Source organism: Cnephaeus nilssonii (assembly GCF_951640355.1).
Source record: "Cnephaeus nilssonii genome assembly, chromosome: 14".
In the NCBI taxonomy this organism is placed as follows: domain Eukaryota; kingdom Metazoa; phylum Chordata; class Mammalia; order Chiroptera; family Vespertilionidae; genus Cnephaeus; species Cnephaeus nilssonii.
Window position 1 is genome coordinate 6,739,889 of NC_137085.1, and position 288,358 is coordinate 7,028,246.

Genomic DNA, 288,358 nt, shown 5'->3' on the forward strand with positions numbered 1-288,358 from the left:
TTGCACACCCCCACCTGGGGATGTGCCCGCAACCAAGGTACATGCCCTTGACCGGAATCGAACCTGGGACCCTTCAGTCCGCAGGCCGACGCTCTATCCACTGAGCCAAACCGGTCAGGGCATTCTCTGGGGATTCTTGATGGCACTCACAGAGGCAACTCGTGGGGCAGGGGGACGAGAGATTGCGGCCAGGGGCCTGGTCCTGTCACAGCACCCAGTGCACAGTGCATGGTGGTGACTCTCAGGATTCCTCCCTCAAGGCCTCAAGCCCTTGTCATATCCCCCCACCCCCCGTCCATGATCAGAGGCCCTGCAGGAGGGACTGATTGTGGGGCGACTGGAAGGTGACATCCCGAGGGGACTCTGCCAAGGGAACGCTGTTTCCAAGGTGTTGGGCTGCAGGAACAATTTAGAAAATCTGTTTCCAGTCATTTCCTTGAGCAGCTCATTACTTTTAAATAAAAGAACATTAGAAAGCACACAGACTCAAGCCTGTTAGACACTAAATGCTCTCCGCCCGTAGGAAGCGCCCATCGGGGAGGAGGGCAGGCGTTGTGGGAGTCTTAGGGCCCTGAGCTCTGGGTTCTAGGTTGTGCGTGGGAACCCGAAACAGTCTAGGTCTGCTTGACAGGGCCGGGGTGTCCAAGGGGAAGGGGGGCGTGTGGGGGAGACACTGGGAATGGGAGATGATTCCAAATGCTCCCTGAACATGTGAGCAAGCACCCTAGCTTTTTCCTAAAGAGAAGATCCCCCCACATGTTTTTGACCCATTTGAGTACGTAAACTAAAGATGACGAAACTGTCAAATGCCCACTTAAAATATTAAGCTTATGATTTGGTCATTACCTGCAAAATGGCAATCATCACTTGATTATAATTTTGGATATTTATAACGGTAACCTGAAAAATGGGTGGAAAAGAGATAATAGATACACATATTGATTTTTCTTGCAGTTTCTGAGGCAGTGTTATTTCCAGCTCGTCACTTGCATTTCTTCCTTTTTAATTGTGATAGAATAACATCACATAAAATTGACCATCTCAACCATTTCGAGTGTACGATTCAGTGGCATTGGGCACATTCCCATTGTTGTGCAGCCATCACCACCGTCCATCTCCAGAACTCTTTCCATCGTGCAAACCTGAAACTCTGTCTCCATTCACAATAACTCCCATTCCCTCGTCCCCCTGGCCCGGGGAGCCATCGTTCTACTTTCTCTCTCCACGAATTTGGCTGCTCTGGGGACCTCAGATAGGTTGGAAACATGCATATTTGTCCATTTGTGACTAGCTTATTTCACTTAACGCAACGCCCTCAAGATTCATCTGTGTTACAGCATGTATCAGAAATTTCATTCCTAAGATTGAGTAATATTCCATTGAATGTGTACTAGTATATCAAGTTGCTTCCACGCCTTGGCTTTTGTGAATAATGCTGCTATGAACATGCTTATACAAATATCAGATTTCTGCCTTCGAATCTTTTGGGTATATATTCAGACCTGGAATTGCTGGATCGTATGGTAATTCTATTTTAATTTTTTGAAGAAGCGCCATAGTGGCCATACCATTTTACATTCCCACCAACAGTGCACAAGGGTCCCAATTTCTCTACTTCCTCTATTTTTTGTTCTGTTAGTAACATCCAGATGGGTGTGAGGTAGTAATTCATCGTGGTTTTGATTTGAGTTTCCTTAATGAATAGTGATGGCGAGCATCTTTTCACATGGCCTTTGGTCATCTGTATGTCTTCACACACACACACACACACACACACACACACACACACACACACACACATATTTGGTAGTTGAGTTGTAGCTCGTTATATATTCTGGGCATCAACCCCTTACCAGATACACGGTTTGCGAATATTTCCTCCCTTACGGTGGGCTGCCTTTTCATCCTGAGGGTTGTGACCTGCGATGCACAGAAGGTTTTGCTTTAGAAGTCCAGTTCCTCTCTTTGTGCTGTGGTTGCCTGTGCTTCACCTGCGTTTTTGAATCTGTGTCCTTTGTCATGACTAAGCCACTTTTCAAGATGGCCAGTCTCGTTTTCCAGAGCACCTATCTCCACTTCCCTCTAAGAGGTTTGACACAGGGTCGTGTGTGTGTGTGTGGGGGGGGGGGGGGGAGGAGGGCGGGGGGAGTGCTGTCATTACCCCATGCCACACACCCCTACTCGCCGAACATTACACCACGAGGTTACACTTGCTCTTGTATAAACCCATAACCCACACACCTGCTCTACAACGCCTACTGTAAAGTCCTATTTGCAGCAACATGCAAGCCCTGCTGTGCGAGGCCACACTCCCAGGAGAAATCCTAAAACGACCCAAGATGACTTTATCTCTTTTAGCCCATTTGTCAGTCAGGTTGCTGGGATCAAGATTTAAAATGAGCACCAAGTGAGGTCATTTCTCACTGATGTGTCTTCCCCAAACGCCATTCTGCTGGTCAAAATGAAATACTTAGGAAGTGGCCCATAACACAGCATGCTCTGCCAAGAGGCAAACTGCAAGGAACCAGTTTTCTGGGGAAAGCCCTGCTTTACATTCTGGCTATGTAATCCTATATAATAAAAGCCTAATATGCAAATTGTCCATTTGACTGGGAGTTCGACCAGGGGGCGGAGCCGGCCGGCCAACTGTGGAAGGGAGGCCCCAGCCAGCAGCCGCTCGGGACCCTACCCGTGCACGAATTTCATGCACTGGGCCTCTAGTAATTAATAACAATCATAGCAGCAGAAATAACCGCTGTTATTGGGTACCACTGGCACTAGCTCAGCGCTTCACACCATCTCGCGCTGAGTCCACACCACAGCTGTATGGGCCACTCATGTTCCCCTTCTCCAGAGGAGGAAACTGAGGCTCAGGCAGGTGAAGGCATGTGCTTTGAGAGCTGGGATGCGAACTTTTGCCCTTCAGAGCTCAGGCTCTTACTCGCTACATGATTCTGCTTTTATCCACCTGGTTTGTGCCGGGCTGGACATGCCCCGAGAGGAATCCACCTGGGGGTGGGAGGGATGGGTAGGTTTAGAAAGCTCCTACCTCCCTCTGAGCAGTGGCTGTTGTTCCTCTTAGTTATGCACTCATTGGTTGATTCTTGTATGTGCCCTGACTGGGGATTGAACCCACAACCTTGGTGTTTCAGGACAATGCTCTATCCAACTGAGCTGCCCGGCCAGGGCCATACATGTCTCTTAAATCTTTTAAATTCTATACTCCCCTTCCCACCCCCTCCCCCTCTCCCCCTCCTCTGCTCCCATCTCCCTGTCTCTCTCTCTCTCTCACCCTCCCTCCCCACCTCTCCATCCTTGCCATTTGTTGAAGGAATCTGGTTGCTGGTCCTGTAGAGTTTCCCCTAGTCTGGGTTGTGCTGCTTGTACTCCTGTGAGGTCCTTTAACATGGTCCTCTGTATTCTGTGTAATCAGATCTAAAGGCTTGATCGGATTCAGGTTGCACTCTGCGCTCATTTTTTCTATAAACCTAAACCTGCTCAAAGAAGAAAGTATATTACTTTATTAAAAACACATCATGAGTTCATATGGGCACTTCTCGTCTAAATTCCGGATCACAGCCTCATCCACCGGGCCCCTGTGGACTCTATCTCCCGAGCTGTGTCCTTTTCCCCAGTTCCCAGGGAAGAGGAAGATGTCCTCCTTTTCCAAGTCCCACTTCCACGTGGCATTCCCAGGTGAGAGTCCCCACACCACCGGCGTGATTATTGCTTTTGTTCTCTTGCCGTTTATTTCTGCTTTGCCTGAAGGGAGCATCTTGCTGGGCCAGACAGTCACTTGGAGTGACTCCTCTCCCTGTGGTCACCACCACTTGCCCTAAGTTAGCTTGGTGCTGGCTTTGCTCATTTGACGTTTGGCATTGCTCTCTGAAACAGTTAGCATTGTTCTAGGATCACGTGAAGCATTGGCCTGGTTCCCACGTCGGGTCTACTTCTGTCTCTGCCCCTCTGTCCTGCTCCCTTCTTCTCCCTTTAGGTGACTTTTGCTGCTTCCACATTTTGGTTTGTCTTTTCATTTTAAAATTTAAGCCCGGCTGGCATTACTCAGTGGTTGAGGGTCCACCTGTCAGCCAGGAGGTTGCAGTTCCATTCCTGGTCAAGGCATATGCCCGGGTTGCGGGCTCGAATGATTCTCTTTCATCACTGATGTTTCTCTCCCACTCCCTTCCTCTCTGAAATAAAAAATATATTTAAAAAATTTTTAATGCCTCCTCTTTTCCTAGATAAGTGGGAATGTACTCTACACACTCTTGTCCAACATTTAAACCCAGTTTATTCCTAGTCAAGCTACAGTTGACCCAAGTTGAGATTCATTATTTCTATTCTTTGTTGAGGGTCTAGTACTATTCCACGCATTGTGTAAAAGACTTTCTCAAACAACCCCACGCGGTGGGTATTTCCCCCCATTTTGCAGACGTGGAAACTGGAAGTCAGGAGCTGGATCTGGACTCAGGCCTCCTGATGTCACTCATTTGTAAGTATTTCCGGAGCACCTGTTTCCGGCCCCATCGCAGGGACGGGGAAGCAGGGATGAAGCAGACACGGCCCCACAGGGCTCACATCGAGGGGGTCGTTCCTGTCTGAGCAGAGGAGTATGGTCCACCCGCTGCAGAGGGAGCCCCTCACGGGTCCGCACCAGGTCCCCTCTGAGCAAGAGCCCCGCCCCGCACAGACCAGCAGGTGTGTGTTGAATGAATGAATAAACAAATGAAGAAAGAAGGTTAAGAGAAAAACAAAGCTTGAGGTTGTTAATGGAAGTCTTATGTCTTTTATACTTGGAAACCTTTGTAAAAATGCATTAACTTTTCAATTACGGATAGAATATACTTTATTATAGAAAATTTGGAAAGTATAGAAAAGAACAAATGAGAAAAATAATCCAAAATACTAGCCCCCAGAATTAACCTTTTGTTTATTCCTTTGGGTTTTTTTTAATGTATGGACATATATATTTTTAAGAAACAACATTTGAATCATGTCATATATATATATACATATATATATACATATATATATACATATATAGTTTGCATTAAAAATCACTAACAATGTGTCATGAATATTCTTCTTACTGAATATTCTTTAAACCTGTGTCTACTTAGAGGCTGGATTTATTTTCACCAGTGATGACATCCATATAAAATAAGTATAACCTCAAGAGTAAGATGGAAATTGCAACAGGAAGAATATTGAGCAGGTTTCTAGGCTGTGCCGCAGCCCTGATTGCACAATCTGTCCCCAGCAAACGCCCCGGGCAATGCCCGGGGGATGTAGCCAGCAGCATCAGCTTCCCCGGCCTCCTTGAGTACTCAGTTACAGGATTAGCACCTTCGCCTTCTACAGTTCTGATCCCTGTAGGTACCACTGCAACCCTCTCTCGGCTGCAGAGGAATTGTGACACAGGCATCGGAGGGTGTGACGAAGGGCTGCCTCTGGAGTCAGACTCAGCCCACGCCGTTCTCCACCTGAGACGGCTGTGTGACCTTGGCAAGGAGCGTCACCTCTCTGGGCTTCGGTTTCCTCACCGGTAACACAGGGCAGCACCTGTCCCCTCCTCCGTAAGCGGCCATGAGGAATCAGTCGCACAATACCTGGCACACGCTAAGCCGCCAATAAATATCAGATGTTGTTATTGTAACCTGTGTGTTTGGAGTGTCTTCTTTTTCTGAGCTGGCTGCTCTCGGCAACTTGTGTTGATGGAAAGATACCAAACAACGGGATGGCCACCCTCTTGGAAGGAAGCATTGGGCACAAGTGTCTCGGGTGTGCCCTGACCCCACCTGCATCTTAGGCAGCCAGGCACCCCAAACCCACTGACGGGAGCGTATGATCTTGTTTCTAAATTAATCATAATACTATCTAGGTACTCACAGAAGGCAAAATTGTCTGGTAAATAAGCTTATGGTCTTCGGAGTTAGAAGATGGGGGTTCAAGTCTCCAACCCCTTACTTATTCCCTGTGTGACTTGGAACAAACTACTTTCCATCGCTGAGCTCCTGCTTCTTCAGTGAACTGGAGGTCACTGTGGTGGCCGCCTCGTTTGTTCCCTCCCACCCAGCATCCATTACCCGGCTTTTGCTTCTGCTTCTCCCAGTCTGAGCTGTGATTTCACTCCTTGGCTCCATGACTGTGGCATGTGACCTGGACAGCAGAGACTGATTCACGGGTAGTCACGTGACCCAAGGTGTCCAATGGAGTGTCTTTTAAGGTTTTGCTAGGACCACTTCTTTCCCATAGCCGTGCAGTCCTGAGGGTATGACGGGGCCCGGCCACAAAGCCATCTTGCTCCCAAATGGGATTGGTTGTCTGAGAATGGGCGTCATCCGAAACCCCTTGTGGGGGACAACTTTTGAGCCCCATGCATGAAGCCAATCATGATTTTCCACTGACAGGAGCTAATTAATCCTCTCTCTTGGCTTAAGCCAGCTGGAGTTGGATAGTCTGTCACTTTCAATGGAAAAACTCCTGCCCGAGTCTTTAGTCAATAGTACCTGTCTCCCAGAGTCCTTATATGGTTTAGATAAGGAAACGTATAGAAAGCTCTCAACACATTGCTTGGCACAAAGTAAGTGCTAATACATTGTTTGTATTGTTGTTGTTATCATTTTAACTGTAGAAAAGCAAGAAAATGTAGATAAAACAAAAAGAAAATCAGGGGGAAGAGCACACATTATTCCCAACTTCACCTCTGAGGGGTAATCAGGCCAATATTTTGAGCTGTTTTTCCTCCCAGACATTTTCCTATATATACAGGGCATCCCAAAAAATGTATACACACTTTCAATAATTATTAATTCTAACGAGTTCATTCTGAAAAAAACAAACACAAAACATCAGTTGAGTTATCAGCTGTTTAGTGTGTTTACATTTTTGGGGGAACGCTCTCTATCTATATATATAAAAGGCTAATATGCTAAGTGTGACGCGCACTGGCCATTTACAGAGAAACAGCACCACGGATCTGGCACCCACAAAGCAACACTCGGCTTCCCCCAAGTGGGACACAGGCCCTGCCACCATGCCAGAGCAACAGCCCAACAAATCGCAGCCAACATTGCCAAGACCCCATGGCACAAAATGCCCCCCCCCCCAGCCCAGTCCAGCCCAGCCTGGAAACGGTGGCTGTGGGCACCGGGTAATGGTGTTATGTAGCAACGCCCAGCTTCCTCTCTCTAGCGACTAGCCTCCTTGGAGTTTCTTCAGCCCAGGAACACAACTTGCTTTATAGCCAGGTGCAAACATTTCACATTTTAACCAAATGTCTGTGAAGCATTGTCCCGTGCCTCATCTCATTTAATCCTTACAGAAGTCCTGAAGTAGGTAGACAGGAGACTCAATGGAATCCTATTTTCTTTTCATTAGCCGGAAAACGGAGATTTAGAAAGTTTAGAAACTTGACCCAACTGAAAAGAAGTAAGAAATGGTGGAACTTGAAAATGACTTCAGGTTTTCTCACTGTGCAGAATATAGTCAAACACTGCTGCAGTTAAATATTTTACCCTTTGTCCTCCCTGTGTGATCTACAATAATAATCTGCTTTGTGTTGATATTTACTGCTGTGTTGCTGACAATTCCCTGAAAGAGAAGTTGGGGTGTTTCACTGGGCTGGAAAAGTTTAGCTAAATCAGAAAGCAGGTCTAATTAAGCAAGTATATCAATATATATAAAGCTCTCGCTGGCACCAATCGCACACATGTGCTTCCATCAGTCACTGTCGATCGTGAATTTGGTTGACACTTCTATTATAGAGAAAGGGCAAATAGCGATATTAAAATATTTTTTCTAATTAATTTCCTTTCAATGTGCATGAATCTATGCACTGGGCCTCTAGGGTATTTATAAAAACCCAAATGAGATTATTCTCTAACTAGAGGTCCAGTGCACGAATTCATGCACCAGTGGGGTCCCTCGGCCTGGCCTGCGGGATTGGGCCGAAACCGGCTCTCTGACATCCCCCAAGGGGTCCCAGATTGTGAGAGGGCACAGGCCAGGCTGAGGGACCCCACCGGTGCATGATCGGGGCCGGGATGCTGGAGGTTGGCCAGCCGGGGAGGATTCCAGGGAGTGTCTGGCCTGGCTCGCTCAGTCCCAATTGGCTAGACCCCAGCAGCAAGCTAACCTACTGGTCAGAGCATCTGCCCCGTGGTGGTCAGTGCATGTCATAGCGACTGGCCGACCGGTTTACTGTCTGCCCTCTGGTGGTCAGCGCACATCATAGCGAGCGGTTGAGCAGCCTTAGCATATCATTAGCATATTATGCTTTGATTGGTTGAACAGACAACTGGATGACTGGACACTTAGCATATTAGGCTTTTATAATATAGGATACTGCATCATACCTGCTTCCCTCAGAAATCAAACACACTGTAAAGATATATCTGCACAGCATAGCCATTCATAGTGGCTGCATAGCACTCCATGCTTTTCTTGGATATGCAGGTTCTCTCCAAGTTATTCCGTATAAATGATGTGATGTTCTCTATTATCTATCAATCAATTGACCTGTGCATTTGTGCATTTCATACTTTTCTAATGATCAGTTTTGAAGACTAGAATTGCAGAATCAAAGAGTTTTACAGATTTTAAAAAAACCTACATTGTAATTTTCTTGGAAATGTTTAACTTTTGAGTAAAATACATGTCTTCATCCCTTTAGGCTGCTCTAACAGAACGAACACCAGAAACTGAGTGGCTTTTAAACAACCGAAACTTATCGCTTCCAGTTCTGGAGGCTGAAAGTCCAAGGTCAGGGTGCCTGAAGTTTCGGTGTCAGTGTCCGGCGAGGACTCACTTCCTTGTTCACAGACAGCCCCTTCTCACTGTGTTTCACAGCTCTTTGATGAGGGGCACTAATCCTATTCATGAGGGCTCCACCCTCATGACCTCATCACCTGCCAAGGGCCCCACCTCCTAACATGATCACATTGGGGATTGGGCTTCAATATATACATTTTGGGGAGACACTTAGCAACACATTATTAAATATTTAAATGTCTTGCTCAGCCGGTGTGGCTCAGTGGTTGAGCATTGACCTAAGAACCAGGAGGTCACGGTTCGATTCCCATCCAGGGTGCATGGCTGGGTTGTGGGCTTGATCCCCAGTGTGGGGCGTGCAGGAGGCAGCGGATCCATGATTCTCTCTCATCATTAATGTTCCTATCTCTCTCTCCCTCTCCCTTCCTCTCTGAAATCAATAAAAATACATTAAAAAATATTTAAATATCTTTCCCAGACAACAAAAAGCCCAGTTTGGCGGCTCCACGTTTTGCTGTGCGTCAGACACTTTTACAGCTCAGATGTCGTGAATTCTCATGATCCCCCAAAGGGAAGGGACCGTGATCACCATCACTCTGACGTCATCAGCCTACCACCACAGTCAGTAAGGCATTTTATATCAAATTTAAAAAGGAACACACCTATTACATGTATGCATTTACACAAAAACACACACTTTCTGTGGATAAAGAGATTTTCAAAGTTGGACAGACCCTTCACATGTCACATTGGACCACCCCCTCTGTAAGTGGGGTGAGTGGGTCTCTCTAAGCTGCTCTCGCTGGCTCTGAGCACCAGCCTCTTTGCTGCGGAGACCGAGCGCCTCGCAGAGCCCCACTCTTCTGGGTGTTTCAGGGAGCCCCGGCCCGAAGCGGGGTGTAACGAGCACCTCCAGGTACATCCTGGTGGTCACTGTATTTTGAAAGGAAGAAGGAAGTTGCATTTGTATTCAGATGACACGATTATGTGGAAAACCCAATAAAATCTACAGAAAACCTGCTCAAAGGAATAAGTGAGTTTAATAAAATTGCAAGGTACAAGATCAAAATCCAAAACCCAACTGTATTTCTGTGTACCAGCAATGAGCAATGATAAACTGCGTCTCTCTAAGCTGCGCTACTGAGATGTAATCCACGTAAATCCCGGGGGTCCCTGGACACTGCACTGCGGACAAAGTTCACCACCAAGGCCACTGCCACGCAGAGCCGGCCCTCCCCGTGCACTTCCTGCGCTTTGATGACCTTGGAGGGGAAGGTGAGGTCACTCCTTCGGCTTCTGCTGGGGGAGGGGCCCCACCGCAGAGCTGCTTGGGCCCATGAAGAGCTGGAGCTGCATGAAGTGGGGCTTCCTGCCACAAAGCCCCTCTGCCCCCCCCAGGGAGCAATCCCGTTGTCAGGAGAGCCGTGTCCACACCGGTGTGGAGGCTGCCACGCGGCCGCCCAGCGCAGCCACAGCCAGTCCTCTGCGGATTCTGGCTCTTCTCTCTCAGAGGCTACTGCCCCTCCCGGAAACCCTGCTCCCGCCGCCCCAGCTCGCCGGCCCCCCCAGGCTGCCGCATGTCTGAACCCGCTGGGGGTGCCTCGCACACCTGCCCCAGGACTCTGCCCGTCCTCAGAGGGTGCACATAGCTGCTGAGCAGAAGCTTGTTGCTGAACTTGGATGTGGCTGCCCTTGGCCCAGCTGAACGGTCCATTCTGTGACTCCGATGCAGAGACAGAGGTTCAAAGGGGACTTTCCCTGCCCAGTGGCAAGGCATGATGGACCCGAATGTCTGACACAGGTTCTGTGCTGGTTCTGCCGTGTCCTCAAGGCCCATTTCCCAGCAGCTCCCGAAACGCGCAATCTGAGAGGCTCCGAGCAGGGAGGCGGGTGGTGGCAGGGGTGTGAGTGAGTGAACGCACGGTGCTCGCTGCAGGGATACCCGGTGGCGTCCCCGCTCTGTGTCCCTGGAACCTAGTCCTATCACACTGCGTCCCGGGCCACCTCTTCCCTCCCCGGCGTAACTGCAACCCAAGCTTCCTGCCCCCGGGGCACCCGGTTTGGAGGCCCCTCACCTGCCTTGGCCTGGGGGAGGAGGGGTGTTGGGATGGGGCTGGGCTGGAGGGAGGCTGGGTTTGACAGGCAGCTGAGCTCACCGGGCTGCAGGCCTGGCCCTCTCCCCGCCTCCCACCCCAGCTGGCTCCAGAAGGGAAGCGGGGGGCGGGGGGGGGGGGAGTCGGGGGGGGGGCAACTTCACAGGGAAACTTTTGTTCTTGCCCAGAACAGACACAGGCTGGGGACCTAGCTTCCCCTTGGCTGCCACGGAGACTGGGGCCACTTGAGTTCATGTTTATTTTCACAGCGTGGATTCCATGGAGATCATCATCCCTGACAGGGACGCCCTGGGAAGAGGGCTTGGCCTCCTCGGGGCACCTACTATGTGCTGGGCCTGAGATAGGCGGGAGCCAATGAAATCCAGGGATTAGACGTGGACCTGCACTGGACTGAGGAGGAGGCAGTCAAGGTTCAGAGAGGGGAAGCTACTGGCCCAAGGTCACACAGCATGTGAGTGGAGAGCGGGAAGGGAAGGCCACCTGCTCCCCGGGGCTCCTTCTACTTTGTGCCTGAGTCCCGGTCCGAGGAACTGGGTCTCCCTGGGTCTCACGGAGGAAGGTGTTGCCCAGGGCTCCCCACGAGCCAGGGTCCCCGGAGCAGGATGGATAAGAGTGTGGGTGTCTTTTCCAAGGGGCTCTAAGTCAAGGCCTTGGCCAAGCGGCGTAACTCCCTGAGCCTCACTCTCCTCCTCTGTGTAATGGGGCTGATAACAGTGTCTGTCTCACCGGGGCGCTGTCAGATGGCTGAGGCGGGAGAACTCAGGACTAGCCATTGCTCATATGGTTATTATTGCCGAGGCCCAGAGGGTGTGAGGAGGGCTGAGCGTGTCTGGAACCCGCTGCTGGTCTTCCCTGAGGAACACACTGGAGATTTCACAAGGAATCACCCTGCACACCCCCCCCCCCCCAATTCCTCCTCGGCTGGCCCCTCCCTCTGCTGTATCCTCCTCAGGGGCCACCAGACCACCCGCCCCCCTGCCAGCCCCCACCCAGCATTCCCCCAAATCCACCCCGACGGTATTTATTTATTTTTCTGTATTTACTTTCCCCACCAGTTTATTTCATTTCTGAAATACACCGCGGAGCCCCAAGCAGACCCCGCTCCCCAGGCCAGCCAGCAAGACGGGCATCCGACGCGGGAGGACCCGAGGAAACCGCCGAATCAAAACCAAACATGGAACCAATCAAGTCTTTAACCTGACACTGCAAACTTCCCACAGACTTCAGAGACATACCTCGAGAAGTGCACGACCTTTTCGTTCCTCCCCAAGGCGACCTCCTCCTCCGGCGGGGTCTTTCTACAATGCAGATTTGACCTTGTCACTTCCCGCCTTCAAAACCCTCCGATCGCTCCTCATTATTTATTATTCTTATTCGCTAACATTTATCCAGGTCCTCGGCTGCCGGGCCCCGCGCTGGATGCCTTGCGTGCACTTGGTTCCCGGGGGGCAGGTCTCAGGGATGAGGGCGCCGCGACGTGGGGGACGGCAGGGTCACGCAGCTGGGGATGGCGGGGCTGGGCTGCAAGGCCCGGTCAGCCTGACTCCGAGCCCGTGCCTCGCCACCTGGGCCGCACGCTGGGGTCCTCAGCCTGCCCTTGAAGGGCCCAGGGCCTGGCGCTGACACCCCCACCCCTCCCCTCCTGCCACATTGCTCTCCCTGGCTTGACTCCCCCCTCCCCCCAACCCACCACCCTGTTTCCCCCCACCCCCGCCCCAGTCTCAGTGTCTCCGTGTCCTTCCCTGGACCCTCCTTGCCTCCAGCAACCCATCGGCTCCTGTGACTTGAACGGAATCGCCAGCAGCTTTTAAGTTTCCCGCTTCGAAATACAGACCTTCCCTTGACCTTGCGTCTCCCGCTAGGGACTATCTTCTCTCTCTCTTCCCACTTCCTGCCAAGCTTTTAGAAGACGGGGTGCGGCCCCTGTCCGTGCCCACCTCCTCAGCTCCTCCAGCCCTCAGCTCTTCGCACTCGCCCCCTGCTCCCCCAGCCCTGAAACGGCTCCCGGCGAGGCCACCCCGGCCCTTCACGTGGTCTGGTCCCTTGTCAGGTTTTGGGCCGTCTGGCATCCTGAACGTTTCTTATCTCTGCTTCCCCGCCTCCGGCTGCTCCTCCGGCTGCTGCTTGGAATCCCACACTCGGCTCCACATCCTAAGTGTTGGTGTTCCAACCCAGGCCCACGCCCACCTCCCGGGGCCTCAGCCGCCACGACCAGAGGGTGATAAGCAAGCCTGCACCCACCTCCGCCTTGTCCCCGGACCCACACCGCCCACTGCCTCTGGGTGTCTTCCCTGGGCCACCTCAGGCCCCAGGACCGCCTCATCCAGGAGGCCCCGGCCCAGGCTGCCAGGTCACGGGCGCACCAGGCTCAGCCCTACAGGTGTGACGTCGGAGCAGCCCGCAGGCTTCTCCCCTTCTCCCTCCTCCTGCTCCACGTCGGGCACCAAGCCCTCCGGTTCTGCCTCGTGCACAGGCTGGGTGCCCTCTCCCCTCGGCATCCCTCAGGCCACTGCCCTCCTCAGCTGCCGTAGTCTCAGCCTCCTCGCCGGTCTTCTTCCTGCGATACCACCGGCCTGGCCTGTCGCCTCCATGGCCCCGCGGCTCTCCGTGTAAGCCCACCTCCGTAAGACCTGTCCCCATGTGGCCCCTGCCAGCTCCCCCGTCCTACTTCCTCGTTGTGGGATCTTGGATCAGTTCATGAACCTCTCTGCAACCTCCCACACTCCACGGCAATGAACTAGGCGTCGATGGCCATCACTCAGGCGCCCTGCCTCCCTGCTTTTACAAGGGCGGGTCCTTCCTCTCCCTCCTCCAGGCAAACCGCTGCTCCTCTCCAAGTCTTCACTCAAATGTCACCCCCTTTCGAGTCCCCCGAAGACTCAGATGCCCCTTTTCCTAACCTCCTACTGGGCCTTATGCAGGCACCCAGGAGAGCAGCTACTCATTACATTAATAGTCTTGTTCCATCTGTTTCTCCCTACAGACCCCCCCCCCCCCCGCTTTGATTGGGACTTTCTTGAAGGTTGGACTTGAAGAGGATTTCGCTGGGCCTCTAGGGCTCAGCCCAGTGCCCGGCACAGAGAGGGGGCTCCACAAATATTTGTTGGGTTGTTTTCAATTCAGAAAAAAATCCCCAAAAACTGGACTGAAAGTTTGGAGGACCCCTGGAGCGGGGGGCTGGGAGAACCAATAGCCAGGGGCTGGTCAATGGAGGCTTCGAGCCAGAGCCAAACTTGGGAGTCTCCTGGGCAGCGCAAGCTAACATCTCCCAACACACACCTGGGTGCAGAGAGCCCCAGGGACTCTGGGGCCAGCTTCCTGGACGGGCCGGGGAGTCACCCTGGTCTGGGGCTTTGGGAGCCGGATGGGCCTGGTTTTAAAGCTTCCCTGCTGGGTGACCTGGCTGGGCCCCTAATAGTAGTTACTTAAAAATAATTTTTTAAAAAAATTGATTTCAGAGAAAAAAGGAGAGGAAGAGAGAGATAGAAACATCAATGATGACAGAACATCACTGATCGGCTGTCTCCTGCACGCCCCACTCTGGGATTGAGCCTGCAACCCAGGCCCGGGAATTGAACCGTGACCTCCTGGTTCATAGGTCGATGCTCAACCACTGAGCCACGCCGGCCGGGCAGTAGTTACTTTTACTTAATTAACATTTGTGCCAGGCACCGTGCTTGGTGCCCTCCCTGCATTATCCCATGCCATCCTCCTGATGTGCCAACGAGGAAACTCAGGCTCAGAGAGGTCAGGCTATCTGCCCAAGGTCACGGAGCCAGCGAGTGACATTGGGACTGGAAACCAGACCGAGCTCTTCGTGCCGGTCTGATCCGTGTGTCCTCCCCAGGCCAGGCGGCCCAGACGGCTCCTGGCCCCGGAGAGGCCCTGTCTCCCTCCCAGCTCCCGCCTGGCAGCCTGCCCCGCCCCTCGCCCCTCGCCGCCCCTCTGCCCACCGCTAGATCTGTTTAAACTAGCCGAGCAGGGTGAGGTGGCGAGGCCGTGGAGAAGGTACGGAGATGTTTGTTTTCCTTGGGGGTTTATATCAACATTGGTCTTGACATTTCGCCTGTTATTATGTGTGGTTCTTTAGAGGGTGAAATAATATTTTCTTTTGCTTGAGAAAAGGACAAAGTTCAGACAGAGCTCTTGGCCCCAAATGGATTTTCCTCCTTCTCTGCTTTCCCTGGGCCACGGCTTCTCCGCGTTCCTCGGAGCCACCTGTGTGGCAGGCCGCCTCCCGGGCGGACCTGCGTGGCGCCCTGTCCGTGCCCCGGTGCCTCGGGTCTGCTCCGGCGTCGGTTCTGTCTGGTGGCCTGGGGTGCCGTCTGTGGTCACACCGGGCGTCCTCTCCGTGGCACACGCGCGTTAGAGGGTGTGGGCTCCGGGTCCTGTGGATGTGCTCACTGCTCGGGGCTCGGTGGCCACGCTGGACGCACCCTGGGTGTGCACACAGGTGGCGCCAAGGGGGCACGCCGCGCATGGAAGGTGAATCCAGAGGCTCTAGAGATCCCCCGTGACGTCACACACTGTGCCATCTAAATACACCTGGGCGCCTGCAGCCCTGCGCTCCCGACACGTCCTGGGAATTCGCGTTGTGAGCACCACGCTAGAGAGCAAGCGTGTGCAGGTCCTCCCGGGGTGCAGGTCCTCTCAGGGTGCAGGTCCTCCCGGGGTGCAGGTCCTCCTGGGGTGCAGGTCCTCTCGGGGTGCAGCGGCCTCTGTGCCCGGATCCATCCCCTCGTGTGTCTTAAGCCATCGCGACGAGGAGCACCGTGTGCCCACAGCCGTTGGATTAGGACCCACTCTAAGCCAGCGTGCCCTCATCGCAGCCGAACGTATCACCTCTGCAAAGACTGACTTTCAAATACAGTCACAGTCTGAGATTCTGCCTGGACGTGAATTCGGGGGACCCTGTTCCACCCAGCACAGCCCCCCTTCCTGAGAGCTCTTTGAGGAGAACTAATTTCAACGTTGCATATGTTATCTCCTCAGTCCTCCTCCACCCCAGAGAGGTGGGTGGGTGTCATCTTCCCCATTTTAGAGTCGAGGCAGCGGAGGCTCAGAGGGGAAGAGCAGGCGTGCGGGTGGGACGCGGAGTCGGCTGCTGCCCTCCAGGGACGATGTTCGCGCCATCCCGTAGGACGGGGGAGGTGTTAAGTGACACGTGTCACAGGACTGTCATGGGCAAGACGGGGACGGTGTTTGCCCATTGGCATCGGCCCCCGTGGGTCAGCCTTTGTCGCTGAGTTTCTCATTCCTGGTGGCCAGTGTGGAGGAGGATGGCGATGATCTGGGATCATATCTCCCCGAACGTTCGGGCTGCCGATGCCTGAGCTCCCAGCGGGTCTCCCCTGTGTGCCTCCCACGAGAAGCCCCAAGAGCCGGGCCACAGAGCGTGGCAGCCTGAGCGCGGCGCTGTTCCCCCCCCCCTCCCCGGTGTGGAGCTGTGGTGGCGTCTGACATGCTCAAGGGAGTCCAGAGCCGCCTCTCCGAGGTGACCTTGGGCTGGGTCCCGAGATGAGCAGGCACCGCCTGGTGCCCGGCCCTCTGGGCCCCCTTCGAGGGAACCTTCCAGAAGGAACACGGCCGTGGCTTCCATTGGTCTTGGCTTGGGGGAGACTTGGGCCACGCTGCGTAGCCGATTTCTGACCCCAGTTCGGTCCCTGAGCAGAGGCTCTCCTCTCGGCGATGCTGAGCCCGGGTTCCCGCTGGGAAGCAAAGGGGCTGGATTCAAACCCGGCCTGTCAGGCTCCGGTTCGGACAGTGCTCCCATTCGCCCTGATGCCCGAGGCGGCGACAGACCCCCCACGCTGGCCTGATGGGTCCCAGGACTCTGAGTCGCCTCCTCTGTCCCTCCTCACCTGCCCTGCTGGCTCCGCCCACCCGGCCCAGCCTCTGCGTCACCCCCATCACCCCTGCTCCTCTGGGTGATCCCTCCCAGCACCAGCGGCGCCAGGAGCTGCTCGCCCTGTGCCGTGCCCGGGGCCCAGTCTCTGCTGTGGGGCGCTGCCCATGCTGCCCGCACTCAGACGCCACTCTGTCCCCCACGGCACCGCCTGCTGCCCTAGGGCGTGAGGGTCCAGGTCCTTCCGCAGCCTCCCACCTCTATGAAGGGATTTCCTTCCGTCTTGCTCTCCGCCTCTCACCCCTCCATCCCATCCATCAGGAAGCCCGGCTCTCTTCCCAGTGCATCTCAACTCTGACCCGCCTCCCCTCCTCCCCCTCCCCCCTGCTCCGAGGCACCACGCCTTCTGCCTGAGCTCCCTGCACACACATTTGCCGCATGGTCCTCTTAAAGCCCCAGTTACCTCGTGTCCCACTTCTACTCACAACCCCAGCATCCCGGCTGACTCGGGGCCCCAGCATCCCCGCTGACTCGCCGCCCCAGCATCCCAGCTGACTCGGGGCACAGGCCGGCCCTCACGATGCTGCTGTCCTTTTCTGCTCCCGTCTGAGCCCGCCCTGCTCGGCCCTCCTTCCTCACACCCTGGCTCTCGCCCTCCGCAGGGCCTTTGCACGTGCTGTGCCTCTGCCTGGAACGCCCTTCCCCCAGCTGTGCACGTGGCCCCTCCTCACCCCCCTCAGGTTCTTGCTCAAATGTCACCTCCGCCGCACTTGCTCTTGGCCGTCCAGGCTGCAACCTCCCCGTGAGGCCCAGCCCACGCTCCTTCCTGCTCTCTCGTTGGAGCCCTCAGCACCAGCTCACCTAGCGAGTTGTTTGCTTACTATTTGCCCCGTGCCTGCCCCTGGCTCACCAGGACGGGAGTGCCTGAGCGCAGGGCCCGTGCTGTGCCGCTCACAGAGCCGCGCCTTCCGCTGCGGGGCTGCGGGCGGGGCGGGAAGGGCTCCCGGAGGCCCGCCTCCAGCGCGGGCACAGTTCTACCCGCTACACGGACGGAACTTGGGACCCAGGCCGAGCTCACTGGCCAGGATTTAGGACCGCACCTCCTCCATGCACTGGGCTCACTTGGGGCAGCATCGTCATGGTTACCCACAGCCAGAACGCCTGGACGGGGGCTCTCTTCAGCCGGGGCCCATTGGCCCAGCGGCTCTGCACTGGTCCATGCAAGTGGGCACCAGCGGTCAGGGGAGGCGGAGCTGTATTGGGACACCTGTCCTTGACCTCAGGCCACAGGCCAGGACCACCCCGGCTTCTGACACTGGCTGATGCCACTGGGCGCAGGGGCACCCCAGGCCTGACCTCTGGTTGGGGCCTTTGTTTCCATTCCTCCATGGAGAGGGCAGGGGTGGGGGGGGGGCATATGCCAACTCAGCGAGGGCCTACGGAGTGCTGTGCCCTCACTGGCTCCTGATGTCAGCCCATGGGATGCAGGCGGCACCGTGGACCCGTCGACCCTCGAGCGACCGAGAGCTGGACAACGTGCCCCACGGCTTGCCAGTGCGAGGGGGGCGGGGCGGGAGCCGGGCCGTGCCAGCGCCTGTGTGCAGAGGTGGGGCTGGCTACGGGCTGGTGTCCGCGGGTCAGGGGCCGCCGCAGCATCTGCACAGCCCCTGTCCCAGAGCCGCCCGCAGGCACCGAGGATGAGGGGTGACCAGGGGCGGGGGTGGAGCTAAGATCACCTCATCTGGAACCTTCCGGATGCTCCCGGGGCTCGATGTCGCATGGGCTCCTCCAGCCCTCCCATCCCCCTGCTTTCGGGTTCCATCTGCTGAAATGTGGGGGCTCCCAGGGCTGGGAAGGGCTTGGGCGTCCCCTTCCACTGCACAGGGACGCCGGCCGCTCTGAGCGTGAGCGCCCTCCCTGGGCGAGGGCAGGGCTGTGCGGGCGTGGCCAGGGTCGCAGGGACACAGAGGGTTAGAAGTGGGGATCAGAGAGCGGCTGGGACGCAGGGGCCAGGACTAGGCACCCCCCTGAACAGCAGGCATGGGTCCCAGCTAGACGGAGTCAGACACAGTGGACTGTGGCTGGGGACACAGGACCGGACTGGAGATGCAGGGGGACAGTCCTTGGGGACACAGCGGTGTGGACAGGGCTCTGAGGGGCCTGACCTAGAGCTGGCCCTGGCCCTCTGGCCCCCTCCCCTCCTCAGGTCTCTCAGCCCAGCCCGGCCCAGCCCAGCCCAGCCCAGCCCGGCCCAGCCCAGCCCAGCCCAGCCCGGCCCAGCCCAGCCCAGCCCAGCCCAGCCCACCCCTGCCCAGCCCAGCCCGGCCCAGCCCAGCCCGGCCCAGCCCAGCCCAGTCCGGCCCAGCCCAGCCCAGCCCAGCCCAGCCCAGCCCACCCCTGCCCAGCCCAGCCCGGCCCAGCCCAGCCCAGCCCAGCCCAGTCCGGCCCAGCCCAGCCCAGCCCAGCCCAGCCCACCCCTGCCCAGCCCAGCCCGGCCCAGCCCAGCCCGGCCCAGCCCAGCCCAGTCCGGCCCGGCCCAGCCCAGCCCGGCCCAGCCCAGCCCAGTCCAGCCCAGCCCAGTCCGGCCCGGCCCAGCCCAGCCCGGCCCAGCCCAGCCCAGCCCAGCCCAGCCCGGCCCAGCCCAGCCCGGCCCAGCCCAGCCCTGCCCAGCCCAGCCCTGTCCTCCTGGCCCAGGGCCAGGGCGGCCCTCCTGCGCCATAGCCACAGCCGCTGCCACCGTCTGACGCGCCTTTGAAATCTTATCTCTCATCTTGTTCTCCGTTTCCTCCCTGTCCAGGCCTCATCTGTCTCCTGCCTCCCACCCACCCCCCACCTGCTTCCCATCTGTATCCCCTCCTCCCCGCTCTCCCCGCCCGATGGCCGCTGCCTCCTCCCGTCCTGTCCTGTCCGGTCCTGTCAGCCTGGTCCAGCTCCAGCCCCCCTCTCCCCTTCATGGGGAGGTTTCAGAGCTGGGGGTTAGGACCCTGCCTCCTGCATGCCCGGGCCCCGGAGCCCAGAGCTCAGAGCTCAGACCCGGCAGCTCCTTCTTCCTTCCCCTAGAGATGCAGGCCACCGCCTCCTGGGCCCCTCAGGCATCTGGTCAACCCCTCGGGCCACCTGAGGGCCAGCGCCCAGGGCCCCTCCCCCGGGCAGCCTTCCTGACCCTCCCTTCTCTGAGCTTGCCCCGCCCAGCGTGCGTGGGCCTTGGCCTTTTCCTGGTCCCGTGGGTCACAGCTGCCGGGGGTTCTGCCTCCACGTCAGCCTGTGACCTCCTCAAGGGCAGGGATTCCACCCTGCATTCTTTACAGACGGGGAAACTGAGGCTGGGTGAGCAGGTACGCCATCTCCGGTTCTCCACACGTCTACCTCCGTCCCATCCTTCAGGACTCCACATCGGTGTCGCCCCCACCCCCACCCCCCAGTAGTAAGAGCTCTACTCCCTGCTCCCAGGGGTTGTGGGCACAGTAGCAACCACAGTAAGGACTAAATCATATATTTGAGGGTGACACTCACTGGATATCAATAATAACGGTTATCACTCACGTTTGTGGCCTCGGTCCCGGTCCCTCTCGAGCGCTTTACAAACTGCACCTCCGAGTCCTCGAACACGCCGAGGTGTGGACTCTCACTCCATCTTCCGGGTGAGCCGACCAAGAAGCAGAGGGCAGACACCGGTCCAGGCCGCTCCACAAGACGCAGGACTTAAGGATCCAACCGTGGCCTCTGGGGCTGTAGGATCTTGGTCTTCTGCAGTTCAGGTGCTTCCCACGGGGTGACCTAGAGCAAGTCCTGGCCCCTCTCAGCCTTAGCTTATCCATCTGTAAAATGGGGCAATAACAGGCCTTCCCTGCTGTGCTGCAGTGACAGTCCAGAGACTTCCAGAGGCTCACTCAGCGATCACGCACTAAACGGTGGCTGACCACAGAAGCTGGGGCTGGGGTTTGCTCTAGACCTGTCGACCCTGAGCCTGAGCCTGCTCACTCCACCCCGTGGCCCGACCTTCCTGGAGCGGACCTGGCCCCCTCCTGCACTGCCAAAGACGCTCACGTGTCTGAAACCACGTGCACGTCAGCACGGGTTCTGGGAGGCGAGGCCTACAGCTCCATGTGGAAGCAATCGGGCCTGAGTCTCTTGGGCCACGAGCCCATGTTGAACCTATTTGAGGCACTTGTGTCTTCACATTCAAAACCCAAACAAGGAAGGGAGGCTAACAGGGCATTTTGCTGTTCATCCGGGTTGTCCTTCTCTGAATTGTATCATTGGCTACCCCCCTAAGGGCTACCTGGCACGGGCCTGCCTGGGTGGGCAGTGAGCTCCTGGGCATGAACCTGCCACTTCCTGAACCTTCCATGGCTCCCACTGTCCCCAGGGACCAGCCAGGGGTCTTCGCCAGAGGACAGGTCTGGAGCCCGCAGGCCTGGGCCACCTCCTGGCTGTGGGGCCTGGGCAGGTGCACAACTACTCAGAGCCTGTTTCCTCCCCTGGAAAACGGAGGACACGTTCTCTACCTTACAGGTTTGCCCAGAACGGAGGAATTTACTGGGCTGTGGGGCTTGCAGTGCTAAAACCCGGAAGGTTCCAGGCAAACCAGGACCAGCTGGTCACCTAGAGGGTTATCGTGAGGCTGAAAAGAGAAAGGCGTGAAAAGGACTTAGCGTGGTGCTTGGCGAGGAGCAGGGATGGCTGGCCCCTGTGTGCACTGCTCTTCACAGTTTACACCATCCCTCCACTGCGATTTCACCACCTCCCAACGGTCCTGCTTAGTCCCCCTACTTTAAAGCTGGGAAACCGAGGCCAGAGAGAACAGACAGCATGTCTGGGGTCTGGCAGGGTGGACACGGGACTGACTTAGTGTGAGAGACTAAGGTCCATGGATCCAGGGACTGTGTCTGGAGGGTGGCGTGTCAGAGGAAGGTCGTGTTCAACAGTGCTTTCCCGCGGAGTGGAGCCGGAGCCCAGGTCTGCGGGCCCCGAGGGAAGCCCTCCCCTCTGGCCATCTCGCCTCAGGGAGGGTGGAGGCGAGCGGGCGTGGGAGGGAGCATGCAGGCTGTGAGTCTGCCTTCCTGCCGACAGGAGGCAGGCGCTGGTCCCCAACTCTCATTCATCCCAACCCCTCGGCTGCCTCTGTGCTGTGTGTCCTTCGGCAAGCCACGCTGTCTCCTGATGCTCAATTTCCTCGTCTGGAAAAGGGAGTAGTCACCTCCCTCGCAGGGTTCGTCTAAGAATTCAGTGAGGTAATTTCTAAAAGCGCTCAGCAGAGTTCCCGCTCTGCTCACCGTAGAGCAGGCGCTAGCTAGCAATAGAGCAATACAACCCACAGCACATTTTCCCCTCCAGGATCCCATTGGCTCCTCACAGCAGCGCTAATTGGAAGAGTGGCTGTGATTCTCCCCATTTTCCAGATGAGGACACTGAGGAGGACGGTGAGGAAGTTGCCCACAGCTCAACAGGAAGAGGGGCCGCAGCAGAGACCACCTGTCTCCCCGCCTGACAGCCTTTCAGCCTGTGGTCCCCCTGACCGCACCTCAGAACGGACTTTGTCCTCTGGCTCCACTGAGAGCCCACAGCCTCCATGCCTCACCCTCTGCGTTATTTTCTTTTTTTGTTGTACTTAGCACCAGTGGAAATCAAGTTATTGTTTTTCTTGTTTATTATCCATTTCTCCCTCGAGAATGTCAGTTCCAGGAGGGCAGGGACTTCGTCTTGATGTTCATTGCAAAGTCCCCAGTGCCTGCACAATGCAGGTCCCCTGTAAAGAGCCGTCCAACGATTCCATTATCTCCTAGTGCCTGCCTGGAAGAAGGAATGAAGCCTGGTGTCCAGCTGCATCAGCGGTGATGCAGTGCCCTATTGCAGCCAGAAGATGGCAGCAGAGAACAAGGTACCTGATGGGTGGAGCCCAGGTGAAGGCACAGGTTTGCCCCTAGAAGGGAGCTTCTGGCAGTGAGTGAGTGAGTGTGTGTGTGTGTGTGTGTGTGTGTGTGTGTGTGTGTGTGTGTGTCTTCTTCTACCTCTTCCCGCTAACCATTGTCCAGGCCTGAGATCCAACGGGACAGAAGGCAGCCTTTAACCAATAGTGCATAATAACAACGATCTCTGATTATAAAAGCAGTATGCGCCACTGAATTCTCACAACAGCCCTATTATTACCCTCATTCTCAGACAAGGAAATGGAGGCGCAATAGCATGCCCCCGCTCACGTCGCCACGACCCTCCAAGCTGCAGTTGTCTCTCAGCGGACTTGGAGGGCTCCCCCAGGAGGAGGTGAGCTCCCCGTCTCTGGAGGTATTTAAGCTGTGACAAATAATCGCCGGCCAGAGGGGGTGTGACGCACCGGATGCCCAAAGCCACCCCTAGGCAGGGCCCAGGCTCCATGAACCTGTAGGGCCCTCTGCTCAAAAATGAAGAATTTACAGACGGTGACAGCAGAGCATTAAGCCAAGCGCAGGACCCCTCTCCGTGCAAGGTGCTGCGGGACTGCACAGGCTGCAGGGCCAGGAAGCCGGCCCCGGGGGTCTGGGGAAGACGCGTGAGGGACAGGTTTCAGGAGCCCCCGGGGGGCCACCAGCCGGCTCTGCAGGCGTCCAGGGGAAAAGTCCCCCTCAGCACGTTTCTTCTCCTAAGACAGGACCTTGTGTTCCTGCACCTTTTATCTCCGTTTCTGGCAGTGATTTATCTCTCCGCGAATGGCTGGGGCGGCCTCCGAGGCACAAGTCCCGTTTGATGGTCCATGAATCTTTCTTTCCCTTCCGGATCCTCCGGCCACTCTCCACGCGGCCGGCGGACCCACCACTTCCTTTCTGCCAAGTGAGGATTAGGAAGCCATAAAACAAGGGACCCAAGCCCCTGGCCGGCAGAGCACACACATGGGCCTCAGATGCGCTGGCCAGCTGGCAGGAGATGGATGGGGGCTGCCGGGATCGCGCCCCAGAGGGGGACCCCTTACCTCGGGGGCCACCCTTTTAAGTCTTCCTGGCCCAGCTTTGGGCCAGAGCTGGTCAGGGCCATCCCCGGGGGAGGAGGGGGGCGGTGGAGGCGATCCTGGCTGAAGCCAGAGCTAGAGGTGGTCCTGGCGGGGCCGGGCCTCAGGGGGCCCAGGCTGAGCTGCGTGTGAGGACCCTGGTCCAGCCCAGGTGTGAAGGGCTGGGCACCCACTGTGTGCCTGGTTCTCACGTCTCGCAGGGCTGTTCCCACCTGAAGAGTGAAGAATCGGGGCTTCCGAGGTGTGCGCCCACTCGTGTTGAGATCACACAGCCAGGAGGGGACGGGGTTAGGATTTGAGCCCAGGGGAACAGGTAACGAAGCTCTGCCACGAAGAGAAATGGAAAACCATGATGTTTGACAAACATATTTTTAATTTCTTGAATATTATCTTTTCTTAAAAAAAAAAAATCAATTATCAGCCTGGCTGGTGTGGCACGGTGCTTGAGTATTGACCCAAGAACCAGGAGGTCACGGTTCAATTCTCTGTCAGGGAACATGTCCGGGTCATGGGCTCGATCCCCAATAGGGGGCATGCAAGAGGCAGCCGATCAATGATTCTCTGTCATCATTGATGTTTCTATCCCTCTCTCCCTCTCCCTTCCTCTCTGAAATCAATAAAAATACATTTAAAAAAACCAGTTATAAAGGCTGATGGGAAAGAAGTCCAAAGTGGTGTACAATAAGGTAACTAGGAAAACCATGCCTTCCCTGCCCCTCTCCTGTGTTCATCGTGCCTCCTGATTTCAGTTCTCTTCAGCACCTACTCGGCAGTGGAATTGCTGGATCCTATGGTGATTCCATTTTTAATTTCTGAGGAATTGCCATGCTGTTTTCCATAGTGGCCGGACCACCTTACATTCCTACCAACAGCGCACAGGGTCCCAGTTTCTCCACATCCTCACCAACACTTGTTCTCTGTTGTAGATGTTATTTTTATATGCCCAAAGCCACCCCAGCCCAGGTCACTGGCCCTGGAGGTGACTGAGGGTGCTGTGGCTTGGAGCCTCCAGAACAGCCCAGGTGGTGCCAGGCACGGGGCCTCCGGGACAGCCCAGGTGGTGCCAGGCCTGGGGCCTCTAGGACAGTCCAGGTGGTGCCAGGCCTGGGGCCTCCGGGACAGCCCAGGTTTTACCGGGCACGGGGCCTCCGGGACAGTCCAGGTGGTGCCAGGCACGGGGCCTCCGGGACAGCCCAGGTGGTGCCAGGCACGGGGCCTCCGGGACAGTCCAGGTGGTGCCAGGCGCGGGGCCTCCGGGACAGTCCAGGTGGTGCCAGGCACGGGGCCTCCGGGACAGCCCAGGTGGTGCCAGGCGCGGGGCCTCCGGGACAGTCCAGGTGGTGCCAGGCACGGGGCCTCCGGGACAGTCCAGGTGGTGCCAGGCGCGGGGCCTCCGGGACAGCCCAGGTGGTGCCAGGCGCGGGGCCTCCGGGACAGTCCAGGTGGTGCCAGGCACGGGGCCCCCGGGACAGCCCAGGTGGTGCCAGGCGCGGGGCCTCCGGGACAGTCCAGGTGGTGCCAGGCCTGCGGCCTCCGGGACAGCTCAGGTGGTGCCAGGCGCGGGGCAGCCCACAGATCAGGGCTCGACGCTTCTGCTCTGCTGACACCCAGCTCTCAAGTCCTCTCATGATCTGGCCTCAGTTTACCGCTGTGAAGTCACATGGCACCTGTCTCCCTTGAACCCCGTTCCCCGCCCCCTCCACTCCACTCCTCCCTCTTCCTGGAGCAGGCTAGCCCCTGCCCACCTCCACGCCCCGCACTTGGCCTCCCGGTCCACTCCCACCCGTGGGAGCCCATCCTGAATTCGCGTCCAGAGGTGCCCCCATAACAAGTGGGATCTAGAAACAGCCCACAGCTGCCCTGCACTCAGAGTCCCGGGGTCTCAGGACAGCTCCTCACCCGTCCAGGCCCCGAGCACCCCTCTCACTCCAACCCGGGGCAGCCACCTGCAGCCTGGCGCTGCTGCTGGCCCGTGTCCTTCCGCGACGCGAAGCTCAGCGGACGCTCTAGAGCCGTCCCCTCACCGATCCCCTGACTGAGGCCCAGGGAGGCTGGCACTGTCCTCGCGGCCCCCACAACCGCTGGCTCACATTCGTAAGCGAGAGCCAAGCACCCCGTTAGAAAGCTGCCAATCTTCCAGCAAGTGCATGGCGTGGGGTTCTGATCCGCACAGAACCTCCACCGGCTCAGGACCCTCATCTCGGGACGGGGGTGGGTCCTGGCTTGGTCCTGGCCTCCTCCCTGGCCCGTCCCCTTCTCCAGTGGCTCAGACCTGGCTCCTCAGCACAGAGAAGCTCGGGAAGGGCTGCTGGGAAGCGGCGAGCGGCCAGCGGCGAGCGGCGGTCGGTGGCGGTGCAGGTGGGACCTGGGGCTCCACTGTTCTGTCCACAGGTAACTTGGAACCAGGCCAATTGTCCCGTATTCTACGTCACTAAATTTAAAGGATTTCGTAGCAGGTTCCAAGGTGAGGCAGGGTCCGAGGAGAAGAGGCACGGGCGGGGGTGGGGGCGGGTGGGCCTCAGCCTGGGCTGTGCCATGCTGGGTGCTCTGTGGAGCGCCCCTCGGGCCCCTGCTGCGGGGTGACTGGAGGGTAGGACAGAGGGTGATCCACTGGCAGGGATCACTCCCCTTCCCAGGCAGGCGGACTAGCTTCCTGATGGCCGCCCTGGTGTGCAGAGGAGGAACCTGAAGCAGGGAAGGCATTGGCTGCCAGGTTCCTGGCCTGGTGATGAATCCAACTGGTGGAGGAGCCCCTGTGCCAAGCTCAGGCTTGCACGTCCACGTCAATCATTCATTCATTCATTCATTCATTCATCCCTTCGTTCCATCGCCACGCGTGCCTCGAGTCCCTGCTTTCTGCCGGGACTGGGTGCCAGGGGCTCGTGTGTAAATCAGGGGCGGGCAGGAGGGACACCTCGGCAGGGCTTGAAGGTGCAAGTCGGAATCCGAATGGGACGCTGGGCAAAGGGACCAGCCAGCAAAGGCTGCGAGATGGGAGGGGGGTGCCTGGCCTCACCACCCCCTCCCCTGGATGCAGGCTCAGAGCAGAGCGGAGACCTGCCCATTCCAGGAACGCTGACATGTGGGCACCCCAGCCTCAATGCGGGTACAGTGGGGGAGCGGCAAGAGACAGGTGAGAGCTGGGCAGCCGGACTGGGGGAGTGGGGGGAGTGCCAGGCGGGGGGCTCAGCCAGGAGCAGAGCAGCGCTGGTGGGGGGAGGGGGACCACAGAACGGGGGGGCTAGTTCTTCGAGGGGCGGTGGCAGCTGCCTCCCTGGCCACCAGCCCCCTCTGGCAGGGCGATGGGCAGGGCTGATAGCAGCGATGCTGGGCCAGCCGGGGGCCACAGTGTCCTCCCCCCAAAGTTCCTTATCGGCAGGATGCGCCGTTGCCAGGGAGCCGGCTTCAGGCCCTGCTCCCGCCGTTGCTGGGAGGATTATCAGAAAGATTGGAGTCTTTTTAATTAAATCCGAGCCGAATGCAATTCCTCGCCCGCCTGCGCGGAGAAGCCCATTCAGCATCCTGTCGATGTCTCGATAGCTTTGTCTCACAGGCCCTGCTATCAGGCCGTCTATCTGGTTGCAAGGCAGCCACCCTGCCCCCAGCCTGACAGCGGTGGGCACCTGGGGAGTAAACAGGTGGGGGGGGGGGGGCGGGCAGTTGCTGGGTGCAGGCCTGAGGCTCTCCAGGCAAACTCTGCCCAGAGCCAGGCCAGAAAACCAGCCTGGGACCCCTCCACTCGGCCTTAAACATCCTTCTCTCGGGCCATTTGAGCTTTCACTCGGGGCCAGCTATTGTGCCCGGCACGTGGGTTCCTCGGGCTGCCACCTTAAAAGGAAGGATAACCGTATCCTTCCCACTTTACAGATGGGAAAACCGAGCCCAGAGGAGGGAAGTCACGCCAGCTGGGAAGTGGCAGGGTCAGGATTCACGCCCGGATCCTCTGCCGGCAAAGACTCCACTCTGAACTGCTGCCTCTACGACCAAGTGCCCGGCCTCCCTCTCACCGAGCCTCCTGGGCTTCGTCCAGAAGCTCCCGGCACTAGTGGTCATGACCCTGACAGTATAACAGCCCGCCTTGTACAGGCGCTCGCTGAGTGCCCCGTCCTGGCCTCCTCCGGCCTCAGGAGGCAGCGTCAGCTTCTTCCCCTCTTCTCGGTGCAGAAACAGGATCCAGGAGGGGTGAGGCCCTTGCAGAGTCCGCCCCGTCCCTCTCCTTCACAGCCGGCACCCGTGGCCTCGCTCCTCCCCAGAGGAGGCAAGCGTGTGCCCTGCACAGCCTGGGAGGCAAGTCAGGGTCGGGGCTGGGGCTCCGAGGTGGTTCAGGCGACGGCCAGAGGATGAAATTAACTCGATAAATAACGTGGGCATGCAAGGGCGGGGGCGTTCTTTTTAGAAAACCCGGCAGCTCGGGGCACCCAGGCCTGTGCGCTGGCTTTTATAGAGCTAAGTTTTAATTGCAAGCCCCACACCCTGGCTGCAGCCGCCCAGGAGGAGGGCGTGCGTCCTTTTTAATTAAATCTGTCTGTTATCACAGCGTATTGTTATGAAGGGTGGCCCATTAGCTGCCGCTGGGAAACGGCCCGGGGCACCGGACACACGGGCTGCCAATCCCCAGGGGCCAGCGTCCCCGGCCCTCCCCTGTCCAGGCTGCAGCACCGGGAGACGCCGGACAGGCCCCTCACATGGAGCCCTACTACGCTCCAGGCAGGCACCTGCCGCCCAGGGCTCTTGCTGAGCATGGGAACCCCTCACGCCAGGACCTAGGGTCAGAGACACCTGGGGGGGGGGGGGGATCCTAGCTCAGCCACTTGTTTGCTGTGTGACCCCAGGAACAAACTTCACCTCTTGGTGATGTTGGGCAGCTCACATATGCCGGCCCATCCTGGTGGGTAAGCTGTGAGCGTTTTGTGCACAATCCTATTGACTTCACACAACACCACAAGAAGCAGGGACTGTTGTTATCCCCATTATACAGATAGGAAAACTGAGGCTCAGAAACTACTTCCTGCGGGACACGCAGGTTATATTAGGGCTGACCTAGGATTTGAATGGACCCCTGCCTCCGTCCCCCCACCTGGAAAATGAAGATAATGGTCCTCCATAGGGAATGGAGAGCCGCTGACTAGGACAGTGAAGAGCATGCGTGAGTCTCAATAAGGAACGGCTGCTTTCATTCGAACCTTGTGTGTTTAGTACAGGAGAGGCTGTTAGCATGATTTTCTAGGTGAGGACATTGAGGCTCTGTCCCCCGCTGCCCTGGACACACACTCCTGCAGCATCACCCCAGCAGCCTCCTCACCAGATTTCCAGCCCGGGTCTGCCTTTCCATCCTGCCTCCTCTAAGCACTCAGAGCAGTCGCTCGGTCTCTCATTAAAGTAACATATATTTGATGTTTACTTGATTTATAAAATAAAATGAGGATACACGTGTATAAAACAAAAGTATAAAAAGAAAATTGAAATCACCTGTAAGCCCATCTCTGTGGGTTCATTTTTCCTGCCATTTCCCCGCTCACTCACTCACTCACTCACTCACGCAGTATTGAGTGAGTCCTTCCTCGGTGCGGAGCCTCGTGCAAGGTGCTGGGGAAACAGTGGTGAACAAGACCCACCTGGCCCCGCCTGCAGGGAGCGCCACGTAACGGGAGGCGATGGCTGTGAACGAGGCCAGCACCTCTGTGGTACTGAACCTCGAGTGTAACATGTACAGCACCACCTATTTAAAGGATTATACACCATAACCAAGTGGGATTTATTCCTGGAATACAAGGGTAATTGAACATACGAACATTGATTGATGTAATGCACCGCATTAACAGAATAAAGGGTGGGGGGGAACCACAGGGTCATCTCAATTGATGCAGAAAAGCATCTGACAAATGTCAACACCCTTTCACGATTAAAAAACACTCAACAAACTAGCAATGGACGGTAACGGCTTCAACATAATGAAAAGCCCACAGCAAACGTCACACTCTGTCGTGGAAAAGGAGAGCAGGGAGAGGCCCGGAAGATTGCCTTGCCTCTTCTGTCCAACCCACGAGAATCAGTTACTGTTCTGAACACTAACAGTGAACAATCTAAAAAAGAAATCGAGGAAAATTCATTTACAATGGCATCAAAGAGAATAAAATACCTAGGAATTAATTAACCAAGGAGGGGGAAAACTTATAAAATAAAAAACTACAAAACATTTCCAAAAAGAAATTAAAGACAAATAAATGAGAAAACATCACACTTTCATGGATTGGAGGAATTGGTGTTTCTAACATGTCGATACTTCCCAAGACAATCTACATACTTCATGCAATCCCTATCAAAGTCTCAATGATTTTTTTTTTTTTTTGCAGAAATAAAAAGCATCTGAAAAGTCATATGGAATCTCAAGGGACACCAAGTAGCCAAAACAATAAGAACAAAGTTGGATTCACACTTCCTGAATTCAAAACTTACTACCAACTGACTATATTAATCAAAAGAATGTGGTGCAGGCATAAACATAGACATACAGACAAGTGGAATAGAACAGAGTGTGCGGGAATAAACTCTCACATGTATGATCACATGATTTCAACAAGATCGCCAAGACGAGTCATTGGAGAAGAGACGGTCTTTTCAACCAGTGACGCTGGGAAAACTGGATATCCACGTGCAAAAGAATGACGTTGGTCCCTTACCCAACACATTACACAAAAATTAATTCAAAATGGAGCCAGGCCCAAAATGTAGAGCCTAAAACGATAAAACTTTGAGAGGAAAACATAGGACAAGAGCTTCCCAACATTGGACTTGGCCGTGATTTCTTGGATATGACCTCAAAGACACAGGCAACACCACCAAAAGAGGCAAATCGGACTTCATCAACATGAAAAATGCTTGTGCATCAAGGGGCACCCTCAGGAGAGTAAAAAAAAGCAACCCACAGAATGGAAGGGAATATTTACAATCAAATATCGGATAAGGGATTAATATCCAAAATATTTAGAGAACTCCTAAAACTCAACAAACACATACAAACAACCCAATTCAACAATGGGCCAAAGACTTGCATTACAATTTCTCCAGAGAAGATATACAAATGGCCAATGAACACATGAAAAGATGCTCACCCTCGTTTATCATCAGAGAAATGCAAATCAAAACTACACTTCATACCATTTGTTTTTTTTATTTTTTTAAATATTTTTATTGATTTCAGAGAGGAAGGGAGAGGGAGAGATAGAAACATCACTGATGAGAGAGAACCATTGATCGGCTGCCTCCTGCATGCCCCCCCACTGGGAATTGAGCCCACAGCCCAGGCATGTGCCCTTGACCGGAATCGAACCCAGGACCTTTCAGTCCGCAGGCCGACGTTCTATCCACTGAGCCAAACCGGCTAGGGAACGCTTCACACCAGTGACCTGGGCTGGGGCTAAGAAAGGACATTTCCAATAAGCTTCCGGGCGAGTCTGATGCCGGTGTGGGATGGGAATCAGGACGGTGGGAGGGGTGTGGGGAAGGGGTCTTTAGCAGGTGCACCCTCGCAGACTCTCAGGGCGTCTGGGTTCTCCCGTCCAGACCCCAACCACTTGGCCCATCGACCAGCCCGCCAGTCACGCATTTTGCAGAGAAGCGATTGGCTTCTATTTCTTTTCATTGAAGAAGTTATGAAAGTAATACAATACCTATTAATTTAAAAATACTTTAGGGAAAAATGACAAATCAAATAAAATCAAAACCATTCATAATCCTATCACCTAGGGACTGGCACCTTTTCAGATAGTAACATATATCTTCCAGGAATATCTTGGAAGATGTATTTATCCAGCAAATGTTTATTAAGCCCAGCAGTGAGATGAAGCAATACCGATAAGCATGATGCAGACAACACACACACACACACACACACACACACTTCCTTTTTTAAAAGATGGTATCACGTTATTTGTGCTATTTAGTAACCTGATAACTTTGACAGCTTTTCCATGTGAAAATATACATGCACATATTTAGCATATCTTTCTCATTTCTTTAAATTAAAAAAAAAAACAAGATAAAAAATTTAAAAGTACAATTAGCTATACCCCCCCTCGTAGTTTTTTTGGGGGCATCTTTTCAGAATTTTTATGCATAGAGATGTAGGCATATTATTTCCCACAACCGCAAATACACTGTATCCTCTGCTTGACGTCTGCTTTTCTCACCGAACCACCGCCCCTGAGGCGTCCCATCCCGGCACACAGAGATCGCCCTCGCTCTTCCTCATGCTGCTTAGGATGGGTGTACAATTTATGTAGCCACTTCCCTAAACTTCAGCTTGTAACCGTTTTTTTCACAGGTGTGTAAACAGGGCCTCATTTGAATACTCTTGTGTATGGAACTTGTCTATTTCTACATGATTAAGTCCTAGAAGCAGACATACTGGGTCAAAGGTTATGTATCTATATACATAACATTCATTGGCTGCCTCCTGCATGCCCCTTCTGGGGGTCAAGCCCCCAACCCAGGCATGTGCCCTGATCAGGAATCAAGCCGGCAACCTTTCAGTGCACAGGATGCTGCCCAACCAACTGAGCCACACCGGCCAAGGTCCAGTCATGGGGTCCGTGAGGGGTTATATACACTGAGTGGCCAGATTATTATGATCACCTGACGGTTGTAGGCAAATTAGCTATAATTTCGCGCTGAAGTTGCTAGAGGGCCAGACCATTATAAACAGGGAAGCAGGTTGTTTACCAGGACAGCAGAAGTGATTTTTTCCTGAAGATATGGGTAAACAACGCGATTTAACAGCCTTTGAACGTGGGATGATTGTTGGCGCTCGGAGCCATGGAGTGAGTATCAGCAAAACAGCTGAATTCGTTAAATGTCCAAGAGCAGCTGTTGTTAAAGTGTTTAAAGACTGGACTGTCAGCCGAAAATCTGGGTCTGAACGTGCGAATTGTGGCCGTCAGCGACTAGTCAATATAAGGGCAGAACGGAGAGTGGCAAGACTGGTACAAGACAACAGAAGGGCAACAGTGCATCAAATTACTGCAGATCTTAATCAGAGATCCTCTCAAATGATCTCTGAACGCACAATAATCATCTGGCCACTCATATATTATATGTATACTAGAGGCCCAGTGCATGAAATTCGTGCACGGGGGGCAGGGGGGCATCCCTCAGCCCGGCCTGCACCCTCTCCAATCTGGGACCCCTTGAGGGATCGGGCCTAAACTGGCAGTCAGACATCCCTCTAGCAATCTGGGACTGCTGGCTCCTAACCGCTCACCTGCCTGCCTGCCTGATCACCCCTAACTGCTCTCCCCTGCCTACCTGATCGCCCCTAACTGCTTTCCCATGCCAGCCTGATTGCCCCTAACTGCCTCTGCCTCGGCCCCTGCTACCATGGCTTTGTCCAGAAGGACATCTGGTCTAATTAGCATATTACCCTTTTATTAATACACACACACACACACACACACACACACACACACACACTGAGTGGCCAGATTAATATGATCTCTGAATGCATAATAATCTGGCCACTCAGTGTATATTTTAAAGGCTGTTAATCATCACTGCCTCCAGGAGGCTGCCCCAATGGACTCTCCCACTGCAGTGCACGAGGCTGCCTCCATCCCTGCATCCTCTTCACTGGGTGTGATCTATCATTCTTTTGAATCTTGGCCAATCTGATAAGCAAACGTGCTGTCCTGATGCTGTATTAATTTGCCTTTTTTTTTTTTTTTTTTTTTTTTTTTAGTATTGGTAATTTTGGGTACCTTTTCTTATTCATATGGACCATTTTTATCCTTTTGAGGATTGCCTCATATTTTTAGATTTGTAAGAGATACTTGTATGAAATATACTCACTTCTGTCATATACCTAGAAGATATCGCCCCTCCCTCCAATTTAGAGTGTGTCTTTTATATTTTGGTCATTTGGAATATTTTGATACATCAAATATTTTATAATTTCACGTAGTTAAATATAGCAATTGAAATTTTCCGTGTGTTTGGAGTCACATTAGAAAGATCTTCCCCACACTCAAGATTATAAAAATATCAATATTTTCTCCTAATAATTAAAAAATAATTCCTTTCTAAAAAGTTAAATATTTAATCTATCTGGAGTTTGTTTTCACATACTAGTAAAGCAGGAATCTAACTTTATTTTATTCTCAGTGGTTCCCCTAATATCTCCACATTATTTATTAAAATTCCATTATTTCCTTATTGATTTGAATTCTATCTTTTGCTGCACTTAATTCTCCGTGGATCTCTCTCACTGACATGCTTGTCTCTCCCTCTGCCAGGATCTCCCTGATTTAATTACTATAGTTTTACAATATGTTTTGTTATCTTATAAGCAAATCCTTCTCATTAATCTTTCTTTTCAAAAATTTCATGGTAATTCTAAAATGTTTGTATTTCCAGATGAACTTCAGAATTATTTAGTTAAAAATAAAAGTTCACTGATTTTTTTTAATGATACTTGTTTAAATTTGTAGATTACTTGGGTAAAGATAGGCATCTTTAGCCCGGCCAGCCTGGCTCAGTGGTTGAGCATCGACCTATGAACCAAGAGGTCACGGTTCGATTCCTGGTCAGGGCACATGCCCAGGGTGCGGGCTCGATCCCCAGTGTGGGCGTGCAGGAGGCAGCTGATCAATGATTCTCTCTCATCATTGATGTTTCTATCTCTCCCTCTCTGAAATCAATAAAAGTATATTTTTAAAAAAGGCATATTTAGAAAAGATTTTTACAGTAGTCCATCTTCCCATCCAGTAAAACGCCTTATCTCCCCAGTTATTTAAAAGTTCTTTGTATTCCTCAATCAAGTTTTTTGGTTTTAGAGATTCCACACATTTCTGGTTCTGTTTCCTTTTAGGCATTTGGTACTTCTTTTTTTTTTTTACAGCTTTTATAAATGGAATTTCTTTTTCCATTAGATTTTCTAACACTTGCTGTTGAAATGTAGACGTTATTTCTTCCTACTTATCTAACCACTAGGCGTTTAGCAAACTCTCGTTTTAGCTCCAATAATTTTTTACTTGCTTGTGTTGCATTTTATAGGCAAACAGTGTCTTCATTTGAAAATGCCGAGGATTTCTCAGTATTGATACTTCCCCTGCAGCTCAGGGTTTGTCAGGATTCTTTGGGGCAGGTGGGTTGTGGTCTGTGAGTCAGGAGCAACCTGCAATCCCGGGAGTGGCCACGAGGAGAAGGGTGTGTGGACGGGTGCCCGTGTCATGAACAGCAGGAGGAGGACTCCGGAGCCAGCACAGCCAGCAGGGCCAGGAATGCGCGGCACCCTAGCCACCGTCACAGGTCTCCTGTCCGACCCGGGCTTCCTGTCCGACCCGGGCTTCCTGTCCGACCCAGGCTGGTCCATGTCTCTTGCTGGTGTTTTGCTCTCTCTTTTCTTTTGCTTTTGCATTTCTGTGAGAGTTCATTTGAGCCAAACTGACCACATATGTTGGGGAATAAGATCTCAAATGCTCCGGAGAATAAGAGTTTGCAGCTGGGTGTTTCACGCTAAGTACAAAGCCTGCATACTATTTAAATCAAGAATGGGCCTTGAACGTCAAGGCCTCGGTAAGTAGCGTTTCTCCATGTTGGCCATGCATCCTTGGGCCTGCACTCCTGGGGTAGATGTTCTACTAGATGCGCCCTGGTGGTGCTGGCCTTCCTATTTCCCCGTCAATATTTCAGGGGAGATTGGTCTAGAGGGGCGCAGGGTGCCGTCATTACTGGGTTATACGGCATTAGATTTGTACTAGCTCCACAGAACTCTCAGTGAAACTTTCCGGGTTTTTTTTTCTTCTAATTGCCAGCAAAACTTCCCATCTTTTCTTATTCTCTGGAGGTGGGAATGATCTCTTCTCTGTGAGCGCTCATAAAACCATCTGGGCCTGATGCCATTTTAGGGTCATCTTTTTAGAACTGTAATTTCACGGCCTCATGCTTTCTACAGCTGTGCCTGGATCGCGGATAAGGTGCAAACCCTCTGACGTTCAGGGTACAGGGTGATTTAACTGCCTCAGCTCTCACCACTGCTTCCTCGCTTATCCTCTGGCTCCGTGGTCGGCAAACTGCGGCTCTCGAGCCACATGCGGCTCTTTGGCCCCTTGAGTGTGGCTCTTCCACAAAATACCACAGCCTGGGCGAGTCTATTTTGAAGAAGTGGCGTTAGAAGAAGTTTAAGTTTAAAAAATTTGGCTCTCAAAAGAAATTTCAATCGTTGTACTGTTGATATTTGGCTCTGTTGACTAATGAGTTTGCCGACCACTGCTCTGGCTCACGTAACTTCTGGAACTTCCCCAGACCCTCGGCTGGGAGATCCAGGTTTGTTTCGCTCCGTGTGGAGTCTGGCACCCTGTAGAGCTTCCCTTTCACAGGTATTCTCTGAATTCTTGTGGAACGGCATTCCCTGTGTTAATATTGCTGTATCTTAGATGATGTGTTATAGAATTGTACACCTGAAACCTATGTAATTTTATTAACCAAAGTCACCCCAATCCATTCAATAAAAATGAAAAACAATAAAAAAATTAAAAACACGAATAAAGGAGACAACAGGGATGCACTCACGCACCGAGGAGAAACCCTGTGAGCCCATAGCGAGAAGGTGGCCATCCGCAAGCCAAGGAGAGAGGCCTCAGACAAAACCAAACCTGCCAACATTTTGACCTTGGACTTCTACCCTCCAGAAATGTTTTAGTTCATGTCAACACGTGTTCCCTGAGCATCTCCTTGGTGTGTGGCCACGTGGGGGCCCTGGGGAGGAAGAACCCCCGCCCCTGTGCTCGAGTTTCTGTTTGGCTCTTGGGGAAGCAGGTGAGTAGAAGGACCCTCTGAGCAGTGAGGTAATGGCAGGGAGGGGATATGGATGGGCATGGTGGGAGCACCGGGAAGGCCAGCTGACTCCACCCAGAGAGGGCAACCAGAGGGCTTCCTGGAGGAGGGCCTGGACTTAGAGATGCCCAGCAGCACACCGCCAAACGGGTCCCCTCCCACCACACAGCTACCGTAGACGCAGACGACCTCAAGGCATTAGTGACAGTAAATGATGTAAACTCATAGGAGCTGATGAGTTTGGAGTATTTATTTCCTTTAAGTATAATGTCACTTATTTAATGATAAGTTTATGTAACTTAATTTTAAACAATGGCTGTTTTAACAGCCAGCTCACAAAATTAATTCCTGAAAGTTTAATAGGCAGCTCTTGTGAGCCGAGCCGGTCGAAACCAAGTTGAGCCTACACGGCTACCCTCCCCTGAAGAAGGCACTGTCCTCAGGGAGGGGGAGGGAGGTCACCCAGCTGCTGAGTGGGAGAGCTGGGTAGGCTGGAACGAGTAACTACCTTGTCTTTGAGCCTCAGTTTCCTCATCTGTAAAATGGGGACAATAAAGCATGTCCTGGGGTGCTGTGGAGATTCAATGAGCTAATGCCTGTGACGCACCTGGCATGGGTAAATGCTTGATACGTGGGAACCACTAGTGTGTTGTGGCTATTTTAATAATAATATTGAACATGGATCCTGTCTTCAAGGTATGCCTGGCCTAGTGGATGGAAGGGGCCAATGATAAGACATATACACATGCATAGGATTCCAATCCAGGCAGGAGGGGAAGGCTTCCTGGAGGCGGCGCCCTTTGAACTGGGTCTGGCAGGGGGAGCAGGGGGTCTCTCGAGGGTTCGGGTGAGACATTCCTGGCTGATGGTGCCCAACAAGCAGAGGAGGGACCCAGGATGCATGAAGATGAGAGATGAGGCTGGAGGCAACAAGACCAAGTCTGAACCTCCCTCCGGGGACATGGGGAGCCACAGCGGGCGGCTCAGCAGGGCCTGGTGGCGTCAGATTGGAATCTTGGAACATCAGTGGGACTGCAGTGGGGAGGAGGGCCAGGAGGGGGCAGGATGGAGGCGCGATTGGCCACCGGGATAAGGGGTGATGGCAGTCCACCCATCGGGGCTCCTTACTAGTGCCTGGGTGGGGCCGGGGTGTCCAAAGAACCGGCTCCCTTGACCTCTCCTCTCTTACAGCCACTGGGGTCGGGGAGAACAGCAGGGCCCCCTCCCCACACTGCCATTGTCCCCAGCCCTGCCCAGGCCCAGCTCCAGCTCCAGCAGCTAATCCTGGTGACACCGGGTCCGAGGCCGGGGAGGGGCAGCTGGGCAGCTGGCCTCAATTAGCTGGGGAGCCGGGTCTGGACAGTGTCATTAGGAGAAAACCAGAGCCCGGCCATAAACTCTAATGAATGCATTAATGGAAGGCTTGTGCGCCTCAAAGGGGGAAAAAAAGCGGGTCTAAATAAAGTTATTAACACAGCCCACCTGTGTTCGGCTCTCGGCCTATATTGTTCAAATAGCCCATTAACTCCTGAAGCATCCAGTCTTGAAAGTGAGCCCTGCCTCTCTGAAGCAGACGTTTAACTGCGTTCATATAATTCAATTAGATTCCACAGTCGTGGTCCAAAGGCATTCTCCGGGCTTTCATCTCGGTAATGGCCTGCAGGCCGGAGTGGGGAGCAGGGGGTTAAAAAGAGGGGCTTGGAACCTGCCTTTTGGCCCGACTCACCCCATCACCTGGAGGGGCCTGCACATGAGTGTCCGGGGGGCAGAGTGAATGAATGCATCAGGCGCCCAGGCGCTCACTGGTCTCCCAGGCCTAGGATTCGAACCCAGACCCTGCGGGTGTGTTCTCTGTCCAGCATCCAGGCCCCTGCCACCCTCCCCGCCCCCCATTCTGCTCTGTCCCCCTTGTCTCAGGGTCCAGCCGTTCAAGGACCCCCGACTCCACTCAGCCAACCCTATTAATAAAGAGTTAAGAAAATTCATTAGGAAGTGGGCCTTTTATAGATTCCGTGAGAGCCTTCTTCCTACTTCTGTCACCGCAAAAGGATAAAAACCCTTTTATCACTCTACAACCTGTTAATGGTCTGCCCCGGGAACACTTGGTCTGTAATAAACATCTTCACAAAATGTGCACCCCCAGGGAGGGCCCGTTAATTTCCTCAAGGCCTCACACATGTAACGGGCTTTATTGCCTGCAGGTGCTTCATGATATTGCGTGGGCTTCTAATAAACGTCCAGTAAACCGCAGGTAGCGCCTCGGAGAGGGATGGGCCCGTGCACCTGTCCACACACACGCTCCGCACGCCGCACCTCCGCCCGCCGCACCTCCGCCTTCCTGGCCCGGCCCTGGCGCGGTCGGCTCCGGAGACCAGCCTGCCCCTCGGGACGGGACGCCCGCAGGTAAGTGCTCACGGCTCTCGGCCCCACGCGACCCCCTTAGCGAGGGCGGGCGAGCCAGGAACCTCGCGCCCTGGGACCCGCACACCTTGGCGGGAACGGCAAAAGCACACAGAGGCAGGCGGGCGCCTTGTCGGCTTCGCGGCGTGGTGTCCTTTCCTTGTTCGCGGTGGGGGAGTCCCCCCCCCACCCCCCATGAGGATCTGCTGCGGAAATGTGATTAGCGACAAATTTGACTTCCCATTTTCTTAATAACGGAGATGGAGGGCAAAGAGAGCGTGCCTCTCTTAAGGGCGATGCGTGGGAAATGTGTTTTGCATATCTGCAGGGCAATTTTCGGGACGTTAAAAATAATTGCTAGAAAAATACGTTGGCGCTCCGTCACCAGGAAAGAGATTACTTAAGGAGCCGTTTCCATCAGCGTTCCGCAGAGTAATTAGAAGTTTGCATTTAATAAATATCGCTCGAGTCTCCGGGATGCTTTCCAAGTTGTGGAAATTAATGGTGAGGCCGTGTGCTGGGCGTCTGTGTGCGGAGACGATGACATGTGGCAGGGGGAGCTGGGGGGCCACCAATGGCTCTTTGGAGGAGCGGGCCCCGGCTGCTGGGGGGCAGGGTCCCAGGGGAGGGAGGCGGCGACCTCACCTGGCTCTGCAGCCCCCCCAGGACCAGGGCCGCTAAGAACCACAGGTCGGGGTGGGGTGCGTGTCTCCTAAACCAAACACGGCCTGCTGCTCTGGACCCTCCTGGTGGCGGTCTCTGAGGGACCCGACCCACGGTCCGTGCGGGGCTGGAGGTGCCTGTGAGGGACCTGACCCACGGTCCGTGCGGGGCTGGAGGTGCCTGTGAGGGACCTGACCCACGGTCCGTGCGGGGCTGGAGGTGCCTGTGAGGTGGCTTTCGTTCAGATCTGGAAGTGCTGAGCACTGGAGTTCAGCTGCCCTGGCCTGGCCAGCTCGGGGCCCTGGCCGGCTTGGGGGCACGCACACTCCGCCCCGGGGAGGCCGCTCACGCGAGGGAGAGGGCCCCCGTCCTCAGCCCTGCATGGGGCCACAGAGCCTTCTGGAAAGGGGAGATTCCCCAAATCCTTCTGGAAGCACCGAGGAGGAAAAATGGAGCTCAGCTGCGTTCGCAGGCCCCTTCCTTCCCAGCCAGCGGGCTGCGCAGAACCCAGTGGTGGGCCCAGATCCGGCCGTGGTGGGGGGAGCGGGCCTGGGCAGCTGAGCCTTTGGGGCGCATGCACTCCTCGTCTGGGGTGAGAAATCATAATGAGACCGTCGTTGGGTACAGCACCTCTGGTAATACCGTCCTCGCTCTCCCGGTGGGTCAGGGCCTGGCACCGTAGGGCCTATCTCGGGGGTCTCCCAACTGCCCCTTTATGGGGAAGAAGCTCGGTTCAGGGGATGAGGGCACAGGCTCTGTCACCCCGCGGAGGAAGGGGAGTTGGGGATGGCCTGGGCCAGAGGCAGGGGGCTCTACCCCACGCCTCCGGGCAAACCTTCCCGGGAGGGCACAGGCGCCCGGTCCCAGACGACAAGACGAGGCTCGCCTGGCAGTGGGGGCCGGCGTGGGCCTGACATCCGCCTCCTCTCCGAGTCACGGCGGCCCCCACCCCCGCTTCTCCGGCTGGGAGGAGAGAGGGGTCAGGCACCCCCTGCCTCCACCCTGCTGCTCAGCCGGGCCTGGCCCGGCAGAAGCCATGGGAGGGCCAGGGAGCCTGGAGCGGCCTCCGAGGCCGGGGGACCTGATGAAAGCCCGGAGCCCGGGACCCAGCGAAAGGTTAGAGGAAGCGGGATTATTCCGCCCGGGGAAGCGGAAGGCCCAGGGGGCAGGGGCCCTGGCTAATGGCGAGCGCCAGATGCTGACCAGCTGTTCCCTGTCTCCCTGGAGGCCCAGCAGGCCCGGGAGGACTTCTACAGCAGCAGGGCGTTAGGGGGGATAGGAGAAAGAACTGGCTGAGGGAGTGGCTGGGGTGGGAGGAGTGGGGGCGCCGGCCTCTGAGGAGCTGTGAGAAGCAGGGCCCGCCGTGCGAGGTCTCAAGCTCGGTCAGGAGCCTCTGAGGCCTGCTCCCCAAGCTCGCCGAGCACCGGGGGCTGGACCCAGGCAGGAGGGCGACAGCCAGGCCAGAAGTCAGCGGGCAAAGCCTCTAGGCTGTCCTGGTGCCCACTGCTCACCAAAATAAATGGCACTGAGCTGTAAACGGGTGTGAGGAAGGCGGGCAGGGTCGCCGTGCTCCCCACGATGAAGACTTTGGGGCTTCCACCCAACCCAGCCAGCATTCCCAGGCGACCCCCCACGTCCAGCCCTCGGTGCCCTCAGCCAGGCTCTGGCTGCTCGCGGGTGCCTCGGCCCGGCGCTCCCTGCCTCAGGTTGGGGCCCCTGACCCCGGGAGCCGTGAGGGCGGGGAGGGTGAGAGGCTGAGAGCCGCCCAGGCTGGCACAGAGCCGGCCGCGTCCTGCCTTCTGGAGCGCCGTTTGCTCGATGGACTCGATTCTGCTTCTGGGACTAGGGAGGGGGTCCCGGCTCGGTGTTCCCCTCCCCGTCAGAACCCCGGCGAGGGCTGTTGGAGGAAATATAGGACGCTCCAGTCAATGGCTATTTGAGGTCACCAGGAATAAACTTTTAGTATAAATATGTCCACCGTAATATTTAGGGCATAATTCTACTAAAAAATGAAATTATTCCTTGTTTCCCTGAAATTCCCGTTGAAGGGTGCAGCCCGTGTATTTATTTGTTAAGTCTGGGCTCCTGTCCCGGTTGGGGGTGCCTGCTCCCTGCCCGGGGGAGCCGTCCAGGCTTTCTCTGGCAGGAGGGCCCCGGGTGGGAGGCATTGCCCTCAGCGTCTAGAGGTTCTGTGGTCACCCCTGACAGAGAGTCAGAAAATGCAGTTTTTGGTGACATCGTTCTCTCGGGGGATGTTTTTGGAGGGGCCTCGGCGTTCCCTCACAGCGGGGACTTTTTATCGGGGCAGTGCGGCGTTTTTGAGCCCGTTGTTTGTAGACAACACGGCGGCCGGCGGGCTGCCTCTGACCTCTGGTTTCTCTGGGAGAATTTCTAACACAGCCGGCGTGTAAGGGGAACTTTCCCCCTCTCCGCAGTGTAAAACTTGTCAGGACACAGGTGGGTTTTAAGGGGTGAAGACAAAGTTACAAGCAAAAGTCCTTGGGGCAACTCCTGGAGTAGGATTCCTTAAATCGGTGCTATTTCATTATTCCGGTGCCGGTGGGCTTGCCCCGAAAATTATTTCCCAAAGGGCCATTGCATTTTGCATAGGAAGAGACTAAGAACGGTTTTTCTTTAAGTTTCTTTCTCCCTCTCTTTTTGCTTCAGGTAAGACAGAGGTGTTACACATCGTTTGAGCTAATCGGTCAGGAAAAAAAGATGGACAGAACAGGAGAAAAGGAAACAGAGCAAAAGTAAATAAAACACACACTAGACAAAGTCTTTACGTCAGAAATAAAGTTTTAACACTTGACTTTATACCTCGGCATGCTGTCCTAATCACATTGTTTCACAATGTCATAATTAAAACTTCACATCTTGATGGCTTTTTTTTTTTTCACTTCTTCCAAATATTTAAAATTTTTTCTTTTTTTTTTTTTAACATCTTGTGGACCAGGAGAAATATTCCAACGTGGGAAAATCATGTATTCCGTGTATTTCCTTTCTGGAATGATATTCCAAGGCGGTGGGGCTCTGATCTTAGGACGGCAACACTTTGCAAAGGCAAAACCCTAGCCCCAAGTCACACCAGAATGAGAGGGCGGAGTTTACCCAGGTTCAGGCAAGCCGGAGCGATGGAGCGAGTCCCGTGTCACCGGGCGGAGAGCCTGGCTGAAGCCGGAGGGCCCCAGACCGCGGCCGGACTCTCTGCCTCTCTCCCGCCCGACCTCTCCCCTCTCGGAGCACAGACCCCAGATGGGAAGCTTGGCCTCGAGCCGGGAGCGGGGAGGTGCCGCTTGATGTCAATTACGGCCCAATTCCAGAGGTGCCATCAAAGAGTTAACTAGGATGTCCCAGTGCGCAAATGTGGGATAATTGGGAAACAAATTCTACAAACATCTTGAAAGGGACAAAAGACCTTTGATCTTTCTCTAGAAAGGCAGACATTACAGACGTTACTGCCTTTTGGGGTCTGCACACATCTCGGACCAGGTTAGAGGATGCCCTCTCTCCCAGAAATCAGCCGACACCTAATTCCATCGAACCTTAATTATCCTAACTGGTTTCGTATGTCCCAAGGCATTTTCCCCGAAGATTAGAGGAGAAAGAGGGACTGACAAAATAATTAAATATGCAATTTGCCAAGCGTGGGCAATATGGCTTTGAAATCACCTTTTCAGGAAGTTTTACCGCTTGTTCATGGACATGTATATTGCAGGCTGCAGGCTTTTATTTAAGCTCTTTTGATTGCCTTAATGGATTAATACCCGAGTGCCATCAGCCAAGGCCTGAGACCCAGGCTGTTTCTAATTTTGCAAATATTGGTCCTGCTTCCTCTGGTGTGAGGACAAAAAGAAGCATCTAGAATATGCCTTCTCACTTAAAGCAACACGCGGGTCCCCTCAAATAGCTGCCTGATGTCGGAATCTGTGTCTCACCAGGGGCGGTGTCGGTTCCAGGAAACGTCCCCGGGGCCAGGGGCTGGGCGGCGGGCGGCATTGGCAGGCCTGGGCAGGCCCGTGCTGCTCAGGGGGCCTGGGTCTGTTTTGGGTGCCACTCCCGAAATGAGTCCGTGCCCCCGGAGTGCAGGACGCCTCCCAAAGGAAGGCCCCAGCAGCATACAAGGGTGCGAGGGGTGTTCCTGCCCCTGCTTAGGACTCCGGACTCCGGGGTGAGAGACATTCCATGGGGAGGGGTGGGGCGGTGCTCGCCGGGATGCGGGGAGGAATCTGGGCTGAGACGGCGGCCGCATCCAAGGGCGGCATCCGGAAACCAGAGCCGGCGCCTGCTCTGGGGGAATAGTTCGCATTCTGTACTCGTGATGGCAGAACTGGAGTTCGAAGGACTTGGCCGAGGGATTGCACCCGTCCCATCTTTTGGCCAAGCTGAGTGTCAGGGGGGTGGGGGATTGGGGGGGGGGGGCAATGTCTTAGAACATGCTCCAAGGACATGAAGGCTGGGTTTGCAGGGGCGGTGTTTGTCTGGTCTGGGACGTCTGTGGGTACCCGACAGGCAGAAGGGGGATCATCAGAGACACACTGAGAGGGTGAAAGAATAGATGGAAAGGAGAGAGAGAGAACACAGCAGCAAAGAGCCAAAAAGACAGAGAAAGAAGAGATGCACACAGAGGCTTTCCCGTGTACACACACACACACACACACTCACACGCACACACGCACGCACACGCATGCACATAAACACACACGCGCACACGCACACATGCGCACACGCACGCACAGGGAGGCTGCCTTTGAAGGCAGAGGGACAAGGCCTAATTGTCCGGGGATGTGCGTGGCGGCCGGCTTTTTCATCGTTCCCAAGCTCCCTAATGAGGCTGTGGCCCCTCCTGGTGGGAACGTGCTCCCCGGGATCAGCTTTGATAAAGCGGACGGACCGTCTGGGACGAGTTACCAGGTTTTCCTCTTGTTCCTTTTGAACCCTGCGGTGGCTTTGCCCTTTCATGGCAAACAGAGCAGGGCCAAGGTCTCTGGCCTCTGTCCTTGGGGGACACGGGCCATCTCGCCCCCAGCGGGATGGGGAGTTGGGGATGCGGGCCCTGGCTGCGGGCGGTGGGTGAGGAGGGGGCTTTGCAGGGTTCCACATTCAGACCTGCTTGCCAGTCGCCCGGGCTCACAGCCCCCAGTGTCCCTATTGGCCGAAACGCCCGTGGGCACACGCAGGCCTCTCGCGGCCGTGAGGGTGACGATGCCCAGGCTCCGAGGGCGCCCCCTGGGCCGGGCCCCGAGCCCCGTGTCTGACAAGGACGGTAGTGCAGCAGACAAGCGAGCCCCTTGTACAGGAGGGAGGCGCAGGCTGAGAGTTAGGTGGCCGGCGGGTCAGAGACAGGATGGGACCGGCTCTGTCATCCACGGCCCAGCTCCCACCCGCTGGCCTTCCCGAGGGCCGCCCTCCGCTGGCCCTCAGGCCCTGGGCACACGCGTCTTTCCGCCGCACGTCCCTCCCTCATTTCCGCATATACCTGAGCCCGGGCCTTCTGTGAGGCCACAGCCACCGAGCCAGCCAGACTCCAGGGCTGAGGTCCCCGAGCCCTGGCTGCCCTGGGTAGCCGTCTGGGAGGGAGGGGCACGGAGCCCTGCCCGTGGGGCAGGGGGAGAGGGGAGGGCCTTCTCGGCTTCCCGCTGGCTCCCGGGACCCCGAGGATTCCCAGCCCGGCGGGACTTGTCTTTGATCTCCGATGAGTAAAACAAAACACCCTCTCAGGTGCTCCTCCTCGTCAGAGAGAGGCCCCTTTCTGGCCAGCAGACACTGAGCACCCGTGCCCGGCCCTCCCACGGGAGAGGCTTCCGTTCAAAGGCCACGGCGGAGAGGCTCCCTGGATCCCTGGCTCTGACCAGGGCAGCCTTGTCCCTGACCTAGTGGCCTGCCCGCCCCCCTGCTCCCCCCCCCCCACCTCCTGGCCCCAGCTGCCTCCTTCTGCCCTCGTCCCCATGGGCTCCTCAGGCTGCTCACCCCCCGCGGCTGCCGCCCAGAAAGGCAGGGAGCAGGTGTGCCCAGTCACCCACCACCAGCCACTCAGCCCCGGGCCCTGTGGTCCGCCGGGCCGGAGGCAGGACCGGTACTTTACTCTCACCTGGGAAACGAGACTGCATTGCAAGCTCTAAGTCACTCCGTCAGGTGCCCGCTCTGGGCCAGGCCCTGGGGTGGCGCCTGGGAGACAGAAGCAGGCGAGACGGATGTGGTTCCTGGGCTCGTGGAGGGGTTTCTGATTCTGATTGGCAATGGATTCTGTGCCACCTGCTTCGCCGCTGATGGGGGCATCCCAGTGTGGCCCTGCTCTGAGGAGGGAGGTCGGGGACAGATCCCTCACTTGGTGTCTGGTGACAGCCCTGCCTGTGGTCCTAATGGGTCCCTGGGGATGGGGTGCCCCTGGGGATGGGGTGTCCCTGGGGGTGGGGTATTGGAACACCTTCATGCTCCCCTCTGAACGTGGCTCCCCTCAGAGCCACGTAGCGTCCTGCTCGTGTCCCTGGCAGAATGTCCTTTCCACGTCTCCTCGTTGACCCGGCCCCTTGGGCCTCCGGGCCACCGCCCCGCAGAGGAGATAGCAACAAAGGGGGGGCGAGCTGAGAGCAAAGGTCCCCCCAGCCGCTCACTATGAAAACATTCACGGTCCCAGCAGAGCTGAGAGCAGAGGACACGATGCCGCGTGCCCAGCCCGAGGGCCACGCAGGGACCCGTCTCGCCCCTCTGCTTGCGTGGGCCTCACTCCTCCTGAGTGCCTTTTGCTGTGAGTTTGGAAGGATGTTTCCGGTGCCATCCCACAACATCTCGGGGCGCGTTCCCTACGAATAAGGCTGTTCTCCTCCACGGCCGGGCCACCACTACCCTGTGATCCGAGAGGCAGGGGTTTTGATAATTGGTTAAGACAGAAGCACCAGCACCTCCGCTCGAAAACAGACAGAGGGACGGAACCCTGAGCCAGGCTGCCTTCCGTTACCGTCCACATTCGGGACAGCTGGAGGCGGCGGAGGGGCGCTCGGTCACAAATCCGTGGGTTCCGCGGCGGCAGAGCGCCTGCGCACAGTAGGTGCTCGGGAGGTGTCTGTTGACTGAATGCATCTAAGGTCAGAGCCTGCCCCTGGGTCCTCATTCATGCTCCTGTTCTTCCGCTCTGCCCCTGCCCAGGGGAGAGGGGCAGGTGGGGAGAGTCAGGGACACCCCAATCTCCAGCTCCCCTCGGGACCATCCACGCTCGGCTGGGATGCAGGTGAGAGGCGGAGGGGAGGTACTTTGATGTGTATTTGAGTATGTGATCGTGTACCTGGTAGAAGCAGCGTCTGGGCCAGAGAAATCGTATTCAGCCTTCCAAAGGAAGGACCTCCTGACACAGGCCGCTGCGTGGAGGGACCAGGAGGACGTCAGCGAAGCGAAATACGCCGGATGCAAACACAACGACTGCACGCTGTCGCTTATGGGAGGTGCCCGGAGGGTCAGGTTCATGGGACAGAAAGTAGGAAGGTGGTGGCCAAGGCTGGGGGAGGGCCCACGGGCAGTCAGTATTGAGTGGAGACGAAATTTCTGCAAGATGAAAAGAGTCCTGTGGGCGGATGGTGGGGATGGCTGCACAGCCGTGTAAATGTACTCAATGCCACCGGATCCTGCACTGAAAACAGTGATGAGGGCCAGTTTCACATGATGGGTGTTTTACCGGGTCTTGGTGCCGGCGACCGGTCGCCGTGGGAGGCCCCGTTTCAGAGGGATGGTGCCCCCTCGTCGGGTGAAGGGGGCTGCCTGGCGGCTCGCTGGGGAAGCCGGCATCCTGTCAGTCACAGAGAGTGACCGCCGGAGCCCGGGACACTCGGGGACGTCGGCCCCAGACCCGGTGCTGGCCAGGCTGCGGCCCGGGACGAAGCGGAGGCATTTCGTCCAAGGAAAGGACTTGACGAAAATGTGTTTCATGAGACCCGCGTTTTGGCCTATTTTCACATTTTGGTTTGTCAGAAGGTGGAGTACTAAATGCCCAACATGGTGTTTATCAGGACGCATGGGTGACTTCTTTATGATGACGATTTTATGTTAAAGTCCGTCACGGCGTCACTGCGGAAAGGGGTGGGGCACCCAGAAGAGAAGGGGGAGAGAGTCTATGGTTTCTCCCGGCAGAACTATTGGGAGAGCAATTTTTATTAAAACAACCAAACAGAAGGGGAAGCCCAGGCCCAAAGCTCCTGCCCGAGGCACCTTGGGGAGGGTTAGCGTGGGGTGCGGGCCGTCCTGCCCACCCCCTCACACCCCACGCCGCCCCTGGTGGCTGCCTGCTGTGGGTGTCACTGGCCGCACGGGCCCCAGCTTGCTGAGCCCTCGGCGGGGTGGCGGCTCCACAGTCTTTGTTCCCGGCTGACAGCCACATCCCTGGTTTGTGGTTGTACAAGGAGGGAGACCCAGGGACCAGGAGTCCCTGTGCCAGGCCCCCCTTCCTGCAGAAACACCCGCCACAAAAGCGACCGTCGGCCGAGAGGGACCAATGGCGTGACCATCCGTGGGGGATGGAGAAAAGGGGCCAGGTGCCAGCCCCTTAGGCGCTGAGGGGGGTGGGACCCGGGAGGACACTGGGAGCTGCCCCTCAGCTAGCCCTGCTGTGTCCAGGCTGGGCCGGGCGTCTTCCCTCCCAAAGCCTCAGTTTCCTCAACTTAAAATGAGGTGTCCACACCCTCTCTCGGGGCTGCTGTGAGCTCCCGTGTCCTGGGTGCTCACCCCGGCTGGAGGCAATGGAACCCCAGGAGGGGCCTGTGTGGAGCCTTGTCTGAGGTGAGGAACCGGGGGTCAGAGAGCAGCAGGGCGGGCGGCTCTGGGCTCGGGTCCTGGGTCTGTCTGCTCGGAACCTGTGCAGGAGAGAGGGTGCTGCAAGCTCAGGATGGGCCCTCGGCACCCACCAGGCGCTCTGACGCCGGCTCTCGGGACTGAAGAGGAAACGCAGGCCTCCGCGGAGCAGGGAGCCCAGCTCGGGGCCCAGCCGGAGGTCCTGGCCAGACAGGGATTTCCAGCTGGTTCGAGAGGAGAACAGAGACGTGGCCTGGCCTGGGGTCACACAGTGGCTGGCCGAGGCCACCTGCCCATCCCACCCGAGGCCATTGTGGGGGCCCCGGGGGTCCCTGTGGCCGGGTTGGGTGGGATCAGAAGAAGGGTCTCCCCACCCCTGACTGCTCCCCCCTCAGGCTCCACCTCCTGGGCCTCCTTTGGCATGGAGGGGAGGAGGGGGGTGGGAGGAAATGTCCCCCACCCCGGGGGGCCTGCTTGAGTGCCCAGGCCTGGGCCAGTGGGTTTGAACACAGATATTGGCCCAGGCAAGCTGACGGGGGCTGGTCAGGGGCTGGTGTGAGGTCTTTTTCTTAGATTTGGCTCAGAAACACATCCAGCCACCCGCCCAGGGCCTGCGGTCACCACCCCTGGCGTAGGAAATGCTTTTCAGTAAGTCGAGGTGGCCAGATCTGAGAGCACAGGGTGGGGGCGTGGAGCGTCCCTGTCCCCCCTCCGCACCGCCGGGCAGGGGGGCGCGCAGCCCCTGCCCCTTCTGACCCGAGGCCCCTCCAGCCGGCAGCCCGGTCCTCCAGAAGGGATAAGGATCGCATTCTTCACTTTTTAAGTCGCACAGAAGCTGTATGCATAATTAATGTGCAATAAACGTGAGCGGCTGGAAATTAACTAAATGAAAAAAAAAAAGAAAAGAAGGAATATACTTAATTGTAAAAATTTAATTTTGTTTTCATTCTTTTTCTTCCTCTCCCTCGGCGCCCCCGCCCTGGCCGAGGCGTGATGGTCCCGGAGCCTTCAGATCTCGCCGGGGACGGTGTTTGAAGGGCTCTCGGCCTGACCTCTTGCCGGGGAGCCAAGGACAAGATTAGTTTTAAGCTGCAGCCCAGGCAGAGGGTGGGAGAGCGTCCACGCGGGGCGGCCGCCGCACAAAGGAATGCTGTCATCGTCCCTCGCCACCCGGCGCGGGGGGCTTCAGGGCCTGACTTTAAGGGCTTTGGGGCATGCAATTTTAAGCGCCGCCTTTTGAGAGAACCCATCCTGGTGTTTAAAATTCCTAGCCATGAACCCGGTAGTTAAAAAGCCAGAGGAATAAAGATACTTCCCGACGTTCAAACACAGGACGTTAAGCCATCGCCTCGAAGCCCCCTTTCTCCCCCTGCTAACGCCGGGAAGGACCGGCGCTTCTCGATGAGAAGATCGGGCGCAGAGATTTCCCAGCGGAGAGACGTAGTGACATGCTCTTATTTATTGTCCCGTCTCTTAATAAAACCCGAGGGTTCGGCTTCGAGAAACAACCCATCCACTTGAAAGAGAGAAGGAAAAAAAGAGTTATTATTTTTTAAGAATAAAACACTCTATTAACAGATACTTTAAACAATGATTTATTGCCCACACATAACAACAACAATAACTTAAAATATCAAATCCCTGGAAATAAATCACCGCGATCCTATCTGCTCCCACGCCAGCTGTTTCTCTGTTTCGGCCGTCCTTCTCAGCCCTGCTCTGCATCAGCAGATCATTTAAGAAAAAAAAAAAAAAAAAAAGGCAGAAGATTCAAGAGACAGAACCCAGAGGCATCGAAGCTGTTTGGGCAAGCATCGTGGTTCCAGAACCTCCCAGTCTGTCCCGGGCAGTTCGTAGCTGGCCCTTCTCTGAGTCTTCTCAAACAGGAACCAGCACCGGGTGTTTTCTGTGAGCCGCTCTGATCAGATTAATTTGCAGCGAGGAAAGAGGCCGTCTGTATGGCCACTCACCCTGGCTGCCCCCTCTGCCCAGGTACCTGGTCCTGTTTAAGGCGAATGGCTGTCATCCCGAGATGCCTGCTCGCCCGGGACCCCGGGCAAGCCGTAAATAACCAGGTCTGTGCGGCAGATCCCGCGGGCTCCCGCAGGCCAGCTGGCGAGGTGGCCGCCGTGGGGAACAGGTGGCCCGCAGGGGCCGCGGCCGATGGGCGGCGGGCCGGGGCCGCGGGCTGGTTTCTGCAGCCACCAGCCTGGCTGCAGCCGGAGCCCCCCACCCAGCGGCCGGCAGACCTTGACAGGAAACAGGTTCTGACACTGAAACTCGAGGCCTGTGGGCCGTTGTCATAGGAATGCAATATCCTCTGAGATCCCCTTATTAAAAAGCCGAGCTCGCCGCTGCCGCCCAGGATGGAGCTCTGTTCCGTGTGTATTGATCATGGGGGCGGGGGAGGGGGTGGCGGTGGTGGTGGCTCATTCTCTGGCCGACAGACCCCGCGGCAGGGAGGGAGTCTGTGTTGGGTGGAGACATTTGTATTTGTTTCCACAGTGATTTGGGGGACCCTGAGCCGGAGCTGAGGTTATGTTCACGAGGTGGTGGTGGGTGATCTCTGGCTCGGAGCCGGAATTACGCACGGGGGAATGACGGTGTGCAGAACAATAGGGCCTGAGGGGCTTCAGAGACGAGGCAACGTGCCCGCTTCGTTCCCAGGACTTGGGGCCCAGGGAAGGGACTCCACTCACCCGTGTCGCAGGTCGGGGCCCTTTTAGGAATCTCTCCTTGCTGTCCGGGTGAGAAAGGACACACAGCACAGCACTATTGTGGGTGCGAAAGGGGGGCAACCACCGACATGTCCGACAAGGAGATCAGGTAAACGGCATGAAGTTGGTGTTCTTATTGGTAAAAAATGGTTGGATATTGACAGTCTCACATGGTTCAGCTCCATGGATGGAATGGAATGGCATGCAGTCTTTAAAGGAATGAGATGGAGAACGCGCCAGGATCCACGATGAAGAGAGCAAGCTGCAGAACGGCGTACCTGGTACGCTCCATGTGTGCGCTTAGCAAAGGCAATAGGCACGGATTTGCTGGTAGAAGCCTGACTCTGGAGGGAGAGACGCCAGAAATCGTCCCAAGTGGCCGCCTTGGGGAGGGGAACAGGGGCCCAGGAGGGGTGCGAACCCCCTCCCCTGACAGCCTCTGTACCTCCCGAATTGTATACTCTGTGTGTAGGGCTGATATAAAATAAGTTGATTAAAATGTCAACCGTCCGCGAAGCGCTCACCGAGAGAGGTGAAGAGCTCAGACTCTGGCCTTGAGAATTCTGGGCTTCCGCTCATTTCACCTCACCGAGCCTCAGTTTTCTCATCTGTCAAGTGGGGTTGTAAGGGCGTGGACTTCATAGGGTGGAAGTGACTATTTCCTGGAGACAGGACTGGGAAAGGCTCAGTGCGGAGTCGCAGAGGACTCGGCCAATATTATTTTATGATAAATGATGCGTACGTCATAACACAGGGAAATCCTGATAATGACTCGCTGGGCGTTTTCGCTTTCTCGGGCGGCCGGTTAAAAATAGCTGTGTGTGTTGAGGGTCGGGAGCTGCGATGCTGAGTGTCACGCGGGACTCCATCTGCGGACCGTGCGCCCACGCAGGGGCGGCCGCGCTGGGTTTACGGGGTGGGTCGGGTGATGCGTTCCGGGGCCGCATCCCTGGGCACAGGGGCAGGTGAACTAATAGAATTAAGCTTATTGGTCTGGTTCCTCTGGAGCCCCTTGGCGAGGGGAGAGCAGCTGGATGGATATTTTAATTAAGCTCTGACACCCAGAAGTCAAAGTCCCCGCGTGGTCCCAGGGGCCAAGGCCGTGAGTTTGGGGTTTAATCAAGTTGGGTCTCCGAGTTCACATTTCTTCCCGGATGGAAATAGGTCATTAGGCATCCCAGATTTCCACTGGAAAAAGAAACGCACGTTGACTGTATTTTCCCCAGAGAGTGACACCATGATTCGATTAGCCCCCTTCCCTTGACATTTTGCCCACTTTATTAACTTCTGCTTTGCTTTTGAGCAGGCAACTACTGTTTTACTTCCCTGAAGAAGCTCATAATATTATAATTCAAGTGTCAGGACAGATTAGGTTAAACGAACTGTGTAATTCCCGAAGGAAAACAAACTTCAAAACGGACGTGGCCGCCTTGTAACATGTCATGGATCGCATTAGCGGTGAATGGGCGAGTCTATCACCTAACGTGCTAAAGTTGGCTCAAATGTTCCCCACTCCGAAGGTGAGAAATTACTTAGCTAACAAAACATCTCGTTTCCCTCCCTTTGCATTCTTCCCTTATGAGATCCTGAATGTGACATTTTCGCCAAAAAATCTCTTGCGCTTATTTGTGAAAAATGTATATTAAAACCAAAGCCCATCAAATGGAAAGAAATCACAGATGGTTTTATTCACAAGCAGTAGAATTAATGGCCTCTCTTCTCTTTATAAATATTAGAAGCAGATGAGTTCATTACGATTTCACCCTAATAAAGAAAACCTGCCTGATTTTGACAAGACATCGACTTATCTAATACATCTCCTAAATAACAAAGCTACTTCCCGCCCGTAAAACACGGCTCGAAAACACCGGCTTTACCTGGACCGCTTCGAAATTAATGAAAAACACTCGAGTCCGAGGAGAGCAAAAGATGGGGGGGGGGGGGGGGCGGGGAGGACGCGGGTGGGAATGGAGAGATGGAATTCAAGGGATTTTTGAAAATGTGATGGATTCTGAAAAGAGGGAGCTTTGAAATGTTTACTTTGCGGTGGTTGGAAATTTTTACATCTTTCAACAAAGCGGGCGGAGAAGTGAAACCATCTGAGAGGGCTTTTGAAAGAAGCGGATCAGCACAGGCGGGGTGAAGCTGCGGTTCTTTATCGGGGCGACCAGTGCCCAGCGAGCGGGGAGGGGGGGCCCCCCCGGCCCTCGCCCCCTCCGCTCCTCTGGCTCCAGCTCCACGCTCCCGGCTCTGCGGCGGCCTCGCCCGGCTTCAAAGCGCTGCTGCTGCTGAGGTCCCGGAGGGAACTGGACCCCGCGCTCCCCAGTGGGGAGCCTGATGTGGTCCTCTCGTTAGCCACGGAAAGCCGGGGCCTTGCTGTTTGGGCCGCTTTCAGCACTTATTAAGCAAGAAGTGGGAGGCTTGACGCAAAACGGCAAAAGATGTTTCTGCTCCCCAGGGCCCGGCCGTGGGGCCCACGGCTTATCCATCACCGCGGAGAACTCTCCGAGACACGGAGGGAGGCAGCCCGCCCAGAGGAAGGGAGACATGAGCGCCCACGGGGCCTCCGTCCCGGGGCCTTCCTGGCTCAGCTCCGTGGGAGGCCGTGGGCTCCTGCGTCGGAGAGCTGCCCCGGGAACGCCGCTGGGGAGGCGAGCCGCGTGGCCGAAGGGAAACGGCGTACATGGCCCAGCTCCGCGGCTCCAGTGTCCCCTTCTGCCATCAGGGCCACGACGCGGACCCCCACGCGTTCCCAGCCCCCGGACCCACAGGGGCTTACGCCACGGCGATCCAGACACCTGCACAGACGTGGCCTGGCGCGGGGAGGCGGTGGTGAAGGTGGGAAAACGGTTTCTAAGCAGCTTCTTGAAAGCGGACGCTCCGGTGCCTCCGCCTTGTCTCAGGAGCCCGCATCTTTCCTGCCGTCCGGTCCCTTCCCCCGGGTCGGGCCGTGAACTCCCCCCAGGCCCAGGTACAATTCTGAGTCCGGAGATCCTCTGAGACCCTCCCCCAAGCCCCAGTTCCTCGAGGATCAGACTTCTGGGGAGATCTTGGGGGGGAGCAGCAAGTTTGAGCCGGGAGCCGTGATTGCAATTCTGCACTAAATCCTCCCAGCTGAGCCCGAAGGGTCTGCAGTTGGTTCAGCAAGCAGGGGCGGCGGGAAAGGGGGGTTTGCAAACTTCAAACAGGACCTGGGGGTGGGAGGACGATTGTGCTGGGGGAGAGGCCACCGACAGAGGGCTCCGAGTTAATTAAAGAAACTGCGTTGTAGGCCTATAAACTCAGTTCAGCCCTCTCCATATTAAAGCGCCAGCAACTCAGGTTCTGGGCAGGGGCAGCCTCTCCCCGAGGGGTGACCTGGGAGGGGGGGACGGGGCCACGGTCAGGATGGACGTTGGCAGCTGTCTGGAGGGCCCCAGCCGGGGGTAAACTGTGCCCTTCGACCAGGAGTTCCAGGGGGCCGAGACCGTGTTTAAAAGCCTCCTTCAGCAGACATTCAGGGTCCACTGTCTCCCAGGCACTGGGCTGGCACATCACCGGGCACAGGGCCAGCATCGCGCCCATTTCACAGATGAGGGGAGGGAGGCTCAGAGAGGCAAAGTCGGCGGTCCCAGGGTGCACGGCGGGCGTGGGGGGAGTCAGGATCCTCCCGCTTATGGACTGGCTGGAGCTGAGGGCCCAGCAGAGACCAGGAAGAGACAGGTTATCGCTGCCGACATCCTGCTCTCGCCTCGGCCCTGGCCCCTCGCACTGTCCTTGACATTCAATCAGGTGCCGGTGATGTCTGCCCCGCCGTGGGGCCAGGCCTCCCTGGCTTCTCTGCGACAAATGGTTCTCATTTGAGAGGGAGGTTATAAAAACATGTGCCCAAGGACACGTCAGGAGGAGGATTAATCTCACTCCAGTCAAAGACCATTTCAGATATTTCTCTTTTTAATGGGGGTGGGGTGGGGGGTAGGGGTGGGGGGAGATGAGGGGAGGCAGCGGCCCTGGTTAGGAATAAAGTCAGGGTTCGCGGGGTGCCCCTCAGGCTGGCTGGTTTGGAGGCACATTGTGAGGGGGGCTGTGGGGGCCGGGGTCACCCATCCCTGCTGAGTCTGAGTCTGACTCCGGGCCTGGCTTTGCTTCCCGGGTCCGAGGCGGGCTTTTCTGGAGGCGCCACCCCCGCGTGGAGGCTCACACTGTGCTCGCTCGCTCGCAGCCTTGGTTATGTTTCAGGGCGGCTTAAGTTGCCAGAAGGAAGGGAAGGATTAGCCGCCTGGGACATTTTCATTTTCTGGACGGTGTCAAACGCTGAGTGCTTTTGCCAGGTGACTCAACCAGCGCGGGCCCTGAAGGCTAGCGGGGGGGGGGGGTGTGTGATGGGGGTGATGGGGGCACTGTCTCCCCTCTCACTCCCCCCCAGCTGCTGTGGGCTACACACGGAGCCCCATTCCAGTCAGGAACCCGGGGGCGCACCAGCTGTGCTCCCAGCCAGCAGCTGCCACATTGGGTGGCCTGGATCCCCAAGGGCCGTGGGGGGGTTCTGGGCCACAGGCTGTGGCTGCAGCTCGGGGGCCTCGGCTGGGCTTCCCTCGCCCCAGTAGCTGCTTGCTGACAGCACAGGGGGAGCGGGCGGCGGCTGCACTCTCATGGGTGTGCTGACCCTGGTGACCCCGGAGGTAAGGACTTTGTCATCGCATTCCAGGGTTGGGGAAATGAGGCTCAGGGAGGTCACTTGCAACAGGCCCGGACGCTGGACAACAGTGCTATGTCTCCTTTAACCTCGGCGACTTTTCAAAGCAGGGACTGTGGATGTCCCCATTGTATGGATGTGGAAGTTGAGGCTCAGAGCGGAGGCTCCCTGCTGTGACTTGTCCAAGCCGAGCGCAGGGGCGGGCACAGCCAGAGCTGTCCGTCCCCAGGCTCAGGCTCTTCCTGCGGATCCGGGTTCCGGATCACCGCGAGGCTGGGCCGGCCTGTCCTCCATCGGGACTCCATCGTCCCCTCGCGCCTCTGCCCGCTAGCCTTGGGGTGCAGCCGGGGTGGAACCACGAGGGTCCTGGAGGGCCCTGGGTGCAGGCTGGACGCCATCCAAACCAACGTCCGCAGCGTGGAGCCGGGATTTATTTTCTGGCCGACAGCGGAGCTGGCTGAGCTCCGCTTGCTTTTTGCAAGAACCGCCAGGATGCGGTGGGGTCCCCGCAGAGCCAGGGCCCGGCCTGGTGCAGAAGAGCACCCCCCTCCCCGCCCCCGCGCGGTGGCCCGGGGCGCGGGCAGAGTGGGGCCTCGGGCCTGATCCGCCGTAGGACGCCCCCATTTCGGAGGAGAAAACAGACAAGAGAAAAGTGCCCGAGACCTCCGTTTCCCCGGCTGGGACTCAAAGGGCGTCTGCTCCCTGCAGAGTCCCTCCTCTCTGGGGACTGCAAGAGGGCCACCCTAGGGAGCCCCGCCGGTCAGTGCGGTGGGTGCTAGAGGCCCAACCCGGCAGCTCTGCAGCCCAGGCGGCCCTCCTCCCCAGCAGGAGGCAGTGGTGGGTGCAGAGGGGTTGGTACTAGCCCGGAGCACTTGGATTTTCTGGCAAATTCCTGCCAAGGCACGTGGATGAAACACCAGCATGCACTAGGCCCATGGTCGGCAAACTGCAGCTCGGATGCGGCTCTTTGGCCCCTAGAGTGTGGCTCTTCCACAACATACCACGGCCTGGGCGAGTCTATTTTGAAGAAGTGGCATTAGAAGAAGTTTAAGTTTAAAAAATTTGGCTCTCAAAAGAAATTTCAATCGTTGTACTGTTGATATTTGGCTCTGCTGACGAATGAGTTTGCCGACCACTACACTAGGCCAAGGGCTCCCATATGGGGTGGATAGGGCACCTTGCACCCTGACTCCCTTCCTGCCCACATCGAAGGGGCCTTTGGGGGCCTCCCCAAGGCCAAATGCCCTTTGCTGGGTGTCCCCCGACACTGAGCTACACCCTGAGCCCAGTGTATGGTGGGTCTGAGCACAATTTCTTCCCTGGTGGCTGGCTGCTGTGAACCCGGAGCCTCAGGTTCGCACAGCGGGGAGGTGGCCGAGCTGGGCCGCTCTGACCCCAGGAGGCACCACTGCAGACAGGACACCTCCTCTGGGGGCACGTAACTCAGGTGCCTTCGGGCCCGGCACGGAAGCTGCGCATACTTGGCCGTGAGCTTCTGAGCTCTCGGAGTCTGTTTCCATGCCTGCTAAGTGGGGGGCGGGACCCCTCAGTGCAGGGCTGGTGGTAATGCGTAAAGCGTGCTGCCGCTGTCCTCCGTGATGTTTGTCGGGGGCCTATGGAATGTGCAGTGCTCCCCTCCATGGACTTACCCGCCACGCGGAGCATCGCTCACCCCAACCCAATACCCCCCCCCACCCGGGCTCAGCAGGCATTGTCTCCTCCACGAACCCCTCCACCCCCATCTTCCGGGACTCCTCTCCAACCGAAGGTACTGCGGGATAGAAGAGCCATTTCTAAAGGGAAAGATTAATAATTGGACTCTGTTTATTAGTGACTTTTTAAACTTAAAAATTATTTTTTATTGAAGTATAATTGACACGCAACATTAGTTTCAGGCGTACAACGATGATTCAATATTTGCAAATATGGTGCGATGATCACCGTAAGGCTAGTTAACATCTGTCACCATACTTAGCCACTCTCAGATATGCACTATCGGATCCATTATTAATCATGGCACCTTGTGGTGTATTACAGCCCAACGACTTACTTACTGTGTAACTAGAAGTTTGTGCCGTTTGATCTCCTAAACCCATTTTGCCCCCCTTCCACCTGCTGGCTCCAGCAGCCACCACTCTGCTTTCTGTATCTCCGAGCTTGGTTTTTTATTGTTGTTCTTTAAAAATTCCACATACCAGTGAGATCACACAGTATTTATCTTTCTGTCTGACTTCTTTCACTTAGCAGAGTGCCCTCGAGATTCCTCCATGCTGCTGCAAATGGCAAGAGCTCATTCTTTTTTATGGCTGAATACTATTCTATTGTGTGTATACCACATCTTCTTCATCCATCTAAGGTTGTTTCTATACCTTGGCAATTGAAAACAATGCTTCAGTGAACAAAGGGGTGCATATATCTTTTTGAATTCGTGTTTTTGTTTTCGTTGGATAAATACCCAAAAGTGGAATTGCTGGATCCCATGGTAGTTCTATGCCTAATTTTCTGAGGAACCTCCATACTGTTTTCCATAGTGGCTGCGCCAATTTACATTCTCACCAGCAGGGGGCAGGGGTTCCCTTTTTCCACCTCCTCGCCAACACTTGTTATTTCTTGTCTTTTTGATAACAGCCATTCTGACAGGTGTGAGGTGACAGCTCATTGTGGTTTTGATTAGCATTTCTCTGATGATTAGTGATGGTGAGCGTGTTTTCACGTACCTGTTGGCCATCTGAATGTCTTCTTTGGAAAAGTGTCTACCCAGATCATCTGCCAATTTTTTAATCGGCTGTTTGTTTGTTTTGTGATTGAGTTGTATGAGTTCTTTATACATTTGGATATTAATGCCTTATCAGATATATGATGTGCAAACATTTTCTTCATTCCATAGGTTGCTTTTTCATTCTATTGATTTCCTTTGCTGTGTAGAAGCCTTTTCTTTTGATGTAGCCCCACTTGTTTATTTTTGCTTTGGGAGTCAGATCCAAAAACTCATTGCTAAGGCCAATGTCAAGGAGTTTACTGCCTATGTTTTTTTCTAGGAGTTTTATGGCTTCAGGTCTTACATTTAAGCCTTCAATGCATTTTGGGTTCAGTTTAGTACATGGTATAACATAGTGGTTCAGTTTCATTCTTTTGCATGTGGCTGTCTAGTTTCCACAACATCATTTATGGAAAAGACTGTCTTTACCCCATTGTATAATCTTGGCTCCTTTGTCTTAAATTAATTGTGCCATTGATCTATGTGTCTGTATGCTAATACCGTACTGTCATATATTTTTGACTAGAGGCTCGGTGCATGAAATTCATGCACGAGGGTGTGGGGAAGGTGTCCCTCAGCCCAGCCTGCACCCTCTCCAATCTGGGACCCCTCAGGGGATGTCCAGGACTGCTGGCTCCCAACCGCTTGCCTGCCTGCCTGATTGCCCCTAACTGTTTCTGCCTGCCAGCCTGATCACCCCCTAACCACTCCCCTGCCAGCCTGATTGACGCCTAACTGCTCCCTTGCCGGCCCAATTGCCCCCAACTGCCCTCCCCTGCTGGTCCAGTCACCCCCAACTGCCCTCCCCTGCTGACCTGATTGCCCACAACTGCCCTTCTCTGCCGGCCATCTTGTGGCAGCCATCTTGTGACCACATGGGGGCGGTCATCTTGTGTGAGGGCATGACAGTCAATTTGCATATTACCTCTTTATTATATAGGATTATTGTAGCTTTGTAATACAGTTTGAAACCAGGGAGCATGATGCCTCCAGCTTTCTTCTTTTTTCACCCCTCAAGATTGCTTTGGCTATTTGGGGTCTTTTGTGGTTCCATACAAATTTAGGATTGTTTTGTTCTATTTCTGTGAAAAATGCCATTGGAATTTTGATAGGGATTGCATTGAATCTGTAGATTGCTTTGGGTAGTATGGACTTTTTAACAACATTAATTCTTCCAGTTATTTATTTTAACCACCTATGAACATTAAAAAAACCTTTCCATTTGTGTCATTTTCAATTTCTTTCATCAATGCCTTATAGTTTTCAGTGTACAGGTTTTTCATTTTCATCTCCTTGGTTAAATTTATTCCTAGGTATTTTATTCTTTTTGATGCAATTGTAAATGGAATTGTTTTCTTAATTTATCTTTCCGAGAGTTCATTATTATTGTACAGGAAAGTAACATTTTTGTATATTGATTTTGTATCCTGCAAATTTATGAATTCATTTATTCACAGGTGTTTTTTTTTTTTGTGTGTGGAGTCTTTGGGGTTTTCAATATACGTATAATATCATGTCATCTGCAAATAGTGACAGTTTTACTTTTTCCTTCCCAATTTGGGTGACTTTTCTTTCTTTCTTTTTAATTTTTATTATTATTATTATTTTTTTTGCCCAATTGCTCTGGCTAGGGCTTCCAACACTAGGTTAAATAAAAGTAGTGAGAATGGGTATCCTTATCTTTTTCCTGATCTTGGAGAAAACGTTTTTAGCTTTTTACCATCACATGAGATGTTAGCTGTCATATATTGCCGTTATTATGTTGAGGTATGTTTCTTCTATACCTACTTTTTTGAGCGTTTTTATCATAAATGGATGTTGGAGTTTGTCAAATACTTTTTCTGCAATTGAGATGATCTTATGATTTTTATCCCTCATTTGTTAATGTGGTGTATAACATTGATTGATTTGCAGATGTTGAACCATCTTGCATCCTTGCAATAAATTCCACTTGATCATGGAATATAATCCTTTTTAACACATTGTTGAATTTAGTTTGCTACTATTTTGTGGGGGATTTTTGCATCTGTGTTCATCAGGGATATTTGGCCTATAATTTTCTTTTCATGTTGTATCCTTGTGTGGTTTTGGTATCAGGATAATGCTGGCTTTGTCTATTTGCTCATATTTTATCAACTGGGCTATAGTTACTGGGAGAAATGTAGTAAAATCTTCAAGTGCAATTGCTGGTTTATCTGTTTCTTTTCGTCTTTCGTCTCAGTATTTCAAAACCAATAGACTCTTATTCAAAGCAACTTGCTTCTGCCTAATGTTTCCAGTGTCCTCCTGTACCTCTTGGGAGCTGTTTTTAAATTTATGTTAAGCTCATGTTCTGTCTGGTCTCTCCATTTTTCTGGTGTCCACTTCTTGTTTAGCTCTTCTGGCATGTTCTTTCCTGTGACCTCACTGTTCCAGGGGTTCGTAACTCTGGCTGCACATTGACATCACCTGGGGAGCTTGACAAATGACTGCTTCCTGGGTCCATCGTCTAACGGTTCTGATTTCAGTGGTCCAGGTGTGGTCTGGCACAGGAAGTTCTAATGTGCAGTCAAGGTTGCAAACCCTGTGCCCCCTCCGGAGAAGGTGGGGGGTGAATGTACCTCAGATGTTCCAACCTGTGCCAACCTTGTCCTCCCACCTCAGGAGATCCAGACCCCCAAGAAGACACCCACGATCCCTGCCTTTCCCAAGACCTGTGTCTCTGGTTGCCCTTACCTGGACCAAGGTATGGTGAGAGGGGAAGAGGGAGCCCAGCTGCTGTTTTGGTGGTGAAAGGATGAACGTGGGGGTCACGGGGGGGGGGGAAATGATGAGTATAGATGGAAAACTGTGCCTCCCACGCCATCTCTCACCTGTGTCCGTGGCCACCGTTCCCTCTGGCCTGCTGCTGTTCCTCACTCCGAGCCCCAGCCCCTGCTAGCTTTAGTGTTGGGTCCTGTGGAACATCCATCTTCTCTCTTTCTCTGGCATCCCCGAGTTGGGGGTGAGGGAGAGAACCAGTACTCTGTGGCAGTTCCTCTTCCTGCCCCCACCCCACCATCATGGGACATGTTGGGCGCCGTGGCTTCAGAGACAAGCTGGGTGAGGGCCCAGGGCTCACTCTCATCTCTGGCGTCCAGGGAGGCTGGCCATTGGTCACCACGGTCCCTGGAGTGGCCACAAGCCTCACAGCAAGTGCCTCTGGAGTCCGTTCTTCTTGAGCTTCTCAGCAGTTGAGTCCGGTCTCCCCACCAGCTTCAGGACATTTACTCAGAGTATTTGCTTGCACCAGCTGCTGTTCTAGGCCTGTGCTGGTGCTCAGGTTGAGTGCCTCTGTGGGCGGGGAGGGCAGTATAATAAGCGAGACATATACCCCTTCCTCCAGGAGCAAATACTCTAATGAGAGGATCAAATGTGTGATGTATGGCGCGGCTTTGGGTGGGGTGTCCGTTACTTCCAAGGGGTCAAGAAGGACATCACGGAGGACGTGTATGAGCAGGGTTTTGAAGGACAAATAGGAGTCTACCAGGCAGAAAAATCAGGAAAATGCATTCTAGGCAGAGGGAATAGCATATGCAAAGGCAAAGAAGCACAGAGTTTAGGGAACCAGGAATAGAGCAGGGAGATTACTGGGAGCTGAGGCTGGCATGGGAGGTGGAGGTCAGACGCAGGATGGTGGTGTGCAGAAACCGGAGGGACTTGGACTTCATCCTGAGGGCGAGGGGCAAAGCATGGTACGTCTTGTTAGATGGATCTTGGCGGGGTGGGAAATGGCCAACAGGGGAAGGCCCGGGAGGCGGAGGAATGGCTGTAACCCAGGTGAGGAGAGCGGAGGGCCAGAACTGAAAAAGGAGCAGCGAGAAGAGAAAATAGTGGACGAGTTTGGAAACCAATTTAGATGGGCTGGCGATGGGGGTGACCCCAGATGGCTCCCGGGGTGGCGTGGGTGACTCTGGGGGAGGTGGTGGCGCTGTTCCAGAGGTGGAGATGTCGGAAGGGGAGCCACTTGGGGTTAGGAGGAAGATGGGACATTCAGCTCGGGATACGCTGAGGTCAGGGTGGGACATCCAGGCGGCTGCTGGAACTGTGTGACTGGAGCTCAGGGAGATGGGCCATGACGGAGCTAAGCATAAAGACACGGCTGCTCCCGGCTGCTGGGAGGAGGCAGCAGGGGGAGAGAAAGGCAAGGGTGGGGCTCAGGGATGCCCCCAAGTTTTAGGGATGAGCCAGTTTGTCTGGAAAAAATAGGCAGAGCAGGGGGAGAAGTAGGAGAGAGATGGCTGGGGTGTGTACACACTGCGTGGAGTGAGATGGTCTAGCCCAGAGGTTCTCAACCTTTCTAACGCCACGACCCTTTAATACAGTTCCTCATGTTGTGGTGACCCCCAACCATAAAATTATTTTCGTTGCTACTTCATAACTGTAATTTTGCTACTGTTAATGAATCGTAATGTAAATACCTGTGTTTTCTGATTACAGTTATGAAATAGCAACGAAAATAATTTTATGGTTGGGGGTCACCACAACATGAGGAACTGTATTAAAGGGTCGCGGCATTAGGAAGGTTGAGAACCACGGGGCTAGACCATCAGCTTTGTGAAGACAGGGAGGCCACTGCTGAATCCCCAGTGCCCGGCTCAGGGCCTGCATACGGAAGGTGCTCACACGTAACTTGGATGGCTAGACGGATGGATGAAAGGACGAATGATGCGTCACCCACCTCACAGTTCCCAGCAGCCACCTGGATGTCCTGGTGGGGTGCTTTTCCGTCTTCCTGGGAAGGTCTCCCACCCCTCTGCCCACAGTCCTGCCTTCCTCTGTAGCAGATGCCTCTATGGGACCCAAACCTGAACTGGCTCCAGGTACTCTGTGATCACATATTCCCGCTCCCACCTGGGCCAGAGCTACCAGGAATAGAAGGGGTCACCTGACCCAGGCCGGCCAATCGGAGTCTGACCTGGGACTCTTGCCTCTGGATCTTCTGAATGAGCCTGTGTAGACTTGGGTGACTGTATGTACACCCACGTGTGTGTGTGCCAGGAATGCTGGTGTGCAGAGCACATGAGAGGGAGAGCCAGAGGGCGAGGGAATGAGAGGGCGAGGCAGACGAGGTGGCGTGGGCAAGACAGGAGACAGGTGTTCCCTGGCTCTGGCCTCTGAGGCTTGGCCAGGTCCTGCTTTGGGCTCGAGTGTCCTCTGGGTCTGGCGACTACCCCTGCCGTGGCCTTGGCTGCTGTGGGTGGATTTGTTTTTTGCTGCCCCCAGCCCAGTGTGTGAAGCGCCTCTCCGGGGCTCTGAGCGCCCTTTCATCTGCCTCCCCCGAGGCCTCTTGCAGACAGACTGGGTCCTGGGTGCCCAAGGCCACCACTTGCACTTGCTGGTGACGGCCCTGGGCGGGACTCAGCACACGCTATGGACGGCACCAGAACCCAGGCCCCAGAGGAGGGGTTTTCCTCTCCTCCTGCTGTGGGAAGAGACCCGAGGGATGCCAAAGGCGGGGCCTGGGCTGGAGGCGCTGACACTTGTGGGGACCCTCGGGTCGCCTGGTCTCCCGGGAACCCAGCAGGAACAGGGCTGGAGGCAGGGCAGGCCCAGACCGTGCTGTCGAGCCCAAACATGCCAAGGTCGCCGGTAAAGGCAGGCGCTTTGATGGTGAAACCTGACCTGACGCTCCTCACAGGGAGCCGTGTCCCGGGCCCTGCGGCCCCTCCTGGCGCGGGGAGCGGCGGCGTCCTACACGCAGGTGAGCAGCGGGGCCGGGGCCGAAACCGCGCAGCTGCGTGTCCCCCGCCGGGCCAGGCCCTCCGCACACAGACAGGGCTCCAGGGCAGGCGCCGATGAAAGGGCTGCATTCCTCACCGTGACCCGTTGAAGCGCACACGCTTCACGTGCTTTTATGGCAACGGGACTTCCTGCTCAGGGAGCATTCCTGAGGCCGGTGCAGAGCGTGGGCCCTTCTCGGGCCTCCGATGCTCTGGCGTGGGACCAGCCCATCTAAGCGAAACCGGCCCAGCAGCCCGCCAGCTCTTTCTAGAAGGCGGGCAGGCCAGGGGTGGCGTGGGCTCTTTGTGTCTGGGACCAGCTGGAGGCCTGGGGTGCTCTATCAGGTGGCTTCAGAGACAGCAGCGAGCCGGGAAAAGGTTAAAACGAACATTTATTTAACAAATTACATTAAGGAGACAGACGATCACACAGTGAAACTTCCCTTTGTCAACCGGAGTCACCTCGAATAAATATGCGCGGCGAGGACGCGTTCCTACGGCGAGCGCACTGGCCCCGGCCCACGCGGCAGCCCGTGCCTTCGCTGGGAGAGCAGGCCCCCGGCTCAGGGCGGTGACAGCCGAGCATCAGGCGGAGAAAGCGGGCAGGCGCCAGGGGCGTGGGGCCGCCTCCTCCAGGCCGCAGGGCAAGCAGACAGGGAGCCAGTCACACTGCTCAGCGTGGCGCTTTGTCAGGCCCTCTGCCCTCGCCCTCGGGGTCCCTGGCTCTCCGCGGAACTGTGGGCTTCCCCACAAATGGCAAATGATGGGTCGCCAGCTGGCGCCCTCGCTCGGGGCCCGCCGAGGCGGCGTCCACCGCTGGCCCTGTTCCCGAGGCGTGTGCTTATGGTGGGAGGGCTGGCACCGTGGCTCCGGGGCCGAACGACACTCGGCTCCAAACCCTGTCTCTGCCACTTACCAGCTTGTGCCCTGGGACAGTCCCGCTTCTCCATCCAACTCCTGGTGTGTTCGCTCTCCGAGGGGAGTGACGGGGGAATGTGCTTAAGGTGCCGGCCTGATGCCTGGCGAGGGGTAAGGGCTTGGTGAGCGTCCGTTCCCGTGTGGCCCCTGCGCCCGCCCTCCCCGAAGGACAGGCCAGTCCCCCACCCCACCCGCGGGGGGCAGACGCAGACGGAGCCTGGGGCCCCTGCTCTTCCTTCTGCGGCGGGTTCTTCCCTCGCCAAGTGGAGGAGGGTTGTGCCAAGATTAGTTCTTGGACTTGGGTGGGGAGGAGCCTTCTGTAAATTCACAGGACAACCTGCAGCAGGTACTTACTCCTCGTCACGTGCCACTTCCAAGGCCGCGGAGAGAGGTCGGATGTCAGAGGGAAGAGAAGGGAGGGGGCGTGTGCTCCGCTCAGTCTTCTCAGAGGGGGGGGGGGGGGGGCGGGCAGGAGGCTGGGGCCAAGGGAGGGCTGCTGCCTTCACCTTTCCGAGAGGACCTCCCCCTCCCTCTCCCTCTCCCCCCTCCCCCCCGGGCAGCGGGTTTGAAAGAAGAGTGCCCTCCAGGAAGCAGGCCATCCCACTCAGGTGTGAGCCAGACCCTGTGCAGAACTCAGGGCCCTGTCACCCCCACACCTGCTCACCCTCACCCCCTCTCACAAGGCAAAGCACAGGGCTAGGAGCAGCTGGAAGCCACCACAGCCTACCGTTTATCGTGATGTTCAGTCAAGGCCACTCCCTAGACTAGGTCTGCGATGCGGGGAGGGCTCTCGGCTCGCCTCTGCCAGGTGGCCCCCCCCAGGGGCATGTCGGGGAGCTGTGGACACCCCCCCTTTCACTGCTGGCCGCCCTCACCCAGGTCCCATTAGAGCTGCTGAGCTGTCCGTCACGGGGGAGGGGCTGCCGGGTGCTCCTGGTGGAGGTCATCTCACAACCAGGCCGTGAAAAAGGTCAGAGTGCACGGACCACGTGAGTCGACAGGAGGAATCGGGGCTCTGCCCCCCGCCCCCCGCCTGCTGGACGCCACCGTCTGTCGGCCTTCAAGTTATACAGGTCACCTGGTCTGAACAGCCACCCATCCACAAAGCAGCAGTAGACACGTTTTCTGGGCCACGGGTTCCCCTAACTCCCCAGAAACTCAATAGCTTATGCCCGTGGGCACACCTGAGCCCTGTCAGCTCTCTCCGGCCCGGGGCAAGCACCGATCCAAAGCCCCGGGGCCTGCGGCTCCCGCACTGCGTCTCCTCCACTGGCCGCAAGGGAGGCCCGGGAAGGCCCGTCTCACCAGGGGTGTCCTCAGGTTTGGGGGTGGCGAGGCGACCACACCCCAGTGCCCAGAAAGCAGGAGGTATTACAGTGAAGACCGAGGGGGTGGCGGGGACAGGTGCGTGAGGTATTTTTCGCCCTGCCCTGCTTCCTAACGGGCTGGTTCCTGTTGCACCCGGCCACCCTGTGCCCGCCCGGGCCCGCAGGGAGGGGTCTGTCCCTGGTGTGGCTCCCCCGTGCTGCCTTCCTGGTGGGGGCACCTCACTGCTCTCCATGGCCCAGACACACCCCCAACCTCTGTCCAAAGTTCCAACCATCTGGTGACCCCCCAAGATGGGAGACACAACAGCCAGCCAGGCAGGCCCTTGGGGTGAGGCGCAGAAGCGCCCGTTCTCACGGCGGATGTGCGTCGCGGTGAACTCGGCAGCGGCGCTGTGACTGGCCATTGTGGCAGAAAGGTCAGGGCCGGCCCCGCTGGACGACCGGGGTCGGACGGACTGTTCACAGCTGGTCCTGTGAGCGGAGGCCGGCAGGAGCGGCGGGCCGAGGGGCCCGCTCAGAGCCTCTCTCCTCGACGACCTGGGGGGCCAGCGGCTGTGAGGGGGTCAGGCACCGGGCAGAGGCAGTTGGCACTGCTGATGGCACGTGGGCCCTGCAGAGACGAGCCCTTGGGGGGACGTGGGTGTGGGGTGAGCACAGCGTCCTGGGCAGGGAGCGCCGGGCACGCGGCCCCGACCGCAGGGCGTCCCGTGTGTGGATCCAGTGCCGAGTCCCAGCTCGATGTCACAGGGGCGGGGAGCCAGCGCGGTCACCGGGCCCCCGGCTCTTCCTCCTCGGGGTCGTGAGACGCTGGGGCACCTGATGCGGGGGCCGAGGGCCCGGTTCCACGCGGGGCGGGCGGGCGGCGCCGTGGAGCCTGTGCAAAGCCGCCCCGGGCCTCCCAGGAGGGGCCGTGGCTGGTGGCCGCGACGGGAGGGAAGGGAGTCACTGGTGGCCCCGGTGAGGGCTTTAAGGACGACTGCTCCTCACACGGACACGCCAGGAGCCGTCACTACGGCACACACAGGTTAGTCGAGGTTATGAATGTCCCCAGGGCGGGGGGTGTCATGTCAGGCAGGCTGATGACCGGATGGAGCGCTCAGCTGCCCGCGTCGCCCCGCCGAGCCGGTGGGGCAGTGAGGGGGCAGGGGGGCGGGCGAGGCGGGCACTCGGGCGTCTTCTCCCGCAGGAGGCAGGCGGCGGCCGGGCCTCAGGACTGGGGGATCTGCTGGCAGCGCGTGGGGCTGGGCGGGAGCCTGGCGGCGGCGCTCTGCTCCGTGCGGAAGCTGTACTCGTACTGCGGAGGGACGGACAGACAGCAGTCAGTGTGCGGGCCGCTGAGCCCTGTGCGTGCACACGGGCTGTGGGTGCGAGCCTGTGCCCGCAGACACCCTGTGGGCTGGTCCCTCTCAGTCCCCGCCCCACGCCGCAAGGTGGGACCTCAGCACCGGCAGTGCCTCCGCCACCACGCCGGCGGCAAACACGCCAGCTGACCGCGTGCCAGGCTGCACGCCGGGCGCCCTCCTGCCCCCCCACCGACGGTCCTCGCCACACTCCTGGAGGGAGCCCCACTGGCAAGGGCAGACCTGGGTCTCTGCCCAAACCTGACCAAGGGCAGCGCAGACACCAGGCCCGGGGACTCCACTGGCCGCTCCGCTCACGTGCCCCTCGAGCACTGCTGGTGACACACTCCGTGAAGCGGGACACGCCCTGCCCACGCCTCCTCCCTGAGGGTGTGCGAGCGGCCTCATGGACTGCCGAGGACCCTCTAGGGCTGCCCCCCTCTGCCCCCCGAGTTCACCCAGCAGATCCTGGGCCGAGGGCAGCGGGAGGAGGGGCAGAGCCTTTACTGTGGGCCAGGGGACCTGAGGTTCACCCCGAAGGCCAGGTGGGATCGCATCATCTGTGTCGGGCAGGGCATGCGGGCAGAAGAGGGGTGCAGGTGCGGGGTGCCTGCCGGGCGGAGCTGGGCCGCAGGCTGGTGCTGGGCGTGGGGAGCAGCCTGAACGAGGCCACGCGGCCACGTGCTCCTGCAGGTGTGGGAGGAGGAGCTTTCACTGGCCGGTGGTCGGTAAGCGTTTAAGATGATCAGAAACCTTTCAGCAGCTGGAATCATCATACAAAGGGCCTGAGGCCACCTCGCGGGGACGCTGGGCGGCTGGTAGGAAGATGGGGTGGAGCCATGGCGGCAGGGGGGCATCCCCTGGCACCCCCACAGGGAGGGCTCCGGACGCCCTGCTCCCGCCAGGCACCTGGCAGAGCCTGCCCGGCACCCCTCCCAGGAGGCACTTCCGGGGCCAGGCCGAGCGGGCGAGAGCAGCTAGAAGTTGGGGGGTTTCAGGTTTAATAGTGTCCTCAACCCCCCTGCCCGACAGTCCCACAGCTCTGACCCAGGACAGACAGACAGACACAGATCTGCGCTGGGGCGGGGGAGGCCCGGCTGACCGTCCTGTCCCCGAGGGCGGAGGGGGCAGAGGGGCTCAGGTTGCGGGGCGGCCTCGGGCAGGTCTCAGCTCCGCTCTGAGCCTCAGTACACTCCCCTCTGCAGTGAGGTCACCAGGAAATGACAAGCGTTGGTGAGGAGGGAGAAAGGGGACCGCGTGCATTGTGGGAATGTGAGCTGGAGGACAGCAGTACGGAGACCCTTTGACAAGCTGCCGGTCTCCATCCCCAGGAAGTGAAAGACGAACGTGCGGAGCTGTCTGCGCCCGCGCTCACGGCAGCGTGCGCTCAGGAGCCGAGCAGAGAGCACCCCACGCGCCCGCAGCGGCTGCTGGATAGAGAGCGTGGCGCGGGGTGGGCAGAAGACGACGGACGGCTGCTCGTGTGGAAAAGACAGGCGGTGACGGCCATTACACCAGCTTTAGTAACTCAGCAGAATGTCACAATGCGACTGTAACCCACTTTGGCCCAGCCCTGTGTATACCCAGTGGAATACTATTCAGCCTAAAAAGAATGGAGTCTTGCTGTCTGTGACGCATTATGCTAAGTGAAATAAGTCAGACGGAGGAAATACCACATGATCTCACTTACGTGTGGAATCTAAAAAACAAGACACAAAACCCCCAACCAAGTCAGCAGATTGGTGATCTGGGGGGGGGGGGGGGGAGGAGGGGGGAGGGCCTAAAGGTACAAACTTATAAAAAGTCTCGGGGATGGAGGACAGCGTGGTGAGATGGCTAATACTGTTTTGCATATTTGAAAGGTGCTAAGAGTAAATCGATAAGTTCTCATCATAAGAAAAAGATTCTGTAACTATGGTGACGGACTGACCATTCTGAGACCCAAACAAACAGCAAAGCGTTATGTTGTACCTCTGAAATGAATACCATGTTTATGTCAATTACACCTCAGTAAAAAGGGTGGAGTCACAATCTGCGCCCCCAGGGCTGCTGTGAGGGTGGGATGAGGTTTGTACCTTGGACCCTCGCCTGGCCTCCAGGTACGTCTGTTGGTTACCAGCCGGTCACTCTTCTGCTCTCTAGGGACCAGGGCACAGGCCAGGACCTTCCGTTCAGCTCCCAGGCGGCTGGCAGACCTGTGCAGCTGGAGGCAGTGGCCTCCAGGCGAAGTCTGGGACAATACCGCCACTTGGTGGCTGCTCAGGTGCATCACAGCAGCAAGTGTTCCCTCCTGGACTGCCTTAGCTAATCCACGGGGCGCTGGGGCCAGCAGAGAGCCCCAGGAGCAGGGGGAAGGTAGGCACGCCGGGGCCACTGACCCAAATGAGTGCACAGGAGAGAAGGCCGGGGGAGAGAACATGAGAGCTTTGCTCCAGTGGCCAAGGAGCACTCTGGGAGACGTGGAACTGGGGATGAAGGGGTGGAAAGTGGAAGCACTGGGGTCAGGGCAGCTGGAGTGACAGGTGTGAAGATGTTTCAAGAAAAGCACACAAGGCGGGGCGAGAAGAGGCCGGGCCTAGCCCTTGGGACGAGGACCCAGAGCCTGGGGGGTGCAGGAGGCTGGGGGCTTCACTTCGGCGGCTCCGAGACCCGCTGGGAGACGCTGCCTGGGGCGGCAGCAGGGCCGAGGCACTCTCAAATGGGGAGCAGTGCCAGTCGCCAGGCCCTCGGACGTCACACCTCCTTTGGGGGGCTTTGCGGGGGCCTGCTGGGCAGGCTCTGGGCTGGCTCCGGGGCGGTGGGGACACAGGCGGCCAGGCCTGATCTGTGGGGGCTGGTCAGCACAGAGAGCCGTGAAGGGAGATGGAGGGGAGGCAGTAGGTCCCGACGTCCACAGCCAGAGGCCTGAGCCCTCTGCTGCCTGGGTGGCACAGGGGTGGCCGCAGAGAAGGTGGGGCCGGAGCGGGATCAGGACACTTCCCGGCCGGGGCTCAGGGAGTCCTGAGCCAGTCTTTGTGGCCAGGCGTCGGGGCAGGGTCCCTAGGAAGGAGGCACAGATGGGCCTTCAAGGATGAACTGCTAAATCCCCCCTCCTCTCGTGTCTGGGGCGGGGGAGGGGAGGGCGGAGAAGAGCACACAGCACAGCCCACCCCCCCTCTCCCCCCGGGGCCGGATCCGGGCGCAGCACAGATCGGTGTCCCCCCACCTCTGCCCTTGGGATTTCCCCTTTAGGTTCTATTGGCTGGAGAAAAGGGAGACCCCCCTCTTGTTTTCTCTAACTCCCCAAATCAAAGTTCAACATATGTCCCCTGACATAATCCCCCTTAGGCTGCGGATAACCCTTCCCACAGACGCTGTCCTTGGCGGGACTGCGGCCCCGAAGTGTTTGCCCAAGAGACTAGGAAGCCCTTTCTCTCCCCTGGGCAAACAGCGAGTCCCTTTGAAGGTGGATTTGGGCCCAGATCTGTTTACTCGGGACATTAGTCTCCCGCATAAGGAAAACCTGCACTCGCCTACAAACAGCAAATCCTTTTTGAATTAAAAAATTTTTCAATTAAAAAGAATTTGGGTTTGCAGAGCCAGCTCAGCGGAGCGGCGCCAGGCCTTGGCGCCCTCTGGTGGGCACCGGCCGCCATCGCAGCAGCATCATCATCAGCAGCAGCAGCAGCCGGCCTGGGCGGCCTCTCCAGGAAAGAGACATCACTGTCAGGGCCCCGCCTGGGGCCTCCCAGGGGCCTGGGGACCCTGCAACGGAGCCTCAGACCTCTGAGCCACAGCGCACAGCTCCCACCTCCCCAACGGCTGTGGTCGCGCCAGGCGGCTTCCCGGCAGTGGGAGACGCAGGCCACGGCTTCCAGTGCACCTGGAGCCCGGCATGTCCCTGCCCGCCTCACTGGCCAAACGTGGTGACCATCCCACCCCCACGGGTCCGCTCAAAGGTGCGGCGATCTCGCCTAAGACAATTCATGTGAAGGCGCGCCCTCCTGCGCCTCAGAACCAAAGGCTCAGCCAGCCCAGGGCGGGGCCTGGCCGGGTGGGGCCGGCATCAGCATTTGCCTGGAAACATTTCCCAGCTGTCCCAGAAAAAGGCACATCCCTCCCCTTCACTCCCTGGTCCAGCGGCCAGTCAGCCAGAGAGCTCCCTTCCGGGAAGGGGGCGCTTCGGGGTGTCCCCAGCCCGAGTTTTCAGACGTGGAGGCTGCGGGGAAGCGCGACTGCACAGGGTCACAGCCCGGCGGGGGCAGGGGGACAGGCCGGCAGCAGGCCTCGGGCAAGTGTCTCATCCTCTTCCTCAGGGGATGCAATTCGGAGGTGGGGGTGGAACAGATGGGCGCCAGCACGGAGGGCGCTTCGGTGAGTGAGAGGGGCCGGGAAGGCCCGGGAGCACAGGTGGAGGGGAGGTAAGGGGCCAGACTCCGGCCACACCACGGAGAGGAGCCTGGCTCAGGGTGGGCCCAGGGAAGGGTGGGCTCCTGGAGGCACGGAGGGTCCCTGCACGGTCAGAGGGAGGGGGCGGGGCTCTGAGCAGCGGCCCCGCCTCTCCCAAGCCTGCCCTGCCTGGCACCAGCCTTGGCCGCACAGCCCAGGCCCTGACCTGCTGTGCTCACCACCCAGGGCTCAGCCCCTCTGGGCGACGGGCAGCGTCCTCCGCACTCCTCTTCAGAAGCCTGGCTGCGGGGACTCGGCCCCGGGGCAGGTGGACTTGGGGAGCCGGCTCGGCAGGCCCCGGCCTTGGTGCAGCCTCCTCCCGTCTGTCCTGCCGGCTGTTTCCTGCGGGAGGCCTGTTCGCACCTGGACTGTGGCACCACAGGGCACCTCAAAGCCTGGGGAAGGGGACGCCTCGGGCTGGACACGTGCAGAGGCCCGGGCTGCGGGGGAGCCAGGCCTGCCCTCCCCTCCCCTCCCTGGGGGAGGTTCCAGAATTCCCCAGAGCAGGGAGCACGCCTGGCTACCGCCCTCGTTTGCTGAGGATGGGCCTGCCGCTCGGGGCTCCTGGATTATGGCTCCACAGGTGACAGGGCGGCAGGAGCTGCCGGGTCCAGGGTGAGTGTTGGGACCAAATCCTCACGCCCCTCGAAGCTGGTACTGTTATTCCCACCACAGTGAGCAACCCGGGGCTCAGGGAGCCGAGCCACCTGACCCAGGCCACCAGGGCTGGGGACACGGCCGGAGGGGAGGGCCTGTGACCACCACGGTCGGGGAGGTGCTGGCTCTCCCAGCTGGCTTCCTGAGCAGCCCCGGCATCGGGAGCCCCGAGCTCCACCCCGTCCCACCGCTGGGGCGCCCTAGGTGAGGGGTTGGACAAGGCCCCCCAAGGCCCACCTGCTCCGGGAGCAGGAACCATGTCTGTGGGGCACAGAGCTGCCCAAGAAGGGCTCGGTGAGCAGCTGGGGCTCCATGCCCTGCCATGCGCTGGTTCAGCTGGGCCGCCGCCTGCTCTGAGGCCTCCGGTCACTTCATCCCTCCTCATCAGTCACCCCGTCCTGCTCCAAACCTGGGACGCGCAGGGGGCGGTGACTCCTACGTCCCCACCCCGGGGCAGAGCCCCGCGCCCTCCTCACCCCTGCTAAATAAACACCACTCTGTGTCCACTAACAGCCAGGCTCACCTGTCACGGCGCCAGCATTTCAGAGTTTCCCTGTGTATCGCCTAAAACAGTGGTCGGCAAACTGCAGCTCTGTTGACTAATGAGTTTGCCGACCACTGGCCTAAAACACAGATGTCTGTACTTCTCCTCTCCGAGGTTGTCTGCAGAAGAATGTGAACGATCCTGCTTTCTGGCCCTGGTTTGGGTGGAGAAGGAGAAGCTGTGGTCACGCTGGGACGGGGCCTCCCCACCCCTCAGCTCATCTTCGTGCTCACTTTTACCCACACGCAGGTAATCTTCTACAAGTTCAATTTGGGGGGCTATCACTTTAAAAGTTGGGCGATGAACGATCCCCAAACATAATGGAAAAACCCTTCTCTGAAGGACTCGCGCAGACCAGGTATTCATCTTGACTCCAGTTTCGCACGAGCAGCGATACCACCCAGGACGGTGTCCAAGCGGGCAATGCCGTCCGCCCGGCGTCATCGCTGCCGCAGCGCTTCCCACGGCCCGGCCTGGCTCCCATGTTTGTGTGAATGCCGGGGCCACTGGGAGCAACCTGGGGGGCTGCCGCGGCGACCACAGAGGGGGGCGGAGGGAGCCTGAGACTCGGAATTGGGAGCTCTATTAATATAACCCACCATATTAACATGCTGGTGGAGAAAAAAATGAGCATCTCAAGAGATGATTAAAAGGCATTTATCAAAAGCCACCATCCATTTCTAATAAAAACATTTAGGAAAATAAAAATAGATGGCTAATTCTTTAACACGAGAAAAAAAGGGACACGTCCGTACACATGACAAACCAAACTGTAACCCTCTGGATCAATATTGAAATTAGAAGCCGGCATTGAGAACATGACGACAAGGAGGCCCAGTGACCGGACCGTGCCGGCCAGGCGCAGGCACCAGGCGAGGGACAGACACTGGGAGGAGGGGCCGGGACCGGGGTTTGTCCGCCTGCGAAAGGCAACCGAGGAACCGTCAGGAATAGCGAGCGGCGAGAGAGCCAACTCCAGGCACGCAATGCGAAGCCAACAGCTTCTGATGTGCAAGTAACAGAACAGCTAACGGAGCGAAGATCCCTTTGACAAGAGCCACAAACACACAACACCCCCAGGAAGGACCCGGGAGGAACGCGCAGGAGCTCTGCACAGAACCCCGTTCTACTCCCTGAGTGACGGAGCACAGGCCCGCGGACACGCTTCCCCTGAATGGCGGCCCCCCATCCTGCCCTCACCGTCACAACGAGCCGAAATGGGGCTTTGGGAACCCCCGGCCCCCAACACGATTCTGAAGTTCAGCTGGAAGAACAGTCATGTGAATATCATTAGGAAAATTTGGGGGTGGGGGGGAAGAGCCCTATCATGTATTAAGGCTTATCTCAAAGCTGTAAGACCGAAAACAGTGTGGTAATAGATGAAAAGAAGAGTGAAGGAGAATGTCCATTAATTAACTCACACGTGGAACTAGACAGTCACGTTCCACTTGACGAAGGGATACGCCCTGAGAAATGCGTCGTTAGTATTTGGGGGCATGCGTGGGGGGGGGGGGGTTTGGGATGGGAATGGGGGGATGAGGACAAATATGTGATACCTTAATCAATAAAGAAATTTAAAAAAAAGAGAGAAATGCGTCGTTAGGTGACTTTGTTGTGCGAACAGCATGGTGCACTTAGACAAACCTGGAAGGTGCAGCCCGCAGACCCCGAGGCCGCATGTACAGCCCACCGCCCCTGCGCTGCCGCCTGTGCAAACAGGAACTGAGTCAAGCAGGAGAGAAAACGCACAATCAAGCGGTGCGGGAAGCACGAGACGTATGCGGCCTCTGCCCCAGAGCACGGTCTGTTCTTCAGCAAACACTGTATACGTAGAAAGAGTGCACTCTAAAATAACGATAAAAAGTAGAGTATGCAAACACATAAACCAGTAACACAGTCAATTATCATCATCAAGGCTTACGTACTCTGCATATTGTACCTGCCACACTTGTGTACGACTGGCGAGCAGGTGGTACCAACCACAGACAGGTGGGTAACGTGTTGTGCTCTGACGTTAGGATGGCTATGATGTCATTACGCGACAGGAATTTCCCAGCTCCGTTACGATCTATGGGACCACTGTCGTATACGCGGTGCATGGCTGTATATGATGGAGGTAGTATTTAAAATTTACTGAAGAAAATAATCAATGCTACGAAAACTGGCTAACACTGTAAGATAAAGTAAATATGGTTCTAGTCCTCATCTTCTAATAAATTTCAGATGGATTAAGGAGTTGAGAAGCATTTAATATATTAAAGTACAAAAGGGTAGGAGAAAATAGGAGTGAATATTTTTATAATCATCTAATATGATCTGAAGCCAAAAATTAATCTGCCCATGAAAAAATTTAGAACATATTATTAACAAGGTGAAAAGCCGCTGGTTAAAGTGGTGTGTGTGTGTGTGTACACAGAACAGGGAGAAGGTTGTTATAAAGAGCAGAAAGAACTCTTTAAAAATGAATGAGAAAAGCTAAAGAAGGCAATAGAGGAAATTAGGCAAAGGGTCCAAACAGAAGACATTCATAAAAGAAATACAAATGAGCAATAAACATGACAAGATGTTCACTTTTAAACGCCAGGGGAGTGTGGCCAGAGGACGTGGGAAGCAGGCACCCTCACATGCTGAAGGCACACTCCTTTCTCTGGGAAGGAAAACGGTAATGTATGTCCTAAAGAAGGCCCAGCGAAGCAAGGACACGTGTACGAGGAAATATACCGCAGCAGCGTGAGAGCAAGTAATTGGGACAGCTCAAAAGTCAGTCAGTGGTGGATTGCGTAAATTATCATAAAGGAAACATGCAGTCACAGGAAGGAGGGAGCAGATCTGTGTGCACTGACGTGGCAGGATGTGCCAGGTACACGGTAAGTGTGCAACAAGGGACAGAATACTGTGTGTACTGTGAGCCCGTGTAATGTTTGCGTGTGTGTGTGTGTGTGTGTGTGTGTGTGTATCCCAGGAGTGGAGTGTGGGGAAAGTTTATGTGTCTGAATGTTTGCATTTTTATAAACATGTAAAGCCTTTGAACTCAGGGGGAAAACACTAAATGTTAAAAGTTGATTTTGATTGGCAGGGAGCTGCTCAGGATGGTAAACTGCCCAGGAGACCTGCCAGGATTTATGGGGAGAGAACTAGGCGTGTCTTTGGCCTAAAATGGTCCCTAAACGGTGGTCAGACTCCTGAGGTGGTCCCCAAGCTGCTTCCCAGATTTCAAAGTAAGGATAACGCTTCTTTTGTGCCTTCAGAAGGGCCATCCATTAAACGACATTAGGTCTCTTTGTTTTGGGCTGGGATTATCTCCACTCTGCCATAGCCTGCAGAATCTGGTGGCAGCTCTGTCTTTGAGCAATGTAAAGAAAAGGGGGGCGGGGGACAGGTTAACTCCTATTTACTTAACTAACTTTTATTTAATAAAGTAGGCACATTCTGTCCCTCCTCCCCCCCCCCCCGCCCCCCCATATATCAGCTTCCGTACTGAAATATAAAGAAAGAAAAAGGAGTCTGGATGGTGAAAAGGTTAAATCTCACAGGTGGAGAGAAGGCAGCTTATTTCCTGTTGCAGTTTAAGACCTGACCACTAGATGGTGCACAGGGACCACACATTTTGCGACCTCCCCCTGTACAGAATTCTTTAACGTTAACGAGCACAATGAAAGCTTTCCAGAGTCGAGAGAATGAACAATTGTGCTGGGATATGAACATTCTGCTTTTATAAAATTGGGACTCTGCCATTTCATTACTGATACAAAAATCTCCTGTTTCCCTTCCTGCCCGCACGTGCAGGTTCCGAAGCCACACGGAATCTCAGCTATGTGAAGGGGCCTGCAGAAGCCCATGGAAACGGCATGTCCAAAAGTTGAATTCAAACATCCTTTTCCCCTCGAGCTGCCACATGCATCCCATTAACTTCCCCCCGATGTCGTGACGTAGATGCTTGTGGAGCGGGCCCCAAGCTAAATAAGCAATAAGCCCCATTTTTCAACACACAAACATAAAGATGTCAACTCAGACTGTTTACTAATTAACGCTTAAAAAGACACAAATTAGATATGCGTGGCTAAGAGCAATTATAATCAAGACGAATTTCTCTAGTCATTTGGGAACTGGAAAAAAAATGCCTAATTGCTGGAACCAATGTTTTAAAAACTGAAATCATGCCAGTTAGCAAATATGTTCATTTAAAGAACATTCCACGTGACTACACTCTTGAGGATTGACTACAAACATGAGAACAAGGAAAATATTTAGGTATAAAATTAAAATTTTAAGCTCCCTCAGATTTGTAACTTCTTCATTAAATACGCCTGCAAACGGCAGCCCATAAAAACCTGTAGCAATTAAGTGGTTAAATGGACTGCCTCCCTTGTCACTTTTAAGGGAGTGATTAATATTAGATCGTCCCCTCACTAATTAGACTCTCCCTTGTCTTCGGCTTTAGAGCCGTGAAAATGGAGGCTGTTGGCTCCACCAGGAAGCTGGTGGGCGACCAGCACTTCCCTTGCTGGGTCTGAGTGCGGCACCCCTGAAGGGAGGGGAGCGCCGTGGCTTCCGTGGGAGGCGGGCCGCAGGCGGGGAGACGGCTGTGCGTGGGGCTGGCCGGCGCTCCGGATGCCCGTCCATCACAGGAATCGCCGGCTAATCTACCCCCATCAAGGCCCCTCTCCTGGCCGTCAGGCCCCGAGACCAGGACAGACTGGCCTGTGGGAGGCAGGTGGGGCCGGGGGCGGAGGGCACACAGGCTCCGCACAGGTAACCGACGCGGGAATTCTTGCAGAAGCTGCTGCCTGGACGGGAATCCAGCGGATGGAGCAACGGCGACTGCTTACCGGGAAGTAAAGCGCGGCGGAGACGAGCGCGTTTACATGCCCAGCTCACGGGAGGGAAGATGCTTCATCACACGGCTCGGCTGCAAAACTACCCCCTCCGGCCTCCCGAGGAGAGAGAGCGCCTTTTGTCTGGCCGCGGAGCACAGTGAGGCCTGCGGGGGACACGGCCCCTGGTCCCCGGCCCCGGCTGCTGCCCAGCCCCCGGGGAGGGGCCCGCGGGGGCAGAAGGCCTCAGGTTCTGCCACTGGTCAGCCCCCGGCCGCCTCCGGGGCGAGGGGAGAGGAACAAAACCTCCCTCTCTCCAGCCCGGGACCCATTTACTTGGCCAAGCCCCTGCTCTGCGCCTGGACGGATGCGGGCAGCAGGGCCGTGGCCGCAGGAAGAGGGGCCGAGGGCCAGGAGCGATCAGATTTTAACGTTTTTATTAACCGCGGCCTCGTTCATTTCCAACAACCCACCCGCATGGCCTGAGCGTGTTTCTGGGTTGAGACGTTTTGCCTTTCCAGTGATTTTTTTCTTTGAAATCTGCTCGATAGCGTGTACACTGATTTTAATCGTGACCTGAGAACAGACCTCCCTGGGGCGTCTTTCATAAGGACACGTCGTCAGGTCCTGCCTTGGCCATACCCTGGGGCGGTCCTGACCGCTGACCAGGGCTCGGACCCGCGGGCGGGGTCATCAGGAGACTTGCCCCAGGTCAAACCTGGGGGCAGATCTGGCATGCACCCCAGGCATGGCACTCGGACACTGTCCTCTCCCTGCACCCGCTGCCTCCGCTGCCTCCACAGCCCACACACGTCCTGCAGACACCCAGGTGCCCACGGGCGGAGCCTCGTCCTCGCTCACACGGCCCCTTGAGCTCACTGGGGTTCTGTGGGGCCCACCCACGACCGGGGTGACCTCGTCTCTTTCCACCTGTTCCTCAGTGGCAGGCTGGGGCTCCCTGCTGTGGTGGGCAGCTCTCTGGGCACTGCTGGAGTGCTCCCTTGGGCCCCTGACCCCCAGGCTCGAGGCTGACAGGTTAATGGGGTTCAGGCATGGAGTGGCCTGTCCTAGAGCCAAATGGCAGTGACAGGCGCAGGCTTACGTTCAGAAACATTCCAGGCAGCGCACGTCAGGAGAGCGCACCTCCGGGTCTGGATGCTTCACGCGGCCCCAGGGGCGGCTCTCTATTCCCTCACCCCAGGGAGCAGGGAGCAGGGACCCAGGGGGACCAACAGGCATGAAGCCCAGGGGGGTCTCCCACCTTCGGGGGCAGGAGGCCTGGCTTAAGGGATGAAACAGCTTACGGGGAGCAGGGAGCTGCCAGCAGCCCTCCCCCTGGGCCCACCCGTTCCCACCAAGAGCAGCCAGACCTGCTGGGAATAAAAAGGAGCAAAACCATCCGATGGAGGAGACAGCAGCCGCCCAGGGCCGGCCCCGGGGCCCAGAGCCTCCCCCAGGCCCTCAGCTCCCCCTGCAAGGCTGGGTTCAGGGGCCAGAAGGAGCCCGTTCAGGTTTATTTATGGAGAAAATCCTCGAATATGGTTGCAGAAGATGGAGCCGTTCACCAAAGTGTATGGACATCAACATACTAATCACCATTAAGTGCACGCGGCTGGCTGGTGTCCCGTGTGAATCCTCAGATGCAGAACTCCACAGCTTCCTGACGGCGGGCGTTTGCGACGGCGTCACCCCCTACTGAACGTGTCTAGCCTCTCCCCATTCCCCCCATTTTCAACGCCACTTCAACTTCCTTCAGCAGAGAACACAGATGTGTGTTTTTAACCCATCGCTAAAAACAAGACACAGCTCGGCTCGGGCACCCGATGTCCCCGCTCAGCGCGTGCGGAGGGGCGGGACTCGCACTGTCGCCCCGGCCCGTGGACCAGGAGCGCGGCGCCGTGCTCCGCCCGTTCTGACGCCCAGTCAAACCCCGGATGCTGCAGGGTAAGCATCTTCGTTCCTGCCCAGTTTTTCACGGAGGAAACAGGCTCAGAAAGGAAATGGCAGGCTCACACTCAGGCCCAGGGCGCGGACTGCAGGGCCCGCCTGCCCACCGGCTCCGCTCAGAGCCTCTGACCTCAAGATCAGACAGCCCGCTGGACACATCTGGGCCAGACTTCAGTCCTGAGAGCGGGAAGAGAGAGAGAGCCACCACATGCGCGCTCTGCACCGGGCCTCTCCTACATCCCCCATCGCGTGCCTCCAAGGCACCGCCCGTGACTCGAAGGCCCGGGTCAGGACCCAGGTCCACCGGCCCCCTTCCTCACTCCTCACCAGCCCCTCGCGGTCCGCGGAGCCACAGACTTCGAGTCATGAGGGAGAGGGTTTGGAGTGTGACACACTAGGCCTCAATCTTTCCCCACCCTCCGAGCCTCCATTTCTGCCCACGACACGGGAGGAATGGCACCCACCGGGTCCGTGTGGGTGAGGGCCAGGGAGGAATGGCACCCACCGGGTCAGCCAGGAGGGTGAGGGCCAGGGAGGAATGGCACCCACCGGGTCCGTGTGGGTGAGGGCCAGGGAGGAATGACACCCACCGCGTCAGCCAGGAGGGTGAGGGCCAGGGAGGGTGAGGGCCAGGGAGGAATGGCACCCACCGCGTCAGCCAGGAGGGTGAGGGCCAGGGAGGGTGAGGGCCAGGGAGGAATGGCACCCACCGCGTCAGCCAGGAGGGTGAGGGCCAGGGAGGGTGAGGGCCAGGGAGGGTGAGGGCCAGGGAGGCTGCAGGTGAAGCCGAGCCTGCGCTGAGCACACAGCAGGTGCTTGAACACACGGGGACCCAGGGGGGCGAAGGCCACATTGGGGGCTGCCCCATCGCCAGCACGTGCCACCTCACAACACCCGGCCACGGCGAGGGCACCTGTATTCATGAAAAGCCCTGGAGGCCGGTTCTGCGGAGACCCCTGCTTTCAACGGAGGGGTGTGACCCGCCCGTCCGTGGGGCTGGGCTGGACCCGCCTGTGTGAACCCGACCACCCTGGACGGTCCCGGCTGTGCCCTGGTCACCACCTGCAGCCAGAGCGGGCCACCTCGCGGCCTCCCCTCCCCACACCGAGCGCCACCGACGAGGCCCCCACGCCCAGGCAGGGCTGAGCCGGCGCCGGGACCGGCCGGCTCTTCGACTTGGAGAGGGGCTGACGGGGATCCTGTGTGCAGCTCCCGCGTGGCAGCCAGCCATCCTTTCCCCCAAGTTCACCGCCCCGCCCCCCCCCCCCCCCCCCCCCCCCCCCGGTCTATAGATGACACTCAGGCTGTGTTTATGGTTTACTGAAAGCCAAAGACGAAGGGGGCTCCGCTGTCTGGTGTTTGCTGGGACAGGGTTAGGAATTTGTTGTACTACATTGACTCAATTCTCCTTGATTTCAGCCATCTTTCAACAATGCAACCCGCTTCTGCTCGCTGGCACACCGGAGAAAACCCAGGAGCCGGGATATGGAGATGGTTCTACCGTTTCCATCTTGGAGACAAATGCTCCTCTCGGCGGAGCTGGCTGCAGCACGTGACGGCTCCGCGACCCGCTCCCCACAGAGACGCCGCGCCGCGCCGCGCTGTCCTCGGGACGGGACGCACGCCTGACCCCCAGCCCGACTCCACGACCTCTCCGCTCTTTCGTCAGAGCTGGCACAGGTGCCCCCAGCGTGGAGTTCTCCCTTTTTATTAGAAAAACATCCCAAGTACCTTGAACCAGGCTGCCCAATGGGCTCTGGCTGACCACGCACAGCGGCGTGCGCCGGGCCTCTAAATTAGAGGCTGCGACCCGTCTCCTCGCCCCTCCTGGTGGCTCGGCACAGCACAGCCCCTCCCCAAGCCCCCACCTTCTTTAAGCTGAGACACTGAGCAAAAAATAAAGCACAACTGATGGTCCCCTCCGCCTCTTCCACCCTTCTGGCCGAGGGGGACGAGGAGAGGCTGGGCATACTTGACGAAGTAATAAACACATTAAAAGGGGGTTGCTTTTTCCAAGCGATAAACGTGAGTGACGTGGAAGTGGTTTTCTGCAAAGGGCACCCCACACCCCGGTCCTTCCTGATCTGGAGCAGATCCCTAACCAAGGAGAGACCCAGGGGTGCGCGAGCCGGCCCAGCCCCTCCCCGCCCTGTCTTACCTCTTTCTCAATCTCCGCCAGAGACTTGATGGTGATTCCCAGCAGGTCAAAGGGCTGCATCTGAAAGCACAGACCACGTCGCCCTTTTAGGACTGGAACGGCTCCTTCGGGCTGGCTGTCGGGCACAGCGCGTGCCCTCACGCCCCCGTGTGATCCAGGGTTCCCTCCACCCTCTCCGCGGACCCGGTACCCGTCAGGGTGGCACTGTAGGGATCAGTGAGGGCACTTCCAGAAAGCCTGGCTGGCAGGGGGGTGGGTGCCCTGTGGAGGGAGGGCTGCTTAGTCATCTGCCTTCAGCACCCAGGAGGGTCACGCCGTCCGAAAGACAGGGACTGTCCCCAGTAACGCCCCTCCCGTCCCCTTCCACGTGGGAAGCCGTTTGCTTTCCTTCCACGCGGTGGGGCTGGAGCTGCCCACGCCTCCCCGGAGGCCGCCAGGAGGCAGGCAGTGACTCTCCTCCAGGACTCAGGGTCCAGGGAAGGAGCTGGGGGAGTTCCAGGTCTTGAAAATGCAAGGTGAATGCAATCACTGCCTATCAATGATCGTCTGCGAAATGAAAGGTGGTGAAAAATAATACCGCATTGTGATGGGTGTTTCTATAACTTCATGAATATGGGGGACCTTTTAATAAAAGATGCTGGCTTTTCAACAGACGGCATGGAAAATCCAACACACGTGGCCCCGAGAGTCAGCGGGAGGCCCAGAGACCGGGGGCTGAGCCCGTCCGGCCCCCTCTGGGCACATGGGCCTTCTCCTTCCCCCCGCGGCCCCGGCCCAGCCTCCTGAGCCCAGGGCCTTTCTGGTTCTGAACTGCAGCCCGAGGGGGCAGAGCCTGAGCCAGGCCGGGGGTCTCCTGTGAGACGAGGGAGGAAGAGGCCGCTTCTGAGCCCAAGGCCCGGGATTCAAAACCGGCCTCAGGTTCCCTCGCTCCATCATCGCCCCTCCTGCCGGAGCAGCTGGGAGGATTCAGTGAGGGAAGCACGGGGAAGCTGCTGGCACCGGGCTCGGCCTGATCCACGCGCCTTGGGCACTTGCTGAGTCGGCAGCGCCCGGGTAGCAGCCCATTAGTGAGGGCGATCTTGGGGCAGGGCCACCAAATTAGGCACCGGGCTCCGGGCTGCGCTGCCCGTAGCCAGAGAGCAGTTTGGCTCTCGCCTGCTGCCGGGCCGCCTGCCCGGGCTGCCGGGATCCAGCTGAGGTCCAGCTGTTGTATCATTAGGCCTAACTGCCCCACTAAACTTCCCGACCGGAGCCGCTGCGCAGGACAGAGCCGCCTCTCCCCGGAGCCGGCGGGAGAGGCGCCAGCGTCGCCATGGCAACGCGGCCGAGTGGAGTCGGCTGAAGTTACTCATGCTCCGCGTGTCACGTCAGGAGCATTTTTCAAGATTAAGCTGCTTACCAGAAGGGCTCAGAGGAGGCCTATTATGTTTCATGGAAATGGAAACTACGAGCCGGTCACATGGCACGCCGGGTGGCTTTAAGTCGGACCCAAGAAAAACACTGCCGGGTTCTTCAGCTGGTGCCCCACCAGGCCTTCACGTTTATTAGCTGCTTAGAGCCAACTTCTCCGGAAAGGACAAAAATCCAGGAACCAGGCTATGGAGCCAGCGAGGGCCAGGCCTGCACAGCGGAGGGAGGGCCACGGCCGGCCTGGGGGGCGGGCAGCAGGAGGGGGGCCCGGTGCCAGGCAGGCCCGGTGGTGGGCGCCTGCCTCTCAGGTCTGAGCGCTGCCTTCAGGCCCAGGCAGCCCACTCAGCGCCCCGTCCTACAGGCCGCAGGGCGGGCGCGGGCCTCGGTTGGCTCCCGGGCAGGGGTGTCATGCTGGCCGGTGGCGAGGCCGGCAGTAAACGGAAAGCCACCGCTGCCCGGCACTGCGAGCTGGACCAGCTCAGCCCACGGGGCCTCCCTCCCGGAGAGAGCAGAGAACACGGGGTCAGAGTAGCAATTAAAATGGGAAAACGAGGCAGCCTCCCTTTTCGGTAGGACATCATCATCGTTAATAAAACCCCAAATTAAGCTGAACTGGGACACCAAGCGAAGTTCAGTCCAATTAACCGTCACATTTGAAGCAACAAGGCTTGGCTGCATCTGAGTTTGCGAGTCCCTCTGGCCCTGCCTTTCACTCGTTCTCAAAGACCTGCACGGGGCAGCCCGGGCCGCCAGGCTCAGAGGGGCCTGACCCTCCCCCCCCTCAGGCAGCCTGTCGCTGGCTGCAGGGCTGAGCTTCGGACCAGCGGTGGGGGGAGGGGGGCCGCGGGAGGGTAGATACGCCAGCAGAAATGACCCTAATAGGCGGGGGTGTGAGGGCCACCAGGAGAGCCCTGCATGCCACCGTGCCATGGGGCAGAGGGAGCCAGACTGGGGGTGGAGGAAGGGAAGGGAAGTCATGCATGACACTTACACTTTCTGGAACACAAGAAAACTTCTCTGAAATCATAAAAGGCACACCATCCATTGCTGCAAAAGAAGAGAGAGGAAAGGGCATTGTAGATAGCACCATGTTAAATAATTGAGACGTCGGCATAGACAGCACAAGCCAGTCTGTGGCTGGAGCCAGCCAACCTGCACGCAGGGGCGTGAGGCCCAGGGGCCGTGCACACAGGCACCACCCCTGCTCCTGGGACTCAGCTGGTGCGGGAGGCAGACGCCCCGTGTCCCCTGAAGAGCAGGCAGCTGTGTGGACCAGAGCGGTGAGAGCAGAGGGCCTGGCGCCCGCCCCGGAGCCTGGCCTCCGGCCTGTGAGGGGCAGGAGCCGGGGAGGGGCTGCCAGCAGGACGGGGCGCCCGAGGCTGAGGGCGGAGCTGAGCTTGGAGGGGCCGCAGCAGGCGCGTTAGACTTGCTCTCAGCTGAGGTCACATCCAGGCGTGGGGCCCTCAGGCCCCTGGATCGGGTTTTTATCCCTCCCTCCAACTGACAGTCACGTGTTTCAGAAGAAAGATCTAGAAACATGACTGCATTCTGGGCCGTGGTGGCCCCTGGACTGTTGGTCAGCTCCTGCCGCGCCAGCTGTGACGGGCTGAGAAGGGCCCTGCCCAGGTCGGCTGATTGGACTCGGAAGGATGTAATAAAAACTGAGGAGAAAAAGACCCAGAAAAAAGTAACTTGCAAGACTTGGATGTTAGCAGTAGGAGCATTTTCATGTACATCTATGTATAGTTGCATTGTGGCCTTTTTTTGAGTTAATAAAGCTGCAGCAATAATCATAACCTGCATGTCTGTTTCCATATAATCAGATGTAAACCTACTTCTGCCACCCCTGTATAATATCCACTTTTACAGAGATAAACGTATAATGTGTCATGTCTATCTTACAGCATATTCAGGTAATAGGCAACATACGTTTTACATTATACACCTATATACACACGTATACATACATGTGCCCACATATGTAGCATTTTCCAAGGCCTGCTCTTAGCTCCTGAGAGACTGGAGGGAGGGGGGAGACAGTGCGCACCCCCCCAGCAGGCCTTCCCCGCCTGCCGTCCAGGGAGAGGTCCCGCTCCACCCCGGGAGAGCCCGGAGCACGGTGGGGGTTGCTGGGACTGAGCGAGGGCTAACCCAAGTGGGCGATCGAGGTGTGGGGTGGAGGCTCAAGGGAAATTCTTCACAGAAGCACTGAGGAGGCTGAAGACAGAGGCCAGAGCGATGCCATGTGGACACCCAGGGGCAGCCGTGCGGAGAGAAGGGAGGACATTTGGGACGAAGGGCCACTCTATCTTAGAGTTCAGGATAGAAGGACAGGCTCTGTCAGATGCTCTTCACAGTCTTCTGGAAAACGGAAGAACACACACTCAGCGGAAGGAAAGCGAGCGGCCAGGATGCTGTGGCTGGGATCGGAACGAGCTCGCTCCAGCCACTTCCACCCACGGGCGGAGCTCCTCACTCGGGGGCAGAGTCCCCAGGCGCCAGCAAAAGTTTGCCAAACCGACCATCTGCCTGCCAAACTGCATTTATTTAAAAAATCTAAAGATTATGGTAGGAGGAAGGAATGTGGATTTTGCGAAGCATGTGACAAAACGTCTCATGTTACCCATGTGGATAAGATGGATAAATACGGCTGACAATGTGAAGGGGGGAATCCCTAACTGGCTGGACTAGATGCCCAAGCAGCTGATTAACAGATTGATGTTGACCTTGAGCAATCTCTCTGGTTGCCCAGGCGTTATCAATGACTTCAATGAAGACGTGCATAGTCTGCTTGTGTAATATTAGAGGCCGGGTGCACGACATTCGTGCACTTGGGGCAGGGGGAGGGGTATCCCTCAGCCCGGCCTGCACCCTTTAGCAGTCTGGGAGCCCTCGGGGGATGTCCAATTGACAGCTTAGGCCCCCTCCGAGCAGGCCTAAGCCGCAGTCGGACACCCTCAGCGCTGCTGAGGAGGCAGAAGAGGCTCCCCAGCCATGAGCCCGGCTTGTGGCTGAGCGGCGCTCCCCCTGTGGGAGCACACTGACCACCGGGGGCAGCTCCAGCATTGAGTGTCTGCCCCCTGGTGGTCAGTGCGACCGGTAGTTCCATTATTCGGTCGACTTGCTTATTACCCTTCTATTATACAGGATGTGGCTGACGGGGAGTCAGGGAGGGCAGTTTATAAACTGGTAACAGAGAGAAATTCAAGAAAGATCTCAGAAAGTCGGGATCCTGGGCTAAACTTAACGGATGGGTGGGCGTCACGCACGGTCATTAAGTCCAGTCGGTACTTTAGACCCCAAACCAGTCGTATCAGGTGGAATGGAAGGGTGTGGGGTCACAGCAGAAGATATGGACACTCATGTGACTTCACCACGGGAAAGGGGCAGGGATGCCATGGTGAGGTACAGGCTGAGTCCTGGCACCAGAGCCAGGCGGTCGCCGTCTCGGCCGGAGCTCAGTGCGGGACCCACAGCCTCCAAGGAGGCCCAGGGCGGTGGGAACCGAAGCCAGACCAGGGAGGGGGGAGAGGACGCCGTCAGGCTGACGCTCCACGGGGCCCGATCCTGTCCACTCTTGTTCACTGTGGCCCCACTGGGTCCCAGCGCTGGGCCAGCACACGGAAGGTCAGCGGACGGGGGCCCTGGCCCAGGAGGAGGAGGCTGGAAGGTGATCACACGTACTCCCAGCACTGTCACAGGGGGAGCGGCAGAGGTGGGGTGAGGTGCAGGGGGGAGCTGCCCTCCTCTGGGGGGACCCGAGGAAGGGCCAGCAGAGCTGGGTGGGGAGCGCCAGGCAGGCGGCCATGTGTCGGGGAGCTGGGGGGGGGGGGTAGGTGTTGTGTGTTGGGTACAAAGCTGATCTGTGGGACCGCTAAATCCCCTTCTAATTCTATAACATTCATTTAGACTCTCCTTATCTGGGCAGCCTTTTCATGTTTTAAAATATCTAGAGGTTTGCCAAACATAATTCTTAAAATCAACGGCACAAGTTTTTCACGTGCTCCAAACGCATGTTCATAAATCTCCCTCCCTCCCTCCCTCCCTCCCAGCTGAAGCCAGTATTTTGTCTTCATTGCTCTGTGCACAGAGGCTGATGTGCGTTCTAGATGGTCTACCGCCGAGTCCTCTCAGGATGACACAGGGGAGGGGAAGGGGAGACAGCCGAGCGAGGTCTCTGCCCTCAGGGAGCCACTGCCCAGGGCTCCATCTTCCTCTCCCACCTGCCCGGGGCTCCAGGAGGCTCTCACAGACAGGCCTGACTGACCTGTGGTCACGACCCAGAGGCAGGGCCAGACCCTGCCTTCCCTCATGGGCCAAAGCAGCTTTCCCGGGACGGGGCAGTCCCTCGACTCCCCGGTGACACAGCAAAGACCACCCCTCCCCACGCTCAGAGGTAACCCAACCTGTCCCCAGCCCCGTTCTACAGAGAAAGAAAAGGAAAGGAAACCCAACCCCCAGACTAGGTAACCCTCAACACGGTCACTTGCAGGTTGTTATTAGGGAAACTGAGGCTCAGAGCAATTATGGAGCTGGAGGGAGCCAGGATTCGAGCCCGAGGCCAGCTTTTGGGGGGGGGCATGCTGGGGAGGTGGCGGGGAGGATGGGCTGGGGGTCAACAGACCGGGGCCTTAACTCCAACTGAGCAGGTGGCAGGTGTGTGGCCAGCAGGCTGCCTCAACGCTCTGAGCCTGGGTGACCCTGTCTGTAAAATGGGGACAATACAGCACTCCCTCGGGGCTGCTGTGGGGGAGAAAGGAAACGTGACGGGCAGGCTGGTTTCCTTTGAGTACCAGCACAGTGTACTAATTTTGCTTTTTAAACCTGTTTTTGGTGGCAGTTTGAACAAAACGCTGATCTGCGCACCGAGCGAGCAACCTGCAGCAGATGAAAGCGAGGAAGTGCCGCGGGCTCGCAGCACAATTAGCATTCTCCTAAACAAACGCCATCGCCCGGCAGAGCTGTAATTAAGCAGGCCTGTAATTAAGAGTTTGCCCTTTATCACAACGATCATGCTTAAAGATGGCATGACGCATGGAACTCTGTTATTAATGCTGTAATCCCAAACTGAAGTGCGGCTACATAGGAATCAGCGTGTCAGGCCTGTCACCGGAGTGTTTGTAAAATACATTAAAGAAAAACACAGGAAACAATGAGCTCATTCAACTGTTCTCTTTACAGCCAGGCCCCGAGTCCAGAGGACGGGGCGTGCTCACGGAGCCTGCGAGGTTTAAACAAACAAAGCTCGAATCTGCTCCCGTGTTAATGCCACCCCCATGCCGAAGGAGGAGAAGGTGTGGGGGACGTTCCTCCCAACTGCCCCGAACGCCCGGGTGCTGTGCGTGGGGAAGTGGCCGATCTGCACGCCGTACCTGTTGGACAGGCACGTGGACTCCTGCTTGCACAGGCAGCTGTGCCATGAACCTGTGGGGACTTTGGCAACGGGATGGGGTTACAGCCCTGCGTCTTCCTTCCGATGAGAACTATAATTTTACTTGCCAAGGCAGTCCCTCAGAGCCACCCTGAATTTTCCCCTCCAAGCACACACCTGGGACGGCTGCAGGCGCAACCCAAGCCCCGCCCCGCCCCCGCCCCCCCTGACCAACTCCCCAGGGCTCCGGCCAGGGCAACCCCAACGCCTTGGGCACCCACGATCGCTCAGGGCCGCCAACCCCTTCCTCACTGATGTCTCCACAACAACAACAAAGGCTCCAATCAACACAAGCGTTCATTTCAACACGCCTGTTAGTCACAAAATCATGTGGTAGAAAATCTAAATTTTTTTTTTTAAAAAAAGACTCCATTGCCAGCACCTCGGTCGCTATCTGCTCCGCTGCCGAGCGGTGTTAAGTGAGCTCGAGTCACGGCACCTGCGAGGTGGCGGGGAGCACGTGCTTCCTGGCAGGCCGTCCTTCTCTGAGCAAAATCGAGCCGCTGGAGAGGTGCGGCCTGCAGTTCTGTGAGCTGCTGGGGCTCAATGATCAGCCACCGGCCCCTCCCCGCCTTGCCTGCCCCGGTTCAGTCCTTCACAATTCGTGTGGGAAATGCCAACGACTGAAGACCTCACGGCCATTTCCCAAAACTCCCTTGCAAACCAGAAGGCCAAGGAGCTCTGGGTTCTTGGTGACTTCGCGTTGGGGACACTCTCTGGGAGATGTTTGTAGCCGCCTCAGGGCTGTCTACTCGCTGACAACATTCCAATTGAGTCTACACAGGCCAGCAACTTCCTTCCAGGCCCCACGGCAATCTGTGTTGTCATGTCACTCATAAGCCCACGGAGTGATCTGTCAGCGCGTGGAGAGCCTCCAGAGTCCCACACGGGAGGCGGCCCCCGGGGAGGACGGAGCGGGCACGGGGTCAGACCGCGTGAGCTCGGCCACTCGTGGGGCGTCGGGTCCGTGCTTAGCCTCCGAGTGTCACACTGCCGTTCTGCGGGGGGAGCCGCCACCGAGGGGTCAGCGCAGCCCCTTCAGTGGTTGGCATTTCCCACACGAATTGGGAAGGACTGAACCGGGGCAGGCGAGGGGGGGAGGGGCGGGTGGCTGATCACTGACAGCCCGAGCCCCAGCAGCTCACAGAACTGCAGGCCGCACCTCTCCAGCGGCTTGATTTTGCTCTGAGGACGGCCTGCCAGGAAGCACGTGCAGGTGCCGTGACTGCACACGCGGCAGCTACAGCCGAGCCTCCGAGCTCACAGCCAGTGCTTCGCCCCGGGACTGAATTTGGACCAGGTCCTCCGCCCCCGCCCCTTTGACTTAGGGCAAATGTTTAATCTCTGAGCCCCTCTTTCCTCGACTGCAGAAGGAGGGATACCTGGGCTGCTGGGACATTTAGATGCGCTAACAACACAAGGCCCAGGCGTGAACGACGCTCAGAACTGCCATCGTCATCGTCGCCATGTCACGGCGCAGAGGACAGAGCAGGCCTTCTCTTCCTCCACCGTCTTCTACGTGGAACCCAAGAGCGGCCACATCACACTGGAGCCTATGGGCTGGGAGTCCCAACCGAGAGGCACCTGGAGGCACGGAAGCACGGCCTGCCCAGTGGGACCCGCTGGGGGCCCGGACCAGGCCCTCCCTGGCACCTGCCGCCCCGGTGGAGCAGGAGCAGCCCCAGGCGGGCCCAGGCTGCCGGACGGCCCTGGACAAGCGCCCGATGCCAAGCGGAGAAACCCCCGGGGTCGGGTAATTGGCCGGGTCCGTGGGAAGGGCCGTGCTCTTTAAGATTAAGGTGCCTGCACACCACAAACCAAGGTTCTCTGAGCTTCTAGCTGGCAGTTAGGGAGTTACCCCGCTCGCCCCCCCATTCCTCAGTCCCCATCTCTACACAAAATGCCTGCCAGTAACCCCCTCCCACAGTCCAGTGTCCTGAGGGGGGTCTGAGGGCCCTCAGAGCAGCCTGGGTGGGGGGAGGGGCTCTGTAGCAGAACCGCCTCCCAGAGGCTGGAGGCTCCCTGGTCTCTGAGCGGCAGGAGCGGGAGGCGGGAGTCCAGTGAGCAGGGCCGAGCAGTGGCCCACACTCAACGCCCAGGAGGAACTCCAAGTACACGAACAAGAACATTCTCACTCGGCCACAGAAAGCTTTTTAAAACTTCCTAAGTACTTACTGGCCTGGGGTGGAGACCACCTGCGTTTTGCTCCAAGTAAGGACAAAACCCCTGGCACGTCCACCGTACGAAGAACGTGGTAGGAACAGCTCCCTGCGGGACACGAAGACGGCGCCCGAAGGTGGGAGCGGGAAGGTGAACGGCAGCCTGTGGGCCTGGAGATGTTAAGGAGCGATCATGTGACCGGGGCGCAGGAGTCCCTACTCCGGACACACACGCAGGTCCAGTTCCAATCACCAGGATTTTCAAGAAACGCTTCCCTGTGGAAATGGCTTCTGCAGAGAGCACTGTGTCACCTCCCAAAACTCAGTCACGGACACCCTCTCTGGCCCATGGGGGCGGCTCGAGGCAGAACTGACGTCCAGCCAACACCCACCGCGATTTGGGAACACCGGGGCGTGTGCGTCTTCCTGCCTAGGTGCTGTGTCTGTGAAGTGCAGTGCCACGCATTACCCAGATTTCCGATTTAATATTAACCTTTAAAGGGCATGTCACGAAAACGCATTCTCCAAACACTGGTCATTAGCTCGCTGTGCAAGTCCGTGGTGGAGACGGGGTGAGCTGCCGCCCGTCTGCCTGCACCTGTCACGGCATCGCCCGCCACCTGACAGTAATTCCAACCGAGCCCAGCAGTCCCCCCGCCGAACAATCCAGCCATCCGCTCTAACCACACGAGCGCAACCTGAAGGTGTAATAATAGCGCCGGCTAATGCCGCCGCGTCTCCAGCGCTGATGAACTTTCAGGATTTGAAAGAAGGCGCTCGGAGATGACAGAGCTTTAGCCCGGGGCTCTCTGAACCATCCAGGATAATAAGCACTTGTTCCTCTCCACAATGGGCACAGAAAAAAGAAACCCAACTCGTAATTGCTGTAATTATCTTGGAAAACATGCCGAGATGAATGGTGATTATGAAAATCTGTGTCATTGTTCCGGGAGCATCACGGATCGAGGGGAACCTTTAGCATTGGACTCCGCGTGGGCGCGGGGACCTGACACTTGGGCTCTCTCCCCGCGCCACGTCGCCCCGTGTTTACGAAATTGTTTTCCATCCATCCCGGCGCCCTGGCCTGCGTTTTGACTCGGCGCACCGGTGCCCCGCCAGGTCCCGGAAGCCCCTAATGGGATGCGGGTGTCACTGAGGTTCAAAGCCCCAAGTTCAACTTGTTATTTATTCAAATAATTAATTACTCTTGTAGCCATCGAGCGGTTTGTCATGACACATTAATGACTTGATAGACTTCCATGAACTGGTGAACACAGAACAGCAGAGCGCTTTTATCGCCGTTTAATTTTAAAACGATCCTGTGTGAAATTATCTCGCCGTGAGTGATGGGAGCATAAAGAACAGACTCAGCAAAGCCCCTTTTGGATCATTGCTTTATTAATGGTAACGTCAGGGAGATGAAAAATGCTAACATTGTCATATTCCACTGCCGGGTGGAGATGAATGGCTGGGGGCGTGGGCGAGGCCCCGGGAGCCCGCCGCCAGGGGCTCAGGCCTTGCACACCCGCGGCTCCACAAAGCCACCTCCACCCGGCTCCCCTGCGTTGACGGCTCTCGACGTCTATTACTTTGTGCGTGTGGTCTTGCTTTTTTTTTTGTTTTTTTTTTACTTGAATTTTCCACTAGTGATATAAAGCACCTTCACGAAAACATTTCGCTTTATTGCTGTGAACGTTAAACGTTATTAATCCAATAGAAAAACGTTAAAGATATTGCTGTCACCTTTACATGTGAAATGATATTCGGTGCTAAAAAACGCTGGGTGAGGAGAAAAGATGTCCCCTTCATTTCTTTTAAGCCTTGAGATAACTGCTGGGTTGGTGACAAAATAATACCTCTACACGGCTCCCAGCACCACATCTGCTTCAAGAGACGTCCCGTTCAGCTATTCCTTTTTTTCATAGCGAAAATTGTTTCTCAATTGTTTTAATTACAAACTTGGGAACCTACGCACACTGCTCCCTGGCAGTGTCGTTCTAAGACAAAGACACGACCCCGAGGAGCTGAGTGCAGCTCTGCCTGCATGCAGGGCGGGGGCGGCGGGGAAGGCAGGGAGGCCTGGGCAGGGCGGGGGCGGCAGGGAAGGCAGGGAGGCCTGGGCAGGGCAGGGGCGGCAGGGAAGGCAGGGAGGCCTGGGCAGGGCGGGGGCGGCAGGGAAGGCAGGGAGGCCTGGGCAGGGCGGGGGCGGCAGGGAGGCCTGGGCAGGGCGGGGGCGGCAGGGAGGCCTGGGCAGGGCGGGGGCGGCAGGGAGGCCTGGGCAGGGCGGGGGCGGCAGGGAGGCCTGGGCAGGGCGGGGGCGGCAGGGAAGGCAGGGAGGCCTGGGCAGGGCGGGGGCGGCAGGGAGGCCTGGGCAGGGCGGGGGCGGCAGGGAGGCCTGGGCAGGGCGGGGGCGGCAGGGAAGGCAGGGAGGCCTGGGCAGGGCGGGGGCGGCAGGGAAGGCAGGGAGGCCTGGGCAGGCAGGGCGGGGGCGGCAGGGAGGCCTGGGCAGGGCGGGGGCGGCAGGGAAGGCAGGGAGGCCTGGGCAGGGCGGGGGCGGCAGGGAGGCCTGGGCAGGGCGGGGGCGGCAGGGAAGGCAGGGAGGCCTGGGCAGGGCAGGGGCGGCAGGGAAGGCAGGGAGGCCTTGCTCCGGAGCGCGGAGTGCGGAGGTGGGTTCCCCTTCCCTCACACGCTTCCTGCATCTGTTTTCCGACCACAGAACGTTGCTGTCAGCCACTCGGACGGTCAGGCAGGGACCTGCAGCAACAGGGACCTGTCCCCACACCTCGCTGGCCACCAGGCCCTTAAGCCCCAGAGGGTGGTGGTGGCAGCTCACACTATGTGAACCCTGGCCTGGGTGCTTCCTGTGTGTTGACATGATAATCCCATGGGGGAGGGGGAAATGTAGTATCATCATCATCATCATCATCATCATCATCATCCCTATTTTACAGGCGACACTTGCAAACAGCGGTCACGCGACCTGGCGGGGACACACAGCCACAGGGAGCAGAGGCAGATCAAACCCAGGGAGCCACTCCTTCCTGCGGCTGCGGTGCCTCTGACTCGGTCCAGAGATCGCCCGGAGCCTGTCCTCCTGCCACTGCCCTGGCCCGGCACCGGCTGCCGCTCCTGGGGCACACGCCTCCACTCGGCTCCTGCGGCCAGCCCCCTGGGAGGGGGACTGGGGGAGAAATGGGCGCCCGCAGCTGCTGCCACAGTAACGGGAGAACAGTGGACGCCTGGCCTACGCTGCACAGCTGAGGACCTGTGAGGGCGGTGGGGTGGGGGGGGGGTTAGAATTCTGAGGATAAAGAGATCAGAGGACAGGGCAGGTCTGGGGTGCCACGTCGTGCTTTCACTGTTGCCGGAGGCCGTGAGAACACACGGTGGCCTCCAGGTTCCCCCTTAAACCGGGTGCCGCTCCAGCCCCTCCTCCTGCTGAGGAGGCGGAGGGTCAGGTGGCCCAGGGGTGTCTGAGGAGGATGAGATGCAGAGCAGGCAGGAGTCGAGGGAGCCGTGTCCTTACGCCTAAAACAGGCTGTTCTTGGTACTGAGAATGTAACAACACACAGGGTGTCCAATTTTGGTGGAAATCCTGAAGGTCCTGACATGGCTTAATCTGTGAAACCGGGAAGCCGAGAGCGGGGTGTCTGGTCGGCCAGCAAGTCCAACAGACACAGCACCTGAAGATCAGCCCGAATGGGCTACGCCCCAACTTTCCTCCTACAAAAGCAGGAACTGTCTCAAAGTGATTGTTCTGTAAAAAAAAACTGACCCCCACCAAAGAGCCGCCCGCTGGTGCTGCGAGGGCCGGGGAGTCACAGAGGCCTGGGGGAGCGGAGGGGTGGCTGGGAGGGTGCGGAGGAGTCTGGGATCAGTGACAGGTGGCATGTGGCTGGAGCGGCTGGACGCCGCTCTGCGTGGGAGTGAGCCCCGGCCAGCGTGGCATCGCGCGTGGGGAGGCGCGGCGCGGAGCAGCCAGCTGGTCGGCTCGCGAGCAGCTCCTCTGGGAAGAGCGGGCTGAACTGGTGTGAGGACGGAGGCAGGAGGCGCGGGGCTCTCTCTGGTTCAGGAGAAGCAGCGAGCCTGGGCACCCCGGGAGGAGCGGTGGGTGGAGAGTTCTCAGGCCTCCCCCTATTTGTACAAGTGGGTGCTGAGGCGCGGCGAGCCCACGCGCTGCAGGTGGGCGGCACTGACAGCCCCAGGAGCCGGGAGGGACGGCGGCGGCGCAGGCGGGGGTTCAGTGCAGATGAAAGAGCTTCTGCCAGAGACGTGCCTCTGCAGACCGCATTTCCCCGAGGAAAGGGAGCCCCCGGATCGTGGTGGCCGAGGAGCCTGGGGCCCCTTTCCTCCCTGGCTCTCAGCCGCCCGTGCCAACGTGTGGAGCATCCCGAGGGGGACCGGGAGGGGCAAACCGGAGCCTGGGCCCGCGCACCCACAGCCTGCTGGGAGGAACCCTGGTCTCCGCCCAATTCTTTTTTACACGAACAGACTCACCGTTAAAATTACTAACAGCGATGTAATATGCGGAGGAATGTATTTTAGTGACAAAATTCATTTAAATAACTTATAAATGACGTCGATTTTTATTTATAGATCATTAGTTCTACAAGTTCATCAAAATGTTTCACTTTTATATTACCACATTTTTGTGGGAGAAATATGTGCTAAAGAGCCGTTTTAAAATTTGGGCCTTTGGGACTATTTTGGGGAATTATCCTACGAAAACATTTATGGCCCATGACCGGACTGGGAAGAGAATTTCAAGATGCTTATCAAAGCTTATTGTTCTGAAATCTCTCAGGACAGCAACGCCCCGTAACATGGAGCACCAGAGGCTCAGCGTGTCACCCCAATTACTCAGCCGGGTCTCTGTGGGGCTGAGGACACGTAGGGTGGAACTCAACCCCGCCTACATCCCCAGCCCCTGCGAACATCCTTACTCTGAGATCCCTTTGGCACACCTGAAACTAATATAAAAAAGTGTTGAATGCAAACTGTAACCGAAAAATTTAAAAAAATCCCTTTGGCTGTGACCAGTCCAGTGGCCAATCTCGGCCCCTGCGCTCCCGCCTTACAGAGACCGGGGCCAGGGGGCAGCTGTGGGTGGGGGAAGTGCCCAGCAGGGAAATTTCTTCCCGGTAGAACGTCTGCTGTGCCCACTGGGCTCCCCGGGGGGCGGGGTTAAGGAGGGGGGAGGGGGGAGGAGGGGGGGTAAGCAAGCTGGTATGATATTTAAGAGAACAAAGCGCAGGTGGCCATGGAACCTTTGTAGCTGAGGGACCGAGGGGCAGAGCAGACACGTTTTAACAGCCAAACCCCTCCTTTCACACATGTGTAAAGCCTTCGGAATTTCACTGGAAAAACATGATTTCGAAAGTAATCTTTGAAGTTTGGAAATTAAAGCAGGAAGGCTAATTCTCAGGAGAGAGAAGGTTTCAAACTGCTGAAGGGGCCCAAGGAAGGTGCTAATGGGCGCTCAGCGGCCCCCCTCGGAGGGTCGGGCTCCCATGTCCCCCTCCTTCTCTCTTAGGTTCTCCTGATGGTTCAGGAGATAATCCTTCTCTCCCGGGGCGCCCTCTGCCCTGTCAGAGCCCGATGGACCCTCACCCGGGCCTGGATGGAAACCAGGTTTGGCAATGACAATTCAGAGAGAAGGGGAGCCACGTGTGTGTCTGATGTGTGCATGTGTGTGCACGTGTGTAACGCATGCACATGTGTGATGTGTGTGATGCAGGCACGTGCGATGTGTGCACTTTGCTATGTGTGCACGTGTGTGATGTGTGCACGTGTGATGTGTGTGTGATGCAGGCATGTGTGATATGTGCACTTTGCCATGTGTGCATGTGTGTGATGTGTGCACACATGATGTGTGAATAGGTGGCACGGCAACAAGAAAGAAACCACATGAGCCTTGTAGGTGAGCAGGGGTCAAGCCTGTGTGACCCACCAGCTCCCCCACTGAACCCCGGGGCACGAGGGCCAGAGGGGAATGGGGTTCCTTCACAGTCCGAGCAGGCAGAGAGGCAACAGCCACCGAAACGTCCAACCTCAAGGCTGACGATAAAACCGAGGCCTGGGAATGCAGAGGCGCTCCTGCATGGGGTTGTGTGTACGACACCAGCACAGAGGAAAACAGATGCTCAACAAAACCGCGCCGAGCTGAGGAAATGGGACTGTCATCCTCATGCACCTCAGCTGACAAGGCACTTCAATGTCTTTTCCTTAAGGAGTCTTTCCCACAGCCCCGCCCGACAGAGACTAACCTGAGGCTCAAAGGAGGGGCGTGGCTTGTCTTAGGGGAGACCTGGGACCTGACTCCAGGGCATTTAGAAGGAAACCACATTGTCCTACAGCCACACCCCCATGTTAGCAGGTCACTGGTCACAGACAAAGAACTGTCCTGCAATTTGCAGAAATGGCTGGAAAAGAAAGGTCTGTGAACCTGCTGAGCACTTCACAGTTCTTTTATTTTTGGCATCAGTTAGCAATTACCTTTGAACTTCCCTTCTCCCTCCCCGCAAGGTATTCCAATTACTATTCCAATTATTTCAGCCAAGAAGCTCACCCAAACCCTATTCGCCCCCTATTCGACACGAGGGCCAGTGGGGAATGGGGTTCCTTCAAAGTCCGAGCAGGCAGAGAGGCAACAGCCACTGAAATGTCCAACCTCAAAATAAGCAAAACCAACCTCCCTCCGTGCACACGCAGGGAGCTGGAGAGGCGTGTGCTGTGCCCAGGCACACAGGCAGCGGGCGGTGCTCACGGGAGGAGCCACCACGGACGGGTCCCAGGGAGAGTGGGGCCGGGGTGCAGGCTGGAGGCTGGTGAGGATGTGGATGGGAACAGGAAGGCGCTCTGGGGTGGGAGAACCAAAGCAAAGGCTTAAAAAGGCCCCCCCCCCCCGCACCCCACCGCACACACACCCGGCAGAGCACAGGCAGGGACCGGCTCTGACACCCCTCCGTCCCGCTGGCTGGGTCACTCTCCACGCACTGACCCGCACAGGAGGCGGCCCCGCGAGGCCCGTCATTCCAGCAACATTCGGGACACAACCGTTTCCAGGACAGCCACCCGCCCGGAAGGCCCGGGAGGCCGGCTGCCCCAAACCACCAAACGGACTGTGGCCCAGGGCCGCGGCCACACGCACAGCAGAGCGCTGGCAGGAGATGCCAGAGGGAGGGCACTCCCACGGCCAAGGGCAGGGCCTGCCTTGCCTTTTATGGCCCAGAACCAAGCAGAGGACCAGCCAGGAGCAGGCTCAGGGTGAACAAACGCCTGGCTGAAAGGCCGTGTGGCTTCCACGTGTACAATGCTTGTTCTAGGTGGGGGCCCTGGTTGTGTGTCCATGTGTGAGCCTGCATGTGTGTGTGGCCACACGAGTGTACATGCATGTGTGTCGCACACCTGTGTGTGTGCACACAGGAAATGAAGATCCTCCGGGGCACTTGGTAACAACTACCAGCGAAAAAGCAGGAACCGCTGCCGGCCACGCCCCTGACGAGGCTCGAGGGGCTGACCCCTGCCTCCCCGTCGTGCAGGGCGCTGCTGGGAATGGGTTTTCCATACAAACCTCACAGGACAGTGGGAGGGCTGCGGAATGAAACTGTGACGTTCCTAACTGCCAGACCACGGCCTCCAGGTGTCCTCAATCAGCCACGCTGCGCGGAATTTACCCGGAGACTCGGCAAGCGGCGGCGGGACCCAGTGCGGACTCACCCCGTCTGCTTTATATGCCACCGGCTTTCCATCGCTGACCCCTGCCCACAGGCTGGTTCCTGCGCCTCTTTCAGCTCAGTCAGCCCAGGCCCTCCTGTGTCCTCTCTTCCTCCCATGGGAGGCGAGGGACGAGGCCTGACCCACCTCGGAGCTCCCCGGGCCCTTTGCTCCTTTCTCTGCCTCCTGCCCTCAGAGTGTCTGAACACCTGCTACCCACGCGGCTGGGGTACAGGCTTGATGGAACCCACTCTTCTCAGAGCCTTGCTCTGCCGGGGCTCCAGGCTCCTCCGGGGAGCACTAAGGGACCGAGGAGCAGCTGGCTCTCAGGAGCCCCCTCAGCAGGCTCATCGGAGGTGGCAGAGGGGGTGTCCCCCTGGCTGCTCCCAGCCCACACTGTGCAGTGGGGCACCTTCCACCGGCCTGGCCACTGCGCACCCACCCCCCACACCCTACCCCGATCCTTCGCTGTACCTTCCAGGCTTTCCCGCCTCCATTTATTTCCACAATCCAGGAAACCAGGACCCAGATGGTGAAGGGCCTGGCTCCTGATCAGGTTTGGGGTGAAAGGTAGAGGGAGGACACTCAGCTTCCGGTCCTCTTGTTCCTCTTCTACCCCCTGCCCTTCCAGAGACGCCAAGATGTCACCAGCGAGGAGCCAGGCTGCACCTGAGGGCAGACACAGGCCTTCCTGCCCGGCGGTGCCCACTGCCACCTGGGGCCGGGTCATCAGTGGGAGAAGGCCAGGTGTAGGGAGCGGTTGTAGGGTTAAGCCTCGGACTGACCTGCTGGCAAAGTCGCAAACAAGTCCCAGCTTGGAGGGCACAGCCCTCTAAGCATGATTAAGCTTGATCTTGTGACTGCTCCCTAGATCTTTCCTGGGTAGCTAGTGGGCTGTGGGAGGGGCAGCAAGTGCTGCCAAAACAAGTGAAACTTACAAGAACATTGTAGATTACCTTGTTTGCCCCTGACTATAAATAAAGCATCAGCTTTGCAGTCTGGATCTATTCTGTGGCCGCAGCCAGGCACAGAAGATCCACCTAGACCCAGCTTATTCTCTTTGTCTATCATTTCTCTGTCCTTCACTGGCCCTCCCTCAGGCTCGCCCAACCCTTGGCTGTGCTGGCGCGGCACAGCCAGAGAGTTGAGACCCGCCTGCCTTAGTGCTCCCCATTTCAGGCTGAGGGGCGCAGCTGATCTTCACCCACAAGGCCCACAGGACGCCCCGGGAACCCCTTAGCTGCCCTACCCTCCTTGATCCCAGGTGCCATTTCTCCTGCTCGGGTGCCAGCCCCAAGCAAGGGACAAGTGCCCTCAGCCTGGACCACATACTGGACCTCAGGGCGTGGAGGTCAAGGGCAGATGCTGGGCCAGCTGCCTGAGCTGTGTGACTCTGGGTAAATGAACGGAGCTCTCTGTGCTTTCATTCCGCACCTGCAAGCTGGGGTTGATGCTGCCTACACTCTTGGGGCTGTATGAGTAGAAGAGATGGTTTGCGTGAAGTGCTACAACAGGGGCTGAGACTATAAACGCTACGCGTTTGTTTTGTTATTAACATGATAGAAATGACCAATGTGTGTCTGGAAACCCCGTCTCTGCCCAGCCCGCGCCACCCCCAACCCTATACTCAGCAGTTTCCTGTACATAATCCTCCCCAGGGAGGGCGGGACCAGGAGGGAGGTGGCCCTGAATCAGGAGGCTGTGACATGACAAATAGGCTGCAGGCTGACGTGTGGCCGAGACATATTGGAGCTTACTCTGTCGCTGGGGCTGGCCATCTGCGCCGCTGCGCGGGGCTGGTTCCCAGGCTGCCGAGGGGCCAGGGCAGGTCCACCGGCCCCGGACAGACCTGCACGCTCAGCCGGCCATCAGTTAGGCTGCCTAACGAGAGGAAACGGGCTGCGTCCCCCACCTCCCTGGGAGCCAGGCCTTCCCTCCAGGGTGGCCGGGTCCTTGCTCTGCACAGTGTGGGAGCCAGCAGTGTGCATCGCCCAGCCGCGCGGTGGCCCCGCCGTCCCAGAGGAGGGATGGGGTGATGTGAACTTGACGGCAGAGCCCTCAGAGCCATCTCTGATAACAGCAGGATGCTGGGCACAGACGGAGGGGGCCAAGCCTTCCCTCGGGAGCGTACAGTCTCGGAAGGTGAAGGAACTTACAGTGGGGAGCAGACCGCGTGGACGGCGATGGTGGCATTCTGTGGAAGGCACAGTGGAGGCGCCCAGGGGACACTGCCATGACCTACTGTGTGACCTTGGGACACTCACTGAACCTCTCTGAACCTCTCAGTTATAACCCCACGTGCTTCCCTGGTGGTGATGGGGATTAAACAAGTTCCTGCATGAGAGTGATTTCGTTCAGTAAACAGGAGCTACTATTCCTACAACCGGACATTCACAGGTGTCAGCTGCTTCTTCAGGGCCAGCAGGTCAAGAGGACAAACGGGTAGCGGCACGACAATCACCCCAGCATCCTGCGGGGCTCAGGGCGCCTGGGCCCGGCCAGCCTTCCAGGTTCAGGACTGTCCCCAGGCCTCTGAGCAGGAAAGGTAGGAAGTGGCTAAATTTGCCCAAATGATAGGCTGTCCTTACTTTGAACCATGAAGAAGGAGGCCCTGCCTTCCTCTGGAAATGAGCCCTGGTGCGGAGGTGCTGTGGGCATATTCACTCTCCTCCGAGACCACGTTCACGACAGGGAACCGGGGGGCCGGGCCTGTCAGGCAGACAGACAGACAGCCTGAGAAGGAAGGGCTGCAGGGTCTCGGCCCCCGTGCCACGCTCGATCGCTGGGACGCCTGTGCTACGTGCCTGCCGCCTCGAGCCTTCTCTGTGACCATCTCGACAGACGGAAGGGCACGTCTGATTTCCAGTTTGGATTTGAATTTTTACGGTGGCGGGTCATGTCCAGCCCGTGTGGGGGGGACCCTCGCTCTCCAAGCACCCACCCGCCGCCCCAGCTCTCCAAGCACCCACCCGCTGCCCCAGCTCTCCAAGCACCCACCCGCTACCCCCAGCTCTCCAAGCACCCACCCGCCGCCCCCAGGCCTCTGCCCTGAGCAGTGCGTGTTACCAGCCAGACTCGTTCCCTGGGCGGGGCACACGCAGTCCCTCAGTAGCTGCTGAACAGGGAACGTCCTGCTGACTTCTCAGAGCCGGAGTGAGAGGAGCCGGCCCGGCACAGACAGGAGAGCAGCGAACAAGCGCACCTGCCGTTACGGGGTCTCGCCCTCCTCGCTCCTGGCCACGCTGCCCGGTAGTCACCGGGGAATGGGGGAAAGCTTCCGAATAGCACTTCCCATGTGAAAGTTTTGGAATAAGGCTCTTACAGTAATTTAAAAAAATGAATTAGTTTCATGATGAACTCTAAGGACAGAACAGTCCAGTACCAGCAACCAGTCCCTAAATAACAAGGTAACTGTGTGGGGCTGGGATGCGTCCCGTGTGCTGGGCCTGGACTACTCTGTCCTTAGAGTTCATCATGTGCACACGCAGGGAGCTGGAGAGGCGTGTGCTGTGCCCAGGCACACAGGCAGCGGGCGGTGCTCACGGGAGGAGCCACCACGGACGGGTCCCAGGGAGAGTGGGGCCGGGGTGCAGGCGGGAGGCTGGTGAGGATGTGGACGGGAACAGGAAGGCGCTCTGGGGTGGGAGAACCGAAGCAAAGGCCTGAAAAGGGCCCTAACGTGGCCAGGGCAGAGGGAGGAGCGGCAGAGCTCACAGCCGGGCCCGGCGGCCCTGCCATGTGCCTGAGAGCCAACGTGGGACCAGAACATTATAGAACTTAGGGCCCAAAACACAACCTGGACAAAAAGGGGGGATTTCACCTTGAGGAAGAGTAAAATACAGTCATATAACTTCATGGCCTGCCTAACATTACATTGAAACAAACAACACTGATGCTCAGGAATGATGATGACATAAGAAGAAATTTACAAACCAATTAAAGCTACCATTCTTTGGTCAAGTAGGACGAATGAATGCATATATGGATATGAACATAAGTATACTCATCAATCCCACTTGATCAAAGAATGGGAGAGAGAGAGAGAGAGAGAGAGAGAGAGAGAGTCAGTTGTGTGTGTGTGTGTGTGTGTGTGTGTGTGTGTGTGTATCTCAAACATTATACCTTCCAGAAAGAAGAAATATTTTCCGGTGTCAATGCAACATTGACAAAAACTGATCACATAAAATGAAAGTCTAAATACATTTTTAAAAAACAAAAAATTATACAGCTTACATTCTCTGACCACCAAGTAATAACATTAAAAATTAATAAGAAAAGGTTAAATAAAATCTATCTCAACCACTCAGAAAAAGTATTTTCTAACACTTGAGCCAGAGAGACAATGAACACTAAAATTACTACATGTTATAAATGTGAATCCTATATATAAGAATACCATAAAAATACACAAATATATATATATATATATATACACACACACACACACACATACACATATATATACATATATAGCTATATAGCTTTAAATACTTGTATTCAAAAGCAAAATAAACCTGAAAACAAATGAGGTGACCACTCAACCCAAGAAGATTTAAAAACAAAATAAGCAAAACCAAATTAGAAAAAAGGAACTAAAGATATAATTAAATAATGAAATACAGAACAAAATTCTAATGCCTTTATACATAAATAAAAAACTGGTCATTTGAAAAGATAAATTTAAAAAAATAAATCCTTAACAAGGATAACCAAGAAAAGGGAGAAAAAACAATAACATTAGGGATATATTTGACCACAGGTATATTAATTTTAAAATTAAAAACTCTTAGGCATAATTTATACCACTAAAGTTTAAAATTTAAATGAAAAGGCTGACTTTTCTTTCAAAAAATAAAAATGACAAAATTGACTCAAGAAAAGGCAGAAAGCTTGAAAGAAAAACCGGCCACTGGGAAAGGAATGGAAGTTCCCGTCCCACCCGGCGCGCCCAGCTCCACGCGCTTCCTTCCAGGTGCTGAGCGTTTACAGGGACGCTTTCTCATTCGTTCCCCTCCAAGGCACAGAAAGGACAAGACTTTAACAATGTCCTTACATGTGAAAGAAAAACCGCTGATTCTCAGATCACACAAAAGTACTATCTTGATAAGCATTAAGCCCAGTTTCACTTATATAAAACACCCAACTTTACAGCAGCTTAAAATCGAGGACTATACTAAAAGAATAATGTGCCACAGTAAAGTAGGATTTATTTCATAAGTATAACAATACATTTCTAAATGCTAAATTATCAAAATAAAATGCTTCGTATTAATCAGCTAAGTAAGAACGAATACAAGGTTCTGAAGTTATTTTTGTATGAAATTAGAAAAAAGAGAACTCCTGGTCACTGAGGGAGGGTGTGGAGGAGGCAGAGGGCATAGAGGGGATAAATGGTGATGGAAAAATAAAATAAATATAAATAAAAATTAATTAATTAGTTAATTAATTAAAATAAGTGCCTGAGTTTAATTTTTAAAAGACTCCCAGGAAATAGGAGGAGGAGAATACTTTCTTTAGCATGACCAAACTCTCTATTCTAAATTACTAGCCTACCTCAGACTTGACTGCGGGACACTAGGAACATGCCCACTGAAGTCACGAACCAGATAAGAATGCAAGCTACGGCCACTACCGTTGGCTGCTTTGTCTATAAAGCAAGAAAAAGAAATGCGGTACACGGCTATCAAAGAGATAAAACGGTATTTGCAGATGACATTGTTGTGTACCGAGAAAACGCAAGTAAATCAATTGGAAGCTACTGGAAATAGCAAATACAGAGAGGCGGCCACTTACAAAGTGAATATTCAAAATCCAACTATATATATATATCTACAATTATATACGTACACATATATGTACACACATATATAATACAATTATACACACACAATTCCAAGTTTAAAAAAATGGGCAAAGAAAAAGGAAAAACATTTAAATCTAGGAATGAATAATATTTTACTGAATGATAAAGAGGGACATTTGAATAAATGGAGAGTCACGTTACATTTCTAGAAGGAAAGACCAAGTATTTTAAAGATGACCATTCTCCCCAAATTAAGTTATAACTTCAATGATTTCTCAATCAAAATCTTGAAAGAATTTTCCGTGAAACTTAGAGTGATTCTAAATATCAACTGGGTAAAAAATTGAACTAGAATTACCAGAAACATTTTGAAAACCAACTATAAAGAATAAGAGAGGATATCAAAATTAAAAGTAATCCTCCCACTAGAATATGCATTTAAGTCAAAGGAACAGGATACACACTACAAAATATATCATAGCAGATAATAGGCAGTTCCTAATACTGCTTTCAAAGGAAAGATTATTTAGTAAGTGGTGCTGGGACAATAAAAAATAATTTGGAAAAACAGATCCTTATGTCATACACCAAAACAAATTACAGATGAATTTTAGATTAAAATGTTAAAAACAGGAAAAATAAGATTCCAGAATATACCATGAGACAGAGGAGACCTTTCTAAAATGTGATGGCAAAGGCACAAAACATAAAGAAAAGCAAAATTAAAGGCCGAACTACACACTGGCAAAAAGCGGTAGTAACATGAGACCAAAGCAGGCCCGTTCCACAGGGAGCCGCCCCAGCGCCATAAAAAGCCAGACTCAACGAACACGCAGGGCGAGGGTGCGAGTGGCCAACCAGCAGGGAGGGGGCCCTCACTGGAGTCCACGCATGTAAACTAACAATATGATGCCATCTCATCTTTCCAATGGATACGGATCTTACAAAGTAATAGTAAGTTAGTAAGGAAAGATCAAGTATTTTAAAGGAGAAACCCCTTTTGTACATGTGGAAGTGTAAATGGATTCAACCGTTTTGGTGATCAATTTGTTATTATGTATCAAAATGCTTAAAAATTCACTTATCTTAAGGAACAAAGATTTATCTAAAGGCATGGTCAACAATGTATTACATTTAGAAGTGATGATAATGTAAGTATCCAGTCATAGGGGGCTGGATAGATAAAGTACATTGTATCCCTGAGGAAGATTATACAAACACTGAATAATTCCCTAACCCTCCCCCTGACCCCTGCCCCCCCCAAGACTTGAATGACAAGGAGAAAGCAGTGTGACCAGGTCTCAAAACAGAATGGACATTCTCAGGGACAAAAAGGAGCAAGTTCCCATACACGCAACACATGGACGAATCTCAAAGCCGCTGTGCTGAGGGACACACGGGCTGCACGCCAGGTGAGTCCGCTCACGAGACATGAAACCCAGCTGGCCGCCAGGGACCGGGGCGGGACTGGGAAGTGGCTGGACACAGAAACAAGAGAATGCTTGGGATGACGAGAAAACTCCGTATCTTGCTTCTGGTGGTGGATCCATGACATTTATCATGTAATTTGGCATTAACAAAATTCATTGAGCTACACACATTAAAAGGATGAATTTGACTATGTAAATGACACCTCAATAAATCTGACGGATGGATGATTAGGTAGAAATATACTTTTACATATAAATATATATGGTACAGAAAAAAGTTGAAAGGATTACCTTAAAATACTGTTTCTCTAGAGGTAATGGGATTGTGAATGATATTTATTTTCTTCTCTATACTTTGATGTATTTTCCAATTTTTCTACAATGAATATGTTTCCTTTCTAACTCAGAAAAGTTTGTGTCTGTTTTTGATAAAGAAAAATACATCAACGTATTGTTCTGTCTAGCAAACGTGTTTGAAAGGTTCTATAGGAACTGCGGAGTCCCAGCAGCCTGGGCAGAGCTCTCTGGAGCTCTGTTCCACCATCGGGTGCCCAGCGGGGTGCCCAGTGAGGTGCCAGCTCCCAGCAGGTGCTCAGAGGGCGGCAGCCAGCCCAACAGTTTCATTTTGCAGCCGAGAAAGCTGAGTTCCAGGGAAAGGCGGCGACTTGCTCAAGTTTGGAGGTGGTCAAATGAGCCTTAAGTCCCAGAGGGAGCACCGAGGTGACCCGTACTGTGCAGGGAAGTCCCGCTCCTGATAGCTCAGAGGTAAGCTACAGACACCCCAGGTCAATGCTTCCCATACTTTAGGACAGTGCCGCACCCCAGCTTCCCCTTCTTTTTTCCCAGTATAATTGTTGACTTTATACTTTTCTTTACAACTGAGACTCACTTTTTAAAACTCAAAATTACCTTCCCTGTGAGAGCCTGACATCATGCCCCGCCATGGGAAGGTCGGGCCCGCTGGGGAAGGTCGGGCCCGCTGGGGAAGGTCGGGCCCGCTGGGGAAGGTCGGGCCCGCTGGGGAAGGTCGGGCCCGCTGGGGAAGGTCGGGCCCGCTGGGGAAGGTGGCGCCCGCTGGGGAAGGTCGGGCCCGCTGGGGAAGGTCGGGCCCGCTGGGGAAGGTCGGGCCCGCTGGGGAAGGTCGGGCCCGCTGGGGAAGGTCGGGCCTGCTGGGGAAGGTGGCGCCCGCTGGGGAAGGTCGGGCCTGCTGGGGAAGGTCGGGCCCGCTGGGGAAGGTCGGGCCTTGCCGCATTGGACCCGAGGCTCCCGGGTCTGTGGGCTTCCCTCTGCCCTGAGAGCAGCACGTTGCAGGTAAGGGGCTGCTCCCTCAGCCTGCATCCCAGACCAGGAGCCAGGACCCCCCACTCTGCTGTCACTGACTTGGGACTTGAGTGGCATACAGACGGTGGTCTTGTCAGCCACCGCCATTGGGGAGACCATGTGTCACCGCAGCAGAACCCAGCCAAGACCCATGCACACGCCTACTTGACGCTCACTCGAACGAGGCTACCCCTGATAAGCTGCTGAGGGAAAGTGAAGCTAGTACACTGGCATCCACCTCTCCCCTCCCTCAGGGCACACGTGTTTTGGGAAACACGTGGAGCCTGGAGGGCGGGCAGGTGGCACCAGACAAGATGCAGAGAGAAGAGCAGCTCCGAAGGAAGGAGACTCTGGGGCCAGAGGGACAAAGTTCAGAAAGCTCTGGGTTCCCCCCAGGGGCTGTAAACTACACGGTCTACTTCGTAATTTGCTGTGCTCGTGTGTGTGTGTTTGTGTGTGTGTGTGTGTGTGTGTGTGTGTGTGTCTGCTTTAATAGTGCACGTCATTGTCAGACTGACCCCCATTCAGAGATGTCACAATGTGCAGGGGAAGGACCCTAAGACTCCAGGCTACTGGGAAGCAACGGGAAAGCAAAGTCAAGGAGGTGACTGCGTGGCCGCTGTTTCCCTAAGCAGTGGCTTCGTTCCTTAACCGACAGCTTTTCATTCTTCAAACAAACTCCACTCTGACCACCTAAACAGAAAAGATCCTACCTACTCTGCCGCTCAGTAACTAGGCGCCCCGTGTAAAGTGGGCGCCATGCAGCTATACAGAACTTTCTGTCAGCTCTATCGTGCTCCAGTCATTAATGGTCCACTTGTTTGGCTCAGGTAAATTACATTTGCATATGCAAATTATGCCTAAATACTCTGTGCTATTAATGTTATCACTAATTACATAATAATAGTTACCGGTTTCCACGCGGATCAAACTTACAGTTTTGTAGCTATTAGGGAAATTGTGCTTTGTAATTAAGATAATCCTCATTTCCAGATGCTAATTAACTATATAATAATTAGTCTCATTCACGAATCCAAATGAAGGATTTTCATCTTTATTGACAAAGGAGTTGCTTCTTATCAGTTAAGGGAAGATAGCCCCAGAAATCTTGCAGAGAAATACTTTCCCCCTCTAAAGGTTAGAAGGTAAATCCATTTTTATCAGTCTCATTTGAGAATGCAAATTAGGTCCGATGAACCAGGTCAAAGATAAATGTGCTGGTCTTGTTTCAGGACAGAACGTGTGGCTTAGTTCATCTTCCCCTATAAATACTCAGACACGGCACGCGGCAGCCGTCTCCCTAGCGCAGCCATGCGGCCCTGGCCTCCATGTGTCTCTATCCCAGGGCCTTTGTGTCCCTTTCAGACACCGCGGGCGCCTCCGGAAACAGCCGTGTCTCCCCGGCTCGGCCACAATGGGGATGCGCGAGCAGGGATTTTTGTGAGTAAATACAGAGGAAAAAGGGAAAGCCACATTCGCTCGGATTATTAAGTTTTCTGTGTTCCAAACAGAATACAAACTGGCACCTCCCACGGTGACTAATGAGGGCCGCCTCGGCGCGAACAGAAGGGCTGACAGCCAGCGAGGCCTGGTTGGCAGGCCCCAGCCGGCCAGCCGCATTCATCATCCGCTAAACCAATCCACAATCTGCACCTCCATTTGTCATTAATTATGCTAATCAGCACACCATTACTCTCTGATGACACGGTAGCTGTTATTAGCCAGTTACGGCTTTTCAAAAGCACGACTTATTGTGCATGCCCGGGCTGAGCCTGCATCAGCCCACGGGGAAGGATGTCCAATTACGGAAAGAAGAAATTTGCTATTATCTTTTTATAACAAACCAATTTAGTGATTAGAAAAGTCTTTGAACTCACAGGTTTCCCCCCCACCCCCCTTAAAATAACTGAAACAAAAAAACCTGTTTTTCAGTATTTCTCTGAAAGAGAAGGAAATACCAACACGGAGGTCTCTGGCCACGCGATTAAACGTGGGGCCTGGAGAGCCGGCCGGCGCGGGCACAGATCCTGCTGGGCTGGCTTTTCCTCGCCTCCTGCGGGTGAGCGGGGCCACTTCATCACGTGCCCTCAGCCACACGCTGCCTGCAAGGGGAAGCCGCCATGTGGCCTGCCACAGGTCACACGCACCTTCTGGGCAGATGCTCCCTCGAGATGCCCGGCAACAGCTTCTTTAACCCTCCGTGCCCCGGGGCCAAGAGCGTCAGCGCCGCTCAGATGACCTTGGAGATGTGCAGTGTGGCCACCTTAGCAATGTCCTGTGCAGGGCTTTGGGCAAGGAGGAGGACTGTGCTCCGTCTTACAGAAAAGCGGAATCCTCGGGGCAGCCGCCGGGCCGAGTCACAGGCGGCCCTTTGCCGAAAGTCGGGGCTCACCGGAGGGGCTGGCACTGACCCTGGGGGCCAGCGGACCGCACCTGCGGGCTCTCGTCCAAACCAGGCGCTGATCCCAAGTTGTTGTGTTCAGGCTGGAGTCTCTGCCACTAGTTTTAGAAGCTTCGTCTGTATTAAGAGCTCATTAATATCATCAGAGTAAATGGGCCTATTAAAACATCTTTAAGCAATATCTGAACATAAATCTCCCTAAACTATATTTAATGACTGTACTTAAGATACATTATATGCAAGTCCTAATGAGACATTAGATAGCATTTTGAAGATTAAAATGAGAGAATCCATATAAAGTCTGTCCACTTAATGTAGCCTTCAGCTATACTGATGAAAGCATTACTACCAAATTATTACTGCATTAGAACAAATATTTTTAATCATGTCTGATTTACGCATTCTCTTTTTCATAGAATTTCCATTTTCACAAAAAAGGGTGTGTGAAAGGATTCGGATGTCCGAGGTACACGGCGGCGAGCAGACACAGAATGTAGCGGGTGCTGCTCGTGGCAAGTGCTCCGGCCTCCGGTCACGCCGTTCGTTTGCTGGTTCCTCCGCCGCAGGCAGCCAAGCATGCCCCTCACCATCACATCACACCTCCTTCAGAACCGGGCCAGGCCCCAAACAGAACGCCACCCAAACACCCTGTTCACCAGCGTACGGCCCAACGGACACAGCACACTCTACATGACGCCGGCGGCCGTCACGCCTGGGCATCTCCCGTGCAAATTCCACAGCCCCAGAGCAACCTCCACCCTGACCCGGCGCCCCGCTCTCCCCAACCCCATGCCTTCCCCGACCTCCAGCAGACAGACAGACAGACAGACGTCCTCTTAGTTCCAGGTCTGCGGCCTGTTTGTCTGTTCCCCCACAGCCGGCCGCAGAGGCGCCCACGAAGCCCTGCTCCCGCCCAGAGACACTGTGAGAGCAATCAGTGCTGCTGGAGGAAGGATATTAAAAGAAAAAAAAAAAAAGTTTGGTTCCCCCAGGGCTACGGGGATGGAAGCCTTTGAACAGACCCAAACCTGGCTCCAGTCTGTTCAAACAAGGAAGGCCTTCGGGACGACAGGCTGCGGGGCAGGAGGAGCTACTGGGAGCAGGGCGTCCAGCCACAGGAAGAGGGAGTCTCTCCGCACACGGGGTCTCCTCCAATTAAAACAGAAATATATTCCCGGGCCTATGAAACCCCGATGAGACTTAATACACGGCGGTCTTTCTGGAAAACAGGTCAAACTTCAGATTATATTCACGAACATATTTTTCTTTATAGTTATTCGCGATATTTAAAATACTACATACCCTTGCCTGGCTGGTGTGGGTCAGTGGTTGAGCGTTGACCTATGACCCAGAAAATCAAGGACAGATGCACGGGTTGTGGGCTTGATCCCGAGTGTGGGGCATGCAGAAGACAGCCGATCAACGATTCTCTCTAATCACTGATGTTTCTCTCTCTCTCCCTTCCTCTCTGAAATCAATAAAAATATATAAAAACACACACACAAATCAAAAGCCCATGCATTTAAAATACTATACACCCAGCCAGGAGTTTCGATGCAACAACAGCAACAAAAACCACCCCTCCCCCTGGAAACTGCATCTCCCCTGCATCAAGGGAACAGCCCACAGTCCCATTCTGGGGTGAATCTGCCGAGTCCTCACATCCCACATGGGCGGAGCCACAGAGAATGTCACCTGAGAACCTGGACAGGAGGACGTGGGTCAGTGCCACGGGCAGCACCCCCAGCCCGGGCGTGGCCCTGCACCAGCACCACGCGGACCGTGTTAGAGGTGAATGGTCACGGAAGCCTTTTTTTTTTTTTTTTGATACTTTACACCAAAGTGTAACCACCTTTTATAAATGCTATTCAATTATGAAAGACTTCAGGGATTATGGAAATCAAGACGACTCAACCGGTGACGCCTCTCTTAATAGAATGAGATTAGCTAGCCTTTTTTTTCCCCTTCAAAGAAGAAGAAAGTAGCACAATTTCAACACTCTGGTCATTAAAAGAAGACCCCTCCTCTAGCGTGTAAAATCGGTAGCAACAAGCCAATTTCCATTTGCTTCTCCCAGATAGTCTCTCCCCAAAAGGAGCTACTTCATGGTACAATTTCGCATTTTTAACGGCATGAATTAGGCATTCTTCATAAATAACAGCCATGTTCTATACACAGGAGCTCCTTTTTATTAGGAACACAGTAATGAACAATGAGCAATGTGTTCTATTATTCTTTGTCAAATCACAAAATGCTACATTAGAATAACTGTGCTGGTCAATGTAATATAGTAGATTAAATTCAACTTCTGTGGAAAAACCACTGTAAAACAGCATGATAAGAAGGCTATAAAAAATTTAATTTTACTCCAAACTCCATCACAAAAAAAATGGTGTGAAAAGTAATTTTGCATAATCAGTACACGCCATCTGGAACAATTAACCGATTTCTATAGAACTATGAGGATCAGTCATATCTGCTTATTAAAGATCAGAAATTATACAAGTAATAAATCCTTGAAAAAACTAAGCGTACTCCCGCCTGTCAACGCTATTTTAACTTCAAATACTGAAGAACGCCTGATAAGGCTGAAAAGAAGAGATTAATATATGCAAATTACATCCAGCATTTAAAATCCCCACAACTGTCTCCGGTTTTCTGTCCCTTATTGCTGCCTTTATGTTTTATTCATACACCAACTCACCTGTCACTTCATAAGCTATAATATTATGGGGGTATTATTAAACAGCATAAAGCCGTGCTTTAATTGGAAAGCTTCATTGCATTTTCCAATTATTTGGAGTAAATTAAAAGCAGATGCACATAGTTTAATAAGGAGTCTAATATCAGTTCCGGGAAATCAAAATTCATTGTCATTACTATGCCGTGATAGTTTTGCAAACTGTACTCAATTTCAGAGGTTTTCAAAAGAAAATCTGTCTATGCAATCTGTTAATTGTCATTCGGTTAATAACTGTTTAAATATCCAAACTGCACAGCAGCTTCCTATTAAAAAAATTAAACCACGGGGTTTGTGCAAGCAAACAAAAACGGCGTGCCACTCCGGGCCGGCCGGGCCCAGCCGGGCTCCCCAGACTGGCCTGTTCACCTTAAGACAATGGAGGTGGAGAGACCGCCCCACGCGGCGGCTGCGCGCAGGGAGGACAAAGAACAGCAGTTCTCGACTTCCACGAGCACCAGAGGTTGCAGCTCGATCAGACCGCTCTCGGTGGAAAAGGGCAGAAGCCACGTTATAAATGGTGTTTTCAGAGGTCTGCACTGCTCAGCAAAAAATTAGCTTCTGAAGTTTTAATTGGTCCACCTAAAATAAATCCTTTTAATGAGCAAATGAACTGATTCAGGACGCAAACATGGAAAAATCGAAGGAGGCAAATCTCGTGAGCAATTTGTTTTTAAAAAAATTGACCCCTGAAGGGCCATTTCTTTGCTGGTTCATGACCCGGGAGTGGCCACAGAGCCTGCCAGTGGACTAAACTGCCAGACAAAGGGCTGCATTCTAGGCCTTTGTGGATTTAAAGAACGGAACCTTAACGGCGCCTCTTCAGAAGGGCCCTGCTCCCAGGTGGGGTGGGAGTGTGGCTCTGCAGCTACAAGTTGCACACATACAAACACATGTAGCCGAGGCATTTACAAATGGAGAGTCGTAGGTACACTCCAACTCGTGCACGTAACCTTTTCAGCTTTACACTAAGTGGCAGACTTTTGCAGATCCTGGGTGTGTAAATTATAATAGGACAAGCAGTAATTGACTTTTAAACTCCACCCACTGCGAGGGCTACAATTAATCTGTTTTTAGCATAAGAACTGCGGCTGTGAGGTTCATAACTTGTAGGCTCTGTCCCCAGTCCAATTAAACCGGAGTCCTTCTGAAAGGTAACAGCGCAGTTTACTTAGTCTCCCCTTTCAGAGGGCGTGGTGGCCAACACCCCAATCATCCCAGGGCAAGCTGCACTCTCCCCACACCCCCCCACACCCGGGACTAGAGAGGACACCAAATTCTGGAACACGAGAAAGCATCTGACAACCAGAAACTATGCTCAAAGATGAAGATAAAAACAATTCTGTGCAGTGATCTAAAAAACAGCATCTCTTTTTTTTTCAAAATTACCTGTTTTAATAAGTAGACACACTGTGCCAACTGAACCATTTAATTATCTGCAAAAATGATGAATCAAAACAATAGTTTGCAAAAATAAATGACTAACCTCCGATTAAAATGTCTGTCCTCATTACATCCAAATAAAAGGTACAATATCTTTTTAAAAACCTAGCCAAGAAAGGAGCAGCCCCTCAGCAGGGATAGATAGCCCAGCATCCCCCATAAGACGGGGACGTCGAAGGAAGTGTTTAGTTTACTCTCTTAAACCCCGAGAAAGGACGCCTTGAATGCATGGTGCGTCCTGCAGCTGCCGGGCCAGTCTTGGCGCAGGCCTTTGAGTCCAGGAGACCCCTGGAGCAGGGACTTCATGATGTGACTTTCATGTACCTTTAAGCAAGCCCCGGCTCACAGCTAGGTAAGGATTCTGAGACAAGGAAAGGGTTTTTGTTTTGTTTTGCTAAAGGGTCCTGCGATGGGAGGGACAAGGGGACAGGAAAAAGCCGAGAACCAAAAGGCAAAGGAGAAAGAAGTCAAACCACTCAGCTGGTTGAGCACAGATACCCCCGTTCTTCATCAGAGCTGATCCGACGAGAAGGGGAAATCGGGGCTGACTCACGTGCTGAGAAGTTCTCTTTCAAAGTGTGTTACCCAGCAGCACATTGAGATCTCAAGCAATCACTGATTTCTGAACTCATAAGGAAGGTTTACGTTACGTCACGCTACAGGGTCCCCTGAGCTGGGCGGGGCCCTCCAGGTGGGCTCCCTGCTGGCCCTGCCTTAGTGGACCAGCTAGCGGCCCCTCACCCGACTGCATCTTTAGATGAGGTGGGAGGGGTCAAGCTGCAGAGTGAGTAAGACCGAGCCTCCTGGACTAACAGGAAGCACTTCACTAGAATACCAGTATTCATGACGGTCATACCAGTGACCAGCTCTGGGGTGCCCCTCAGTCCTAGGTACTTCACGCCCATTATCTCTAACCCTCAAAATTAGGAAAGACAAAATGGACTGAAATGTTACGTAAACTATCCAAAGTCGTGCGGCAGGAAAAGGCAGATACAGAAGGCTGGATCTCAAAGATCAACGGAACCACCAACATCCCTGAGCCCCTGGGGGCCAGGCCCACACTGGTGAACGAGGCTCCACCGTCCCCCCCGCCCAGAAGGGACCCTGAACTCCAGCAGAGAACTGGGCACCGGACAGGATGTCATAACCAGAGACAAACCGACTTTCGTAGAATCGGAAAGCCCATCAGAGGGCCAGCGTTTCACACGACGCAGAAACAGCCAAGAGGCTCGTGGCCAGAGAGGCTGCCCATGTTGGGCCTAACAGGGTGCAGCCACCCTTGGCAGAAGGATGGTGACACCGTGTAACTCACGAGACAAAGGAGCCCCTGCAGGGGCAGCCTGGCGTTTCGTTGGCACGGGCGCGTTTAAGGAAAACACGCGGCAACGGGACACGCGGGTAAAGATGGGTGCGTTTACCGCCTCCAGGTGGCAAGCGATTAAGTGCTTCTCAGTGTGTCACCAGGAGCGATGCTGGGGCCCGCCAGGCAGGCTTTCCTCACTCGTTCAGAATTATGGATGTCGCCTTGCCAGGGGATCGCGAGATCACGGTGCCATAAAACAAGTCGGGCGTGAGGAACCGCTCTCACCACGGACCTCACCTGGGATGAGCGCTGCGCATCGCTCACTGTCGCAGAGACAGCCCAAGACAGAGCTGAGCACGAGGAGCCGCGCTCTCTGGGGCGGTGACAGACACATTCCGTCCAAACGCGAGGCTGGGGCACGGGAGATTTTTTTTAAAAAACATAAATGGAACACCTTCCTGTTTATGTTTTTAAAAAAACCTATCACTGGTCATTCATAAAAAGAGGGGGAAAGCACTGGGTATTCAGGACACAAACACACACGTGTGACAGGGATGGGTTCAGGCATGTTACCCGCAGGAAGGATGGCTTCGTTGTTCTAAAACAGATCAGAGCTTACTCTGTCCTGATATTGGCAGTGAAACCCATTCGTTCTGGCACAAAATGGGGCTGGAGCTGGTGGGACGCACAGGGCCTGACATGGCTCAGCAGCCCGGGCTTGGTTTCAGCCTGGCCTGGCATAGGAGGCCCGACCTAGAAAATGAAGCTTCACTTCACGGAAGGGGAGGCACTGAGGTGGCTGTCATTCAAACAAGAGCCTTGCCGTGGCCAGGGTCCAGGAGGGCCCGGGGGGGAGGGGGGACACACATGGAGTTCAGTCCTAATAAAGGAAAATGTGGGCATAGGACTAAGAGAAGGCCATGGCCGGGGACAGCCAGGTGCTAGAGCTCCCCAGACAAAGGTCCAACAGCAAGAACAGTGACAGCCCCACCTACTGAGGGGAGGAGGCTCCTGAGGGTCCGGGACGATTCCCTTTCGGGGTCGGGAGATCTGGGAAGGGGTGGGAGGGAGGCGCTGTGGGATAGGCACAGCCACAGTCCCCGTCTACAGCACTTGCTACGACCAGGCACAATCCTAACCCTCACCGTAAACCACTGTCACCCATTTCCTAGATAAGGAGACGAAGGCACAGAAAGGTTAAGCCCCTTGCCTAAGATCACTCAGCATTCAGTGCGGGGCTCTGGGCTCACCCTGTGTTCTGCCCAGCAACAGCTAGCGGGAGCCACAGCCGCTACTCAAGACGTCCTACAGACGAGGGATTGTCTTCAGTCAAGCATCAAGGGCCTCACTCTGATGAGGTCCCAGAGATGATGGGCCAGGAATCACTTGGGATTTAAATAACGCTGAGACCTCATACACCAACTTCATCCCCGCGTAATTCACTCCAGGTGCGTGTGCCGCTTCCAGCTTCAGTTTGACAGGCAGCGTCCTCAGCTCAGGGAGCCGGAGCTTAGGCTGGAGTCAGAGGCTGGGTTCGAATCTCAGCCCTCCCACTTACTAGCAGTGTAACTTTGGGCAAATCACAATCTCTCAAAACCTCCGTTTTTTTCCCACCTGTAAAATATGTATAACGATAAAATATATTTATTAGAGATGTTTATTTTACAAGGCTGGAGCACGGGAGTGCAGCAACACTGGCAGCTGCGCTGTGTCTATAAAACACAGACGATAAGAGCGATAGCACAAAGCCGTAAGGTTTTCTTGGTAAGGAGTTATTGGGATTAAATGGTAAAATGCATGGAAACTGCTTACTATCCAGTCTTTACATGGGAAGTGCTAAAGGAAGGTTAGGTATTATTAAAATAAATTAACACAATCCATTTTAATAAAGGCAAAAACAACTTCAGCTCCCTAAATGTATTTAAATTAAAGAAGTCGCCTTAATCATATCATTTTTCTTGAAGTTGATAGTCTATTATTTTGAGAGACAGAGAAAGAAAGAAAGGCTAATTTGATAGAAGCTGCCCAGGAGGAGAGTGTGGTAAACGAGACCTTATTCCGCCCAGAGCAAACCCCGGGAGAAGTGCTGAGAGCAGAGGAGCGCGGGGACGAAGCGTGCCCCTTTGTTTTCAGCGTTTCCGGGCGAGGCCCTCAGGAAGGATCCTGGACTGCCCACAGTCACACACAGCGCCTGCCAGGAGGGAATCAGGGTGGGGAAATGGGGCCATAGCTCTGGTTGTAAAACTAGACAAAGAAGATAAGCCCATGGGGAGAACGGTGTCCGGAAGTTGGGTTTTCTCAGGTGTCCGTGTTCTTTGCCATCAGGCAGTGTTTGGATGGAATGCCCGTGAGGTCTGGAGGCAACAACGCACTTTTGCTGGTAACAACTCAGAACCCAATCGGCAAACCACAGGGCGCCTTCCCACGTATCCTCGGCCCTGGAAGGTGGTGTCACCGCTGCTGCCTCAGATGCTAGCCAGTGCCTGATACAGAGGAGCTTCCCATAAATATTAGCTGAGCTGTGCTTAACCACTGACGCTGTTACTGCAGTTACTGATGTGAGCGGGCGGGCGTTTAGCGACAAGAGGGCTTGGTGCTGGGCCTGCCGAGAACCTGGCTTCTCCGGCTCCCGCCACGGTTCCACCCGACACCCCCGCCTCGCTCTCGGATTTAAGAGGGGGATGTGGCCCATTAAACCAATGTCGCCTACACTCTGACATGCTTAAACACCAGAGGGAGAAGGGAAGCACAGCGGGAGGGTGCCCACCCTCTTAAGAGCACTGAAGTGTCTGTCACCTAATAACGTTTTTATTTTTCATGATGACGAAACTGGAAAAAGGCTTAACTTTTCCTACCCACGCAGCACAGGAAGAGCAGACGTGCAGCCTGGAGCGGAAAGCAGCCCCCAAGCACTCTCCTCCAAAAAAGCAAAGAAAGATTTTATGGGCGCGGCGGCTCACTCTGCCAGGCACCCTCTCCTTCCAGCCCCCGAGCCATCGTCCTGCCCCTTCCTGAGAAAGGGCTCCTGGGCGCTTGCCACGGAAAACAGCCCACTCCTAAGGGACCCTGCGTGACGGAACGTCTCGGTTTCCACGGGGTGCCGAGCGGGGCCGTGCCAGAGAGCCTGCTGCGAGTTTCTCTGGTGGAAGAGAGAAATTTCCCCGAGCACCCAGCGCACTCTGCTTCCTGGATGGAATCGTACATATAAAGCCGCGTAAGGAGCCCAGTGCGAGGAAGAGGAAGGCCGGGCTGGGCATGAGCCGGTGGGTCCCGAGCGATGATTCTCAGCAAATCTTTGGGCTCCTGCTCTGATCGCAGCCCTGCAGGGGAGGCGGCGGGGGGGGGGGGGGGGGGGGGGGGGGACACGGGTGAGGGAAGCGACATTCCTGCACTGCTTCCCAGCTACAACGTGTTCCTACGTCTGGGATCCTCGCAGCTGCCCTGGGAGAGCGTGGGCGATACTGAACTCTTCTCCGGGCATGAAGGTGACATCACGCAGGGCCCTGTTCTCCGGGCATGAAGGTGACATCACGCAGGGCCCTGTTCTCCGGGCATGACGGTCACATCACGCAGGGCCCTGGCACAGTCCTACCAGTGCCGTTCGCCTGCGCTGTGCAGGGTGGCCGCTGCAGCAGCTCTGTGACGGCCTCATGTGCTTCGGACCCCTTATGCCCGTCAGTCACGTGCTGCGTCGTCGTCTTCCACAGGCGCCCTGCTGCCCTCAGGAGGGAACGCGGGCCTGGCCACACGGCGGCTCTGTCCGCTGACGACCAGAGGGGTCGACAGCCTTGGCCGTCGCCTTGCCTCTGTCTAACCACCCCCCTGGATTCTGAAGGATCGAAGGAGCCTCCAGGCTCTCTAGGCCAGCCTGGCCTCCTCCGGTGCTCACAGCTGACGTCTCCGCCACACAGAGCAGGCGGAGGCCAGCACCCGCAGCGGGAGGGGACGCAGAGGAGCTGTGGGCAGCGGCAGTGTGGGGACAGGCCTTCCGAGAGGGGTCAACAGAGAAGAGGCGGCGGGGCCGCCTGAGCCAGCGAGTGCAGGGCAAATGCACAGACACAAAGGTGAGACACGGACAGCCCGGCTGGTGGGCGCAGCGGAGGAGACGACAGGTGGAGACGGGCTGAGTGGACGCAGCAGGCCGTGGGCTGGGACAGGGCATGGAGGTCTGATCTGAGGAGCTTTGCTTTGGGAGATGAGTCTGCCACCTGGACTGAGGATAGAAAAGCCGGGCCTAGGAAGACAGCCAGGTGGGTGGCACCAATACCTGGTACCTGCAGGCCCGAGCCCAGCCAGCCCCGTGGGCCCAGCCCTGTACGTGGAACAGAACGCAGGAGGGCGAACAGAGGGTCCCCCAGGACAGCAGACGCGCTGGAGGACTTGGACGTGGCTGTAGACTCGTCCTTAGCAATGCCAACCAGAGCCCGGCGCAGGGTCCCGGGGTCTCTCTCCGTGAAATCCTAAGGAGGGACTCGCAGAGTGGACACCTCCCGGAGGCGAGCCCCCCAGCGCCCTGCGGGTGCCGCGCACGCTGTTCATTAGCGTCGGCGACACAGCCACGCGGCGGACATATGAAAGCACATCCAATTAGCCAGGCCTACGTGAATATTTGCACTCTTAAATCTTTTGCATTTCGAAAGGGTTAAAGCTTATTATTAGCATATAATTTACAGTCCTTTCTCCCAGGAAAGGAATAATGCACAGTAAATGCCACATTCATTTTAATAATACATGTTACAGTCTGTGCCCAACATCTGCACAAAGGTAAAGGAGACAGATTTTTTTGACATGTCCCACTCTGCCATCTAAACACAGGCTTTTTGTTTCTTAAGTGACGGAAGGTTTAATCAAGAAAGCAGGCAATTCATCAATCGAAACAAGGCAGCGTGCGTGCGCCTGACAGCACACACATGGCTGTGTACAGAGCGAACCTGGCCACCTGTCAGGCGCACCTTTTACATCAGGATGTACAAATACACCGTGCGATCAATTCCCCATTCGCTCCGATCCATTTCTTCTTTTTCTTATTATATTTTTCTTTGTGCTCGATTTTGTTGTCAGTCAGGGCAAGAATAGATGGATAGACAAGGGACGCAGTGGCTGCTAGAGGTGATGATAAAAATTTATACGCTTTTAAAATGACTTATTCCCTCCTTGACTTGAGCACCGTTATTATAAATATGTTTTGCACTTCATTCAGGAATTTTCCTCTTAGCCTATTATCTGTGGCTGCGTCAAACGGTGTCCCTCTCTTGGGTCCTTGCCATCCTCCCCCACACTCCCCGCCGCCTCCCCCACCAGCCTTGGGTGATTCCGAAAATCCTCAGCGAAGGATGCAGGGAAGAGGGGTCCGAGACACGAGGCCACGGGAGCCCCGGGGATGGGTCCTTTACAGACACGGCCGGCCGGAGGGAGACTGCGAACGCACAGGGTGCCGGATGGCTCGGGCTTCCACCCGAGGGCTCTCCCTCACGGGTGGCTGTCGACCTCACAGGCGCTCACCCCACGCACGAGCTGACCCCCGGTCCACGGGGAGGGGAGAGCCACAGGCACGCGCACACCGAGCACGGGCGCGAGCTCTGCAGCGTGACACGTGCACGTCACACACGGAGCGGGTGGGTGAGAACACCTTCCCCGGAAAGGAACAGCATTCCTCAGGCACTCGACTGCTTCCGTCTGCCGGCCTTCGCTTTCCACCCGGCAACGTTTTATGAACGTGAAACTCTTAAGCTTATTTTCGATTTTCCAGGTGAGATTTTTTCCCCTAATTAAAAGGTAGAAATAATGTAATCGCTACACGTGAAAGGAAAGATGCTTACAGCTGTCCGGCATGCTGCGGGTGCGTTTTTCAAGGATCATATCTTAAAATATACAGATTCTTCTCATAATAAAATGAAGAGCTGGTGGCAGAAATTTTATCCCATTGGACGAAATATATAAATCATGAATTTCATAATACTGATAATTAAATGTCCATCTTCCAATTTAAATGAGGACTAGATTAAAACTGCATGGAGAAGGCTGATACTCAGAAATCATTAATTATTTTTAATTGCTTTGCGCTTTCCTGGTCTGATGTCGGTTACATGGCTCATACACGGTTCTGTTTCAGATAAAATCCTCCTCCACTCTGCACGCGAGTCACGGGCCAAACGGATGGGCTGATGGACGCAGACTTGCCCGTGCTCGCACGCTTCCTGGCGTCAGCATCTTGAATGGGGACTGGTTTTTAAGAGGGAACAGCTGTAGAAGGCAATAAGCTGGCTTTTCCAGCAATCAAAAAGAAAACCGAAAAAAAAAAATGTACACACACACTCACACACACACACACACACACACACACTCACACACACACACACACTCACACACACACACACACACACACTCACACACACACACTCTCTCTCTCTCTCTCTCTCTCTCTCACACTCACACACACACACACACACACACACACACACACACACACTCACACACAAGAAAGCCCACCAGGTCGGTTCCAGGTTATGGCTGTTGTCTGGGGCCACTGTGCCCTCTCACTCTCCAACGTGACGACGTGGTTAATAAAGCATGTGGTCAGCATAACGCTGATGGGTAAGTGAACATGTCAGCATGGGATCTGCCCCCGGACTAAAAGGGAAGGACATGGAGACCCACAGCTCCCGCTGAGGCTATGAGGCCTCAGGGACTTTGCATGGTGGCTCCTCCTGAATCCGCGGGGTATGTGAGCTTTTCAGTGTGATTACCGGCCTGTCTTAATATGCATTTGCTTAATTTTACTATTTTAAGCTACCATGTCAATTTTTCAAAAGGGAGAAAAATAGGTTTTCTTTTGCAAAAATTCTTCACTTGGGAATAGAAATCAGTTTATAGCCACCACCCCCCAGTCACCGGCTCAGGAGGTGAAACCTGTCATAGATGGACAGACCGGCACAGGGGTGTCCCTCAGGCTGGACAGGAGCGCCTCCTCCCTGAGGGCCCCCGAGGTCTCGAGTCCCCAAGGTATGTGATGCTCAGCACAAGGAAACATCTTACTAAACTCTCAAACATTTCTGGGTTCACCTGAGCGGATCCCCCTACATGATCATTCAGGTGGATCATTTTTTAAAAATATTATATATTTTTATTGATTTCAGAGAGGAATGATGAAGGAGAGATAGAAACATCAATGATGAGAGAGGATCATTGATTGGCTGCCTCCTGCATGCCCCCCACTGGGGATCAAGCCAGAAACCTGGGCATGTGCCCTGACTGGGAACTGAACCACAACATTCTGGTTCATAGGTCAATGTTCAACCACTGAGCCACACCGGCCAGGCTCAGGTGGACCTTTTAAACTCACTGAAAAACAGTTGTTTTGCTATTCATTGCCCCTTAGGGGCCTCCTGAGGGGGAAGGGTTCAGTAAAAGGACAGCCAGCTTGTTTCTTGCTCTCCGTACGGAAGCTGCCCTGGCCCAGCACCGAATCCAGACTCCCCTTCACCCGCAGCTGCACCCTACGTTCCTGGCCCAGGTTTCGTTCACTCTTATTTTTTCACTCCCATTTTTATTTTGTTACATGTATTTGGAGCTACCTTAAATCTTTCTGGAACAAATGAAATAGATATGAATAAATGTTCAGACATCTAAGCATCTAAAAAAATTCCAAGAAAGAATAGGTAGAATGCTATCGTTTGGGACTAAAATAGAAGACGTTTCAGGAGAGATAAGATATTCTTAAAAAGAAAACTAACAGCCACGAAGAGTCCACCCCACACCCCTTTGGGGGCTTGATTTTCTAAAAGCAGCAGCGCCCATGGATGGATAACATTTCTGCACACTGACATTCCAGGAGAAGTTCCCAGAAGAGGCAGCGTGAGGACTGATGGCATCTTCACGCCATTCTGATCAGGGCACACGGTGGCCGAGCGGGGCCGAGCTTCTCAGGATTTCAGCAGGAGCCGAAGCTCCTCACCACCTCTGAGCGCGAGAGAAACCCTCCGGCTGGACCACGCAGAACAGCTGACACGTTTGGGCAGACAACGCACAGGACCCCAAAGGCTGACGGGTATGCACACAGAGCGGCAGAGCCCTGCCGAACACAGAGGACCTCGCAGACACGGAATAAGCTCACGGGAGGTGGTGGCCCGAGCCTGCAGGTGCTTGAGGGGCAATTCAGGATGATCATCTGCCCCAGAGGTCACAGAGGGCATTCCCGGGCAAGGTAGACACTGGCTAAGGCCTCCCCCCTTCCTCCCCCCCTCCCTCCTTCCCCTAAACATTTCAGGAGCACCTCTGGTGCTGGGACAGCGCTCCTCTGAGCAGCGTCTTCCTTTTGCAGGTGGCATGGATAGATGGCTTAGTGCGATTCAGGCATGCCCTTGGGAAAACATCTCAAAGTAAATATTACTTCAATAACCATACATACAAATTAGATGTGGGCTGCTTTTGCAAATTCTACTTACACTGTTTGGAAATGTACTTATCTTAGGAAGGACTGCAAACTAATCAAGCATTCTCAGGCACGAACCAGCCCACCAGGATTCTGCACCAAAGGCTCAGGCCCCGGAGCCGGCCGGGAGCATGTGCAGAGCTCCAGCTACCCTGGCATCAGGCAACGGGCAAGGGCTAAGGCCTAGGGCACGCTCTGCCTTGACTGTTTTCGGAATAAACCACTGAAACCTTAACTTCACGGTACCAAACTGAGACGTGCCACTCGGTGCCAAATCCTGCTCGTATGGGGGAGGGTGGTCTCTGCCCCTTCCAGCCAGAACGCCGCAGGCAGGCTGCCGGGGTCGGCGGGCAGGCTTCCCAGCTGCACCAGGGCTGCCCGGTGCTGAGCTTGCAGGCTTCTGGAGCCAGCGGGTCCTGCGGGGTATTTCTGGCAGCATCACAACAAAGCATTCCTGGACCCTGGCAGAGCGATTTGGTGCCTGCAGCCGCCGAGGCCCGAGCTGCCTGCTGCTCTGGGCTGCAGCCTCAACTACCTCTGCTTGGAAGATAAAACCCAACTGCCTGCCATTGACATAAATGTAACAGGAAGTTGCTGAATGGCTTCCCCTGTGTCTTGAGGCTGTTACCTCGGTGTTGCTAAGCCAACAGCTGAAATGAACCCAGACAACACCTCATCAAAGCCGCGGCGATGAAGCGGCGGTCCGAGGCACACAGGCGCTCCTGCCAGACCGGGGAGAATTCGCTCTGTGGGCCCTTTTCCGCAGGAACGCCAACAGCTGGGAAAGCCATCAGAGAACCCGGGCGAGGGGGGCAGCGGACACGCTGCTGGAAGATCTGCGGGCTGGAGGGAGCAGTCCTCGGCTCTGGCTGAGCCTCCGCATGTGCCTCCCGAGCGAGCTCCGCTGGATTCCAGAGCTGCTCTGCCACGAGGCCCCTGGGGACACGGTTCGCTCTTCTACAAAACAGGTCATCTTTCCACACTGGTTGTGCTCCTTGTCGACTCTGCGCAGCTCTCCCTGGAGATGCTGTTCTCAGACACGTCCCCCACCCTCTGGGCGCCTGGCTCCGGGCGTGCAGCCAGGCCGTGGGCTCGGGGACACCCCTGTCCTCGCCTCTCCCAGCAGGTGTGCCACCCAGAAATGGAACAACTGGCTTTTGCTTTTACTTCCAAACCTATTAGGGAGTGATCATAACAAGAAAAACGAATACTGACACGAATTACACCATTGTTCTATTGCGTCTATTTAGTAATCCAAGTTGAATTTTTAGAGAAAAGATTACCTTTTAAATAACCGATTCATTATGGTACATGAGTGAATGCCATGTTCCCGTGTTCAAAATGCCACTCACCATTAAGGGCGTGCGCTGGGAAGTGGCACTGATTTGCCACTTCCCCCTCAGACAGACACCCTGACGGGAGGCCCAGTATAATCGAGGGGAGCTGGTGGGTTTCCGAGGCTCTTAGCAAGTCACCCGCCCGCCAGGCACCTAATGAATCTCAATTCTGTAATAAGGCTGTGAGTTGCCCTCCCTGGTGAAGGGGAAAGGAAAGCCAGGACTGATGAAGTTCCTGCCAAGGTAACACTATCAATTTCAAGGCCGAGTTCAGAAATCACAGACTCATATGTGGGGGTGAGGGGGAGGCCGCCCGTATACCCTGTGGCCACAGACCTGGCTGTGAGAGATGAGAGGCGGACAGCGCTGGATGCGGGCGGGAGGGACCAGGCCCCAGCTCTGCGCGCCCCCCCTCCTCTCCGCGCCCCACCCCCCACCCCCCAGGGCCCCATGGGAAACCTGCCCTGGACCTGGCAGGTGAACAATGTGGTGACTATTCTCTGGAAACCTCCCTTCAAGCTTGTGAAACACACACATTGTTTTTCATCATTAGTTTCAAAACATGCTGCGTATCCGGCCCTCCTCTGAGTGCTGCGGTGACAGAAGGAAAGGGAGGCCTGGTCGCTGCTGGGAACAGGCCCCTTGCAGGGGAGAGGAGGCAAGACGGACGCCCCCAGGAGCCTGGAAACACGGAGGGAGGAGGCGCGGGACAGCCGGCAGCTGCCGTTAGCGGGGCCCCACGTACCTGAGATGGCGTACAGGTTGGAGTGCTGGTACTCATAGTCAGCCCGGGTGCTGTTCCTGCCCCGGAAGGTGGCAGGCAGCGTTAGGGAGATGTGCCTGGGAAGAGACAGAGAAACGGGAGGTTAAGGGTGCAGGAAGCGTTCCCGAGGCGCAGAACGCACCGTCGCCATCGGCAGCCCCCAGCAGCACGGCGCAGAGTAGGCGCTCCTGGCGAGCAGGCCTCCTCCACCAGCCCGAGTTCCCAAGGAATTCAGAAGTTTCCAGGCGTCAGCAGCCACCTTTCCAGCAGGAAGGGCATCCGAGAGAAAGAAAGGGTTTCCCAGCCACGGCACGCCCAGGGTGCTTCAAGGAGGTGGGCGGCTCAGTCCAGGTCTCTGCCCACCAGGTAAAATACACCCCCGGGCCCAGAACCCTCCGGCTTTGGACATGAGCCTCGGCTGTTCTGTGTCCTGGTCCCATGTTCCATCCCTCGGCTTCCACACCGGCCCTGCAGGGCAGCTAGGACAGCAGCTCAGGAAGCGCTCTGTGAATAAGGTGTTGGGCATGGTTACCAGGTGAATCCAGGAAGCTAAGGACCACGGAGGATGGGAATGGCCTGCTCCTCTGAATTGCTTGTCTGTGTGTCCCCTCCGGTGGGAGCACACAGTAGGTGCTCAGGAAAGCACCCTCGATTGAACAGCAAGTCTTTTGTGGCATAGGTGTTGGCCATTAAAGCTACGAGTATCCAAGGAAACTCATACAACTTAACAAAAGGAAGATCAACAACCCAATCAAAAAATGGGCAATGGACCTAAATAGATACTTTTTCAAAAGAAGACAGAAGGAAGGCCAAGAGGCATATGAAAACATGCTCCAAGTCACTAATCATCCAAGAGATGCAAATCAAAATGACAATGCAGTACCATCTCACACTGGTCAGAATGGCTATCATAAATCAACAAACGACAAGTGTTAGCGAGGATGCAGAGAAAAAGGAACCCTCGTGCACTGCTGGTGGGAATGCAGACTGGTGCAGCCTCTGTGGAGAACGGTATGGAGTTTCCCCAAAAAACTAAAAATGGAACTCCCATTTGACCCAGTGACCCCACTTCTAGGAATATATCCCAAGAAACTAGAAACACCAATCAGAAAGGATATATGCACCCCTATGTTCATAGCAGCACAATTCACCATAGCTAAGATTTGGAAACAGCCTAAGTGCCCATCAGCAGATGAGTGGATTAAAAAACTGTGGTACATCTACACAATGGAATACTACTCTACGGTAAAAAAGGAGTTCTTACCATTTGCAAGAGCATGGATGGAACTGGAGAGCATTATGCTAAGTGAAATAAGCCAGTCAGAGAAAGGTAAATATTACATGAATCGCACTCATTTATGGAATATAATGAACAACAGAAACTGATGAACAAAAACAGATCCAAAGACAGAGAAACATCGATCAGACCACCAAACCTTAGAGGGAAGGTAGGGGAGGGTGAGGTAAGGGGGAGAGATCAACCAAAGGACTTGTATGCATGCATATAAGCCTAACCAATGGACACAGACAACAAGGGGGGTGAGGGCATGAGTGGGGAGATGGGGGGTAATGGGGGAATAAGGACGCATATGTAACACCTTAATCAATAAAGAAATAAAAATCAAAAATTTTTTAAAAAGCTACGAGTATCCAATCAAAGCAAATAACCCATTTGGTGTGGTTGCCAGCTGCCCTTAGCAAATGCAGAAAAGCAGGAGGAAAATGACAGGAGAAACATTTAAAACCCCCTAGGTCTGAGGGGACAGCAAACTCCCTCTTCTTGGTATGACCCTCTTCTTGGTATGACCCTCTTCTTGGTATGACCCTCTTCTTGGTATGATGGAGGTTGGAGGGGGTTGGTTTGAAATAGCTCAGTACCCGAGCTTCGGCCACACTCAGTCCTTTCCAAAAGGCAGGAAGCATCTACTACGTAAGAAAGCTTTACGTTTCACACGCTGCCTTTTTCACATAACACGTGGGGGATGTCCTAGATCAGTGGTCGGCAAACTCATTAGTCAACAGAGCCAAATATCAACAGTACAACGATTGAAATTTCTTTTGAGAGCCAAATTTTTTAAACTTAAACTTCTTCTAAAGCCACTTCTTCAAAATAGACTCGCCCAGGCCGTGGTATTTTGTGGAAGAGCCACACTCAAGGGGCCAAAGAGCCGCATGTGGCTCGCGAGCCGCAGTTTGCCGACCACGGTCCTAGAACGACTGGTACACAAGGACTCCTGGGAGGTAGGGTTCTCTGGGGAGGCCTGTTCCCACGGACCAGGAGTGAGCAGGAGCCTCCCAGGAAGACCTGGGCGCCGAGGCTGTAAAGCTCGCATGTCAAACTCAAAGGCTAACACGGGCCAAATGAATGAGGCACACGGCCCGCGGGCCGTGAGTTTGACATGCTTGCTGTGTTTGCCGGTTGTGGAGTGAGCACTAAGGCAGTGCCGCCGACCAGCCCAGCTGACCCAACAGAGGGGCTTCCCTGAGCACCCAGGGTGCGCTCGGGGCTGCAGGGGGGGGGGGGCAGCAGCGTAACCACCGGACGTGTGGCCACGGGGCGCTCCGCGGTGGGTAGTGAACGTGCGTGATGCTACCTGAGGGTGCAGGTGGCCCTGAGGAGCCCTCAGGCCGCAGGGGACAGAGGTGCAGGAACAAACACCTTCAAATGACACGCTCGGAGGAGAACACCAACTGGGTGCTGAGTGAGCCCGAGAGGAAGGAACGACCCACTCGGATAAAGGGCCAGAGCTTCTTGTGACACCTTCTCAGGCCAGGGCCAGAGAGGAAAGAGGAGTGGGTTCTCTGCCCGAAGACGAAGGTTCCCAACTCTGTTCTGCCCATCACGGCACGGACAAGGCATTTGAGTCACCCGGGAACTTGCTAACGATACAGATTCACAGCCCAGACCCTGAGAGCCGGTTCAGGGGGCCTGGGGTGCAGGCCACAGGCATCTCTGCTTAACGAGCTCCGCAGTGACTAAGCCTGGCCGGGTTTGGGAAGCCGGAGGTGAGGAGCAGCTGCAGAGGGTTTAAGCAGTTGATCAATGCCTCTGACCACAGCACTTAGTCAATGGAGCTGAGCAAACACGAGGATGAATTATTGACTGCGGTTGTGGTTGAGCAGAGCTAAAATGATGACAGGTGACCCTGCAGAGAGGGCCCGCCACACGCCGGGCCCTGGGGTGTGCGGGTCTCCCAAGTTCTCTCAGGCTCCTCACACCGCCCTCCGAGGCAGACACGGGGCCAGCTCTGCGACGTGCGGGGCTCGGGGCAAGATGGAAATTGGGGCTCTGGTTCAAACATCATTAAGAATTTCAACATGGTGACAGCAGGGCATGAAGCAAGCGTGGGGCCCTTCTGAGCACGGGCGCCGTGGGACGGCCCCGGCTGCACACCGTGAGGCTGGCCGGGCGGGTGCCGTTGCTGCACCCACTGCACCAATGAGGGGAGTGCCAGGGAAGAGATGCGCTTCAGGGCTGCCACGCCCGGAGGTTTCTGAGCCTTGAAAGCCCCCAAAAGACACACCTGATCTAACTAAGGACAGAACGAACACCTGTGCAGAGCGGCAGCTACCGGGGCTGGGGGCTCTCAGGGCCCTGCTGGAGTTCTGATGGTATCCAGAAGGATTTTTAAGCAGAGATGTGACAAGATCCAATTTGCAATTTTAAAAGATTGCCTGCCTGTGGGAAAGTGAGGCAGAAACCTGCGATGCCCTGAGTGGTGGAAATGGAGCAGCAAATTACGATGGAGATTACCATGCAACTGCAAGCAATTATTCAGCACCTACAGTTTACAGACCCTCAACAGTTCCTGCCAAAATGGCCTGCTGCCATCCTCTGCGCAAAAAGTTTTGGGATCATTCTATGGCACAGGGGACTTGCTCCTTCGCTGCCCTGGACCCAACGTGGTCTGACCTTCACTGCCTCTCCCGGCCCCCACCCCCGGCCTGGTTCTCTTTCTTCCTTGCAGATGGTCCTTTCTGGCTCCTCCTCTGACCTTTCCAAGGCTGCTGTTTCCAAGGGCTCTGGTTTAGCTCCCTTCTCACTCCACACACCTGCCCTGGGCTACCAAACCCGCACCCACACCCGGTTTTAGCCGTTTTCACACACCTGCCCAGCTCGCCAGCCTGTGTCACCCTCTGACAGGAAGAAGGGAGGTCTTATGAATCTGTGACGATGCCATGTTTTTGTTTTTTTCATGCCTTAGCCTGATTCTTTATTCACGCTGATCCCTTTTCCTAGAATCTCCATTCCTTATGTACTCTCCAAACTCCTATTCATCCTTCAAGACCCCATCTAAGCACCCACTCTTTGGTAGGGCCGTCCCTGGGCTTATTCCAGGCTGGACTGGATGCCTGAATGACCTCTCTCACTCCAGATACCCCAATATACTTTAACCATTTGATATAAGCCTATCTCCCTAATATGACTGTGACCTCCTCAAGGGCAGGGCCAAATCTCATCACTTTTGTACCCCATTTTCTAGGGCAATTTCTGCCCTAGATTACTGAATATTTTTCAACCAAATCCAGTGTTGAACCTACTCCATGAAAATCCTTGGGCCCTTCTTGGACATGAAGTGCTATTAGCTCTATTATTTCATTTCTGCATGTGTGTGTTCCCTAGTTACTAGGAGATTCAAGGAATCTCTGGGAGATCCATTATAGCGTGCACCCCACTCCTCTTTGCTAGGGAGGAAAACAGGTATGATGTAACAAGAAGTCAGTGGTGGCAGCGGCCAGGAACTTACAGGGGGGGAAAGGTTTCTGATCTCATATAACAGACAATGGCTGGTGATGCGGTAAATGTAAAATTATAAGGTAATTCAAGCCCTGGCGGTGTGGGTACTAGTAAGTGGTTAGAGCATCAGCCCAATGCATGAAGGGTCATGGGTTCGATTTCCAGTCAAGGGCACATACCTGGGTTGCAGTTCGATCCCTGGCCCCAGTGGGGTGTGTGGGAGGCAATCAATCGATGTGCCTCTCTCACATCTCCCTCGCTCTCGCTCTCTCTATCTCTATCTTTTATAGAGTAATTGCTCAATAGGTAATGGCTGAATTGAAATCAAGCTGCCGGAAACTCCAGCTATGGCGGCTGATGCCGCAGTGTGGGGGTGGGCAGCTTTCAGAGAGCAGAGTGCTCAGGCCTCGGCCCGCAGCACTGGGGAGGAGAGTTCCTAGCTGCAACAGCTGCTTCTGCATGTCTGCTTCTGCTTTCCTGGACCCAGAAAGGAGGGGAGGTGGGGAAGAAGGCAAACCAAGGCCTCCTGCGAAGGAGGAGGAACAGATTGGGCCGAGGGACCGGTCACCTGCGGTTAAACTGAATGGAAGTCACCTGCGAAGGAGAAGTGGCCCGGGCTCTGCGAGTCAGATTAGCCTGACAGGGACAGGGACAGGGACAGGGACAGGGACAGGGACAGCTCTGCAGTCGGCTGAGTCTCAGCCAAATGACAGTCCCGTCCCTGTGTCTGGTGGGGAACCACCTGCCAGGCACGGGGCTAGGTTCCTTCACACATATCACCTTGCCTAATCCTCCCAGCAACCTCTTAAGGTGGGAATAATTCTATTTACTGAACAGACGGAAGAAGCTGTCAGGAAGCCGGCTCTACCTGGGGTGGCGCCCCGAGACGAAGACCTCTGGGCCTCCCCGCAGGTCTGGGGAGGCAGGGGCAGGCCATCAGAGGCCAACGATTTCTGCCACTTGACTCAAATGAGGAATTAATATTCTAAAATCCACTCGGTAACTGGAGACTTCTAACTAGAGCACCCCCAAATGCTCGGGCACTTTACTGAGCTTCCTTCTGTCCCCCACCCAGGGAGCTGCCCCTGCTGAGCTACCAGCTCTCTGCGGGAGGGACGGGCTGTCCCGTAACAAACAGGGCAGCATCCCACACGCTGCTGCCAGGGGCTCCGGCTGAGCAGATGCTGAGGGAAATTCATTCCCTGCCTCCCCCGTCAGGCACCTTATTCAATTAACGTGGCCACGAAGCTGCAGACAGCTCCATATGAAAGCCCTTCAGTTCCAGAATACATTTTATTATGTGACAATAGTTGCCAGCACGATTTATTTCCTTTGATGGGATTCTGCTTTTTCCTTGTTAATTTAAATCTGTATTTTCTAGTGCTGATTCCAGGTCTGTGTGAATTTTTAAAATGTGACCATTAATCTTCCGGACCCAGTGGCCACATATAAGGAAGACGGATCTGCCCGGGCACCGGCGACGCCTCTGTTCTCTCACTGTCAGAGGGCAGTGAGGAGGCCACTCACAGTTAGAGACAGATGTCACTGCTATCTCCCACTCCCTACGCACACGCGCGCGCGCACACACACACACACACACACACACACACACACACACAGGCAGCCAAAACAGACTCTGAGACGTGACATTACAGTTCCCGTTGTTTCGGGGGTTGACTGATGTATAAAGCTCCTCTGGGGCAGGAGCTTTCAGTGGGTGCCCCACCGACCCCTGAGGGCTCCCCAGACTCAGAGCCCAGAAGGCCACAGCTCTTTTCACGAGAATACTAAGACGTCACTTGCCTTTCACTCTCATCCTCTCACATCGGACAGAATGTTCCAGAAGCTACGTGACATGGTGGTGTCATTGTTCTGAAGTAAATTTCAGTTTTAACTTCTAATAAGGTAAATGTGGATAAACATAACCCCCACGAACACAAATTCCTTGGAATCCTCAATTTGAAAGACAATAAAATTCCTGCACCAAGAGTTTGAAAGCCACTGTTGACTGTTGTAGGACAATGTGTTGAATGTAACTCTGCCAAGGCCGGGTTGTGAAGCCCGAGACACGTGAGGGTTTTGCTTTGCCCGACTGTTCATTTGCCTGAACCTGTGCAAGGGCGAAAGGCAGAGCAGGAATAACAATGTAAACGGACCCGAGAGACTCCTGGCCTATTCTAGAGAAGAGGAGAGCTAAGGGGTGAAATCAATACGCCCAGAGCCCAGGGTTTGGTACTTCTGTTTAAACACAGTTTGACTGGAAAATCACAGCCAGTGAGGAGGAGTCGGATGTGGTGCTCACCCTGGATCCTGCTGTTCCTCGTACACAGTCACCTCCGAGTCCCCAAACAGCCAGGGGATCCCTTTTCTTAGTGGCAGTGATGGACCCATCAGAGAGCACAACTTGTGTTTATGAGACAAAATAAGCAAGACAAGACGTTTAAACAGCGTATCTCCCCAAGCAACGAAGAATTACATTTGTTTATTCACTTTCAATGGTATGAAGGATCAATAGTTGAAATGAAAGAAGTTCAAATTAGGAGGATAAAATGCTACATGCCCTAAAAAGAAACCAGGTCTCTGTGATTTGTAGGGCCAGCCTGTCACCCAGGTTCTACAAAAACTAATGAGAGCCCTGGCCAGTGTGCTCAATGGTTAGAGCATTGGCCCCAAGCACGGAAGGGTCATGGGTTCGATTCCCCAGCCAAGGACATGTACCTGGGTTGCAGGTTCAATCCCAGGCCCCATGGGAGGCAACTAATCTATGTGTCTCTCTCACATCGATGTGTGTGTCTCTCTCCCTCTCTCTCCCCCTTCCTCCCTTCCACTCTCTCTAAAATCAATGAAAAAAAAAAAATCCTCAGGTGAGGATTAACCAAAAACCAAAACAAAACAAAAACCAAGAACAACATTAATGAGAACAGAGAAAGATAACGAAGATTCAGAAGATCATCTACCAATAATGAGCCCCCAAGTGAGACGAGGGAGCAGAGGAAGAATTGCACAGCCCGCCTTTTGGCCAGAACCCAGTCTGGAAATACATCATCGTGAAGGCATCTAAGAAGTGTCACATGAGCCCTAGCCAGTTTGGCTCAGTGGATAGGGTGTCAGCCTGTGTACTGAAGGGTCCCAGGTTTGATTCCGGTAAAGGGCACATGCCTGGGTTGCGGGCTCGGTCCCCAGTTGGGGACATGCAGAAGACAGCCGGTCAATGATTCTCTCTCATCACTGATGTTTCTCTCTCTACCTCTCCATTCCTCTCTGAAAGCAATAAAAATATATTTTGTAAAAAGTGTCACATGACAAGATGAAAAGAACATTTCCTCTGGGAAAACAACTTACTGTTGTGTGTAGAAAAAATGATCTGCATTAGAAATAGTGCAGAAATAAAATTTCAAAAATTTGAATTAGTAACATAGTAGGATAAGCCCGCCACGATTTTTCAGAATGCAGAGAAAGAGCTGAGAAATGACAATGATAAGAAAACCATGATAGATATGGAGAAAAAAAACCCAACATAAATACTCTAGGTGTTAGAAAGAAATCAGAACAATTAAGAGAAGTAACAATTTAAAAAGTTTAAAGCTTGCTGAATTAAAAATAAAACAACTAAATATAGAACCTGATAGGCTTCCAACATTCCAAACAAAATCAGTGAAGTGACTCATGACTAAATCAATCCTGATTTCAAGACTTAGTGTAAAGTTACAGTAATCAAGACAGGGTGGCGTTGGCATAAAGATAGACACACAGATCAATGGAACAGAACGGAGCGTCCAAACAGAGCCACACATATGTGATCAATTGAATTTCAACAAAGGTGCCAAGACCACTCAATGGGGAAAGGGTAATCTTTTCAATAAATGATGCTGGAACAACTGGATAACCACGTTAAAAAAACAACAACAAAGAACCTTGATGTTTATCTCACACCATATACCCACACACATATAAAAAATGACCCAAGAGATTCATGGGGCTATTCTAGTATAGAGGAAAGGGAAGGAATAAATGATTACGTCCAGGAGGCCTAGGGCTTGATACTCTGTTTAAATGCATCTTGATTTAACAAGAATAGCATGAACTCTTCTAGAAGAAACACGAGAGATAACCCTTGTGACCTCAGGTTTGGCAAAGACTTCTTAAGTAGGACACAAAAAAGCACAAACTAGACAAGCTCATCAAGTTATACTTCTTTTTTCCCTTTCCTCCTCCAGCGTATCACTGGCCATGCAGTCTGGGCCCTTGACCTTTCCTCGATAGAGATAGCATCTAGGCCTCAGGTGTATTTCAGCTCCAGGCCCAGCAAACCCAGACAAGGCTGACCTCAGGACCAGCTGCATTGCATAATGACCCCCTGCCCTGGTGCTGACCAATCAATCAGTGGAGACCTAGACCCTGAAGCACACACCTGGGAAGTTGCTGAATATTCTATTAAGATCTTCCCTGGAACCTCCCCCAAATCTCCACCCTTAAAACCCTGAGGACTCAGAGTGCTCTGTGCCTTTCCCTCCTCCTCCCCTCCTCCCTGCCCCCCACCAGGTGCATCACCTGCCTCACTCCCAAGCCCCAAGGGCCCTTGCTTTGCCTCTAAGACGTGCTTCCTCAGCCCATTTCTTCTACGAATCGCCTCTGTGATTTTATAAACAAGTGTTCTCTGATCGTTTGAGTCTTGGTTCTGAATTCTTTCCTAGCCAGAACTCAAGTACCGAGGTTGCTGAACCCGGGTCTGGTCTGACCCCACTGGTCTAACATCTGGTGCTGTTCTCACCTCCCACACAAGACCAGTCCAGGTGATTTTTAGAGGACGTTCATTGAAGCTGGAGACAGTGAAACAAGAAAGGGCCTAGGATAGTAGAAGCAACAGGAGAGGAGCCAGGTGGGGAAATGAGCCTAGGCTGGGCTGCTTTGGCTAAGAAGTTGGAGAAAAGGGGGTCTTGGGGACAGGGTCAGGGGGTTAGCCCGGGACGAGCTGCTGCTGTCCACTGCTCGCTAGTTGCAAGAGCTTAGGAGATGCAGGCCTCTGGGGGAAGGAAAGGAGGGATGGAAAGCTGTGGTGTGGACATGCTCCCAGAAGGGAGAGAGCACCAAATTACACTTTAAGCACGTGCGGCTTGTCGTACATTGAGTATACTTTAGTAAATACTTTCCTGAGCTAAAGAAATGGAAAAACACACCCTAAGTAAAGAAGCCAATAGGGTCCAGTATTGCAGAATAGTATTGCAGAAAAGGGAGAGAAGAGAGAGCCACGGGGAGATGATCCCTCAAACTAGCTGAGGATGGTGGAGCCTCAGAATGTGGACGAGAAAGGAAGTCGAGAGTCAGGAAGCTTCTACTCCTCCAAGCTGTCCTTCACATGTGAAGTCAACACAGAAAGACCATTCACGGCCCTTTCTCTGACAGGAATACGTTTAACAGGCTCCGGGTGATTCAGAATTAAGACTTCAGAATGGGGAGGTGCCAGAAGCCAGTTCCAGCATGTCATAATTGCAAGATTTCATCGAAAGGTTGCTGGAACTTGGGGACTCAACAAGGGCTGAGTCACATATGTTATCGCCTGCTGGGAATGGCTGAAAGGCATTTCCCCAAACCTGAAAAGGATGATTGTTTGCTGCCAGACAGCTCAGGGCATCTTAACCTACATGTTATTGCCTCCTCCTGGCCAAATACCTGAATAGCCGGAGGTAATTCCCCAGTCTGACAATGGATTCTGTACCTAACCCTACCCTTTGATGTGTATATCTCCACCTCGCCTTAGGACAAATTCTGTTAATAAAAAGCAAGGGGTCCTGAGACAAGGAGAACTTGGTTTTCTTCAGCCAAGCTCCTCTCCCCGCCCCAAATGCCTTTCAAAATTATGTTTCGTCTCTGGACTCTTTATTAATTTACGCACAGTCCCTTCTCCAGGTTTCCTGAACCCTTCTAGATGCCAGATCAAGACCACCAGCATTAGGGAGGAGATGAGAGCGAAGGACGGGCATTGACTCTTTCCCGGTGGGAATCCAGCCTGAGGAAATAACGATAAAACAACCCGGCTGGCACTGTGGCAGGGGCACCCTCACCGCATGGGCAATCCCCACCCGGCTCCTCCCCCAAGGCACCGAGAAGTCCCTGACAGATGGTCTCAGAGAGGTTCAGCAGCCTGCCTGAGGTGCACAGCTGGATGTGAACCCTGATGGGGAAAGGAACAAGGTTCAGTTCTGAATTATGATGCTCTACTCAAATACCGGAAATAACATTATGTCTGACTCAGAATATTCGGCAGCCATAAAATGATGTTTACAGGTGTTCTGGGTGGGACTGACGCAGGGTGCTTATGCCATGGCTCTGAGAGAGGGATCGGGGCGCAGACCGTGTGGGGAGGGTGATCTGAGCAGAAGAGGCAGGAAGTGCATCCTGGGGCAGCCTTTATGAAGAGCATGAATTGGTGAAATTTCATGTAACACTAATCTAGGACAGAACAAGAAGAAAGAATGAGCCAGACGTTTTTATTTCAACATGGCCAAGTCCCAAAGAACAGCCGTTAGGTCAACAAAGGGGGAGAAACCCACCAAGTTGCAGAATGACATAGAGTATGTAAATACCACACACACAATGTTTTTCTGTGGTTACACATACATATATATGCCACGGCATAAAGGACGGGAAGGCTTTGCCACCTCGGCTGGGATGGCCCGTGCTGGAGGCAGGGCTGTGATCAGGAACGGTGCTCGCCGTGTGACCAGCAGAAGTCTCTGAGACGGGAGTGTGAATTCCACATTCTCTTATGTGCTCTTTTTAATTTTTTCCCAATGAGAACTTATTTTCTCTATTTATCGGGGAAAAAAGGAGATGGCAAAAGTAGGAGGAGAGTTCTTCTCAAAGTTGTTGGGAGCGTTAGGCGGGCTTGTACAGGACAGCACCCAGCTCTTGCTGCTAAAGCCACATCTTGTTTTCTAGCTACACGTCTGCTGGTGGGCGAGGACCAGCGGCAATGTGCAGAGGAAAGTCACAGAATGGGGTTGGGGGAGGAACATGCAAAAGCCACACTAATTGAGTTAAGGTGGTCAGGAGGAGAGAGAACAGAGCAAATGGCTAAATGAAATTCCACTTTATTCCTGCAAACACCGCTGGGAAGAAGTCATCTGTGACGCGCAGCTTCTGTGCCAGGTGTAAGGACGTGCTTAATGAATGCCATTTAATGAAGAAAAAGGCTCTTATAAAACACCTGGCACAGGCAGGGTGCGGGAGCGGCAGGAAGGGGCCTCGGCCACACCTGCTGGCATTTTAATAAGCACCTTTCCGGCAGCCGCTCTCCGAGGCTGGTCAGCGGTGTCAGCCCAGGTCCCTGCCCGCTGCCCACACTCGCTGACAGTTCAGGGAGCTTATTTCTTAAGGACCATATGCTCAGGTACCGGATCACCCTGGAAGGTAATTAAAACGAATCATTTTCCGCCAAAAGGGCCTGACCAGCACCCCCTCAAAGACCTCACAGCCAGGATCCCTGCTCCGGGTCCCCTGGCTTCCACACTGAGATTCCGAGTTAGCATTCAGGTCTCTGAAGACCCAGAGATGCGAGAAAATCTTGCAAATTTTTTCTTATAAGTTGGTTCCACTAAAACAGAAATGCTATGATTTTTTAAAATATATATTTTTTATTGATTTAAGAGAGGTAGGGAGAGGGAGAGAGAAACATCAATGATGAGAGAGAGTGACCAATAAAGTTCTCTGCCCAGACCTGAAACTTACTTCCAAATACACCCGTGAAACCATGCCCTTCCGGGGGAGAGCGGCCCCGGTGCCGACAGGCACGCAGGCGGCTCTCATTAGATGCCGTGCCCCTACTACACGCCCAGCACTGTGTTCGGCACTGAGATGTTTAAAAACCAAATGATAAGTGTGTATTACTGAGAGGGAGAAGCCAGCTGAAAAGGCTCCTCGCTGTATGATTCCAACTATATGACATTCTGGAAAAGGCAAAACAATGGAGACAGTGAAAAGATCAGTGGTTGCCAGGGGGGTTGAGGGCGATGATGAGCAGGCAGCACACAGAGGGTTTTTAGGGCCGTGAACATAGTCTGTATGATGCTGTAATGGTGGTCACATGTCGTTACACATTTGTCCAAACCCACAGACTGTGCAGCATCAAGACTGAGCCCTGAGGTAAACTATGGGCTTTGGGTGATTATGACATGTCAATGCAGGTTCATCCTTGAGTGAAAAAAAGTACCATCTGGTGAGTGATGTTGATAATGGGGTTGGAGGCATATGCAAAATCTCTGTACCTTCCTCTCAATTTTGATGTAAACCTAAAACTTCTCTAAAAGAATAAACATGAAAACAAAAATAAAAAAACAACAAAATTAAAAAAAAAGAAAACAAAAACAAAACACCAAATGAGACCCATAGCTTTCCCCCTTTAGGAAATTAAATGGAAACATATATAAACTGCTAAATTAAGAAGTGAAAAGCTCTAAATGTCAGAAGATACACAAATAAAGGACTGCAGGTTATATGCTTTAATTTAAAACAAAAGGAGACCACGCCTCTATGAGCACCGACCACACACACACGCACACACACACACACACACACACACATGCACACACACGGCACGAGGCCCTGTGAAGCGTCCAGGGACACGGTAGCCGGGCTCCCACCTGCCGGGAGGCGAGAACACAGGGTGGGAGAAACCCTGAGACAAACAGTAACGCCAGGGTCACGACAGACCCAAGCGACGCCACAAAGTAAGACGGCATGGAGGCTTCGGAGTGAGCAACTAGAGAGGACTTCTGACTCGGAAGGTCGGGAGTGGCTCTCTACAGGACCGGGAGGGTGGGTGGGGGGGGGGGAGGGTGAAGGCTCTGCCCCTGAAGCCACCTGGGACTACGACAGTGACCACTCACTGGGCACCTGCACTATTCCTCATGCTTCACACTCAACCTCAAATCTCCCAACCCAGCCAGGTAAGCTTTATCTGCAGACCGGGGGAAAGGAGGTTCAGAGAGGTTCAGAAACGTGCCCACGGTCACGCAGCTCAGGAGACAGGCCGCGCGGGACTTGGGCTCACGCGTGTCCCACTGTGCCATGCTCCTCTGCGAGGCGGCGCCAGCACGAAGGAAGTACAAACGCAGACTTGCTCACCTTCCATTTGAGCAGCCCGTTTGCCAGGGTCAATATAACTTCAAACTGCCAACCTGACTGTATAATGAGTTTTCCTCATGGGCAACAGACACACACGCACCCCAAACAAACCGCTCCGCACGGGCCAGGCAGGAAGGCTGCCCCTGGAAGACGGAGGAAATCACAGCTCCCAACTCCCCGAGTTCCTCCACGCAGAGCTTTAAAGTATGTGCAGCTCGACAGCATATGGCAAATCAATTACTAGTTTAAATCTTAAAACACAGACATGGCAAGTGTGGTGCAGAAATAATCAAGAGCACCGGTTCGGGTTAGATTACAGTGAGCCACTAGAGTTTTGAATACAATAAATCATCATTCCAGGCAATGGGAAGCCATATTGACACTTATTCCTAATTTGAATATTTAATTAGGGTGAAGTTCTTCATCAAATTATCACAGAACTGAGAGAAAGCCTGGAAGACTTACACAATTACTATCTTAACCCCTTACCAGCTGCTCACCGTGAGCACAGACCCTGTCCCCGCTCTGCAGGGGAGGCCTGCGCCCCCAGGCTGACCTGGGACACTCAGAGTGCTGGTGACGGACGGACGGACAGACGCTGCTGCGGGGCAGAGAGGAGCCAAAAGGTGGCACCAGCAGGGCCTGAGGGCGGGGCTGCTCCTGCCCAGACTCAGCTCCGGAAGGAACTCCGGGCAGAAAGCGTATGCGCGAGCGCCCACTGTGCGCCTGGCGTGGCACTTCCATATGTGCCCCCACTTAGTTCTCACAACAATCCTGCAAAGAAGGTGTTCTCACCCCCATTTTACAGAAGAGGAAACGGAGGCTCCGAGGAGTGGGAAACGCCCCAGGGAACAGTGACGGTGTGGTACAGGTGGCAGGTCACTCCTCACACGCACCCTTTGTGCTCACCAAAAATAACGACAGAGAGCACTAACGTCAGCGAAAACGTGCTCCACGCTGTGTTTTGGATATTCGCATTGCACAAATAAATTGGATGAGGGGCAACCAAAACCTCCTCCACCAGCACCCTAAAAGTTAACGCTTGGATTACAAGTGCACCCCTGAGCTCCCCATGCAGCGGAGTCACAGGATGCTGTGGGGTGAGGCGAGACAGCGGCGCCAGGTACAGCCGCCTTGGCACAGACGCCGTCCACACCCTCAGAGGCGGGCACCGTGGGAACACCTGGTGTCCACGGGGAGGGGAACGTTAGTAACAGGACACGAAAATGTGACTTTATTTTTCTTTTCTCCAAATGGTAACCGCTTGGCAATAGCATTTATCACTGCATATCAGTTTAGACAAGAGAACATTTCCTTAAAGTCCTCTTTTTCACTATATGGAAACTGTTATTGACACTGCATAGACACCGAGTGATTGTGCATGACCAGGAATAACACACTTCCCCTCGCAGCCTCCTCCAGGGCCCCAGGACAGGACCACGGCGGACTGCACGCTGCCCTTGGCAATGGTAGGTCTGAAGATCCCCAGCCCCACTGAGAAGCTAACAGTGAGGGTCGTCCCAATAGCTTCAGATCAGCAACTTTCTCTTACAAGCTCGCGATGGGTTCCATTACCCTCTTTTGGGAACTGCGGAGGCTCCATTTGCGATGCCACTTTCAGCAGGAAGCTGAGCGCGGGACAGAGGGAAGGGTGGCCCACGCGGCCCCGGGCTCGGCCCCCGCCACCCCGGCCAGGCTGGCAGGGGGCACCCCGCATCCGTCAGCCCCGCTCCTTGCGGGAGCAAATGGCGTCGGGAACTTTGAAACTTTCCTTTGTATGTTGCATTAATCCATAGAAGAAAATCTCTTTTAATGAGGAGTGATGTAGTTACAAACTCTCCAGAGCCATAATTAGAGCAAACTAATTGAAGTTGTGTTTTGACACACTTTCCAAATTCACGGGTGCCGGATGACATATTCACAACACTGCCGCGCACAACCATGGCGACGACAAAATCATTAGGCTAATAACACTTATTTGCATTCTTATCATGCCGGCAGCTCTCCCTTAAATACTGTTTCCACTATTGCTCCTTTGCCGTAAGTTTCCACGGAAAGATATTAACAGTAATTATTAGTGCTTTAGTGGAATTTTAATGTTAAAGAATAACAACGTGCATTACCATATACACTGGATGCCGATTCTTTTTCTTAGCCACCGTCGGACGGTTTGGGGGGTTCTCCCGCCCGCAGCCCCCCAGTCTGAGGGTGATGACAGGACACCGGCTTCATTTCGGACAACGGCTCAGAGCCCACGCCCGGTGGACACTGAAGTCAGGGTTTCTGAACAATTCTGTCTCAAATGTTTGACAAGAAAAATCTTTTCTTTCTTTAAGCACACTAAAATGAAACAGTTAAGGAGAAATTTTTTCCAAGCAGTTAAAAAAAATCAACAATTTACAGCACGGTCCTTGGTAATAACACTAATGAATTCCAGGAGGACGTGCTTTAGCCCCTCGGTCGCTGCCCCTCGGTGATTAAAGACAGACCTGGAGCAACGGGCACTCGAGAAAGGCCGGTGGGGGCGGGGCGGCCGGCTCTGTCCCCGTGGAGCCCCGTTTGCCACCAACAAGGCCCATTTTTTGGATGCTTAACTCAGACACTCACACACAGAGAGGAAGACTCGACAGTTCTAAATAATGGTTATTAATGACTCCCTCCTCTAAACTGACAAATTACATCTGAAATTTAGAATGGAAGAGGTATGAAGAGTGAACAGAACCTGACAGAACGCCAGCGGGCACAGAGTTCCGCTTCCTCCACGTGGGAGACAGTCAAGGCCAAGGGTGTGACCACAGCCACCCTCCCCAAGGTGCTGGCTCCAGCAGGTCGCGCATGCGGTGACCACGGGCAGTGACATCACTTCGGTCGCACCTCACGGTGGAGAGGGAAAGTGCCAGGTGCACAGTGACGGAGGCCGGGCCTGGCCCCGCTATGCCCGCTATGTGGGCATCAGGCCTCGGCCCAGGTTCCCCCCCCCCCCCCCCCCCCGGAGTCTCAGGGTTGAGCCAGACAGTCGCTCTCATCCTGGGCTTCTATAAGGATCTTGGGATCAAGAAAAACAACCATATCATTTCCCACTCATAATTCAGGAAAAAATGGGGGCAAACGATTGCCCTGTCTTAACTAAAAATGTTGAATTTGAACCATTCACATTTCAGAATGATGTCTAATCTCAACCCGGGAAATCTGACTGAGTGAAGAAAATGCTTCCTTAGAAAAATGCCAAGGACTGTACTCCTTTGAAGCTTGGAGTTTTCAGTTCCTTAAATTACCATCCTTGTACCAATCTGCTATTTTTCAAGTCACTGATTACTTAAAATAAAGGGGCGGGGGGGGGGGGCTGAGCTTCATAGCTGCAGCAGCTCCGAATCCTGGCATTTATGCGCTGCGTTTCAGTTTTATTACACCGAACCCTGCAATGCCCAGACACCTACCTCCCATATAAAAGAAACGCAGAAACAAGCCCCGTCTGGGGCCGCGGGCACCGCACGGCCATTCCAGATGATCGCGTCTAATCTTATAAACCGAAATATTTAAAGAGTCTCTAAACCTCACTGACCCTACTTTTAAAAACAAGGAACATATGGACACAGCTGGCTTTTCATCTTCTTCCAGCCTTCTAAAATATCCCCTTTCCAAACTCCAAGGGGAGCGAGGCTGCCAAACTCAGATTCATAAAAGGCCGCGAGCGTGAGAGCGCGGGGCAGCGGTGAACATCCAACAGAACACACCAGGCCAGTGGTCGGCAAACTCACTAGTCAACAGAGCCAAATAGCAACAGTACGACGATTGAAATTTCTTTTGAGAGCCAAATTTTTTAAACTTAAACTTCTTCTAACGCCACTTCTTCAAAATAGACTCGCCCAGGCCGTGGTATTTTGTGGAAGAGCCACACTCAAGGGGCCAATGAGCCGCATGTGGCTCGCGAGCCACAGTTTGCCGACCACGGCACCAGGCCATAACAAAGAACCTCCGGCAACGTTCTCCGCCTCCTTGCCCACTCCCCACATCGGGGAAGACAATTTGTTGAGCAAAGTGAAACAATGACGAATGGAGGGGAATGTTGGCCACGGTCTGGAACAGTCCATAGCCACGTTTGGTGCCTGGCGGTGCCCACGGGGTGCAGCGCACTCTGAGGCAGAGAGTCCCAAATCCAGGGAGCCTCGAGCCCCCTGGAAGGCGGGGAGGTGCAGTGGTGGGAGCTGGGTTCCGACCCTGCCTTCTCTAATCCTGACGCTCTGCCCTTGGTCAGTCAGTGACCGTCTCTGCAAGCGTCAGTCTCCTCGCTTGATAAGAGGAGGACCTAAGAGTCAGCTCACAGCCTGGAGATAAAGATTAACCAACACACACAAATGTTTCCATGATGCCTGACACAAGACGCTCAAAAAACTGTAGCTGAAATAATAATGATGATAACTGTGCTTATTCTCAAAATAATAATTAATATTATTATTCAACTGGAAATGAGACACCTGCTGCTCAAGTTCAATGCCACCCTCCCCTCCGGCGGAAGCCCAGCCCAAATCAATCTGAAGGGCCTTAGAAAAGTTACTGCAAGCAAAGGATTGCGTTAAATAGCCAAATTAATAACTGAAACCCTGTCTTGAAATAGAACGGTAAGGGGTGGGGGGAGTTAGTAAAGTCCCAGGAAATATTGCTTGTTTAACACCCATTTTTACTTTGTTTGGCAGCTAAATTCACACGGAGAGACCAGGTGAAATATTCCACAGACTAGCTACCTGCAAATAGACTGTCAGCCTCCACGCTGATAAAAGGCAAAATGTGCGCCTCTAAATGCCCTGGCTCACAAAACCGACCCTGAAGTGAACTGACAGATGTGTCCTGACACACGGAGAACTGTTTTCATAACCTGAGGCAGGCCTTTCTCCACCCCCAGCGCTCAGCCCCGCTGCACGGCGCTCCCGCGCACGGAGAAAACCATTCCACGTGTGCAGCCGTTCTCAGGACGAGAGGACACGTACCCACCAGATCCACCAAGGAAAATCCCTGGCAGAGTCACAGACATTACAGAGAACACTCGCAGGCAGCAAGTGCCTGGTCAGAACTGGAGGTGTGAGGGCCCGAGAAGGCCAGCGCCAGGGGGCGCTGCATGGACGAACAGTCCCTTCTTCATTAAACAGAAGCTCTGGCCTCCCAAGAAGCCACATTAAACATTGATATAAAAAGCGTATTGCTCAGCCTGAGCTCATCATTCCTGTCTAACAATACAAACTGCGTTCTGGTGAAATCACGCCTTCAACAGTCTGTGACACCACCACTAAGTCTGATCCTGCTATAGAGGCAGCCGCAGCTCTGTGAGAGAGTGTTTGAGACTCAGATAACCTTCCTCTGTGGGCCTCTTCACACCACTGTGCTGATCACCAAATAAATCCAATGCTGTAACCTCGCTTCATCAAGGACTTTGGAGCCATCCAAGGGCCCGAGGACCCAACGCGGGACCCTGTGCCTGTTTACCGTCTAAAACTCAAGGGGACTGGACCCCAGCCGGCGTTTGCTCATCTCCCTAAAGGTGGGAAGGCAGACAGCTTCGGTGCTTCTGACCAGAGGCCCAGGGAGCGGATGAGCTCCCCGCCCCCGCCGGGGAGTCCCATCTCCCAGTTGCTGGGCAGGAGCCTGGGGACGTGCAGTGGGGTGGCTGCACCAACCACAGCCCCTGATGAAGTGATTCACAACCAGGGACGACCCGGCGGCCGTAAGCATCAGGGCGCAGGGACGGTGTGTATCCAAAGGGAGCTCGTGGCCTGGCTTCAGGCCCACCTCTGACCTCAGCTGTGTGACCCGGGAAAGGCCTTTAACCTCCCTGATCTCAGTTTCCTCATCTTGAAACGGAGGTGATCACAGCACCCGGGCTACAAAGCTGTGTTAGGGTTAAACGCGTTATTGTTTACAAAGCACCGGGAACAGGGCCTGGCCCCTAAGAAGTGCAGTAAGCCTCTGCTTGTTGGACAGAAGAGCAAGTGAAAGGCGCGATGTATAAATACACGATGCCTCGTCTTACGTATCTAAGCCAGCGCACTGAATATGTTTAATAAGTATTTTTAGAACCAACCAACCCCATTTTGGGGCCACACATTCCTCACTGAGCACTTGCTGTGAGCAGCCAATGAGATGACAGCTGGAGAAAGTATTGCTGAGTGTGGAGGCGCAGGGATGCAGTTGCTGTTGTTTCCTGCGGCTTTAAAGGGAAGCGGGAGCATGAGAATGAACCCGTCATCACTAAGCCGCCCGTGTGGCCGAAGACCAAACAGGCACGCAGCGAGACAGGCCCGTGGAGGCCACGCTGTGCCCGGCGACGGCAGGAGAGGAAGGGGAAGCGAGAGAGCGCGGGCTTTCCAGACGAGGAGAGGGCACCCCAGGTGTGGAGCGGGCAGGCCAGGCCCGGCACGCTGGGTCCAGCCGGTCTCACAGGAGGGCAGGTGTGGCAGAGACGAGGCACAAGCACTGGCTGGAGCAGAGAGGCTTCCGGAATGAGGGCGCCGCGCTCAGGAGCCGAGAGGAGACTCCCGGTTAACGTGCGTCGATGTGGGAGACACATCAGACAACAGGAAGCCAGTGAAGGTTCCACACAGAAAGAGGACGGGTGCGTGTTTGAAAAGCCACCAGGATGGCAGGAGACCTGGGACTGTAAGGTTACGGGCAGAGTCCACGTGGGCCGATCAATGACACTGAGCCCCCGGAAGCCCCGCCCTCACGGGTCCTCCCTGAGACACCCCGGCTGTCGGTACTTGCGCCTGGAATCGTGGACGGTAGCACTTCGGAGAGAACAAGTCCATGCGCAATGCACAACGCCCGCCTGTGTCCCCTGTGCCAAAACAAAGGAAAGAAAAAACCTGCAGAGGTGTCAACGAGGAAGAATGTGAAAATGTGTCCTCTTTGGCTAAACAAAGCAATACACGTGTGTGTGGTTTCTCTGTGAAGGAAAAGGAGGGCTAATTATCCCCAGGGAAGCCGGACACGGCTCTGCCCGGACAAGCCCTGCAGGTGGTCAAGGCTCGCAGGCCGCCGTCGGGGGACGAGGCAAGAGTCCTTCCCCCGGCTCACGGCCCAAACCGTCTCTGGCTGCCATGAAAGTGCAGCAAAATCCAAGTCACGGTGTGTTTGCTGTGAGGAAAACAAAGCCCTGGAACCAGGCCTTGGCGCTGCCGCTAATCTACCCCGAGGCAGGACACACCACCCTCCTCATGCATGACGAACCTCATCTTAGAGCACAGCTTCAACTCTAACATGTCATCCCCTCCGGGCCTCTGGGCTGAGCCTCCTGCTAGGAAACCTACGGAGAGGAGACACCGCTGGGCCTTCTCAAAGGCAGACATGGCGATGCCTGGGCAAGCCCTGCAGATGGTCAAGGTTCGTCAAACCTCCTGCCACGCGGGTCGGGTGGCAAATACCTGGACAGAAAAGGAGAACATGGCCCCGATGAGCGCCCCTCGGGGCCTCTCGCTCAAGTCCTCTCGCTCAAGTCACCTGTGGTACAAAGACCCTCTCGTCACTGAACACTGACAGGCAGCCTGAGGATTTGGGGGTGTCAGCGTGGACAACAGGACGCCCGCCGTGAGCTGAGGCTCCGCCCGTCGCTGGCTTATTCGGCAGGCGGGCCAAGGGGCAGAGTCCACCCCCATCGTAGGAGGCGGGTCAGCGAGGCCGGACAGAGCACAGCAGCTCATGAGCTCCGACAACGGGCCGCGGGGACAGGCTGGGGCGCATGGCCTGAATTCAGATCACCGCGGCCTGGTCCTCTCTCCTCCGGGAGGAGCCATTAACCTTTCCGATGACAGCCCGGGGGTGGGGATGACGGAACGGTTTTTGAGGTCAGCAAGGATCTATGTTCTCAAAACCTGACATCGACAGGCAAAAGTTGTGACTGAACCCGGGTGTCCCTGAGAGAAGAGTAAGTGCATGTGACAGATCTTCTGCAATCAAAATGCCCCATTTCCCAGAGTACCTGTCACAGATTGATAACATCCACGCAAAAAGTTAAGTACAATTATGTCTGTCACTAGGAAACATACTCCGGAACCGGTGACTGACATCTCGCTGGGAGCTGACAAATCACCGAAGACTGTGAACGGCTCAGGGCGCCACGCACCCTCTGCAGGGAGCGCGCCGCCGGCCCTGGGAGAGCCCGGGCGCCGCGCAGGTACAGGCTGCTCTGCGGCTCTGGCGGGAGGGTGACAGGCCCTGCCCACGGCCTGCGGTCTGTGTGGAGCAGGATGGACGAGCCTCGGCGCCCAGGCCGGCGGGAAGGGCGGAGTGGAGCTGCTGGAACCACGTTCTCCACATTTTCCAGGACCCCCTGAACCCCACAACCACGTGAACACGAGGTGCCCTGAGAATCCCGGCCCTCGAGTCCAGACTGCATATTCCAGACGGACTCGGAAAGGGACGGGCTCACGCGTGCCACGGCTGGGGGGGCCGTGGGGAGGGTCCAGGCAGTCACTCTGCCGTCATCCAGCCTCCTCTGACACAGGCACTGGGACCTCAGAAGGTGACGGCTCCAAGTCGGGTGGCAGACCTCGGGGACAGACACCCACTGCTCGGCACCCTCCCCGCCCACTGGAGCTCCCGGGCCCCGCGGCAAGGTGCCTGCGCCCTAACATGGTCTCCTGAGCCTGAACTTCGGGGCGTGGGGGCAGGGACTGACACTGTGTGACGTCGGAGGAACCCAGAGGCTGTCTGACTGATGCCAGCAGCTGGAACTCACGACCCTGAAGTCGGCCTCTCTGAGGCCCAGCAGTTTTCACGTGGGAAGTTCATTTGCTCATTTTTTAAAATGTGAAACCCGGGTCTACCGCCTTCTAACTTCAGTCCAACTGTTCTAATCTGCCTCTGGGGCTTTCAGGGACCCATCCCCACCTGGAAACACCACTGACATCTCCTCCGTATGTAAACCTCCTCCGTATGTAAACCTCCCACGTGACGACCATGCACACCGCTGCAGCCGCGGCCGGGTCTCTCCCAGGTCTGACCAGCGATTCCTCACGCAGGCGGTGCGGGGCGGTGCGTGGCAGGTGACGCGCCTCCCAGTACAGCCAGAGGGTGGGACACTGCCTCACGGACGCGCCCGCTGCGCACGCCAGGCTGCATGCCACACGCCCAGGCGCATGCCGGTCGTTCACACCACTGCTGAGCCCCGGCTCCTCAGAGGCCCGTCCTCCCCGCCTGTCACCCCTCATCTCCGGGCCGCGGGGCTCCAGCTGAGGAGGAGCGCGTGGTGGAGGGTCGGCTCTGTCACTCAGAACTGCAGCTCCCTAACTGCTGTGTCGTCTGCAAATGATACACAGGCTCCTAAGGTCTGATCACGCCACTGCTCTGCAGCTGAGCAGCCGGGGGTGCAGCGCACCAGGGCCCTGCTGGGAGGACACAGACCATCCCCGCACCCACACCCCGGCTCCGGGTACCCCATCACTGAACGCACCGCCTCCCAGAACTTCTCCACACCCTGGTATCGGGAGGAACCTTCTCTCCCCAGCAGGATCACGGGGGAGACCCCGTGTGAGAGAGGAGTGGAGGGCTGACCTGGCTGAAGCTGGAAGGTGTTCCCCCTCTGCACCGGCCCCCAGGCAGCGGCACAAAAGAGAATCGGAAAAGCCTCGCTGGCGGACTTGCAGCGCTCAGACCTGCCCAGGAGAGAAGGGGAGGTGTCTGGGCCTCGGCCCACAGCCAGCGCCACGCTGCAGCCAACCTGCGTGATGGGCTGATGCCCGGAGAGCAAACAGAGGCTCCGAGCTCCTGGGCGAGGCAGCATCACCCCCTTCACCTGGAAGCTCAGAAACGTGTGCAGAGCTGTATGAGAGAGATTCGCTGAATGAGGAGCAGCAGCTCTGCCGAGACACCGAATCCCGCCTTTTGCCACAAACGTCACCAAAACTGCATCCAACTCAGTGGATACAGCCGGGGGGCAGCCCCCGTGTCCGGCCTCCGGCAGGCCCACCATGAAAGGACGGCGCAGCCTCTGGCCCAGGACGGGCACTGTCCGCAGCCACAGGAAGGACACGGCAGAAAGCACCCGTCCTGGGCAGCCCTGCCTCCGGATGGAGAAGGCAGCTGTGCTGGGACCACGAGGCCCTCAGGGGATGACCCACTATTCCTGAAGAGGTCCACCAACTGCCCCTTTTGTCTGAACCAAGCTGGAGATCACAGCTCACCAAAAAATGGCAGGGAATTCTTTGAAATATGAGTGACAACATAAGAAATAGGAGTAGAGCAACACAATTTTAACTTTTGAGACAAAGCCTGGAGCTCAAGAAAGCGATACGGTCTGCTCCTGGCCCAGCTCCCTCATTCCCTTCCAGGCCCCACCAGGGATTTGCTGGGGAAACGCCTGCCGCCCATGGCTCAGGTACCAGCTGGCCAGTCCCCCGCGCTGCCACCGCCTCCAAGTTTGGCCGGTAGAGGGCGCCACATCACCACACTCTCACTCAGCCTGGGCTTTGGTTCACACAAAGACCAGGCTGAGGGAGTTGTTCTCATGCTTGTGGTTCAACACTACAGGAGTAAGAAGCAGCAAAACACCAGCTTGCTGTTACATGGTATCACCTCTAAAAAGTGCACAGAAAAATGACAATTATGCATCTTTGCTCACTGGAAATGGGATTTCTGTGTGTTCGTTATTTTCTGAATTCTGTCAATTTTCTACAAATTTGTATTACTCTCATAATCAGAAAAATCCCCAGGATTGCTCAGGGGCTCGGGAGTTTTTTGCGGGGAGGGACGCGGTGGATGGGAGCAGCATGAGGTCCTAGGCTGATGGAGAAGCATTTTTGCAAAACTGAATACTTGCCTGGACCTGCGCTGAGCGCTGGCAGATCACCCGCACTGGACACAGCCCTGCCTCGAGGAGTTCGCAACATGAGCACAACACAGAGTGAACGCTGAACAGCCGAGAGGCGCTCAGAAAAGAAAGCCGAGACCCAGGCCCAGGCCCTGGTGTTCAGGGAAGGCTCCCTGGGAGAGGGGGCATGGAGCTGATATCTCCGGTGTGCACGTGAGCAAAGACGCAGAAGCAGGAAACAGGAAGGGAAGACGAGGCTACCAGGTCAGCGTGAGGTCTGAGGCTTGGGGAGGGGAGAGGGCGAAAGCTGCCAGATTCCTCTGCCGGGAGTTAGAGAGACCTGAAGCCTCAAGGGACCAAGTAACATACTCATCATTTCATCAATCTTCAATGGAAAACTTGGATAAGTAACCAGCATCTCATTTTTTAAAAATTATCAAAGATGCTGGATAAGAAAACAATACAAAAGCCAAAGGCACAGAAGCCCTACGAATCGGGAGGCTCAGCAGGTGTGCGTACCCCCTGTAAACCACCCCTCAGCGAGAGCAGGGAGCTGGGAGAGACAGTGGTTTTGACTGGGAAGCACTAATATAACATTCAATTATTCTACTGCCTACTGGCTGACTTAACTCAGCCAAATTAGGATACATTTTATATTGACTATTTTGACATTGGTTTTATTTGGCAAGTAAAACAAAACTGATCCAATTTCCTTACAACCACTGTAAACCATAAACTGTACAACAAGAGGTTATAAAATATGTAAGCCTTATAAACACCACCTGCAGTTCCGCCCGCTGCCACACCGGGGTCTCGGGCCCTCTCACCTCAGTGGCCAGCGACGGTGCTCCACCACGGACCGGGCTCCACCACGGACGGGCTCCACCACGATCGGGCTCCACCACGGACCGTGTCCACCACGGACCGGGCTCCACCACGGACCGGGCTCCACCACGGACCGGGCTCCACCACGGACCGTGTCCACCACGGACCGGGCTCCACCACGGACCGGGCTCCACCACGGACCGTGTCCACCACGGACCGGGCTCCACCATGGACCGGGCTCCACCATGGACCGGGCTCCACCACGGACCGGGCTCCACCACGGACCGTGTCCACCACGGACCGGGCTCCACCACGGACCGTGTCCACCACGGACCGGGCTCCACCACGGACCGGGCTCCACCACGGACCGGGCTCCACCATGGACCGGGCCCCACCACGACCGGGCTCCACCACGGACCGGGCTCCACCACGGACCGTGTCCACCACGGACCGGGCTCCACCACTGACCGTGTCCACCACGGACCGGGCTCCACCACGGACTGACCGGCAAGCTTCTGTGGGGACCGGTCCTCCCGCTTTAACTCCCTGGGAAGCAGCACCTCTTTACCCAGCAGAAAGGTAAAACCTGCCCTGAGGTTGTGCCCGTTTCGAGGTCCTTCCCAGCCGTATGATGTCAACAGGGAGCAGCTGTAACGGCCCCAGGGACGAGCCTGCCCACATTGATGGGCCTGCGCTGCCCTGAGCACAGGTGCCGGACATTGCGGCTCTGGCCGTGCCCTGCGCAGTGAGCAAGCACTGAACTGAGCTGCATGAGCCTCGAGCCCCTAACCCAGGCTGGGGACCTGTCTCCTGCCAAGGGCCACTGGATATTTACATCATTCACAGGCCAAAAACATCATCAACTTAACATTAGCCTGCTATATTTGGTTAAACATTTATTACTCACCCCTAGTGCCTTGGCAGGGCCAGACCAAACGATTTTGAGGGCCTTATACGGCCCATGGCTGGACGTTCCCCACCCGTCCTAAACCAGACAGACACTCAGCTGCTCCACCTGCCCTCTGGGTACTCATCCGCTATTTGTGTCTTTTCCCATCGAAGTGAACTGGAAAACTGCTTCTAAAGTGTCAGGCGATTCCAGGGGTAGTTAAGCTTAAGGGCCACTTGGTTGTGGGTCTGTCAGGAGAAAGCCCAGGTTGTCTTTATGGAGGATGAGCCGAAGAAGCTGCTGGCTTCTTCCGAGGGGCGGATGCTCAGAGACACCCCTGCACCTCCAAGGGCAAGGCGTGGGGCGTGGAGCAGGAGGGGGAGCCCGCCGGTGACCATTCTGCCCTGATCCTAACAGATTGTGTTCATCTCTATTCGCCCACCTGGAAGCTTCTAGATCCACTCTCATTTACGTTACAGTAATCCCCAATGGCACCGCCCCCCAATCCTTTCTTGTTTTATTTACTTTTGTAATCCCCGTCTCAAACTTAATCCATCATCGCTGTTTGTTGTTCCTTGTCCTCAAATAATTTACGCCTCGTGATTCAAGGTTTCTCCATGTGACGGGATTCTTTCCCCACCTGCGTCGTGCAGAAAGCGGAGACCGAAATTCCGACTGAAATCCGCTGCAGAGCGCCATTTGCTCTCCCGAGTTTCTTTGTGAAAACAATGATGAAAACTAACATCTCCTGAAAAACTTCTCACTATTCTCTCAAACTCAAACTACTCCTGTCTTAGTTCTACTCATTGGGAAAAGGAACAATGTGAAAATGAACACAATTACTTACCAACCCTCCCGGGTTTCCAATGAGTGGCTGGCCAAGGCAGAGAGGGAATCCCACCTTCTTCCCCAGGTTCCAGCCACGTGGCTGCAGGCCCCGCCTGCGTGCAGCTGCGAGCCCTTCAGACCCGCGAGCACCGCGCAGAGCCTGCTCTGCTCCTTCAGGGCCTTCAGAGTGTGTGCGGACAGAACACACAATGGCCTTTACATTCAAGCGACGCAACGATTTCAAATCGGATTTTGAAATCTCCTCCGAAGGTAACTGCTTCTGCACCATTTCAGCAGATACCGAGTGGAGGGGTTCTGAAACGTGTGCCCTGGGGCCTAAGACCACGTGACTGTAACACGCCTCGCAGCACGAGGTGCCACGGACCAGGCCTCACCTGGGAAGGCTCGGGGCTGGGGTGGAAGCAGCTGACGACTGGGAAGGTGTTGTGGGCTGAGATGAGTCGTGGTTTCTTGGAACTCTGCCCATTCGATACCAGATCCCCATGCTGTTCAGTTCCCTTTAGGAGAAAAGAGAAATCTTCATGGCGCGGTTTAGCACAAAGCATTGACCTGAGCGACAAAGCACACCGACTCCTTTAAAAGAATCACCGCCTCAAACACCAGGGAACTGCTGCCCACAGACTGGCCACATCACCCCCTTTGTGCCCGGGGTGTCACAGTTCAGAGCTGGCCTTCCTACCACTTTCCTTGGTTCTCAGTCTTTAAATTCTTTTTTAATTTTGTCATTTAATTGTAGGTGTTTACATGACAATCCACTTCAAGCCCCACTTCTAGTTCAGTGCTACCAGCTCCCCACACACTTCAAGCAAACACCACAGCTTGCCTGTCACCCAGCCTGTGCCAGGCCGGTGGGCACAGGGCCGGCTTTCAGGGAAGAGGAGGGTCTGGATTAAAATGAACAAGAAGCGAAACAGAACACAGCCCAGATCTAGGAGGTGATCTCAAAAGCCAATAGGAGAACTTACCCGTGGGGCCCCACGGGGTCCAGCAAGATGGCGGCAGAGCCAGCCAGGGAGAGGGGCATGTGGCCGAGGGCCAAAAACCATCTACCACACCGATTAACTGGGAAGTCCTGGATCCCGGCTGACTGAGTATAGTGAACATCTGTTGTCTTTTGGACACCCAGCATCCATTCACTCCCCAGGCTGACTTTTTATCTCCCCTCTGTATTCTTGGTCCCTGAGTTCCAATGGCTCGGGCCTGGGGGAGGGAACATTTTCCAGGTAGCAGTGACAGGGTCAGGGTGCACAGGACCCCAGGGAGGTCAATCAAGACCAATGAGACTGAGTTCTAGAACTTCTGTTTGAATGATCGAGAACACAGACGTGCTCTTTGCCTCGGGACTTGAACCTGCAGGAAAAGTAGGTGAACCAAGCGGGCCACCATCCCTCCACTGGGGAGAACATGTCTAGGAATGGGGTCCCCTGGAATCGGAGCCAGGAGGAGAGAGGGGGAAACTAGATCCCCATGACGTTCTCCGAGCACCCACTTCCAGCCACACGGAGCCAGCCGCCCGGGCTCTGCGGTGACGCACTCAGCCAACAAGGGCTGCCTTCTGCTTCTGCCAGCCTGGGCTGGGTTCCCTCTCACCTACAACCCAAAGAGCGCGGAGTGAACTCCTGAGATGCCTTGTACTTGGTGCTAATGAAGTGGCTTCAGAGCCAGGCCCATGCCAGCACTAAGGCCCCGGTGAACAGGGCACAATGGGCCCAGCCCTCTACTCTTCAGGGAAGACAAACGTGCGGCCAGAAAACTGCACAAGGAATTGTCACGTGGTCATGAAATATCATGCTTTTCCCGACTCAGAACCCCCACTGGCACCCGGTGCACTGGGAGCAAATCCACTCCGCCATCATGTCCCAGGAGGTCCTGGTGGCCCTCCCCTCCCCTCCCCCCTCCCTTGACTCCCTCGCTGAAGGAGCCGCTGGCTCATTGTTGTGTCTCCTTTTTGTTGTTCCCTAAAATGACATCATCATTGATGTCCTGTTTGCTGCTCGCCTCTCCTGCTAGAACACAGCTCTGTGAGCGCAGACTCTGCGTCTGCCTGGGCCTCTAGCCACGGAACAAGGTGCCGTAGGCTCAGTGGGCGAGTACCCTGCCGAGAGCCGAGGCTCCGTGGTCCCAAAGGAGAGAACTCCTGGGCTTGGGGGCACCTGGAAGGGCCCACAGACACCAGGACAAAGGGACGGAAAGGCCGGGAGTGGGGGTGGCATGAGCCAAGGCGCGGAGGGGTGGACGGCGTGGCGGTCTGGCCTGGCTGCAGCCCGCACAGAGAGGAGGCGAGGTCTGTGTAAGGAGACTCACCCGATAAACGTGTACTGAGGGGGGGCCTGCTTGGTCCGGCCCATGATCCGGATGTCACAGATGGCCGCTTCCGTGGAATCCCGGGGGATAAACTTAATGCACAGCCTCTTCTTTCTAAAAGCTACTTCCTCTGCAGGAAAGAACACGGAGAGGCGTGAGTCTCTATCCGGAGCATCCGGTCTCCCGACACGTTCCCTTTCTGGCAGCGGGAGGGGCTGGTCAGCTAAGCGGCCGAAGAAGGGCTGGGCCCTGCCCCTGCTGCCCTCCCCGCCCACAGCGGGCAGCCGGCTGTGCGGGCCGGAGCGCAGACCTTCCCCGCGGAGGGGGGCTCCTGCCTCTGAGGGGAGACCGCACCTGCTCACCGCGGCAGCCTGCAGGTCAGGCACGTGGACACCTGAGCGTGAACACACTTCATTACACGGACGGTTTTCTTTTTTCCTTTTCATTGTAGAAATTCTCAAACATTCCCCAGAGTGCATGACCCCACACGTTCCTGTCATCTAGTTCCAACACCGCCCCCCACGGACAGGCGGGTTTCATCCCGTGTTGTCTGGCTGGAGGATTTAGGGTGAATCTCTAACACCGTGTCTTGTCACCCGTCGATAGCTCAGTAGGCACCTGGGGCAGACAATCTTTTTTAACACGATCACCATGCCATGACCATCCTTAAGAAAATGAACAGCAATTCCTAATATCATCCAATAAACAGTCTATATTCAAGTTCCCTTCATTGTCTCAAAAATGTCACTTCGCTGCCGGTTTGTGACCGCGGCTGCCAGGCCTCTCCAGTCCCTTTTATTCTGTTACAGCCTCTCCCCCTCCCTTGTCTTGGGGCACTGGTGCTGGAGAAGCTGGGTCACTCCCCTGCACCTCCTGTGAACTGGCAGTTCCGGCTAAAGGCCCGGTAAGAGGCAGGTTGGGGTTTTTTAGGCAAGAACACTTCCCAGGTGGTGCAGGTACATCCTGCGGCGACAGCTTGCCCGCTCAGCTTCTGGGGGTGTCGGTCTGTCCCCCGGGATGAAGTCCCCAGCAGCCACTCTCTGAGTGTTCACCCCCCCGCCCCCCCCGCCCCGATGACTGCTGCTTCGATCCATCATTTCATTAAAGGTTTCAAAGTGGCGATTTTCTAAATCTGTCATCCTTCTACACTTTTAGCTGGAATTCTTCTATATAAAAAAATAACTTTCTTCAACTACTTGGTCTCTCTGAAATACGTTGTATAGGAAACAAGATAAATACGTGATTCTTTAGTTATCGAGTCTTAGTGATGCGTCTGTGCCCGCCCAGCCCCGCGGTGGCCAGCCAGGTGTTTGCTTGCTCATCTGTGGTTTTTAAATACAAGTTTCATTAACTGCAGTCACTCAGACATGAGTCACACAGACCTGGGTTGAAATCCCACCTCTGCCACTTCCCAGCACTATGACTTTAATCTCTCTGAGCCTCCGTCCCATTGTCTGTGAAAGGGAGCTACTGAAACCCCACCCTGTAGGGAGGCAGGATGGATGGAATGGGGCCGAGATACACTTCCCTTAGCCCCGTGCCTGGCACACGTACGTGCTCAATAAGGAACAGCCATGAATGTTCTTATCATCATCAAGGATTTCAGTCAGGACTCAGCACTGACTTTCAAGCCCTTTCCGTTCTGCATCAGGAAATAGGCATTGTAATCAGGGAGCAGCATGAGGAGGGCAGGGCAGGCCTGCGGCCGGTCTCGACTTTACCAAGGGGAGCCCAGATCAGAGGTGCTGTGTTGTGTGTTGTTGTGTGTGTGTGTGTGTGTGTGTATTGGGGGGGGGGGGGAGGGCTAAGAGCCAGATGGACACTCAGAAACTCTGTGGGTTCTCTTCCTTGGTGAGGACACTGAGGGCTGGATGGGACCTAGAACCGAGAGTAACAATGTCCTGAATCCAGACCCCACAGCAACCCTGCACCTTGGAAAACTATCCGAGATGAGATCGGTCTCTGACTGTGAAGAAGGCGAGACCTGCCCTGCACGCAGGTGCGAATGCAGGTATTTCACTTGCTCTTGCCACGCTGCTCTCTGCTCCCTTCCTCCCTCTACAGCATGGAGCCACTAATTACACAGGCTTCAGCAGGCCTGATTTTAAGTAAATATATTATGCAGAGTCAATAGAAATGTGTTCAGTCATGCTAATGAACACAGAAAGGCACAGCACTTTCCTAAAGCAAACAGCCTGCCGTTGTCTAAGCACTACGTGGATTGCAACAAACTGTATTTTAAATTGATTACAGGCGTCTCCTCCCTTTGGCTCACTTTATAAAATCAGACCCTACATGCACCCAAACTGCACCCGTCCCCTGGGTAAAGACCCCAGGAAATGGCCGTATGACACGAAATGAAGGCTACCCCGAACCCACCCTCCTTGTGAGATAAGACACCTGGTGGAGAGGCCAGAACAACCTCAGAAAGTCCACGGCGCAGCAGCTGTGCCCCAGGCACGGGGAAAGACTGCCCGGATCACAGCCCAGGCTCACCCCTCAGCAGCCAGACCACAGCCCAGGCAGGCCCCACACTGGGCTTCCTCGCTGAACTGGTTCAACGAGAGGAAAGTGCAGAATGGGAAATCCCTTGTGGCTCTACAGTATCAACATAAAGACACTGTAAGTCAATTAGTTGTCAAAAACCAACACCAATTCTAAAACGAAGAATGGCAGGGGTGGGGGGTGGTGGAAAATTAACACAAATCTACAGGCAATTTTAGTTCTCAAGTAGACAAGCCATTTAAGAATAAGCAAAGGTAGCAAGCAAACACTTGTGAAATGTTCAGTCTTGCTAATAAATAACGAAATGAAAATTCAATAAAATTGGGATAGCAAAAGTAAATTAAAAATTTAAAACTTATGCCGGCAGGTCTGTGGAAAACAGGTACAAGCCTGTGTCATTAGTGGCACCGTGAATTGGTATTTCTGGAAGTTAATTTGGCAACAGAGAGTAATAACGCTTATCTTTATTGAGCCCATCCTCTGAGCAAGGCACTGTGTGCAATGGGTACCTTAGGCGATTCAAAGACAAATTGAACACGGATCTTGCCCTCAGAGAAAGAGATAAGTAGCAAAGACATGAAGAAAACACATAAATGGCTAAAATGCAGCTAAAAACATTATTACGAGGTAGACAATATCCCCTTGCCCATTTTACAGATGAGGAAACTGAGGCCCAGGAGGGTGAAGTCCTAGAGTTGTAAGTGCAAAGCCAGACTCAGTATCAGGTGAGTCAACTCCACAGCCCGAGTTCTCCACGGGCCAAGCTGCACTTTGTCCTCGTGGAGGTAACGATGGGAATTCAGAGGCAGAATCACTCCCTTCGGCTTCCCACCACTGTGACAAGCTTACTTCCCTCCCGCCCTCAGTACGTGTCTGCAATAAAGACAGCAGCAGGGACTGACCTCTGACTGACAGTAGCCCTGTCTCATTATGTCTAATGCAGTTTCTTGTTGCCACGTGCAGATCACCCACTAGGCTAAGGTCCTTGAGGAAAGGGCCAGGATCTTCGTCACCTTTACATCCCAAAGCCTGCAGTGCCACAGGCACCCGCCAATCTGAGCTGACTGTGGAGAGGAGAGCGCTTGCTTCACACTGGTGTGCAGGGACCAGAGACTGATGCCGGTGGGAGGACTTAGGCTCAGCCGGAAAGATATGGGGTGTGGGCATTCCGAGGTGAGGGAAAGGGCATTTCAGGCAAGGAAAACAGGCAAATCTGTAGCCAGCAAAGAAAGGAGCCTGGAGGGCGCACAGCGCGTGCCTCTGTTTGGGCGAAGTAGAGGGTGTCTGCATGTGAGGAGCACCTGGTAGAGGACGGCTGGGCAGACCACAGGGCCTAGGACCCAGGAGCCTCAAGTACTTGGAAACCCATCACAAGGAAATCATTCACAATCTGTACACACCCAGCTGACCTACAGATTCAACATCCTTCCTATCAAAATCCCAGCTGGCTTCTTTGCAGAAACTGACAAATCCTAAAATTTATAGGAAAATTCAAGGTACCCACAATAGTCAGATCATCTTGAAAAAGAAGAACAAAGTTGGAGGACTCATAGTTTCAAAACCTGCTGCAGAGCTGCAGTAATCAATCAAGACTGGCATAAGGAAAGACACATAGGTGGATGGAGGAACTCGGAGTCCAGAAACAAACTCGCGCAGTTATGGTCAACCGACGTTCAACAAGGACGCTGAGACAAGTCAGTGGAGGGAAGAATGGTTACTCAACTGGAATTCATATGCGCAAGAATGAAGTTGGACCCCCATCTCACACCATTCACAAAAATTAACTCAAAATGGATTACAGACATAAATGTAAGAGTTAAAACTATAAATCTCTTAGAAGAAAACATAGGCAGGAATCTTGGTGACCTTGATTTAGGCAATGATTTCTTGGGCATGTTACCAAAAGCATAAGCAAAAAAAGAAAAAGAAAAACGGTAAATGGATTCCATCAAAATAAAAAATTTTTTGAAGGACAACAAGAAAGTGAAAAAAAACAACACACAAAATGGGAGAAAATATTGCAAATCATATAATTAATGAAGTACTTATATCTAGAATACAGTTAAACCCTGAAAAACACAGGGGATAGGGCACCAACCTCCCACATAATAAAAAAATCTGGGTATAACTTTTGACTTCCCAAAAGTATAACTACTAATAGCTTACTGTTGACTGGAAGCCTTGTCAATAACATACAGTCAATTAATACATATTTTGTGTGTTATATGTATTATACACTGTATCCTTACAATAAAGTAAGCTAGAGAAAAGAAAATGTTAAGAAAATATGGTTACAGTATTTACTGAAAAAAAAATCTGTGTATAACTGGACCCACACAGTCCAAACCCATGTTGTTCAAGAGTCAACTGTATATTAAAATATTCTGACAACTCAATTAAACAAAGACAACCCACTTTAAAATGGCAAAGGACCAGAAGAGACCTTTTCCGGAGAAGACACACCCATGGCCAACAAGCACGTGAAAAGATGCCCAGCATCCTTAACTAACAGGGAAACGCAAACTGGAACCACGAGAGCCCACTTCCTACCCACGGAGACGGCTGGAGCCAGGACAGTGACCCGTGCTGGGGAACCGCACGCACTGCTGTGGGAGGGGAACACGGTGCTGCTCCTTTTAGACACTGTGTGGCAGCTCCTCAGAAAGTTACACACAGAGTTAGAATAGGACCCAGCCATTCCACACCTAGGGAGACACCTAAGAGAAATGAGAACGTATGTCCACACAAAAACTTGTACATGGATGCTCACAGCAGCATTATTCCTAACAGCCAAAGGCAGAAACAACCCAAACATCCATCAATTGGATGGATATGCAAAATGCAGTATATCCATATAAATGGCGGATTATTTGGCAATAAAAAGGAATGAAGTACTGATAGATGCTGCAACACGGATGAACCTTGAAAACATATGCTCAGTAAAAGGAGCTGATCATGAAAGACCACATACTGCATGATTCCACTTACATGAAATGTCCTGAACAGGCACATCTACAAAGTAGACCAGTGATTGCCTAGGGCCAGCGCAGGTGCAAAGGTGAGGGGTGGAGGGAAACGAAAAGTGACTGATAACGGGGATGGGATTCTTGGGGAGGGGATGAAATATTCTAAAACTGATGGTAATGGCTGCAAACTCTGTGAATATACTAAAAACCTCTAAATGGTATACTTTAATGGGTAAACTGTATGGTGCATGAATTACTAGTATATCCAATAAAGTTTTACCAAACCCCCCTGATACATAAATATATAAAATCTTTTTGTAAAAGGTGCTTAAACACATGCTTTTACAGAGTGGCACTGTGGTTAGAAGTGTGGCTGGTGTCAGATTCGTGTGTGTTCTAGTTACTCCCCACTCCAAGGGGCGCGACCTTGGGTAAATTCTTTAACCCCTAAGCAGTTACTGAGCCTCACTTATCGCAGATGTGAACTGGGTTTAATAATACCCATTTCCAAAGGGAGGTCTTCTGAAGATTCAATGGTATCAGGTATGTAAAGCATTTATCACAGGGGTTAGCACACAGAAAACACATACTAAGTATCAGCTATTATAATTATTAACTAATGCATATAATTTCAAACAAGTAATAGCAAAATGTCCAAAGTGAGGAGACTATTAAGAAAATGAAAATATGCTAAGCAGTGGAACCTCCTTGTGTTGCTAAAGTAAGAGCTATGGGGGGCCTATGCAGATATGAAAAGTCTGGTCTACGTGAAATGCTAGCAAAAACCCAGCAAAAACCGGGGGTCCCAATGGGGCTAAACACGGAAAACACAAACATGTATGGCGCAGAGTGAGACACAGAACTTCACAGAGAAACCGTGTCATAAAGAAAGGAGTCTCTGTGTTCGTTTTTAATTTACTGCTTCACGGTGTGGGCATCCTAAAGTTATTTGGTAAGAGTAATTAAAAATAAAACAAGTTCTATCACATCAAAATGAGGAGGCTCAAATACGCAGAGGTGTCCCGGCGCTGTGTAACAGCTGATGGGCATGACGGGCCCTGAAGAAGCTTCCGACTCGTCAGGGACTCAGTTCTGCTCAGTTCTGCTCAGGGCTCACACGGAATCCTGTGTACGCTGACGGGCAGTCTTCCTGGTTCGGGCCTTTCTTGTGCGCTCCAAGAGCCCAAAATGGGGACATTATTGCACTGTATTCCCTGGGCATCTTCTGATTTTCCCCTTTTGCATCGGGGTCTTTGCCAAGCTTGGCTTCAGCAGCACAGAGGAGGTACTAAGGACACACTACCACCCGCCTCTCCATCCATTCCTGCGCGACCAGCTCAGCAGGAAGCCAATCTGGGAGACACGGGCATTCGGCTCACTTACATGGTGCTGACCAGAACGCCACAAACCCCTTGGAGAACTGAGTCAGACACGAGTTTATTCATGGGCAAGCAGTAGGGACTCCTAAAGTCTTTCCAAAGAAAATGCACATAACAATACCTAAAAATATACCTGGAGGAAGGAAACTGGCATGATGATGAGCGGTACTAAAGGGCGACTCACGTGTGTCCACCGTCTCCTGAATCGGGATGAAGCCCACCGGCAGAGTGTCCTTGATGTCAATGAGCTTCATGTCCACCAACACGTTCCCTAAATGACTCTTGGGAAGAAAGAAAAGAGGTACAGACGATTAATCCAAACACGCCTGTGGTGTGTTTGCCGTGTTGGCCTCGAGATGCATGTCTACACCATGACTCTTGCAGCTTCGCGACAGCAGGTTAATGAGAGTGGGTGCCACTTAATGTCCCCCAGCGGCCACACGGGGACTCGGGGGCCCGGGAGGGAGTTTCATACTCAGAACCTCAAAGCCACTCACTCAGACACTAGACACGGCACGCCTGGGTTAGGCGGACGGGCAGCCAGGAGATGCCGGAGACACAACCAGAAGATGACAGCTGTGCACACGTCGGGACCAGCTCTCAGGCCCCGCAGGTTAGAGAGAGCAAATCCCTGGGGCAGCCGTGGGGGGAGCTGCGTCTAAACCGAACAGAGAACCAGCCACACTCCGACGTGGTTGCCGCCTGAACATCGGCACACGTTTCGGTCGCCTGATACATTCTGTAAAATCCCAAGAACCATAAACACAGCGTGAAAAGCCCTGCTGCCTCGATGTTACACATCTTCCAGAATGACACGCACCGGGGCCTCTTAAAGTTTCTGTTTAGTGGTGGTATACGGGGTCCACGGTGCGCAGTGTCTGGAACCAGTGCAAAACCGTCTTCCGAAGACAGCTCCCACCCCCTGTAACTGCGACAGAGAACTATCTGCAAATGCACTGGAAGCGAGCCCTAAAGATACCTACCCCACAACTTCAATACGGGGGGCCACCCCGAAGGTGTCGTTAAAACCTTCAGAGTAATCTGCAGTTACTTCCCCCTCGCCAGTAGAGCCAGGTAAGGAAAGGCTGATGGCTGCTGATCCCACCTCTCTCCAGTTAGGATGCCAGCCACGCACTGTGCGTGCCCATTTCCCAGAAGCACCTCGCCCACGTGAGCACGCTCGGGCTCCTTGCTCTGTGATTGGACAAGCACCCGGATGGCCAGCCCGTCACTCTGGCCTCCGCAGCACCTCCTCGGGCCTGTGTCCGTCTCTGCGCATGGGCAACAGCCCCTTCCCCTGCACAATGCCAACTAACACGCTCTCTGAAGGCCATTTAGGGAGTTCTTTCCATCTACACTCTCCGCTCTATTTGGCACTATTTTCCTTCACATCAATTTATAAAGGCACGTTTTCGAGGTTATTTGACTTCTGTCTCCCCGCTAGAGTTTAAGAACCACCAGGACCAAAACTATCTGTCACTGCTGTAAATCCAAGCCCAGCACAGTTCTTGGCACACAACAGGTGGTCGGTCATTATTTGGTGAAAAAAACTAATGATTTTTGGTACATTTTCAACTGGGTGGGCTGCTCAAAGTGAGAAAACAGATTGGATTTTCTGGGATGACGAATCTAAACTCTATCAATAAGAACATTGAAAGTATATTTAATAAATCTATATATATAAAAGCCTAAGCGACCGTTCGACCGGTAGCTATGACGCGCACTGACCACCAGTGGGGTAGATGCTCAATGGACAGGTATGGAAACATGGAACAGACTGATGAATCTCAGTGGGAAGTGGGGAGTGGGGAGGGCGGGAAGAGGTTAACCAAATATCTTATATGCATACTAGAGGCCCGGTGCACGGATTCATGCACCGGTGAGGTCCCTTGGCCTGACCTGCAGGGATCGGGCCGAAACTGGCAGTCTGACATCCCCCAAGTGGTCCCAGATTGCGAGAGGGCACAGGACAGGCTGAGGGACCCCACCAGTGCATGAATCCGTGCACCGAGCCTCTAGTACATTATAAAACAAAAGCACACAAATGAAATGAATTTTTTAAATGTAACTGAAGGTTGATGTGTCAAGTGTACACCAGTGCCTGCTGTCACAAAACCGTTTCCTCTCGCAGAACTCTCTGCTTGCCCACCGCTTCCTGGAAGTCCGCCTCGGTGGCTGCCTCGGGGAACAGCGCACGGCGTGGCCCGGCAGGCGGACCGGGGACCCTCGGGGTGCGGACCACATCTCTGACCTCGCACAGGGCTTGGACCGTTAGCCTAACTCGCAGACATGAGCTGCCTGCAGAGCTGCCTCACCTAATCGATCATCGTTTTTTTTCATGGCGGCTGCGTTTCCATGTCATCGCTGCTTTCTGCCTTGAGAAATTAACACTGGGTATGTGTCCCTCCCCGGAGATGGATGGGAGTTCATCAATATCCTTTGCAGATGTCTTCTGCTTGACAAGCTGGGTTTCACGGAAGTCAACTGCAAACCACTTAGCGACCTCACCCTCCACACTACAGATGTCCCAGATCGTAAAACCAGAACATGGGTGGGGTGGCCATTTTAAAAAGCATCAAAACCCTCCCGTGCACACCAAACGGGAGCTGCACGGCCAGAGCTTCCCCCAGTCTGCGTGGGGCCCTCCGCGCAGGGCTGGCTGCACTGGGTTTAATACAGTGGGTCTGCGACACCATTAATTTCGCGTGTCCCTCTCCCCTCCCCCACCCCGTGCTCCCTTTCATTTCCTCCTCATAAATATGAAGAACGTATTCCCAATCCTTGTTGAGCAAATGATTCATGCCAAAAGCCCAATATGCACTGACTCAGGGTATTTATATTGCCTCTGGTAGCCAGTGTTTGCTAGTATACTGTAATTATTTTTGACAACCTTGCATTTAAGGTAGCCACAGATAACCAACTTAATATTCAAATGTTCATAAATCCTTCTGTTTAATATCCTCCCTACCTAATCTATGTACATTATTATTACAGGTAATGCAGAAAGTACAGGGCATGAAAAGTGCAATTAATCTCGATCCTTCCCCAGGAAGCAATGTCACTCCAAAGCCAGGTTTCTGTATTAATGGCATTATTGGGGGAAGGAAATTTAAGTTCCAAAGGAGTCTCCCAAAACTCCTACATTGGGAGTCTCAAGTCACCTAATTAAGAATCTGTCCAGCCTTGAGATCCCGCATCCCTCCTTCACAGCTGTACAAATTATGCCACGCCGAGTCCTCCCTGACAGCAGGGCCGGCACGGCGGCTGCGGCAGATTAAACTATGCCTCATTCCTGTCCACCCCTGGCCGGCCGTGGGCCCCTGCCACCCCCGGAAATGCATCCCTTTGGATTTCACCACAGGACCCATTCATTCTTTTTCTGGAACCAGAATGACCTATTTCCTGTGCTGCTTCTAAGGAGCGGCAGAGGTCTCCCCCACGGCCCTGGTCCTCACCCGACATCCCTCCTCATGCCCTACCCACCTCCTGGGCCTCCTGGAGGAAGGCACACAAAGGAAGCCCTCAATGAACGTCTCTTCAGTGTTCAACAAATGGTGACTGAGTCATGCATTCTCTACAGGAGCTTTGCCTGTGACACCAAAATTAACAAGCGCAGGCCACTTATCTGCCATTTTAGACTTGTCATTGTCCCCACACGAAGGATCGGGGACTCCTCTGGCCTCGAGTACCAAGAACCCACAGCCTTCGGGGGAAACGCAACAAAAAAAAATCAAACACTCACACACACACACACACACACACACACACACACTAAAAAGTGGCATAAGAGATCATGGCTGTCCTGGGAGGCCACCGTTTTGAGCCGAAGCCTTCTCAGTCAGGATGGGGGAAGACTGAGCAGAGATCAGAAATGACCCCGTGAAGCCACTAAGCAGAGCGAGGGCGCCCCCGGGGTCCGTCCTCACAGCCCGGAGCAGCAGTGAGCGCGCTGACCTCTGCACCAAGGGGAGGCCGGCGGACAGAACAGGGGTGACAAAGTTAAAAACATGAGGAGTTTTAAAAAAAGGGATTAGGTAACTCCCGGGACAAAGGGAGGTAGGGTGGAGAGGGGGGGACGCCACCCTGCCCCTCCGTGTCCTCAGGCGGCGGGTGAGCCCCACGGACCTGCTCACACTCATTGCTGCGCAGCTGCTGCCTGCCGGCCAGTCTGGTGAAAGGAGGTCGGAGTTTAGCACCAGGACTGTCCCCACTCCATCAGAAGCTGCACTTCACAACAAGCAGACGTTACCCTCGCCATTAGGGGGGATTAAAGCAATGACTTCTCCCCAGCCCTGCGTATGTTATAAATAATCTTCCTTCCAAAGACGTCTCAATAAACACAGGAGCGGTAGGTGGGAGAGTGGCAGCCAAAGAACGGCGTGACTGTCTCCATCCAGAAAGCGCGGAGGGCCAGGCCGGGACCGGCCGGGACATGGGCTGGGGGGCTATGTGACGGGAGAAAGACCGTTTCTCTTCCCATTCAAGCTTCTGAACGAAGATGTTTAAAGTTGTTTTTCTTTTCTTTTTTTAAAAAACTTTTTTTTATTGATTTCAGAGAGGAAGGGAGAGGGAGAGATAGAAACATCAGTGATGAGAGAGATTCACTGATCAGCTGCCTCCTGCATGCCTCCTACTGGGGATTGAGCCAGCAACCCAGGCATGTGCCCTGAACTGGAATAGAACCCGAGACCTTTCAGTCCGCAGGCCGACACTCTATTCACTGAGCCAAACCAGCTAGGACCCAGTTTTTGTTTCCTTTTTAAACCATAACATATCTTACTGTTATAATAACATTTATAAAAATAAATTAATAAAAATATTTCAAAAACACTTTGCATCAGAAAGAGACAGGAACACTTAGGCCCAAAATAAAATGGCTCCCTGAGAATGGCAACCTGCGCCCTCTTGGGGCGAGGGAAGACAGGTGACCTTGGAGAAGCCCAAGCGCTCTGAGCTCAGGAAAGGGCGAAGGCTGTCTGGGGAACGGGAGGGGTATTTGCAGGGTGACCAGGGCAGGCCCCACGCGGAGGACAGGAAAGCGGGTTCCCTCTTCCTAAAGCTACCATTAAAACACGATTGGAAAAGCTTGATCGGGTATCGTCAAAAATTCCCCCGTTTATGGCCCGAGTCTGAGGAACGGCACACTAACAGGAATGGACACTGGCGACTGCCCACCTGCAGAAACAGGGACGCCCATGGCATACAGAGACCGGGAAAGACTCACTCTGGAAACAGGCTGAGTCTGTGGAAGGGGTGACCAGGCAGCACCCTTCTAGCTGCGCCTCCAGGTGTGGGTCAGCTTTCAATCCGGCTCCGCCGAAAGTTCTCCTGTCCCCCCCCCCCGCCCCCCCCCCCGCCTGTGATTTGTTCCTCGGAGGAAAGGTGGGCAAATGAGAGCTGCGAGAGGAATTTCCTGGTTTGCTTGAGAACATTTTAATGGAATTCACGGTACTCTGGGGCACATGGTTAATAACACTCTTCATAAACGAAGCACAGCGAAAGCTGCTGATTCCACCCAGTTCCCTGAAACCGCAGGTGAATTAATATGGTGACGAAGACCGACCACAACAGACGCCGGAGGACACTCCAAGCGGCAGCACACGTGGCCTGTGCTCACTCAGCAAATGGAAAGGCGCGACCAGACTTACATTTTCTTTGGAAAACGATCTTGTGAAGCACAGGTATCTGGTAACCTTGGATTTAAACAAGCCGTCCTTCCAGAGGTCAGCATCCACACCGTCTGCCGTCTGCGCCACCTGCACCGAAGAGACAGAGGACCGCAGGTGAGGCGGGTGGCACCGAAGCGTGCCAGCCGCCTCTCCGTACCGGTGCCAATTAGCACCGGCCGGAACTCGCACGGCATCTCATTAGTTCATTTCACTGGGCCCCGGGAAGAGGTTTTCCAAAAGGGGACAAGGGAGAGTGTGAAAAACACAACTTCTAAAAATACTGTCCCCGGGGAAGCCGTTGATTAAAGACACCCTGACAAAAATGGTTCTAATGAGAAAAGAGCAACTTGTGTTGTAATGGGCCAAGGAGGGATTGGAGAAGTCAGCACATTAGGCTGCTCATTACCACTCACTCGGGGGACGGCAGGGGTGCAGGAGAAAGTCCAATGGGGTGTGAAATGCCACCTGAGAGGGCACCGCTGTGGGGAGCTGACACGGCCCTGCTCCAGGACCCTGGGGCCCGCCAGGTGCCTCGTCAATGGGGTGCACGGGGCCGGGGCAGGTGTCAGGAAACCCCTCCTCAGCGTATCTTCCAGGCACCAGCTCTGCCAGTGCCATTCAAGGTCGGAAACTGTATCATGTTAGAAAAAGAAGGCAGACCCAGCTCCCGGTTTGTAGCCTCACTAGGAAGCCGTCTGCCTGTGTACAGATGCAGGTGTTTTCCTCCGAGGAGAGTTCCAGGCTGAAGCCAGCCTTGCTTGGGCCTCACAGGACCGGGGCACGGGCTGCGGGAGGTTGGGGGGAGGGCTTGTGATGGGATGGGAGGGAGAGGGGAGGGGCTGGAGGAGGGCAGGGACCTCCAGATGCTCCCGGTGGACTGTCAGGGCTGGGCCTGCTCTCCTAACACGCCAGTCTTACCAGCATCTCCTCAGAGGATTCATCGACCTCCAGCACCTTGGCTGGCACCCGTGGGGGACACCAGGAAGGCTCAGGGAGCAGCATCCCTGTCGGGGTACACTCGGTGTCTCCCTGCTTGTCCCTGAGAGGTGTAGCCTCGGGGTGCAGTCCTTGATCAGACAACCTCCCGGCCATGCTGACAAACTGCTGAAAGCATCTCCTTTACAGAGAACACTGGAGTCAGCCCACAGCCCATACTGGAGCAGCTCACGGCCGCCATCAGCCGCAGTCACACACACCAGCACCAGCCGGGTGTCCCAGAGCCCCGCAGCCATTCTCTGAGGCCGCCCCGGGAAAGCCCACAGGCCAACAGGCAAAGGAAAATGCCTTTTTCAAACCCAACAATGGTAAATTAGCAAATGCTACAAAGGGCGGAGAAAGGTACTTCTGCTAAATATGCAAATACGTTTGGCCTGGAATCTGGAAGAAAGGTATGGGGATAATGTAGGAACCGCTGGCTCCAAGGATGTCCATGTCATCCCCACAGGAAGGAAGATGCTAGTTCGGGATCAGACCTCGTCAGCACTTCCCCGTGACGGTCACACACCGAGTTTCTTGAAAAACATGACATTTAACGCAGTGGCCCCAACTCGCCACCACCAAGGACCCGTTTGGTGTGTTTTCTTCCTTGGATCCATGTTTTGAAAGCTTTTTTTGTTTCTCAAGCTCTACTTTTACTGTATTTCCTAAATTCTAGTATGGAGTCATTTGGGAATCACTTAGAGATTTAAAGAAACACCCCTTTAGAAAAATAAGAAATACTAGTATCATATCAAAATGTACAAATCTATATTGTTAGGTGCATCCCAATTTCGGAACCACTAAAATGTGAAAATAAAAAATGTATAGGAAGAGAGAAATGCCATGCCACCTGAAACCTATTTGGTTTCTCTATAATAAAGGCTTTATTGTTAATACATTAAAAAACGTCTGCAGAACCCTCGAAGTCTGAGGAGCCACAGGCTGGTACCCCAGAAGGAAGAAAGCTGTGTCCTCACCTCCCACGGGGGCGGAGGGGCTCCGAGGCTCTCGTGTGTATCGGGAAACCCCACGAGGAGTGGGTGTGCACGACACCAAGGCTACCGTTCCCACGGTTTGGAAATGACGATTCCCTCTTCTCACCTCTGGCAGAACTTTCCTTTTTCTGAGTGAGAGACACCTGAACAAGGTGGGGAGGCCGGGGCAGGCAGAGTGAGGGCGACAGGCCGGCCCTTCCTCAGTCCCCCTTCTCCACCCTGACCGAGTCTGAGAAGCATTATAAATGGACAAACCAAAGGCCAGGCCTTGCCCTGAGGCCACAACTCATCTGCAATGAAGCAAAGATGTGTAATGCCCTCCAACCCCAGCCAAGGGGAGGCAAGGCAGGAGGGGAGGGAGGTGGCCGGTCCTGATCGGTCCACCACAGTGAACAGAAAAGTCCTACCCCGAAGCAAAATAACAGAATCCCACCAAGTTTGGGACTTAGAAAACCACCGCTAGCACTTCCAGAGAGAAACGACAGGCCCCACACCATGGACATGACAGGCCTCAGACAATGCTGCTCATTGCGTCCCTGTGACCTAATTATCTTACAACTGCAAGTTTATGCCTTCTGACTCTACGTAACTTTTATAATAGGAAAATCAACAAGTTAAAAGCCTTCATTTGATTCGGTGAGAAACAAAGATCTGCCTGAGAAACACTTTGTAGAGCAGCTGTCTAGCTGAGCCCCAGGACAGGCCCTGTGCAGCCAGCCCTCAGAGCTGTCAGAGGGTCCTCACCGCGGGGACCCAGCGCTTTGCCCAAGAGGAGCTCCTGAAAGACACCACAGCTAACCAGCAGATTCCTCAGCCTGTTCACGCCCCGGGGTGTTAGGAGAGCCCACCCACAATGCAAAGAGGTGCCTGGCAGACAGAAAGCAAACACGGAGCCAGGAAACTCCGCAGACATTCCAAAGGAAATATCTGGCTGACACTACGGGTAAGAATGGAGTTCAAAGGGCCTTGATGTGTTAGAGCCTGCGCTGTGGAAACACGCTTGGCCGGGTCAGTGGCCAACCACGGAGCCACGGCAGCTCTCAACCGAGCAGCGTGGGCACAGCAGGGGGGCAGGGGCCGAGCAGCCACCCTTGGGGTCCTACGGAAGGGCGCCCAAAGGTGCTTCTAAAAACCCTAAAGGGAAAAGAGCCATTCAGCTTAGCTGGTGCCGAGGTGAAGAACTCCAGGTGTGTTTTTGGTTCTGATTTCGTTTGCATCACATCGCTTTGTATCCTGAATGGAGAGCTCAACTTGGCCACAGAGCTTCCGTTGAAAATGTCTAATACTTTTTAGCAAAAGCAATGAATGCGCGTCTCTGTCAAAATGTTATTAGCATTTTTCCTCTGATTGGTAAGATTCTGTAACTTTTATTCTCTGTCTTGTACTTTTCTGTGTCTTCCAAATTGTCTACAAAGAGCATGTGTTAGTTCTGAATTCAGAAAATGAATCTATTAAGGAAGGAAGACATTGGTCAATAGCATTCAAAGCTGAGACGAGGCCAAGAATTAGGAAAAAACTACCGAGTTAGACAGGAACTAAGGGGTGAGTGAAAAGAATGACAAAGAGATGGCGGTAGGAGCCCCTGGGCAGGCAGGGCTTACTGATAAAGACAGGCCTGGGAGGTGGGGAGGTGGCAGGATGGTGGCAGTGGCGACATCGCCTCGTTTTTAGGAACGGGGACAGCCGCAGGTGTGTGTGGGAAGGGGCAGAGACCGAGGACAGAATGAGTGGATTTACACAAGGAGGATTAACAAGCAAGAAAGGAGACAGAAGGACGTGGCCATGAGACCTCACCTGGGGATTCATCTTGGGAAGGAGAGCCACGCACAGGGGCTCCCCGCTGTGTCACCTCTTCCTCATTTTCTCCCTGTTGACGGGTCTGCAAATTACGGGCAGACAGGGACCACCTCCAATTCACGACTCCCAGTGCCAAGCACAGGACCTGCTGGTGAATGCATGTGTCCCCCCTCTGCTCCGTCCACCTCCAGACTTTAGGAAAGCTCCTCCGAACCCAGGACAGTGGCTTTGTAAAGGACACGCCCGTCGGCGCAGGGGCGCTGGAGAGGGCTCACCAACGAGCCAGGGCACAGATCGGAGACCCCCACTTGGAGACGCCAGGACACCCAAGCGCCTTCTTAAGAACAAGGGACTTTTTCTATGAAACCAAATCACCAGACCTCAAGGCAGGCCCAATTATAAGCCATAATTTCTGAATGCAGTTCAATAAGCCTATGAAAACAAAATGGGTCTAAGGTAAGAAGGCAGCAGCTTTGACAAATGGCACCATTTCCCCTTAGCTAGGGCCCTAGCAGGATATGGTTAAGAAAATAGTGAAAACTCGAGGTCCTGGGATTAGCAGAAAATCCGGTGATGCTTCCTGGCTCCCCCAGGCTTTGAGGAAGGACACGGGTCTGCGCATGGGCCCAGCCTCCCCCACACCCTTACCCCACGCTGCCGGCCCCACCCCTGCGCACGCTCTCCGCACGGACCACCTGGAGTGGCGGTACAGGTTCCTGCTGGATAAGAGGGAACAACTCAGACTGCAAGGCCGGGCTCCGGGCTTCTGGCGGGTGTTAACAAAGGGGCCTGAAAGAGACCCAGCAAGACGAGGGGGACAGGAAGAGTTAATGTGATGGGATTAAGAGGAGACGAGTGGAACTGGTGAGCTCATGAGTCATGCTCAATGACAGGAGCAAGAAAGCAAAGGAGATGAACTGGCACTTGTGACTAAGTCACCCTTCCTCTTTACTCTATTACTCAGCTCTCAAACCACACTGCCAGCTGTAATTGCATTTCAATTCATGTTTAACACAAACATAACTTAGCTGGATGTTGGCATCCAATATCCCAGACACAGAGAGGCGAAGGAGAAAGGAGCCAGCTAACTCGAGTCAATAAGCCTTCTTTGCATGCCCGGTGTGTATGTATGCACCCAGGCACAGCTGGGTATGGAGGGGCAGCCCTATGCAAGACGCCTTGCGATGCAGAGATACACACGGGCCGACAGCTGTGGTTAAAAAGTGGTAGGAGCCACAACAGAGGAGAGTAAGCCCACCATCAAAACACAAAGCGCTCCAGCGTCCTTCCGCAGGGAGAGGGCCGGCGTGCACGCACCAGGCACGGGGCGGGCGTGGGGACAGCACAGCTGAGAAACGACGCAGAGTTCCAGGGGACAGGAGGGGGGCGAGAAGGCAGGCAAGGGCAAATCAAAATAAGTCTTAGGTTCCAGGGAAGTCCATCCGTTTGATAACCCCCTTCTGAGTGCTAGCTGCTGAACACTCAGAAATAAATAAAACAATGAATCTGCCTCTGAATCTAAACACAGAAAGCTGGCTGGAGAACCATTCTAAGCAGGTGAGCAGCCGGTTTTTTCGACAGTTTCCACAGGCCATCCTACAGGAAAGGTGAGGCTGGAGCGGAGTGAGGGAGCCGCGTGGGGGCAGTTCCGGCGGCGGTGAGGAAGGACGGTGAGAACAGAGGTGCTGGATATTTGCTCAGTCAGCGGATCAAGCCCTTCTCACACTCCTGCCCTCTCGTCTGGTCCTCTCCACAAACACAGTGGAATCTGCAATCACATAATTTCCTATCACATAAACCTTCCAAACACGTCAGCTTAAACCATGATCAAAGGGTCAGGAAATAGCCCAGAAATCAGGTGGGGGTGAGTGGTAGGTTGGAATTCGGAACAATAAAAGATTCAATGAGGCTGCTAGACAAAGGAAAATTATTATTTTTTTAAATAAGCTTTCCTCTCGACTAGCTCAGAAGCTTCCCATCCTTTTTCAAAGCTTTTATATAGTTTGAAGAATGTGCGAATTACCAGTTTCTTGACAATTTTAGGGAATGTTACCTTAAAACAATTTAGGCCTAGTGCTTTTGTTGGAAATAATTCTCTAATGACTTTTGCAATTTCTTCCTTTGATACAGGTTTGTTATTGGATTTCTTCTTCTTAAATAGCTGTAGCAATGATCTAACTCATCAAGATTTTCAATTTTAGTCACATAAGGTTACACATAGGAGCTATTCATCATAGTCTCTTATAATTTTCAAATCTCCTTATACTCTACTTCCCTTTTCTCAATCTAAATTCTGCTTATATTTATTTCCTTTTACTATCATATTTGCCAAAAAGTTTATCTATTGTGCTTTTTACAAAGGATCAATTCTCCCTCCTTTTACTTCTGATTTCTCATTCTATCTTTATTATTTCCTTCCATATGTTTTTCTAGCTTCTTGAGCTCTGGGAAAATATTAATTGGTCTAATATACATGTAATTAGAGCCTCAGAAAAAAAGAGAGGCCAAGGAGAACTCTTTTAATAATGCCCAGAAAATTTCCAACTGCAACAACAGCAGAAAATCCATTCTTTTCAGGTGTACATGGAACATTTACCAAGACAGATCACAGTCCAGGCTGGAGTCAACAAACTACAGCCCACAGACCAACTACAGCCTGTAGCCTCTTTGTGCACAGCCTATGAATTGCAAATGGTTTTTATATTTTTAAGAATTAAAAAATCAATATGCAATAGAGACCACACGTGGCCCACAAAGCTTAAAATATTTACTATCTGGACCTTTACAGAAAACTCCTTTTCTAGGCCATAAAATTGAGTTTTCTCTCTGATGACATGGAATTACATAAGATGTCAATAACAGAAAAAAATATATAGAAAATCCCCAAATTCATGGAAGCAAGACAACACACATCTAAATAACCCCTGGGTCAAAGAAAAATCAAAAGGGAAATTAAACAGTATTGTGAATGGAATTAAATTTAAATACAAAATAATAACATTCAGGGATACAGCTAATGCAGAGTTTAGAGGGAAATTCATAGCATTAAAATGCTTACATTAGAAATGGAGAAAGATTGCAAATCAATAATCAAAACTTTCCCTTAAAAAACTAGAACATTAAACCCAAAGTAAGCAGAAGAAAGGAAATAAAAGAGAAAACAATAAAACAGAATACATAAAAATGATAAAGAAAATAAAACCAAACGCTGGTTCTTTGAGAAGATCAATAAGTTGATACAAGTCTAGGCAGCCTGGGGAGGAAAAAAGAAAGATAACACTAATGATCATGATTAGAAATGAATAAGAGGATATCCTACAGGTTCTAGAGATATTAAAAATATAAGACGATATTATGAACAACTTTATGCCCAGGCACTGAAAAACTTAAGTGGAAAAATTGAATAGAACTCTATTTTAAAACTTGAAATGTTGTTAAAAACTTACCCAGGTCCAGGTCCAGATAGTTTCACTAGTGAATTCTACAAACATTTAAAGAAAAAATGCCAGTTTTACATTAAGTATTCTAGAAAACAGATGAGAAAGAAACACTTCCCAACTCATTATATGAGACCATCATTACCCTAATACCAAAACATTCTAAGAAAAGAAAACCACAGATCAATCAATATTTCTCACTACCATATCATAAAATGTCTCAGCAACATCTTAGCAAATCAAATCTAATAATACATTAAAAGAGCAATGTATTATGTCCATGTGGGGTTTATCCAAGAAATCCAAGTTTGATTTAACATCAAAAATCAATCAGATATTTCATCATACTAAGAGACTACAAAGGAAAAGCAATATGATTATCTCAATAAAGCATTTGACAAAATTCAACATCCATGTATAATCACAACTCTCTGGAAGGGTATGTAGTAAGCTTATTAGATAGTGTCTACCAAAAAAAAAAAAAAAAGACAGAAAGAAAAGCTACAGCTAATATTACATTTAAGTGGTGAAACACTGAGTGATTTTCCCCTACAATCTGGAATAAGGCAAGGATGTCTGCCTTCCCGAGTTCAACTCAACAGTGTATTGGATGTTCTAGTCAGTGCCCTAGGGCAAGAGGAAGAAATAAAAGGGCATACAGACTGGGCAGTAAAAAGTGGTGGGGTCAGGGGGCGAGATCAACCAAAGGACTTGTATGAATGCATATAGGCCTAACCAATGGACACAGACACCAGGGGTGTGAGGGCATGGGGTGGGGGGGAAGGGGGAAATGGGGGGATAAGGACACATATGTAGTACCTTAATCAATAAAGGAAAAAAAATTTTTAAAGTAACACTGAATACCATTTACAATAGCATAACAAATATGAAATGCTTAAGGATAAATTTTGCAAAATATCTGTATAATTTATACACTAAAAACTAAAAATGGCTAATGAGAGAAACTGAAGAAGAGTTAAATAAATGAAGAACTATATCATGTTATTTTGAAATTAACAAAAAATTCCTGTGTACTACTTTACACAGATTCCCTATAATGTTAATATTTTACCACATTTGTTTTCTCTCTCTTCCTTTCTCTCTCTATGGGATATTTATTTATTTATTTATTTATTTATTTATTTATATGCTATATTCTTCACAGTGTATCATATCAAGAGGCACATGATATCTGTCTCATTATTGGTTATGTTAACCAGTAACTTGCTTAATGTGGTATCTGTTTGGTTCCCCACTTTTATTCTTTGCAACTAAGTATTTTGTGAGAGATACTTTGAGACTATGTAAATATACTACTTCTCATAATACCTTCACCTAGTATCTTTAACATCTAGCTATATCTTTTAAGACCAAAAAGAAATTGACAGATATGACTACTAGTAAAAACTAAAACTTTGATAAGACGAATAATAATCAACAAACTTGGATACTATAAACAAAGTTGAAAGGCAATGATGGACTGAGAGAAAAATACATGTAACATATATAATAGTCAAAGAATAAACAGAATACATTAGGGAATCCAACCAGTCAATAAGAAAGAGCCAACCAAATGAGTCAACTTTAAAAACAGGAAATTAACAGAAAAAATACAAATGGCCAATAAACATGAAAAGATGCTCAACCTCCTTACCAATAACAGAACTTCAAATTCACACAATGTGCTCCCAGTTTGAAAAAAATGAAAGTAAGAAGACTGATAATAAAGAGTGATGGTAAGAATGAGGGTAAATAGAAACTGCTGTATACCATTTACTGGGAGTATATGTAAGTCAGTAAAGCATTTTTGAAAAGCTATTGGTGGTAGCTACTAAAATTTAAAATGTGCACATCCTTTTACCCATCAGCACACACCCAGAGACATATGTACAGGGATACTTATCACAGCACTGCTTTTCAAAGACCAAAGAAAAAAATTTTAATTGCATTAGCAGGCAGTGCTAACGAGTTACAGTAGAAAAACAGCCATTAAAAAGAATGATGCTGTTATGGAAAGATTCCCTACATAATTGTTAAAGAAAAGAAGAAAGAAAAAATATTATGTAGAACACATGTATTAATAATAGTAATCTATGTATATAAAAGCATAAGCAACGGGCAGACTGGCTGACCTGCCGACGGGCTGGTAGCTATGATGCGCACTGACCACCAGGGGGCAGACGCTCAACACAGGAGCTGCCGAGAGTGACAGCAACCTTCCCGAGTGCCCTTTCGCACTCCGGGACCCCTCGGGGGATGTTGGACTGCCGGTTTTGGTGATCCCTGCAGCCCAGGCCGAGGGACTCCACCTGCCGTTGGGACCCCGCTCACTCCACAGATGCCCTTCGAGCCCCGGTGCCACCACAAGGGGGAGCCAGCCGGGGAGGGACCGCGGGAGGTTGGCTCCAGGACGTGTCCGGCCCGCCTCGCCCAGTCCTGCCCACCGGCCACCTTCTAATTAATTTACTTTCAATGTGCACGATTCCGTGCACCGGGCCTCCAGTAATAATAATAATATTAATAATAGGTGCATGGCTCAAGGTAATGCAAGTTACTGTTTTAAGCACTTTATGAACATCAGCTCCTTTAATCCTCACCACGATCTGTGAGGAGAGTTCTGTGAATAATCCCCACTTTAAAGCAAGAAAATGGAAGCGCTGAGAGGTAAAGCACCTTGACCAGGCCACACAGCTCATAAACGGCAGAGCCAGATGTGAACCGAGGTACGAGGGCTCCAGAGTCTCTGTTTCATCACTAACTGCAGCCTCTCCCTCTCCTGCTTCCTCCCACACCCCCCGCTACACACACACACACACACACACACACACACACACACAGTGGGGCAAAAGTAGGTTTATAGTTGTGAGTACACAAAACAGTTTATTCTTATATTATTATTATTTATTTATTATTGTATTATTTTCCATGTGAACAACTGTAAACCTACTTTGGCCTCACTCTGTGTATGTATGTATGTGCATATGTATATATGTATATATGTATATATGTATTTATGTATTTATGTATATATGTATGTGTGCGTGCATGTGTGTATGTGGAAAGGTATTTGCAAAATCATAGAAAAAGGATTGGAAAGATATAGACCAAACTGTTAACCTGTTAATAAAACAAAACATCACTTCACACATAACCAACTAATTAATAGAACTGATCGCTAGATGCCCTGAATGTCTGACTACTTCAAGAACTAGAGCCGATTCTTCCTCCTAGTGTCATTCCCTTACTTGGAGGTCTCTCGCAGTAAGGGAGGTCTGTCCTCTTCAGTGACCTCCATCTCTCAATAACACAGCTCACCTCCCACAATTCTCAACTCCAGCTACATGTCCTCTCCCTATATGCACCATCCCTCATGCAAGCAGTCTCTTAATACTATCAATGTGGACCACAAAAATTGAGAAAGGTGGCCTAAAGCATTCTGAATCTTGCAGACATTAAGGAATAACTGGCAAGTATTTTATAGACATGCAGTAGCATCTCTCTTGCCTATATACGTAAGGCTGAATATTGATGTTTAGGAAAGATTTCTGACAGGCTTAGAAATAAACAGATTCTCTGGTTAACCCCAAATTAACATAAAACTAGAGCAAGCCAGGACTTCCCCTTCCAGGAATATGAAATAAGATACACCTGTTCCTATTCCTCCCACTAAATACAATAAAAAATCCTGGACGTTATATGAAAGTAACGTAAGTGGCCTCTAAAGGGTGAGAGAAGAAGGCAGACAGCCAGGGACCTCGGGACCCACGGAGCAACAACGTGGTGAGTCCTGTGGTTTCTTTGTGCCCCACATACCCCAGACCTAACAAAAGCCTGCTTTCTCTAGACAATAACAGATCATTTAGCCAGTAACAGATCTACTCCAGCCAAACACCACCTAAAACACTGTGGCCCCACCCCACCCAGGCCAGTAGGGGGACTAGACCTCCACCCTCACCGCGCTTTAACAGGCATCCCAACACCTCTGATGAGATGGGGTCATGGCGGGCCAACTAGCGAGCCAGGACTTTCATCCCCACCAGGCAACAATGTGGCTTCCCTCTCCCCCAGTGGAGTGATGCTGGAGAAACCTGGTGGGAAGTCGGGACTTTCGCCCCTGTGATGTCAGTGGGGGCCACCAGGGGGCTGTAATGAGGCACTCCCGCAAGGAGGTATAAGTGGAGGCCTACTGGGGAGTTAGAACTCCATCACCTTCCAGCAGTAACAAGGAGCCCCATCTCCTTGAGTGTCAACAGAAGCCAAGTGGGGAGACTGAACTTCTACTCCTACCTGGCAGGAAAGAGATGGGCGTCCTCCTTCTCCTGCCAGAGCAGTGTCAGAAGGAGCCAGCGAAAGTACAAGTAGGTTTACAGTTGTGAGCACACAAAACAGTTTATCCTTATATTATTATTATTTATTAATTATTGTATTATTTTCCAGAGTCTCATAATACATACCCAACATATCTAGGCTTCAGCCAAAACCCACTCATCAAAAAAAAGCACCAAGAAACAGAACGATCTCAAACTGAATTTAAAAAGACAATCTACAGAGCCCAAATCAGGATGACAGAGATGTTTGAATTATCTGGGCGGGGGGGAGGGGGAGAGAGAGACAAAAAAACTTTAAAGCAGCCATCAGGAAAACACTTCGCTGAACAATTATGAACATGCTTGAAACAAATGAAAAGTAGAGAATCTCAGCAAAGAAATAGAAAGTCTCAGTGAATAAATAGAAAATATAAAGAAGAACCGAATTGAAATTTTAGAACTGAAAAATACAATAACTGAAATAAACTTAATGGATGGACTCAGCCGCAGAATAGAAGAGAGAGAGAAAGAATCAGTGAACTGGGAGATAGAATAGAAATGACCTAATGTGAACAGCAGAGAGAAAATAGACTGAACAAAAAATGAACAGAGCCTCGGGGAATTGTGGACTCTAACAAAAGATCTAACACCCCTTTCATCAGAGTTCCAGAAGAGTAGGAACAGGATGAGGCTGAAAAAAGTACCTGAAGAAATAATGGCTAAAAACTTCCTAAATTTAACAACAGGCATAACTCTACCAAGTCAAGAAAGTAAGCAGACTCTAAACATGATAAATCCAAATAAATCCACACCAGGACACATCATAATCAAACTCCTGAAAAATTAGGACAAAGAAAAATGTTTGAAGAATTGAGAATGGAACAACACTTTACTTATAGGGGAACAACAACTCGAATGATGGCAGATTTCTCATTAGAAATCACAGTGGCCAGAAGGAAATAACACATCATTTTTCAAGTGCTAAAAGAACTGTCAACCCAGAATCCTATATTCAGTGAAATATCCTTCAGAAATGAACAGGAAATAAAGACATTCTTAGATAAAGGAAAACTAAGAGAATTTTCCGCCAGCAGACAGACTCTAGAAGAATTGCTAAAGAAGTTCTCTAATCAGAAAAGAAATGATTTTTTTAAAAAGAAACTTTGAAACATCAGGAAGGAAATAAAAAACATGGTATATAAAAACATGGGTAAATAGACCTCTCCTTTTGAATTTTCTAAATTATGTTTGATGGTAGAAGCAAATATTATAACACTGTCTGGTACGGAAATATTTAAGTCAATTATATTATAAATAAGGGAGCATAAAGGGACACAAAAGAGAGTAAGGGTTCTATACTTCACGTGAACTAGTAAAATGAAGTTACCAGATACACACACACAGAGACACTGACACACATAATGTACTACCTAAATCAACCACTAAAAATGCTATACGACAAAATAAACTCAAAAACATTTCAATAAGCCAAAATGAAATTCTAACAAACTTTCAAGAGAAGGCTGGAAAAAGAATACAGAAACAAACAATAAAAACATACAATAAACAGAAAATAAAAAATAAAATGGCAGGTTTAAGCCCAAACATATCAATGATTACGTTAAATATAAATGATCTAAATACACCAATTAGAAGATAGCAATTTGCAGAGGGGTGGGTTTAAAAACATGATCTAACTATATGCTGTCTAAAAGAAACTTATTTCCAATAAAATGGTATAAGCAGATTGGAAGAAAAAGTATGAAAAAAGATATATCATGAAAACATTAATTAAAAGGAAGCAGAAGTGGCCATACTGATATTAGATAAAATATACTTTGGAGCTAAGATAATTACAAGACTGAAAGAGACATTATATAATGATAAAATGGTCAACACACCAAAAAGAGATAGCAATCCTAAATGTGCATGCATCAGACATTGCTGAAAAACATGTGAAGCAAAAACTGATGAAATGAAAGGAACAAAGAATAATTCCAACATTACAGTTGGGAACTTCACTGCTCTCTCTAAAACTGATAGAATAACTAGACAGAAAAGCAGCAAGAATAAAGAAGAACACAACACTATCAACCAAGAGGATCTAATCTATCTTTTTAAAAAATTCCACTCAATAACAGCAGAGCACACAGTCTTTTCAAGTGACCACGGAACATATGCGAAAACAGACCATTTCATGGGCTATAAAACAAACCTCAACAAATTTTAAAAAATTGAAGTCATACAAGACTGGGTTCTCCAAACACAATGAAATCAAACTATAAAACAATAACAGATAGATGATTGGAAAATCTCTAAATGCTTAAAAACTAAACAACACAATTCTAAATAACCCATAGGTCAAAGAAGAAATCTAAAGAAAAATTAAAAATACTTTGAACAGAATGAAAATGAAGATAAAATATATGAAAACTTGTGGGACATAGCTAAAGTAGTGCTGAGAGGGAAATTAATAGCACTAAATGTATACATTAGAAATGAGGAAAAGTCTCAACTCAATATCTAAGTTCCTACCTTAAGAACCTAGAAAAAGAGCAAAATAAACTCAAAACAAGCAGGAAGAAGTAAATAATAAATATAAAAACAGAAATCATTGAAATTGAAAACAGAAAAATAGGGTAAAAAGCAATGAAACAAAGAGCTGGTTGTTTTGAAAACGTTAATAAAATTGACAAACTTCTAAGACTGACAAAGAAAAAAAGAGAGAATATACAAATGATCAATATCAGAATCAGAGAATATTATAGACTCTGAAGACACCAAAATAATAATAAGGGAATGCTACAAATAATTCTACACATAAATTTGAAACTTTTGGTACAACCCTTTCCTTGATTTCCAGGGAGAGAAGAGGACTGGTGTTTAAACCAATCACCAGTGGTCAATAATGTAATCAACAATGCGTACGTAATGAAGCCCCCTGAACACCCCAAAAGGATGGAGTACGGAGCTTCCAGGGTCATGACCTGTGGAGATTTGGGGAGAGTGGCACGCTGGGAGAGAGGGCCGGAAGCTCCGTGTCCTCTCCACATACCTTGTCCTACGCATGTCTTCCATCTGGGTGCTCCTGAGTTGTATCCGTTTATAACAAACCTGTGATCTAGTAAAGAAGAGCTTTCTCTGAGTTCTGGGAATTAATCAAACCTGAGAAGGGGGTCATTGAACTCCTGATCCATAGCTGGTCTGGCAGAAGCGCAGGAGACAACTTGGACTAGCAATTGGCATGTGAAGTGAGGCGGGGGTAGTTCTACGGGACTGAGCCCTTAACCTGTGAGTCTGATGCTGTCTGCAGGTAGATAGTGTCAGAACTGTTGAACTTACCGCTTATTTAGACCCATGTTGGACTTGGGTCTAATGCCCCTTTTAAATATTTACCATCTAAATCCCAGCAAAATGTTTATTGATATAGGCAAGATTATTCTAACATTTATATGGGACAACACAAAGAAACCTGAACAGCTATAATATTTTTTTAGAAGAAGAATAAAGTGAGAGGTATCATTCTACCCAATTTCAAGACTTACTATGTAGCTGCAATAATCCATACTGTGTGGCACTGGCAGAGGGCTAGACGCATAGAATGGAGCTGAATAGAGAGCCACCCAAATATGCCCAATTTATTTATTTTTTTTAATGTTTGAAAAGCAATTCAGAAGGAAAGACTGCCTTTTCAACTAATGGTACTGAGCAGTTGTTCATCTATAGGGCAGGGGTGGGGGGCAGAAGAATGTAACCTAAGTTCACACCTTATATAAAACTAAGTCAAAATGTACCAGACTTAAATTAAATGTTAAATGTAAAACTATCAAACTTATAGAAAAAAATAGGGGAAATCTTCAGGATCTAGGTCTAGACCAGGCGTCCTCAAACTACGGCCCGCGGGCCACATGCGGGTGTTTTTGCCGTTTTGTATTTTTACTTCAAAATAAGATATGTGCAGTGTGCGTAGGAATTTGTTCATAGTTTTTTTTAAACTATAGTCTGGCCCTCCAACGGTCTGAGGGACAGTGAACTGGCCCCCTGTTTAAAAAGTTTGAGGACCCCTGGTCTAGACTAACAGTTCTTAGATTTGACACCAAAGACATGATTGATAAATTTAAAAAGTAACAAATTAGACTTCATAAAAATTTCAAATTCTTGCTCTGTAAAAGACCCTGTTAAGATAAAAAGACAAGTACACCAGAAGAAAATATTTGCAAATCACATAATCAACCAAACACTCATACCTACATATACAAAGACCTCTTAAAACTCAACAGTAAAAAACACACACAAACAATTCAATTAGAGATGAGGAAGACATGAAGTGGCATTTTATTGAGGACATAGAGATGGCAAATAAGCACATGAGAAGATGTTGATAGCATTAGCCACTAGAGTAATACAAATTAAAACCAGATGAGTTATCACTACATATTTATCAGAATGGCTAACACAAGAAATATTGACAATGACAAGTGCTGGAAAGGATGGGGAGAAACGGGATCATTGGTACATTTCTGGTGGAAATGTAAAATGTTATAGCCACAAAGAGAAGTAGTTGGGCATTTTCATAAAAAAAAAAAAAAACAACCAAAACACTAAATATGCAACTTCCATATGACCAGCAATTGTACTCTGGACACTTATCCCAGAGGAACTTAGGCTAACATAAAACCTGTTCATGAGTATGGGTAGCAGTTTTATTCATGACAACTACAAATGAAACAAGATGTCGTTCGGTGGGTAAACGGTTAAACAAATCATGGTGCAGGTTTACCAATGGACACTGTCCAGCAATAAAAAGAAACAAACTATTGATGCATGCAGTAGGTTCTCCATATAAATCTCCTGAGAATTATGCTGTTTTAGAAGGGGGGTGAGGGGAGCATGTCTACAGGTTACATGCAGTATGATTCCATTTCTAAAACATTTCTGAAATGACAAAATTACAGAAATGGAGAACCAATTAGTGGTTATAAAGGAGGTTAGCTAATTCCTAGAACCAGTAAGCCACCTACCTATGAGCACTTCTGAACATAAACCAACTAGTCCTGAGTCCCTATCTCCATCCGCCTCCTTTTAACAGGCTCCTTCGGGCTGGGACACTCTCCCCTGCCTAAATCGCCAGGGCCAGGTATCTGACAACTAGAGGCCACCTCTACAGCCCGAAGCCACTGAAGTCCTTTACACTGGACAGTCCTCAGTGCGCTTAGCCTGCCTCTCCTGCCTTTCCTACGGAAACCACAAAAAAGGCTCCTGCCCAAGCTTTCCCCTCGCTCTCCGCCTCCTGACCGACCCTGGCGCCTCCGCTCGCTCGGTCCTGCATGGAGCGGTGTGCCCTCCTCTTGGGTCCATGAGAACAAACTATCTTTTCAGTGGCACTGTGTCCTGTCCTGTTGGCCTCACCATACCCGAATAAAGAGAAAGTCCCCAGCAAATGGAGAACAGGGTAAACAAGATCTCTGCATGCTACTTCCTAAGACTCCATTCGGATTCTAACTCAAAATAGAACATTTAACCAAAAACAATGAAAGGAAAATTAAAGCAGGTCCCTCATCTTTTCCATTAATCCAACCAACTGAGGTTTCATTGTTAGAAGCTTTTCTAAATAATGGACAGGAAGTTCCAGCGAACCGAAGGAAGTACCAGAACACCGGATTGTTCCCCCGGGGTCCTCTCCACTATGGAGTAAGTCATTGTTGCAATCTTTGGGTCAAACCGAAATTCCTAGTTGGTAGGGGAGAAAAGTTCAGAAGGAGGCAGTTTAAGGCACTCTTTCTTTCTTCCTTTAAATAAGTTTTTATTGATTTTTAGAGAGAGAGGAAGGGAGAGGGATAGATAGAAACATCCATAAGAGAGAAACCTCATTGATCGGCTGCCTCCTGCACGCCCCCTCCTGGGGATTGAGCCCGCAACCTGGGTATGTGCCCTGACCAGGAATCGAACCGTGACCTCCTGGTTCACGGGCCAAAGCTCAACCACGGAGCCACCCCGGCTGCACAGCACTATTTCTGATCGACTCATCCTAACAACAGCCCATGTTTGCTTCTCCCCTCCTCCTGGATGCCAGGCACAAGCAGTCCCTGTGCATCCTCTCTGGCTCGCATACTCCCCGAGGCCGGAGCTCTGCGGGCAAAGCGGAATGGCCAGGGAAGATGCCAGTTACACAAAGGCCTAAGGGCTGGCCATAAAACCGCTTTCCGTGTTTCCAGTAAGTCTCATTTTAATGTATTTTCTAACAAAACTAAAGGAGGAACACCTGGTACCTTTTATCAACACAAGCTCTGGTTCTGAAAATGAACCAGCGTGTGAGGCAGGCTTAGCCCGTGGCTATTTCCGAACGGGGAGCAGGCCTGATGGCAGAGCCCCGTGGGGAGGGCACTGGAGGCGGCCGGAAAAAGCTGCTGCCCTTGCTTCTGCTTTTGCTTCTCAGAGGCAGGGCTCCCGGAGGACGGCCGCGGAGGCTTTGGGCCCACCCGTCCTCCGCCATGAGGAAGAGCGTGGCTTCCTGCTCTGCTCGCCCCCCTCCCCAACTGCAGCTTTCTGGAGATACAAGTGACAGCTGTGATCAGACGGGACATGCGATTATGTCCACATCCCCACTCGCTATCTACCCTATGTTTCTAATTAGGTATCATTGCCATCTTCACATGCTTTCATGTGACCTTTAAAGTACCCTGAGCACTATATAAAAATACCAGCCTGCTTGAATTTGCATCAGCAGTTACAAGATTTTTCTTTTCATTTTCTACTTTGGTGAGTAAAATGTAGGACCTTACTTGCAGGTTTAGGATTTTAAAGATATCCCTCCCTATGTCCCCCAGACACGGCCACTGGTCCGAGGGGAGCGGATCTCTGCTGGTACCCCCAAAGCCCTCACATTTGACTGTTCAAGCAACTGAACCTTCCAATTATTTAGAAACTCCCCAAAACATTTGGGGCATATATAAATGATAAGGCCCACAGTTTTTAAGAAATGTTTTGTGCTCTAATTAGTTTCAGAAGTAAAGAGGAGTGCTGAGAGAAAGGGAGATGGAGGGAGCGAGAGAGCAGAAAGGAAGGAATGAAAGTGGGGACTTCCGGGTGACTGGCCCACACGCAGCCCTGGAGGCCCCCTCGGAGGTCAGAGGTCACGACCACAGCTGGCTTCCCAGCACGCAGCCATAGGAAGAAGAGCTAGAAAACATGACTTCCTGGCTTCACTCTGCAGCTCAGGATGCCCGTCCTCTGCCCTCTGGAGCTCTGCCCTGTCAGCCAGCAGCTCTGTCCTGCACTGTCACCCCTCCTCCCCCGCCACAACACGCACTGCTGGTCCCTTCCCATCAGCAACTAAGTGTGCTCAACACTTTCCACCTTTAAACAAAGAAAAAAAGACCCATGAGCCCACGTCATCCTCTAGGGACCACTTCCCTCTCTCCTCCTCCTTTAAAGGCCGTCGTCACTCGGCCTCCCTCATCGCTTCCCACTTCCACCGGGCCCGTCAGTCCACTCCAATCTTGCTCCTGAGCCTGCCACCAAGTTCACAGCCACCTCCATCTGCAGTCTCATTTTACTCACCCTTCAGGCAACTCTGAAGCATCCACGTATGAAAAAACAGCATGTACCACCCTCAGCAAACACCGGCAGCTATGAGAGTCATGACTCAGGTACGCGGCGTCACAAGGACGGAGACCCACCCACCCTCTGCCGGCAGGAGTGTCATCACCAGCCACTCCAAGACAGAGCGCGAGGCCGTGTGTGTGTGTGTGTGTGTGTGGTGGGGGGGGGGGGGGGCTATTTCAGAGAGGAATGCAGGAATCAGGACAATCAATGAAGAAGTTTAGCAAATAACCCTCAGCCTCTAGCCTAAGAGGCGGCTTCCCCTGACCTGGAGAGGAGTTATAACATTAAATCAGGGGTCCTCAAACTTTTTAAACAGGGGGCCAGTTCACTGTCCCCCAGAGAGAAGGAGGGGAGTCGGAGAGTGCGGCGCACAGTCCACACATGCGCACTGCGGGCCCGGGACGAGTCGGCTGCTAAGCAGGACAGGCAGCGGCGGCAAAAACACCCAGTGGGCCGGATCAATGTCCTCGGCGGGCCGCATGTGGCCCGCGGGCCGTAGTTTGAGGACCCCTGCTTAAATGTTCATAAGCGAACACTGGGCATCTTTCCCTTGAAGCGGCATCGGGGCCTGTGCCCGTTTGAAAGTGGCTGTGCTGCCCAGGTCAGCATCCGTCCGGTGCCCAACTGTCGGGCTGCGCGGTCACGGTGCCCATGTGACTGCGCAGGGACAGAGCGCTCCCCGGCGGATGGGACAGGGCGAGGTCTCGCCACCCCCCGCAGGGCTTCCGTGGCGGCTCTCAGCCTCTCCGCGGCCCAGCCACCATCAAACACCTGACATTTCGGTTTGGATGTTGACTTCCCACAAAACTCCGGATAAAAGCAACTCCCCTCATTGCCCTTGAACTCAGGGTCAGGCCTCTGGGGAGCCAGCTGTGTATCTAGAAGAGGCCGGAGGTCAGCACAGCGAGACGATTCCAACTCTCTCCCGGAAAGGGCTTCCGGAGGGAGCTCGGCCGCGCTCGGCGCGGAGGCTGGGTAATTGCCAGGCCGACCCTGGAGCCCCTTGCCCTGCTCACCTTCCACTGTAATGCGCGGCGTAGTCATGAGATGTGCTTATTAATTTCCCTCATCTGACACGGCGCCCTCTGCCCTGAGCTCGGTGTTGGGAGAAAATGATAGGGATGGATGCCGCTCCTGTCAGACCCACCAAGACGCTCAGAAAGCCAGGCGGCCAGAGGCCATCTGCCGCCACCAGCAAGCAGCCACGACGACCCCAAAGGCACCGCAGGATGGGAAGGACACGGGCCGACAAGAGCAGAGCACGGAGACGGGCCCGCGGCCTGGGGTGAGCCCAGCAGGAGCCCCCCCAGAGGGTGCGCGCCGGCCCTGCCCCACACACGCGTGCTGCTTCATATCCAATTCATCAAGAGACACTGGCTTCTCCAATCGGGAACAGTTTTATTAGCTTCCTCAAGAGTTTTATGGCACACAGCCATACCTAATGATTCCACTTTATGACAAGCGCTTTGAAGTCAGGCAGCAGGAAGACTCAAATCTTTGTCAAAAAGGATTCCCTCGTCCTTTCACGTTTAAAATGTTTATAAGCTTTCAAACAGCTGGGAGAGTAACACAGAGCATTTTCACAGGCTTCTCCCCTCCCACAGGACCCGGTGCCGCTGACCCACTACACCCGGCACCGTGCTCAGCGGGGGCTGATCCTGCCCACCCACCCCTCAGCCTGGGGACATCTGGCAATTTCTGGACACATTTTTGGTTGTCCAATTTGGGGGGCTGGTGCCACTGGCATCTAGTAAGTAGAGGCCAAGGATGCTGCAAAACATCCTGTGATCACAGGACAGCCTCACAGCACAGTTATGTGATTATCCGGCTCAAAACGCCAATCACGCCGAGGCTGAGAGACCCTGTCGCAGGCTCCTTCGGGGCCAGGCCTGGCATCCCCACCCCTGGGAGCCAGACACTCATCCAATCACCTCGCAGGTTGTCAGTGCTGGTAAAGAGGCTCTCCTTTATGTAGTCTTGGTGCACCCTCTCAACGAACAAGAATAAAACGCTGTCGCCCTAACCGGTTTGGCTCAGTGGATAGAGCGTCGGCCTGCGGACTCAAGGGTCCCAGGTTCGATTCTGGTCAAGGACATGTACCTTAGTTGCGGGCACATCCCCAGTAGGGGGTGTGCAGGAGGCAGCTGATCGATGTTTCTCTCTCATCGATGTTTCTAACTCTCTCTCCCTCTCCCTTCCTCTCTGTAAAAAAAACAATAAAACATATTTTAAAAAATAAAAAATAAAATAAAACGCTGTTGTAAACAACAAGAGGGAAGTAAGACCACTTCGGAATCTCAGAACCCACGACCAGGGTCACTGTTTACTAAACCCTCTGATGTTACTCTGCATATTTTAAAGCTCCACCCAAATCGGAGTTTATTTATAGAAACAACAAAAGAACCAGTTCCGGCCATCAGTACTACTGTTCCACCACCGACATCTGCCGAAAAGCAAGGCAAGGTCCTGCTAAGCGGTGGTGGTGTGGTCAGTCAGAGCGCTGGACTTGGGAGGGGTCGGGTCCTGACCTGCCACCCCCGAGGACGGGGACTCTGTCCCTTCACTTCCCGGAGCTCGGGTTCTCCTCACCAGCAAAGCAGAGATGCAGCTACTGGCCCGCCCAGCACAACCGTGAGAGCTAAATGAGCTGCTGGGAGGAAACCGCTTTGGAAGCGGTAAAGAGCTGTACGATTGTATGTGACATATACACGTGGGGGACACTCTATGACAATCACCAAGGGTCTTTCAGACACTTGGATCCTTTCCATGAAATGTTACAACGAGAAGTGACTGGAAATCAATGAATCCAACCCTTGGGTTTTACAGAAGGTGAAAATGAGCATCCCAGAGGCCAAGGGACTCGGCCAGGGACCGCCCAGTCAGGCTCAGGCCCTCTGACTCCCAGTCCAGGACACTGCCTGCCCACTGGTGATCTCCCCTCCCTGCTTAAGTTCCTAGAGGGAAGAAACACCTCTTACACACAAGGTTCAGAGGGTCTGGAACACAGGAGGTAAAGATCTGTTGAATCCGTGAACAAAAGGTATAAAGCGGAATCCTGACTTACTACGTCGTAGCCCGTCGGGGCTCGGTTCCGCGAAGCCACCACCCCCACTCCTGTGATGGGGTCCATGGACGTCTCCGGCAAGGCTTCTGAGAGGTCTCTGACTTCAGGCATGGTGGACTTGTCCTGGTTCCGAAAAGGAAGAGAAAGCACAGAATTCACACTGAGCGCTCACCGTGAACAATGCCAAGTCTCACACAGACAGCCGGACCCTCAGGGCCCATACCCTGAGCTGCGCTCACTTCCTGAAAGAGCTCAGGAGCCCTGACCCCACCTGACTCTTTCCGCAGAGCAAGAATTCGAAACATCACGGGCCTCTGCTTGTCTCACGTTAGCTTTGAACACTGAGCTAACACAGCCAATGAGGGCTTGTCCCTGCCCTGAGTATGTCTGTAATTTAAACTCAGGCCCAAAGGCAAACCATTCTCAAACCTCCCATCTAGCTGCCTGACTTCTGAACAGACACCAGTAGCCTCTCTGAGGACAAATCAGACTTGACTAAGTCTACCCCCACCTTGCATTCTCTCCCTTGTACTGTTTCCTATGGAGGTGCAGGCTGCCAACCCTACAGCCTCTACCACAGCCCGGGGGGCTGCGCAGTAGACAGAGCTTTGCGAACACACACCTGGAAGAAAGTCTCCGGCATGGAGGCAAAGGAATGGTTCAAGTCCAGGCTCCACAGCCTTGAGCAAGCACGGAGTCTTGGCACTGACAGTCACAGAGCTGCTGTGAGAACCAAGAGTCACGTGAAGGAAGGTCCTGGAGAGGTCCCTGGCACACAGTAGGCACTCAACAAGAGCAGATGAGGCTGGTGGGGTTGGGGGTACACATGTCCAGTGTAACTGACCAGAAACGTGATAGGCATCACTCCCAAGAGGACTGGAAGGTCCCTTTTTTGTGTTTACTCCTGCAGGTCGTGGGCATTTACTCAAAACTAAACACTAACAATGACCACAATTCTTGCTGGGCACTTTGGGAGAAAGGGAGGGGAAATGGAATTATTATTCTGCTGCTGACTGCCCCTTGAAGTGACCAGAGGAGACAAGCAGTGTATAGAGAGCACTGGGTCTGGGCAGTGCACCAGAAAGCAAATAAAAAAGCCAACACCTTATGTAAATGACTTTCAGTACTTTTAAAAGGACAAGCCTTGAAAAAGAGCAAGTTAAATTCCACCTCCTTCTGCAGCAATTAAGTTCCACTGGCTGTAGGTCTGCCAGATCTCTCAAGGCTGGTTACGGCTTCTAAAGCAAACCGAACACCCTGCCTAACCAGGCAGGCAGGAGGAATATTCTGAGTTCTCAGCCTAGAATCAGAAAAGGCAGAGGCTATTAAAAACGAGTGTGCCTCCTAAATAGGAACAACCAAAATGCTACATGCAAGTCCCCCATGTAATCAGCGTCCCAGGACCCCACAAAAGGCTCCGGAAGCAGACTTAATACAATGCAGCCCAGTCTCCAATCAAGGTGTTTCTTGGACTGGCAGCCGCTGCACTCTCAGCGTCTGTTTATGATAAAAGCAAACCAAGTTATGCTTTACTTAAGTCTGCTGAAAATAAGCTTCTGGGAGCCCGGGGCAGGGCCCAGGATTCCACGCTGCATCATTTTCTCTTTTTTAAAATGTCATTTATTAGGTAGGTTTATCTGCATAAAGCACAGGGCTTAGAGCTTCCCACACACAGTAGGTATGAAGTACATATTACTGAATGAATGAATGCCCATGCATGCCCCCAATAGAGAAGGTTTGTCATTCAATATCTGCACCAGCACAATCCAAAGGAAACACTGATCAAAAAGTATCTTCACTTGGAAAATTCCCTCTTATCGGTAACATAACAACAACAATGCTGCAGTTTGCAAAATATGGGTACCTGCTGTTGGTTACCAAAATGCTTTGCAATTAACAACTCATTAACAGAATGTAGGAATTCTACTAGTGCTAAAATATCATGCTGTGAATTTAATAAAGAACATGCGAGGTAAGTTTTTTTTTTATTAAGATAGTACTATCTAAGAGAGAAGGAGGGGGAGGTAAGCATGGGAATAAAAAAAGAAATATTTTATTTGCTGATAGATTCCAATATCCTCCACGAGGCACTGATGACAATGGCTCCGCTCTGCTCCGAGCGCGCTGTCAAGTGCAGGAGGGGACCTGCCTGTCCGCGAGGATGCGCTCCCAGAATGCACCGCGAGGCAGCCCAGCAGCTGGTCCAAGATGGCCGCTCCCGGGCTGAGCAGACAAAGGGCCTGGGCCGCGTGGGCACAGCCCAGCCCGCAGGAGCGGAGGCTGCTCCGAGCCGCGCATCGGTCTGCAGAGCATCCCGCACGCCTCCGTCTTTCCTTCCCCGGCTGCTCACCCTGGGGATCCAAGCGGCCTTTGTGAAATACAGACAAATGACTCCGCGCGGGCCGGGCCAGCTGGGCGGCGGAGGAAGCACGGGCAGCAGCAAAGGAAGCTTTTAATGAGAAACGCCCAAGATATCCGTGGCAGAGGCAATCACTCACAGCGGCTCGCCCTGAATTACATATTTTCTGACTGCAAATTACTTTTAACAGCGCCTCGACCGTCACTTCAATTGACCTTCCTAACAAAAGGCCATTTATTAGCTGTGGAGCCGGCGCGGGGAGGGACAGCACCGGCGTGGCGGCGCTCCGCTGGGTCCCAGGCCAGGCCCCTGAGAGGGGGAAGAGGCCGTGGATGCCGAAGCACATCTGCCGGGGAGGGCGAGGGGTGCAGGGTGTTCCAAACCAACAGGAACCTGTCTTGCAAGAGGCGATGCTGGTCTAAAACACGAACTTCCGGGCCTCCTTGCCACAACTCCCGGTTTCGCCCTCCGCAGCTCCTCACCAGCATCCTCACCTCTAACTGCACACACTCACACCCCTGCTGCGCGTGTGCACAGAGCCCTGCAATTCTCAAGAAGCTTGCTCAGACTGCTTCTCCACCAGTGCCCACACCAAACCTGGGCGGTGGCTGGGTTGCCTTGTCCCTATTTTACAGGAGAGCAAACTGAGGCCTGGAGTTCTCAGCAGAGCCTAAGAGGACCTCTGCCCTCTTTCCCCAGCCAGGTCTGCTTCCCATGACACTGTGCAGAGGGACGCCACCATCCCATCCCAGATCTGACTGAAAAACCAGTTTCAACACTAATTATAGTAAAAAGGGAAAGCTCTTCTTTCTCTAGCCATACCCCAGTAAGTGAAGTAAGGGGGAGAAAAGTACAGCAAGATAAAAGTAACGTGGGATTAATTTCCCTCGAACCTCCGTCTCAAGATTCAACATCTCCCTCATAAATAATTTACAACAATAAAAATGAGCTAAGGCCATGTTTGTGTAGGACGGAGGTAAATTTAGTCCTAATGAGGGAGATCTGAGCGCTGCACAGGAGGGAATAGGTTGATGCATGGTGCGGTGCAAGCCGATCGACAACACACACGGGCTCCATTACAACTGCAAGTTGCAGGACCAGCCAGGGGGAGGGAGCAATCTGAGAAACTTCTGCCACCCTGGCTGTGGCTGCAGGAGGGTCTCTACAGTGAAAGCCAAAAGCTGACCCAGTATTCTAGGTGATGTTGAAATTACTGAGAATCACAGGATGGAGCCGACATGAAACTAAGTAGCTTCTCAGTAAATGCCGGTAAGGAATGAAGGTGGCGGCAGCACCTGGGAGCTGGGTCTGCTCTTGGGCATGGAGAGAGTGTGGTGGCAACACTGACCTTGAGCTTATCCTCCTAACTGAACCTCTCAGGTCATCTGGTCCCAATCCCCAGCCCAATCTCTACCTTCGGCGCCCAGGCGGCCTCCGCTAGATCATTTGCAAGTCTGGGGGTCTGCAGAGCGTGGCTCTGGGCAGCTGTTCCTGTGTCTGCCCCAGGAGGATTTCTCTGCAAGGCAGGAGTGCGTGTGCGCGTATGTGTGTGTATGTGTGTGTGTGTGCGCGCGCATGCCTTGCATATACATACTAGGACTAGCTGGGGTCCCGTTAGGGTGAGGTGTGTTTTCCAAGCCAGAGGATTTTTCCCATGCCATGCTGGATGGATACGATGCGACGACACAGGGCGGAAGAAGAAAACCGCTTCCTGCTTCTGCCTGCAATGCTGCACACAGTGCCTGGGGAGGCCCCCGCTCCCAGCACTGCGGCACCTCGCCAATGCTGTCATCCCAGGTTCACAGAGAAATGAACTTTAACTATAAAGCCCCTTCACACACACAGCACACTGCTCCCTTGTAGCTGATCAAAGAATTACTACAACAGTTTGCTTAATCCCTAAAAGTCAGCGGTGCTGGGCTTAACTGATGCTGAACATTGTTTCAGAATCAAAGGCGTGCCTCCCGGCCGCAGTCTGGGAGAAAACTAAGCTACTGTATCACAGCTGAAAACTCAGGGGAACTTTGATATCATCTCTGTTTAATTTCCCCGGCCCCGTGAGCCCGGGGTTTATCTCATTTTATCAACTCCTGTACTGAAATCAAAACCCAACGAACAGAGCTCAGACCTCTCTCCACTGAGGCCCCTTTAGCAGCAGGGTGGGGTGCAGGCTGAGGAGTTTAAAGATGGGCGCCAACAACTGCAGGGGGCAGGGAGCGATGCCTTCAAAGGAGGAGCGGCAGGAACCCCGACTGGGCTTCCCTGCAGCTCAGAAGCAGCGCCAGCCAGCACTGCCCGCAAGGGCTAAGGCGTGACTCGCACACAACTTTTGAGGAGAGTAATTTCAAACTATTGCGGGGCGGGGGGGGGGGGGGGGGGGGGGAGGAGGCTGGTTAAATTGGACTACTGTAATTGAAATGACAAAAACAGTGGGTTAATTAAGTCCCCACAGAAGGACGAAATTGCTATCAGCTTGTTTGAAATCCAAAGTCAAGGGCACAAAAGACATAAAGTGTCTGCCCACAGCTACCAGCTTGCAGGGCTAGGAAGAGCGGTGTGTAAATACTTTACTCACTGTGGGAAACGGCCAAGAGCCCAAGAGCAGGGTCTCACTACCGAGAGACCATCAGCTTTGCCTGCTTCCCAGTGGCAGTGGGGGTCTGCAGGAATCCATGCCCCTCTCTGTCGCCCCATGGTAGCGGGTACCTTTCTGCTGATAAGCTTAAGCGGGGAGCAGAAGGACACGCCCCGCTTCACCGATGCACACCTCAACACACACACGGGGCCACCTCCCTGACAGCCACGGTGCAGAGACCTACCTCCTCAGGAGACTGGGCGCTGAGGCCAGGGTCCATGCAGCACCCAGGCGAGTGGCTAGCCTGCTATTGGGAGACGGTGCACAGGCTGATGGGCGTCACTGTGGACTCAGGATAGCATCCTGGTGCTTCCTGCACTTTGGTCTGGACTGCTTATCTAGAGACCAGTCAGAAGCCAAGTCACTCTGACAAGTGCTGTTGAGTGTGGTCTGGTGGCAACAGCCACAGACTACTGGGAAGGCTGCTAAGACTACTGGGAAGGCTGCTAAGATACTGGGAAACGAAAGCAAATATTTTCCTAAGCATCCCTAGATCAAAGACTTTTCCAGCGCAGGCACTAACAATGGCAGGCACTTCCTTTTCCCCAGTAAAGGTCTGCTGCTTCTAATGGAAGAATCTGGTGTATAAGCACATCCACGCCATCTGACCTATGATTAGATTTATATTAACCATTTGATTACCAAACAGATTTCCTATAAACCATGTGAGGCAGGCCTGGGGTTCAGGATGCGACAGCCCAGTACAGTGCAATGCTAGATCCCGGAATTCACTCCCCCAAAATAAACCCAGATCAAGTTCTACAGCAGTGCAGTGGCCCAAGTCCTGCCCCTCCCAAGCCTGACTCTGCAAAACCAGGGATCCCGGTGCTGGTGGGGGGAGCGGCATTCTCCAGAACACTTGAGCCCTGCACCGACTTGCCCACCATTACTGCCAGTGAGGGTCGTCCCTGCCCACACCCTTCAGGTCTTGGTGCCACTGTCCCCGGAGAAGACGAAGAAAGACGAACCCAACAGAAGGCAGATGCCCTACAAATGAAACTATCCCAGGAGGCCCCAGAGCAACGCTCTCTTATGTTCAGTGACATGAGTCACCCCTTGCCCTGAAGGCTACAGTGTCTGCAGAGAAAAAAATGCCAATGTCATCTCAACACCGGGCACACGGGCCCCCAGGCCAGAATCATCAGAACACATGGCTTCAGGTCGCCAGGCACGCCCATCACCACCACCACCACCCCCCACCCCCCGCCCCGCTCTGACTTTCACATGGATGTTGAGAGTTTCTTTTCATACATTTGGGCATTTAATCATCCTACCCATATGCTGATGACTTCCAAAATACCTCCCGAAACTAGGTGTGTATCTAGTGTCTGTCATCAATTGCCTGTCCCATGAGTGCCTCAGACTCGGCTGACCTTGCCATCCTCCCCCTGGAGGGGCTCCCACACTCCCAGTACCTAACAGGACCCGATGCAAAGCAGCCCACAAACATTTTGGGAGTGCCTTGGCGCTGAGCATTGAGGGAGGGTATGCACTGATGAAGACGGAAAATCCAACACTCTGGAGGGGGAGTTCCCAAATGCTAGCCTACGAGTCACCTGGAGAGTTTGTTAAAACAGAGTCCAGAACCCACTCCCAGGTACTGATTCAACATGTTCAGGAGGGAGCCCGAGAAGCTGCATTTCTAACAAGCCCCAGTGATGCTCAAACAGCTGGCCCACAGCGCAAACTCTGACGACGGCAGGTATTCATGAGGTGTTTGATGACGGACTGAATGAGTGAACAAATGAATGGAGAGAACCTGAAGGTAATCACCCGTGAGGAACAGCCTCAGAATGAGAACCCGCCTCTCCCTCTGCCACACAGGTCACCTCATTCCTTCCCTACGACACCCCACCCCCACCATCCCAAATCTGGGAGGCACCTTCCATTCTGCCCCAAACTTCCCCAGCGGCCCAGCCAGACGGGTGCTGTCCCTGAGAATCGTGGTGCATGACACATGTGCACACACGAACACACATGCTTGTCCCTCAGGTTACAGCACACTTTCCTAGAAGAATGGAAGTTGTTCAAAGGTGCTGTGTTCACCAGTGCCTGACTCACAGTGGGGACTCAATAAATGGCTCTGGAGAGACAGATGGAAGGAAGGTGGGTGAATGACGTTCCTCCCAGCCTCTCAAGATCAGCCATGTTTCCCTGGAGAACGGAGGGCACCGGCAGCCCGTGCAGGACAACAGCGCATGCAGGGACGTCCACGGGCAGAGGAAGGAGGCCCCGCAGCACCCCGCAGTGTCAGCTCCAGCCGCCGGACCGGGCCTGGCAGTGGCCGGCGGGTCTCTGGGCTGCCTGCTCAGCAGACTCACCTGTTCGTGTGTGCACAGTGGTCGGCAAACCACGGCTCGTGAGCCACATGCGGCTCGTTGGCCCCTTGAGTGTGGCTCTTCCACAAAATACCACGGCCTGGGCGAGTCTATTTTGAAGAAGTGGCGTTAGAAGAAGTTTAAGTTTTAAAAATTTGGCTCTCAAAAGAAATGTCAATCGTTGTCCTGTTGATATTTGGCTCTGGTGACTAATGAGTTTGCCGACCACTGGCCTAAGGAGTCTGTAAGAACTACAGCTGCCCATCCCAACCCCCGGGGTCTGATTTAACTGGTCTGGGGCCGAGACTGGACAATGCCACTGTGCCCGGGTGACACAGCGACAAACAGAAAGGGACTACGAATGAGGGGACACCTGCTTCTGCCTGGTGAGCCACGGAGACGCGAGGGAGAGCTGCCACTCCGGCCGGCCTCCCTGAAAGAGGGAGCGTGCGTGTGGCGTGGAGAAGGGACCACGGGCAGAAGGCGTGGCATCAGCAGCCGTGCGAGCAAACGCGGACGGCTGGGGCAACTCGGAGCAGCAGATGGGCTCTGAAACAAGCCTACGAGATGTTTCCACCAACAAGTAAACACAACAGTCTGCACGTCTCTGCTCTTTCTCGGGCCTAAGCAATGACACGGGTCCACGGGAAGGAGCACCCAATGGCCAAAAGGGGAAAATTGCCAAGTCTTCCGTCCATCGTCTCTTGTAACCGAATGCTTCTCAAATCAATGCCACTTCCTGCAGGTCCCCACGGGGCCTCCTGATGCTGTGAGCTCAGTGGGAGAATGGGAGGTAAAGGAGAGGAATGAAAAGGCTGCAAGCTTCGGAGTCAGAGGGACCCAAGTTTGAATGCCAGCCCTGATACTTACTCACAGCTGTGTGGCCCCAGGCAAGTAACTAAACTGGGCCTAAGTTTCCATCTCTATAAAACTGGGATATGAAATAATACTATTTCCTCTGCAGCGTGATAATGTGTATAAAGAACTTGCAGAATTCGCAGAATTCACGGAACTTGCATCAAAAGATACACACAATCCACAGAGTGAAAAAGACAATTTACAGACTAGGAGAAAACATTTGCAAACAATATATCTGATAAGGGATTAAAATCCAAATCTACAAAGAGCTCCTATAACTCAACAACAGCAGCAGCAAAAACCACCCTGAAATGATTAAATGAAAAAACGGGCGAAGGACTGGACTAAACATTTCTTCAAAGGTGACATACAAATGGCCAACAAGCACAGGAAAGGGTGTCCACATCACTCGTCAGTAGGGAAATGCAGACCAAGAGCAGTGAGTGTCACCTCCTGTCAATAGGATGGCTACTATCAAACCGACAAGTTGGTGTTGGCAAGGATGTGGGAAATTAGAACCCTGGTACACCGTTGGTGGGAATGAAAATGCAGCTGTTAGGGAAAACAGTATGGTGATTCCTCAAAAATTTTTAAATAGAATTTCTATATGATCTGGCAATTACACTGGGGATATACCCAGAGAATTGAAAACGGGGTCTTGAAGAGATATTAGTACATCCATGTTCCTAGTGACATTATTCACAAGAGCAAAAAGGAGACAGCAACCCAAGTGTCCACTGACAAAGGAGTGGATAAGCAAAATGTGGTATATCCATACAAAGAAGTATTATTCAGTGTTAAAAAAGAGGAAATTGTGACACATGCTACAATATGAATGACTCTTGAGACCTTATGCTAAGTGAAATAAACCAGTCACAAAAGGTTAAATACTTATATGAGGTATTCAGTAGTCAAATTCATAGAAATAGAAAGTAGAATGGTAGTTGCCTGGGGCTGGGGGAGGAGAAAATGAGAGTTATTTCAAGAGTACAGAGTTTCAGTTTCTCAAGATGAAAAAGTTCCAGAGATTAGCTGTACAACGTGAATGTACTTAATGCCACCGATCCGTACAGTTAAAAATGATTAGGATGGCCCTAGCTGGTTTGGCTCAGTGGATAGAGCATTGGCCTGTGGATTAAAGGGTCCCGGGTTAGATTCCAGCCAGGGGCACGTGCCTGGGTTGCGGGCTTGATCCCCCGTGTGGGGTGTGCAGGAGGCAGCCAGTCAATGATTCTCTCTTATCATTGATGTTTCTATCTCTCCCTTCCTTGCTGAAATCAATCAATCAATAATAAAATAAATAAACTGTGAAAAAAGGTTTTTAAAAAATGATTAGGATGGTAAATTTTATGTTATGTATATTTTACAACTTTTTTTAAAAAGCATCTACAGCCCTGGCTGGTGTGGCTCAGTTGGTTGGAGCATCGTCTCAGATATGGAAAGGTTACGGGTTCGATTCTTGGTCAGGGCATGTACCTCGGTTGTGGGTTCAATCCCAGGTCAGGGTGTGTGCGGGAGGTAACCAATCGATGTTTGTCTCTCACATCGACATTTTTCTTTCTCTCCCTTGCCCTCTCTCTTAAAAAATATAAATAAACATATCCTCAGGTGAGCATTAAAACAAAAACACACATCTAGAACTGTGGTTTTCAATTTCAATAAGCCTAAGTGCAACCCGAACTTTGTTTTAAAACATGCAGATTTGGGGGCCCCATCCCAGATATTTTGATTCCAGGTCTCAATTTGACATCCTGGAATCTGCATTTTCCTAAACATCCTACAGATGTTTAGCTCATTATGTATTCATTTACTAGGTGTACCAGTTAATAATGCGAAATTTTTTCAATAGATGGAGTTACACATGTGTTGATATATATGTGATTTGATATGCATGCTATTTTGTTGTATTGACAGCAAGCTTCAAAACTTCATATGTCAAATTTGCTGAAGGTGTTAACATAATAGATATTTTTACGCTTAAAAACATCGAATTTCGTGCCAAAAAAAGAGCATTTGCGGGAAGTTTTAATTCATTACTTTATTTTGAAGAAAAAGTTATTGTATACTTTGAAAAGTTTATGGTGAACATGCTCCATCTCAAGATACTTGTGAACGCTGGTTTAAACGCTTTAAAAGTGATGATTTTAATGTGAAAGACAAAGAACGTCCAGGTCAACCAAAAAAGTTTGAAGACCAACAATTACAAGCATTATTGGATGAAGATGCGTGTCAAACTCAAAAACAACTTGCAGAAAGATTACACGTTGCTCAGCAAACAATTTCCAATCATTTACAAGGAATGAGAAAGATTTTAAAGGAAGGAAAATGGGTGCCACATCAACTGAACAAAAGACAAATGGAAAACCGAAAAGTCATCAATAAAATGTTGCTTCAACAGTAGGAAAGAAAGTCTTTTTTGCATCGAATTGTGACTGGCGATGAAAAGTGGATTTATTTTGAGAATCCCAAATGCACCAAATTATGGGTTGATCCAGGTCAACCATCAACATCGACTGCAAGGCCAAATCCCTTCGGAAAGAAGACAATGCTCTGCGTTTGGTGGGATCAGGAAGGTGTGGTGTATTATGAGCTTCTAAAACCAGGTGAAACCATCAAACTGCTCGCTACCAACAACAAATAATCAATTTGAATCACGCTTTGATCGTGAAACAACCAGAATGTGCCAGAAGACACAGCAAAGTAATTTTGCTTCATGGTGACACACCATCACACACTTCAAAACCAGTTAAAAGACACGTTAAAAGATCTCGCCTGGGAAGTATTAACCCACCCGCCGTATTCACCAGACCTTGCTCCTTCAGATTACCACTTGTTCCGATCGATGGCACACGCACTTTCTGAGCAGCACTTCAAAACATACGAAGAAGTGGAAAATTGGGTCTCTGAATGGTCTGCCTCAATCAAGAAAAGTTCTATTGGGACGATATCCACAAATTACCTGAAAGATGGAGGAAACGTGTAGCTAGCGATGGACATTACTTTGAATAAAGCACTTCTGATGTTTCTCTTGAAATGATTGTGTTTTCTTTGATTATAAAATCTGCCATTATTAACCAGTACACCTAGTATATCTCTCTCCTAAAGGATCAAGGGATATTCTTTGAACACTTTGCTTTGTTGATCAGTATCCTGGTTGTTTTCTTAAAGTGTGTGTGTGTGTGTGTGTGTGTGTGTGTGTAACGACCTGGTGCTGTTGGCTCTAGCCACAGGCTCAACAAGATGGCCCTCCAGTCCTCAGGCAAGTATGGCCCACAAAGCTCCAGTATGCGACCCCCGGATCCAGGTGCCCGGGCCTCTCACATTTCAGCCTGGACAAGCCCTGCATCTCTCCACAAGTGTGTCACGTAAGCCAGCCACATGGCCACGCGATGTCCCCAACAAGGAGGCGATGGCCAGCACACCCTGCAGTGGGTGAACCTACCTCCCAAGCAGCTGGGGAGAGACCTGCTGCAGGCAGCCCCTGCCAACAGCACCGACAATCCAGAGAAACCACAACGCCCACGGGCAGCCCAGCAAGCAGACCACGGAGAGCCCCTGGGGCCAGGGAGAGAGAGCCTTGGCGTGAGCAAGAACCGCCTGGGGGAGAGGCCGCTCCCTCAAGGAACCCAGGCCTCCCCTCCCACAGCCTAACAGCCAAGGAGACTCTGCTCGCTCAGCCGCAACCCGCTAAACACAGTGTTCTCAGCCCACCACATCCAGCCATGTAGTCATTTGTTATCTTCATCATTATAATAGCACCTCTGACATTTCCCACGTTGACTCCAACACCATCATTACTTTCCAGTGTGGCAAGGGTATGCTCCTTCAGCAGGAAGCACGGAGTCCTTCCACCCTGCGAGGGCAGAGCGGCCCAGGACATCTGGATTCCGACGCCCCAGAAGCTGATCTGCTGTGAAACCCAGATCAACGCGCATCCCCTACCCCCACCCCCTTCCAAGGCCCTGAGATACGTATGATCATGCAGTTTCTGTCAAATGTACTAAAGAGAGCTATTCTTTTCCTTATAGCCACTCCCCCCACACGCATATTGTTCAAATGGCAGACCCACAAAACTGGGGTCTGTCCCCGAATCCCACTTAAATTTAGCGAGGACCCCACATCCTCCACAATGTCACACGCACTCACGTACAGGAGCTCATTCGGCCTTGCAGGGTAGGATTTATTCTTAAGTCACTTTATCAAATAAGGAAATAGGGACTCAGAGAGGTCCCGTGACTTGCCTAGGGTCACCCACCCGAGTTCCAGGAGGTACAGGGAAATTCAAACCCAAGCCCCTAAATTCGAGCCCAGTGTTCTTTCTACTCTACCATCTCTTCCTAGTTGCCCTGAGAAGAGCTAAATAATAACTATAAAGGCACTCAAAAATAAAAATAAAAAATGAAGCTACTCTTCTGATTAATCAGTTAGCAAACCCTTGATAATATCCACTAACTTTTATTGACTTGCAGCAGGCATGGAGTTAAGCACTCCTCTTGTACTATCTCATTTAATTCTCACCGTAATCCTATGAGAGAGAATGATCATCGTCAGCCTCACTCTACAGGTGAGGCAACTGCGGCTCAGAAAAGTTCATGAATTTGCCCAAGAGCGCAATGAGTAGGAAAGCCAAGGCTTAAGATGAGGTCTATTTCTAAAGCCCTTGCACTTAACATGCATGGTGCACTATCCCAGCTGGAGCAGGGCGAGCGCACCAGCTGCTGGACGGAGGCAGGGCAGGGAAAACGCCTCCAGCATAAATCAGGAGTGTGGCCAAGGAGCTAGAAGGAAGGAAGGAAAAATGTGGAGGAGAGAAGACGCTTCTAGGCTCAAGTGAACCCGTAATTGCCATGTCAACGGCTTCACCCGGGGCTTGGGGCCCAGGTCCCAGCAGAGGCCCTGTCTCTCCGAGGCCCCATTGAAAGATTCTCTGTGTGGCACCACATCCCAGAGCACCCGGCACAATTTCTGGAGAGCAAGAGAGGTGTCACGCATCTCCTGCAGCTAACCTTCCCAGCGCCCCGAGTTTTGCGGTTAGCCTGGGCTTCCGCGGAGCTTATCTGCTAACTTTCCTAAGGCTTTTCTGGTGCAGCTGATAAGATTTCCTAGCCCCGGTTAAAATGAGATGAGATCCAGCCAGCTGTCCAGAAATGTACAAGGAGATTACACGGAGAAGGAACCACCAGAGACAAAGGCCGCTGAAGAGGCACCGGCCTGCTGCCTGCTTTTGTGGCAGAAATCTGAGTGGGTGCTGCTTTTCCATGGGGGCGGGGAGCGGAGAGAAGGGGGAAAGGCCATGTGCCTTCTGCCCGGTGTGGCCCTCCTGTGCGCCCGGCTGGAGAGGCTGCGGAGGAGCGGGGAACAGAAGGGTCACAGCTTTAATTTAGGAAAAGTTCTGTGTTGGAAACAAAGAGGACAAAGATGCTCATGGGTCTGCCTTTTTCACCGGGCCTGTCTGGGGGATCTGGTGTGTCCCCCTGGCGCTAGGCCATAGCTCTTGTCCCACCCTCTTGCCCTCGAGCCTCACCTGAGCTGGAGCGCCCCTGGGGTGCTCATCAACACACCCGCCATCCTTCCAGGGTGAGCACCCCAAGCCTCAGGCGCCCAGGCCCGGCACCTCGCCTTGCAGACAGGTGCCCCGGCTCCCGGGTGCCCAGGTCACAGAGGAGGCCACACCCCAGACGCTGCCCGAGGCTCAGGTGCACTCAGGTCTGCACCCACGTGACTCCAGGGAGCTGGACCCTAGGCCAGGCCGGTCCAACCACTGTCTGCGGGCGGTGCCCAGGCCCGGGCACAGGTGAGCCGCCTCCCCTCCCACCCCGCCGGCGGGGCTCTCGGGAGGCCCCCTGGCCCTGCCCCGGCCCCGGGCGCCGCCCGCACTCGGTCCCGAGCTCCTGCCGCCTGCGCGCTGCCAGGCCGAGCCCGGACGGGAAGCCGCGGCGCAGGGCCGGGCAGCGGCCGCCGGGCCTGTCCCCGCGCGGGCCGGGCACGGAGCCCGCAGGCCTCCGTGCGCTCGCTCCGCCCGCCCGCCCGCCCGCCCCTCGGCCCGGGGCCCGCGCCCGCCCGCCCGCCCGCCCGCCGGGGCCGCAGGGCCGGCTCGCCGAGCCTCCGCCGCCCGGCCGCGCGGCCTCACTTAACTGTTCCCCGCTGGGGCGGCGGCGGGTCCCGGCTCCGTCTCACGCAGAAGCAGCTTCTCATCGCCCGGGCGGCGCGGGAGGGGCCGGGCCGGGGCCCAGGCGGCGGGGCCGGCGCCGCAGCTCGAGCGCGAGCCTCCCCGGCAGCGGCGGGGGCGGGGCGCGGCCTGGCGGCGGCGACCACGGCGGCGGCGCTCCCCGCGCGGCCCGGGCTGCGGGCCTCCCGGCGGCGCCCCAGGCTGGCTCGGGCCGGAGCGGGGAGTGGGAAGCCAGGGACTCGCGTCCGGAGCCCGCGCCGCGCCCCCGCCTGCCCCCCAGCCTGGCCGCCCCCAGCCTGCAGGCGGCCCCGTGCAGCCCAGACCCCCAGGAGCCCGGCCGCGCGGAGCCCGGGACCCAGCGTCCCCTCCCCCACGCCGGCCTCTCCGCGGACCCGCAGCCGCGGGCTCTCCTAGGCCTCGCTGCGCCCCGGACCAGACCTCGCGCGCTGCCTCCTATCCCCGAGCCCCCGGGCCTCCTGGAGCCTTGGATAACCGTTCACGCACCCCCCCACACACACACACACACACGCACCCACACACACACCCCGCGCCCCCACAGACACACAGACACACACGGTAGCCTCTTGCAGGGCACCTGGCCCACCCAGCCCTTCTAGGCTGTAGAAACCCAGGCCAGCGCTTGGCTCAGCTCACTCCAGCTCAGGGCACCCTCCTGCCCCACCTGACCCAACACAAGCTTAGTCAGACCCCAGAGCCCACGGTGCCTCCCAGGCCTCTCAAACAGACCCCCATCTCCTAGCAATTGTCCACATCCCCACAGGCTGGGCAAATGATTCACCCACGCAGGCCTAGAGCCAGCCTCAGGGAAGCCTCTAGAACAGGGGTGGCCCGAGGTTCCTATAAGGCCCACGACATCATTTGGTCTGGCCCTGCCAAGGTATTAGGGATGAGCTAATTAAATGTTTGACCAAACATAGCAGGCTAATTTTTAAGTTGATAATTTTTGTATGGCCCAGAAATGATGTTATAAATACCCCGACAGCCCTCGGCAGGAAAAAGATTCCCCACCCCTGATCTAGTAGGAGGGGTTTAAGCAGAGGTGCCTACCCTATAGGTAGCACTTGGGGAAAGGTACAGGCCAGATATGCCCTACCCAGCCCCAGCACGGCACCCCTCCCAGAGGCCAGGTGCTACTTGAAAGGCCTCTGCTCAGAAGGCTGGAGGATTTGAAGCTAAGAGCCATCCAGGAGTGATCTGCATCAAGTTGCTAATGCATCAAGTCCCATTTTCACACATTCTAGGCTTTTCCATACAACTGTCTGATCCTAAAGAAAAGCGTGCCAAGCGGAATTGGTTGTGGAAGAAGAGGTCCCGTCGGGAAGCCATGGAGGTGTCTGTGTCACTCAAATGGCACTGGTCCGGGTGGTTTCACAGGCACATTCCAGCAAACCATTCATGGACAGACAATCCCTATGTTATTTAAACGGTTACACAGGAAAAATAAAGTTTTCAATGTCATTTCTCATGTTTAGCACAACCCGATTCCCAAATCCAACAGAGAGAACACCAAGAAAGAGAAGTGCAGGTCTAATATAGAACACTAGTTCCCTGAGAGGTTACTATATATTTCTGGCAAATAATTTGGGAAAATGGTGCATACCATTTATAGTCTACTTTTTGGAGAATCACAATAAGTATTAGTATATGAAGGTCTATGTGTGATCCAGGAGTGAAGAAACCTGTTTAGCCTGGCATGTCTTAAACTCATCTGAGCCAGGAACAGAAGTTTATCGATCAATCTCCAATATGTAAATCACTGCTATAGAGCAACCCACTTCAGTATACAGTAGTTGTAAAACTACTGAATAAAATTTTAGCAATTTTATTCAGTAGTTTTACAAATCCAGCTTGCTGAAAAATCACACCATGATCAAACAAGATTTATTCCAAAAGTAAAAGGCTAATTCAACATTAGGAAATCTGTAAAACTCATCACATTGTTAAAGGAAAACAAATCACAGGATCTTATCAACAGGATAGATGCTTTAAAAATATTTAATAAACTTCAACTACTTATAAATTTTTAAAAATCTTAGTAAACTAGGGAGGAAATTTAAACATCTTAACATGACAAAGTTTATTTACCAAAGCTATCGATAAACTTTCCAATAGTGAAACACTAAAGGTATTCTCATTGAAGTAAAAAACAACAACAAGGATGCCTGCTGTAATTGCTAAAAACTGTAGCCAATGCAATAAAATAAGAAAACTAAACAGGAAATACAAATATTGGGAAGGAAGAGACAAAATTGTCATTATTTCTTCATGATGTGAGTGCATACATAAAAATAAAAATTGAAGAGAATCAACTAAAAATTTTAGAGGTTTTGGTAAAATGGCCAGTTATCAGGTAAGCATCAAAGTCAACGGCTTTCCTAAATGCTAAGGGAAAAGCCTTCTTCTCCATATTGAAGGCCTTCCATTCGAATTAGACTCTCGGCCTGTCTCCTCCACCCTGGGGAGGATGAATGACTTGTCTGATTAGTGAGTTTGGGAGAAGGAACCAGACAAGAATAGATGCTTCTGAATTCTCTTTTTGGCATTGTCTGATGGCATGAAGCAAATATTTTCATGTACTCTCCACTGAGTGGTAAGTTCCTGGGGCAGAGAGAGAGTGTTGTCCAGTAATGCCTGTTACTATAAAAGTAAATCTATCCAATTCAGGGGGAAATACAGAAAGCCCCACTTAGCTGTAGTTCAAATGCTATAGTTTCCAGTCAGCCTTATTAGTAATAAAAGAAGTATTTTTATTTCCTATGTCTCTTTCCTATAACTATGCTTCAGTTTCTTCCAAACTAAGAAGAGAGAGCAAGGTATTACTTATAGGAACCACTAAATAAAACACTAAATACCAGTAATTTCTACTCAAAAAGTATAACATGTATGTGTGTATTATATTAATAATATTAATATAATTAGTCAATTTCAAAAAAAAAAAATAATTCCTAGATTTCCCCCCATATTTATTTATCAAGATAAGTTTAAAAATAACTGTGTTCAGAGATTTTTATGATATCTGAATGCATAATAATCTGGCCACTCAGTGTGTGTGTGTGTGTGTGTGTGTGTGTGTGTGTATACACACACACATATATATGAGAGGCCCGGTGCATGAATTCATGCATGGGTGGGGTCCGGCCAGCCTGGCCAGGGGAAGGGGACATGGGCAGTTGGCTGGCCTGCCTGCTGGTCGAACTCCTGGTCGAGGGGGACAATTTGCATATTAGCCTTTTATTATATAGGATATACACTGAGTGGCCAGATTATTATGCGTTCAGAGATCATAATAATCTGGCTACTCAGTGTATATTCTCATTAGCAATGAATACTATAAAATACCTAGGCATAAACTTAGCAAGAAATAGTAAGGCACAGAAAGAAACTATAAAAGCTTAGCTTACATAAGTACATACAGGAAGTCCTTAATAAATGGAAAAGCATAACAAATCTCTGGGCAGGAAGTATCAATATTGCAAAGATGTCATATCTCCCCCACTCAGTTCATAAATTTAATCCAAAGCAAAGAACCAACATGATTTGGGGGGGTGGGGTACAATGGAACATTACAGTTATTTTCAAACTTATATTGATAAATAAATATGGGGGGAAATCTAGGAATTATTATTTTTTTTGAAATTGTCTAATTATATTAATATTATGATAACACTACTACAATAATAATAATGAATATAAAATATAATGTAAAATTTACATTTTAATGTTACAGTAGTATTGTGTATAGAAATACACACTTTTATCATATATTAAATTCCCTGTTTCTAAATGCTTTGTTTTTATTCACTGATCTATATGTATATTCTTAATACCCAACTCCAAACTATATTCTCTTGCCTAGGCCACTTCAATAATTTCTTTACTGGTGTCCTGGTTTTGCTTCCATCCAAACAATGGAAAATAGCAACCAGAATGATCCTTTTTAAAAAATAATAAAACGCAACAAGTCACTCACTTGCTTAAAGCCCTCCATGGCCTTTCATAACATTCAAATGCTCCAACGTGACCTACAAGATCTCACGGTGTCTGGACCTTGCCTGACCCTCCACCTTCATCTCTGCTGCTCTAGACATGGGTTTGCTTTGAGATCCTTAAATATCAAAGCTCTTTCCTCCCTGGGGATTTCACCTAGAGCGCTCCTCCTCTCCATCTTTACAGGGTCTGGACCCTCTCATCCTTAACTCTCAGCATCAATGTCACCTCCTTGGAAGCCTTCACTGGTCATCTAAGTAGGTCCCTGATGTTTTCATACCGCATCAGTTCATTCCCTGCTTATCACTCATCACAATTTGTAACCACCTCTTACTTGTTCACCTGTTCGACTATCAGTCTCCCCACCAGACTAAAAGCTCCGCCAAGGTATATCTGTCCATTAAGCATAAATGGGCCACACAGACTAGCCCCTTCAGTAAAAGTCTGCTTAATAGATAGATGCGTCAACCCTTAATATGTGCATACCCTTTGCCCATGTCTAATAACTATCCAAAGTAAACAATCAGAAAAGTGCACACAAATGTATGTTCAGGGATAATTATTTCAGCATTGCTGATAATGGGAAAATATTGAATATATCCTAAAGGTCTAGCACTAGAAGACTGAGTCATTTAAAAAAGTGACATAGAAATATACCATGGTATTTTGTTAAGTAAAAAGGCAAGCTAAAGAAGAGAATGTATTGATTCTACCAGCCCATTAATTTTATACTTAATTGTGGTTATGTATATGTACTAATATATGCATAAAATACTTGGGAAAATGTATAACAACATCAACAGTTTAATGGCAGCTATATCTGTGGGGAAGATAGAGACTTTGTTTTCTCTTTCAGCATATCTATATCCACATAGCTTAGAAATTTGGATGCAAGTAACAGAACACCCAACAGCAGTGGCTTGAGCAGTGGGCATTGATTTGACAGGCCAGCCGTCATCTACCTCAGTCTTCTTGTTATAGGAGAATGAAGACACTCAGAACACATGTCTTCCACCCTTTGCTGGCATCCTCAGGATGGTTGTCTTTTATGTTTACTTTGGTTGCCTCGTGGGCACAGATGGCTCCTCCAGCCTCAGAGTCATGGCCTCCTCTCCCATAGCAGGAGATTGGGTGGGAAGGAAAACCTCTCCCAGAAACGTCCCAGCAGACCTGCTCAGATCACATGGGCCAGAAATGGGTAACATGGCCACTCCTAACTGCAAGGGAGGCTAGGAAATTGGCTTTATCAATGATGGCCACCTCCTGAGGCTGGCTATATTGTCAGGCCAATACAAATCCCCGTTCCCTTGGGCAATAATGTGGAGGTTCCTCAAACACTTGAAAATAGGACTCCCTGTGACCCAGCTATTCCTCTTCTGGGTATATGTCGGAAGGAATATGTGCACTCCCCTGTTCACTGAGGCATTATTTACAATAGCCCAGCCACGGAAACAACCGAGTGACTGTTGATGGGTGAATGGATAAAGAAAGTGTGGGACAGAGATACAACAGAATATTATTCCGCCATAAAAAGAAAGGAAATCCTGCCATTTGTGACAACATGGATGAACCTTGAGGACATTATCCTAAGTTGAAATAAGTCAGACAAAGAGAGACAAATGCTGCATGAACTCACTTATATGTGGAATCTACAAAAACCAAACTCACAGAAACAGAGAGTAGATGGCAGTTGCCAGGAGTGGGGGTGAGGGGAATGTGGGGAGGTGGGTGAGGGTAATCAGAGGGTATAAGTTTCCCATTATAAGATGAATAGGTTCTGGGGATGTAATGTACAGCATGGTGACTATAGTTAACAGTTCTATATTGTATATTTGAAAGTTGCTAAGAGAGTAGATCTTAAAAGTTCTTACCACAAAAAAATTAAAAAATGTAACTATGTAAGGTGATGGATGTGTTAACTAACCTTATTGTGGTAATCATTTCACAATAGTGTAAGATCATCATGTTGCATACCCTAAACTTACACAATGTTGTATGTCAATTATACTATATTAACTAGAGGCCTGGTGCACAAAATTTGTGCATACGGGGGGGGGGGGGGGGAGGGGGGTTGTCCCTCAGCCTGGCCTGCACCCTCTTCAATCTGGGACCCCTCAGGGGATGTCCGACTGCCAGTAAACCGGTTTACAGGCAGTCAGACAGCCCTCTCACAATCCGGGACCACTGGCTCCTAACCGCTCACCTGCCTGCCTGCCTGATTGCTCCTAACCACTCTGCCTGCTGGCCTGATCGCCCCTAACTGCTATCCCCTGCCAGCCTAATGGCCCCTAACCGCCTCTGCCTCAGCCCCTGCCACCATGGCTTTGTCCGGAGGGACATCCAGAAGGATGTCCATAATATGTCCAGTCTAATTAGCATGTTACCCTTTTATTAGTATAGATAAAGCTGAAAAAAAGAAAAAAGAAAATTCAAAAAAATTAGTTTCCTTATCAGGGAGGAAGGAAGTTAAGAAAGTAGGTAAGTGTGGCCACAGTTTGAAGAGCAGGTCCTCGCTGCTTACTAGGTCTCACCCATGCAGGTCAAGGACCAACTCGGGCCGCTTCCTGAACCCGAGCTCTCCACCACTCACTTTTGTCCTCCTTCGGGGGCCTCTCAATCCTTACTCCTAGGGTTGTGTTCTGGTATTGATCTGCGGGACCCGGAACGGACTGACTCTGCCTTGGGAGAGCGAGGGTAAAATTTCATCAGTTGTCAGCCTTGCCAGCTACACAGAACTTGCCTGTGGTCTGGAGAGTTTCTGATCTGATCTGTGCTCTCAGATTGAACACGGATGCTTGCGGGAGCAGGAGGCAAGCAGGTGGGATGAACGTGTTGTGGGGCAGGTGCATACATGTGGCTGGCTCCTTTTCACAAGAGGTTGACTGGAAGGATGTGAAAAATAAACACTGAACAACCACAAACAGTGCTGTTGAAACTAAGAAACCATAACCACGTGCAGGATTGCTTCTCTTACAAGGAGGCACCACATAATGACAGACCCACAATGCAATTCTTTCCATAGCCTCTTCAATCAAGAGGAGCTTGACCCGAGAGATGGCACAAAGAAGGCATTGAAGACATACGTCCATACATTCACTGCAGTATCGCTTACAATAGCCAAGATATGGAAGCAACCTAAGTGTCCATCAAAGGATGAGTGGATAAAGAAGCAATGGTGCATATATACAATGGAATATGACTCAGCCGTGAAAAAGAAAGAAATCTTGCCATCTGCAACACCATGGATGGACCTAGAGGGTATTGTGCTGAGAGCAATGAGGCAGAGGAGGACAAATGCCATATGATTTCACTTCTATGTGGAATCTAAAAAAAATAAATAAACAAGCAGAACAGAAACAGACTCATCAGTTGTCAGCCTTGCCAGCTACATAGAACTTGTCTGTGGTCTGGAGAGTTTCTGATCTGACAGTTTCCTGATGAGAGGGGCTTGGGGGGATGGGTGAAAAAAGTGAAGGGATTAAGAAATACAAATCGATAGTAATAGAATAGTCACAGGGATGTAAAATGCAGCACAGGGAATATAGGCAATAATATTGTAATAACTATGTACGGTATCAGGTGGGCACTAGATTTACAGGAATGATCACTTAGTATGTTCTATAATGTCTAATCAGTGGGTTATACACCTGAAACTAATACAATATTATGTGTCAACTTCAACGAAATTTTTTTTTAAATGAAGGCATTGAAGAAAAGCTGTTTCCTTTTCTCTTGAATGAATGAACAATGTCAGTTCTCAATGGCAGTTGTACTGGTGACTCCCAAATTTATGTCCCTAGCCTGGATTTTCCCTGAACTCCAAATGCATATATCCACTGGCCTACCTGACATGCCCTTGAATTGCTGGTGGGCATCTCCAATATAACACATCTGGAATTCAGCTCCTGAGCATCTCTTCCACACCCGCTCCTCCCCCTGTCTTCTCCGTCTCATCTACTGGAAACACGTGCTTTCCAGCTGCTCAGCCAAACACCTGGGCGCCATCTTTGGCTCCCCTTTTTCTCTTATGCATCACATCCATACGTCAGCCTCAAGGCTGAGGATGGCAAAGGAGGTGCCTCTACCGAGTGCCAGTTCATTTTGATCTGTGGGGGAAGGCAGAGCATGCTCCATTGGGAGGATGCATACAAGTGGGCCAGGCAGGAAACGGTGGGGTTGGGCACAGGAAGGAGGTGCTCCGGGTGGAAAGGACAAGCACCAAGGACACAAAAATAGGAGGGGAGCTTCCATGGAGATGACAGGGAGGTGAGCCTGACTGGGGGGGCCAGGTGAAGTAAGACTGGAGAAGCAGGTGGAATCTGGCCAGCTCCTCAGGTCCTGACCAGGGTTCTGTAGGTGCCCCCAGCTCACTCTCCAGGTCCCTCCAGAGCCTGTCACCAATCCCCAATGCATTGCCTGCTCCTCCAGCATTCACCCCGACTCCCGGCCTTTGCCCATATGGCCGCCCTTGGCTCTCAGCAGCCTGGTTCCTAAGCCTATGTGTTTGTCTCTGGACCTTGGCTGCTGCTGTCCACCCAGTCGTGTAACCTCCACGTACCAGTTCATGGGCCAGGCCTTGACAATGAGACAGGAAACACAAATAGGAAGACGAGAAAACTAAGGACAAGGTAGCATTGTAGAAGCAGAATTGCATTTCCATCTGCACGCTACCACCTCACAGGAAGATGGCTGGACGTAGTGAGTGTGTGGGGAATGTCTGGAATGCTCTGGCTCAAAATGTAAGCCACATGGTGAGCCCCAAATTAATTTTAGGGGCCCGGAGGGGAAAGACACCTCCAACAGGTAAGCAGTTATTACAATAAGAGGCCTGTGAGACTACCAATTGAGAGCGACGTGCATGGCTACATGATGTGAGCATTAACGTATCACAGTAAAAGAAGACGAGCAGTGATTTCAAATGTGACACCCAACTTGAACCTTTCGAGGGTGTTTTTTGAATGAAAAGTGGTCATTTGCCTCAAGTAGCTTCTTACCCATGCAACTCTGAACAGGTCCACAGTGGGTCATGGCACAGCACACTTACTTAATGATGATAAAAGATTCTCCTGGGCAATTCCAGGAAGCCAATTAACATATAGTATCCATGTATACCCAACTAACGTGTCATGCATGTGCTTGGTGCATGTGTGTGTATGTGTCTGTGTGGGTGAAAAGCTGCCAACTGTCTTTTCTATGAAAGAAATGTTCTTTATTGTGCTATTATTTCCTTCTGGCTTATAAATATTAAGATTTCCTTTGGGCCGAAACCGGTTTGGCTCAGTAGATAGAGCGTCGGTCTGCGGACTCAAGGGTCCCAGGTTCAATTCCGGTCAAGGGCATGTACATTGGTTGCGGGCACATCCCCAGTGGGGGGTGTGCAGGAGGCAGCTGGTCGATGGTTCTCTCTCATTCATGTTTCTAGCTCTCTATCCCTCTACCTTTCTCTCTGTAAAAAATCAATAACATATATTTAAAAAATATTTCCTTTATTCTATGAAATAATGATGACAGTATAGGCTTCTGAGACCAAAAAAAAAAAAAAAATCGCTCTTGGTTAGTTTCTAAATTATTTTTGTAATTTACCAATCCAAGATCCCAAAATCTGGGAATCAGGGCCTCCCTGATTAAACATTTGGTTCTGAACTCTGGACCCCAGTTTTGGCCCGAGCGTCCCTCCAGGATACAACTTTCTGTGCTTTTTGGTCCAAGAGGTAAAATTTGCATAACATTTGAAGCCACAAGTGAGCCTGGCCGATGTGGCTTAGTGGTTGAGCATCAACCCATGAACCAGGAGGTCACGATTCAATTCCTGGTCAGAGCACATGCCCAGGTTGCCGACACCATCCCTAATAGGGAGCATGTAGGAGGCAGCCGATCAATGATTCTCTCTCATCATTGATGTTTCTATCCCCCCCTCTCTCTCCCTTCCTCTTTCCGAAATCAATAAAAACACATTAAATAAATAAATAAACAAACACATAAAGCCACAAGTGACAAATTCCAAGGGGAAGGAGTTGGGTTATAATTTCAGAGCCTAGTCACAGCTGGGATTCCCACCTTACTGCTGCCATGATTCACATTTCTCACACAGTAACCAGAGTGCCAATTTGAAATATAGATCAGATTCTTTTACTATCTATGGTAGAGACTGCTGGGGCTCACCAAGTATCTGTGTGCCCATTTACATTTCCCAGTTGCCTCTGTGGTTAGCTTGACCATGTGACTAGTTCTGACCAATGGGCTATGAGCAGAGTGATGTGTATTACTTCCAGGTGGATAAGTATCTGGTGTGCCTTCCCCATTCTCTTCTTTCCTCCCACCTGTCCCCAGGGAGATAACATCAGGATGAACTTGAAGCCACAAGATGATGGAGCTACAAGATGGAGACAGGCTGAGTTCCTTAGTTGTTTAGAGGAAATCCTCCAGACACACAGTAAGCTGTGACATAAGAGAGAAATAAACTTCTCTTGTGGAAAGCCACTGAGATTTGAGTGCTTATTTGTTACTGCAGCATAGCCTATCCTATTCTGACTGACAAACACCCTTGCTAAAATACCCACCAGTGCCTTCCCAATGCATTCAGAAAAGGATCCAAAATATTTTCCTTGGCCTACAAAGCCCTACCAGTTGTACCCCTGCCTATCTCGTGGCATTCCTCTCCTGTCCCTTGTCCCCACATTCACTGTGTTCTAGGCACACCAGCCACTGAAGGATGCCCAAACACACCGAGATCATTCACACCATGGGCATTTCCACTGGTGATTCTTTCTACCTGCAAATTCTACTGCCAGATCTTACCCCCTCTTGACATTCATCTCAACTTAACTGCCTCAGAGAAACCTTCCTTCATCACCTAGGTTGAAAAGTCTCCATTTGTCACTCTGTCTCATCATGTTTTATTTTCATCCCGGCATTTATCACTACCAGGTATTTCCTTTTTTATTTAATTGTTTGTTTGTTTCCCATCTTGCCTGTCTTGTTTACCTGAATCCCCAGTGCCTGGTGAAAAGCCTGGGGCACAGTTGAGGCTCAAAAGATCTGCAGTTGTTGTGTAAGTGGATGAGTGAACAAATGACACAGCGCTGTCTCTTCTGTCTGCCCAAAGAGTTAACTGTGCTTAGTAAGCAATGGGACAGTGTTCCTGTTATCCACTGCTTCCCACAGTGACTTATAATAAGAGCAATCATTTACTTTGTTCATGAATCTGGGGGTTGACTCAGTTCTGCTAGACACTTCTCACTTGGGGTGTCTCATGAGCATACATTCAGATGGTGGCTGGGGCCTGGGTTATTCTAAAGACCTACTCACTCACATGTCTGGCTCCTGGACTGGGAAGACTCAAACATAGGGGGCTTATTCCACCGATCAGCTGTGTGACTTTAGGCAAGTTACTTAATCTCTCTGAGCCCCAGATCTCTATATGCAAAATAGGATCAGAAATGATAACACCTACCATTTATTGGACACTTACTATGTCCCAGGCACCATATATGCCAAATTCTTTGTGTACCTGTCTCACATAATCCTCATAACAACCTATTCTGTAGATGTTCCTAGCATAGGGCCTACTTATTTTATAGATGAAGAAACTGAGATTCAGAGAAGTTGAAGTATCTTGCTCAAAGGTATATAATAGCTAATCATGCCAGAAACTTCTAGTTAGCCCACCTGGTGTGGCTCAGTGGTTGAGCATCCACCTATGAACCAGGAGGTCACAGTGAGATTTCCAGTCAGAGCACATGCCCAGATTGCAGGCTCGATCCCCAGTAGGGGCTGTGCAGGGGGCAGCTGATTAATGATTCTCTCTCATCATTGATGTTTCTCTCTCTCTCTCTCTCTCTCTCTCTCTCTCCCTTCCTGTCTGAAATCAATAAAAATATATTTTTTTAAAAAGAAACTTCTAGTTAATGTGGTACGTTAAGGCAATGTGGGAAATCCCTTATCCTATTCTAAACATATCAAATACTAGATAAAATATAACCCCAGAATGTAAATGCATAGCCGAATTCAAAGCCAAGAAAGAAGACGCCCCAGGTACCAGATGAAGAGGCAACTTGATGGTGGGCAGATGAGCAGGACCTGAGGTGGAGGAGCTCCCTGGGCTGGGGAGCAGCTGGTCCTGTGAACGCAGTGGGTTGGAACTGAACTTTGTGCACAAAGCCAGGGCCCCAGGGAAGTGCTTGTTAAGAGACAGAGACACCAGGACAACTCAGCCCAGGGTTCTCATGCCACCGATGCCCCATGAGCAGCCAGCGGCCCCATGACCTTTGGCGGAGCTGGAACATCCAAGTGACATGACTAAGTCAGGCCTGGGGCAGGGGACCGACCTGGCCACATGATTCCTGCCTGTGTGCTGACCATCAGCACTGTCATTTATTTAAGCATGCAACTTAAATAAACCATCTCTAGACACCCGTCGTTGTCCTTTCTCATTACTATCCACTCTGAAAGTCTGTTAGCACTGACAAAAGATAAAGAAGAAAAAGGAAACCTCGGAAAGTAAACAAAGCGCATGTAAATCAATGAAGGGTCATTAGGATGCTCGGGTTGGAAAACACTCCTTATCAAAACGTGTAGATTGTGAGCCAAAGCCACGGTTACAAGGGACTTTCACCCTCAAAAAAAAAAAAAAAAAAATCTGTGTGGAAGAATCAGGCTGCAAATAAGGCTACACAGCACTACTTAGAACAGACAGCACAGACGTGGGAATCGGAAAGGGAAAAAGGAGCTTGTACAAGGACATTTCCAGATGATGGCGGGTTCAAGAAGACATCGTCATGATAACTAGCAAGTACCATTCTTACCGATAAAGACAGAAATCTACCCATCAAAATTTATAGGCGGGGGGAGAGGGATTCTGCCCACTGGTCTACCAAAGAGGCCAAATGGACTTGCCATTCGCCTGGGCCAAGAGTAGAAAAGAAAACAGGGGTCCGGGGCTGCACCTGCTCCAGCGTCAAGCCTGGAGCCATGGAGACCGACCCTGAGAATTAATCAGCAACCTCACCTGGGACCAGAGAAAGACCTTGGGGTGCCCAGTGGAGGCAAGCTTCCCACGGTTCTATGGATCCAACCGGGCACGGGGGACTCCCAGGGAAATGAGCGCTCCTTAGTGCGAGTTTGGGGACAACAATGACAAAGCACTCAAGGAAACAAGCCACCAAGACAAAGACCCTGGGGGTACATCCAAGGGGCCATTTGTACCCCAAGACCTGAGATGAAAGAACCACCGGAAAGAGCTGTGCATTTCAACCTGTTCAATGAAATTAAAGGAGGAATGAAACATAAAGCAAGGAGTGTAAGGAAAGTCGGCTAGTGTGGGGGCCGGGCTGATATTCGAACCCAGGTCCGCAGCTGAGCCAAACCAATGCGGGCACCTAGTGTCTGCATGTCAGAGGACTGGCGGGGGACAAGAGAATCTCTGTCCTGGCCATCCCTTTCCTGTTTGTTTCCCAAGCAGAAGTCTGCTCCCACCAGTGTCCACCGTCTGTTGACTGCCACTGACTTTCCAAAAAAAGTTGACTTTCCAAGTGATCAGCCCCTTTATTGCAGGACAGATAGGTGTGGAGGAGGAAGTAAGGGTTACCTACTGACCTTCTGGGTATTAACTAGGGCCTGAGCAGAGACTCTACCTCAAAGCACAGGAATATTTTATCATTCATTCATTCATTCATTCATTCGTTTGTTCATTATTTTTTAACCAAACACCATCCCAAGAATCCCAAGAGTGAGTCAGCAGGCCTCCGTTCCAATCCCAGCTGCTGTAGCCTTGACCAAGGCCCTGCGTCTCCCTGGGTCTCAATTTTCTCAACTCAGTGGAGATAATCATTTGCCTTCTTGCAGACTTGTAGGGAGGAACAGAGAAAATGCATGTGAGGCACAGAGCCCAGCCTGAGCCGGAGCTGTGTGTGCGAGGGGCACTCCCACCCCAGTGTTCCAGGGCTCAGGGTGTGGGCTCGTTTCAGCTGGGAAGTGGGTGGAGAGTGAGACAAAGTTCAGTGTTGGAGGCCGGGCTGTGTGCCCTGTGTGCTCGGCCTCAGAGACCAGGGGCTGAGACAAAGCGGCCTTCAGGATGCCGCCGCCTCCCAGCCCCTGTTGCTTCCTCCTCTCCCTGCCCCCACGGCGGATTCCGCTCAGTCCCATTGTTTTGATCCTGTATCTGGTTTTGTGACAGTTTTAAAGACACCAACATGCCACAGAATTCACACCGGAGCCAGTCCAGCCTCAGCTGCCGTCCTCTCGCCATCATCGCCAACATATGTTTAACCCGCTGTTCTTCCACTTTTGTAAACACACTGTCTTCTTTCAAGTCTCAAGTTAATATGATCCTTCCCCTCTCCTTTCAAATCCTGCCTTCCAGCCACATGTCTGGTCAGATTTCAGATCTACACACACACACACACACACACACACACACAACAGATGACCCACGTGCACGGAGACCCAGAGGTGAGCAGATCCCATTCCTACAGCTCTCCCCCTGCCCCCTCCCCCTGGCCTCCGACCCTTCCCAGACTGTGACGTCCTGGATTACAGACCCACTTAGACACATGGCACTATCAGGTCCACACAGAACATGGTTGGGGTCTCATGAACACAGGCACGCTGATTCCCACAAACCCCTGTATTACTCAAAGGACAAAGTCCCCAAAGGTCAGACACTAAAGAACAGAGACATAGACACAGAAACACAGATGTGCAATCATGTGGTCACAGGGACCCACAGAACAGCCATATGCTCACAGATACTGGGCTGGACTGTGTCCCCCTGAAATCCACATGTTGAAGGCCTAACCCCCAGCACCTCAGACTGTGACTGTACTTGGAGATAAATTTCGTTTGAAGGGGAAATTAAGGTCATAAGGTTGGGCCCTAATCCATTATGATGGGTGTCCTTTTAGGACCCAGACACACACAGGGATGACCCTGTGAGGACACAGGCAGAAGACGGTCATCTCCATGCTGAGGAGAGAGGCCTCAGCAGAAGTCAACTCTGCCGACACCTTGAGCTCAGATTTCCAGCCTCCAGAACGGGGAGACAATACAATTCTGCTTTTAAGCCACCACCTGTGGTATGTTGCAAGGCAGCCCTAGCCGACTCAGACAGACCTGGGAACACAACCCACCGCCTCCTTCCCAGCCTTGCACTGAGCCCCCACATGCACAGACCCGAAGCCTGGGGCCTGCTGGTGAACCCCATTCCCCAAAGAACCTTCCTCCTCAGAGACTGAGTTTTGTCCAGTCTCCCAGCAAGAGGAGAAGGCACCCAGGGACTTCCTTGACTGGACAGTGAAATCGTGAAAAGTGCTATAAGAGACTAGAGGCCCGATGCACGAAGATTCGTGCAAGAATGGGCCTTCCTTCCCCTGGCTGCCGGCACCGTCTTTGCTCTGGCCAGAGCCACCTTTTTGCTCCTGCCCAGAGCCACCTTTCTGCCTTCCCACGCTGCACGGAGGCCCAGAGCGGCTGGGGAGGAGTGGAACGCCTGTGTCGTCGCCATGGCAATGACACAAGCATCCCGCCCTGCCCCTGGCTGCTTGGCACCTATGTATGCAAATTAACCCACCATCTTTGTTGTGTTAATTTGCATACTCACTCCTGATTGGCTGGTGGGTGTCACGAAGGTACGGTCAATTTGCATCTTACTCTTTTATTAGTGTAGAATGGCTCACACAACTGTAAGTTCCAAGGGCTGCTCCAAACACTTGGCAGGCATTAATTCACCTATCTTTCTCAATCCTCTCCTTCAAGGTCAGTGCTGTTATCAAAATCCCTGTTCAAGAGATGGTGAAAAGGGGAAAGAGGTCAAGTGATTTGCCTGAGATCACACAGGCAGCCTGAGCTGATACTTGAATCAAGGCGGCCTGGCCCAAGCCTAGCTCTGAACCATGGAGCAATCTGCCAGCAGATCAGAGACAGGGCCAACCTGCCAAAGAGGTCAAACGCTTGGTCCAGGAGAAAGTGAGCCACAGTGCTTTCCTGTGGGCACAGAATGTCCTTGGGTCTTGAGGTGTGAGGCAAAACCCTGCACTCAGGGACCGGCAACATCATTTGTGGGCCCAGTGCAAAATGAAAACATAGGCCCCCTTGTTCAAAACGCAGGAGGAAAAGTGCAATAAAAAATATTAAAAGAGAAAGTTTTTTCCTTTATTCAGTGGCTTCCCTCTCTACTTATCATAGTATTCTTATTTGCTATTTAATGCCACTCTAAGTAAAGAAATAATGCAAATATGAATTTTACTTTATATTTTGCAATGCCAGTTTTAAATGCAAATATAAGAGCATTTAACTCGTAGGTGGAATCCCCAGAAAGCACGCATATTTTGTACCTGCTAGACACGTATTTCATTCCTACCAGAACAGCAGGAATGCTGCAGAAAATGAGCTCAACTCTTTCTATTTGACTCCCTGACATATGCACTTTCTCCTCCACGGTCTACCTGTAGCTTACTGATGAGCAGGAGGGGCTGGAGGGAAAGGAACTCTGACGGCCGAGCTTTTCCTTCCCTCCCACATCATGGCTCTCAACCTGGGCGCTTGGCTAATCCCAGGAAGTAGCACGAATAAGAAAGACATGGTTGCTTGGTAGCTCATGTTTCTTAGGATACTTTTGCCTTCTATTTCCCAAGCAAATTCTTTAAAACACACACACACACATACACACACACACACACTTTTTAAAATATATATTTTTATCGATTTTAGAGAGGAAGGGAGAGGGAGAAATAGATAGAAACATCAATGATTAAAGAGAATCATTGACCAGCTGCCTCCTGCATGCCCCCTACTGGGGATTGAGCCTACAACCCAGCATGTGCCCTTAACCGAAATTGAACCGGGGACCCTTCAGTCCGCAGCCCGATGCTCTGTCCACTGAGCGAAACCGGCTAGCGCCCAAGCAAATTCTTATTTGAAGGAAAAGTGTGGCCGCTTGGGGCTGTGGGCACCCCCACTGAGCTGGTAAAACGACACACGTACCTTCTAATTGCTTTGAGTCTGACTGGATTCCCAGGCATCGGGGATCCCCTGGAATTCCGTGCTCCTGGGGCATTGCAAACACAATGCACCAAAGGGGAGGCAAGGAGCAGCGGCTGGCATACTGCGCATGTCTCCCCTGCTCACGTGCACGCTCATCAACCCATTGGCCTTAACCTACAAAACACAAGTTCAAAAATAGAATTCTTTACACAAATACCGGCTCATGCTGCACCCCTGATACTAACATAACGCTGTATGCCAATTATACCTCAACTTAAACACAGTATTCAGGTTTCAAAATGGCAACAGCAAAGCCCTAAGCCAAGCTCATGGCTCTCCTGAGCGTGACTGTGACGGCAGAGTCTCCTGCCTGTGAATCGGCCCTGCAGGCCCAGGCCATGTCCCCGCACCCACCACAACCTCAGCTCAGCTCGGACCTGGCTGTTTCCTCAGAAAGACTGTGGCCCTCCCAGGCCTCCCGGCCCTGGCTGGTGGTCTAGCTCTGGGCCCCGTGGCAGCGATCGCTCAGTGTCTGGAAGTCCATCCTTCCCGCTGACCTAATGTCCGGATGCTGGGATCACGAGGGCATGATCGTTCATAGGTAGAGGTGTTAGCTTATCCTGAAGCACCCGCTCTGCCCGCCCTTGCACCTGAAGAATGATTGCCCATCGGCGGTGGGGATGTGCGTGTGCTGCTGGTTCCCCTGGTCTGTGAGTGGGGAGGGGAGTCATAAGCCAGACAGCCTGTTTTTCTCTTTATAAATAATTCACTCTTTATTGCACAAGCAGCCCCTAAATACCTTCTCCTTTCTCTCTTCTGTAAAAAACAACAACACAGAAATAACAACCATAAAGCGAGGTCCTCTTTGACTCCTTCCCACTATCCCACTTACCTACCACTTCTCCCACCCGCTCTCACCCGCTCCCCGCTATGAGGTCCTTCCCAACCCTCTCACAGGTTGCTACTCCGATTCCCCTTCGAATCATCCTTTCTAATAGTTTGCTACATTTGTACCTATAAATTTTTAAAAAGTATTGCGCGTGTTTCTGTTTCTCCGTGTCTATCCGTAAAAAGTTGTCCTGCTTTATGTTCATTTTGCCACTTGTTTTATTCACGCAACAATATTTCTTCATGTCATGGCATGGATTTACCTTATTCTTTTGAACAATTGCCTGGTGCTACATGGTATGGCCATGCTATGGTTTATGTAGCTAACCCCCTGCTGATGGGCATTTAGGTTTGCTCCATTCTTTTGCTCTTCTGAACAATAATACTGCAGTCAGCGTGCTTACACAAACCTCCTTGTGCACACACACACACACATTTTCTCTAGGGGAGATACTAGCAGGTGGGTTTGTTGTCCTTCAAAGCGGTGGTCCCCATTTGCATCGTCACCAGCAGAATCCAAGAGTCCCTCACTAACATTTAACATCAAACTTTAATTTTTGTGTGCGCGCCAATCGGATGAGTGACATAGAGTTCACGGTAATTTAATGTTTTATTTCCTTGATTACTAGTGAAACGGAACATTCCTCAAGTTTATTGGCCATTTGAATTTCCTTTTCCATAAATCGACTGATTTTAGTATTTGCTGAGTGTTCTATTGGGTCATTTGTCTTTTTCTTATTGATTTGTTAGAATTCTTTATATATTTTGGATGCTAATCCCTTATCTGTTATATAAATTGCAAATATTTTCTCCCAGGCTACCGCCTGTGTTCAGCTTGTTTATGGTGTCTGTTGTCATTTAGACGTTTTACATTTTAGTGGAGTGAGATCTATCAGCTGCTGCTTTTGCACTGCTTGCTTTTGGCCTGTTTCAGCTGTGATACGGAGAGGCAGGGAAACCAGCAGCCGGAACAGAGGCCCTCCCTCTGGTGGACAGATCAGACTTTCTGTTCCTCTCCATGAGACGGCAGTGGCTTCAACAGACTCCTGCTGAGGATCTCAGGCTTAACTTGGGATGAGGAGGGGAGACTTAGGGAGCAGGTGCTGTGAAGAGAGAAGAAAGACACTCTTTGATGGGGAGATGGAGGTCTTAGAGTCACTGAATGTTAAAAGGTGATGATTTTATGCCCTCTATGCTGAGTAAGCCAGACATATGGCTTCTAGTCCAAGTTCTTTATGATCTGGCCGCCCCTTTTCAACTTTATTGTCAACTCTTCCCCTTCATGTAACCTTCACTCCAGTTACATTGCATTCTTTACCAAACCAAAGTCACACTTTCTGCCTTTGAGTATGACCCTTTGGCTTTTAAGTAACAGGAAAAGCCCTAGCCGGTTTGGCTCAGTGGATAGAGTGTCGGCCCGTGGCCTGAAAGATCCTGGGTTCAATTCTGGTCAAGGGCACATGCTGGGGTTGCGGGTTCGATCCCCAGTAAGGGGAGTGCAGAAGGCAGCTGATCAATAAATGATTCTCTCTCATCATTGATGTTTCTCTCTCCCACTCCCTTCCTCTCTGAAATCAATAAAAATTTTAAAAAAGAGAGAGACAGGAAAAAAAAAAATGATGGCACTTATTCTGAGCCAGACTCTGTGCTAACCTATTTGCATAGCATCTTATTAGTCAGGATAAGCCAGGCTATGTTGCGGTAACAAACAACTCCAAAATTCCAGGGTCTCATAATTGCCAAAGTCTATTTGTCACTCATGCTACCTTGTCAAGGGCACGATGGCCATGGCTTGGCAACGTTTTTTCTTTCTTCAGGACCCAAGCTTCTGGAGCCGCTTCTGGGACATTGCTGGTTGCGACCACCTTTTCAGCAAGAAAGAGTGTGACAAAGCACGAACTCCCACTTAAGAGTTTCTGCCTAGAGATTCCTTGTTCTTACTTAATGTCCCCTTTGTTGTGCAATGATATTTCCAGCATGGAACTCTCAGTTTCAGCTCTCCTGCCAATTCTTCCCAGGTCTCTTCAATCAGACACCCACGAAAGGTAATCTAATTGGCCCAGCCACAGGTCATAGGTTACTAGCCAGCATCTGATTGGCTTTTATTGGGTCAGGCCCTTTCCCGGGTCAAGTGGCTGAGGCTAAGGTTATGAGATACAAAACATGACTTGGAGGCATCAGAGCACCGGGAGACGTGATTGTTGTCCCTCATAAATACCCGCACACATGCTGTGCCCTGCCCCTGGAATAACCAAGTTCTAACTACAGTAGTAACACAGCTCCAGGTACGCTTATTGTGTGTGCTGTGCTAACTACATTTAACCTTCACCACAACCACGTGACGTAGGCACTGCCCTATTTTAAAGACGGGGAAGCTGAGATTCAGTGAGACTAAGGGAACAGCCCTCTGACTCACATCTTAAGCTTCAGGGCTGGTACTTCTGAATGAAAGCATTTTACTATACATACTAGAGGCCCGACGCATGAAGATTCGTGCAAGAATAGGCCTTCCTTCCCCTGGCTGCTGGCACCCGGGACCCGGGCCTTCGCTCTGGCCGCCGCCTTCTGCCTTCGCTCCAGCCCAGAGCCGCCTTCTGCTTTTGCACGCTGCCCAGAGGCCTTGCCATCTTTGTCGTGTCAATTTGCATAATCCCTCCTTATTGGCTGTGGGCGCCGCCATCTTTGTCGCAAAGTGATGGTCAATTTGTATATTCCATCTTTATTAGATAGGATAGCAGGAGGTCTGATGGCACCTCTTCCTGGAAGCCCCCCCTGATTCCCTCTTGTTGAAGTGGCTTCTCTTTACTGAGCCTTTCTCCTGCTCTCAGGATCTGAGCACATTTTGCCTTGTGCTAGGTCTGAGGGTTGCGTGGAATTCATCTCTGCATCTCCATTGGTTCATTCATTTGTTCACCCGTTCATTCATTCATTCATTTATTGAATATTTATTGAGTGCCAGGCCCTGTGCAAGGCACTAGGGATACATTCAAATAGAATCTCTGCTTTCACAGAGTTTATTGTCCAGTGGGGAAGATAGACATTAAACAGATAATGACACCACTAATTATTTAATTACAATTGTTATAAATGTTATGAAGAAGTCCGGGGGGGATAGGAGCGTCTATAACAAGGGACCTGACTTGAGAGGAGATGGGGACGACGCCTCTGGGAAAACAATATTCCAGCTGGGTTCTGGAAGGGGAGGCAGGAACTGGCCAGGGCAAGAAAAGGTGGGCGGAGGGGGAAAGGGAGAGCTTTCAAAGCAGAGAAAACAGCTGGAGCCAGGCCCCGAGGCTGCAAGGAGGTGGTAAGCTGAGCCTGAGCACAGCGGGCCAGGCGGGTGGGGGAGGAGGCCGGGGCATGCCTGGCACCGCTGTTTGGACCAGTCACCCTGCTGCCTCCGAGCTGCCAGCCCAGCCAGAGGCCCCTGGCCTTGGCTGTAGGGACTGGAACAAGGGGTTGTGGGCATTTTGTCTCTGGCAAGCCGGCAGCTGGAAGCGGCTGCTATTCTCTGGCCGTACCCCATGCTCCTGGGTCAGGAGGAGGGAGGGGTGGAGGACGTGCACAGCACAGTTTTTATATATGTGGGGCCATAATATTTAAGTGTCTTGGCTGTAAGCCTGCGACTAGGTCCCCCGACAGCCCAGCCTTGCTCGGCACGCTCTAACAGCTGTCTGTAAAACCCGTTTATGGAGCCTCCATAAATTTCCCAGCTGCTGCAGACACCGGGCTGGGGACAAAGAGTCTGCGGGAGGGAGGCGCGGGAGGGCTGCAGCGCCGGTGTCTCTGCTGGCTGGTCCTCTGGGCCCCGGCTTGCCCCCTGCCCACCGGGGCCGCCTTACCCTAAATTCTTTTATTGAAGCTGATCTTAACATCGACCCCGTGGGGCCTGGCTGGGCAATCCAGCTCGGCACAGACGCAGGCACTTTCAAGATTGCAGCAAAAGGTACAGTAAATCAGAATTAAGTGTCATGATAGTGATTTGAACTGACACTGTTTTCACCTTGTCCATTTACTGGGAAATATATAACAGGAATAGATTGAGCCTGTCATCCCGGACCTGAAAAATACAGCTGTTAGGGTAGGAAAGGCAGCTGGCACCAAGGCAGTCCCAGTGGACAGTGGGGTACTGTGTGTGTGTGTGTGGGGGGGGGCTTGTTGTCAGCATCCCATTGGGGTGAAACCTTGTCCGGAGAACACTGAGAACCAGGCGACGCACGGACCCTGCGGCCAGCTCCGTTGTCCGGAGGACTCCAAATGCCCAGACTATGGGGCATTTTTTTAAAACTTTCTATAAAGTATAGCACAGATACAGGAAAGTGCACAGATCATATGTGTCTCGCTTGATTGGCCTTCACCAACGGGATACACCAGTGTACCCCACACCCAGGTCAAGAGACAGAACAGAAACCCCAGATGCCCCCCCCCCCCCCGCATGCCCTCCCTCCCCCAAGGTGACCACTAGTCTGACGTCGCCCGCTGTGGATGGATTTTGTACGTGGCGTTTTAATGAGGGCGTTTTGAAATTCCCACCTGATTGTTGGCCTCCAAAGAAAACAGGAACCTCTCACTTTTAAAATAATATAGAAGGAATATGAGCAACGGATACTCTCATCTCTCCTCCCAAACTTCCCACGGAATTTTGGCCCCAGTTCAGAGGCAGGGTGAGGGAGGAGGGGGAAAGAAAGAATCTGGGATTGGTATGAGATGGGGGTGGGGTGGGGGGGGCGCCGAGGCAAAGATGGGTAACTGAATGGGGGAGGGGTGAAGCTGGGGACTCGGGTGGGATGAGGAGGGGTGGAGGGTCAGGGAGGAGCTGAGGCTCAGAGATGGAAGAAATTCCAGGGTTGGAGTGGGCTCAGGAATGGGGGACAGGGACAGGATAAAGGTCAAGGATGAATTGGGGGTCAGGTTCAGGACACAGTCAGAATGAGGATGGAGCCACGTGGGAGGGGTTCGGGGAGGGAGAGGGTGAGAGGGTCTGATGGGCCCAAACTTTAGGATGCAAGACACTGAGGTTCTGGGGCCAAACCCCTAGCAAAATGCAGAGGAAGGACAAGCCCTCTGCAGCCAGGGCTAAGGCCGCTTCCCTCCCCATCCCCCCAGCCCCTGGCAGCCCTGGGTATGGGGGACTCTGCCTCCCAGCCCCTCCCTTCTGGAGCTCCCCACCCACCCAATCCTGACCGTCTGGAGAGCAAGTGGGTGGCTCCAGCGCCACCAGCAGGTGGCCTCCAGTATTGCTCTTGTTGCCCTGAGCTCTGGCTCTGGATGTGCCTAGGTTTGGCCACCACCCTCAGCCTCATCTCTCCTGCTGGACCACGAACTCCGCCCTGAACCCACCCTGCTGGGCTGCTTGCGAGAGCCCCCTGTACAACCAGGCCAGCTCCCACCCCCAACGTCACAGCTGCTCCCTGAGGTTCTGGCTGCTGGCCTGGGACCACCCATACACCGATCACCCGGGCACTGTGACCTGACCCGAAGTGTCTCCTATTGCTGGAGGACACCCTCAGGAGGAGACATCCTCACAGGTGTGGACAGTTGTCCTTGTCAACATCCACCTTCAAATCAGTCCAACCCGCCCGAGCCAGGTACCAAAGAGCTTGGCTCAGGACGGCTGCTTCCCGCACAGGACGCCCCTTCCAGCCACTTCCTTCCCACCCCGTCTGCATCCTGGCCACACAGGAGGGACACCCCCTTTGCTCGGGCTTTGCTTCCGGTGCTGTGACCTTCAGCCCCGGATTCCTTCCGCCTTTGGCCACCTCCAGGGGACTTGTCCTCAAGACCCCCGCTCGGGAGTGGACTGGTTTCTCCCCCTGTGAGACAAGACAAGAGGGGACTTGTCCTGGGGGACTCTGGCAGGACATTCCTTGAGCACCCTGTTGCCACTCACGCTCCCAATGAGGCACCACGGCCACCTCGTTTGATGCCAGTCTCCCAAGAGACGGCCAGCTACATGAGGGCGGGGTGCTGCCTGGCTCCTGGATTAGAACTCTCTCAATGCCCGGCACAAAGACGCTGTTTTACAAACGGCAGTTTCTACTCTTTGGGTGCCGAATGGCTAAAAGCACAGGCGTGAAGGCAGGGAAACCTGGACTTGAATCCTGACACCTCTAGAGTATCCTCGAACTGCAGTAGGCCTCACTCTTACCATCTGTAAAATGGGGCAATAGCACCTTACTCCATGGGGCTCTGTGAGGATGGACTGCAACAATGAATGCCAATGTTGGCGCTCTGCCTGGCACACGGGAAGAGCACTCAACAAATGGTTATTATTCCTATTTTTCTCTTACGAAGGCAACAACCACCGGTGTTTCTTTTCCCAGAATCCCTTGGTTCCAGCATCCTCCACACAGCCTTTGAGGTCCTACTCTGCCTGAAGCAGGCATTTGCTCACAGCCTTGGACTACACGCTTAAAGCCTCCGTGGGCTCATTAGAGCTTCAAAGCCAAGGCCAAATGTTAGCAGACCCTTCCCCTTCCCTCCGATCCACAAGGGCCTGACTCTACGGCAGGACTGGAGAAGGCCAGTCCCTCCCTTCCCCGGTCCTCCCTCCCCATCTGCTGGGCCCTAACCTCGCCTCCCCATGTCCGACGGGCAGTCGGGGCCAGCCCCGAGGATCAGCATGGCGAGGGAGCAGGGCCGGCTGGCCTGCCCAGAGAGGCCGCCGTTCTGCTGATGAAGGGCCTTTATCGACCTCCCTCCGCAGACTCCTGCGGCATCACTCACAGCCCCGGGACGGGAGCCCATTCATCTGGGGCCTGGAACGCGAGGGGGCTGGGATTTCTCATTCTAGGGCGACGCGGAGTTCATATCAGGAAATATTAGTCTGATGAGTTCCCTGCGAGTGGAAGGACTGTCAGGCATTAATCACGGGCTGGGGGGAGGCGGCGCCGGGCCCTCGGTCCAACTCCCCAGGGTCTCATCCTTTCTGGGAACTTCAGAACCTCGCTGGGCATGAAGACAAGGATGGAAATTACCCTTGAAGTACCTCGGCTGCTCTCTCGTGCTCTGGGAGGCCTTTCTGCCTGGGGCTAGAGCCCCTCGTGAGGACCTGGGCAGGTGGCTTCACTCCCCGAGTCTCAGTTTTCTCGTCTGTAAAATGGATGGGTATGTCCCCAGAAGAGGTCAGGTACATCAGCTGCCCAGCTGGGTGTCCTGTACACTAGTCCTCCCCCACCTCGGCCCCCCGCTGTGCTGGCCTTGTTCACAGCTGTGTCACAGAGTCCCTGGACAAACTGTCCCCTCCAGCTTCCATGCGGTTGGGACCCTTAGTGGACCCGTCCCTCCACCTCCTGAGTCCAGCAGAGGGTGTTCCCCAAAGGCCCTGCATAAACAGGGGGCTGCGAGAGGCTGGCCACGGAGATTCCCTCGGGACCCACCACCTGGATGTCTGAGGGACAGAGACCCAGCCCTCCGAAGACTTCATGAGTTCAGCCATGGGTGGGCGTACCAGCTCCTGGGTCCTGGGGCTGGTCTGTTACCCAGTGCCTGGCACTGAATGTACCTTGGTGGTTCCAGGCACCAGCCGAGCTCACCTGGGGGGCCAGGTGCCCTCTCGGACCCTCTCCTGGCAGCCAAAGCCTCTCCCGACCCCGCCGTGGCTCTAGCTGTTTGAGGGCAGAGCACAGACCAGTTTGTCTAAAATTGCTGAGGGCCATGACCCTCTGACCCCCACCCCAGAGGGTCACCCCCTCCCAGCTGGGAGGCGGGACACCTCAGGAGTCCTGAGGCTTTTGCCTCTGCCCCTGTCTCCCGAGGGTGAGGCTCTGAGGCCGCTGCCTTGGCATTCAGGCACCACCCGCGGGGCAGGGTGACGGCAGAGGTGAGTGTGCCCGGAGTACAGCCGCCAAGCCAGGCATGTTTGACAGCTCTGCCCAGGGAGCCAACAGCCTCTGTGACATTGCTGCTCAAACGGCGGCCTTGGGGCAGTCATAAAACTGGGGGGTGCCGCCCAGCGGCTCCCACCCCTCCCAGTGGCCTGTCCTGGGGAGAGGACCACTGCAGGGAGGGTTGGGGCTCTCCTGGCCAAGGGGTACAGAGAGGCCCAGCAGTGCCCACCCAAGCCAGGCTTAGCGAGGATGTGAACGCCTAGCTAGGTCAGGCAACGGCCCAGTGTGTGCACCCGCACACGTGCAAGAGAGTGGCAGGTGTTCACTGTATGCCCCTACGCTTGTGTGTGTGTGTGTGTGTGTGTGTGTGTGTGTGTGTGTGTGTGAAAATGTTTGTGTACACCAACGAGTCAATGTTTGAATGTATATGGATTAGTGCAGTGGTCAGCAAACCGTGACTCGCGAGCCACATGCGGCTCTTTGGCCCCTTGAGTGTGGCTCTTCCACAAAATACCACGGCCTGGGCGAGTCTATTTTGGAGAAGTGGCGTTAGAAGAAGTTTAAGTTTAAAAAATTTGGCTCTCAAAAGAAATTTCAGTCCTTGTACTGTTGATATTTGGCTCTGTTGACTAATGAGTTTGCCAACCACTGGATTAGTGGATGTATGTCTAAAGATAAGTGTATTTTATTGTATGAGTGTATCTGTTTTTGTATGTCCTGTATGAGTGTGTGTGTGTGTGTGTGTGTGTGTGTGTGTGAGAGAGAGAGAGAGAGAGAGAGAGAGAGAGAGAGAGAGAGAGAGAGGGAGAGAGAGAGAGAGAGAGAGAGAGAGAGAGAGAGAGAGAGAGAGAGAGAGAAAGAGAGAATTATAGAAACTATGCTTGTATGTCTGGTCATGGAAGTTTGCATATGACTTGGTTTCTCTGCGTGTTCCTCATAAGCATTTGTGTGTGTTCCTCTGTGTGAGTATGCCTCTGTGTGTGCAAGCACATCTATATATATGTGTCTGTGTCAGTGAACGTCGCAGCATTTTACTCAGCAAGTATTTATCATGCCCCTATGTGTGTTAGGCTTTGTTCTCAACGCTAAGGACATCGTATTGAAAAGACAAAGTCTCTGCTTTGAGCACGTCCGATTCCAGCAGGGAAGACAGACAACAAACTAGCACTAAGGAGAAACTTAAGTGGGTCAAGGGTAGAGTCTGACTGGGTGGGAATAGAGCGGTGATTTAAGTAAGAGGGGGCAGGCAGGGCTTCTCAAAGTGTGACTAGAACAAAGAAACATGTGTGCAAACCTGGGGGAGGAGTGTTCAGAAAGAAGGCAGGGACGCCCTGTGTACAGGGGTGTCCTGGACCCCGAGGCTGGAGTAGAGCGAGGGGGCACGAGGCCTCAGAGTCCCTGGTAGGGAACTGAGATGTTATCTCAGGAGTCCAGGACAGCTTTAGGCGAGGGAATGGCAGGTTCCGATTTAAATCTGAAAACACTCCCTTTGGCAGCTCTCTGAACATGGCCGGTAGGGATGGAAGAAGCCAGGATCTGCAAGGAGTGTAGGCAAGCAAGGACGGCTCTGAGGATCACCATGGCAGCGGGGGGGAGGGGAGTGAGGGGGGTGGGGGAGGGCATGACCAGTGAACGAGACAGGACCTATCTCATATATAAATTTTATTTTGAAAAAGTCCAACCCTAAGAAAAAGTTGACAGAAAGGTGTCATTTTAATAAACGCTCGCCTCCTCAACCGTTTAGAGTTCGCAACATTAGTTTCACCCCCTCTCCAGCTACCGGTATTTGGGAGTGAGTTGCAGACATCATCACACCATTTCGCCCCAAGAGGTTTCCGAATATCTTCTGAGGGCGAGGACCTTCCCTTACCTAGCCACAATTCCATGATCACACCCAAGAGTCTGACATCCGCTAAAATAATACCTAACGTAAAGTTTAGATTTAAATTTCCCCCATTATCCCAGTTTTGTTGTCTCAAAAGCAAGGGTGTCTTACAAGAGTGGCAAGGACATGTCAAATGGACACAGACGATAGCTTGGCCGCGATGGCCAAACTTTGAACAATTGGAGCGTACAAAAGAATGACGACAATAGTAGACTACAGCACACTGAATTATAAAGTAACCCATGAATGCATACCAGTACTCAAAGAGAGGACAGGAGGAAAAATTCTTTACAGGACAATGTAGAATAAAAATAGAAGAAATGATACAATTAGGAAAATTACCATTTTGCCATCACCGCGGCAATCACTGATTCAAATGAGGCTCACGAATGGATATTAGAGTTGTTGGATAAAACGTTGGGGACACAAGATATTCACACCATTTCAAAGTATCGCTCAACAGATTACTTTTCAATTCCAAGTAAGAAAAGTTTCCTTTACAGAGGCCAGAATCTGGCAGACACCACCTTAAGCACGGGATCAAACTTGGCATTGCAGATGGTGGGATGTAGGGCATATTTTGAACGTAGAGCTGACAGGGGTTGCCCTTGGATTCAACATGGGATTGAAGAGAGCAAGAAGAATCAGGATGAAGCTCCAGGTTGGGGCTGGATCAACTGCTTAAATGCTGGTGACATTTGCTAAGAAGGGAAAGGTTGAAGCAAGAGCCCGTTGACGAAGAGGCGATGAAGCCATCCAGGCTGGCTGGCTTTGCCCGGTTTGGGATGCCCATTCAGGTGGAGTTGTCAAACAGACATCTTAGTCTATGAACCTGTAGCACTTGACCGTGGTGAAAAGGAGAGATGGAATTTCAAGAGGCGTGAGTATACAGGTAGCCCTGGGCTGGAACGCTGTAGTTTTAAAATCATTTTCATAATGAAAAAACAGCTTTAATTTTTCCATTATGTGATTTATAGATACTTTTAAAAAGACTTTTTAAAAAATAGAAGTATATAAGGAACGAATTAATACTCCCCGAACCTCACCACTCCCATTTTGATGATCATTCCTCAAACACTTTCTGTTATTCTGCCTCCACACACCTGTTTGTACATGAATGGATCAATCCATATGTGTTTTTTTATGGACACTTTTAAAACTCTCTTGAAACACTTTTTTTTAAAAATCTTATCCCTTTTTCTATCTCCCTAGTCCTTCCCTAATATTCCAACAGCCAATGTTAAATTTGGTTTGAATCCTTCCATACCCTCTTATATGCCCCTGCACTCATATATAGATGAAGCTTGCAAGTCATTGTCAAAATGGATCATATTACATTTATTTCTTTAGTTTTTCAATGAATAATATTGTGGAAACTCTTGTAAGTGTGAATCTGTTCTTTTTCATGGCTACATCTTATTCCATGGCACAAATGTTCCGTGATTTAAATATTATCCAATTATGGTCTCTTCCTAGTTCTTTGGACACTATCAATATTTCTGCACTAAACACCTTTGTAGATTCCACATCTGAGTGCTTCTGCCTGCTTCTACGGAACAACTTCTTATTAGTGAGATGGTTGGGTTGAAGGGAATGTATATTTAATGTTTAAAATAGATTTTTCCCCATATTGCTTTCCAAAAAGGCAATGTCAATTCTCTTTTTCACCAGTCACATATAAAAATATACTTTTCCTTTCACCTCATCAGTAATAGGTGTTAACATTCTTTTGACATTTTGCCAATCTGACGGGCAAGGAGTTACTTCAATTTGCATTTCCCTGAGTACTAGGAGGTTGAGCCATATGTTTACTGGCCATTTGGGTTTACTCTTCTTTGAGCCTGTTCCTATCCTGGAGACGTTTTTCTACTGGATGCTTTGTCTTTTTCTTAACAATTTGTAAGAGCTCAGAATTAACTCTTTATCTGTCATATGCATGGCAAATATATTTTTCCCAACCTTGTATTTGTCTTTTAATTTTGTTTATGGGAACCTCTAGCCATTAAAAAAAGGTTTAAATTTTATGTCATCAGAGAGCTCCACCTCCAATGGTAGAATACCTTGGAAAAAGTGATTTCCCTGACAGATGACAATGATAAACCCTGGGCAAGACATTTTAAAGGGCCCTAGCCAGATTGGCTCAGTAGATAGAGTGTCGGCCTGCAGACTGAAGGGTCCCAGGTTCAGTGAATATATGCAGTCAAGGGCACATGCCCAGGTTGCGGGCTCAATCCCCTGTAGAGGGCACGTAAGAAGCAGCCGACCAAGGATTCTCTCTCATCATTGATGTTTCTATCTCTCTCTCCCTCTCCCTTCCTCTCTGAAATCAATCCTATATAATAAAAGGCTAATATGCAAATCGACCCAACGGTGGAACAACCGGTTGCTATGACGCACACTGACCACCAGGGGACAGACGCTCAAGGCAGGAGCTGCCCTCTGGTGGTCAGTGCACTCCCACAGGGGGAGCGCCGCTCTGCCAGAAGCCGGCCTCATGGCTGGTGAGCACAGCGGCGGGAGCCTCTCCCGTCTCCGCGGCAGCACTAAGGATGTCCAACTGACGGCTTAGGCCCGCTCCCTGTGTGGGCCTAAGTCGTCAGTCGGACATCCCCCAAGGGCTCCTGGACTGCAAGAGGGCACAGGCCGGGCTGAGGGGACCCTCCCTCCCCCCCCACCCCCCAGTACAGGAATTTCATGCACTGGGCCTCTAGTAAAAATACATTTAAAATATATATATTTAAAAGGCTATGTAAAGGCACTGAAAGGGATCACAATCAGGCAGAAATTGGAGAGACTAACACTTGGAGGAAGGGAACAATGTTGAATGAGTTTCTCATTTTTACTTCTTTGTGCCTAAAGGCTGGCCCCGGGCAGTGCCACGTGAGCCAGCTAAAACCTGGATAGAAACCTGCATTTTACTTGTTGAGGAACCAGAGGACAAATTTTGGGGCTTCCATAGTAGTTGGAAAGTGAAGGAGGAAATTCCAGAAAGGAGAAATCCATGGAGGGGGTGTTTCAAATTCTGCTTATGAACTTTGCCCAAACCTCAGCGTCTTTTCTGAACTATGAATTCAGTGGAAAAACTCTGAGAAGCCTCACTGTGCCTTCTGAACAGAGATTTCAGCTGTGCCCACCACAGGGAAGACCGAGTTTGGCATTTGAGTTCAGCCAAGTTCACTGCCTAGTAAAAAAAATAACATCAACAATCTTCCAGAGCAGTGGTCGGCAAACTGCAGCTCGCGAGCCACATGCAGCTCTTTGACCCCTTGAGTGTGGCTCTTCCACAAAATACCACATGTGGGCGCACACGTACAGTGCCATTGAAACTTCGTGGCCCGTGCGCAGAAGTCGGTTTTCGGCTCTCAAAAGAAATTTCAATCGTTGTACTGTTGGTATTTGGCCCTGTTGACTAATGAGGTTGCCGACCACTGTTCCAGAGGAACATCACAGAATCCAGAGTCCCTACAACGTATCATGGATAGCGCCCAGGATTCAATCCAAAATTACTAGACATATGAAGAAATATGCAATGTGACCCATACTCAAGAAAAAAGGCAATCATGGAGACCAACCTCAAGGTGACCCAGATCTTGGAATTAAGAAGCAAGCATTTTAAAGCAGCAAGCAGAACTATAACGTTGAAGGACATGAAGGAAAATATGCCAGTAATGAATGCTTAAATAGAACAACTCACCAAAGAGATAGACTATAAAAATAAGCAAATGGGAATTCTACAGCCAAGACGTACAATATCAAATAAAAAATTAACTGGGTGAGATTAAATTTTATGTAGTAAAACGTGATTCTATTTTTTTTTAAAATAGACTTTAGGTTTCCTGTCACAGGTAAAAATGTCCCCTCTAATCCCTGGATTCTGCATATATTCACCGAAAATCTCTCCTAAGGTTTTTATATTTTATTTTTACATTTGTCCTATTAATCCATTGGGATTTAATATTTTATATGGTGTGAGGTGAGGCTCCAACTTCACTGTCTTACAGATGGATAAGGTGCTTTTCTCTCACATTATTTATTAATTCACCTTTTCTTTTTACTGAGGTGGGATATTTATTATGTATTGAATTATCATATATACCAAGATGTATTTTTGGGCTCTTTATTCTGTTCCAAAGTTTTCTGTCAACTCAACAATCCTATTCCCACACTATATTGTTGGCCTCTAGTGGCATTATAGTACATTTTAATATCAGGTGAGATCGACTCCTTTAAATATTTTTTGGCCATTCTCAGACACTTATTTTCCCACATAAACTTTATGATCATTTTATCCAATTAAAATGGTACTATAACTGGGATTACATAAAATTTATACATTAGTGTTGGGAGAATGGACATTTTTATATTAAGATTTTCTATCCACCTGCATCCTTAGTTAATTGTTAACTTCTGTTTCAATTAAGGACTCATTTTTATTTAAAAAATAAAGATTAATGACTTAAAATATGGTTTAAAAACAAGGTAGTCAAGCTCAAGATCGTAGAACCAGCAAGTGCATTTCACACGCCTGCTCTTCATCCTCCCACTTCATCTCTTGATACGTTCTGTTATCTCAGCCCTAGTTCCTCCCTCATTCATTCATTCATTCATTCATCCAACTTTTGGTGGATCTGTTATAGTCTTTTCCAAGGTAAGAGTTCCTTTACCCCATTTCTTCCCACCCCAATAAAACCACTTTTATATTCCTAAAAAATTGTATCCAAAATTATGATATATATATTCCATTTTTCATATTAAGTTTTTAAATGAATTTTCATAATCCAATGGTTAGGGAGATGGGTGAGAGACTTTATTTGAGCCCCGGCCGGTTTTCCTCAGTGGTTAGAGCGTCAGCGGCTCGCACTGCCCTGGAGCTGCAGTTCCCTCTGAGCCGCTGCCTCCGCCCCTCTCCCCCATCCACTTTCTGGCTTCCAGGAATCCAGTGACAGCTTTGGCCCCCAATATCTCTTCTCCTGGTTGTTTTCGTCACTGTACATGTATCTCCTGTTTCTTTCTTTCCATTCATTCTGGTGGCATCTCAGGAGCAAAAGGCGGTGAGCACACCTTGAAATGAGCCATCTTTAAACAAGGTCTAGGCTGATCTGCGTGAAAGGCAAAACCTCACCACCTCTCCACCCTCCACTCCCACCCACTTTTGTCTAAGGCCCTTCAGTGGCTCCCGCGGCTCCGGCACATGGCCTGCCGGGACCGGCTCGGTTTCCCTTCAGCCTCATCCTGCTCCTTCTCCCTGGACCTGCTCCAGCCACATGGCCTCTTCCTCCTCCTTCCTCTTGACTTTTGTTGTTGTTGTTCGTCCTCACCCGAGGATATTTTCCCATGGATTTTTAGAGAGAGTGGAAGAGAGAGAGAAAGACAGGGAGAAACATTGATGTGAGAGAAACACCTGGATTGGTTGCCTCCTGCACGCGCCCCGACCAGGGCCCAGGCTGGGGAGGAGCCTGCAACCGAGATACGTGCCCTTGACCGGAATCCATGTTTATTCCTTTTCTAGTCTGTTGAGCTCCACAAGGAAGGGGACCACATCTGCTTTATTTGTCGATACCGTCAGGGCTTAGCACCACTGGTCGCTTACTCAACACTGTTTAGTAAAAGAAGGAACGCGTCCCTTAGCTATGGCAGTCCGAGTATTGGTGTCTGTGTGTGTCTGTGTGTGTACGTGTGCAGCAAAACTTTCCGGTGTATGTGTGAGTGGGAGCAATAAAAAGGAGGCCCACTGAGGAGCAGCAGGTCAGGGGTGATGGGCCCCTTGTCTCCTCTCCAGGCCTCCCCACTCCTCCCTTTTCCTTCCCCAGCCCTCCCCTGCCCACCCCGCACTGTCCGGCTCCCCCAGCAGCCTCCCATCCTTGCTCGGTGGCTGGAGGAAGACGCTGGTCTCCAGCTGCCTCCGCTCGGCTGCCCTTGTGCAGTTGTCTGCCAGTTGTGCACGCCGATTACTATGAATGCCACCATCTGGTACGCCACGTGGACATCATAATCTTTTCTTAATTACATTAGCAGCGCAATCAGTTACTGCATTACAAGGCCGGCGATGAGCTTTTAAATCTTGGTGGAAATCATAAATAATTGCACTAAGTACCAGGCGCCAGATGTGTGTGCCAACTCTGGTTGCACTAGATAAATAGTAACCTTACAAGAGTGTTAGACAGCAGGCGGTCCGGCCGGCCACCAGGCCACGCCACACCTGGGGCCCTGGTGCGGGAGAGCCCCCACCGCCCATGCACCTGAGGAGAGGCCAGGGAAGGACTCAGAGGAGCCCTGTGAGCCTGTGGGTGCCGGGGGGGCGGGGGGGCGGGTGGAGAGAGAGGTGTTCTCAGAGCCAGAGCCAGAGCCAGAGTGGGCGCAGGAGGAATGTGGCGAAAGACAAAGGGAAAAATGAGGTGGGTGGACGTGAAGGGGGAGCAGAGAGTGGGAGGAGAGCAGGTGGGTGGGGGGGGGAGGACAGAACAGTGCGGAGAGAACAGGGGCCCAGAGAGAGAAAGGGAGCGGGACACTGAGATGGAGACAAAGAGAGGCCCAGAGAGAGAATGCCAGAGACGAAGGAAAACAGGGTGTGAGTAAAATGTCCCAGATGTGTGGCGAGGCTGAGGGAACAAAGGGAAGGCCTTGTTTCTTCGGACCCTTTGCTCTTGGCTGGCCGCTGGAAGGGATCCCAGGACCAGCTCAGCAGACATATGGTCACAGGGTGGATGAGGCCGTGGCCGGGCCTGCGTGGCCTGCTAGCAGGGTGCTTGGGGCTGTGGGAAGGAAGCGCTCCTCCGTTCTCCATCTTTCTGAAAACCTCCTGAGTCGGAGAGGAGGAGGCAGGACATAGGAGGTCCAGAGGAAGCAGCTCTGGCTCGTGCAGAGGTGGCCACGGGAGGTACTTGATGCAGATAGAAGGCCCAGGATCAGGGGCGTCTCTCCGAGGGCGTGACTTTTAAGTTGAGACATGCATGACGAGTCACAGTTAGCCAGGTGAAGAGCAGGTGCAAGAAGGGAAGAGTGTTCCAGGGGATGGGGCACAGGATGTGCAAAGGCCCAGAGGCAGGTAGGAACTTAGCATGCTTAAGAATCAGAGAGAGAGAGAGCAGAGAAATAAGGGAGAAAGGTATAGAACTTCAGGTAAAATGGATGACTGAAGATGTGTCTACTTCTACTCCCGCCTGAAATCTCTCAAATATATAATAATTTTTTAATAAAGAAAGAAAAGAGAAAACAGAAAGGAGAACGTTACCAAAGAAATAATACCAAAAAATTTGCATAATTAAAGGACATGAATTTGCAGATTGAAAGCAAACAATCCAGCCCAATGAAAAAAGGCCTGCAATTAGTCACGTTATTGTGACATTTGGGAACACTTGGAATAAAGAGAGATCCTGGAAACTTCCTGAAAGAAAGAAAGTTGTGTACAAAGAACTGGAAACCAGAATACTATTGAACTTTCCAATAGCAACCCTGGAAGTCAGAAGACATGAAGCAAAGATTTACAAATTATAAGGGAAAATAATTTCCACCCAAGAATTCTGAATCTCACCTCGTCATCCAAGAAAAATAAACATAGTTTCAGACATGCAAGATTAAACAAATATATTAGCTCCTCTGTATGTCTCCTTAGGATGCTACTGGAAGACATACTATAGCTAAATGAGGGAGAGAACTAAGAAAGAGAATAGCATGGGGCACACGGAATGGAATCCAGTAGAAAGGCAAGAGGAAAACCTGAAATGATGGGAAGGAAATGTGTCAGGATGACAAGTTGTGTACCAGGCAGGCCTTGAGACAAATCCCCCCGGATTATGGCAGGAATATGGAAGGCTGCAGGAGGGCTGAATCCAGTGAAGAAAAGACAATGATAGGTTACCTGAGGAGTCTGACCATATTGGGAGGAGTTTTAGAGCTCATAGGCAAGTTTGAGGCTGAAGTGGTGAAAGGGTCACAAAAACTAGGCAAGTGAAAAAAGCAAGGCAAGTATTAACTCTGGGAAAAATAAAATTGTACAAAAAAAGAATGTATGACTAGTACACTACCTGGCTCAGCTGTGGCAAATATTTACATAGCCCCAATTATGTAAACATTAGTGGCCCAGTGCATGAATTCATGCACACTGAAAGGAAATTAATTAGAAGGTGAGGGGCGGGGGGACTGGGCTAGGCAGGCCGGACACGCCCTGGAGCCAACCTCCTATGGTCCCTCCCTAGCTGGGTGCACCTGAAGGGTGTCTGTGGACTCCACAGCTCAGCTGTAAACCAGATTTGGGGCCGACAGTCTCCCAGCAACAACATAACCCATGGCCGAAGGTGGAATCATGAGGCCCCGCGAGGAATCGGGCTCCCTCCTCTCTGGTCCTGGGGTGCATCACCCAAGAACCACCGCTGCCAAGTCACCACAGCTCTGCAGCTCCTGCGTTGAACGTCTGCCCCCTGGTGGTCAGTGCATGTCATACCTACTGGCCGGTCAGCTGGTCCAACAGTGGGACGGTAACTTAGCCTTTTATGTATATAGATTAAGTATTCAACTAATAAACATGGTGATATAATTATGTTGGAAGGATGTGAAGAGGGGATGTTTAGTGTGATGTAAAGAACTAAGTCCTCACCATTCTTACTGGAAAGTCAATATATAGTTCTTTAAAAAGGTGGAACCATCAGCATAAAAAGTTGTTTTGACATATAGTACCAAGCTAAATAGCAGAAGAGATTGCCAGAGAGTTGAAAGTTGTCTCATGGGAGGGGAAAACTGAGGATGTAGCCTGGACCATTGCTTTTTATCATAAGCATTATGCTGCTATTTGACTCTTTTAAAACATGTGCATGTACTTAGATATACATTTTAAAGTTCAATTTAAGAAAAAGAAGTCAGGAGGTGGTTAGAAAGGAGACTAGCAAGACGAGCAGTCACCAGGCCCGGCAAGGCCACACGGGCCACCTTAAACGGTTGGAGCTTTTCCCAAGAGCAACGTGGAGTCACAGAGGGTTCTCTCAGCAAGGGAGTGACAAGGTCAAAACTGTTTTTCTGGCTCAAGACTTCGCTTCCAGTTGCAACATTTAGGGCTGACCTTCTTCCCAAGTCACCCAGGACTGAGGTAGGGAGAGATGGCTTGCGCTCAGGTTCGCACCCCGAGCTGGGGCCCTCCTGCGTTGCAAGGTTCACAAAGGCACACAATTTTGAAGGCCAGGTGCAGATCATCGGGGGTGGGGGAGTTCTCAAACTTGAGTGGGCATAATAATCCCCTGGAGGGCTTGACAAAACACTGATTTCAAGGCCCCACCCTCAAAGTTTCTGACCAATAGGGTTGGGGGTGCTGTTTGAGATTTTTGAGTTTCTAAGCAATTCCCAGGTGATGCTGAGACTGCTGCCTACGAACCCCACTTTGAGAACCACTTTTTCTGAGGGAAGGCACTGCAAAGGGAAGACAAGCAATGGGGGCCAGGCAGGACAAGGACAGACGGAGGCAAGCCCGCGTTAGATACTGGTTGATGGAGAACATCTGGCCAGGATGGTCCAATGTAGGAGGTGAAGATGGGCTAAATTTGTTTGCTCCACCAATGCCTTTAGCACAGCCAGAACGTTCTGAGTTCATTCTCTCTCTCTGGGAGCTACCACAAGGTAAGAACTGTGCCTCCTGAAGGGAGAAAGGGAATACACAGGAACACGGAACTACAGGGACATCGCCTACCATTGCAGAAAAAGGCCAAGTAGAAAGTCTCCTTTGAGGTCCAAAGTGAAGTCTGTGCCTTGAAAAGCACACGGTCAAGGTCCTGGTCCTCACTAGAACCGGCAGAACAGGCTACAGGAGCTTCGGTCGCAGCTTTAGCTCAGGCACCTGCTGAGAGCAGTTCTGTAGCAAAGTAAGGTGTGGTGATGGAGAAGGCAGCTTCCTGAGACCCGTGGTCCTCATATATTTCGCTGCATATTACCATGACCTGGTCCATGACCCATCCAATTAATATTTTATTTTTAATTGATTTTAGAGAGAGAGAGGAAGGGAGAGGGAATAGAGAGATGGAAACACCAATGAGAAAGAAACATCGATCGGCTGCCTCCTGCACGTCCTGCTGAGAATCAAGCCTATAGCCCAGGCATGTGCCCTGACCGGGAATCGAACTGTGACCTCCTGGTTCATGGGGTCAATGCTCAACCACTGAGCCACATTGGCCAGGCCACAACTCATCCAATTATATCAGAATTTCTGGGGGTGGTACCCAGACATCCATCCTACCTAATAAAAAGGTAATATGCAAATTGACCATACCTTTGACACACCCACAGGCCACACCCACCAGCCAATCAGAGCAAGTATGCAAATTAACCCAACCAAGATGGCTACAGCCACAGAGAGCAAAGTTTCCTAGGTAACAGAGGAAGCCAAGCTTTCTGCCTGCCCTTGCCAGGCCTAAGCCTCCACTCAAGCTACAAAGTTTCAATTATAGAAGGTAAACAAATTCAAACAGAATGGCGGCAGAATGGAGCTTGAGAGAGCAGGCCAGGGTTGCCCCCAGCAACAGGGGAAGCAAAGCTTTCTGTACACCCTGTCTGGGCCCACCCACTTAAGTCTACAAAGTTTCAATTATAGAAGGTGTATTAACTGCAACAGAAATGGCTGCCAGCTGCTGAGGGAGCAGCAGGCTTGGCTCCGCTCCAGGCTACAAAGTTTCAATTGTAGAAGGAAAATAAATTCCAGATACCAGGGCCTCCAGTTGGGTTGCCAGGGGGCGTGGCAACCACAGGCCCCTCGCTCAGTCCGCCTCACGCCCCAAGGGAACCCCCACCTGATCTGGGACACCCTTCAGGGCAAACCAGCTGGCCCCCACTCCTGCACCAGGCCTCTATCCTATCTAATAAAAGAGTAATATGCAGATTGACCATCACTCCAATACACAATATGTCTGCCCCCATGTGGTCAAAGATCCTGGCCCCATGTGGACACAAGATGGCCACCACAAGATGGCCAGCAGGGGAGGGCAGTTGGGAGGGACCCAGCCTGCAAGGGAGGGCAGTTGAGAGGGACCAGGCCTGCAAGGGAGGGCATTTGGAGGTGATCAACCCTGCAGGAGAGGGCAGTTAGGGGTGACCAGGCCAGCAGAGGAGGGAAGTTGGGGGCAAACAGGCTGGCAGGGGAGCAGTTAAGCATCAACCAGGCTGGCAGTGGAGTGCTTAGGGGGTGATCAGGCTGGCAGGCAGAAGCGGTTAGGGGCAATCAGGAAGGCAGGCAGGCAAGCAGTTGGGAGCCAGCAGTCCTGGATTGTGAGAGGGATGTCCGAATGCCCATTTAGGCCCGCGGGCAGTCGGACATCCCTCCAGGGGTCCTAGATTGGAGAGGGTACAGGCTGGGCTGAGGGACAACCCCCCTCCGTGCACGAATTTCGTGCACCGGGCTTCTAGTATTTTTATAAAACACCTCAGAGGACTCCAAAGTGTAGCCAGGTTTAAGGATAGGGCCTTGCTATTCAGCATGTGACCCGTGAACCAGCAGCTTGGGTATTAGCTGGGAGCTGATGAGAAATACAGAATCTTAGGGCTTACCTCAGACCCACCCCACTGAATAAACATCTGCTTTGTGTCATTGGAGTAGACGTAAGTGTCTGAGAGGCAGTGCTGGGGGGGGGGGGGGGGCGGGGGTGTCAGGCGGCTTAGGCCTAAGCAGTTCCAAAGCAGGAGGCACTGGCAGCAGGAGCTGGGACACAGCTCCGGGACCACCCGCTCCACGCACGGGGCTGTTTCCTGAGAGAGAGCTCCCACCATTCAGTTCATCACGGGCGTTCCTGAAACACCAGGCTCCATGGAACCACGCTGCAGGGAAGGGGGGTGACTTCGGACAAAATTCGCCAAAATGTTAAGAGTGGCAACCTTGAGGAAGAGGGATAGTGGAGCAGGAAACTTGAGTTTTTGTTCGCTAGTTTTCTGTACAATTTGAATTTCCTAAGTGAGTGAGTGTGTGTGTGTGTGTGTGTGTGTGTGTGTGTGTGTGTGTGTTTGGGAACTGTTGAGGATTATGTTGAGGGTGGGATTATGGGATATTCTTTAACATCTTCTTTATTAAAAAATCTAATAAGTGGTATTTTTAAAAAAGCAATATACAAAGCAAAAGCTATTAGAAATACCAAGATGAATTTGGCAAAATCAAAACCTAAATAGGATACCTTAATAGTATTGCATTGCTTTATCTTTGTCACATCAGGTAGGAATAGGAAAAGAAATAAAAATATGGAAGATACAAATAACTTCATTAATAAGGCTATTTACTAGATATATTTAAAATTCTGTAATCTACATACACAGGATACTCAATCTTAATACATTTTACTTAGCATTTTTAAAAAATGAAACATTTTCTCGCCCACAAAGGAAATGTTAATACCTCACCAGGGGCGGAGGACAGATTTGACTTGTTAGCATTGATCCTTAGTGCCTAGAATGGCTGCTGCTACAAAGTAGGTGCTCAATAAACATTATTGTTGGAGGAAGTCTATATTTTCTCATTTAAATGCAATAAAATAAAAAATTTATAATGAAAGTTCGAACAAATGGAAAGCTCAGAGCATTTGGAAAAGGAAAGAAATTTCCTCTCAAATAATTTCCAAAGTCAATATAATACCCATTGCAACTCGATAGGATTTTTCATGGAATTTTACAAGCTGATTCCAAAATTAATCTGGAAGAGCAGATGTACATGAACCAACCAGATAAATATTAAGCATAACCTATTTTCATTCTATAAGACTAATAACTTTATAAATTATAGAGATTAAAATGGTGTGATATTGGTGGAGGAAAAGACTATTAAATTAGTAGATAATACAACTGAGCAGAGAGTTCAGATATATCCTGTCCATCGATATTAATCTAAATAAGATACAATGTCAAAAGCATGAAGGAATTACATATCATTCAATAAGTGATATTGGGACAACTGCCTCCCACTGAGAAAATATAAAATTAGGTCCTTACTTCACACTATTCATAAGGAAAAAATTCCAATGGGTTAAAGTCCTAAAAGCAAAACACAAAACAACTGTGTTAGAAGAAATAGAGGGGACTGTGCTGTCAACTTGAGGAATGGACAGTTTCTTAGACAAAGCACAGACATCAAAAGCCATAAATGCAAAGTTTAATAAATCTGACTACTCTATAAGCTTTAATTGTGGTGTAAGAGAATGACACCACAAAAGTTTCTGAAAAATAACAAACGTTAAAAATATTGACCATCTATTTAAGAGACAAAGGATTAGGATTAAGAATAAATACAGAATTCATACAAGTCCGTAAGAAAAAGATGAACCATCTAATAATAGAAAATGGACAAAGGACATGAACAGGCAACTCACAGAAAATAAAATACAAATGGTCAGTAATCATACTTAGAAAAGATATTTCTTTCACCAGTAATCGGGGAAGTAACTGCAAAGTAAAATAGAGATACTGTTTCCCACTCATTAGTTTAACATATTTTTCCAAGTTTGACTATAACAAGTATTGGCAGGATGGGGTAATAGATTCATACATTTTGAGAGGAAATATAAAATGTATATGAGAATGTACCTAAAATGGCATTTCCGCTTTGGAGGGCATTTGGACAGGACCACAGTGAAAAAGTGCATACTCCATAAGATGACAATTCCACATGTTCGCTTCTCCCTTGGAGAAACATTGGCCCACATTCCTAAGGCAGCTTGCACAGGATGTCGACTGCAGCATTCTGTAACAGCCAAACCTGGAAACAATCCAAATGCCCCTCAAACGGAACGCGGTTGGACCAACTATATTAAATCCATACTGCGCAATACACTGCAGTAGTTAAAGTGAATCAGTTTGATGTATAGACATGGACAGGAAAAGATGCTTACTATCGACCAAAAAAAGAAAGGTGCGGAACATACAATATGATGCCTTCTATGGTTTTTAAAAAACCACAGCAAAAGACACTATTCTCTTTCCTAGTTCATATACATATGTGCCTAAATGGTCTGGAGTATCATTCAGTACAGCCAACTGAGGTGACGGGGGAACCCTTCTGCTATCCCCTGGAAACTTCCTAGAAATCCTGTATAAAATATCCCCCATTTTCAAAATACAGACTTATCAATTCTCTCTCTCCTTCTCTCTTTAATACACACACACACTCACACATGAGGAATGCACAGATAGTGTAGCATTTAAAAATATTAATGCAATTAGCCCAGTGATATAGTAAAAGTGAAAAACCATAACGTCATCAGATGTGGGGGAAAGCATGTGATAAAACTGCATGCTTGCCCAGCCAAGGTGGTTCAGTGGTTGTCGACCAATGAACCAGGAGGCCATGGTTCGATCCCCAGTCAAGGCACATGCCCAGGTTGCGGGCTCCAACCCCGTTGTGGGGTGTGCAGAAGGCAGCTGATCAATGATTCTCTCTCATCACTGATGTTTCTACCTCTCTCTCCCTCTCCCTTCCTCTCTGAAATCAATAAAAATATTTTAAAAACTCACCCACAAAAACTGCATGCTCATCTATGAGGAGTTATGTAGGAAAGAGAGAAGAGTTTACAGAATCTCATAAGGAGTATTTGTTGGTCAAAGGGTACAAGCGTCCAGTGTGAGATGAGTGTGTTCTGGGGTCTAATGGACAGCACGTGACTACAGTTACCAATACTGTTCTGTATATTTGAAAGTTGCTAAGAGAGTAGATCAGATAAAAACAGGTTTTGAAAAGGTATGCACAGTATGCTCCTATTCATGTAAATTTAAAACACACAAAAGAATTCTATGTATTGTTTATGGATACATACTTGTAATGTAAGCATGTGGGAATGATACTCATCAACAGGGGAAGGAGGGTAAGAAATGACTGGGGGTGGGGAAAGAGACTCCAAAACTCCAATGATGATGAAATGGATATCTGTTATATCATTTTCTATACTTTTTTTTGGTATATTTTAAATATTTCATAATTAAAATTCCTTTTTAAAGAAAATGCATTGGTTTAATATCCTCAAAACATTATCCTTGTCATACATTCACTAAAGATGATATGATTTTTCTATCTGGGAAACCCCAGATAATTAACTGAAAAATACTCAAAGCTAATAAGAAACAGTGGCTATCCCTAGGGGGAGAATTATCGAGGTACTTTCACTTTCTAATCTTTTCAATTGTTTGAATTTGAAAATGATGAACATGTATTACTTTTATATTCAGAAAACAATAATGATATTTTCATTTTGAAAATTAAATAAAATGGAGGGGTAAAAAGTAAAAAAAAAACTAATAACATTTGGTAAGGTAGCAGCTTATGAAATAAATGTGGCAGCAATAAAAGTCTATAAAGCAATATTGAAATAAAAATACAATTTAAAAAAGCAACCCAAATTATTAAACAACAAAAAAAAATGTGCAGACATATGAAGAGAACCATAAAACTTCACATAAAAGGGCACCTGAATAAAGGAGGAATGTTCAGGAATGGGAAGAGCTGATGTTCTGCAGATGTTTATTCTCCTCAACGCCTGCACGCGCACAGCACAGAAAGGAATTCCCACTTATCATTCTACCTTTACAGACCAGCGCTTTATACTTAAGGACAATTAATTAATGGATTTCCATATCACTGAATATTTCGCAGCAGAAGTTCTTAATCGGAACCACATGGACTCCTCGGGAGTCTGGGGGGTCCTTAAACTCACTGAAATTAAATGCAAACCTCTCTGCATGTGTGATGTTTCTGGGGGAGTATTATAGCTTTTAGGAGTTCCCCCAGTGACCTAGTCCAAAGAAAGACTAAGAACTTCTATTATTGATCCTTTCTTTTTCCTTTTTTCTTCTGTAACAGTTTTACTGGATATAGTTCACATGCCATACAATTCACCCATTTAAAATGTACAAATAAGGCCCAGCCAGCATAGCTCAATAGTTGAGCATTGACCTATGAACCAGGAGGTCACGGTTAGATTCCCAGTTGGGGCACATGCTCGGGTTGGGGGCTTGATCCCTAGTGTGGGGCGTGCGGGAGGCAGCCGATCAATGATTCTCTCTCCTCATTGATGTTTCTGTCCCTCCCTCTCCCTCTCCCTTACTCTCTGAAATCAATAAAAAAATATATAAAATATACAAATAAGTGCCTTCTGATACATTCTCAGAGTTGTGCAGCCATTACCCCAAATAGAAGTCCATACCCTTTGGCTATCATCCCCCAAACACCCATCGCCACCAGCCCGCAGCAACCACTCAGGGACTTTCTGTCTCTGTAGATTTTTCTGGACATTTCATAGTAATAAAATCATACAATATGTGGCCCATTGCGACTGGCTTCTTTCCCTTGGCACAGTGTGGTCAAGGTTCATTCATGTAACGTGGGCTGGTATTTCCTTTTTCATGGCTGAGTAATATTCTGTTGTGTGAATATGTCACATTTTCTTTATTCATTCATCAGTTGATAGACATTTGAGTTGTTTCCAGCATGTGGCTTTTATTCATGCTGCGATCATTTACTAGTATGTACATTTTTTGTGTGAGCCTATTACATGATCAACCGCCTATATTTCCTTTTCTATCAACCATTTGTTTAGATCCATATTTGCAAACCCTTTTTTATGATCAACTCCATAAGGAGAAAACTTTAATTAATAAAATAAATTAATCTAGTAATTATTTGAATTATTAAATTATTATATTAATTTATATGATCATCAATAAATTTATTTAAATAACCAATTAAATCATTAAGTTTAATTACTTCTTTTAAAAAATATTTTTTAATTGATTTCAGAGAGGACAGGAGAGGGAGAGAGAGATAGAAACATCAACGATGAGAGAATCATTCATTGGCTGCCTCCTGCACACCCCCTACTGGGCACTGAGCCTGCAACCCGGCATGTGCCCTTGACCGGAATCGAACCTGGGACCCCTCAGTCTGCAGGCTCTATCCACTGAGCAAAACCAGCTAGGGCAGGTTTAATTTTTTCTTAACTAAAGAAATTAAATACTTAGAAGAAAGTATTTAATCCTTTAGAGTTGAGCATTGGAGGGCCACGAAGCATTATCCTATCTAATAAAAGGGTAATATGCAAATTAACCATCACTCTGTCACAAAGATGTCAGCGCCCAGTCCTCTCAGCACCACTGGAGTCCCCCGGTCCCAGGGGGGCGGCCACTGAGAGTGGGCAGTGTGAGTGGCCTGGCAGAATGCTTGCTTCGTCACCGTGGCAACAAGGCAAGCGTTCCACGTCCGGCTGCGGATGGGCCTCTGGGCCACAGAGAGCCCCTGGGCAGCGGGCGCAGAGCGGCCAGGCCCTGCAGAGAGCTACTGGAGCACAGATTCGCGCTCAGGGCTACTAGTAACACATAAGATATTTTGCCCCCCAAGAAATGATATTCACCCTGCTGGGGGCGATGCTGCACCCACTGGGAGAGAATGCATGCTTCAGAGCCTCCACATACTTCCCACCATGGGGCTGATGCTCTGGCTCTTCATTCTCAAGGATGCTTCATACGAAAGAGAACCTGGCTCTTTGTGATAGACGTTGCAAATAACTCCCCCAGTCTGTAGTTTCTTGGGACTTAGCTTCGATGGGTTTTTGCCTTACAGGTTTTTTAAAAATGTAGTTTAATTCGTCAGTCTTTTTATGGCTTCTGGGTTTTGGTCACACTTAGCTAGGCCTTTGCCATTCCAAAATTATCAAAACATTGTTTTGTGGCTCACGCTTTCATTTTTCAGGCTTACCTCTCTGGCCCACCTGAAACTTATTTTGGTGTAAGGTACAAACTAGTGTGGACGAAAAAGGGGCCGCATTCTACACCTGGCAGGAGGCGGGTGTGGTGGGCCTTACAAACTCAGAGACGGAAAACAACCCCCCGGATGGTCTGAACGCGAAAGCTGCTAACGAAAAGCGAGTCGTGGCGGCCACATCCCAGGCCTGTAGCCTCCCTGACAAAGGTCGATCTTCACCTGAAGTGAGCCTGTCCGTGGCCTTTCTGCATCCAAAATAACACCCCTTGGGAATGCCAGTCATCTCTCCAGACCCTCAGGGCACAGCCGTGGCAACAGACCACAGACCCCTCATGGTTACCTTGTTCTCCGAATACCATCTCTCTGTGCTGTCAATGTTTAGTAACTACCTGTACCCACCAGCATAAAACAAGCATGTGTTTCCCTAGTTTGCCTTTTTGTCCAATCCCAGAGATTTCTCCACTTTGCTGCACGCCCCGCCCCCCCCCCGCTGTACCTTAAATCTACCACCCATGGATTTCATGTATGTACTGTCCTTTCATCTCCTCTTTTGATTCTAATGTATAAATTAAGCTGCAAAACTGCCATTCTCTGGAGCACTTTCTCCATTGTTGAGATTTTGCTTCCTGGCAATTGTCGTCAGTTTGACTCAAACTCATAAAAATTCTCTCTTACCACCACATCGGGGATCCAACTTTTCCCCCCGAGATGACTTTTCAATTATCTCAAGACATAGTACTGAAAGATCAATCTTTCCTGCATTGGTATGAAATGCCATTCTATGCTATACTAACCCACTGTGCATATTTGGGTCTAATTCTGAACTTTTAGTCTGTACTACTGATCTGCCTATATATGCAAGTACTAGCACTGCACTGTTCTACTTATTGTAGCCTTGTAATATGTTTTATTGTTTGGTGCCTTATCTCCCCCTCATTTCTTGACGTTTAAAAACCTGGTTTCCTATTTTGGTTTGTTCATTGTTATCTGAACTTTAGAATCATCTGGTTTCATTAAATAATACTGTTGGCATTTTGGTAAAGTCCCATTACACTGTAAATTAATTTAAAAAGATTTGACATCTTTGTTTTGTCTTCTACCCAAGAATATGAAATAAGTTTCCATTTTTAAGTTATCACTTGTGATCCTCAATATTCCAAAATTTTATTCACATGTATATCACACCTTTCTTATTTTGATAAAACACTGAGTGTGTTAAGAATCACAGAGTATGTTGTATCGATATACATGCACTCCTGATATTTCTTTTAATTTTGTACCCAACCACATTATTGAGCTACCTTATTTTAATAATGGTTTTTCAGTTGAGTCTCTTGGGTTTTACAGCTATATAATTATATCATCTCATCTTATCAACTGCAAATAAAGATAATTTAATGTCCCACTTTCTTATTTTCATACCTCTAATATCTTTCTTTAATTACATTGGTTATTTCTTCCAGGACAATGCTAAATAATAGTCCAATAATGATATTGGGCATTTTTGTTTTATCCTGACTTTAATGGGAATGCTTTTAGTGTTTTTCCCATTAAGCATAATGCTGGCTTATGGGTTGAGATGAATCTACTTTGCATGTTAAAGAAATAACTATATTTTCCTATTTTATGAAATATTTTAAAAATTAAGAATAGATATTGAATTTTGTCAAATGCCTTTTCAGTGTTTACGAAGATGATCTTATGATCTTTCTCTTTAGACCTATTCACATGATGAATTATATTAATAAATATTTTCCCACCATTTTATTATGAAATTTTTCAAACATGCCAAAGTTGAAATAATGTTACACCAAAAAGCATCTATCTACCACCTACATTCTACCACGAACATGTTACTATCCTTGCTTTATCACATAACAGATTTAAATTATTTTAAAATATTGAACCATTTTTGTATGACTATAGTAAACACTTGGTCATAGTATATTAGTTTTGTTTATAAGCATGGTTATATTTGGTTTGCTAGTGTTTTAATTTGGCTTTGAGTCAATATTCAAAAATATATGTATATGTGATGTGTCTGTATGACCATGTATCTTTGTTTGCTTCACAAAAAAAAATTGAACTGTAAAAAAAAAAAAAAAGACTTTTAGGCACTAAAACAGTTTTAGTTTTAGTAGCACTGCAATTATTTGTCCCTCAAAAAACTGGTAGAATTCCCCTGTAAAACTGTTTGGGACAGATTATTTTTCAAGAGAGTGGATAAATCTTTAAGAGCATTTTCTATTATTTCTTCTATGTTAATTTGTCTGTTTATTATTTCTTTCTCTTCCGAAGTCAGTTTTGATAAATTCTTTTTTCCTAATAAAAGTATTGATTTCTTCTAGTTGTCAAATGTATTTGCATAAAGTTGAGCAACGTGTCTCTTACAATCCTTATAATTGCCTCTGTATTTATTTTACAATTGTCATGATTATTTTGTGTATTTTTACTTTCTCATTTTTAAAATCAGTTTACCAAACCACTGAAATACTCCTGTTTCCCATCGCAAAGAACCCGCATCTGGAATCAGTAGTGTTCTCCCTCTCTCTCTCTCTCTCTCTCTCTCTCTCTCTCTCTCTTTTCTGTTTCATTGGTGTCTGCTTTTCCCTTTGATTCCCTCCTTCTGATTTTTAAAGGTTTATTCTTTCTAATTTCTTGAGTTAAACATGATGCATTTTGTTCATTCTTACTTGATTATTAATATACATATCAAAGACTATGAATTTTCCTCTGACCACTGTTCTAACTTTATCTTATAGGCCTAATATTTAGGATTTTTGTTATCACTCTTTTTAAAATACTTTGAAGTTTGGGGTCTGATTCCTTCTTGACCTAAGAATTGTTTGAAAGTTCTAAATTTTATAGTCAGATTTTTATTTTTTTCCTTTCCATTTGAGTATTGTTATTTTTACTTTAACTGCATTGTGATGAGAGCCTATTGTACCACCATTCTTACCTTTGTTTTCTTTTTGGGTTAATATGTGGTCAGTTTTGTGAACCAACAGGAGTACTCAGAAGGCATGTGGAAGCACTGTTTCTAATGATTACTCAGTGTGGTCACATATTAGACTTAAGCCACTCTTTATATTTTTAGGTGTTGTACATTATTACTTTTTAATGTATGTCATAAACCTAGGTGAGTTAAAGCCTACTACTACTAATTCATCTCTATTTGTTTCTTCTTGTAGCTCCTATTGCTAAGTGTGCAGATAGGCATAACTGTGCTTTCATTGTGAATTGCAGCAGTTGACATAAATTGTTCACGTTTGTCTTTTTTTATGGCTGAGAATACCACTGAGTCACAATTATTTAGTTGCATTGTATTGCTAGGTATTGAGGTTTTCCTAATGTTTCTTTATTGTGAAAGAATCCTATCCATTTGAAAAGTGAAATGGTATTTCTTTGCCATTTTTGATTTGCATTTCTTAGTGTTAAGATTTTTTGATCATTTGCATTATCTATTAATGAATTATTAATGTTTATAATAATTCATTAGCTAAAAACTTGAGAAAACCTACATTTTGAACAAGTTTACATTTATAAATGTTACATTATATAATGAAATAACACTTATAATTTCTTATACTTTACACACATTATATCATTTTATTCCTATAACAGTCCCATAAGGTCATCATCATCATTTTGAATTGACTCTAAGATTAAATTTTATATATTGACATACCTAAAATTGATTGCTTATGTGTCATAGTTTAATTGGCAGTGTTTTTTTTTCTTTCTCAGTGGCAAAAAAGGTAATTCTTACAATTGATGGCATATTAGATTTAATGAAATATGTTATTTCCCCTGTTTCATAAATGACAGTGCTGAATCTCAAGGATGTTAAGTAATTTGCCCAAGGTCAGCCGACTTAAAACGCTTGGAAGCATAGAGATCAAAATGTTACAATGGTTCTCTCCAGGTGGGAGGATTAGAATTCATTCCCCCTCCTTTGGCTCATCTATGTTTTTTGCAATATGTGCATATAACTTAAATAAAAATAAAAGGTGGAATTGCTTAAAAATGGGGGAAAAGATAGCCGATTCACACTGTTCATCAAACTAAATCTCAGACAGATTAAAGAACTGAATATGGAAAATAAGAGAATTCTAGTCAGAGTGAGACTGGCAGCCGTGTAGCTTTTCAATAATACAAAACAATTCCTCAAAATTAAAATAACACAAAACATTTCCTCAAAATCAATACAGCCGCAAAAGTAAAAGAATCCACAGACAATCTCTTCAACAAAACGAGGTGAGGAAGAGTCTCCATCAGTCCAGTGTGCAGGCAGATGTAGCAGATCGACCGAGTGACAGAAAGGACAGGGCAGGGAGGCAGCTGTGAATCAGGGGCGCCGGGAACTGAGAGTGGACTCCTGAGTGGACTTCTGATGGCCACGGAAGCCCCAGATCTGTAAAATATGTGCAGGCCCAAAGGGAAAATACTCCGTCCTGAGTGGGCGTTAGGCAAGCAGACACGAGAGTCCCTAACAAAACTGGGATATCCCCCACAAACTGCAAGTGGCAGCGGGATATACGAAGGCGGTGCAGAGGGGTGGACTCTCTGGGGCTCCGAGTCCTCAAGGATTTCACAGATATCCAGGAAAGACTCACTTCCAGATGGGAAAGCCTGAAAGAAAACGGCTGGAAGCAGAAAGCGAATTGAACAAAGAGGGAACACTCGGGGGCAGTGAGAGAAAAGGTTCAGAGAACAGGGAGGAGGTCGTTGATAGGAAGCCGATGTTGCTGTCTTCTAACAGCAAAATATAAAGTCTAATGCAGAGCTGTCTAATGGAGTTGTCTGAGCCACAAATGTAAGCCACGTATGTCATATTGCCTAGTAGCCACATTCAAAAAGTAAATGAAAGCAGGTGAAATTAATTTTAATACTGTTTGATTTAATCGAATATACTCAAAATCTTGGTTCAACATGTAATCAACATAAAAATGATTCATGAGCTGGCATACGTTTTCATACCAAGTCTTGGGAATCTGGTGTGTATTTTACATCTCAATTCAGATGACACATATTTCAAGGGCTCCGTAGCCGCATGAGGCTAGAGGCTACTCTATTGGACACTGAAAGTGTAAAGATTAGAGCATCGCCTTAAAGAGCAAGACCCCCCGGAGCAATAGGAAACCCAGGGAGGGAGGCAGTAAGCCTTTTGATTCCAGTTTAGTTCTGAGAAGCGAAAAAACAGTTACACATAGAAACCACCATTTGAGCATTTCACAGCAACAGCAGAAAATGCAGGGAAAGCCACCTGGCCCATTTCTGCCCCTTCCATGGCAACCTTCTCCCAGGAATCTAGGAATAAACATCTTTTTTTAAATTCAGGAAATGAAAAAAAATACAATATAACTGCAAACAAAGGTTTTTACAAGAAAATAAAAAGATGGAGATGGAAATAAATGAAGTACTATCCTGGTAGACAAAGAGAACATATGTGGACACAAAGCTAAATGAGTTGAAAGCAATTCAGAAAATGTGAGAAGCTGCGAAAGAACAGCACATATCAGAATCAAAGCACTCAGAAATGAGATGGCCGGGATACAGGAGAATTTCAAACAATTGGATCAAACTGGAAAACAAAGAGAAAGAGAGAAAGAGAAACGACCCAGAAATAAAGATTAATTTAGAAGGAACGCAAGGGAGGGTAAACACCTTGATGGGAACAGTAAGGAATATGGAGTATATAGAACAGATAAGTAAAGAAAATCAAGCAGAAATGAAGAAAGAGATTAAAAGGACCTGAAAGTGATAGATACAGAAGTAGGTAAAGGAAATCCAACATATGTATAATTGAGGGTCCTAAAGAATAAAGCCTAACCACTGAAACAGAATGAAGCTTTAAAAATGGAATTAAAATATTTTCTAAAACAGAAGACTTCAACCTAAGTATTAAAAGGGCACACTCTGTCCCATGAGCATAAATCTAGACTGGTCAATATGGACACTTAGCTTAGTGATGTTATTGCTCCTTAGAGATAAAATAAAAATCCTTTAGGCATTCAGGTTAAATCCAACTTACTTTTAAGGAAAAGAAAATCAGCATGGCATCAAGATACGAGACAGTGACATTTTAATGTTTTCAAAACGAAGCAGCGCTTTGAAAAATGCAGACGTGGGAAAATGGGCCAAAGATTTTACATCTAGGCAAATTCATACTTAAAGGCCAAAACCCAAATAGTACTGAACACGTAAGACCCCCTGGATTGTAGGTCCACCAGAATTCTGTGCTCCTGCGGTGTCACCAACACTATATACCAACGGGCAGCCAGGCATCGTGGCGAGCATACATATACTGTGTACGTCTCCCCTGCTCATGCACGTGCTCCCTTGTCCCACAGAAGTTGACTTACAAAACACAAAGACAAAATGATTAAGAATCTCAAGACAGCAAAGGCAAAGCATCAAGCCAAACGTAAGCTCCTTTGGAACGCAGGGCCCTGGTGGTGACCCGGGTCTAGCAAAGCCAGATCCCTTCAACTTGTCTCCTTCCTCTGCCCTCTCTTCCTACAACCCATTCGCCATCCTGGAGTCAGTGGTGTTCCTAAAACTCATTATGAACCAGGCCCAGCTCCTGCTGAACACTCCTTCCCATCGCCCTCTTGGCACTCACGAGAACATTCATGCTCTCTAAGATGGGTTACCTGCACCTGCCCACCTTTCTCTTCCACCATCCCATTCTCTCTTGCCCTGCACCCACACTCCTTGCACTGGTCAAACCGAATCTAAGCATCATGTGCCCAAAACCAAATCCCAGTTCTGCATTTCAACTCCCACATTGCTCTTTTTTCCTGTCCCCGGAACCAGCACTTCTGTCTCTCTGGTTGTAAAAACTCTGGGCTCAATCTACTAAGAAAATTATTGCTGGATCCCTGTTTAAGGGGGACTGTAGGTGAATTAAAGATCTCAACATGAATGTTAAAAATCATAGGTTTAATAGAAGCAAAAACGGGAAGGTTATCTTTAGGCTTAGGGGAAGGCAAGGAGGCTTCCTATTCAACAAGACGTGAAAAGCACAAACCATAATGCACAGATTCCCTGAATTTCATGACATCAAAATTAAGAAGTTGTGCTTAATGAAAAAAAAAAATGGGCCAATTAAGAGCCAGATGATAGGGCTGAGATTTTTTTCAAAGTCTAAAACTGACAGGGGGTTAACATCTAGAATATACATGGAACTCTGTAAAGCAACAAGAAGAGAACATCAACTCCAATAGCAAAACGGGCAAGTGATATGACAGGCAATTTACAGAAAAGGAAACCCCAAAAGCTAATAAGCACACGAAGTGATGCTCAGACTCATTAGTCGTCAAAGAAATGCAAATTAAAGGGAGATCGCACTTTACACCTTCAGACAGGCAAAAGCCAGAACGCTGGGTAATACCAATTAATGGCAGAAGCGAGGAAGATGGTCTCCCTCACACATGGCCTTTGGGAGTATAACTTGGTAAAGCCTTTTTGGAGAGTGGGTCCCAAACTACTTATGCAAATTAACCACACACAGACCCTAGGACCCCGAGAAATTCTGACACAGAGGCAAAGTGAAATCTACAAATGGATTTGTTAGAGGAGGAGAGAGATTTAGCAATCTGGGTTGGCCCACACTATTATTATGAAGCCAAGGATCATATGTACAGATAACACAAACAGGCCTTAAAAACATAGAGACAACTGAGAAAATGAAAGAATGGTGATGCTGTACAACGCCAATGACATAAATTATAAATGCAGGCACCTCTGGTGTGTGTGGGTCTTCCCCAAACCTCCAGGGAACTGGCCACTTTTCGCTCGCTCGTATCAGCATGATTGTCACTGATGTAAGAGATCAACATAATTTTTTTGTGTCACCTGGATGAAGTCCAGCTCTCCCTGGGCTATTTTATGACAGAGGACTGGAGAGTTAATATAGCCGTGGGGTAAAACTACAAATAGCTATGGTTGCTCTGTTTCAGATGCTCCTTTCTGATCAAAATAGAAAAGAATGAGCTCGCTGAATCAATAGCCACATACCACGTACCTGAGGCTTTATTAAGCCACTCCAGCAACGACACCATGCCCTACATGGCAACCGCAATCAGGGCCACGGTGATTGACAGACGGAATGAGGTTCTCTGGGGGCAGGGGGGCTGCCTCAGGAGGAGGGGCAGCTCCTTGTTCAACCTGGGGGGAAGGAGGAGAGTACCCAGCAGGCACGGGATCCTGCAGCCAACACGTTGGGTGGCTGTAAGCTGAGGGGGGGATGCATCCGATGGCTTCTCTTTTCTTTGGAAGAACTGCCTTTTACCTTTATCAGAATTAGGGGAGAACTTTCCCAAATAATAAACTATTTCTTGAAGCTGCCATTTTGTTTAAGGCAACCCCACATTCCATCCCATGGAGATGCCCAATCCATTTGGCCAATGCCCTGTTGTCGGCCTGCGGACACCACCTGTGCAGCTCGCTCCGCCCCACCCATGGAGGCCCAGCACCTCCTTCTCCACGAGACCTGGATGAATGGGTTCCCCCTGCCCCAGGATGCTGCTTCCATGAACTTCTTGGGCCCAGCCCTGCCTGTGAGAACCCCACCTCCACTCCACTCACCCTTTGGCAGGGGGCTGGCCTCCCTAGCACTGTCCCTCCACAGATATGCACATACAGACAGATACCCACTCAAGCTCTTCTTAAAGACAGCATATCCATCAACATATCCAAAACACATAGACCCATTTGAGCTCATAGGGCATTCAAAAATGCACGCAGATACATGCACAGGCATACCTATGCACACTAACATACATGCATGCTCACAGATACCATTTGCACATATACACATGCGCACATGTACATACCCTTTACAGACATGCTTAGACTTTCAGGCCCTGCCCTGGGAATCCCTGAGACATACTGATGCATATGCATGCTCAGTTCTCACACATGTACATACACATGCACACATGCATGTAACACATACCTACAATTCCAGTCATCTACTGCTGCAAGCAAACCACCCAAACACGGCGGCTTGAAGCCACAGCCGGTTCACTTGCTCATGGCTCTGTGGGGACAGCTGGTCTCTGCCCCACCACAGCCGGGGCCTCCGCCGAAGACTCGGGCCTGGAGGCTTCTTCGCTCATGTCTGCCGCCTGGGCCGGGCAGCCTTGATGGCTGGGTGCTCGCCAGGCACCTCCCCTCCCCTTGAGGTCGCGGGGCCTCTCCATGTGGCCTCTCTATGGCCTCTCCAGCACGTGGCCTGGGAGTAGCTGGGCTTCTTAAAGGGGCTCCAAGAGTGAGTGTCCCATGAACAAGGTGACATTGCCTCACGTCCGTCATTCTCATTTAGTCAAAGAGTCACAGGTCCACCCAGATCCAAGGGGCGGAGAACACGGACCCACCTCTTGATGGGAGAAATGTGAAGGAATTAACGATCATATTTAAAGTTGCCACACACACGCACATACATATATTATGCACATACACACAATGTATACCTCTAAACATACATGTGTGCATACACACACTTAGGCCTTGCCCTCAGAACCTCTATTCTGAGAGACTTAGACCAACACATATGTGCATATGAACACACATGTAATATAGACACATTCACACAAGTACACCCATCGTCATTCCTAGGCACACCTGTGCACACACACATGCTCACAGCGGCAGGCCCTGCCCTGGAGATGCCTTCTCCAGCACCTGCAGCCACAGCTGCCTGCTCCATGCCCCATGCATGGCTGAGCTGGGCCAGGATGGGCTGGAGGGGCTTGGCTGGTAAGGGGTGGGCCTCTCCCCTTGCGGCAGGGGCCTGGCAAGAAGGAAAACAAATAACCTCGCAGTGTTTAAATAAGCAAAGTTTTGTGCAAAGCAGAGGTTAATGTACTTTATTGTTCAATGTCATGTTTATAGTGGATTGGTGGAGGGAAAAATGTGATTAATTGCCCCGAAGCCCACGGATCTACAATTATTTGGTTGTTGTGAACAAATAAAGGACTCCAGTATTCATCATATTCAAATGAGGCAGCAGAATAAATGATGGGGGGCCGGGCAGGAACAAAACCGAGGCGTGTTCCCGCACAATTGGAAGGCGACTGGCGCCTTGTCAACCAGACGCAGGGTGGTGGCGGGAGCTGAACCCGTTTGTCTCTGTACCGCCGTCAAGGGCTGGGCTGACCCTGCAGGTGCCGGCGTTAATTCATGTCACACCTCGCGCCTCCACCCTCCGTGGTGGGAAAACCAGGCCCCCGTTTCATAATAAAGACTTGTTTCCGACGAGGCCGGGTTTGGGGCGGGGGCACAGATCTTCATTAGAGCCCCTTCCCCGGCCGCGCTCGTTACAGAGCCCAGGTACTGGCGAAATGTGTCCGATCATTCATCATGATTTTGCCCTCCACTTTGTCACAGCGTGGGGATTTAAGGAAGATAGATGGTACAAGATGTTGTCTCCTCCACAGACGCTTTCTGCTCTGGTAAGTGTGTCCGATGCAGAATTATTTTGCCACTTTATTATTTCCTAGTGAGTGTTTGTCAGAGCCTCGCCTCTTGGAAGGAGCGAGTTGTTTCCTGTCACTCAGGGATGTCGCGGGAGCCGTGATGCTTGGCTGGGCTCGCCAGCCAGCTGGAACCCAGGCAGGGTCCCCAGGCGGGGCGGCGGGGGGGTCCTAGGAGTCTGAGCCACAGGGCGAATGTCAAATCCAACAGCAATCAGTGGGGGAGGCAGGCTTTGGGAGCAGGCGGGGCCCGGGGGCGTTGGACACGCTGGGCTGGGGGAGGTGAGGAAGCATCTCCCAGGACCTGGCCTGGCTGTGGGCCAGCCCGCTGCCCGGGGAGCTGTTTGAACCAGTGTCCAAAGGGCTGGAAGAGCTTGGCCTTGAGCGGAGCCAGCTGGAGAGGGCACGGGCAAGGCCGGGGCCTGCGGGGCTGCTGATGGCCTTCAGGCGGCGTGGCCAGTGCTGGTGCCTATGCTGAGCTTCCTGCCCGGATCAGGATGGCCAAGGGGCCATGGGGTGACCAGCAGGGGTGCCAGGTGGGAGGAGATCACATGAGGCTAACGAGGTACATGAGTTCAGCTTGAAGTCCAGCCCAGAGCCGCCCCAGAATGTGGGGATGTGGGGGGCTTCATCAGGGTAGGGCTGGGCCCCGGGGTGGGGGCTCCAGGATCCGGAGGTAAAGCTGCCCCAGGAAGAATGGGGGTCCAGGAGTACCAGCCCGGCCTCTGGGCCTTCCTCTCTTGGGTTTGCTCCGCACGATCGCGCCACTGGCCCATCCTCCAGGGTACCCGCTTGCCACTGTCTCCACTACCCCTCTGCCCCCACTGACTGGGCCAGGGACACTCAGCTGCCCCCGCTGTCAGGCCCATGGGAGAGAAATTTCTGTTTTCTTTGCTTCCCCCCTCAGTCTAGGCTGGTTGAGTCCAGAAGGAACGCTCTTTGGAGGTTTAGGGGAAACTATAGGGACTCAGGAGCCCAAGCAGAGGTGCCTGGGGTGCAGGGACCTAGGTGAGGATACCCTACCTTTCTCTGGTTCCAAGATGCCACTACATCCAATCAGAATTCACCCCGCTCCTGCTCAGGTCCTTCCTCTCTGCGCATTTCTGGAGGCGGTTAAACTCCTGCTCTCCATTCCTGCCGGGGTTTCCAGTGAGAAACCCCAACTCCGCTATTCCGTGCAGTGTTGTGTTGAAAGCACATTTTCCTTTTTAGTCCCGTAGTTTATTGGAATTTTGTGTGTGTGACTTGTCTCCCATGCATTCATGTCTTCATTCTCTCATTCATTTGTTCACTCGGCAAACAGTAAGGACTGACTATGTGCAGGGAGATCAAAGCAGCGGGTGGTGAGAGCCCGTGAAAGGGACCCCCGGGGGGGCCCGGCCAGGCGCCTTGAAGGTGGATCTTGGAGAACCCAGGGAGCCTGGAGCCCGGCCGGGCCAAGGAGGGGTGGGAAGGGTGCTATTCACCACCCTGAGGCCAGGAGCAACGGCTGCCCCCCCCCCTCCATTTCCCAGCACTGCCCGGGGTGGTCACAGCCTCCTGGGCACCCCCAGGCCCTGCTCCTCCCTTTCTTTCTGTTCTGCAGCCAGAGGGGTTCTGCTTAAACACAGACTAATACTGTCACCTTCTGTCTCAAAAACCTCCCAGTGCCCACCTACTTTAAACCTAAACCTTGAACTTGCCATTCAAGGCCCTTCGCGATCCAGCACCAACCTACCCAATGCCACCACTGACGAGCTCGATCTTAGCCCGTCACTTCAGGCTTTTCTCTGCTTGCGTTTCCTCAGCTGTGAAATGGGGGTAATAATAGTGCCTCCTACGGCAGATGCGTTTTCCAAAGATGGAAGCCGTCATGTGTATCCCAGCCCATAAGCTCTGCTTACAAGAACCTCTGACTTCTCCCAGGGGATTCTGGGAACAGTGTGCCCTCCCCTTGAACTTGGGTGGACCTTCCTCGCTGCCTTGACGGGTACGTGACTCCTGAGTCCAGGTCATAAAGATGCCACGTTCTTCCATCTTGTTCTCTCGGGACACTCCCTGTTGGAATCCTGCGGCCATGCTGGGAGGAAGCCAAGCAGCCACGTGGCCAGCCATGTGGGTGAGCCATCCTGAAGCCATCTGCCCCAGCCGGTGCCATGTGGAGCCTAGATGAGCTGACCCTGCCAAGCCCTACAGCAGGCGTCCTCAAACTACGGCCCGCGGGCCACATGCGGGTGTTTTTGCCATTTTGTTTTTTTACTTCAAAATAAGATATGTGCAGTGTGCATAGGAATTTGTTCATAGTTTTTTTTAAACTATAGTCCGGCCCTCCAACGGTCTGAGGGACAGTGAACTGGCCCCTGTTTAAAAAGTTTGAGGAACACTGCCCTAGAGCAAAAGAAATGACAGCTATTGTTTTAAGCCACTAAATTTTGGAGCAGCTTATTGTGCAGCAAGAGGTAACTGAAACACCTATTCCCGGAGGGTTGTTGAGGGATAAGGAAGTGTATCAGTTTGCTAGGGCTGCTGTAACAAAATTCCACAGGCCAGGGGCTTAGACAACAGAAATTTATTCTCGCACAATTCTGGAAGCTGGAAGTCTGAGATCAAGGTATCCGCGGGTTTGGTTCCCTCTGAGACCTCTCTCTCAGCTTCAGAGGCCAACCCTCTCCTCCTCGTGGTCTTCCCTCATACATCTGTGTCCTGATTCCTCTCCTCCCGAGGGTACCAGTCATCCTGGGTGAGGGCCACCCTACTGACCTCATTTTAACTTATTTGCTCTTCAAAGATCCTGTCTCACATGTCAGTTATATCTCAATGAAACTGGGGAGGGGCCTGGTCGATGTGGCTCGGTAGTTGAGCATCGACCTATGAACCAGGAGGTCATGGTTAGATTCCCAGTCTGGGCACATGCCTGGGTTGTGGGCTCAATCCTCAGTGTGGGGGCATGCAGGAGGTGCCGATCAATGATTCTCTCTCATCATTGATATTTCTATCTCTCTCTATCTCCCTTCCTCTCTGAAATCTCCCTCTCTCTCTCTCTCTCTCTCTCTCTCTCTCTCTCTCTCTCTCTATATATATATATATATATATATATATATATATATATTTATATATATAGATATATATATTTTTTTAAAAATATATATATATATATTTTAAAAAAAACTGGGGAGGGGAGAGACCCATTTCTACATACAGTTACATTCTAAGGTACAGAGGGTTAGGACTTCAACACATGCATCTGGGGGAATACAGTTCTGCCTGTAACAATAAGGAAATGCACATGAATACTTAGAGCAGTGCCTCGCCCGGAGCAAACACTCTGTGTAGCTGTGTTATCATTGTACTTGCTGTGCGGCCACCACCGCTGTCATCTGTGTGGCCACACCACCTGCCTCCGTGCCCGCGGACAGCTCTGGGTCCCCAGGCCTCTTCTGAGGCTGTCTCCTCACCCGTTCCCCACGTACCCCAATTCTTCCTGTCTTAGGAGGCCCGGCTCCTTCGGCACCCCTGCCTGAGAGTCTCCCTGATTCCCCCTCTCCTTCCTTTGCATCCCTCAGCTCCTGGTGGAGACTGATTAGCAATTATCCTGGCTTGCTGTATATGCACAGCTTCGGCTTTTTGAGCTGTGTCTTTGTTTTCCAACATAGAAATAGGTTTTTAAAACATTAAAATAACATTACAGCCCAGTTGTTTGAGCACTGGTCCTTGCACCAGGAGGTCACCAGTTTGATTTTCTGGTCAGGGCACATGCCCGGGTTGCGGGCTCGATCCCCAGTAGGGGGCGTGTAGGAGGCAACTGATCCATGTTGCTATCTCTCACCCTTTCCCTTCCTCTCTCTGAAATCAATAAAAACTTGTTAAAAATAACATTATAGAAATAAATTGTGCTCAGCTTAAAAAAAAAAAAAAGGAAGTGTAAAGCAACTAAAATTAAAGGCTGAACCTCTTGGTTTATATCTTTCTGGAAGTGTGTGTGTGTGTGTGTGTGTGTGTGTGTGTGTGATTCTAGGACATCACTGATTCTGGGACGCACCATTGATTTAATTGCACAGTCTTTAGGGAGAAAAGAACTAATGCATCAAACATATATATTAATTGCAAGGTCATCCTGATTTCAGAAATTTAAGATGTGAAAAACATGTACATCTCAGAATCAAGAAAATATAAGTATATATCTATGTTTTTCAAAACGGGAATCTGTGAATACTGTTTATGGCCTAATTTTTAAACATCTGAACGTCAAGGCTTGGCCGTCTTTCCGCATCAATAAATTAATACCCATACCATCTATTTTAATGGCTGCATAGTATTCCATCACATTGATATATGATGTACATTTATTCCTCACTGAAGGGCATGCATTTTTTATTATCATTCGGAAACATACACATTTATAGACCCTTATCCTTAAGATAAATTCAGCATGTGGTAAGAAAGATGAAGCTCTTTGCCCAGGACTTGGCTGTGCAAACCCATGCTCTCCCCAAGGAAGGAACCATTGCTGAACCAGCTGTGGGTCCTCAGCTCGGGGTCCTGTGGCTGAGCCTGGTGCACCATGGGGCTCCGGGAACAGCTGGCCTCCCATGAATACGCTGCCTGGGACTGAGGCGTGTGGATAACTCAACTTTCTGCAATGAGACTTTAAAACAACGACAACAGCGGAATGTTTACTCAGTGCGTGACCATCTCTGGGGCCTCTGTTTCCTATTGCACGTGGGGGTGGGGGTGGGGGACGGGGATTGTATAGGTCAGTGTGGCTGAGTGTCTGCCCTGGCACTGCCCTGTCTCAGAGGATGGAAGCCTGGGCATGGTCCTGAGAGGCACTGTTCTCCCTCGGGAGCCCACCTCTGGGAGAAGCTGGAGTAGAAGCTGGAGGTGGGGGGCACCTGAGAACCAGAGCAAGAACATCTGTGCTGCAGTGGGCTCTGGGTCCCATAAGTGAGCTTGGCCCCAAGTGGCACAAACCACTGGAACTCACCGTGCGTGGTCCTTTGGGTTTCTAGTAACAAGAAGATGAGGCATCATGGCGGCCATTTCTTAAGCACTCATTACGTGCCAAGCACCTACCAATTGCTTAATTACACCCATCAGTTGCCTCCCACTTGTGCCTCGGCCATGGACTGAATCTGCAACCTGGGCATGTGCCCTGACCAGGAATCGAACACGCCTCCTTATGGTGTACGGGATAACCCTTCAAGCAACCAAGCCCCACCAGCCAGGGCCCCAGCACTTTATTTTCATCTCCCTTGCAAGGGGAGAATTACAGCCCCACTTTAGAGGGGACAAAACTTGCACTCAGCGTGTGACTGCCCCAAGATCTCAGCTCTGCCCGTGGCTCCACCAGCACCTCTCATCCCCACTCCCTGCCCCGCCGCCCAGCCGCCCAGCCCTTCTCCCCTCTGCAGCCACCCTGAGCTTTTCAAAGCACCCGGCGACCCGTGACCTTCTTCTGCCTGTGACTGACTTCTTCTGTGGGGTCTCCCCAGGGCCCTTGGGGAAGAGTCCACGGCCCTAAAGATGGCAAACTTGGGATCATGCCAACCCCCTCGGCTTCCCTCACACCCCTCACCTCTTAGTTCTCAGCTCGAAGCTCTTGGTTTCCTCCTGCCTCGAGCTTTCCCTTCGCACAGCTTCCCACTGCTGTTCACTACCTCACCTCTACGCATCCTTTCAAACTCGGCTTAGTGTCCCCTTCTCAAGGAAGCCTTCCAAGGCAGGCCCTCCTCCCAGGTGCAGCCCCTCCATCTTGTTCTCTGATACTTACATACCCATCGTCCTTAGGGTGGATCACAGGTAACTGCCCATGGTTGATCGTTTTGGCCCTACACTTAACGCCAGTTTCCTGTTATCAACCTAGTAAGTATTTATTGCATTATGTCTTCAATGTTGGGCCCCTGACACTTAGGAGATGTCCACCATTAACACAAGGCTCACCCCTGTGTCACCCCAGCACTGTACCCGGACACAGAATAGAACGTCAGTACCTTCTGGTGAATGAATGATGAGGTTGCAAGTTGGGATTGAACCCGTCTCTCTGGGAGAGGTTAGCCAACATGGCCTCCAGTCTACACTAGCGTGGGTGCCCCCCTGATTATCGCTTCGCGCCAACCACAGTTTTCCCAGACACAAGCCCAGGGAGCCGCCCAGGCCCTCCGGAGTGGACAGCACTGGTCCACAGTAGCTGGCTCCAGCGGCCACACGATCTGACCCCAATTTTCCAAGACCACGCCTGGTCTCACTGGGAAGTGGCCAAATGGGCTCCTCTAGATGAAATGTTCCAAGTTTGGGGGCCAAGACCTAGGCGGTGTCCCTCCGAGCCTGGTCCCCCTGGCCAGGCATTCCTGGCATTCCCACCTTGCAGCCTGTGCACTGTGCCCCTGCAGCCACACGGTGGCAGTGTTGGCACCAACTGGGCTCGGGAGGAGCAGACGCCTCATCCTGGCTCCTGCAAGATGCCCTTAGAAGCCTTGGCTGCTGCCTGTGCCCACTGTGTGCACAAAGGGGGGGCGGGTGTGCAGGATGGGCTGCGAGCGCGCACTTGTGTACACATGTGTGGGCATTTGTGTGTGGGAGGAAATGTCTCCATGGATCGGTACAAGGGCGTGTTAGCATTTCTGAGTATGGGTGTGTTTGTGTGTCCCTGTTTATCCATGCATCTTTGTGTCTCTGATTGTGTGTGTGTGTGTGTGTGTGTGTGTGTGTGTGTCTTTGTGCCTAGCAGGGTGTGTATCTGGCTTTGTGTGATCTCTTTCTGCCTCTCTGCACTTCAGTTTTTTAGTGTCTCTGCCTTTGCTTTGTGACTGTGTTGATCTAAGGGTGTGTCTCCCACTGGGCCTCTGGGTGCAGTTAGGAGAGAGCCAGTAGCTGAGGGGTGTGTGTCTGGGTGCTGCATATCCCAAGGTTAGGGACCTCTGAGACCCAGTCTCCCTTCCGCTACCCCCTACCCCCTTCAAACCCCCCCCCCCATCATCTGCATGGACAGTTGCTCTGATTCCAGCCCCTTGGCCACTGGTTCCCCCTGGTCGGGCACCCCTGTCCCTCCCTGCCCTTACAGCTTTCTCTCTGATGCCCCGCCCCCTCAGGCTCAGATATTTGTCCAGATGCACCTGCAGGGCTCAGGTCCCCGCTGACCCCATGACCCTGATGGAACCAACCCCTCCCCAGCACCCTGCCTCTAGCAGCCTCCAGCCGGCCTGCAGCCAGAGGTCCTGCAGAGGGAGGCCCTGCACAGCTCCGCTCCCTGGGGAAGCCGCACCTCTTCTGGGGCCCCGGTAGGTCCTGAGCAAGCAGACTTCAGGGCACGGCATGTCTCCGTCCTCAGACTGGAGGCGCTTGAAGATGGGGCTCTGCCCCCCCTCTGACCTCAGGGTGAAACCATGTCTCTGCTTCTATCACCAGGCCGTGGAGAGAATGTGGCCCCTTGGTCGCCACCTCGTGCCCCGTGCAGGTATTTCACAACAGGGGTGCCAGCTCCCACCCATCCCTCCCCTGCCCTCCCCACCAGGCCAGGGCCCAGAGCGCCACGGCTGGCCACCCTTCCCCGTGGTTATTAATAATTGGGTATTAGTCGAGAGGCGACTATTGATTCCGGCGCAGGCGGCTCCGGGCCGGGGTAATTTATGGAAGCACTGGCGTCCCTGGTGATAAATAATGAGGTGATCGCAGAGACGGGTCACTAGTGAGTGGCCTCCAGCCCACTGCCCTGTCCACGAACACACAGGCTCATAAATGGAGGGAGCGAGGGAGAGCGACCCGGGCTGGCCGTGAAGACAAAGGACGCACCGGCAAGACAGGGGAAGTGGGGGCCATGTGGCGGGTCTGCTGGGCAAGGGGCAGGAGTTACAGACAGGACAGAATGACAGACAAGCACAGGGACACGGCGAGAGACGGGGCAGGAAGAGAAGGCAGATGTGAGGACAGAGAGACGCGCAGTGGGAGGGGAAAGGCACAAAGCCAGAGACTGAGACACGGAGCGAGAGAGCGGGGCCTGCACCCGCATCTGCTGGGAGGGTGTGCGACCGCAGGTCCTGGCTCTCGATTCCCTCCCTTTGATAGGGTGTCTAGTTCACCCGAACGAACCGGGAAGAGGAGACAGGCCTGACCGGGCAGCTGCAGGGACACTCCCTGCCAGAAGCAGAGCTGGATGTGGGCCTCGAGGCGGATTGGGAAGGACAGGCATTCCAGGGTGGGCTCGGTTATGGGCAACCTTCCGCAATTCCCAGCTTGGAGGGACCCCTGAAGGCCCAGTGCATCCACTAACACCTGGGTTCCCTCCATACCTCCCCATAATGTCCCCCGGCTTTACCTTGGCCACCCCCAGGGTCGGGGAACTCATTACCATCCTTGGGGAACTCTGACTTGACAAGCTCCTTCCTCAAAATCCAGCTGATGTGCTGAGCCCCGCGCGCCGCCCCCCCCCCGCCACCCCCACACCCCGTTCTCCTCCCATTCAGGCCTGTACCTGGGAGCTCTTCACAGCCCACCCCTCGCACTTCCTGACCGTCAGGTGCAACCACTCTCAGCTGCTCCAAGCATTCCTCCCAGGCTGGCCAGCCAGGCCCCTCCCGGTGCTGGCTAGGCCTCCGAGGGCGGAACCAGGGATCTGCTTCCTGCTGAGCAGGCCGGCGGGCTAGAGTGTCCTCTTTACCCTCAATGCACAGAGTTCAGAGTCCTCCCCGGGGCCCGGAGGCTTCTTGGCGAGGAGCCACGGAGTCCTCTCCCATTCATCTCTTCTGTGATTTGTTTCACGTAGTCAGGAGCATGACAAGCCCTGGTGTGCAGGCTGTTGAGGCCGCCACCCCCAGGGAGGCAGCTTCGGGCAGCAGGTGCTAACGCAGTGTGTCCCAGGTTGGGTCCTGGTCCTGCCGCTCAATGACCAGGGGACCTTGCACAAGTCCTTGGAGCTGCTGGAGCCCCAGCTTCCTCTAGGACAGTGGTCGGCAAACTCATTAGTCAGCAGCGCCAAATGTCAACAGTACAACGATTGAAATTTCTTTTGAGAGCCAACTTTTTTAAACTTCAACTTCTTCTAACGCCACTTCTTCAAAATAGACTCGCCCAGGCCGTGGTATTTTGTGGAAGAGCCACACTCAAGGGGCCAAAGAGCCGCAGGTGGCTCGTGAGCCGCAGTTTGCCGACCACGGCTCTAGGATAATAGAGCCTGTGGGTATAAGGGGCTAAGAGCAGAGGGAAAGCCCCATCAGTGGTCGCTGCTGTCATTCTCATCCTCCCCGCCACCACCTCTTCCCCCTGCACACGGGGTAGCTTGGGACTCTCTCCTTTAAGTCATTTCCAAGTATAAGAGGTCCCATGGGCCCCTGGTACATGCCGTGACGTGACTGAGCTCATCTCTCTTTGCCCTGGTTCGGAGTCAGCATCTCTCTCTCTCTCTCTCTCTCTCTCTCTCTCTCTCCCCCCAGCCCCTTGGGACCAGCAAAGCTACCTCCGCCTTCATGGCCAGGAACTGAGAAGACAGCTGTACGACTGAGCCCGGGCCCTCCACCAGAGCCCCCTGTGGACAGAGGCTGCCATATTGGTGGTTACTCACTGGCTCTTTGTCCAGCCCACGTTTCCTGCCGCTTCTACAAGTGCGTCCCACCTTCCCTCAGCCTGGCTTCCTTCCCGCAGCCTCACTTCTCTGAGCTACACGCCAGGCCGCCCTGTAGACAAGAACACGGGCCACTCAGATGTGGCTTTTTCCTAACAAACCCATCACTCTCCTGGGCTTACACACTTCCTCCTCCTGGGTGCTCACAGAGCATCGCTTACATTTCATTCTAGCCTCTTAACTGAGATACTGCAGCTCATACCATGATGCTGCTATTACTGATCATAGCAGTGCATTGTTTTTTGCTTTCCCACTTTATAGATGAGGAAGCTCAGAAAGGTTAAATAGCTCATTCCAAGAAATGCAATTTATTGGTCTATACTCTTCTATTTCCTTCTTTTTCTGCATTAAAAACAAAACAAAACTTATATCCAAGGGACATAGCTCACAATGGGTGACTGGACCAGTGTGTGTGCGTGTGTGTGTGTATTGGGGGCGTGGGTGTGGAGGGAACTACAGGGGCGGTAAAAGGAGGGTTACAGTTACTCATATGGAAAACAGTACAATAATTAATAACTAACAGTACAAGAATAAACTCCGTGTTTTGCGTACTCACCACTATAAACCTGCTTCTGCCCCACGCTGTATGTTTAGCGTACTGGGTCGGGACCAGCTGTTTGTGGGGAAGGGAGGTTCCTGAGCCTGAGTGTCATTGTGCGGGCAGGGCAGAGCCAGGGACGCCCGCTGAGGTTGGACCTGAGTGGTTGCTGGGTTAATCTGACAGTGGGTGTAAGGAGGTTGGGGTTGGGGGAGAGTGGAAGCAGGGAGACCTGCGGAGGGTCTGGGGAAAGAAGGCAGGAGACCGGGAGGAGAGGCCAGTGCCGGGCAGTGGGAGAGGTGTGAGGACAGGAGAGGTCTGAGAGTCCGCTCAGAGGCAGGAGTGGCTGGATTTCAGTTGACCAGATGGGGCTGGGGGTGGGAGAACCCCATCCATGGAGGCGTGGTGCCGCCATTCATAAAGGGTAAAGGCCGCGGGGCAGGTGGGGGATTCAGTGTTGGCCCTGTAGAGTCGGAAGGGCCTGGGAGACGTCATGTCTGGGGGACCTTGGAGACAGGGCCTGATGCCCAGGAGAATGGTCTGGGCTGGAAACAGAGACCTGGGGTTGGCAAAGCAGGGTTGGTGGTCGGATTCACTAGAGCGAATGAGATGCCAGCAGGACCTGCACCCCTGGGAGCTGATGTGGGCCTTGGTGGCTGCCTCAGGGCACACCTGTGTCCCCACCCAGCCCAGAGCCCCACTGCTCAGCACAGGGCCTGACACCAGGCTGGCCCAGCCCCTGGAGAAGCACAGCGGGGACAGTGATGGAGCTGAGCGAGCCACAGACAGAGGGCTGGGGAGGGAGAGCTGTGGCCAGCGGTGCCAGGGGATGGGATACCCTGGATTTGGTACCCAGAGGCCATCCACTGGAGTCTCTGGGGGGTGTGGGGGGGAGGTGAGGAATGGAGGGGAATGGACCAGAAGACTGGTTGCAAGGAGGAGGTGATGGGAACAGACATTGATTAGGCACCACTGTGTGCTTTTAACGTCAAATCGTTCCTTCAACAACCCCCCAAGTTGTTCGAGACAATGTGAACACAGCCTAGGAGTCTGCTTTTACCGATGAGGGACAGAGCCAGGGTTGGAGCCCAGATCTTTAAGGAAGACAAGCCCTGGCTGAGAGGAAAGTAGGGACACTCGTGGATCCCCACCCTGGGCCTCAGGCTCCCGAGGGTCCCTGCCCTTTCGGCTCCTGGATGAGCCCCCTAGGCCTCCAGGGCCGCCCCGGCTCCCTGCACAGCCGGCCCTCTGGATTGTCCCTTGTCCTCCCCAGGCCCTCGGACAGCGAGGAGACAGTCCCAAGGCCCCATGGCTGGTGGCAGAAGCAGGGTCGACACCAGGTTGGCTCCCCACGCCTGCAGTGTGTCCCCTGGTCCTGAGGTTGGCAGCCAGGACTCGGCGACAAGGTCTGCCCTTCTGCAAAGCCTCCCACCTGCCTAGGGATGCTGTCCCTCCTCCGAGCAGCTCAGCCCTCTGCGCCGTGCACTGCTCACTCCCAAGGACAAAGGTTTGTTTAGGGCTCTGTCTCCCCCTTTCCGTGCCCCGGAGCCCCTCCCAGCAGAAACAGGGTCCCACCCATCTCCGTGTCCCCTGAACAGAGCCTGGCACTGACAAGGAACCCTGTCATGTGTGCTGAATGAATGAACAAATGACGGAGACCGATGGGTCCCCTCCAGGCCCTCTGGGAGGGGGCAGGCTGGGCGCCCGACACCCTGGTTGCCTCCAGCCCCCCAGTCCCCTCTGCAGGCCACCCGCCCTGTGTGTGTGTGTGTGTGTGTGTGTGTGTGTGTGTGTGTGTGTTGGGGGGGCTTTGTTCCTGACCTCCAACCACAGGGAGAATAAAAGTTTGTGAAATATTAGTTTAATAAGACATGCGACTACTATTAAGGATCCGAGCGGTCCTTATTTATTATTCATGGGGCCGGTGATTTAGGGGCGAACCAGTCCTTGGAGGCTCCTGCTCGGCCGCCTCCAGCACGACTCCCCCTTCCTGCCTCCCCCTCCCATGTACTCCCCGTCTCTCACCTAGCCCCCCTCCCTGCCTGCACTGTGCAGGCGCATCCTCACACCCCTTGCAAGGTGGGGGAGGGCTGTGCCCACCACCCGTGGGTGCCCTGTAACCCTCTCATTGCTGTCGATTCTCCTTAGCATAGGAGGATAGTTCAGGCTGCCCAAGCCTGGCCGGCAGAAGCCCCGTCCCAGCTTTGGGGGAAGCTGTGCGGGGTTGGGGGGGGGGGTCCCTCTTTTACTCCATCCTTCTTTCTGTCTTTCTCCTCCCAGCTCTTTCCCCAGTGGGAGACCTCAGAAGGCCAGGCAAGTCAGAGGTGACCCAATTGGAGGACACACTGGGAGAGTTGTGGCGAGGGGGGTGGGGAGGAGACTGGGTTTCAGCATTTACTTGTGCCCCAACTTGCTGTGTGACCTTAGGCTGCTGCCTTGCCTTCTCTGGGTCTCAGGGATTGGGGTGAATCATCTGAAAGTTTCCCAGCTTTTGGTGGGAGGAAGGGACCTCATAGAATGAAATGCACAGATCTTAGGTGTACAATCCTGAATACGGACTAATGCATATGCCCACGAAATCTCATCCCAACCAAGGCACAGAACACTTGCCTTCTCCTGTGACAATTTGTCTTCCTCCCTGGCAGTCAACTCTCTCCCCACTAGTCCCACTGTTTGATTTCTTTTGCCACAAATTAGTTAGTTGTTCTTGAACTTCATGTCAATGAAATCAGATAGTATGCACTCTTGTGATTTGCATCAGCAAGTTGTGCATTTTTATTCCTGAATAATACACCATTGCATGACTACACAATAGTGTGCTGATTGATACATTTACCTGTTGAGAATCACTTGAGTTGTTTCCAATATGTAGTTATCATGAAAAATGGCTTCCATGAACATTTGTATACAAACATTTTTGTGGAAATACGTTTTATTTCTCTTGGGTAAATACTTAGAAGGGAAATTGCCAAGTAGAGTAAACGTCTGTTAACCTTTTTAAGTAATGTTTAAACTGTTTCCGAAAGGCTGTACTATTTTACACTCTCACCAGCAAAGTTAGTTTTCTGGTTGCTCCATGTCCTTGCCAACATTTGATATTGTCAACTTTTAAACTTTTTCTCCATTGCGTTATGTGTGATGGTATTTCGTTGTGGTTTTCATTTGCATTTCCTGATGACTAATGCTATTGATCAGCTTTTCATGTGATTATTGGCCATTTACATATTTTCTCTTGTGAAGTGTCTAAGTATTTTGCTAAATTTTATTTAGATTGTCTTTTGATTACTGATTTGTAGGACATTAGTTAAATGCTAAGAATACAAGTCTGGCCCTGACTGGGTAGCCCGGTTGGTTAGAGCATTATCTAGAAACGACAAGGTTGTGGGTTCGATCCCACATACCAAGGAGCTACCAGTGCGTAAATAAGTGGAACAACAAATCAGTGTTTCTCTCTCTCTCTCTCTCTCCCTCTCTCTCTCTCTCTCTCTCCTCCCTCCCTCCTTTCCTCTCTCTCTAAAATTAATAAGAAAAAATTTAAAAATAATACAAGTCCTCTAACAGATATATATGCTAATATTATTTCCTAATCTGCCTTACCCATTTATTTTCATAAGTGTCCCTTGATAAAAAGTTTTTCATGTTGACAATGTCCAATTTATCAACTTTTTCTTTTATAGTTCATTTGTGTCCTCTCTAATAACTTTTTGCCTGTGCTAAAGTCACGAATGTATTTCTCCTGCATTTCCTTTATACTTGTAGCTTTTATGATCTGTCTTGAAGTAATCTTTGTGTGTGGTGTGAGGTAGGGGTCAAGGGTTTTTGTTTTCTTTTGTTCCCCATAACTTTATCCAGTTGTTACAGCATTATTTATTGAAAAGACTTTTCTTATTCACATTGAAAGAGATCAACCAAAGAACTTGTATGCATATATGTGTAACCAATGGAGACAGACACTAGTGTGGTGAAGGTCTGGGGTGGGGGGGCGAGTGATGGCTAGAAGGGGTCAACGGGGGGGGAGGAGAGGGGAAGAAGACAAATGTAATACTTTCAACAATGAAGGTATTTTAAAAAACAAACAGAAAACCAGCGGACTGTGTGTGGTGTGATGGTATTGCATTGTGGCTTCTTGGCCCCGTCTGGTTCTGTTGATCCATTGGCTTTACCCGATGCCAGATCTTGCTGTCTTCATTACTACACCTTTACAGTAAGTTTTAAAACCAGGTAGAGTGATTCCTCCAACTTCATTTTCCTTTTATAAGATTCGTCAGGCTATCACAGGTCTTTTGGTTTTCCATAAACAATTTAGAATCCAGTTGTCAATTTCTCCTGAAAGGCCTGCTGGGATTTTGAGGAGGCCCTGAGCTTCTCTGTAGGTCACTTTGGAAAGCGCTGCCTGGCCCCCACCCCTGCGTCTGAGCCGACTCTGCCAGCATGGCCCGAGCCCCGGGGTGGCACGAAAGTCCCCGTTTCTAAGCAGCCACCCTCAGCCACCCTCTTCAGCAACATCCTTTCCTGAAAGATCAGCGTTCCACCCCAGACACTGTCCTTCCCTGCCAACCCAGCCCAGAGCGGGAAGGCTGGGGTGTCCAAGGAACCCCAAACCCAGCCCGGAGCCTGGACTCCGAGCCCAGTCAGGTCCTGGGAATGAAGAAGCAAGAGACTACCTGGCCCAGCGGGCAGCTCTGGGTGAAATGTAAACCCCGTATGTTGCGAAGGTATTTAAGGTTAAACTATTCTCATGTCTGGGATTGGCTTCACAATGACCAAGAAGAGTGAATGGCAATATAGATGAAACATGACTGGTCATGAGTTGATAATAATTGGAAATGGTTGATGGGTACAGAGTGTCCATTATACTTTACAATTTAGAATGTTTGAATTCTTTCATGATAATTTTTTTTTAAATACACCCTCCCCCGTGAAACACCCCCTCCCCCATCAAGTTCCCCAAGCCCGAGCCTGGCCCCTGCTGCTCCCTGGCTAATGGCATCCCCTTTGCCATCTGCAGGGTCCCCAGTGGCTGCCCCACGCCCCCACGGCCTGTGCCTGGCGAGCAGACGCTGACCCGGTGGGAGCATGACCTGGCTGTGCAGTTGGCCGTGCCCGGGCATCTCCTGACGTGGCGCTGGCAGGTGGGTTTCCACACCACCTCAAATGAGTTTTAAGATGATTGAACCACAACAGCTGCCACCCACACCCAAAGCAGGGCCCCGGGCCAGCCCCGGGCCAGCCTGGGCAGGGACAGCCGGGGCGGGTTGTTGGAGACAATGGCAGAGGAGTGGGCAGGGAGGGGTGTGCTGAGCTGATCTTGTAGGATGCTAGAGGCCATGGCAGGACTCTGGCTCTTACTGGATGTGAGGAGAGACCCCTGGAGGAGTGACAGGTTGGAAAGGACGCCTCTGGCTGCTGTGTGGAGGAGTGCCTGGAGGGACCTGGATGGAAGCAGACAGGTGAGGAGGCTCCTGCGCCATCCAGGTTAGAGCGGGTGCAGGCTTGCACCAGGGTGGTGGCAGTGAGGGCTGTCAAAGGTGGTCTGGTTCGGGATGTATGCATGTATGTATGTGTGTGTGTGTGTGTGTTTATGTATGTATGTATGTATGTATGTGTATGTATTTTTAATCCAAGGATCATCCAAGGATATGTGGGGGTTTTCCCCCATTGATCTTTAAAGAGAGAGTGGAAGGGAGGAGGAAGGGAAGAGGAAGAGATAAACAGCAATGTGAGACAGACACATCAACTGGTTGCCTCCCACACTCGCCCTAACGGGGGCCAGGGATCAAACCCGCCACCGAGGAATGTGCCTTGACTCGGAATCGAACTTGTGACCTTGTGGTCCACAGGCCGATGCTCTAACCACTGGAAAAACCTGCCAGGCCAACGATGTGTTTATTGATTTTAGAAAGAGGAAGGGAGAGAGGAAGAGAGAGAAGCATCGATGTGAGAGAAACATTGATTCGTTGTCTCCCGCACATGCCCCGACCAGGGAAGGATCCCGCCGCACAGGTATGTGCCCTGACCGGGAATCAAACCACAGCCTTTCAGTGTACGGGATGATGCTCCTACCGACTGAGCCACCTGGCCAGGGCTCGGGATGTATTTTGAAAGTATGGCTCCTGACAGAGGTGAATGCAAGAGAGAATGTTGGACTCCTCGCCCACTCCCTCAGAAGTTATTGCCATCTTTTACCATGTTCCCCAGTCTGCTCCCTCCTCACCCCTTCACTCACTCTCAAGGGCCCCTCTTGTCTCGTGTTAGTAGACAGAACAGAGCCAGGGGCCACAGCTCCCCAGCTCCCATCGGACAAACCCGCACCATCTCTTGCACTCACACGCCCCACCCTGTCTCCTGCCTCAGAAGAACACAGCGCTGTCCACTTTCCTCTGGTGCATTCGAAGCTCCAACCAGCTGAGCCACACCAGCCGGGGCTTAAATTATTTCCTGGAGCATATTTTTCTTTCCCTCAAAGCTCTCAATCCTTTCTCTGCCAGTTTCCTTAAAAGAGTCCACATAGATCCCCTCGTGGGCTCTCCACTTGGTCCGAGCACATGAGGGAGGGAAGGCGGGGGGAGGGGGCAGGTGAGCCCCCGAGCCCATTCTCCCAAAGTGGCACCTTCTCAGACATGAGATGCACAGAAAAGGTGACCCAGGGCGACGCCAGGCTTACGGGTCCGTCCCTCCACTGTGGACCCTGACATTCTACCATGTCCTTCACCCACGGCAACCTGACTTGGTTTCCCACTTCTTCACTGAAGACGTCTGGGAAGATGCCTCGGAGCTGCCTCCTGCACCCCCTCGGGGAATGGATAGGGGTAAAGGGGCTAGAGAAGACGGGGAGGTCTTTACCCAGGAGGCTCCGACAGAGATCATAGGCCTTGGACAGTCCCAGCCAACCCCGCCCAGTGTGGCTGGGGTAGGTTGAAAAAGGCTCAGGTCAAGGTCAGAGGTTCAGAAAGATGACTGTCCAGAGAGCAAGGGCGGTGGAGGCCTCTGACAGGGTGCTGCCGCATGGACAGGGCTGCCGTCCAGGGTTAACTAAGACACTTGCAGGAATAACAGTTTGCACCAAAGAACGGAAGCCGACTGTCATCGCCGGGGCCAGATTCAGGGATTCAGCACCCACGACCTGTCCCTTAGCCCCAGAATCCCCTTCCCAAATGTGCCGCGGAGGAATCAGCTGGAGTGGGAAGTCCAGCGCCCTGGCCTCCATTGCCCCCACACACCACATCGGGGGGTCTCCTTCCCCTGCTCAGCCTCCTCCCCTTCCCTGGAAGGAGTGGGGGCTGCAAACATGATCACTGCACCAGCCGCCCCTCCAAGTCAGGAGAGGGGAGCTGAATATTCAGTGTCTGGGGAGACAATAAAAGTCCCAGGAAGAACCTGGCTAAGGCAATTACCTCTGCATAAATGCATATATTATTCATCCGTGGCTTTGAATATATAAATAATACTGATACAATTTGCATGCGTTAAAAGGAGATGTAATTACCCACTGATGCCTGTGAGCGCCTGGTATCCACCGGCCACATCCTGGGCCTGCTGCCCCACCCCCAGCCGCCCACCTTTGCCCTTTCTGGAGGCAGAATACATCACACTCGGGTTTCTGCAGTTGTAAGGCAACCAATCTTCGATGTCCTTGGGGCTTTGGTGGGCTTTTGCATGAACCTATGGCTGCTGTGGTTACCCAACTTTATTCTTAAAACTTTGGGCTACTTTAGTATGATTACTATAATTGCTACTTTTAAAATCACATATATATTTTTTTTTTTGGTTACAAAAATAATGCACATTCATTGTATAAAATTTGGAAAATACACAAAAGTTTGAAAAATAAAACTCACCCACGGCCCGTATTTAGCTTATTTCTTGCCAGTCCTATTTTTTTCTGTGCTCAGATAAACTGTTTTTTACAAACATAGGATCACATCATACATAATGTTTTGTAACCTGTTTTTATCTTTTACAATATGTCATGAACAGATGAAGAAATATAAAAGGCAAATAGCTATGAAAAGATGCTCAGCCTCACTAGTAATTAAGGGAAATACAAACTACAGTAACAGTGAGATAGATGTTCACCTATCGCATTGTTAACGATTTAAAATAATGATAATACCCACTGCTGGTGTAGGCACGCAGAAACAGGCTCCTCCCCCCACCCCCAAACAGTTGTTGCTGGGAGGACTGTAAATTGGAATATTTTTTGAAACTGTAATTTAGCAACATGTATCAGAAGACTTAAAAATACACATGCCTTTTGGCCTCTGAAAATCCACTCCTGAGAATTTAAATAATCATACAGATAGAAGGGGACACATTATAACAATGTGAATTATAGTATTTTATCATAACAAAAAATTAGAAGCAACTTTAATAGTCCAGTGCTGGGAATTAGTGTAATAAGTTATAGTCTATCTACACAGCAGAGTCCCATGCAGCCAATTACAATGGAAACACACACACACACACACACACACACACACACACACACACACACGCGCGCGCGCGCGCACACACGCACACGCACATGTGCACACGGACAAAGACCCTATACAATCAAGGGTAGAAAGGTGTCCCCCGCAATAGTATGTTGGGACTTTACGGCCTAATGAGGTCGGTTGAAAAATGTTTTTATTTCTGCTTCCTTCTGAAACCTCATTAAAGGAAAAGGCGTGAAACGGACATCAACCCACCAGCACAAAGTGAAGGTGAAAGGAGATGAGAGATGTCGGGACACGCTGGGAAATGGAATGAGGATGAGGAGTGAGCAAAGCTGGAAGAGACACACATCGAGAGCCAGCTGAGGGGATGCCAACAATGAGATCCCAGCACCCCAGAAAGGTGCAGAGAGTGGGGGCATCGGCTTTCAAGGAAGCAAGGGAGCCGGGGCTGGAGCCGGAGGGTTAGTCCAGCCAAGGTCGGCTATGCTGGAGTGGGGCTTTCATGGAGCCTGCTTTCTAGCTGGGGAGGTAGACTTAGAGTTGGTGAAACAGGATATCAGGCGGCGGTAAGAGCTCAGGAGGAAAGGGAGGGACAGAAAAGACGGGCATGGGGAGGGGTGCAATTTTAGAGAGGGTGGCCAGGGAGGTCTCCCCCAGAAGGTTACATGCAGGTGAGTAGAGCCTTGTATGAGGAAAGGGAGTGAGGGATTCAGGAAGCTGAGGAGAAAAGAGTATTCCCCCAGAGGGAACAGGCAGCAGATGCTGAGGCCCGGAGGTGGACTGCATCTGCAGGGTCTGAGGAAGGAAGCCAGGGTGGGGAAGGCTGGCAGAAGCCGGGGTTGGCGGCCTCAGTGATGTACAGATAGTAATTAAAGCTGATGACATCGCCAAGGGAATGAGCATGGGTAGACAAGAAGACCAAGGCCCGAGCTCTGGAGCGTGCCAGCACCTAGAGGTGGGGGAGGGGGAGGCCTGGGCAAAGGGCCTGGGCAGGGCCGTCAAAGTGGTAGCAGGGAGGCCAGAAGGCTGTGGTGCCTGGAGTTCAAGGAAAGAGGGTGTCAGCTGTGGTCATGCTGTGGTTCGAGAATTGGGGGTGAGTGCCCTGGCAGATGTCCGTGACCCTTAAGAGAAACGTTTCAGTGGAACGGCCAGGGTGGAGCCCATTTCAGAGTGAGGTCAAGAGGGTACAAGAAGGGAGAAACTGGAGCATGTGTTCAGACCAGCCCTGCCCAATACAAACAGAATGCAAGCCGCATAGGAAGTTCTCGGTAGCCACCTTTAGAAAAGCGGGGGGGGGGGGGGGGGGGGGGAATGGGGGATCAATTTCAGTAATAGATTTTTCTCTAACCCAATACATACAAGACATTATCATTTCCACATGGAATCAGCATAAAAATTATTAATGAGATATTTTGTGTTCTTTGTCATTCCCAGGCTTTGAAATCTGGTGTGTATTTCACCTTCACATCTCCGCTGGCTGCCCACGTGTGCTCAATAGCCACATGCAGGTGGTGGCTACCATACTGGACAGAAGGCAATTCTTCCAGTGAGTTTTGGTGTAAGTGAAAGGAAGAGATGGGATCAGAAGCTGAGAAAGGAAGTGGAAGTGAGGTGTGTTTTTAATGAGGGAAATGGAAGGATGTTTGTATGTTGGTGGATTTGGTTGAGAGTCTGCAGAAGGAGCTGTCGGATCTCCCGCCCCTCCCTGGCCCATTTTTCTAACCCACACAGCAAGTGTTCCCCTCCTACCAGCAGGAGACTACATGTTTGTTCTATGGACAATTCAGAAAGGCTCGGACCCAGGCATCCTGACTCAAAGGAAGGTGAGAGGCCCCATGCCGAAAACAGGATGAAACCAAAGACTACATGCTAAATGGCGAGGCCCCCATCCCTCCCGACCCCGATGCCTCACCCCACCCTCTGTTTCTTCTGCCACTTACCTTCTAAAGCTCTAACAGCCAGGAATCTATCCCCAAGAAGAAATGAGAGAATTTCTGAGTTTGTTTTTGGTTTAGTTTGTTCTTTTGTTTTTGAGAAATGCAAGTCCTGGAGAAGTTTCATGGATGCTAACATGTGGGAGTCCCGGTGAAATGAGCACAGCCCCACCTGGTCACTGCTGGTGAAGCCCACCAATTTGCAGGCTCCCCCTGCCCTCCATGCACACAGGGCTTCCAAACTGATTTTCAAAGCCCATAATCTAAGAAAAAAAAAAAAAAGGCTCCTCAAACATTGCCTTCCAGTATTCAATAGGGTGGACAGTTCTCCGCTGCTGGAATTTAAAACATGCTAACAGAAATGTTAAAATTAATAGAGAGGTTCAAAGATAAAATTGAAGAAGAAATCTCCCACTTAGGTACTCCTCAGGCCAAAGCCAAAGGAGCAGAAATGAAAAAAAAAAAAAAAAAGGGAAGGGAAAAAGATTTAAAACTTAGAGGACCAGTTGAGGATATCCAACATCTCACTAATAGGAGCTCCAACAGGGAGAAAGGAGTTCACAATAAGGATAAAACTGAGGAAGAAACACTAGAAGACAAGTTCCCAGAACGTGAGGACACGAGTTTCCAAATAGGAAGGTCCACTGAAGATCCAGAGCAGTGAGTGAAAAAAAAAACCACTATAAAGCCCATCATTGTGGAATTTCAGAGCATTAGGCCCCAAACCATCAACCCTAAAAGCTTCCATAGAAGGAAAGAGACAGATCACATGCACAGAATTCTCAACAGTTACCGTGAGACCAGAAGACAGTGGAGCAAACGTCTCGATAGTTCTGCGAGGAAGTGATTTTTAATCTGGAAGTCTATACACAGCCCAAAGAGTAACCAATTGGGAGCGGGGGAATAAAGCATATTCATAAAAACGTCTTCCCATACGTCAAGGACGTATTGATGGATGGATCCTATGGAACAGGGGGAGTAAAGGAGGAAGCCTCAGGGTCTAGAACACAAGGGAGGTGCAGGGACCACAGCTGTACATGGGCCCAGAGAGCAGGCACAAAAAGTGGAGAATACCTGATTTGGGCCTAAGAAGGAGTATTCAGGTCCTACAATTATTCCCAATAGTCATAGTAACATAAAAATCTAAGTGGAAAAAAAAAAAAAAGCCAGCAGCTATCAACTCCAAGTTGCATAAGAATATAAATATAGTATGCTCAACAGTGAAAAGAAACACACACTGACAGTGAGACCCTAAGCAGAGAACCCAACTGGACCCACCCAGACTTCTAACCTACAGAACTGTGAGCTAATACATAGGTGATGCTTTAAGCCACTAAGTTCAAAGTGGTTTGTTACACAGCAAGAGAGAAGCAAAACAGCTCCCAACAAAAAGCATTTGCTCAGTTCGTGCGCTTCCAGGTGTGCTGGCTGGTTCTAGTGTTAGCTGGACTCGCTCGATTGTCTCTGGTCAGCTGTCCATTGGGTAGGCAGCTCTGCAGATCCATGGGCTAATGGTGGATGGCCTCAGCTGGGATGACCGGGTTCTGCCTCGTGTGGTCCCTCAGCCGCTAGCCCATGTTTGCTCATATGCCAGCTGGGCCGGGTTCTGAGAAAGAGCTGAAAGCTGCTGGGCCTCTGGAGCTCCTGGCACACCATTGCTCCTGCTGCATTCTGTTGGCCAACGCAACTCAAGATGCAGGGAATAGATGTGAGCTCTTGATAGAACTTTCTGCAAGGTCACATTGCAATGGGCATAGATACAGGAAGGCAGGAAAAGTTGGGGCCACGATCAATCTCCTGCCCTCTCTTCTCCCTGAAAAACCCCTGCTTTGAATCTCAAGTGATCGCACCAATCACTCTGTCCCTGATTGTTGCTACAATTGACTGATGCCATTTGCTCCTCATTGCTCACTGAGTTTAGCTCCTGGCTTACTGGTACTCCCTGCAACATTCCTATGTCTTATTCCTTATGGTTTCAAGATACCCCAAGATGATCCCTCTAACATCGTGGGCTTTCAGTGTCCAAGTTTTTTTTCTTCTATCATCTCCTCCACTCCATCTCAGCCACTTACCCTATGGTCATACTGCAGACTTTCTCATGCCAGTAGCATGTCCATAATTTCCATTTCATGCTCCACACTTTCTGAACATCATTTCTGCCTCTCTGGCCTATTCCTTCTATACCTCCACCCACCGAGACTTGCAGTCATTGGTGCCACTTTCCACCTGCTTTCCTTCCTACTCAGCTTCAAATTCACGGCCAGCCATTAAAATCTCCCTTGTTTTCACCCTACCCTTCTCTCACATTAGGATACACACGTGGAAAAAACCCACAATCCAAGTTCAACCAAATTCCTCCCCTGCTTGCAGTCAGCTCAGTGTGACTAGGGAAAACCACACAACCATGACCACCGCTCTCACTTTAAAATTATGACCAGGAGTCTCAACGGGCCCTGACGTGGCCCAGCAATTGTACTGCATTTCCCCAGCCCAGACCTTCTTTCATCTCCTAGATCAGTGGTTCTCAACCTTTCTAATGCCGCGACCCTTTAATGCAGTTCCTCATGTTGTGGTGACCCCCAACCATAAAATTATTTTCGTTGCTATTTCATAACTGTAATTTTGCTACTGTTATGAATCGTAATGTAAATATCTGTGTTTTCCGATGGTCTTAGGCAACCCTGATAGCGGTTCTCAACCTTCTTTCCTCATCCATCAAACACCTCCTCTGCCATCCTTTCTGTCTCAGAACCCACCAGCACATCTATCCACTCACCAGCATAGGCACCATCTACCCTCTGGCTTCTTTCCCATCACATTAAACCAACCTTCCATGAGAGCATTAGATTCTACCCTTATTTTTTAAAATATATTTGTATTGATTTATAGAGGGAGAGGGGGAGAGAAACATCGATGTGAGAGTGGAACATTGATAGGCTGCCAGGCTGCCTCCTGCACACACGACCCTGTCCCCGCCCCCGCCCCCCCCCCCCCCCGCCACACACACACAGGGGACTGAGCCTGAAACCCAGGTATGTGCCCTGACTGGGAATCAAACCAGCAACCTTTTGGTGCATAGGATGGCGCCCAACCAACTGAGCCACGGGGGCCACAGCAGATTCTACCCTTCTTGCTACTCAAGGGTGGACATGGCCCATTGATTCTGCAGCCTGTCTCCCACATCACCGAATTTCCCTCCCAATGAATCATTCCCCTTGTCCCGTTCCTGACATTTCTCCCATCTTATAAATAAAAAACAACTTTGGATTCTGTCTTTCCCTCTATTGCCCTATCACTCAGTCCCTTTTGCAGCAAAATCCTCAGAAGCATCATCTGTACCATCTGCTCCACTTTTCTTCCTTCCATTCTCCGATAAACCCACCACTCCTTGGAAATCACTCACACCCAAGCCACCAGTGACCTCCCTGCGGCTAACTGTGGGGGTCGGTTCCTGGTCTCCCTTCCCGCGGCCACGCAGCAGCACTCGGCACGGCTGTTCGCCCTCTTGGAAGCACGTCCTGCCCTTGGCCTCCCAGCTGTCCGCCCAGCTCACCGCTGCGCACCGTTACTGAGACATCCTCCTAACTGCTCTGTGCTTCCGGTCGTGTTCCCCCCATCAATTCTACTCACACAACCAGAATGATCTTCCAAGGCCCACATCTCATTTCTACAGATCCCAGTGAGAGCAGACCTTCTTAAACCAGTGGCTGGTGCCAATATTATCACCTTATTTTTGTGCCATCATAGGAAAAAGGTTAGGAAGAACTGAGCTAGAATATTCCCTAAAGTATTTTTTTTAGGATGACGTTCCTAGTGTTTTCTTCCCTGTAGAAGTACATCAGCTGCTTTCACACTGGACAACATGGGCGTAAAATTCTGATGCCACCAATGCTTTCCCTCACCACTATACAGTTTGCTGCGTTGTTGTTTTTAGTATGTTGAGTAAGTCTGGATGCTCTGAACCCTCTATAGTTCTTTCCTTACAGGGAATTATGAATGACTAACTACAATTCCCAGCATGCACCTCTCTTGTCCTGCTGTTCTTCTGGTTTGATTTCCTTAAGAGCCTCTCAACCCCACATGGGTGACACCCCGCAGCACTTCTCCACGGGGATGCATACATACTTCAGGGAGGCCTTGATTCAGGGATGGGAGAATGATGTGTGTAGTGGGGGTGGGGGTAGGATGGTTAGAGGGCATCCTTGCTCCTGGAAATCTTGCCCATGGGCTGGCAAATTTTTGAACCAAAGCTCTGGTCCCAAGTGCTATTAAAACTTGCCATTTTGTGTGTGTGTGTGTGTGTGTGTGTGTGTGTGTGTGAGAGAGAGAGAGAGAGAGAGAGAGAGAGAGTGCGAGAGCGAGCTTGGGGTGATAGGAAATCATAAGGCACATTTAGAAAGTCCTTTGGCTTATTTTTTCAAACTGTCAGAGTTTCTATTATGTTCTAGATACTCTGAAATCCATCTCATCACTTTATCCAGAGCAATATGTTAGGTGAGTGCTAATATTATCCCATCTTACAGATGAGGACGGCGGTTATAGTAAAAATGTTCCCAGTGTTACCCGGCTAGTGAGTGACAGAGCTGATATTCAAGGGGAGAAGCATACAGCTAAATGCCCAATCTCCCCCTACCCCTCTCAATTTAAGTGAAAGCCACGTAACAGAAAATCAACCATTTGAAAGTGTACAATTCCGTGGCATTTAGTACCTTCACAGTGTTGTGCAACCATGACCTCTATCTAGTTCCCAAACCTTTTCATGACCCCAAAAATAAAATCCCAAGCCCTTTAAGCAGTCACTCCACATTCCTTCTCAGCCACGCTGGAAACTCCATCTTTACAGGTGGCCCTGCTGCCACCACATGAGCCCTGTCACCCCTGCCTGACTCCCTCCCCAGCAGCCCTGCCCCAGGCCAGGCCCCTCACCAGCAGGTGGGAGAAGCCCTGCCCCAGGTGAGGCCAGCTCCCTGCCCGATCCCTGCGGCCTGGTGCCCTCCCACGCACCTGGAGCCCCTCCCGCGCCCTGTACTAACCGTTGGTTGCCTGCCTCCGCTTCCTACCCGGGCCCAGGCGCTTTCACCGCAGGTCAGGAGTCCTGCCTGGGTGGCGCCCAGGCTCTCTGCCATCACTACCACGTCCCCGAGGCCATGCAGCTTGGAGCCCAGAGGCCACTTGTCCCAGTCCTGGTCCCCCCATCCCGGCTCAGCATCTCCCCTCTCTTCCTGACCCGTGGGCCTCTGCTGTCTGGGGGGACAGTTCTCAGCCCTACCATATCCTCCCATTACCCAGAGTCCTCAGGGTCAGCGGCTCTGAGTGGTCCTTGAGCCTTCTGCCCAGGCTCAGCACAACAAGCCGCAGGAAATTCGGTTCAAGTCCATCTTCCTTGAACATGCACGCTTGGCGCAAATCCACGTGTCCCTTCAGGACCCTTGTCTCCACAGAGAGCGGCTTCTGGAGCCGGAACATCTTCAGTCTGACCTTGATGCAGCCAGGGAGAAGGCCTGTCTGCCCGGCCCCAGACAGGTCACCTGCTCGTGTCTGCGTCTAGTCCACATTAATGGCCACATGGCATCTGAAATTAATGACGAGGAGACCCGGGGACCTCTCCCATTAGCTGGCCTCCACGGCGGCATGGCTGCCGGGGCCTCTCGGCCCTTCCCTTCCCGGATGACTGAGTCAGCCAGGTCTGGAGCCCTGCTTGTGAAGGGTCAGTTAGAATCCCATCAACAAGACCACAGGGATGGAGAGGAATGTCTACCCAGGATTTCTGACGCTTGGATCACCCGTGCCTGGCACGTGGGGAACCCTCAAGACGCCCTAGCTGGTTTGGCTCAGTGGATAGAGCGTCGGCCTGCGCACTGAAGGGTCCCAGGTTCGATTCTGGTCAAGGGCACATGCCCAGGTTGCAGGGGGTGTGCAGGAGGCAGACAAGCAATGGTTTTTCTCTCATCAGTGATGTTTCTATCTCTCTCCCTCTTCCTTCCTCTCTGAAATCAATAAAAATATTTTTAAAAAAAGAAAGAAAGAAAAGGTTGCGGTTATCAACGTTACTGTGATTGCCCCATGCAGTGGTTAAGGCACATTTAGAAAGTTAAGGGTGGTCCTGGGTGGACCAGCTCAGCCTGTCTCCGGCTGTGTCACCCCGTGCCCCTTTCCTGACAGCTCTCGGTTCCCTCTGTAGAGTGTCACCGTTTACAAAGTTGAGAAAGTGAAAATGAGACGTTATGTGTGAGATGCCTGGCTCATAGTTAACCCAGTAAATGCCAACTGCATTTATGTAGGGCAAGCCGGTCCTGTAGGCACTGTTTATTATTACTAATTCTAGACCTCTGCACACGTTGTCTGTGGGACTGCAGGGCATGAATGTTTGCATATGCACATCTACAGGTCTAAGTTCCTAAAGCCCAGGAGCATGTCTACCTCCACTCGCCCTCCGTCCTCCCAGGTCACCAGCCCATCACTGAGCAGCTCCTTAGGGCTGGGGGTCAATCAGGGGAGGCACTGCCTTGGTCTAGCAAGGTCAGTGTGTGTGTGTCTCTGCGTGCCTGGGTCTCAGTGTGTGAGCGAATTGGTGCATGGCTGTGAGCACGTCTGGAGGGATGGCTCCACGGGTCTGTGTTTCTGTGTAGGAGTGTGGCCCTGTGTGCATTAGCCTGCATGAGCTGACATACAATTCCACACACTGAGTGGCCTGAACAGCAGCCATTTGTTTTCTCCGAATTCTGGAAGCTACAAGTCCATGGTCTAGACATTGCAAATTTGGTTTCTGGGGAGAATCTCTTCTTACCTTGCAGATGGCCACCTCCTCGCTGCGTCCCCACGTGGCCTTCCCTCTGCACACTCGGAGAGAGATGTACCTTTTCTTATAAAGGTTCCCGTCCTATTAGATTAGGGATCCACCCTCATGACCTCCTTTAACATTATCTCCCTAAAGGTCCTATCTCTAAATCCAGTTGACCCTTGACCAACATGTTTGAACGGCATGAATCCACTTATACAAGGATTTTCTTCAATAAACACCTGGACTGTTTTTGCCCCCCCGTTGAGGATGTAGAGTCTGAGGATGTGGAGGCCCAGCTGTATGACTGATCTACACCACTTTAGGTAGGGGAGTTGGGCACTCGTGAATGTTGGTATTTGCCAGGGGTCCTAGAACCAATCCCCATGGATACCAAGGGTAATGAAGTTGTGGGGGAGTCAAAAGTTACACACAGATTTTCAACTGTGCAGGTGTTTGGCACCCCTAATCCTCTCATTGTTCAAGGTTCAACTGTATAGTCACATTGGGGGTTAGGATTTTACATATACATTTCAGGGGGAGATAGGGTATAATTCAGTCCATGGCATTGTGGGACTTGTGAGCGCCCGTGTGTGTGTGTGTGTGTGTGTGTGTGTGTGTGTGTGTGTGTGTTTGCTCATGCCCATGCGCAT

At 51.8% G+C, this 288,358-nt stretch overlaps 1 protein-coding gene across 4 annotated transcripts; it reads right to left on the reverse strand.

The window, feature by feature from the left end:
• Window positions 1-64,647: 64,647 nt before the first annotated feature.
• Window positions 64,648-204,764, reverse strand: MVB12B (multivesicular body subunit 12B). 4 transcript variants are annotated; one of them, XM_079790249.1, is made up of 10 exons: window positions 204,625-204,764; window positions 190,320-190,442; window positions 168,116-168,223; window positions 162,652-162,748; window positions 155,618-155,747; window positions 153,688-153,810; window positions 126,077-126,171; window positions 84,809-84,864; window positions 82,408-82,467; window positions 64,648-67,813 (listed from the first exon to the last, which is right to left on the reverse strand). In XM_079790249.1, exons 1-10 carry the CDS (start codon window positions 204,682-204,684, stop codon window positions 67,727-67,729), a joined length of 939 nt encoding a protein of 312 aa, XP_079646375.1. In that variant the 5' UTR covers window positions 204,685-204,764; the 3' UTR covers window positions 64,648-67,726. The 4 variants fall into 4 exon arrangements, with proteins under 4 accessions (XP_079646375.1, XP_079646376.1, XP_079646374.1 ...); XM_079790250.1 differs by lacking the exons at window positions 64,648-67,813; window positions 82,408-82,467; window positions 84,809-84,864; window positions 204,625-204,764 and adding exons at window positions 123,849-125,169; window positions 190,942-191,042; window positions 204,014-204,394; XM_079790248.1 differs by lacking the exons at window positions 64,648-67,813; window positions 82,408-82,467; window positions 84,809-84,864 and adding an exon at window positions 123,849-125,169.
• Between the last annotated feature and the right edge of the window lie 83,594 nt (window positions 204,765-288,358).

Bases quoted from the DNA above. Each gene is read 5' to 3' on its own strand.
- MVB12B (XM_079790248.1), bottom strand. From the start codon at position 204,684: ATGAGAAGCTGCTTCTGCGTGAGACGGAGCCGGGACCCGCCGCCGCCC. The intron at 162,749-168,115 runs GTAAGTCTGGTC...TTTCTTCCCAAG, and splicing joins GATCGTTTTCCAAAGAAAAT to AGTCATTTAGGGAACGTGTT. The intron at 153,811-155,617 runs GTGAGTCTCCTT...TTTCTCCTAAAG, and splicing joins CCTCAGTACACGTTTATCGG to GGAACTGAACAGCATGGGGA.